General features: G+C 41.0%; 3 protein-coding genes across 7 annotated transcripts in view; 1 reads left to right on the forward strand and 2 right to left on the reverse strand.

Annotated features, from left to right (window-relative positions):
* Nucleotides 1-14,015: 14,015 nt before the first annotated feature.
* Nucleotides 14,016-199,753, reverse strand: ARFGEF1 (ADP ribosylation factor guanine nucleotide exchange factor 1). Of its 5 annotated transcripts, XM_050940493.1 has the most exons (39): nt 199,080-199,750; nt 135,859-135,889; nt 128,008-128,164; nt 126,600-126,746; nt 115,825-116,004; nt 111,135-111,411; nt 110,434-110,547; nt 109,401-109,573; nt 107,893-108,026; nt 95,640-95,874; nt 89,291-89,390; nt 89,004-89,143; nt 88,592-88,700; nt 87,121-87,322; nt 85,471-85,582; nt 84,408-84,613; nt 84,237-84,321; nt 78,179-78,350; nt 75,916-76,067; nt 69,034-69,162; nt 63,661-63,819; nt 61,715-61,865; nt 55,508-55,598; nt 53,930-53,970; nt 53,670-53,839; nt 51,658-51,809; nt 51,315-51,487; nt 49,093-49,253; nt 47,978-48,108; nt 45,512-45,641; nt 43,492-43,627; nt 43,267-43,405; nt 38,546-38,618; nt 27,795-27,924; nt 21,296-21,435; nt 20,628-20,796; nt 18,363-18,501; nt 16,366-16,483; nt 14,016-15,454 (listed from the first exon to the last, which is right to left on the reverse strand). In XM_050940493.1, the coding sequence occupies exons 1-39, from the start codon at nt 199,201-199,203 to the stop codon at nt 15,290-15,292; spliced, it is 5,547 nt and encodes a 1,848-aa protein (XP_050796450.1). In that variant the 5' UTR covers nt 199,204-199,750; the 3' UTR covers nt 14,016-15,289. The 5 variants fall into 5 exon arrangements, with proteins under 5 accessions (XP_050796450.1, XP_050796453.1, XP_050796451.1 ...); XM_050940496.1 differs by lacking the exons at nt 126,600-126,746; nt 128,008-128,164; nt 135,859-135,889 and having other exon boundaries at nt 199,080-199,174; XM_050940494.1 differs by lacking the exons at nt 126,600-126,746; nt 128,008-128,164; nt 135,859-135,889; nt 199,080-199,750 and adding an exon at nt 126,059-126,287.
* LOC127045340 (uncharacterized) lies at nt 30,936-32,742 on the forward strand. The gene is made up of 2 exons (XM_050941372.1): nt 30,936-31,610; nt 31,960-32,742. The coding sequence occupies exons 1-2, from the start codon at nt 31,430-31,432 to the stop codon at nt 32,430-32,432; spliced, it is 654 nt and encodes a 217-aa protein (XP_050797329.1). The 5' UTR covers nt 30,936-31,429; the 3' UTR covers nt 32,433-32,742.
* A 34,106-nt stretch (nt 199,754-233,859) lies between the features above and the next one.
* The window catches only part of CPA6 (carboxypeptidase A6), a 141,461-nt gene continuing 86,962 nt past the window's right edge, over nt 233,860-288,358 (reverse strand). The window contains exons 2-11 of the mRNA XM_050939783.1: nt 287,273-287,348; nt 276,082-276,206; nt 270,225-270,339; nt 266,671-266,772; nt 265,658-265,762; nt 252,659-252,769; nt 252,313-252,403; nt 243,368-243,570; nt 235,790-235,874; nt 233,860-234,135 (exon numbers count right to left, since the gene is read on the reverse strand). Coding sequence (XP_050795740.1) covers nt 233,948-234,135; nt 235,790-235,874; nt 243,368-243,570; nt 252,313-252,403; nt 252,659-252,769; nt 265,658-265,762; nt 266,671-266,772; nt 270,225-270,339; nt 276,082-276,206; nt 287,273-287,348 — 1,201 coding nt within the window. The 3' untranslated portion in view covers nt 233,860-233,947. The remainder of the gene's footprint in view (nt 234,136-235,789; nt 235,875-243,367; nt 243,571-252,312; nt 252,404-252,658; nt 252,770-265,657; nt 265,763-266,670; nt 266,773-270,224; nt 270,340-276,081; nt 276,207-287,272; nt 287,349-288,358) is intronic.

A 288,358-nucleotide genomic window follows, 5' to 3' on the forward strand; every position in this document is an offset into this window, starting at 1 on the left:
ACACTGTGTGCCTGGCCCTAACAGACATCTTTGCCAGGGTAGGTTGGCCCTCCGACATCCTTACAGATTCAGGGTCTAATTTCCTGGCAGGGACCATGGAAAAACTGTGGGAAACTCATGGGGTGAATCACTTGGTTGCCACCCCGTACCACCATCAAACCAATGGCCTGGTGGAAAGGTTCAATGGAACTTTGGGGGCCATGATACGAAAATTCATCAACGAATTCTCCAATAATTGGGACCTAGTGTTGCAGCAGTTGCTGTTTGCCTACAGGGCTGTACCCCATCCCAGTTTAGGGTTTTCACCATTTGAACTTGTGTATGGTCACGAGGTTAAGGGGCCATTACAGTTGGTGAAGCAGCAATGGGAGGGGTTTACGCCTTCTCCAGGAACTAACATTCTGGACTTTGTAAGCAACCTACAAAGCACCCTCCGACACTCTTTAGCCCTTGCTAGAGAGAACCTAAAGGATGCTCAAGAAGAGCAAAAGGCCTGGTATGACAGACATGCCAGAGAACGTTCCTTCAAGGTAGGAGACCAGGTTATGGTCTTGAAGGCGCAACAGGCCCATAAGATGGAAGCATCATGGGAAGGGCCCTTCATGGTCCAAGAGCGCCTGGGAGCTGTAAACTACCTCATAGCATTTCCCAATTCCTCACTAAAGCCTAAAGTGTACCATGTTAATTCTCTCAAGCCTTTCTATTCCAGAGACTTACAGGTTTGTCAGTTTACAGTCCAGGGAGATGATGCTGAGTGGCCTGACGGTGTCTACTACGACGGGAAAAAAGACGGTGGCGTGGAAGAGGTGAACCTCTCAACCACCCTGGAACGTCTGCAGCGGCAACAAATCAAGGAGCTGTGCACTAGCTTCTCCCCATTGTTCTCAGCCACCCCAGGACGGACTGAACGGGCATACCACTCCATTGATACAGGTAATGCTCACCCAATCGGAACCCCACCCTACCGAGTGTCTCCTCATGCCCAAGCTGCTATAGAATGGGAGATCCAGAACATGCTACAGATGGGTATAATCCGCCCATCTACCAGTGCATGGGCATCTCCAGTGGTTCTGGTACCCAAACCAGATGGGGAAATACGCTTTTGCGTGGACTACCATAAGCTAAATGCTGTAACTCGTCCGGACAACTATCCAATGCCACGTACCGATAAGCTATTGGAGAAGTTGGGACGTGCCCAGTTCATCTCTACAATAGACTTAACCAAGGGGTACTGGCAAGTACCGCTAGATGAACCTGCCAAGGAGAGGTCAGCATTCGTCACCCATGCGGGGGTGTATGAATTCAATGTCCTTCCTTTCGGCCTTCGAAATGCACCCGCCACCTTCCAGAGGCTGGTAGATGGTCTACTAGCTGGACTGGGAGAATTTGCAGTTGCCTACCTCGATGATGTGGCCATTTTTTCAGACTCTTGGCCCGAACACCTACTACACCTGGAAAAGGTCTTTGAGCGCATCAGGCAGGCCGGACTAACTGTTAAGGCCAAAAAGTGTCAAATAGGCCAAAACAGAGTGACTTACCTGGGGCACCAGGTGGGTCGAGGAACCATAAACCCCCTACAGGCCAAGGTGGATGCTATCCAAAAGTGGCCTGTCCCAAAGTCAAAGAAGCAGGTCCAATCCTTCTTAGGCTTGGCCGGATACTACAGGCGATTTGTACCACACTACAGCCAAATCGCTGCCCCACTGACTGACCTGACCAAAAAGACCCAGCCAAATGCAGTTAAGTGGACTGATGAGTGTCAAAAGGCCTTTACCCAACTTAAGGCAACGCTCATGTCTGACCCTGTGCTCAGGGCCCCGGACTTTGACAAGCCATTCCTAGTAACCACAGATGCATCTGAGCGTGGTATAGGAGCAGTGCTCATGCAGGAAGCAACAGATCACAACTTCCATCCTGTCGTGTTTCTCAGCAAGAAACTGTCTGAGAGGGAAAGTCACTGGTCAGTCAGTGAAAAGGAATGCTATGCCATTGTGTACGCCCTGGAAAAGCTACGCCCATATGTTTGGGGACGGCGGTTCCAACTACAAACTGACCATGCTGCACTAAAGTGGCTTCATACTGCCAAGGGGAACAACAAGAAACTTCTTCGTTGGAGTTTAGCTCTCCAAGATTTTGATTTTGAAATTCAACACATCACAGGAGCTTCTAACAAAGTTGCTGATGCACTCTCCCGTGAGAGTTTCCCAGAATTCAGTAGTTAAAAAGTGTTCTTAAAATGTAGAAGTCTGTTAGTTATATACTTAGGAGTATATGTAAAGGTGTATGTGTTGTATTAATCTGTTTATTTTCAAGTTCTAGAAGGAAATCGCCGCCAGTGAGCTTCCCCACTGTCTGCAATTTGGGGGGCGTGTCATAAACAGATAGCTAAGGGTTAATGTCTCTTTCACCTGAAGCACCTGACCAGAGGACCAATCAGGAAACCGGATTTTTTCAACTCTGGGTGGAGGGAATTGTGTGTCTGAGTCTTTAGGGTGGGTCATGGAATGGACATGAGCAGCACATCTTGAAGAACATCAGTTACAGAAGCTTTTTCTTCTTTGGGTGCTTGTCCATTCCACGTTAGGTGACTCCCAAGCAGTACCTTAGGAGGTGGGCTCAGTTCGTGGACATGCAGATTGCAACACTGCTCTACCAAATCCCTCATCATCTCTAGCCTGCTGAGCGATGGTGTAATGGGATGAAAAAGTATGCACTGACAACCAGGTTGCTGTTCTGCAAATATCCTGGATTGGGACTTGGGTCAGAAATGCTGCTGAGGACATTTGAGCTGTTGTCAAGTGGGCGGTCAAGAGGGCGGGAGGTGGGGCTCATAGCACATGTGAATGTAGGAAGTGATCCAGGATGAAATCCTTTGGGCTGAAACTGGCACACCTTTCATTCTGTCTGCTATTACCACAAAGAGCTGTATGGACTTGCAGAACAGTTTGGCCCTTCTGTACAGACGGGGCACGCCTAACATACATGTGGAAATGCTGCTCCTCCATATTCTTATGTTATTTCAGAAAGGATATTAGCAGGAAGATAGCCTGATTACTATGAAACTGTAAAACCACCTTCAGGAGAATCATGGGGTGAGCGTGAAGTTGAACCTTTGTCCTTCAAGAACACAGTATACTGGATTTCTGACATAAGGGACCTGATATCTGAGATCCTCCTGGCTGAGGTAATCGCTACCAGGAAAGCAACCTTCCAGGAGAAGTACGACAAGGGGCATAATGCCAGTGGCTCAAAGGGAAGGTCTGTAAGTCTTGAAAGGACCAGTTTTAGATTTCACAGGGGAATTGGTTCACAGATCTGTGGGTTTAGTCTCTCTAAGCCCCTGAGGAAACCAATGGACGTTGCGTGAGGAAAAAAACTACCTACCATCCACTGGAGGGTGGAAGGCTGAGATGGCCACTAGGTGTACCTTAATAGACAAATTGGCTACGTCCTGATGTTTCAATTGAAGCAGATACTCCAGCACAGACTGGAGAGGTGACCTAGCGTGTGAGGCCTCGTCGGGATCACCACACAGAGAAACACTTCCACTTTGCAAGGTTAGTCACTCTAGCAGATGGTTTCCTACTACCTAGTAATACCTGGAGGGCTTGCTCTGAATAGGCCAGCTCTGCTGAGTTTAACCATGAAACTTCCATGGGGTCAGGTGGAGGGCCTTGAGGTTTGGGTGAAGCAGTTGGCCGTGATCTTGTGAGATCAGGTCTGGGAGAGGTGGGAAGGGAGTGGCATCGGGGTCATTACTGACAGGTCCCCATAATGTGTCGAACTAGTGCTGGCATGGCCATGTTGGGTCTATAAGAATAACCTTTGCTCTGTCCCGGTTTACTCTGATAAGATTTTTGTGAGAGAGGAATGGAGGGAAATGCATAGAACGGGTGCTTTGCCCAAGGGAGCAGGACGGCATGTATGAGTGAGCCTGAGCTATGCCTGCATTGAGAGCAAAACTACTGATGCTTTCTACTTTGCTTGGTTTCAAACAGGTCTACAAGGGATGTCCCCCACCACTGGAAGATGGCCTTGGCTTTATCGGAGTGAAGGGACCACTTGTGGTGAGAGGAGAAAGATCTGCTGAGGTGATCTGCCAGATTGTTATGGGCTCCCAGAAAGTGAGAAGTTGCAAGGTGGATCAAGTGCTTCACGCAGGATTCCCACAAGCAAATGGCCTCTTGACATGTGCCCCTCTCTGCCTGTTGATGTAAAACATGGCTGCCATGTTGTCTGTAAGGACTCTCATAACCTTGCCTGCAATCTGGGGTAAAACACCTGGCGTGCCGGGCAGACCTCTCTGACATTTATATGTAAGGAGAGTTCCTCCTGGGACCACAGACCTTCAGTCCTGAGGTGCTCGAGGTGAACCCCACAACCTACTTGGATGCAGCCAAGATTAGTCATACTGAGGGCTTGGGAATGAAGAAGGGAATACCAAAGCCTACCAACTGGAGTCCCTCCAGCAATCTAGAGAGGTGAGGACCTGGGTGGGAACTGTAAGCCCAGAGTCTAAATGACCTATTGATGAGTATGCCAATGCCAGTCATCCTTGAGGGGCTCTGAGGCATAGTCTCATGTGCTGTACCGCTTATGTGCACGTGGCCATATGACCCAATCATCTGAGGCAGAAACAGGCTGTCATGATGGGGCGGGCCTTGACCTGTGATATCAGGGATGACATTGTCTGGAAGTGGGCCACTGGGAGGAAGACTCTGGCCTGGGTGGAATTGAGCACTGCACCCATAAACTATCCTCTGAATGGGGATGAGTGTTGACTTCTGCTCGTTTATCACAGGCTCAGCGCTTGGAGGGTAGCTTGAACCAGGTGGATGCTGGCTCTCACCTGGGCCTCGGATCAACCCTTGATCAGCCAGTCGGTCAAGGTAAGGGTAGACTTGCACCTCCTGAGGAAGGCTGGTATTACCACCATGCATTTAATGAAAACTGAGGGGCTGCTGACAGGCCAAAGGGGAGGATGGTGAACTGGTAGTGGGTCTGGTTCACAATGAACCTGAGAAACCTTCTGTGGCCCCAAAATATGGAGGTGTGAAAATAGACATATTTTAAGTCGAGGAAGGTGTACCAGTCCCCTGGATCCAGGGAGGGAATAATGGAGGCCAGGGAGACCATGTGGAACTTCAGTTCCTTGAGATAATGGTTGGGTCTGAGATCCTCCTTGGCCTTCAGGATTAGGAAATAACGGGAGTAAAACCTTTTCCCTCTCAAGCTCTGAGTTACCTCCTCCATAGCTCCTGCCTGGAGGAGGGCTTGTACCTCCTAGGCTAAAAGTTGCTTGTGAGAAGGGTCCCCTGATAGGAATGGGGAGTGAGAGGGAAGGGTGGAAATAAACTGCAAAGTGTAACCTTCTTCCACCATAGTCAGCACCCAACCATCTGAAGTGATGAGGGACCACGCTGGAGAGACTGTCTGAAAACAAAACAGGAACAGGATCCAGTAAAGGAGTATAATGCCCTTGGGCACCAGTAGCCACAAGAACATAGGGTGTCTGGGTGCACAACTCCAACTTAGATGAGTCAATCTGCGGGAACCATGGAGGAGCGGTAGCTGTCAATTCCACTGGCCTGTACTAGGGATAGAGGAAATGTTGCCGGAGCAGGGAAGTCTTAGCCAACATCAGCAATGTCGGTTTCCTTCAGAACAGTACCAGAGGACCCAGTATCAAATAGGAACTTGTGGCAACATGCTCCCTTCTACTCGTCTTCACCGCCACCAGCTCTTGTTCTGCTGGCGATGGTGGTACCAAGAGCACCTGTAAGTCCCTATCCACAATGAACATCTCCAGGATGGATGGCATTGTGATCCTGCTGGCGCCACAATGTCCCTCCGATGGCTGATCCTGCACCAGACTTAACAGTGCCTGCAAGTAGGGCTGAGTTGACTCTGCAATTTATGGAGGGGATGGGGAGTGGCCCAAAGCAGAGCACCCCTTGCTGGGCTTCCCATGCTTTTCCCTCAGGTTGGGGAATGTCCCATCATGAACTGCTGCTTTGTGTGCCAAGAGTCCCATGCCACAGGAGGAGCACTCGGTATTAACACTGAGGTACTCGGTACCATGTCCAACCAGCTTGTCTCCAACACTGGTCTAGGTGCAGCTTCCATCAGGACTGACCTTAACCTAGCGTCCTTGTCTTCTTCCTTCGTACGAGGCTTGAACTGGTGGAAGATTTGACACTTCAGTAGCTGGACACTCTTGACACTTCAGTAGCTGGAGTGTGGGTCACTCACCGGCATGGGCTTGCTGCAGGCAGCATGGGGTTTGAAGCCCAGAGACTGAGGCATGCCCAGCTCCAGGAGTGGAGGATGCTCCGTTAGACAGATGCAAGACTCCAGCTAACTATTTACACTGACTACCAAGAAGACAAACTGAAGATACAGCAAGAACCACTGAGAATTGCCTTGCGGTCCTGTTCCAGTGACCTTTGTGGGTGTTAAGAAGGAACTGAGAGGGGGTGGAGCTGGCTTGACCCCATATTACTGGTGCATGAGCACATGGCACCAGAGGGGCTAGAGCCAGCCTGACGGATACCACAGAGGGTAAAATCTGCAGTGACTGGGCATGCAGCCTCCACACACCTAACAGGGAATGGACATGAAGCACTTGAAGAACTGACACATACTAAGCACCAGTGGAGGGAATGGTAGAGAGAGGTATGGTCAGGTGGGGTGGCATGGATTGAGGTAGGATGTCTCAGATGGTGTCAGTTTTGCCTTTGAAGAAATCAGCAAGAGCATGAGTAAGAAAAGAATGTGTAGCAGTGGAAGAGAAAAGAGTTGAGAGAGAGCCTGCATCTTAGAGAGAGTCTTATTCCTATGTATGTATTCCCTCTCAAAGGGCAGTCAAAGGTGGGAGTGGAGGTTCAGCTAAACAGTGGGAAATAGCAAGTTCCTCAAAGCTTACATGGCAAAACGGGGTGGAGTCCAAGCCTAGGGGCTTGGCTCTGTACCTGTCTGCAAGCAGATAAATGGCCGCAGCTGCTGCTCGCAAGCAATAAGTGAGCAATCAGGAATATAACTAATTAAAAATCTAAACATTTTTAGAGACATCCATTTGGAAATCACAGTAGCCTAACTTCTGTGGCAGTGATTATGATTCTTAATGAACTTTTTCATGTGTAGGCTTGTTCTAAAAATGGGTTTCTCCTTCCAGCAGGGTCAGGTCTGTGGTACAGTAAGAAGGTTTAACTCCTGATTCTGCAAAACATGTTTTCTCCTTCTTGGCATCTTCACAAGGGGTCACCAGCCCTCCCGTGTGCTGAAGCACACGGAAAGCACTTCAGTTTCACAGTAGATTCAGAGGTTTTCCTTGTGGGTGTTGGCCTTCTCTGCTCTCCTTGCTTTACCCCAGGTAGTGGCTGCTCAATACCCTCAAGGTAGGGAAACTCTCCAAAATGAAGGAAGAATACAGAATGTGCTTCCTATCTTCTGTCTTGCTGTGAGGGGTAACTTTACTTGTGCTCCACAATGATCTCTCTTCCTCAAGCAGCTAGTTCCTAACAGCTGCTCCTTGAGTGCTAGCACCAGTTTCAGCTGTGTACAGAGTAGCTCCTCTTGCTGTGCACCCCCATGCTCCCTGTCAGAGCATTGGGAGGGGACAGGGCTTAGCTGCCATTTCTAAGGCAGCTACACCCTTGACACCAATTCCAAGCCAAACTGTGTTGTTGTTTATTCTTGGTGTTCTAGGGGTGCCTAAAGTCCCCAACCAGTTTTAGGTAATTTACAAAGTTTCTACCCTGAAGAGCTTCCAATCTAAGGCTGTCTCTTCACTATGAGCTAGAGTGTGAATCCCCAGCTCCCACACACCTGTTAGCTGAATGAGAGCTAGTGTGAGTATAAAGAGTAGTGCAGCCATGCAAGCATGGACAGCGGCAGCAAGGCTGTGTATGTACCCACTGGTTTTAGGGAGGTTTGTACTCATCATGGCTAAGCCCTGCCACCGTTGGCACTGCAGCTATACTACTATTTATACTTGCACTAGCTCTCATCACGCTACGATGAGTATATGGGTGAGAGCTGGGAATCACACCCCTATGTCATAGCACAAAAGTAGCCCTAGGTAGGTCTATGCTAGGAAGCAACACCATGTTTCATTTTGAACTGTTCTACCCAGCAACCTTGCAGCATGGAGACTGCTAAAGTTTTTGTTCTGAGCTTCCTGGGATAGTCATCCAACAATTCCTGGTGCCTCTTTGTTCCAGCCTGTCTGCCTACTCACTTCCTTCTCATCCCATCTCTACCGGAAGCTACTTGGTTGGTGTTTTAACACTTCAGTTCCGCACAGCACTGCAAAACACCATTAGAAGATGTCCAGCACGTGGTGTGCTGCTCGCCAGTTGGAGGTGCATTGCCAAGGCTCTTACTAAGTTGTGGCATAAGTACAGCAAGCAGCATGATGCTGGGAGAAGCGCTGGAAATGTGCAGGTGCGGATAAACTGAACTGGTGTGCAGTGCAGGGAGCACCTCAAACACTTAAAGCTACAGGATGACAACAACAGTTTCAGGAACTGCCCTGCTATCTGGCCTTAAGAGGAGTTTGAGCAGTTGCTTATTACTGCCCTGAGCCCCGAGGCCTGCATGACGTACAGTGAAACCCCACTATAACACGACCTTGGGGGTCCAAAAAATCCCATCAAGCTAAATGCGGGGTTGCGGTATAGCGGGGTTTCAAATCAGTCAGGTGATCCCCAAAGCAGTGCATTGAGGTGCATCGCCTAGTGCCTCTGGTGCTTAGTGCCCAGCAGGGGAGAGGAGCTGTGGTTCCCTGCCTGCCAGGGACAGAGAGCTCCGGGGCTGCGGGCGCCGGTGCTCTCTGTCCCTGGCAGGTGCGGGGCTGCAGCTTCGCTCCAGCTTCAAGAGGAGCTGCGGCTCCCCACCTGCCAGGGACAGAGAGCACTGGGGCTGCGGGCGCCAGTGCTCTATGTCCCTGGCAAGCACGGGGCCGCGGCTCCTCACCTGCTGGGGTCAGAGAACTCCGGGGCTGCTGGCACCGGTGCTCTCCGTCCCCAGCAGTTGCGGGACCGCGGCTTCCCTCCCACTTCAAGAGGAGGCGCAGCTCCCTGTCTGCTGGGGACAGAGAGCACCGGAGCCAGCAGTCTTGGAATTCTCTATTCCCAGCAGATGCGGGTCTGCAGCTTCTCTCCCCTGCCATGGGGTTGGGGACCATTAGTACAGTATCCTACTGTATTATACTGTACCTTAAAGGGGAGCCAACCTGCAATCGCGTTATATGCTATTTCACGTTATGGTGGGGTTTGACTGTACTTGATGATGAGACCAGAAGGAGAGGGATTGCACCAGAAGAGAAGGTAGATTCTGAGGAACAGACCAATGCTGGTAGTTCAGGAACAGCCCCTGTGGCCAGCTGGGTTCGTGTGCATCCTGGGTCAATTTTTCTAGGTCTCATTCAGGGATGGGCCCAGAAAACAACTTGGAGTGAGAGAGAGAGGAGCAGCAGCAGGAACTACATCCACAGCTAGGCTAAGTGGCATCTGCCATCTTCATTATTACCATAGGGGAAATTCTAGTAGAGGCAGGGGAGGGATTTCTGCCTTATGACTTGTTATGGAGATTACAAGCAGTGTGATGGGTTTTGCTTCAGTTGAGGGTGAAAGTCACAACATTTTCTTGGAGCCACTGCCACAGCTCCCTATGTGACCCTGAATGAAAGCCAGCCAGGGGTGAAAAATGTAAACACAAAAGGGATTGTTACTACTTTGGCATTTTTAAAAAAGATGCAAGGTTACAGACTGGACTAGCACACATACTGCTGTTTGTAACTGGCATAGCAGAGGAATGGTAGGTGGATCTTTACTAGCATTAAAATATTATCTCAGGCAGCATGATTTAAGACCCAGTGGCTGCATTAAGTAGAAGAGTCCCTTGTAGACTGTCAGTAAAATGCTGTCCAGATTGGGGCACAGGGGAGGGAAGGAAGTCAGTTGTGCTTGTTTGTAACTTTCTGCATTCTAGTTCAGCATCCTGTTAGTCAAGTATAGCCATGTTAGTCTGGATCTGGACTCTTTGCTGCTCATCCTATTAGTGTTTGCCTGACTCTTCCCCCACTCCTAGCAGGTGCTGCTTGAGAATTTTTCATGCAGAAGAAATCAAGACAGATGGAAGTCTGCCCTACATAGGAACTAACTACCCCAGTAGTAGCTTGCTAGTCCTCTTGATTCCTTCAGACTGTGTTTAATTCCCACTTGATGACAAGCTCCTTTGTATAGATGGGATTCCAACAGTAGCCTGGAAAATTTAGTCCTTAGTCTGTGATTTCCAGACCAGTAATATCCCAAAGCCTTCTCCAGCCTGAACTATGTTGAAACCAGCACTGATAACAGGCCCCTGATCTGACTTTTTTTTTTTTGAGGAGGGGTGTAGGGCAAAATTTTTTAAATGAATTAAATTTGAAATTCTTACCACAGGGTATCTTTGGTCAGGACACATTGCACGAAGGAGCTTGTGAACAAGCAGTGTATACACATAGCAGAAAAGCATACCAGACTGATAACAGTATCAAACTGTGGCTCTGCCTGATTACAGACTGTAAAAGGGGGAGGGGAGTTATTGGTGTCTAGGACCCATAGTCACAGCCCAGAAACCTACTGTTAGGTGCTGTATAAGTCTTTCCATTTTTATCCCATCACCCAATGAAAAATTGTGTGGGTTTATTTTCTTGGCCAGGCACTTCTATAATTACACAGGATCCTCAACCAACATGGGAAAAGGAAGAGGGTCACAGCTTACCTGGAGTGACCAAAGGTGAAGGAAGATGATGACAGTGGTTTTCCTCAAACTGATGAGAGGACTAGGCCTCAGGCCCAGATCACCCATAGGCTTCAGTACCATCATGCAGGCAGCTACTAGAAAGCTCAGGAGCTAGGTGGGCTGGGAACAGTCAACAAACTAGAAGAGATAGATGTATCCTGTGCACTACACCCCCACAACAACCAGATGTGGAAAGAGATAACTAAGAGGCATCCTGTTCCACAGCCCGTGAGACTGGAGTGTGGCACAGTTACTTACATTAGTTTGCACACTTGTAGTTATTGATGGCCAGATGACACCTGGTATGTCTCCAATGGCTATGTTAACTAGTTGATTTGACTGTACAGTAGCTTTATGGGTGAGTGCTTGGCACTTGTCTGACTCTTCATTCTTTCCCAAAAGTGTCACATTCTTGTAGTAATACAAAACCAATAGCAGTGGTAACCAAATAAATGAACATGTATACAGCAGTACACATCACCTCATTCCCCTCATCCTGTGATGCAAGTATGTGGGCACACAAGACATCCCTCCTTTCTCATGCTGACTTGGACCCCACCCCTAGTGATGAGATGCACTTGGATTTTCTGTAGCAGGCCTACAACCTATCAGAGGGCCAGAAGCTCATACTATGTGAAAATTCTTGCCTTTATTCTTAAATGTGCAGAATCCCACAACAGTACAGATAGCACTGACTACAAAACCATTTTCATCATCCTGCAACTGCTGTGTGTGCAATTAAACCTTTTTGTCAGGGACTCTGTGGTCAAGGCACAGTTTCATGAGCCATGGTGGTAGAAGGTAAGGAAGGAGAGGAGGCATGCTCTCAACAGTGGGCCCAGGCCCATTGATTATGGAGTGGGGGAAGGTAACCACAAGCTTTCAGCACCCTGCCATCATGCACTTTTCCAGTACATCCCAGGTTGGTGTTCATGACCTTGCCTCTCTGGCTGACCAAGCTCTGCACAACACTGTTGTAGTAATCCTTTGGGTTGATATACACTTGATCCTTATGGTTAGCACTCCATTCTCTGCAAGCCAGCTATTTACACCTACAACCCAGGGGTAAAGTACAGTATTAATTGCCTCAAATCTCCATAACCCCCACAGCTTAGCTAGGTACCTGTAACAGTCTGGGCTGGGGCATTTTTAGATGGCAACAGCACCCTGCTTCTGGAACAGCATTACCTCCCTCATTTCACTGCTCCATGGAAGTCTTATTTCCTCCAGGGGGACTTCTGGCCTCACTGCTGGTCATCCCATCATGGTATGCTAGGTGTCCTGCACCAGAAGTGTTGATCTACATGGGGAGAATCTGCATAAGCTGCAGCAATTGAGGGGACTCTGAGGCCTGCCCCTGAACTGTCATCCACAATCTTGCAGACCATCAATCCTGCAGCATAAGCAGGTCAGCCACAAGCAGCAACAGCTTCTCCAAGGGTGCTGGATCCATGACTTGGCCCCAGCTAGAATGAACAGGTGAGAAACATGTAGAGCAGGAAGTTCCTCAATTAGAAGTGTTGGTGGGCTAAAACCACTTCCATAATAAACAAAGTCCTACAGCAGCTTCAGATAATCTTGGATATACCCCCAAAACCTAGAGCCTACTCTGTGTAACTGTTTCACCAGTGTGGCTACATGTACAATTAGGTATGGGTCATGTGGTGCTGCACCATAGGTGCTGGGAGAAGAGCTTAGCTAGTACATACTGTAATATAGATGTGATGGTGCACCCCATAAGGCTTTATAGAAATATTCCAGTTATCAGATACATTCATAAGCATGTTTTATGTAACATATCTATGTAAAGGTTATGCTCTACTGACTATTCCTCCCATTTGTGTTTACATGTATCATTTTTGTGTTTGAAGTTATGAATATTGGCTGTGTACCTGCTTGATTTCTAAGTAGCCTTAATAAAGCATTTGGTCAGCTTCTTGAGAAAGGAATGTGCAAATTAAGTGCCCACTTAAAGAACAATGAGTCTTGGAAGGCTTCATCCACATAAGTCTATCTAAGGATGTTCAGGGTAAGATGTAAACAATGGCTGCTGTCTGTAAAAACCTAGTCATGCATGGACATGTGACTTGTCCATATGACTCCAAAACTCCATCTTGGAGCTGGACTTTGCATAGGAGAGAAGAGGGGGTCTCCACCCACAAGATAAAGTCTATTTAACCCCCTGGGAAACCCCTCTATTTTGACGTCAGCTGGCTCAAGAGACAGCCCCTCCACCTCCAAGGATACCTGGAAGAAACTGGAACAAAGGACAGTAACTACAGGGAGTGTGAATGATTACTGGACACAGACTAGAAGGAGACTAGTCTGTAAAAGGAAGCTTACTGGAACACCACATGGATGAGATTTTGTCTGTATTCAGTTTTCTTACTGTATTAGACTCAGACTTGTATATTTTAGTTTACTTGGTAATTCACTTTGTTTTGTCTGTTACTACTTGGAACCACTTAAATCCTACTTTCTGTATTTAATAAAATCACTTTTTACTTATTAATTAACCCAGAGTATGTATTAATACCTGAGGGGACAAACAGCTGTGCATAGCTCTCTATCACTGTTATAGAGGGCAAACAATTTATGAGTTTACCCTGTATAAGCTTTGTACAGGGTAAAACGGATTTAGTTGGTGTTTGGACCCCATTGGGAGTTAAGCATCTGAGTGTTAAAGACAGGAACATTTAAGTTGCTTTCAGTTAAGTCTGCAGCTTTAGGGCATGTGGTTCAGACCCTGGGTCTGTGTTGGAGGAGACTGGCCTGTCTGGCTCAACAAGACAAGGTGCTGGAGTCCCAAGCTAGCAGGCAAAGCGGGGGCAGTAGTAGTCTTGGCACATCAGTTGGCAGCCCCAAGGGGGTTTCTGTGATCCAACCTGTCACAATGGACATATCCTCAGAGGCAAGAAAGACAAATACACGTTGTGGTTGTCTCTCTTCATCCAACTACCAAACACATGCTCTTGTTCATTTTGAGTGCCTCCTTCCACTCTAATCCATCCCCACAGGGAAAACAAACAGCCTTATGCCAGAGGGAAACAAGGCATTAAAACCCTCAAAAGTCTGAAGCTATGCTCCTGGCTGCATCCCTGCTCCCACTCAGAGTGATCGTATTATTTCTTAGAAGTTCAGTATATTTAGCGTCATTTGTTAAAAACAGAATGAAGACTATGAAAGGTCAAGGAAACAGTGAAACAAGTAGGTGCAGATTACACTGGTTTGATTGCACTGATGAAAGAATTCAAAAACTTTATTGACCTATAACCTGATTAGAATATGCCAGATGAGAACCAATATTGTACAGAAAGTTGTACAGAATTTTTACATAGAAAACTTTACATATCTGTACCATATACATTTTGTCCATCTGAAAAAATTTTCTACATCCACTGTAATACAGAATGCTTGACAATCTTGCCTTTAACCATCAGGGCACAATTCACAGTATGAATACATTTCCAATAAATTTAATCATCCCCAAACCATGCCAGATTTGTTACTTTAAGATATTCAACATTAAATTCTGTACATAGAGTGAAATCTACATCAAACAAACAAAAAGAAGTGACAGCAGACACAACCTAGACTGTTTGCAGTGATTCAAGTTCCAGTCCTTGAAGGATCATCATATTTCAATGGCTCTTTATATTTAAAAGCCCTAAAACAAGTATATTACAGGTAGTTATGTCAGTTGTGAGATTTTCTACCTCTGTTCTTGACAAAATTCAGCAACACTAACTTTTGGGCTACAACAAAACAAAAATCATAACTCAAAAAAATAAACCCAAACTTCTAGTGCATTTGGTAAACCATAAAATGTTATGGGTTTTTAGCAAATCAATAAGAAAATACAAAAACAAAACAATGCAGGAAGAACTGTATAGGGTTTAATAATTTATATTACAGACCTGCATCTCTGTACATTTTTCACAGAAGGATGATAAGCAATATCTCAGACTGCCTGAGTGTGCAAAAAATTTTAAGAGTAAGAGCATCAGACATAGTTGCTAAATACCTTTTACCATGAACAATAATTTTCCATTCTTTTTTCACTATAAACATTTTATCTTTCAAAATCCAGCTCTCCTGAGTTGTACTTCTGGCAGAAGTTCAAACCTTTACATATATAGTTCTTTGGGTACGTTTTAATTTCACACCCGCCATAAACATCTGTTGCTATACTGCTGTCTAGGACAGTAAAGGATATCGTAGCCCATGCTGACAACAGGACCGTGCTAAAAACTGGCTCTATGCTCAACATGAGCCAGGAAAGAGAACCAATAGAGATAATCCACCAGAAAACTGAAAGGAACTGGAGTGTTGCAAGCCTGAATTACAGCTGTAAGTATCTGTACCATTAACCCTTAGATCCACGTTGCCATACAAAGAAACCGTTTTTATGGCTATCCAGACAGACAGCCTCCGCTACCAGGTCCTTTTAAATAGCCAAGGGATGTAATCGCGTAACAAAGCAATATTCAGTCAGTGCTTGCTACTGCTTGTATGTTCCAGGCTCCTGTTCTAGTGGTTGGGATATCTGAAAAACTACACCAATCCGCAGGAAAAACCTTCGCAGAACAGCTCGAAGTTCAGGAATTAGGTCAAACTGCATAATTTCACACAAGAGAGGGTAGTAGAATGAGGCATGAGCCTTGAACTGAGGGGGGGAAAAATAAAAGTTATTCTATTATACATGAACCTTCACAAGCCTGTTCTTTAGAGTGTAGGATTTCAAATACTATGCATCGAGGTGAGACACAAACATTAATAGAGTTCAAGTACAAACAATTTTATAATCAGGCTTCTGGATGAAGGCGCATTGTATGTGATGTATTTTGAGATATCCTGCAGTGGCTATATCCTGTATCTACACATTTTGTTAAACTATTGCTCATTCTGAGAAAGAAGGGGTTTTTCCTTTTCCATATAAGATTTGTGCACCTTGTCAACTTACATCTGCAGCACGGCATCAAATTTTACTAAACCCAAGAAAGTTTAATGGGGGCAACGGAGGTCTCAGATGAAAGTACAATAATTACTTGCTGTACAATTGCTGAAACATTCTAATTTGTCCAGAAGATTCATTCCAAAATTCATTATTTTACATAGCATAGGAGTATACAGCGACTGGGTTTTATGAGAAGAATTAAGAAAATAACATATTTATTAACCACTAATCCTTCCCTCATAGTAGCTGTTTGTGGGAAGCAACTTTTAAAGACAGCCCTCAAGGCAGATGCATCATGTCTACATGTTATTTTATCACAGTATGCTTGTCCTGCCTGCCATCCCCATCCTCCTCTCTAGTGTCTGTCATCATTCCTCAAATACTGTCTCAAATCAGACAGCAAGTTCCTTAGGGCAGGACATTTTCTCAATTGTCCGTAAAGCAGCACGAACGTTTAAAGGTCTATAACTACAAAGCCAATATATCGTCTTAGTACTTTTTTGGCTTCATGTTTTCAAAGTTTTTTGAGCATACCAGTGTTCAGATAATAAAACTTGGAACCAGTTCTTATTTGCAGTACTGCTTATTTTATTTTAAAATATTTTTATGCAAATACTTACCCTTTCATCACTTATCTTGAGAACCTTAGTCAAGAATAAGAGTAGTAGATTAGTCCAGGCTTCCCGGTGACTTTCTGATGTAAGAGTAAGGAAGTAACTTAGAGCTTCACTGCAGACACTACAGAGAACATAAAATGACAGAAGGTAACAAAGTGTTTGTAAATACAATTGTAACCATAATCAGGGCCGGCTCCAGGCCCCAGCGCGCCAAGCGCGTGCTTGGGGCGGCATGCCACGTGGGGCGCTCTGCCGGTCGCCAGGAGGGTGGAAGGCAGCTCCGGTGGACCTCCTGCAGGCGTGCCTGCGGAGGGTCCGCTGCTCCTGCGGCTCCGGTGGAGCATCCGCAGGCACGCCTGCGGGACGTCCACTGGAGCCGTGGGACCGGCGAGTGGCAGAGCACTCCCCACGGCGTGCCGCCATGCTTGGGGCGGCGAAATGGCTAGAGCTGGCCCTGACCATAATCAATACTGAACAGGCCCCTGGCCAGAATAGCTCCATTTTGGGAAAGGGGGTGTAAGCCTCATTAGCCAAAATAAATGAGAAGTGCCCTAAAAAATGTAAGTAGGGGAGAGAATCTCAAACCTCATCCCTGTTGTAGTTTTGCACAACTGGTACTTTTACCAGTTCTAGGACTGTAATATCAGGGATGCTGCCGATCAGGACTGCACTGGCCTGGCAAAGTGAGGTGCCTGCCCCAGCCAGTGCTATCATGCTCAGGCGTATCATATTTTCTTCCGATATATTACACAAAATGGTAGTAGCAGGCTCTAGAAAATGATAGAAGCAGAAAGTTACTTAACATACTTCTGTATTTCATATAATTTCTGGATGTGATAACAGATTTATCAGTCCTTCAGAGTCACTGTATAATCTGTAAATCTGAGTGCTATCACCACTGTATTTAAGTCTTACATTGTTCAGTCACTTGAAAAGGTTTTGTAGACTAATTTTCTGAATTCTCATATTTGTAAGAATAAAATTTTTAATAACTAATGCCCCCAAGAGGCACTGTGTGTCAGTAGGTTCCTGAAGCTCAGTGGCACCTGGGCCATTTCCTACAAGTGAGAGTATGTAGTGAATTCTCAAAGAAAAATGGTGTCTATTCTCAGATTCATGTGAAAAGTTGACCTCCTGTCCCCCTTAAACAACAGTAGCAAAAACTTCAGGAGCAAAGGAAATTCCCTGCCCCATCCCCACATGGAACACATACCAGGGTGAAGGCTGACACCATCCTATGTTCTGCCACTTTTGCATGGTTTTATGGACAGGGCAGGGAGAGAGTGGAGAATTGCTCTCTTCTACCCCACATCAGGCATTTCAGCTGTAACTTTCATTGTACTATTTCCTTTTCAACATTATATAAACATTAACTGTACATATAGCAAGTTAGATAGAGCACATTAAAATATGTATTTAAACACGAACCACATTAATGTTACAGCTATTGCAATGATCTTACTTCAGTAAAAGCAGCAAAGAATCCTGTGGCACCTTATAGACTAACAGACGTTTTGGAGCATGAGCTTTCGTGGGTGAATACCCACTTCGTCAGATGCATGTCATGACATGCACCTGATGAACTGGTTATTCACCCACGAAAGCTCATGCTCCAAAATGTCTGTTAGTCTAGGGCCACGTCCAGACTAGGGTATTAAAATCGATTTTAGATACGCAACTTCAGCTACGGGAATAACGTAGCTGAAGTCGAATTTCTAAAATCGAGGTACTCACCCGTCTGGACGGCGCAGCATCGATGTCCACGGCTCTCCGTGTCGATTCCGGAACTCCGTTCGGGTTGATGGAGTTCCGGAATCGATGTAAGCGCGCTCGGGGATCGATACATCGCGTCCAGACTAGACGCGATATATCGATCCCCGAGCAATCGATTTTAACCCGCCGATGCCGCGGGTTAGTCTGGACGTGCGCTATAAGGTGCCACAGGATTCTTTGCTGCTTTTACAGATCCAGACTAACACGGCTACTCCTCCGATACTTACTTCAGTAGTCTTTGCTGGACTTCATCCCATGCACCGGTACGGCTTTCATCCATGTACATGCGGAAAAGAATGCGCAACCCACAGGCCAGGCTACTGGTCTCCTGTTTCAAAAGATTGGGCTTTGATTTGCCTTTAAAACCTGGAGAAATGTAAGGAATACATTTAAATTTGTTACTTTCATCTTGAAGTTTCCCTTTGTACTTTTATCTTTTTAAAATCCTTGTTTGCCAGTAAGTGGCCACTACAAATTACCCATTTATTTAGATCTTGCAGCAAGGGCAGTGTTGTTGTTTGGGGTCTCTGTGTACTACCGTAACCTGAGTGATGAGACTGGAGTCCAACTGAGTCCTTGGGGAACCGAGTAAAAGAGGAACCTCAACACTAATCAGACAAGACATATGGGAAACAGAGACAGAGAGTGGTGAAATGACTTGCCTAAGGTCATACAGGAGGTTAATGGTAAATCCAGGAATAGAACTCATATCCCAATCCAGTACCCTATTCACTGGACTACACTGTCTGAATCACGCAGCGATGGTTTAAAATACTAATTTTTATATAAAAAATAAATTGCTAAAACACCAAGGTTTAGCAAGCTATTACCATGTGTGCTTATTAACTGCTCTCATAAGGTTCATTATAGCTCAACTGCAATTAAAGATCTATACTATATAAATGCATATTGTTATACATTCACACCACACACAGGATCCAACTGAGATGGCCATGTGAGTGCATGCTGACAACAGACAGCAAACAACTAATTATGCATTCACAGTACGGTGTGTGCACTATTGCTGAAAGTATTAATATACCTGGATTTGGTCCTAAAGAATATATGAATACATCATACTACAGGAAATTTCCACTTTCCACCAACAAAGAGTCCTAGACAATGGCATTTATTTCACACACTTAAGTATATATACAAAACAAAGGCTGGAATTTTTCAAAGAAGCCTATTATGGGAATTGGGTGCCTAACTCCTTTAGGCTCCTTTAAAAATCCCAGTGAAAAAATTAACATTTAGTCCAGAGTTTAAGGCCAGAAAGGACCACTGGATCACCTAGTCTGACCTCCTGTGTATCAGAGGCCACCAAACACTACCCAGCACCACACTACAGTGCTTTCTGTCATCAAAGCATTTTACAAACATTAACCTATCCTTCAAATCACTGTAAGGTATTATCAGCCCCTTTTATTACACAGATAATTTAATAATAGAAAGTTAAATGAGTTGATGAAGACCAAGCAACAAGTTATTGGAAAACAACAGGAATAACTCTTAAGTTTCAGGCTTAGGACAACAGACCAGTGGCAGGCAACCTGCGGCCCACATGTGGCCCATCAGGATAATCTGACTGCGGGAGCCACTGGGAGCTCTAGGGGGTCAAACCTGCAGACAGTCAACATCAGCAAAATGTCTTGCAGTCCACAATCAGATTACCCTGATGGGCTGTAGGTTGCCCACCACTGCACTAGACATTGCTAATCACAGGCACCAACTTTCCAAAGTGCCAGGGTGTGCTCGACCCATGGCTCTGACCCCGCCCTGCCTCCTCCAATCCAGTTCTGCCCCTTCCCCCAAGCACACTGTGTCCTCGCTCCTCTACCCTTCCTCCCAACCTCCTACATGCTGCGAAACAGCTGTTCGCGGAAGGCAGGAGGTGCAGGGAGGGAGAGGGAGGCGTTGATTTGCAGGCCTGCCGGTTGGCAGGAGACACTTGATAGGGGGCGGGGGGAAGCTGATAGGGGCCATTTTTCCCCCATGGGTGCTCCAACCCCGGAGAACACGGAGTCGGCGCCTATGCTGCTAACTCAGTTAATGAATTAATGTTAGCTGTATGATCTAAGGACTGAATTCTGTACTTAAATAAAAGTCCCTACCAAAAAGGATATGTGTCTCAAATGTAACCTACCACTAAGCTGTGCATTTACTTTAGGACAGCTAAGTACATCCTCACAGAGTTTGGTTTAATGTTATAAACCAAAACTAAACTATCACACATTTTTATTTTATCTTTTTCCTTTTCTGAAAGGAAAGTTTCTTTTAAAGAAAAAGAAAAGTCAGATATTTAAGTAACCAACTAGAAAAGAATCTCCACTGAGCTCTATGACTAGTATACCTATAGCTAGGGTTAATGCACTATGCTGGTGCACTCTAAAGTGATATAGCAAGGCAATCAGCTCAAAACACCAACTGATTCGGTTCAAAACACAGTAACATTGTTTTCTCAAATATTTTTCTAAATGGAGGTGACCCACCTGCTTTCCAGAGAGCAGTTCTTTGTTCATTGTTTGCATTAAAAGCTTTAGCAAATCTGTGAGATTCCAGCAAACAGTCCAGCAGTTTGAAAAGCTGTTGCGATGTCAGAAAACGATACATTCCTTGATCTTGTGTGTCCACATGAACATCGAAGTCTACTGCATCTCTCTTTAAAAAACAGATTTAGAACAGTAAGACTCAGAACAGTACTGACTACTGATTGCTGGTCATGGCAGTCAAGCTTTGCGATACCAGTCATTAACAACTGATTATGCCAACTCAAGGGCAAAAGGCTGTTGAAATTTTATTGTTCTATAATTTCTCTTTTAAAGACAGACACTATGAATTATGCCCCTTACCTTATTTCTAGCCATACACATACTTAAACTTAGATCTGGATAGAACAATCAAACAAGTAACACCACATACGAGGTAAGGAAATTTCATCACACACTAGTAATATCTAAATTTAAGCCTCCACAAAGTGGTCTGCCTCTGTGGGGGAGGCTGAATTAATGTAACGTTTAACAGACACTTTGGTTGCTTTGTTGGAAATTATGTAATTGTTCTAAGAAACTATTAGTTGACTGAAGTTGCAAGAGCTTATGGAACTTAATCTACCAGTGAAAATCTTCCCAAAAGGCTAACACCAACCACTCAAACTTACCTGTGCTGCTGCTAGATTCTCTGCATCTTCTTTTTTGCTGGTTGCTGGGAAGAACACAATGTTGTCGATAGTCTGAATAAGCTCCAGTTGTACAACACATTTGATTAACAGAGCAGCAAACAACTTCTGTTCTGGAAATTCTTAAAAAAAACAAAACAGCAAAATTACTTATTCTAGCAACTTGACTTTTTTTGCCTGAGTAACTGTTAAAGTACAATTTAAATCTGTAAGTTATTTTAGTGAAGACTTTCAGGACAGACCTACACTTAAAAGAATGTAATTGCATGGATAGTTAAAAACCAAGTCTGAAATGTAAAAATGCATCCACTGAATTATGACCACACACAAAAAAGTTTGTCAATATATTTTTTTAATTGGGAAGGGTTTTTTCCCCATCTTTTCCAACCTCTAAAATTGTTGAAGGGTTTTAGTTCAGTTTATAGGAGGCAGGTGTCCATCACCACAAAACTACTAACTAAGTTGCAACTTTTCTTGGCAGTATTAGCAGAATAGCCAGAACTCAACAGGCGAAGTGATTGTCGCTTATAAAAATGGACCCTTTCAGACTAGCATTTTGATACATTTGCCTTCTCTATACTGGAAAATACTTGCAAGTTAAATAGGGTAATTAGTCACTAGTACGTCAAGCATCTACACATACATTTGCAACCAAGGTTCTAGAGGCTGCTTTGTAACATTTGTTAGCTCTCCTCTGGGCAGGAATGAAAATTTTTTGTTCTCAGCTAGTGTTAGCTTATAATGTTACATCCCTCACAAAAAATTAAATTCAAGGAAAGAAAGATTAAGTTACTAATTTATAATAATTTTATAAGGAGTCAAATACTGTGTTTAAGAAATCTTGCTTTAAGTTACAAATTTACTAGCAACCTAAAGCAAGATTTTTAAACACAGGGTGAAATCCTGGCCCCATGGACGCCAATGGGAGTTTTGCCATTGACTTCCAAGGGGCAAAAATTTCACTCAAGGTGTTTTTCTCCTTATAAAACTGTTCCATTTTTGCCTTCACCACAGAGAATTAAAAGTCATATATCCATTAAGTAATATCTTCAACATGGCGTATCTCAATCTTTTTGTGCTGGCAGCCGCCTTTGGGCTTTATAAAAAACTGTGACCCCTTACCTTAAATATCATTAAGTAAATTATGAATAAAAACTAATATTTCAAACTTATGCAAATATATAGAGAAGTGCTGTCAAGTGATTAAAAATTAATCATGATTAATTGCACTGTTCAACAATAGAATACCATTTATTTAAATATTGTGAATGTTTTCTACATTTTCAAATATATTATTTCAATTACAACACAGAATACAAAGTGTACAGTATGCATTTTCTATTTTTATTACAAATATCTGCAATGTAAAAAACAAAAAATAGTATATTTCAATTCACCTAATACAAGTACTGTAGTGCAATCTGTTTATAATGAAAGTTGAACTTACAACGTAGAATTATGTAAAAAAAACTGCATTCAAAAATAAAACAATGCAAAATGCTTCATTTCGGTCTTCACTGAGAAGTCTGAAGGAATGTCTAATATAGTGAATGCTTACGGGAAGAGGGTAGGTTTAGAAGATAAAATAAAAAAAGAGCAAGTAAAAAATCACTTAGAAAAGTTAGATGCCTGCAAGTCACCAGGGCCTGATGAAATGCATCCTAGAATACTCAAGGAGTTAATAGAGGAGGTATCTGAGCCTCTAGCTATTATCTTTGGGAAATCATGGGAGACGGGGGAGATTCCAGAAGACTGGAAGGGGGCAAATATAGTGCCCATCTATAAAAAGGGAAATAAAAACAACCCAGGAAACTACAGACCAGTTTAACTTCTGTGCCAGGGAAGATAATGGAGCAGATAATTAAAGAAATCATCTGCAAACACTTGGAAGGTGGTAAGGTGATAGGGAATAGCAAGCATGGATTTGTAAAGAACAAATCGTGTCAAACTAATCTGATAGCATTCTTTGATAGGATAACGAGCCTTGTGGATAAGGGAGAAGCGGTGGATGTGATATACCTAGACTTTAGTAAGGCATTTGATACGGTCTCACATGATATTCTTATAGACAAACTAGGAAAGTACAAATTAGATGGGGCTACTATAAGGTGGGCGCGTAACTGGCTGGATAACCGTACTCAGAGAGTAGTTATTAATGGCTCCCAATCCTGCTGGAAAGGTATAACAAGTGGGGTTCCGCAGGGGTCTGTTTTGGGACCAGCTCTGTTCAATATCTTCATCAACGATTTAGATGTTGGCATAGAAAGCACGCTTATTAAGTTTGCGGACGATACCAAACTGGGAGGGATTGCAACTGCTTTGGAGGACAGGGTCAAAATTCAAAACGATCTGGACAAATTGGAGAAATGGTCTGAGGTAAACAGGATGAAGTTCAATAAAGATAAATGCAAAGTGCTCCACTTAGGAAGGAACAATCAGTTTCACACATACAGAATGGGAAGAGACTGTCTAGGAAGGAGTATGGCGGAAAGAGATCTAAGGGTCATAGTGGATCACAAGCTTAATATGAGTCAACAGTGTGATACTGTTGCAAAAAAAGCAAATGTGATTCTGGGATGCATTAACAGGTGTGTTGTAAACAAGACACGAGAAGTCATTCTTCCGCTTTACTCTGCGCTGGCTAGGCCTCAACTGGAGTATTGTGTCCAGTTCTGGGCACCACATTTCAAGAAAGATGTGGAGAAATTGGAGAGGGTCCAGAGAAGAGCAACAAGAATGATTACAGGTCTTGAGAACATGACCTATGAAGGAAGGCTGAAGGAATTGGGTTTGTTTAGTTTGGAAAAGAGAAGACTGAGAGGGGACATGATAGCAGTTTTCAGGTATCTAAAAGGGTGTCATCAGGAGGAGGGAGAAAACTTGTTCACCTTAGCCTCCAATGATAGAACAAGAAGCAATGGGCTTAAACTGCAGCAAGGGAGATTTAGGTTGGACATTAGGAAAAAGTTCCTAACAGTCAGGGTAGTTAAACACTGGAATAGATTGCCTAGGGAAGTTGTGGAATCTCCATCTCTGGAGATATTTAAGAGTAGATTAGATAAATGTCTATTAGGGATGGTCTAGACAGTATTTGGTCCTGCCATGAGGGCAGGGGACTGGACTCGATGACCTCTCGAGGTCCCTTCCAGTCCTAGAGTCTATGAGTCTATAAAATTTTAGAACTTATGAGTCCACTCTCCTATTTCAGCCAATTGGTCAGACAAACAAGTATAGTTACAATTTGCAGGAGATAATGCTGCCTAAGTCTTGTTTACAATGTCACCTGAAAGTGAGAACATGCATTCACATGGCACTGTTGTAGCCAGCATCACAAGATATTTATGTGCCCTATGCGCTAAAGATTCGTATGTCCCTTCATGCTTCAATCACCATTCCAGAGGACATATGTTCACGCTGATGACGGGTTCTGTTTAACAATGATCCAAAGCAGAGTGGACCGATGCATGTTCATTTTCATCATCTGAGTCAGATGCCACCAGCAGAAGGCTCATTTTCTTTTTTGGTGGTTTGGTTTCTGTAGTTTCTGCATTGGAGTGTTGTTCTTTTAAGACATCTGAAAACATGCTCCACACCTCATCCCTCTCAGATTAGAAATCTCACATTGGTACCTTCTTTGTGTTTTGTCAGATCTGCTGTGAAACTGTTCTTAAACAAACGTGCTGGGTCATCATCTGAGACTGCTATAACATGAAATATATGGCAGAATGTGGGTAAAACAGAACAGGAGACATACAATTCTCCCCCAAGGAGTTCAGTCACAAATTTAATTAATGCTTTTTTTTCTTTAGTGAGTATCATCAGCATGGAAGCATGTGCTCTGGAATGGTGACCGAAGCATGAAGGGGCATATGAATGTTTAGCATATCCGGCACGTAAATACCTTGCAACGCCAGCTATAAAAGTGCCATGCGAACGCCAGTTCTTACTTTCAGGTGACATTGTAAATAAGAAGCAGTCAGCAGTATCTCCTGTAAATGTAAACAAACTTGTTTGTTTTAGCAATTGGCTGAACAAGAAGTAGTACTGAGTGGACTTGTAGGCTCTAAAGTTTTACATTGTTTTCTTGTTGAGTGCAGTTATGTAACAAAAATTAATAAACTACATTTGTAAGTTAGATTGCACTACAATACTTTTATGAGGTGAATTGGAAAATACTGTTCCTTTTGTTTATCATTTTTACAGTGCAAATATTTGTAATAAAAATAATACAAAATGAGCACTGTATACTTTTCATTCTGTGTTGTAACAGAAATCAATATATTTCAAAATGTATAAAACCCAAAAATATTTAATAAATTTCAATTTGTATTCTATTGTTTAACTGTGCAATTAATCGCGATAAAGTTGTTTTAATTGCAGTTAATTTTTTTTATTTAATTGCATGAGTTACCTGCGATTAACCGACAGCTCTAATATAGAGTAATTTTTTGTTATTCTTTGCAGCTAGCAAATATGTATGTGCACTTTTCAGCGAGGTCTTCTTGTGCAAAGGATAAAAAAAAGCTCAAGCAAGTACTTTGCAGAATGAAGGAGTGAAGAAGGCAAAGCGCAGAAAATATGATTGCAGCTATTTAATGTACAGTTTTACAGCAATCAAAAAATAAACCTCATTGTGTTGTGTGTACTGAAGTGCTAAGTGCTGATAGCAGGAAACCTTTGAAATTAAGTCAGCATTTGGAAAGTAAACATCCACAGTTAAAGAACAAGCCTCCTGAGTTCTTTAAAGAGAAAATGGAACAGCTTGAATAGCCAGCAACCACTGATGCCAAATACAAGGAATGTCAGTAAGAATGCTCTTGAAGCTTCATATCTCACATCACTTGGTATTGCCCAAACATGTAAGGAACGTACAATAGCCGAGAATCTCACACTTCCTGTGGCATGAGACATTGTTACAAGCATGCTCCGCCATAAAGAGGCAAATAAAGCTACTCCTTTATGAAATGATACAGTTTTGAGGCATGTTAATGAAATGGCTGATGACATTCATGAGCAGCTGAAAGAAAAGTTAAAATGGAGTGAATTCCTAGCTGCTCAGTTTCATGAATCAACAGATGTTCCAGGATCAGCACAGTTCTTAGCTTTCCTTTGATACAATTCAGATGCTACCGTTGAGGAAAACATGCTCTTCTGTAAAGTGCTGCCTAGCCACATGACTGATGAATATCTATTTAACATTTTTGCTTAAGCTACCAAATTATTTTGAAATCGATTGGAAAAAATGTTGTTATATGCAGTGATGCTACCAAAGCAATGATTAGCAAGAACAGCGGGCTTGCTGCAAGATTAAGAACAATTATGCTGCATGCAATTTGGACCCACTGCTTCTTACATCGGCAAGCACTTGCTGCGAAAGGAATGCTTTCTGAGTTGCATTACTTGATGAATCTGTAAAAGTTGTGATTTTCATAAAAAAGCCTATTTCTTTCAGCTCGCCTGTTTGTGATGAAATGGGTGCACTTCATAAAAGTCTTCTCTTACACACTGAAGTGAGACAGCTCTTAGAGGAAAAAGTGTTAAGCAGACTTTCTGAATTGCGAGCTGAAGTACTTATGATCACACAGGATCAAGGGACTCTTTTTGCTAAATCGTTCTGGGATAATTCATGGTTTCTTCAATTGGCTTATTCAGACATCTTTGATCATCTCAATGAGTTAAACATGAGTTTTCAAGGACAGCACAAAACCATAATTGTGTTGGGAGACAAAGCAAGAGCGTTTGGAAAGAAGCTTGGAGCCTGGTCTACTCAGCTTCAGAGCGGAAACTTCGAGTCATTTCCTATGAGTTGCAAGTTAATTAAAATCAATTGCTGATGACAAGAGTGTGGACATAAAACAATTAAAAAAACATGTCTGAACATATACTTGAACTTAAAAAGCAGCTCCAGGATTACTTCCCGCCTGATTATGAAGAACATGGCAAGAGGTGGATAATTAATCAGTTCAACAAAAGAGAAGCCAAGTTTGCAGAACTTGAGGAAGCCTACAAGATAAACTGATCAAGTTTTCATCTGACAAAAAGCTTCAGTGTTCATTTCTTTCAGAAGATGTTTGCATGTTTTGAATCGCTTAGAAGTATGAGTATTCTGAACTTGTAACTGAAACTTTGAAAGTTTTGATCCCGTATACATCACCATACTTATGTACATGGGGATTCTCATCAATGGTTTCTTCAATTCAACCCAACATAAAAAATTAGCTGGTACAAAACAAGCACAAGTATCTCATTGAAGAACTTTGTAAGACTCTTAATTTGTAAAAAGTGAACTTATAGTTTGTTTGTGTGTAAAAATATACTTTGATCTGGCATACAAATGTTTTTTCATACCTTTACTTGTGACCCTCCTAAACCCATTCTGAGACACCTCCCAACCCCCTCCCCAGGTTGAGAAACACTACTTTAACAAATATAAAATTCTCTGTTATCAAGCATTCCTCTTTTTATTTAGAGAAAGACTGACTTGCTGTAGGTCTGGTTTTGCTGATCTCTTCACCTGCTGTGGACCCCACAATGGGCTGAATCTGGTGTCTATCTGAAGATCTTGGCTGGACAGTATCATGAATATCTACAGATTTCTGTGATACTGTATCCTGAAAATAAAATAAACCCAACAGTTGGTACATGAAATAAACTGAACAGAAGCTCACCAATGGGTTAACTTTCAATAAAATGTAACTGCAATTTACTGACAACAACAGTTTCTGAGGAGTTTTCTATTTCATTATATTTTTTAAATAATCACAATAATATGCACTATAGCAGTTTTTTATATTAGAATTGGGAGAAGACCAAGTCAAGTAATAAGGTTCACCAAGACAAGGATTGACAACTTCTCAAATACATGCATATAGAGTAAAGTAATATAATCATATAACTAAGATAAAATATGTAATTATATATTGAAATCAAGAGAATACTTTGCACTTACAATCATTTTTTACCATTTTCAAATACTTCAGTGGACCATGTACTAGCATGTCAAGTAAAAGCTTAATTCAAGTTTCAATGGATTAACTAAAATACATTAAATGTAGTATAATTCTGAAACCTGGCATTGCTCTATACCTTCCTTCCAAGTGCTTTATTAACAAATTCTTAGACCCACCCAGTGAAGCATCAATCTCCAATATATAAATGGGTGAAAATGAGGCATAGGGATGTAAGTGGCAGATCTTGGAATGCTTCAAATAGCAAGAGTAAGTGGGCAATATATCTGAACTTTAATCTTTATTTGCTTCAAGTCCCCAGAAGTCATGAATGATCATCTCATGATGGGTGGTGGGTATAAATCACAGAAGTCTACTGCAGCAAGATGTTGGCTTGGCCGACGGAAGTATCAGGCAAATGTCCTATTAAATATTATTACTATTATTGTTATTTGATAGCTAGCTGCTTCAGCAGATTTCTGGGATATGTATATCAGGAATACTAAAAAACAGGGGAGTTACAAGAGAAGAGCAGACAAGATAAGATCTATGACTTGGGGATGATCTGCAAGAGAAAAGCGGCTACATTATATGAATGGTATCAGAGGGGTAGCCGTGTTAGTCTGGATCTGTAAAAGCAGCAAAGAATCCTGTGGCACCTTATAGACTAACAGACGTTTTGGAGCATGAGCTTTCGTGGGTGAATACCCACTTCCTCAGATGCTGTATTCACCCACGAAAGCTCATGCTCCAAAACGTCTGTTAGTCTATAAGGTGCCACAGGGTTCTCTGCTGCTATCATATGAATAGCTTCCTTATTCTTGCTGGGTTGAGTATTCTGCATACTAAATTGAAGAATTTTATTTCATTTTTTCACTATTTGTTGATCACCATTAAGGTCTGGTCCACACTACGCAGTGAAACCGATTTTAACAGCGTTAAATCGATTTAACGCTGTACCCGTCTGTCATAAACAGATAGCTAAGAGTTAATGTCTCTTACACCTGGAAAGAAGTACCTGAAACACCTGACCAGAGGACCAATCAGGAAACCAGACTTTTTCAGATCTGGGTGGAGGGAAATTTGTGTGTGAGTCCTTTGTTCTTTGGTCTTCTGCCTGTACTCTCTCGGCTATGAGAAGTGATTTTTTCTGTCTCCTGCCTTTCTAATCTTCTGTTTCCCAGTTGTAAGTACAAAAGATCAGACAGTGATTTATATGTTTTTTTTTGTATTTACATGTCTATAGTTGCTGGAGTGCTTTGAATTGTATTCTTTTTGAATAAGGCTGTTTATTCAATATTCTTTTAAGCAATTGACCCTGTATTTGTCACCTTAATACAGAGAGACCATTTTTATGTATTTTTCTTTCTTTTTATATAAAGCTTTCTTTTTAAGCCCTGTTGGAGTTTTTCTTTAGTGGGGAACTCCAGGGAATTGAGTCTGTGCTCACCAGGGAATTGGTGGGAGGAAGAAGTCAGGGGGAAATCTGTGTGTGTTAGATTTACTAGCCTGACTTTGCATTCCCTCTGGGTGAGGGGGAAAGAGAGATTAGCTCTCGGTAATTCTGTTTTCCAGGACTGGGAACGGGGAGGGTGGAGTCCCTCTGTTTAGATTCACGGAGCTTGCTTCTGTGTCTCTCTCCAGGAACACCTGGGGGGGGGGAAGGGAAAAGGTTTATTTCCCTTTGTTGTGAGACTCAAGGGATTTGGGTCTTGGGGTCCCCAGGGAAGGTTTTTGGGGGGACCAGAGTGCCCCAAAACACTCTAATTTTTTGGGTGGTGGCAGCTTTACCAGGTCCAAGCTGGTAACTAAGCTTGGAGGTTTTCATGCTAACCCCCATATTTTGGACGCTAAGGTCCAAATCTGGGACTAGGTTTATGATATGAGTGGCAGCATTGTGGGAAAGAAAGAATCCAGAAGCCAGTAGGAATATTATATTTTTCTTTTCTCTGCTAGGGGCTTTTAAGCAGAGAGAAACAGTTTGGTTTTAAAAAGGAACCAGAGAGAATTATTTTTTCTGCTCTCTCTGGCAGTTTTTGGCTTGCATATTAAGCAAGGAACCATTACGGGACTATTACAGGTCTTTTGTCACACAATAGCACTCCCATTAGGAGTCAAATACCAGCACTATATACATGCAAATAAAGTGGTTTTTCTGGTTTACTTTACATTGAAAAGATTAGCTAGAGGAAGAAAGGGAAAAAGGCACTGTTGCTAGGCAGACCCCAGGAGGAAACAGAGCCTGCAGTTCAGAAGATAAACACCGGAGGGCACCCCAACACAAGAAAACAGGAACCATGCCTTCCAAGACAAAAACGGAGGCCGAAGAACAGATTCTTGCTCGGGTGAGTTTTCTGCATACTAAATTGAAGAATTTTATTTCATTTTTTCACTATTTGTTGATCACCATTAAGGTCTGGTCCACACTACGCAGTGAAACCGATTTTAACAGCGTTAAATCGATTTAACGCTGTACCCGTCCACACTACAATGCACTTTATATCGATTTAAAAGGCTCTTTAAATCGATTTCTGTACTCCTCCCCAACGAGAGGAGTAACGCTAAAATAGATATTAACATATCGATTTAGGGTTAGTGTGGCCGCAAATCGAAGTTATTGGCCTCCGGGCGGTATCCCACAGCACACCGCTGGCCGCTCTGGCAGGAATCTGAACTCTAATGCACTGGCCAGGTATACAGGAAAAGCCCCGCGAACTTTTGAATTGCATTTCCTGTTTGGCCAGCGTGGAGCTCTCATCAGCACAGGTGGCCACGCAGAGCTCATCAGCACAGGTAACAATGCAGTCTCCTGAGAATCAAAAAAGAGCTCCAGCATGGACCGCACAGGAAGTACTGGATCGGATTGCTATATGGGGAGAGGATTCAGTGCTAACAGAACTCCGTTCCAAAAGACGAAATGAAAAAAATTTTGAAAAAATTTCCAAGGCTATGATGGGAAAAGGCCACACCAGGGACTCAGTGCAGTGCAGAGTGAAAGTTAAGGAGCTCAGACAAGCCTATCAGAAAACCAAAGCAGCAAAGGGAAGATCAGGGTCAGGGTCAAAAACATGCCACTTCTACGCTGAGCTGCATGCAATTTTAGGGGGCTGCGCCACCACTACCCCCCCCCTTGTCCGTGGATTCCGAGGTGGGGATTATAATCTCAACCATGGATGAGGATTCAGCGGAGGGGGAAGATGAGGAGGAGGAAGAGGAGGATGAGCTTGCAGAGAGCACACAGCACTCCGTTCTCCCCAGCAGCCAGGAGCTTTTTGTGACCCAGACGGAATTACCCTCCCAGCCCTCCCAAGCCACTAGCCCAGACAGTGAAGCCATGGAAGCGACCTCTGGTGAGTGTACCTTTGTAAATATAAAACATGGTTTAAAAGCAAGCATTTTTTAATGATTGATTTGCATGAGGGCTTGGGATGCATTCGCTGCCAGTAAAGTTACTGGAAAAGTTCGTTAACGTGTCTGGGGATGGAGCGGAAATCCTCCAGGGACATCTCCATGAAGCGCTCCTGGAGGTACTCCAAAAGCCTTTGCACTCAATATTAAAAGATTCCAAATGCGACCTTGTAGTGAAATCACGTGCTATGTAAAGTGAATAGTGTTGTTCACTGTGAAAGAGTATAACCAGTGTTCTGTAAAATGTATCTTTTTAAATCCTTCTCTCCCTATTTTCCCCCACTCATGCAGCTGAACATTTTTCAAGCCTCCCTACACCATCCCGAAGGCTAGCTCAGATAAGGCGGAGGAAGAAGAGGACACGAGATGAAATGTTCTCAGAAATCATGGCAGTAACCCGCAATGAAAGAGCTCATCTGAGGGAGTGGAAGGATGTGGTAGCAAAGTACAGGAAAGATGCCAGTGAACGTGAGGACAGGAGAGATGCTCGAGATGAGAGGTGTAGGCAGGAAGATCAGCGGTGGCGGGATGCAACGCTGGAGCTGCTGCGTGATAAAATGACATCCTCCGACGTCTGGTGGATCTTCAGGAGGAGCAGCGGGGGTCACAGAGTGCCGCTGCAGCCCATGTTTAACCACCCTCAGTACTCACCATGTTCCATGTCTTCCTCACCCAGACGTGTAAGAACGCGTGGGGGAAGGCTTTGTGCACCAGCCCACTCCACCCCCGTGGACAGTCCAACCAAAAGGCTGTCATTACATTGAAATGTGCTTAGTGGCTTTTTCCTTCCCTCCTATCCTCCTCCCAAACCACTCCCGGGATACCTTGTTAATTAACTTCCTCTTTTTATAATTACATGCTTTTTCAACGAAGGGGGAGGGTCGGTTGCTTACAGGGAATGACTTTTAATAAAGAATACATGCTTTTTAAACGATAGTGACTTTATTTCCTTAAGCAAGCTGTAATCGAAGGGGAAGGGTGGGTTGCTTACAGGAGGAGTCAATAATGGGGGGGAGGTTCATGAAGGATGAAGGGGAAACGAACACAGCAGTCACATTGTACCCTGGCCCGTGATGAAACTTGTTTTCAAGGCTTCTCTGATGCGCACTGCTTCCTGGTGAGCTCTTCTAATCGCCCTGGTGTCTGGCTGCGCGTAATCAGCGGTCAGGTGATTTGCCTTAGCCTCTCATCCCGCCATAAAGGTCTCCCCCTTACTCTCACAGAGATTGTAGCACACAGCAAGCAGCAACAACAAAGGGGACACTGGTTTGGCTGAGGTCTGAGCAAGTGAGTAATGTGCGCCAGCGGGCTTTTAAATGGCCAAATGCACATTCTACCACCATCCTGCACTTGCTCAGCCTGTAGTTGAACAGCTCCTGACCACTGTCCATGCTGCTTGTGTATGGCTTCATGAGCCATGGCATCAAGGGGTAGGCTGGGTCCCCCAGGATAATGACAGGCATTTCAACATCCCCAACTGTTCTTTTCTGGTCCGGGAAGTAAGTCCCTTGCTGCAGCCGTTTAAACAGAACAGTGCTTCTGAAGACGCGAGCGTCATGAACCCTTCCTGGCCATCCCACGTGGATGTTGGTGAAACGTCCCTTGTGATCCACCAGTGCTTGCAGCATCATTGAAAAGTACCCCTTGCGGTTTATGTACTGGGTGCCCTGGTGCTCCGGTGCCAAGATAGGGATATGGGTTCCATCTATCGTCTCCCCCACAGTTAGGGAATCCCATTGCAGCAAAGCCATCCACTATGACCTGCACGTTTCCCAGAGTCACAACCTTTCGTAGCAGCAGCTTAATGATTGCTTTGGCTACTTGCAACACAGCAGCCCCCACAGTAGATTTTCCCACTCCGAATTGATTCCCGACTGACTGGTAGCTGTCTGGCGTTGCAAGCTTCCAGAGGGCTATTGCCACTCGCTTCTCCACTGTGAGGGCTGCTCTCATCTTGGTATTATGGCTTTTCAGGGCAGGGGAAAGCAAGTCACAAAGTTCAAAGAAAGTGCTCTTACGCATGCGAAAGTTTCGCAGCCACTGCGAATCGTCCCACACCTGCAAAACTCTGCGGTCCCACCAGTCTGTGCTTGTTTCCCGGGCCCAAAATCGGCGTTCAATGGGTAGAACCTCACCCATTACCAGCAGGAGCTCCAAAGCGCAGGGGCCCGCGGTTAGGGAGAAATCAGTGTCCATGTCCTCATCACTCTCGTCGCCACGCTGCCGTAGCTGCCTCCTCCTCCCCTGCCTTTGCAGTTCATGGTTCAACCACAGACTGCACGAGAATGCACGAGGTGTTTACAACGTCCACGATTGCGCTATTGATCTCAGCAGGGTCAATGCTTGCTGTTCTATGGCGTTTGCTTTCAGTTCACCCAGGAAAAAAGGCACAAAATGGTTGTCTGCTGCTTTCAGGAAGGGAGGGGTGAGGCTGTACCCAGAACCACCCACGACAATGATTTTTGCCCCATCAGGCACTGGGATCTCAACCCAGAATTCCAAGGGGCAGGGGAGACTGCGGGAACTATGGGATAGCTACGGAATAGCTACCCACAGTGCAACGCTCCGGAAATCGATGCTAGCCTTGGACCATGGACGCACACCGCTGAATTAATGTACCTAGTGTGGCCGCGCGCAGTCGACTTTATAATATCTGTTTTATAAAACCGGTTTAAGTTAATTCAAAATTACCCTGTAGTATAGACGTACCCTTAGACTACTCCCTGCCTTTCATTTTTAAGTACTCATGGGAAGAGGTAGAAATATTAAATTATGTAATTTAATTTAGAAATATGAATATTCTATCATTAACTGCTGAAGTAGATTATATAGATGTGTGATTATTATTCCTTTCAATAAGCAAATATTTCCAGTGTTTCTTGTCCAATAAATGCAATTTGAGACTATGATGATTTAAATCTAAGTATACGACATTTACAAACAATTACAGCACACCAATAATAGTAACCAGAATTGGGTATTCATCAAACAGTGGACAACTCTTCTCCTCATTTTATATGAATGCATGTTTGATTTTATACTATTGCGTATAATACCCAGCACTGTTACCAGGGCTGGCTCCAGGCATCAGCCCAGCAAGCAGGTGGTTGGGGCGGCCAATGGAAAGGGGCGGCATGTCTGGCTCTTTGTCAGCGGGTCCCTCAGTCCCTCTCGGAGGGAAGGACCTGCTGCCGAATTGCTACCGAAGACTGAAGGCTTTTTTTCCCCCCACCACTTGGGGCGGCAAAAACGCTGGAGCCGGCCCTGACAGCTGCACTCAAAACATTTTAAGGAACAATCTAAGACAAGAGGGCCATTTGGATACAAAATAAAGGGAGGCAAAGTGCTCTACTGGTTATGGAGGAATGGGAGTCAGAACTTCTGGATTTCATTTCCAGTTTTTGCTGATGCCTCGCTCACTGCACGAAACTGGGCAAGTCACAATGACTGTCTCTCAGATTATGCATCTGAAAACATGAGTATAAAGACTTTCTACCTACCTCACAGGAAAACTGTGAATCAGCTTTATTTTAAAAAAATCGAGTAAACTTAACTGCTGATTGATCATGAAAATCCACAGACCCCTGCAAACCATACCACAGGATCTAAGGCTACGTCCTCACTGAAAAAGATACATGTTTTACATTCAGATAGCTAACTTGACATAAACACATGTTATTTTTTGCAATGAAGACAAAGCCTGAGACACTGGGCTTTTTATAAAACATCACTGTGACACTTAAAAAGGACAACAGCAGCTTTTTAGTTTATTCAAATGATCAAGGACTATCCAGTGCAATATTCAATTAATTTACATATTTTACAACTTTCAGCTTTATTTCTAATAATTTCAAACGTAGCGATACGGCAGTGCCGCGGAGCCTCGGTTGGCCCTGGATAGCCGGCCGCCCCGCCCCGCTCCTTAGGCTTCCCGGACAGATTGGGGGAGCACATGGACCCTATCATTTTATATAGTGCTTTTCATGTTCAAAGCACTTCACACACATCAGGATGTGGCAAGTACATCTAATAACACTGAATGAGAGTATTGGCTAGAGGTCTAATACAACTAGAAATGAAACTGTTCACATTTGTGTTTTGCCATAACTAGACTCCATGAAGAGAAATGGAGGAAGTTCACATCTTAGGGTATGTCTACACTATGGGATTAGTCAGATTTTATAGAAACCGTTTTTTTAAAACAGACTGTATAAAGTCGAGTGCACGTGGCCACACTAAGCACATTAATTCAGCGGTGTGCGTCCATGTATCGAGGCTAGCGTCGATTTCTGGAGCGTTGCACTGTGGGTAGCTATCCCGTAGCTATCCCATCGTTCCCACAGTCTCCCCTGCCCATTGGAATTCTGGGTTGAGATCACAATGCATGACGGAGCAAAAACAGTGTCGCGGGTGATTCTGGATAAATGTCATCACTCAATCCTTCCGTGAAAGCAACAGCAGACAATCATTTCGCACCCTTTTTCCCCTGGATTGCCCTGGCAGACGCCATAGCATGGCAACCATGGAGCGCGTTTAGCCTTTTTTCACTGTCACCATATGTGTACTGGATGCTGCTGACAGATGCGGTACTGCAGTGCTACACAGAAGCATTCATTTGCCTTTGCAAGGTAGCAGAGACAGTTACCAGCCCTATTGCACCGTCTGCTGCTGTCATGGGTGCTGAGGTCAGCCGGGGGCGCATGGACAAAAATGGGAATGACTTCCCAGGTCATTGCCTTCTTTATGTTTTGTCTAAAAATAGAGTCAGTCCTCCCTAGAATATGGGGCAAGTCTACCAGAGAACCAGAGAGCACAGCCGCTCTGGGTCAGAGCCCCAGATATCCCACAGAAATGAGGAGCTGCATGCCATTCTAGGAGGTGCCTCTGCAACAACCCCACTCGTTGCTTTCCTCCTCCCACACCCCTCCTGGGCTACTGTGGCAGTTATCCCCCCATTTGTGTGATGAAGTAATAAAGAATGCAGGAATAAGAAATACTGACTTTTTAGTGAGATAAAATGAGGGGAGGCAGCCTCCCGCTGCTATGATAGTCCAGACTCTCCATTAGACATGAAAGTGGGGGGAGAGGAGCTCAGCCTCCAGCTGCTATGATGAGGATGGTTACCAGCCCTATTGCACCATCTGCCAGCACTGAATCTCCAGGACACAAAGCTTAAAGACGGGAAGGACCAGGAGTCATTCCCATTTTTGCGCCCAAGCGCCCCTGGCTGACCTCACCGAGGCCAGCCAAGAGCACTCACAGGATGATGACGAGGACGGCTATCAGTCATATTGTACCGTACCCTCTGCCACAGGGGAGGGGAGGGGAGAGGATGTTGCTGTTTAGCGCTGCAGCACCCCGTCTACCAGCAGCATCTAGTAGACATACGGTGACATTGAAAAGAGGCGAGAAACTATTTTTTTCCCTTTTCTTTGAAGGAGACAAGGGGGGGTAAATAGACGACATATTCCCTGAACCACTGGCGACAATGTTTTTGACCCTTTAGGCACTGGGAGCTCAGCCAAGAACGCAAGTGCTTTTCGGAGTCTGCAGAACTGTGGGATAGCTCGAGTCCTCGGTCCTCCCCTCCCTCCCTCCACGAGTGTCCATTTGATTCTTTGGCTTTCCATTACACTTGTCACACAGCACTGTGCTGAGTCCCTGCTGTGGCCTCTGTCTATCATAGCCTGGAGATTTTTTCAAATACTTTGGCATTTTGTCTTCTGGAACGGAGCTCTGATAGAACAGATTTGTCTCCCCATACAGCGATCAGATCCAGTATCTCCCATACGGTCCATGCTGGAGCTCTTTTTGGATTTGGGACTGCATCGCCAGCCGTGCTGATCAGCGCTCCACGCTGGGCAAACAGGAAATGAAATTCAAAAGTTCGCGGGGCTTTTCCTGTCTACCTCACCAGTGCATCCGAGTTTAGATCGCTTTCCAGAGCGGTCACTATGGTGTACTGTGGGATACCGCCCGGAGGCCAATACCGTCGAATTGCGGCCACACTAACCCTGATCCGACATGGCAATACCAATTTCAGTGCTACTCCCCTCGTCGGGGAGGAGTACAGAAATTGGTTTTAAGAGCCCTTTATATCGATATAAAGGGCTTCGTTGTGTGGACAGGTGCAGGGTTAAATCGGTTTAATGCTGCTAAATTTGGTATAAACGAGTAATGTAGACCAGGCCTTAGTGTTACTGTTCTGGACCTTGATCCTGCAATGGCATCCAGATAGATGGACCTTTTCACTCATGCAGAGACCTAGGCCCCCCACATTCTATGAAGATTTACCCATGTGCTTCATTTAAAAAGCATGAGCTGTTCCACTGAAATCAACGGGACTCAAGCCCTTGTCACATAAATATGCAAATCCAAAGAAACAACAGCATGTCAGTTTATACCATCAAGGCTATGAAAGTTTATATTCTTATTATGAAACAATCTGAGAGAAACCCTAAAAAAAAAAAAAAAAATCACTGAAGTGCAATGATTCCTGTGATTGATTTTATTGTGTTAGCCTAGCTAAAAAGATAAATTTACTCACTTAAATTAAATCAAAACAATGTTATTGTCCAAGGAGCCTGGACACCACTATATATGCAGGTTATCAGGAACATGCACACGTACTGGAATATAGGTTGCCTACTTCTGCACAACACAATGTATGAGCACTGAATAAACAGACTGAAAAAACACTTTCTTGACAACTGAATTTTTTTTAAAGTACATTATCTAGAAAAGCATTTCTAACCAAACCACACCAAAATTTGGATCTAAACTAAGCAAATTTTAATTGTTCCAAACAACAATGTATATTCAAGGCAAACCCGTGAAAGCTTTAAAAAAAAATTAAAACTCATTTTACAAAACATACCAGTTGTTTCTCTTTCACAGCAGATGGTGATACAGGTCCAGCCTCTCCACCTGTCGGTCGCCAAGTCAACAGCCTTGAAAACACAAAGAGCACACACTCGGCAGTTTTGAAACACAAATCACATATTTAGATACTTACATACAAGACACACATTCATATGCAATGGTCGCCCTGTGTCTAGTATTGTTAGAAATTAAATTGATAAAAGGCATGAAAAATGAACAAAAAATGGAGGCAAAAATATACTCTGTTAATTGATACTTCCAGAAATCTATAATTTATATACTGTTTTTGAAATATAATTTGCTTCCATTATACGCAAGAAATAAAAGCAAAAATGTTTACTTCACACTTTTCCAACTATAGCTACTTTAGTTCTTAGCTTTAAAAAGAAAAAAACCTCTGGTGTTATTTGTAAACGTTATAACCGATACAGAGCAGAAGCGACAGTAATACTTTGCACTTCCTTAACTTCCACCTTAAGATGCCAAATCACTTTGCAAACACTGAAGAATACCCTTGTGAGTTATCTGTATTACTGCAGTGCCTGGATTTCCTAACTGAGATCAGGGCCCCATGGTGGCAGTGCTGTACATGCACATTGTAAGGTCTTCAGAGAGCATTACTACCTAAATAGGCAAGACAGATAAAGGGTGGGAAAAGCGGATACTAACATTTCTTATTTAATAGAATTGGAACTAAAATCCAGAGAGATTCAATGATTGATTTGACAAGACTAGAATGGACAAGAAGTCTATGGAAGAGCTTGGAATTGAACCCAGATCTCAAAAGTCCCAGTCACAAACAAGTCTTCAGGCAACACAAAGCAGGCAGAAAGTTGTCACAAAGGGGTAGCTGGGAATCCTTCTGGAATAGAGATGGCTAAAGCCAATGTAGTTGGTTTTATGCTACCCAGTCATCATCATTACCTGTGAAAGGAGGTGGGAAAGAATGGGCCCAGAGCATGCTGCACTCTAACAATTTTCACTGGCATAATGGACTTAGGGAGCTATTAAGTGCCTGCAGAAGTTAGACCAGGGGTCGGCAACTTTTCAGAAGTGGTGTGCTGAGTCTTCATTCATTCACTCTAATTTAAGGTTTTGCATGCCAGTAATACATTTTAACATTCTTAGAAGGTCTCTTTCTATAAGTCTATAATATATAACTAAACTATTGTTGTATGTAAAGTAAATAAGGTTTTTAAAATGTTTAAGAAGCTTCGTTTAAAATTAAATAAAATGCAGAGCCCCCTGGACCAGTGACCAGGACCCAGGCAGTGTGAATGCCATTGAAAATCAGCTCGCGTGCCACCTTTGGCACCCGTGCCATAGTTAGACTGTTCCAATTTTTGCCAGGAGCTAGTTCCCAGCTCCTGGCCAGTACCAGGATAAGAGGAGGGGCAATTTTGCCTCTATCAATCTCAGCTATGCCAGACTCTGCTTTGGCACACCTGAGGGTATGGCTTCAGCTAAAACAACATTATAAATTGTACAGATTGTATTATTTCTTCTGATTTGTAACAAAGATGACTTCCATCCAGGGCACCAGACTCTGATGCCTGTGACATACTTAGAAGTGTGTGCACATGCCTGGTGGGGCTCACGGCAGGATTTTTCTAGTGTCATCATGTTGCATAAGTACAGGAGCAAAGGTAGGGCAATGGATTTCTGCAAAAGCAATTGAGATATTGAAGAATTAATAACTCAATGACTTTGCAAGCATGCCAGGACACCAATTTTACCTGGCTACCCACATGATTCTTCACAAAAGTGATAAGTAATTATTTTAGTTACCTCAGCAAAGAAAGAGTTTCTCAAAGAAAGACAAGTATTATTTCAGGATTGTTTAATCACTTTTGAAAACAAAGAGTACATGTATACTTGGAGCCAGCAGTGGGATTCCCAGCTCGAGCAGACAGTCTCTCACAAGCGCTCATTGAGCTAGCATACAAAAAGAGTAATGTAGACACAGTAGCATTGGCACCGGCAAGCAGCAACATGGACTAGCCACCATACATCCATGTCCAGACTCTGGACAGGTTTGTACTCAGATGGACTAGCCTGTGCCACTGCTTGCAACTGCCCATGTTAGAGTGGCCACACTACTATTTTTAGCAAAGCAGCTCGATGAGAGCTAGCGTGAGTATGTCTAGCCTAGCTGGGAATATCACGCACAGCTCCAAATACAGACATAGACAAAGAGAGCCTGGCAGCACTGGCAGATTCCAGTACTATGTATGAAATCTCGCGTACTGAACAACTTTTGAAGCAATCACAATGTTTCTCACACTTAGAGGGATATAAAATACAACATATAAAAACAGGTTTACTGAGTTGCCAATATTAAAAATAGTGTGAGGTAAAGTGCCGGCTGGTTCAAGGGTTAACAACAGAATACAGGGTCTTAGGGTACGTTTCGACTGAATCCAAGACATAACTGTAGCTTGGGTAGGCATACTCTCCCTAGCTCTAATCCAGCTAACATGGCTAAAACTAGCAGTGAAATTACAGCAGCACAACTTCAGTGCCGACTAGCAACATGACTATGTACTCAAAGGGCCTGGGTGGGCTTCTTCACTGCTAGTTTTAGTTGAGCTAGCAAGATTAAAAGGTACCTGCCTGAGTTGCAACAACACCTTCACTTGCATTTTAGTCATACCCTTATTTTAAGGCATTGGGTCAAATGCAGCCAGTTCGTATGCTGGAAGGCACCTAGAGTTAATACTGAAATCATGACACCTGGAATAAATGCTAATTTATTAACTAACCACTTCCACACTACTAGTAATAAAGCCCTTGTCCTTGATGCAACCATATATTCCTCTGCGCTCTTTGCTTCTGCCTGCACTTCAACGAACAGTGTCGGAACAAGGAGAAAGGAAGAAAGAGTACGTGAAGTTACTCAGAGCAAGGAGGGGTTGTGTTCCTCATCCCCAAGCACTGGAGCAGCATTCAGAACAAACTGTGTTGTCAGGGCTGCACTGTAGAATAGAAAGAGGAGAGCGCTGAGGTTCTTTGTACAGCTGTGAGGGCAGGAAAAGCCCCAGCCCAAAGAGGAGAGAGACAAAAAGATAGGACAATAATATGAACTCCATGAAGAGGAGACTCTACAGAGAAACTGCACTGCAGATCACAAGAGAGCTTTAGCACAAAGGCCCAGCTCCCATTGGAAGAGGATGGAAGACACAGGCATGGAGGGAGGAAAAAAAAATAGTTTAAGGGAACAGAAACAGCAGAAAAACAGGATGAAAACAAGGAGTATGCAAAGAGAAGTTCATTTTTGAGGGAAATGGAGTCAGTATTTCCACTAACCCTTCTAGAAAGTCTTAAATTTTGCTGAGAAGACATGGCTAAAATGAACAGGTCATTTTGGGCAGTTTCATGTTGCATCAGGGTTGTCAGTAACAGTGATGGGTACCAAGTAAATGTCCTCATATGCCCTGGAGGATGAGGCAGATGACATACTGATCAGAAGACTGTATGTGAAAACACTGATAAAACAGATGATGTTTCACTGGGAAGACTGCATATCTCCCACAGACTATAAATGAGACCAGAGGGATGCTTGTGATAATACAAAAATTTCAATCTATAAAGCTCAAGAAGAAACAAAATGAAAACCTGAGGAAACTCTGACAGAAGACACACAGGAAAAAGAGAACAAACATATGGAAAATGTGATAGAAAAATCACAACATTCGTGGAAAATGGGTCCAGCCTGAGAAGCAAAATACCATAAATGTCAGCAAAAGGGAAAGTGTGAAGCATTATGCACGTCTTAAAAGCAGGTGCTTAGTAGACAATGCAAAAGAACCCCCGTAAGATGTCCACAACAGAAATTGTTATGGAGCTGCCAATGTCTGATTGTATGAATGCACAGAACGGTGAAGGGGCTTGTACTTTGGTGAAAATGAAGACTTAACACGTTCTGCTAGCACAAGTTCATATTAAAAATGTACACGGTAGCTGACACAATGGGTTAGTGTGTTTGGCTTTTCACATCTGGCGACATGGGTTCAAATGTCACACTCGGTCACACCAACAAAAAACACGGTGGTAGCTTCGTTCCAGCCTTCAGCAAGCAGATATCCACATCATTTCACCACCAGACACAATCTGATGCTTTGATAGGGTGTTTTTAAGTAAACAGATTAAAATTGGGCAAGTGTGAAGATGATGAACCAACTATATGGCTTCCCTGACAAATTAAGAAGCTTACTCAAATACATCTCACTTGGCATATTTTATAGCAAAACTCCTGTTAGATTATTTCATGTGTACTTAAAAAACTGAAAGGCCCACTGACCAATAAATAAGACTAAGAGAAGAAGCGAATAAAACCAGGAGATACAATTCTTCATCAGTGAAGCTGTAATTTTAAGAATTTGATTAGACCTCAATAATTCCTGTTAAAAAGCCTCCCATGTTATATTTCAAAGGTTTTTTAAAAAACAGTTGATTAACATTTACAATATGTAGAAAAGGTACACTGAATACCCTTGTTATTCTGAATCAATTTCCTGTTCTAAAAGACCATTTATTTTTAGTCTTCTGTTGACAAATAAGCAAAAAAAATATTAAAAACATTAAATATAAACATCCCAACTTTTTGGTCACCCAGAGAAAATGAAATTGATTTCAAACCATGGAGCCCTTATCCAAATTATCTTCTAAAACGAATAGCGAATACAAATTTTACAGTAAAAAGAGGAATTTTCTTACGCATGGGGGATTGTGGTTTTGAAGATATCCAGCATGCAGTTGCACGTTTTATCCCAGATTTCTAGGGTAAACTTTTCACCATTTAGAATGACGACATTCTCCAAACAGTTGGTACCAGATCGTGCTAGCTGTTCATTGTCTGGAACAGAAAATAGTGCATTTGTTTGTTTGCACTCAACAGGATAAAATGTTAGCATTGTCTAATACAACTTGGTACAGTCTTACCTTGCTGCACACACCAGTACAGCTGTGCAAATATATCATCCAAAAGGACATCACTAAGTACTTCTAAATACTGGGTGAATACATCACATATTGCATAAAGTGCATGATTGCAAGTAGTTGTCATCCATTCAGCTTTCTAGGAGAAAAAATAGCAAGGTGTGTACTATTGTAAAGTTTCAAATGTATCTTATTAAGAATGCATGAAAGTCTTATTTTAACTTGTAGGCAATTCCTGTTCATCTGTGGGGGAGCTATTGGGTACGTGTTCCATCTGCACCTCTTTCCTAATTTCTATTTTTAATCTCTACTGCTATCCCTAAACTAAATTGCAACTACTATCCACAACGACATGTAATGCTGCATGGATATGGAGGATAGGGTGCTCTAAAATCAGTCCCTCCACTTTTACCCTGCTTACTGTGAGGTTAAGAGCATCAGTTTCACTAACCCATTGATAGCATTAAAAAGCATAAACGAAGAAAGTATGAAAATCTGATCCCAAGGAGAAATTAAGTAATGTAAATGTGAAGAGTACCTGATATAACAACAACTGTAGCATACAGTAACTCCCTTTCTTTTTGCTACTATTTGAGAGCAATGTAAAGACTATGTAAATCATTGATGAATGCTAATATCAATTTAGTCTCACTCACTATTAGCTAACTTTTCTATATCTTAATATTTGACAAAGAAAATCTGGCCTTTCACAAATCAACTCTACATATTTTCCAAAAGTAGTTGATATCTTGACCATATTTATCACCTATTATATCTGCTACTTTAGGACAAAAAAAATATATGGCACAGCTGAAATGTATGAAATAAGCAATCGCTAAATTACCAGAACTTAAATGATCTTTCTTTAATGCTTTTAAAAGCAAGCGGCACCCCTCACTACCTCAGAGGTGTGGGGGAGGGATATTGTCTGGGTCTCCAGGGAGAAGAGGGCTCTGTGGTTTCTTTCAGGATCTTTCCATTTTATCCTGCTCACGGGAGCTCAGCTTTCTCATGGATCTGAAAGGTCTGATTACTGCTGGGGGCAGCATCCTAGCTGACTGGCTGCTTTGAGGGTTGCACTGGAAGCTTATTGGTTCCCATGCACCAAAGGAGAGGGCAACCCACACTCCCAGCCCAGAACAACAGCTCCCACACCTGGGGCTTGGGGAGGACATGTTGTTTTGAAACTGCTGTGGATGTTGAATGAGTTGCCTTTTCAAAACTGGGGAAGAAATTTTATTCTCACTGCCAGAATGGCCAGCATAGGAAGAGTTTTTTGCGTTTCCTACAGCAGCTCAGGGACGTAGTAGGTAGGTTAGAAGTTGCAACTTGGCAGGTGTCCAGTGCAGATACTCATTCGATAGGGAGTCTGGTTCCCTGATAACAGGAATTGGAAGCTAGAGGAAGGTTTGCCCTAATGAAACTAGGAATGGGATAGGAACTCCTGAAGTCTGGTACAGAGAGGTGTCAACCTCTTTTCCCCAGCCCCTTATAAACTTCATATGCATGCTGTGCAGTGAGATCCCAGAAATGGGTTGGAAACATGTGACAGATACCCTCCACCAGGTGAGCAGATTATGAAAGGAAGGATGACTTGCACTGAACGGGTTACTGACGGATAGTTCCCAGATGACATCAGTTAATAAATTTGCTGCCTAGTTCAACCATATCCCTTGTGTCTGATCTTTCTTCCTGCAATTACCAATTCCTAAACCATTCTTCCAACATGCAAAATAAGGAACTATTATAACCTAGTACATGGAATTATCATCCTTCACTATACAGATGGGGTTGACAATACAAATAAGAAGAAAGATCCTGAGTACGTTCAACAGAACAGTAATACAATTAATTAAGATAGTTCTTGCAGCAAGTGAAAAATTCTGATTCACAAGACATATGGGTGTGGCTTTATGTGTGAGGAACATTTATTCCCCCTAGCTGTGAATCTTATGAAAATCTCTCCCCCTCAACCTCTCTCCCCGTCCCCTTTTTTTTTTTTTTTTTTTTTTGTTTTGTTTACCTCTGTCTGCTGTTCTGGCAGTTTCATATTGTCAAATATCCTGAAGACAATCCTAAACAAATCCTGCCACCAGTGTTTTTCATAAGTATGGCCATATGTTTTCATTATTTCAAACATTACTGTTAAGCCCCTGCAATTACAAAAAACCACACTAGTATGAGAAACCATAAAAAGAAACACTATATGCCACAGATGTGGCACTGCTACACTAATGATAATATTCAAAACCTGCATGAAACACATTCTATACATTGTTTTTATTTAAAAAAAAAAATGAGTGGTAAAGCCAACGGGTTAAAAAAATATATTTTTAGAAATTGAAGTGGCACCTGGAAAATAAAGCAAGCATTCATGAGTACTTCAAACTGAATAGGATTTTTAAGTTGAATTTCAAGGGATAGAAAACTGAGGGCACAAATTTCACCTGAATAAACTCTTTATAATTTTGTGTAACTTGTCAGAATTTACAGTAAAATATCATGAATGGAGATACCCACAAGGTAAATCAGTGTATATTTTCTTTTAAAAAAAGTGAGCTTTTCCAAATGCTGGCTGAACCTAGGAAATATTCAAGGTGATTTGTAAAAGGGAAAAAATTGGATTGTGCCCTTTTTGATTCTCTGTAAGAACAGACAAGAGTTTTTAAAAGATTCTACTTATTTTCAGGTCTCAAAAATTCAGGTCTCATTTCCCCCCGCCCCCCCAGGTAGACTAAGGATATGTCTAGAGAACTGGGAATATTGTGACATGAGACACCATGCATATGAAATCTAATAGAGAGAGGAAGTTATTTTTATTAAGATTTTTTAAAACTTTTCTAGTAACACATTTAATGTAAAAATATTCCAGAAACAGTTAAGAAGAAAGTATCTAGTAAAGATTCACCACCTCTCACCCTTTTAATTAAGGGCTGGGAATATTTCCAGTCAACGTCTTTGACCTCCAACAAGTCATACAGCACAAATATGAAAAGAAGCCTTCACATTTCTGATACTTTAAAATGTAAAAACAAGCGTACTTTATTTTAAATACCAGGTGTTTATACATTAGAAGGAAGCAATACATTGCATACAGTTCCATCTTCCTGTGCAGGTCATCTTTTAGCTGCAAGCAGCAGCAACTCATTTACAAACCCTCTTCCTTTCATCTATTTTACATTCTGAACATTAAAAATTAAACATTAAAATTAAATGTATCCCAATAATGAGCCCTGCAAGTAAACATACATGTATCTCTTTCAACATTTCTTGATTTTTAGGGCTGTGCCTAAATTTGGCTTTACAGTTTTCCTTCCCAGTCTTTATCACAGGTATATAGAATTATAAATTGCCAAATACATTTGTATAAGTTGTTTGTTACAGTTACTGGAATTCTAATGTACTTTTTGATACATTTGAATCTGAGTTGTTTCCTGTTAGTGACATTGAAGAATTAACCTCAAAAATCTAAAATATAGTTTACTTTTCTATCTCATTATTTGACACACTGTAAACACACTTCCTTTATGAAAAAGGAAATCCAAACATTTCATATACATCATTAAAATTTTCAATAAAAAAAAAACACACATTACAGAATAGTAATAGTAATAGAATAGTGTGGGAAAGTACTGTATAACTTCTCCCTTTCAATCTCTTTCTGCAATCAATTACTAATTTGCAGACTCTATTACAATATCTGCTCTGGCTTGAACATAATTTGCAAATACTCAAAGAAAAAATGCAAATTCAAGTATTCAACAGAAACCAGAAAGGAATCCTATAGGATTTTGTCATAATTTTCTATAAATATTAAATCTGGTTATTACACTATTTGTTCACATTTGTTTAACAACAACAAAATAGTGTGTAAAACTGCCAGGGGAAAAAACATATTTGGAAGACATATTAACCTAATTTCCTATTTTAACAAGAGTTTAGGGCATACTGGTTGTTTACACAGTTGGCCTACTGTGTCAAAATTAAAACTGAATGATTCTGACTAATTTACAACCTCTATCATAAGGAGGGAAAGTTACTGTTTTACTTTTACTGAACAGGCACTAAAAACAGCACTGGGTTTGACTATCACAGACTTTAAGAGAGAAACAGACATACAAGAGAAGCCCATATCATAACGTCAAGTATTTCACTTGTTGTATGATATTTCTAAAAGCATGTATCCATGTTCAATGGATCTTCATCAACTTAAGTAACAAAGCTAACTTAAGTCAAAAGTTTCTTCACAGAAAAAACAAAAGATTGTTTTAAAATTAATGTTTCAGCATGTTTAAAATGTATTTATAGCACTTGCCTATCCTCCCAAAGTGATGGCAATTAAATCCAATATGTAAGTTACCAATTTTAGTCAGATCAGTTATGTTTGCCAACAGACAATTACCTCCACCTGTTTTAAAAATTTTTTAAAGGCTCATAAACAAGAAAAACAAACCACTTGAAATTTTAAATTACGAATACTGATTGTTACCTGGTTCTTACATCTAATTTGCATCTATTGATGATACAGGATAACTCAAAGAGAATTGGGAACCATCCTCTCACCCACACCCTGTCTTCAGGAGCTACATTCATATCATCACTTGTGTATTCCTTGAAAGCCTTGAGAAGCAAATACAGGATTAATGTAGCAGAAGCATAGTATCATTTACAAGTTATAAACTTACTATTTTGGTGGACAGTAGAAGTACTAAGATAATATTAGAGTAAATGTATTATATAAAGCACAATTTAAGTACCGTTATGGATATTATATTAGAAAAATTATATTCAGTATTTTACAATTTGGTATTAAGGTTTATAAATGATACCACAAAATATGGCAATAAAATCTACCTTAGGAGATATATTGTGGTCAAGGTAAACTAAACATTTTTTAAAATTATTCTTATAAAAGGTATGAAAAACAAATTTTGCAAGAAACACCTGGATGATCTACTCAGCCACCATTTTTAACTTTTAATTTAACCTCTCAGTCTCCTATTCTGTCCTATAGAGACATCTTTGAGGATAATAGTAATTTTTTTAATTGACACCTATACCTATGCCACTATAGCAGGGGTTGGCAACCTTCAGCATGCAGCCCATCAGGGTAATCCGCTGGCAGGCCGTGAGACATTTTGTTTATGTTGACCGTCAACAGGTACGGCCCCCTGCAGCTCCCAGTAGCTACAGTTCGCTGTTTCTGGCCAATGGAAGTTGCGGGAAGTGCTGGCGAGCACATCCTTGTGGCCCACTGCTTCCCACAGCTTACTCTGATGGGCCACGTGCTGAAGGTTGCTGACCCCTGCACTATAGGTATGTTAGCAAAGGGTGCTCCCTGCATAGGAACAGATACTGAGAAGTTCCAAGCCCCAACAGCTCTCACTGAAGGTCTCAAGAAAATTAACCAACACAAAGTGCAACTTGTTCAAAGCCTACATCAAGAAGTTTATAAACAAACGCGCAGCCCATGCCCTCTCCTGGACTTTAAAGTCCCTTGTAGAATTTAAAACCAAATTTTTAAAGCTGGTACAACTGCACATTTTAATGTAATGAAATTATTATTAATTTAAACACTTATTATTTAAAAAGTATGGTTTATACCTGAGGTCTATCTGATACATATTTTGCACAATGGCGAATGAGGCGGATTGCTTCCATGCTTGTGTCTGGAAAAGCTGCATTGCATGCAAATTCAGACAAACATTTTACTGCATCCTGGAAAGAATCTATGGTAGCTGGGAAGTGTTTTTCAAATACAATTGCTGGAAAAAATACATATATATAGTAAAATTAACACATGGGTCCTTCAACATTTTCAAACAAAATGTCAATTGTCCCCGAAAACAATTTTTAAAAGAACAAGACGTGAATCTAGCATAGGAAAAGTGAAGACAAAAGCGATAGAAATGGCTGAACAGATTTGTGTCGCTGCTTGGTTCTGTTAAATGTGTAATTATTACAAAAACCAAAAATATTCTGTTAAGAATTCATACAGAGGGCACTGTATTTTTATAATACACCTCTACCCCGATAAAACGCTGTCCTTGCGAGACAAAAAAAATCTCACCGCGTTACAAGTGAGACGGTTTTATATCAAATTTGCTTTGCCCCCCCTTCCCTGTTCCCTGACCGCCCCCTCCACAGACCTCAATCCCTAATCACCCCCTACCCAACCCCCCTGTCCTCTGACTGCTCTAACCCCTGTCCACCCTGACAGCCACTCACCAGCAGCGGCGGGAAGCGAAGCAGCCCGGCCTGTCCGCTCCCAGCCACGGTGCTCTGCTTCCCACCATCGGTGAGTGCAGAGAGGTTGGGGAAAGGATGCCTCCCCCCGGCACTCACCTGCAGCGGGAAGCGGAGCGACGCAGCCCCAGCCTGCTCTGCTTTCCTTGCCCCAGCCCCAGCCGTGTCACTGAGGGGGCGGCTGGGGAAAGGTCCTGCACTCACCTGCAGTGGGAAGTGGAGCACCATGGCTGGGAGCTGGCGGAGTGGAGCTGGCTGGGGCTGGGGCTGGGCTGCTCCGCTTCCCGCCGCTGGTGAGTGCGGGGAGGTTGGGGAAAGGACAGCCCCCGTACTCACGTCGTAGGAAGTGGAGCGCTGCGGCTAGGAGCTCATGAAGTGGCGTGGGCTGGGGCCAGGCTGCTCCGCTTCCGCCGCTGCTGGTGAGTCCGGGGGGAATCCCTTCCCCCAAGTCCCATCTCCCAAGCGACATGGCTGGGGCCGGGGCGATGGAAGCAGAGCGGGCTGCTTCCGGCCCCCCACTAATTCCCTGGGCCACTTTGGGACTGCGGGGCCACCAAAAGTGCCCTTCCACAGCTCCTGCCCCCCAGACCCTGGGGGGGAGCCCCTGAGCGCCCCCGAGACCCTTTGCCCCTTATCAAATCCCTCAGCCCTGGCCTGGCCCAACACCCTTAACACGCTGCTCAGAACAGCATGTCAGAACTTTACCGTGTTGTATGTGAACCCACGTTCAATCGAGTCGCGTTATATCGGGGTAGAGGTGTATATTTTAATTTCACACCCATTCACTGATGTAGTCTTCTAAAGCAATGAAAGCCCACAATTAAATGAGTTAAGGCTTGATATTTAGCACTATCTATATTTAAACACATTTTTACTAAGAGCTGAACAGCATCCCCCAGGACAGACTACAGCATCAGTAATCAGTTGTAGGTCTTTCCCCCCACCCCATATTTGTGGTTCAATTGTATTGGCTTTACATATTCACACTTGAGCAGTGAATTACAGACTTTGAGAACTTTCTTGAAAGACTGCCTGTTGTAGTTGCACAAGCAATCCCTTTTGGCATTGAAAGCTTGGAGCCAAGATCATAAAAGATCATACAATCCCAACTGCCTCACTTCCTTCTTTTAAGATAGAGCCCTAGGCCAGAACTCAGAGAACAAAGGGAAGGTGTGCAGGTAATGTGATTATGCAACATACTTGAAGAAATACATCTGAAAATTTTAAATTCACAATCAAAAATGAAAAAAAAGTATAACTTGTTTAAAAAATTCATTGTCTCTCAATAGTTGACTTTTCAGTCTAGAATAAATGTTTATAGCTCTATTATAAAACTTAAGTGTAGAGTAGAAAGACAAATGACAAACATATTACTTTATTACTTTTTGAAGTATATATTCTCAGTGAACTATAAATTTTTAAAGAAGCAGTACAAACAGAGAAATGTTGTTTTAACATGTATTTAGGAGAATTCTGCTAGGCAAATAATAAAATTAGAACAAATTGAAAAGAACAATGAGCTGTTCATTTGCTTCCACATACCCTGTAGTGATATCTGTAAATTATGCATCAGTACTTACTGACAATGTGCCCTGTAGTTTGAAATGCAAGTTCCACTATACTTTCATCTTGATCTGATGCGGCCAAATGAAACACTGAAAATATATTCTTCCAACCTGAGCGAATGTTGGCAGCTTGAGAGTTTACCATCTGTGCTATGCACCGTACAACCATGTCTCGAATGGTAGGAGACCTAAATTATAAACAAAATGTTAATAAATAGTAACTGAAGCTACTGTACTGATTAAAAAACAGAACTTTTCTAAGGACCAATTTTATTTTACAGAAGCAATTCAGACAAAATAACTGATTCCAAAAGCTGGTGGTTATGTTCCCAAGTGAATCAGTTAACTGCATAATTACCTGTTTCTCTTCATTATGTGTTCAAACGGCCTTAAGAAATCCTTCTGGAATCGGAAATTAGCAAGTTCTCCTTTTTCTAAGAATTTCATTGATAACTGCCTTAAGGAATCTACTGCAAAAATAGCTACATCTTCATTAGGATTGCAGCCAACCTAGTAGTGTAGAAGTAGAACACACACGTTCGCATTAAAACTGCATTTTAAGAAATGAGTCTGAATTGTCTTTACATTTGAAGATGGAAATGGAAGAGCAGAAATCACAAATTCAGAAGTGAAACTTAAGATACGAAGTTAAAAATAAATTATTAATTCAATCAATTCCTACCAGCAGCATGGCTCAGTACTTAACAAATACTTTTCTCACTTCCTAACCTATCCAACTTGTATTTTGAAGAACACATCCCAACTTTTAGAGCTCTCTAAAGATAAACAAATGAGCTCATTAGAGCTACTTCACTGGTCAAAATGATAATACAGCAGACCCTTGCTAGAACGTGCGTCTATATAGTGCAAATTTGCTTATAGTGCGGGACTGCGCATGGATCCCAAATTTAAATTATCTTCATTGGAATCCATGGTAACGCAGTCCCTGTGTTAACGCGGGACAGCGCATGGATCCAAAATACCATGTTCTAGCGAAGGTCCTGTGTATTAAAAAAAACAGAAGACAAATAAGACATTTAATTTAGAACGACAGATAACCCAACACTGCAAAGAGCCAAAGCTTAGTTAAGAAACACAAAACACTTTTTACAACACACAGTGACCGCATATTACCACCTACAGCAGCCATTTTTAGGTCTATACCATGATTAGGGCCTTACCAAAGTCATTGTTCATTTTGGTCAATTTCAGAGTCACAGGATTTTAAAAATGGTAAATTTCATGATTTCAGCTATTTAAATCTGAAATTTCACAGTGTTGTAATTGTAGGTGTTCTGACTCAAAAAGGACTTGGGAGGGGGATCGCAAGGTTATTTGGGCGGGGGGGGGGTCGCAAGCATATTGTAAGGGCAGTTGCAGTACTGCTACCCTTACATCTGTGCTGCTGCTGGCAGTGGTGCTGCCTTCAGAGTTGGCAGCTGGAGAGCGGCAGCTGCTGGCCGGGAGCCAAGCTCTGAAAGCAGAGTGACCATCAGCAGCAGTGCAGAAGTAAGGATGGCATGGTATGGTATTGCCACCCTTATTTCTAGGCTGATGCATGCAGAGCTGGGTCCTCAGTCAGCAGCCGCCACTCTTTTTGCCACCCCGTTCTGAAGGCAGCAGCGCAGAAGTAAGGCTGGCAATACCATACCATGCCATCTTTACTTCTGCGCTACTGCTGACGGTGGCTCTCTGTCTTCAGCGCTGCTATGGTATGGTTTTGCCACCCCTACTTCTGTGCTGCTGCTGGCGGAGCGCTGCCTTCAGAGCTGGGTGCTCAGCCAATAGATGCCACTCTCCGTCGCCCAGCTCTGAAGGCAGCGCAAAAGTAAGGGTAGCAATACCACAACCTTCCTAAAATAACCTTGTGACCCGCCTGCAATTCCCTTTTGGTCAGGACCTCCAATTTGACAAAGATGATCTCCTCCATGAAATTTATTAAGTAGAGGGTAAAAGCACACAAAGACCAGATTTCATAGGGAAACACCAGTTTTCATGGTCCATGATGCATTTTTCATGGCCATGAATTTGGTAGGGCCCTAACCATGATTAACAAGTTTGCCAATTTATGCTACTGCCTTTGCATTTAATACAGAATATATCAGCCTTGTGAACAGAGAATAACTAGACAGTCCAAATATGGGTTCAACAGAACAATATAGATAGCTTTAGCCCTTCTACCATAGATTTTGTATTCTTTTTCCTTTTCTTCTTTAATGTTCTATTTCTATCTATACTACAGGATAGTCAGTTAGAACTGAATTTAGGTGTAAAATTTTTCAAATTTAGTTTTGAAAGGGTTTTAAATAGATAGGAATCATTTTCTGATTGCGTGAGCAATTCAAATAGTGTAAGGATTAGCAAACATACCTTATTAAAATGATCTCCAATCACTTCCCAGATTCTAGACCACTGTAGTCTTATCCGACCCATGTTATAGTAAGAAATCTCTACTATCTTCTGCAGACTAAACATTCGAGGATGGGTAGCAGACAGCAGTTCATCCACAGATACGGCACAAAGCCAACGGACAAAATCCACTATTAAACAATCAAAATTCATTTAGTATTCTTTCCAAGCTTTATCAGAAGGCTACTTTGTAGATTAAGATAAAAAGTGGTAAAACTTACCAATAGCATTTCCATCCAGCCTTGTAGATCCTGTAAATATTCTGAAAAATTCACAATTTATAAGACTTTATTATTTTAAAAAGGGGCTTCTTTTACAAAAAATAATTTATACCACAACTATTTTGCTGCTGTGCTATTGCCCAAACAGATTTCTGGCTATGACAAAATCTAACTGCCTTAAATAAAGCATGTAAGACTTGATAGGTAAATTCTCAAAATCTGGAACACTACCAAAAATGTGAATCATGATTTATTATACTTAGTAAGATTTTAGAACTGCTGTCCCTCAGCAAACTTCAAGAGAAGGTAAAGTATACCAAGAAACATAGCATTTTAAATATATAAATCAGAAAGTACTTTTCATTATGCCAGAAAGATTTGGGTCAATATTCAACATTTACAAATGACACCACATGATATAATGTTGACCAAAGTATTTGGTCACAGTAAATACCCACAACTGACATCAGTCTTGTGTATTATGCCTAAATCCTAGTGACTCATAGACTCAGACTCCAGGACTGGAAGGGACCTCGAGAGGTCATCGAGTCCAGTCCTCTTCCCTCATGGCAGGACCAAATACTGTCTAGACCATCCCTAATAGACATTTATCTAACCTACTCTTAAATATTTCCAGAGATGGAGATTCCACAACTTCCCTAAGCAATCTATTCCAGTGTTTAACTACCTTGACAGTTAGGAACTTTTTCCTAATGTCCAGCCTAAATCTCCCTTGCTGCAGTTTAAGCCCATTGCTTCTTGTTCTATCATTGGAGGCTAAGGTGAACAAGTTTTCTCCCTCCTCCTGATGACACCCTTTTAGATACCTGAAAACTGCTATTATGTCCCCTCTCAGTCTTCTCTTTTCCTTCAAAGGAATATCACTTTGAAATACAGCTATCAATTTTGAAAGTTATTATTAGACACTGGGGGCCTCAGACTTCTGCATATAAAATAGCAAAATTTATGAAAGGTTCCTATCTGATGCAGTTTTGAAAATAAAAACGAACATACTCCTGTAAGATTCCACTTTACTTTTAGGGAAAATCTAGAACAGTAATAAATATCAAAGACAGCATTCTTATAGATGAGTACTAGTCAGGGGGGAATGGAAGGATGCAGTAATTGGGTAGAGAAGCAAAAGTGTTTAGTGTCTCTCTCTCTCTCTCCATAAAGGAGACAAAAATCTATACATTTTAACTGAAGTATTTATTCTTAAATTTATATAGAAAATCAAGATGGATCACACTTAATACAGCAATAGCAGCTTCTTTTACACCCCCTCAGTTTTGCCCCTGCAGTTATTACTAACTATCTGTAAACAGTTCCTGCTTCTCTTTTCCCTACCTTCCTTCTACCATGATGAGCAACTCCTACTGTGCAATAACACAAAAACAAAATAAAACAAAAACAAGCACTTTGTGACATTGCAATATGGTGATGCAGATATAGCATTTTTGTAATTACTGGGAAGTCAAATAACCTACTTATTTTTTCTATCACTAGTTGAAACTACTGTATTCACATACTGTGAAAAGTTCATGAGGTATCCAACTGGAAGGAAGTTAAATACTGTACCTGTCTACAGCAACAACAACACTTTGGGAACTAGTTTCTCCAATGGATTCCTGAATACTCGCTATCTGCTTCCAGTCCACATTTCCTCCAACTATAGGGAACAATTAAAAAAAGAAAAGGGAGGGGAGAGGAGGACAGAGAGGAAAGTATTTATGTCAGTATCAAAATAATTGAATATATTTGTATTTACAATGAAGGCAAGTAGACCAATTTTTTCCTTACCTGTTAAATTGGTCATCTCATTGAGTTGGGGTTGCTCCCCCAAACTTGCTTCAAGAGAATTCTCTCTCCAGATTCCACTTCTGTTGGAACCAAAACTCCCAGAAAATACTTCCAAAATATGCAAACAGGAAGAGTCCTATCGAATTTTAAAGTTAGCTTTTCTGGTTTTTGCATCTTTGGAAGTATTTTCTGGAAGTTCTGGTTTGAAACTGGATAATTAGTAATAGCATCCGGTGCCTGGAGAGAGAATTTGCATATTCTGCCAGGAGCAAGTGAACAGAGCTATCAGGATTGGTGAAGGGCTACTCCATGCGAATGAGGAAAAACTAATCCCTGAGGGCAATGTCCCTAACACCATAAAATAATAATAATAAAAAAAAAACTAGAAATAAATGAAAATACTTATTTTGAGAGCTAGAAACTGTGGCCAAGATTTTTAAAAAATCAGCCTCTAAATTAAGTCTCCTAAATCCACATTTTGGGAACTTTCTGAAAATCCTGGTCAAAACCAATAAAAACCAGAAACATTGAATTAATATTGCCATGGTGTCTTATTAAGGACATGACTCTTAGTCACTGCAACACACAGAGAGTGTTGAATTGTTCTAAAATAATCTATTAGGAAAAGGAGCAGAGTAGAGTCAGAGTTCCAAGGCCAGAAGGGATCACACCAGATCATAACAGTCTGACCTCCTGTATATCACAGGACACTCAGCACCCCTCACACTAAACCCAACAACTCAAACTAGACAAAATATTACAGCCCACAGCAGACTAAACTATTATGGGCAACATGTGGAGAACAAGAGGGACTGAACTGCACCAGTACCCACAGTAGAGTATTCAATGAAAGCCAATTTTTTTCCAATTTTAGAATCTGGCAAACAAAAAATTATTGTTTTTTTCTTAAGTCTCCCAAAAATGTGTCACTCGGGGGTTTCCCCTCTATGCCAAGAAAGTAGAGTCAGTTCAATTGTAACAGCTTACCTACTTGGTTCCTCACTCTTCCAAAACTGAACAAGAAGTTGTAGCAAATTCTTATGTGAATATTAATTGTTAATTTTCTATTTTTTAAAAAATATGTACATTACCCTCATTAGCTTGCAGAAACTAAGTGATTTATTTGTATTAGTGAAATTGATGTAGGTCCAGATTGAGAGAGGCCATAAGAAAGAAAATGACCAAGCAATATTTTCCATTCTTTCCAAAACGGTCTCCCCTCAATCTGTCACAGAGGAAGGAGTAAAACAATAAACAGATGAAGTGATGGGGGAAAAACAAAAGTAGTGAGAAAATAATATGGAAAATAAAGATTGCAAGTTTTGCTTAGGAAAAAACAGAGTTTATTTTGAGACCACTTAATTTCTTTAAGGTTTATTTTCCTCTGAAAGGTGTGTCCGCTGTGGTAATTGTGACGAGGTAGATATTCAAGACCAGGTGGCTGCTTTACAAAATTCCTTCAGCTGAGACTCTAGTTGTGCGTATATTATGCTTTTCAAAGTGGTTTGAAAGCAAGTACATAAGCTTCTGCAAAGCAATACTCGATCAAGTTAGAGAGAGAGAGAGAGAATTTAGAAGTTTTGGCTTCTAATAATTTTGGATGAAAAGCTTAAGTGACAATGGGACAAACCAACTCAGGGATTCAAAAGGGAGTAGAGAAGGCTTTAAAAATAAACAAGTTTACATCCTATGGTGGAGAAAGTTTTGGATGGTGGCCTGACTTATTTTGCTGCCTCCCAGAGTCTTAAAATGTGGGGAAGCAATACCAGGGAAAATCTCTACAATAAATTTGGAACCTCCTATGTTAAGGATGTGACTCTCTAAAGAGCATATACTTGGAGATACACATACTTTAGTGATATAAAAACTATAGGACTGGAATTCTAAAAATCTTTGAATTAGGTCACTGGCCATGTCCAGTGAATCAACTGAAGTATTTTCTCCAGATTACAGAGTAGCCTTTCAGGGTAGTCAATTCTCTGGATGTTGTAAGTGTTTCAGCCACTTTGAGAACTTGATCTGGTCAGAACTTTCTGTTTCAACATGGATGCTCTCAGGTTTGATTAGCTTGGATTTGGGTGTTATAGAAGCCTCTCAGTGAGGAGATGCAACCTGTTAAGAAGCTCTGGGTGAAGAAGCAGGTACATCTCTATCAGGTCAGAGAACCCTGTCCTCCTCTGGCACTTTGTTGTTGGATTTCTCCTTTTTAATATGGAACTAGTGGCATAAATTGTAGGTGGAAAAGAGTATGGAATGTAGTTCCATGAATGAGGCACAGCATCAATTCCAAAAGTTATAAGGTCTCTTTTCCAACAGAAGTGCAGTCTGACCTTCGCAGTTCAACTTGATAGAAAGAGTTTACCTTCTGGGAGTCTCAATGTGCCCATTAACTTTGTTTGCACAACCCCTTCACTTGATTTATTGCTTACCTGATGAGCCAGTCACCTTCCCATTATATATGTCTTTGTGAATACAAATTAAAAGGATAGAGCCTGTTTGACCCAGGTGAAGGATACGCAGTGCCTCCCTGTGAAGGGACAAGCTTCCCATTCCTGTTTATTAATGTACAGTATGTTACTGTTGCATCATCTGACATAATCTGGACATGGATTTAGAGGGAGGCTTTCTTGGAAAGGCTAGCTGGGCTAATCTGGTAACACTTCATTCTAGCAGATGGATGTTCCTTTTCAAATCCATGCCACACATTAAGTGACCCAAAGATAATGCCTGAATTGATTACTTTACTGCCTGGTAGGATGCAGGTGTGGAAATCATACGTAACCTTTGCCCTTTGATTCCACTAATGGAGATATGATAGTACAGATTGCGGAAACACAATTCTCTATGTCTGCAGATGGAATCACTGCATGTGCCACTATGATCAGAGTGTGATCGCAATACAAGAGACCATGATCTTTGGTGTTATAGTAAGAAAAGGATTAATGAGAGGTTGGCCCTTTAAATCTAATATCTAAGTACGCCTGTTCTTTTTGCGGCTACAGACTAACACAGCTGCTACTCTGAAACCTAATATAAGATGTAGCTTCTGAACTGATCTTCTGTGGAAAAAAATTATGGCCTATAGTGAACCTGTCTGTATTCATGCAGAACTAGGAGAGTGAAAACCTGCCCCTCAGAAGAAAAAGTGATTATGGCTCTACTGTATATTCTTCATAGTAAGGAAATCATCAGGAAGAGCCTGGGCTGTTCTAGACCTCAAGAAGCTGAACGGGTCCATGCAAAAAGAAATTTATTCAGAGCAGAACTCTCCTCAATCAGGAGACAGACAGAAAACCCAGGAGGTGATCTGTTTACTCCATTTGACCTGGACTGCCATGATGGGAAAAGAGGAACATGAAGAGAAAGCTCAGTGGATGATCCCACTTGACAAACAAAGCACCAGAAGTTTGCCATCTTTCTCCCCCAAAGGACAAAGGGAAAGGGAGAGAGAGAGAAAAAAGGTTTTGCCTACTGTTGCCCCAAAATACGTGTTACAAATCAGGCCACTAATGGATAGGGCAGGAACACTTAACTGCCACTCTGTTTGCACAGCAAGATACAGAGATTCTGTCACAAGAGGAAAAGGGGTATTTGCCTCTGGAGTTTGCCTCTGGTATTTGCAAGAATGAGGTTCAGTTTAAAACATGTTGGGCTGGAGGGAAGAGGTCAGCCTACAGAAAAATTCTTCTAGTTAATTCTTGTCAGAACCACTTGCCTTGGGAATGTTCTCCTTTCATAAAGGATGTGTTGAGAGAAAAACACAGAACTGTTAAACCTCTAGGATGTATTAATAAAAAAAACCACACGTCCATACATGGATACTGTGGTGCAATTCTTAATTTTAGACTTTTTTGTGGGTTACCATAATCCTCACCTAGAAGGGAGAAACTTTTCTTAGAGGAGAAACACATTACTCCAACTTGCGAATTCATTCTGCACTCATTCACAGATAAGGAAGACTGAGAGTCTCTACAGTATCTTATTTCTGAGTTCCCCTGCACTGGATTAAGGGCACTTAGAAGTCCCAACTTTTCTCCAAGGATATGGCAGAATATTTTCAGTTTGTTTACTTTTAAACTTCTTTTCCTAAATCTAAATCTTTTATCACTTATTCCACTAGGGAGGCTGATAGAGGTCATCTGTTGCCCCCGTCCTCCCACCCATGCAGCTGGTGCTGCGGGCTCCCTCCCTCCCCCGCCTAAAATTCAATCAGGGATATTTATGGTATAAATCATGGACAGGTCATAGGCCGTGAGTTTTTGTTTCTTGCCCATGACCTGTCCATGACTTTTACTAAAAATACCTGTGATTAAATTGTAGCCTTAGACATGAGTATTTTTCCTTGAAAAAAAAACTATGCCTGTATAGATGTGCATACATACTAGGATATTTAACAGGAAGAATACTGCTGGAAAGCAGTAATGTCAGAAGGGACCTTGAGTGACTGTGGGAAACCAAATTAAAATGCAAGTTTGCAGCCTAAGAGAATAAAACCAAAATAAAGGTAAATTGATTTGGACTTGCATGCTTCAAGAGAGAACTATCCTGGGCAGTGAAGCTGTAAACTCTCTTTTACAGGGACTAGAATACTGTGTGCCTCAACAATAGCAAAATCTGTAGCAGTGTGGGGAGAGTGGATGGAGGCAGGTCACAAAGGGAGCCAGGGAAAAGGATTGGCTGAGGAGTCAGGGCTGATATTGGGCTATGGAATAGACTGGGACGACAGCTCTCAGACCCCTGGCTGCGGAGCAATACCAGGCAGCTAGTAACAGAATCATAACTGCTCCAGGAAACGTGTTGCATGACAGAGAAATCTTTAGCCAAGACTCAAGCTTTAACCAGTGTGGAAAGCTGTTCTCATGAAGCAAGAGGGAGTCTGGCATCATACTAAAATCAAATTTAGAAAAATCAAACGTTTCTGTTTAATGGCCTGCCTGGGTACGTGAGAAAGAAAACTGGGCATTGTAGTGAGTGCCTGAATTGTATCTACAACCTTCATATGTTTTCATGGATTTACTGTTGCATTACTCCCCACTCTCAAACAGATTTCTTGAACTGCAACCTTAATTTTAATTTAGATTTTTTTGTACATTTGTTTGGCTTTATTTATTTATTTTTGTTGTTATGGAATGGGTGTGAATTCAAGAAAGTTTTATTTTCAACTACATAAAAATGTTCCAACATGTTGGTTTTAATGGCTTTATTTATCTAACATTGAAGATGGCACATCTTTTAAAAAATTACAAGTTTCTGTCTAATTAATCAGAAATATAACATCCACTTTTTATCATAATGTAAAAATAAAGAATCTTACTGATGGAATGAAGTTTGGCTCTCAAAACTTTTTCTATAACGAAGTAGCCACATAAGTAGGTAACAGATTAAGACAAATAATTTAAATCAAGTTTTAAACTAATCATTTAAATCACTGTAATTTAAACCAATCCACCCTGCATATTTCTCACAAAAAAGTCCACAGGGTGTACCAATCAATCCACATTCATAAATCTACATCCCAATTTTATTTGTATGCAAGTTTCGCAAAACAGACATATATTTGGTACAGCGAATTAGCAATATTGCTCAATCTAGCAACACAATACCTTTAGTATGAAGTACTTTTGTGATCAGCTACATTTTAATTTCCTCTAAGAAAGTACTATAATATTAATAAATATTGCAATGAAGCCATTTTATGCCATTCCCCACCCTGTATCCCCCACAAAGTGACAATAAATAGATAAGAAGTATTCTTAAACATATTTAATTTGAGAGTAAATATCTCAGTCACAGTCCTGCATTTGTATTAGCAACAGAAGAAATGCTTTTAATAAATAAAGGATTAAAATGACTTTTTTCCATAATTATGCCTCACTTCAATAAAATATCTCTGGCAACCGCAAGCTGAGAACCGAATTTATTCAAATATTATACGTCCATACGAAGCTAGATAACTAAACTACTTAGAGCATTCATATTACTCACCTAACCCCAGGCCCACAAATTCATCAGGTGCCTGATCCTTCGTTCCAGTAAAAGAACCTTCCCTGCCTCTCACTGTCCCAGAGATGTAACGTGGTTTTACTCCAGTTCCTATTAATTGTGCCAGCTCAAGTTGACTAATACATTTCAGAATCTAAATTAACACAAAACAAACTATTTAACAGCGAGAAGTGGATTTTAAAAATATTTAATATCCCTATTCACTTTTATAAAATTCTTTATGAATGGGCAGATTTCAGGGTTTTAAAAAATAAAATTCTCATTTACACACATACGTACTACACACCCAGACTATATGTGTACACAGAATATGGCAAAAACTAACAGTAATCTTTTAAAAATACAGTTACTATCACTTCACTTTATGAACCCAATCCTGCAACTTTACTCATGTAAGGGCTGTAGAACTGGGTCCAAAATATGCAAGTCTGAAGATACAAAATAAAATTATAAACATAACATGAATGTGTACACATAAACACTCACTCTATATACATACATACATAGCACATACATACTCAAAACCCACTGTATTCCTGAGGGAATTGTGTGCCAGGACATGGGCTTGGCAGCTATACTGCACCCAACCCTGACACAGCGCAAGGGTCTGACCTTCCCCAGAAACAGCCTGGGGCCCTGGCATAGCAGGTGTGGGCAGGCAGGCTCAGCCCAGCAGGATCCAAGTGTGGAGGAGCTTAGTGTGGGGGGATCCAGATGTGGGGTGAGAGAGTTCTTTGTGGGACAGTCTGGGTGCAGGTGGGTCTGGGGGAGAATCTGGATATACACGGGCTTGTTGGTGGGGAGGAGTGAGGGGAAGGGGGAGTTCTGGTTGCAGGGGCAAAGGGACTCTATAGATGGGGTCCAAGTGAAGATGGCTGGGGCTCAGCTGGGGGGTCTGAGTATTGGGGCATGGGGTTTGGCAGGGGGGTCTGGGTGTTGGGGGCTCAGGAGGGGGTCCGGGTGCCGATGGAGTGGGGCTTTGTGGGGTGGGGCTCCAGGTGAGGGGGGCTTCTAGGAATGATCCCCATGAATAGGAGGTGAGGCTCATTGGGAGGGAGGATCCAGTGTGGTTAGCTCAGCAGGGGATGGGGCTGGGTCCAGGAATGGGGGTTCAGATGCAGAGGGTGGTCTGGAAGCAGAGGGGTCCAGGTGTGTGTGTGGGGGGGATCAGCGAGGTGTGGTCTCGGTGCAAGGATAGGGGTCCAGATGCAGACGTGTACGGCTCAACCACGATTCTGGGGCCAGGGGAGAGGGAAGACTCAACGGAGTTGTGTGTCTGGGTGTGGGAGCATCCAGATGCATGGAGGTTGGGTGGACAAGGAAGCAGCTTTCCACTGCGGCTAAGAAGTGATGGGGCAGGGAGCGGAGCCAAGGGAGATTTCTGGGGGTGGGTCTGACCTAGTCCTCACCATTCCATGCAGGGGAAGTGTGCTCCTCTCCCACCCCCAGCCCAGCCAGACTACCAGCTGCTGGGTGCAGGTAGGTGGGACTTGGCGTGCATGCATGCATCTCCGGCTGCAGGGGGTTGCGGATGAGGATTGGCACAGTGGAGGTTCAGGTGCAAGGGAGTGAGGCTTGGTGGGGGGTCTGGGTATAGATGCATGGAGGTTGAGCAGATGTGGGGGAGGAGGCCTGGATCACACACCCCTGCCCCCCGCAGTAATTTACCTCTTCACTGGCTGCTACAGGCGACCTAAACAATGCACCTGCGCTGCTGGGGAGGGGCACGTGGCTGCTCTTGCAGCTCCCTTTGAATCCCCATCAGAAAGTCATTTTTCTGCAGGGAAGCAAAGAAATCTGTGGAGGACATGAATTCTGCATGTGTGCAGCGGCACAAAATTCCCCCAGGAGTAACAAACACTGTATACAAAATCAATGTATTTTCATGTACATACTTTCTTATAGTTAAGAATGAACTACTCTTGTACCTCATGCCAGGAATTTCCTAAATAGTTTCCATCTGTATGAGCCACTGTGATGAGTGTTTTTATTGTGTCAATATTCTTCTGTTTCATTTCAGTTATACCAGAACTCACTGTAAGCAAGGTAAATCTTGCTAGCGCTTGGACATAAGCATCTCTTTCAAGCTACAGAGGGAAACAAAAGTGAGTTGTTTCTGTTAGTTTACTTAACTTGTCAATGTCTAAATATCTTTTGGTTCCTTTATGTATTATGGAGGCAATCAGACATTAATTTTTATTTTGAAATCGTATCTCTTATAATAATCCCATGCACACATGAAAAGTGTATTAGGAATATAGCATCAGATGTTAGTTGTGTATGCCCACTCTTTGAATAATTGTATGCACCACCCATCTATGCAGTAATCTGAGCTGTTTGGTTTATAAGGCCCATATCCCTAGCTTACCCTACATTGACATAGATTTCAACCTCAAATAGCCGGTTGCAAGACCTCAATGGCAACTACACTGAAAAGTAGGGAGCCATTACAGTCATGAAATTTAATACTGATTGTTGCTAAACTCATCTGCAAAATCTCTTTGCTTACTGAAACTTAAAAACAGGGGAGTTTTCAATGAGAACCTATATGTTACTGAAAAAAATAAGGTAGGTTTCATATAGCTGAATTTCAAAGCATTATATTAACTTAAAGCATCCCTCTTTCTTTCTCTAATGAGCTATAGGATAAGGCTCTCCTTGTAAAACTGTAAACCTGGGAAGGTAAGGTGTCACATGTAGCAGTCTAAAGCATGTCATTTTTAGTAATTTCTTCTGAAACCAGATGCTACATTTTGTATTTCAAGTTAAGATAAACAAATATTCAAGACATCCCACCAGATGAGATGCACTCACTGTAAAAAACTGTAAGGGAAAAAAAGATATATGACTCCCCAGCAGCCTCTTCCCAGTTGAGAGATACTATTGCCCATGCCCAAGTGCTGCCTTGCCATGATCTGCTGACAGACTTTCATCAGAACAAGTCCTCGGAGAGAGGATCCAAGAGATATTTATTATTTGAAGGCAGAGACCTACATTATGCATTTATGCATTTGTGTGTTCAGAAAAAGAACTACTATAAAATGAACTTGTTATAACCCAATTCCTGAGCTCTAGAACATCTGAATGTAGGAGCAACTCCTTCTGGATAGGTGAGTGACTGACCTACCTTCCATGTGAACAGAGTAGAGCTACAAAGAACAAGAGAAGGGGTTTCTACATGTGTATAACTGATGTGTGTGGATGGCTTACTCATGTAGAGGCCAAAGGCCAGAAACTACATTCTTTGGAAAAGGAAGCTCATTACAACTCCATTTCTCATATGAACCTATTGCAGGAAGTAACTATGAGGAGATTAGAATTGATCTCACAATGAGTATTTGTGGTTACAGCTCCTGGAAAGAGGGTGTCTTATAAATCTGATTTGGATAATACCGGAGGACATATCTTTTCCCTTTATCTTTTTTATAAAACATGGACCTAGCCTGCAGAATTCCACTCCTGCAAAGTCACAAAATAGATATTAATTACAAAATGCAGCGAACTGTTTGGGAATTTATAAGGCAGGTTTTTAGATAAAAGTTAAAGAGCAAAAGAGCTGGAATAAAATGTGCTACAAGCAGAACAGATATCCATTTTCTTGGGTACAATCTAGTATCTTTTCTGTATTTGTGAAAATCCTCAGATAAGAAGTCAGCAATGGCCAACTGGTAGCAAACAGAAATTCTGTGTGGGCTGCAAGGTTTATAAAAATTCCAGTGTATATGAAGTCTAAGAATTTACTGCTAATTTATTTCACGTAGAAAATACTGGCAGCAGCATCAGAATCTTGTATAGCTAAATGTTCGATAAACCTGTGGGATTACATAATTCAATGGGCCATATTCAATACTGACTGGCATTCTACTTTACTCTGGACTTAGGCAGAGTGAACACAGTTCAATCAGAGGAACACTCTCCCATGATACCATCAGATGAAGAGGGACTGCTGAACAAAAAGACTCAGAGTCAGATCTCCCATGAAGAGAAAAGCAGTAACAGAGGAATTTAAGGCACTCTCTTCTCATGGCAGATGTTCTCTTTTCCCTCATGAAATGAGAAAGAAAGAGTGATGCCTTTTTCTTACTAACCACCACTACTACAGAAGGGGAGAAAAACAACAAATGAGCCCACCCATCAACTAAAAAGGATAGGTGAGCTGAAATATGCAAATTAAGCACAGCCCTTGAGGACCCCATTCTGGAAAAATCATGGAGCAGGGTTGAAATAACTGGCTCTGTGGATACAGAGAAAGCGGTGGATGTGATATACCTTGACTTTAGCAAAGCTTTTGAGACGGTCTCCCACAGTATTCTTGCCAGCAAGTTAAAGAAGTATGGATTGGATGAATGGACTATAAGGTGAAAAGAAAGCTGGCTAAATCGTTGGGCTCAACGGGTAGTGATCAGTGGCTCGATATCTAGCTGGCAGCCGGTATCAAGCGGAGTGCCCCAGGGGTTGGTCCTGGGGCCGGTTTTGTTCAATATCTTCATTAATGATCTGTATGATGGGATGGATTGCACCCTCAGCATGCTCCCGGATGACACTAAGCTGTGGGGAGAGGTAGATACGCTGGAGGGTAGGGATAGGGTACAGCGTGACTTAGACAAATTGGAGGATTGGGCTAAAAGAAATCTGATAAGGTTCAACAAGGACAAGTGCAGAGTCCTGCACTTAGGAGGGAAGAATCCCATGCACTGCTACAGGCTGAGGATCGACTGGCTAAGCGGCCATTCTGCAGAAGACCTGGTGATTACAGTGGATGAGAAGCTGGATGAGAGTCAACAGAGTGCCCTTGTTGCCAAGAAAGCTAACAGGATATTGGGCTGCATTAGTAGGAGCACTGCCAGCAAATTGAGGAAAGTAATTATTCCCCTTTATGTGGCACTAGTGAGGCCGCATCCTGCGTCCAGTTTTCGGCCCACCACTTCAGAAAGGATATGGACAAATTGGAGAGAGTCCAGCAGAGGGCAACGAAAGTGATTAAGGGGCGAGGGCACATGACTTATGAGGAGAGGCTGAGGGAACTGGGCTTTTTAGTCTGCAGAAAAGAAGAGTGAGAGGGGATTTGATAGCAGCCTTCAACTACCTGAAGTGAGGTTCCAAAGAGGAGGGAGCTAGGCTGCTACTCAGTGGTGGCAGATGACAGAGCAAGAAGCAATGGTCTCAAGTTGCAGTGGGGGAGGTCTAGGTTGGATATTAGGAAAAACTATATCACTAGGAGGGTCATGAAGCACTGGAATGGGTTAGCTAGGGAGATGGTTTTTTAAGGCCTTGCTTGACAAAGCCTTGGCTGCGATGATTTAGTTGGGGATTGGTCCTGCTTTGAGAAGGGGGTTGGACTAGATGACCTCCTGAATTCTCTTCCAACCCTGATCTTCTATGATTCTATGATCTGGTATAAGACATGGAGTGAAAGCCCCAAGACAGACTTGTGTTACAGCATTAGATTCACTTTAAAACCACAATAATGAAAAACAGATTTTAAAAATGAGATTTTATTGTGCTCAGAGGTGAGGATGCATGGCTCACAGAACTGTGCTGTGCTGTTCAGGAAAAATCCATAAAATCAGAGAGACCCTTCCAGCTATCAATGTTATGATTTTATCATGATGCATAAAATACTGATTGTTCTTAGAAAGTGGTCTTGGGTAACAACCCATCTATAATTCTTCAACAAGACTGACACATAACATGAGAACACCAGTAGGAAGCTGGGAGAAAAATTTAGCATGGAACAGACAACATATTTCTCAAACATTCTTTAGAAGGGAAATTTACCAACCATTCCTCAATCCCCAAATAGTCTTGTGTTCAAAATGGGCAATACTTATCAGAATCTTGCACAATAGGAACTTCCTAGTCTAAACAAGAGAAATAAGCACAGTATCTTAGAGATCACCGAGTGGTAATTGTTGGCAAGCCATAATTATTTTAATGGCAACCAAGATACAGAACTCTCCAGAACCTGAAGGTAATATCATGGTCCTCACTTAAGAGGCAAAAGAACCAATAAACAATACATTTTCCTTTGAGATTGAGGCTTAATCATCCAGAAAAATAAGCAGAAAGCCCTGAATGACAAGGAGCAACCTACAAACTGAATGAGATAAATCCCTATGTTTTGACAGAGGCCGATTCCAAGGAGCTGTTCCTCAGTCTATATTGAAAATTCTGACATGCCGCTTTCAGTAAATTATTCATGGACCATTAGTTGCTTTTCACAATTTAAAGACATTTATGCTGACCAGTGTGCCTTTCATGTTGCCAATACACGTGCTCAAAAGAAAATATGTTATACCACACTGAAGCTGCAGTGTTTTATTCTCTGATGGCAAGACAGATTCATTCACTGATGCCCATAATACTTTTGAAAGTGGAAGACATTGGCTTCTGCTGAGAGAGACTCCTACACACCTATTGCTAGTATGAAAAGGGAATTATTAACTGCCAAAAAAGTTACAAGAGGGAGATTACTATTTTCAGGAGGTGACAGTGTAAATGTGTTTAGCTTAGGGATCACTTTTTTAATAATTAAAAGTTTATTTTCTATTTTCAGTAGACTCATTTAAAATTGTGGTGTCAAACATAAAAATTCAGCCTTCATCCCAACCACCAACATATATTCTCAGATTATGGAAGATCAGTACATTTATTGGCCATTTCCCTATACTGGCAGAATATTATGCTCAACAGCTGAGAGTTTAAAGCCATCAAAAGAAACTGATTCCCAAGTTTAATCAGTATTATCCACAAGAGCCAGTGAGTCTGGAATTCTTGACATCCCATTTTATGCGAGATGCATTAGTGCATTATGTTTGGAAAGACATTCCCAGTGCCACAGAGTTAAAATGATATCCAATTACACAAAAGTCTCAGAATAGCTATGGTCTCTCGCTAAAGTTGAGCATAATGTTTCCACCAAGGTTCAGTGAACTACAAATTTTCAACTACACAATATATTTGAAAAAGATTCATGTTAAGAAACAGAACCTTTTGTGGCAAGATTTAAGATGAAAATAAAAAAAGTTTGTCTGTTCATCTGAAAACTCTTCTTTGTAGTCCTGTATATATGGAAACGTAAAGTTTTACGAACAACATCTGAAGCAACTTAGAATTTAAAATAAACTCAATGCACTCAGTTAAAACCAGGTACAGTAATAACTTCAGAACAAAGAAGTCACTGGGTATTGCAGTACTTACATCTTCAGGTAATGATGTAAAGAACTTAGTGAATGTACTACCATTCCATTAACAGCACCTAAACCAAAATATTCTCATATAATCTTAACATTTAACATTACCTGAATGCTGAAAATGCATGCAATCCTGATTGCACATCGTATGCCTTCCAAACAAAGAGATGCAACTTCTGTATCATCACAGTCTTGTAGACCCACACTGAATGCAGCTAGGAATGGTGTCCACGCCAACTGGAACAATAAAACCACACATCTTACATTAATTTTTAATATTCAATCTCAATAAGAGAAAACTTTATTCCAACAGAAAAAGAAGTATAAACATCACTGTATCTCGCTGAAAAATAATAAAAAACAAAATGCTTAATCCACAATAACTTCGGAGTGGACTTTCTACTAAAAAGAAATGGGAAGCAGAAATAGGGAAAAGAAGTTATAAGGCAAGGGGATGATTTTGGACCAACTGAAGTGTAATACAGACACATAGGTTCTAGTGACAATGCAGTCTTGTCCAAAGCATTTTTTAAACTATAAATGTTTGTTATCTTAGGCAGTGCCAGGGGTTCTAAAAGAGAAAAGCTGTGTGTAAGTTATATATAGTGGATATTGTTTTAATATTATCTAGATACCAGTTCTCCATATGCATATATAATTCTTTGCATAATCAGATACAAATAAATATATTTGTATATAAAGTTCTGACAATAGCCCCAAAACTTAATTGCACAGTGAAAGGTGCAATTCAAATTTGCTGAATGGTGCCATCCTGACACACTATTTCAGAGAATTACTCCCATATAAAGAGTCAGATTGACAAAAATGTAACTGCAGAGTTCTTGAAAAACTGTTAATGAAAATATTTATCCTAGTGCATGCCTTATTTGTTAGGGGAAGTAAGATAGGCTGCTCCGCTCAGCTATCTATAGCATATTATTATATTGATTTTATATTAGTTAAACAGCATGGCTAACTACTATTTGGCCTTTTTCATACGATGAAAAAACCCTAACTATACAATAATCATCCCTACCAAGGTGCAAGGGGTGGAGATAGAAGGAAAGAGTTTTTCCCCTCTCCAGAAAAGGGGATCCTGACATTCCTACAGTGACATAACTTTCAGTACTTCAGTTTGAATTTTGAATGAATAGAAGAGGAGAATAGATTTCTATTACTTTAGCATGTCTTTTTCCTTTTCTTTTCACACTGAGATTTTCCATAATGTTTATGTGGACAGCAGTACTATAAGTCATTAAGAGTGTTTCTAATAGGACACTGTTTGCATATTACAATTTTGCTGTATGGTGTGTTACACATACAGTTAGATTCACATTATGGTAAATTTCTAGAATTTCTTCAAAATGTACCATTTGCTCATTTAGGATGAAAATCATCCTTTATGAAGCACAAGTCCTATTTTGAGGATTTAAGTGGTTCACAGGCCTTGTGGTGGCACACAAGGTGAATTTCACCTGCACTTATTTTTATCATGATATACAACATCACTAGGTTATAAATTTCACTACTTCATTAACAGGAAAAGATATGCATACAGATTTGAGAATGTTTACAGAACCTAGATATGAGGAAAGCCAGGATGGAGTGAGCAAATATTTATTCTTTACTACATTGTAATCACTACTTTGAGATGATAATTATGATTCCAATCACTGGCTCTAAACATTAAGCTGTATTATTGGTTCTTACAATTAGTTAATGACTGGGAATGATAAAAGGATGAATGTCTTGGAACTGAGTCTAGTACACCTCCACCTCGATATAACATAAATTAGGATATAATGCGGTAAAGCAGTGCTCGGGGGGGGGGCGTAGGGGAGGCAGAGAGGTGCGCACTCCGGTGGATCAAATCAAGTTCGATATAACGTGGTTTCACCTATAATGCAGTAAGATTTTTTGGCTCCTAAGGACAGCCCTATTGAGGTAGAGGTGTAATTAGAAACTCAAAGAGGAAGAGATATCCACTGGAAGCTCACATTACAGCTTTGGGTTTTTCTCCCTTTAAAAAGAGATGGGTTTTGCAGATATTCTTCTCTACAAAGTAGAGAGAGAAAAATTTTATTAAAATGGGAAGTTTGTTATTTTACATACGCTAAGTGACTGACATCACATTCCTTAACTTAGATGGATCAATTTCCGTTTTTTAAAAATACTTAGGAAACTCACACATCCATAAATAACGTCTGTCACAGTTCAAGGCAACTGCACCTGTATTCCTACACTGTGGTCCAGCAAGGGCACCAACTCAAGGCTCCTGGCTTCTCAGCCATCACCACTCTTGGGTAGAGACCCACATCTCCCTCCTGCCAGGCATTTATTCAGGCTGCATTGTTCCCTGCCTACACTATGTTATTCCCAGTAAGCCAGACTCCCTAGACAAACCAGCGCCTGTGCTCTGCTTTTGCCTCAGAGGATATAAACAGTATCATTGCCCTCAGTTATAAGTTACCACACAGATCTTTCTAAGCAAGCCTATTTATATGCAAGGTGAACGCATTACAGAGACAATCTATTAAAAACAACAAAGGAACCTATATGCATCATGAAATGCTTATCAGAGGTCACCTCAACTCTAAGGTCTTCCAGGTGTCAGTCTTTCCAACCCTTCCTTAAGGATTGCCCCCCCACAACCTGGACAGAAGGTTCTGTCTGTTTGTATGATCAAAAAAAAAAAAGAAAAAAGACCCTCATTCAGTTTAAACTCAGGGTATTTATCGGTTACCTTTGAAGAATCCAATTTGAACCAATTTATGCGGGCCTGTTCAGATGATGGTACCGCTCTGGATGTGTTAAAATCTGAGTGAATTTGCCTAATCACACTAACTGTCCTTTGTTCCTGGAGAGCTGTGAAAGCACCTTTACTTGCTAAGCTCCTCATTCCTACAGCCCTTCCACCACTATAGGGAAACGGTCTAGCAGGAGAGAAAGGCTCTGCCAGTTCCTCACTGCTGGAGCCCTTCCTCACCACAACAAAAGGTCCCAGCAGTGAGGAGCTGCTATACCCTTTCTCCACAGCCTCCCTGATTCTGGAGCCTTTCACTGACACCTGTAGCCACACAGAACAATGTGGACGTAGTGAGCTTTTCATGCCAGCACATAGCTAAACATACATTACACACCACCACCAATGGGGTGTAGTGTAGATGAAACCAGAGTGTGCAACTCCCTATCCATTCTGAAGTCTCACTGTCTCTGTCCTGACTCAGGTAACAGCACTGCTGGGCCTGCACATGACTGCTGGCTCCATACCATTTTCTCCTTTCCCAAGTTTGACTTCCTGATGTTACCTGGCCCAGTGGAGGGATCAGGAACTGATAGTGGGGGATCTGGGACGCATGCGGCATTCAGGCTGAAGTGCAGAGGGAATTGCAGTGAAGGAGGACTTTCTCCTCACAAATATATCTCACCCTGCCCTGTCTTTAGTAGCTAGAAACCTCTTCAACACACCACTCAATAGTAACACATAATCGACAGAAAGGTAGCCAGTTCCCAGATGTTTCAGGTTTTAATTTAATAAAACAACTCTTTGAGCTAAACCAATAATAAATTTCACACCCTATCAAAGCATCAGATTGTGTGTGGTAGTGAAGTGATGTGGATAACTGCTTGCTGAAGGCTGGAACGAAACCACCACTGTGTCTTTTGTTGGCTTTGCAGGCTCGTTTTCATCCTGTTTTTCTGCTGTTTCTGTGCCCTTAAACTACCTTATTTTTCTCCCTCCGTGCCTGTGGCTTCCTTCCTCTTCCAACAGGAGCTTGGCCTTTTCCCTGCAGCTCTCTTGTGGCCTGCAGTGCAGTTCTTCTGCAAAGTCTCCTCTTCATGAAGTTCATATTTTTCTGTCCTTTCTGTCTCTCTCCTCTTTGGTCTGGGACTTTTCCTGCCCTCACAGCCCTACAAGAGCCGCAGCTCTTTCCTCTTTCTATTCTACAGCGCAGCCCTGACAACACAGCTTGTTCTGGATGTTGTTCCAGTGCTTAGGGATGAGGAAAACAACCCCTCCTTGCTCTGAGTAACTTCACATACTCTTTCTTCCTTTCTCCTTGTTCCGACACTATGTTTGTTGAAGTGCAGGCAGATGTGAAGAGCACAGGGGTATATACGGTTGCATCCAGGGCAAGCACTTTATTACTAATAGCGTGGAAGTGGTTGAATAATTAGCATTTATTCCAGGTGTAATGAGACCTATAGTATTAACTTTAAGTACTTCCTATTTCAGCAGGAGTTTGAACTGATAATCCCACTCCAGGTTGGTTCAGGACTAAGCCACCTTCTAAGCGAGTATTCTTCTCAGTTATCAAAGACATCTGGTGCTCTGCTCTGCATTTGACAGTGTTACCATGATAGACAGAGACACATTTGAATATATATTCTTAATCTGGGAGCTGTTAATCTGAAAATCAGTTTTTAAGTGGGGCAAATAGAAGATTGCTTAGATCTACACCAAGGTAAGGACAAGCAATTCAGAACCACACATTAGCAAAGATGTATCAAACACTAACCTACTCCTTCCATTGCAAACACTAAAAAGTAAGAAAATATTTTAAGTTATTGCACACCTTTTCACTACACCCAAGAGCCCACAAATTCACAATTCCACTAAAAGCAACAGACTGTTTTGTTAGAATGAACTTCCTTTGGCCAACACATGACATACAACAAATTAAATCTCCCTCAGAATGAAGAGGAATTCTTAACCAGAGAACAGGGCTGTGTAACAGTTACTGACTATTGCCTTGTCATTTCCCTCGTATGCAAATCCCTTCACTCTATTGCCTTCTCTCAACAAATATTTACAATTTCTCATTCATTCCTCATCCTTTACCCTGCACATTTCTCCTCAATTTCTCTTTTACCTTTTTGGTTCCTTGTTTGAGGATGTCTCCCCGCCACCTTTTTGAGCAATTCCTTTTTAAAATAAAAAACACTTACTTTAAAAATACACCCCTTTTCTTCAGCTTTAGCTGTAGCAGATAAAGGGCTTCAGTTCCTCCTTTGAAATTAGGCCTTACTGGTAGGCAAAATAATGAGAGGATGAACTATTTCACCCATCACTCCCTTTTGGGGGTCCTTAAAAGAAAAGAAATGTTAAAGGGGAAACTGTCTGCAGAGGCTGTCTGAAATTTGATGGCTGGGAAGCAGGTGGATTGGAAAAAGTACACTTCAGTGTCATGGCTGCCATCCCAAGAGTCTCCCGGGACAACAGGATTCAATGTAAGATCACTGGGCTTTTGTTGTCCTGATCTTGAAAGATGTTCTGACTAAATCAGGCCAAACACCAGTCGACACTGTCACCTCCACTTGCTTTGGCTAAATCCCGAACACCACCTGGTATGTGAGATTTTGGTTCCTTGCTGTCACCTCTTCCCCCCCAATCATGTATCCTTTTCCTTCTCTTTCCTACACCTCTCCTTTTGCCTTCTGTGTCTGACTTAGCCAGCCATGACTGTATATTTTGCAATACTCCAGTAAGACCAAAAAGGCAGCTAAAAACAATGCCCTACACAGCGCAATGCTAGTATAAGTTTGCCACCTCTCAGAGTGGCTACTAAGACTGTGTACCATGTCTGTGTTTTTCTAGCAGCAAGGCTGAAAAAAAAAATAGCATCAAAGACAAACTGCATTTTCTATCTTTGCTGTTCTTTTCTCTCCCTAGTTGTGTCTGTGTCTTGATTTGTCTTCTAGGAAACAGAATCAAATTTTAAGAACGGCAACAAGAGCTCCGGCTCCTCTCAACTAACTTCTTCCCTTTTTCCCTGAAAGGACAATTACCACCATATTTAAAACCATCTCAGAGACTGTCAAACAGGGTTGTGTTTTCCTCCCCTCCTAAAACCTTTATCCAGCTAAAGGGAAAAGAGACAAGGGACGCTGTTAAAACAAAAGCTGTATTTAATACTTTACATTTCTAATCCTTTAACTGCCTTTCCTTTAGTTTTTGTATCTTTACGAAAAGGTTGAAAAGATTTTTAATGGTGAGCACCATGGTACTAAGTAGACCGAAGGCTCTGTATACAGAACCCTGAACCTTGTTTAAAATCATTGTTGTACAGTAATAGAGTCATGTTAATATCTTTGGCCTGGTCTACATTGGGGGGGAGGGGAGGGGAATCAACCTAAGATACGCAACTTCAGCTACGAGAATAGCGTAGCTGAAGTCGACGCATCTTAGATCGACTTAGACTGACTTACTTCATGTACGAGCGGCACAGGATTGACAGCCGCTACTCCCCCGTCGACTCCGCTTCTGCCTCTCGCCCTGGTGGAGTTCCGGAATCAACGGGAAGCGCGTTCGGGGATCAATGTATCACGTCTAGATGAGACGCGATACATCAATCCCCAATAGATCGATCACTACCCACCGATCCAGCGGGTAGTGTAGACATATCCTGTGACTCTCTGGGCCCATTTATTCCATCAAAATTAATATAACAGAACACGCATGAATGGAAAAGGAGGGGGAACAGAGAGAAAGCAGGAGAAAGGGAGAGGACAGGTAGGAAGCTTTTAAAATATATATTAAAAAGTTTCTTATGCAAATGAAGACTTATCATTCCTAAGCAGCATGACGTCGACAGGCACAACATCTTTCAGTAAAACAACTAAATGGTGCTTCTTATTGGTTTAGTAATATCAATCTGGGCTCTATTTCTAAAACTGTGGTGTTTAGCCCAGGATACGGTTATAAACTCATGCAGGTAGCACCCCTTCAAGTTATTTAAACAGTTCTACACTTCCAGAATAGATTAAGTAATGCGATTTTTTTTAAACAATTCTGATTAATTCTTTTACAACGTGAAACAAAGTCCAATAAGATTTAGATTACTCTTCTGGAAGTTTTGAAAGACCGAACATTACCACTGAAATAATATGGAATCCCATAGTATTTCAAACAATGCCTTGCAATCTCAGTGTTCCAAGTTAACATTATATACCCATGTAGAATTTCAATACAGAACATGAGAATCTCACCTTGAACATTGGTCTCACATGCTCCAAATGGGTTGCACTAGTAAAAGGTGCCTGAACATGGCTCACTGCTTCCATGAGGGCTTTTGCTGTTTTAGCCATCTGTTCCATTTCCAAGTTATATAGAAGACGTCTCTGCTTTTCACTAGCAACATCTATAAACACATTTTTCCTTTTACATTTGTGTTTTAGTCAAGGCTTTCTCACAGAAAGTAAGTAAAATAGTAATTTTGTTACATTAATCATTTAAATGTTGTATTCTGATATATTTAGAAACTAATGACATCTAAAAGTTAATGCAAATTTATCTTGTTTGTTTATACTGTAGTATAAAAATCAAATTACATCAATGCACTAATAACAAAAGTATGTGAGTAGTGAAATGTTTGTTTTTTTAAATGACAGTTTACCTTAATTTTAGTCTATATAGAAATAATCTATATAATAAATCAAAGAAAGCTTATGACTGAACTGAAGCAAACTATTTTAAGAAGAAATACTAAGCAAGGTACATGGGCTGGATTAATTTCACAAAGTGGACAAATTTTATATCGAACTATCACAACAGCAAGGAAGGATTAAGTGTGGAAAGATAAATATTTATCTCTTTCTCAAATGTATGTGGCAAAATGCCTTAACACCTTTTCATGCTGGTATTGAAGCCTCTCTCTCATAGTGAGGGACAACCCAGAGAGAGAGTACAATCAGAAGAAACAAACACTTACATTTTCAGGGAACATTTAATTCATCAGAGTTTAACGGCTTTATAAAAAGGAAAAATAAACTGCTAGACAGAAACAAGCTAAAGAGCAGGAAAAAAAAGAGGTAGTTACAGATGGAGACTTGTGACATTGGAAAGGAGTTATGAGTAGAGTGTTCTTGGGGGCTAGTTTTAGAATCATTCATTAACTATATATACAGAAAAAAATTGGGTAGCTTTATAAATAACAGGATCTTCACATTTGCAGAAAATATGAAAACCGAGTGCACACAATGAGGAACCATCAGATTCAAGAACGTTTGGACCATTAAAATGATGGTCCAGAAGACAAACAGTTAAATGTTTTTTAAAACTATTTAAGGAAGGAACCAATCTAGGGAACGTGTGCTAAACGAGCAATTATAAGCCATAATGAAAACAAGATTTTGAGGTGTTATTGTGGGGAAAAGCATAGAATATCAGGGTTGGAAGGGACCTCAGAAGGTCTTCTAGTCCAACCCCCTGCTCAAAGCAGGACCAATCCCTAACTAAATCCCCAAATTGCCCCCTCAAGGATTGAACTCACAACCCTGGGTTTAGCAGGCTAATGCTCAAACCACTGAGCTATCCCTCCCCCCATTATTGCATTAAAACAAGATATTGCTATAGGTGATGGACAGGATACAAAACAAAAAGTGATATGGTTACTTTACTATAAAGGTCTCCTGTGGAATACCGTATACAGTATTCATCACTGTACAACAGCAAAAATTATGCTGCCAAGGAAGTGCTGTGTAGAGCAACAAAGATGACACTTGGACTAAACAATATCAATTCTGAGGCAAGATAAAGTCAGAATAAACCCAGTTTAATTTATGCATAAGACTTCAAGGGAGCATAACTGACTTTCAAAATTAAAAGGGACAGACATAAGGTAATAAATAGTCACTCAATTACTGCAGAAGATGACATAACTGAAGCCAAAAAGATGATGACTGGAACAAGAGCTCTGTGTAGCTCTAAAGCTTCTCTCTCTAACCAACAGAAATTGGGCCAATAAAAGATATTACTTCACCCACGTTGTCTCGACAAAAAGAAAGGAATTGATGGATGGGCAAAGAGTAAGAAAGTGAGAATAAGATTAAATTTAAAGAGGGCAGGAATTTTGGGAGCCAGAGTTCTTAAATATTAAGTTCACGGAAAGAATCACTTAGTACTACATGTAAGGACCTGTAAAATTAATCATCATAGGTTCACTTTTTATAAGATAGAAAAGAAGAAGGGGGGGAAAAAAAAAAAGAGAGAGAAAGCAAATTTAATCCCATTTCAGATTTCCTAGTGTATCCTTTCCTGTGTGTTTCTCTTAATATGTATGTTTTTCAGGGTAGGTACTCGTGTACAGTATGGCACTGAGATTACTACTGGTCTTAAACCAATAACTATTCACAGTGACATTAAACAAGACGCTGTTAGTTTAGTACACCACATTCTCAAACCAGGAGACCACATTATGAAACAAAGAGTCAACATTTATTCTGTGACGACTGACACACTGCTTGTACTTACTTTGTTTACTGGATTTTGTGGGTATTACTAGTTCTTTCGTTTCCTTCATAGATATCTTCTTCCCTGCTATTTCATTATAGATAGCTGACAGATACTCCTCAGGAAGGTCCTTACTGTCATTGATACCTCTGTTCATCTTAATATACTGCTCCTTGGTCATTTTGTTCTTTACCTGGAAACCAAAAAGAAGCAAATAGTATGAATGAGAGAGGCAAAGAGGATGATTTTTAAATGGATTTAGGCACCTAAACAGGCAGATAGGTGCCTAAGCCCACCAGATAATCACCACTGACATTTTCAAAGCCACATCTCAGGTGTTACCTAATCCTCCAAAGTGGCTAAGTTTCCACCAGTCAGCATTTTCAAAACGGTCTAAGCGCTGCTGCCACCCCACCGGCGGTAACGAGGTGCTAGAACGGTTAGCTCAAGCCAAAGCCCTGGAAGCTCCAAAGCAGAATTTTTAAATTAGGCAGGGGAATGCTTATCTTGCCAATGGAGGCCTGATTAGGGTGACCAGATGTCCCGTTTTTAAAGGGACAGTCTCATATTTAAGCTCTTCTGCAAATGTCCCAGCTTTTAGGCAAATTGTCCTGTATTTTGTGTCTCTCCTTCCCATCAGTACTGGTGGGTCCTGCTTCTGGCCCGATCCCTGATCACTAGCTGCCTGCCCACCAGCAGTGAGTTGGGGGTCCAGTGGCCAATGGGCGGTGGGTATGCAAGGTTGGTGGCAGGGCTGGACGCTCTGCTCACTGCGTGCTGGCTCTCGGCCCCGTCCCATTTCCAGCCAGCACTGGCTGTGCGCTGCAGTGGCTGGTGAGTGCGGGCAGGTGCCAGTGGCAGCCAGTTATGTGTCTCCTCTGCAGCCCACCCAACAGCCCTTTACGTGCTCCTCCTCTCGCTGTCCTCTCCCTGCTTTGTCCCTTCACATATCCCAGCCCTACTATTTCATATCCTCCCCGGCAGGGTGTGTCCCGCTCCCAATGCAGTGCGGGGAACCAGTCCCTGGTTGGTGAGCTGAGCACTCCAACAGCCTCACCGGAAGGCTCCTTCCTTCCCCCACTGTCGCTGGCTGGGCCAGCGCCCCAGGAAAGCCCAAGAACCTCCAGCGTGGGGCACTGGCTAGGAGGAGCCAAGCCCTGCATGTGCCAAAGCCCTGCACAGCACTGTCACGGGGAAGCCTCTCCGACCCTCAGGAAAGCTCTGTAGTGGCGGGTGGAAGTGATTTCCAGCCTGTTCGCACCCCGACCCTGCAGGCTCCACAGCAGCAACCTGGGCAGGGGCTTAGCACTCTCTTCACCCACCCTTCCCCTGCCTGGTTATGTCCCCAAGAACCACAAGGCTGCTCCATCCCTTAGGCATCCTCCCCCACTGTCCCACCTCTCTGGCTGGTTCCCTGGGCCTTGGTGCAAAATGTATCCTTAAGGCTTGACCCCTTCTTGCCTGTACTGTAACAGGGGGACAGGAGGTTGCTGGGTTATGTTAGTGGCCAGCCTGGAGGTGTTAACTGCCTTTTAACACTGTGTGGGCAGGAAAGGACAAGGGGCTTCCAGCCACAGGGGAGAGGGGAGTGCGGAAAAGATGAATTCTGCCAAGACATAGGCCAGGTCATCTCTCCCCCCGCCCCTCCTCTCATGTGGCTGGAAGCAGCTCCTGTCCTTTCCCTCCCACACAGTGCTGAACAGCTGCTGCTGCCACACTCCGGTGTGAACCCTGGCAGAAATCTGGGGAGGGAGGACATGCGACCCTGCATGCCCCCCACGTGTTGTCTCAGGAAGACACAGCGTCAGATACAGGAGAGGCAGGTCTGTCCTGGGGGCCCTGCCAGGCATAGAAGACGAAGAGGTCCAGGAAGGGTGGGTGGATCAAGGTCAGTCGGTCACCTCCCCTGTTTGAGCGAGGTATAGGGGTATGTGTGTGTTTGTGACCTCTTCCCGAGTGTGTTGAGGGTAGGAGTGTGTGTGTCACCTCTCCCTAGGTGAATCATAAAACCTTAAAGATAAGAAGGTAAATAAAAAGAATACAACTACACAATATTTTTCTTTAATAGGAGCTCAGTCAGTCAACTTGATGTTAATTTGAACACTGGTACTGCATAGTTCTGATTGCCATTGAACTCGCCTGAATACGAGTAATTTTACCAGGTGTCCCATATTCAGCATAGCAAACTATGGTCACCCTACGCCTGATCCTTTAGGTGTATACTGAGCATGTGTAAGACCTGATACTCGTTAGATCCCATAGCAAGAGAGCCAGATGCAGGCTACTGACAGGCAGAGGACACAGCACATGCACAAAAGACAGGAAAACGCAGGATGAGCATGAGCAGGACAGAGAGAGAGAGAGAATTTCAGCTGCTGGTGGACTACCTAAGCAGCTGACTTGCAATAGGTGCCTAATTCCAGAAGAAGGTTCATAGCTGGTGGATCCCAAGCAGAGAGGTGCTTATCTCTGGGCCATCAGGCAGGTAACACCAGGTTAGCCACTGATGGTATGTCTACACAGCAATTAAAAACACACACCTGGCCTGTGCCAGCTGATTCTGGCTCACAGGTCCCAGGCTTAGGGTCTGTTTAACTGAAGTGTAGATGCTCGGCTCAAGGTGGAGCTCGGGCTCTGGGACTCTCCCACCTTGCAGGGTCTTAGAGCCCTGGCTCCAGCCTGAGCCCGAATGTGTACAGTACAGTTAAATACCCTTACAGCCGAAGTCAGCTGGCCCAGGTCAGCAGCGGGTGTCTAACTGCAGTATAGATATATCCTTTAGGCCAGTGGTTTTAAAACTTTTTTTCATTGGCGGACCCCTTTGGAAATTTTAGACATAGTTTGCAGATCCCCAAGAGTCCGCGGGCCACAGGCTGAAAACCACTGCTTTAGGCACCTTAGGATACATTCATTTCCCCAACCCCTTCCCTGCATTCATTCCTGGATAGCTTAGGCAGCTCCCCACCCAGCTGACTGGCTCTGAAAATCCCTTTCTTAAGCGCTTAACTATCCCCAGGCACTTTACAGGGAACCTATTGAGCATGGAGCCACCTAACTCCAAGCTGAAAATTCCATCACATAGTGGGCTGCCCGGGGGCTAGGCATTGCTTCACTCACCTGAGAAAAGCCTAAAACTGTTTAAAAATCTGGTCTAAAGTTCATAGAAATCATGCTAGGATTCATGAACTCTAATGAAATCTATCCATTTACCCAACAAACTGATAACTTTTCTCATTTGTTTGTGGATTGAAGAAAGTTTGTCCTCTCAAAAAAGCAATTCTCAAAACTGGTACACAGGCAAGTGCAGACTCTTCCCTATTCATGCTCTGTTAATGTACCATAATCCTGTTTTATCCTGAAACATCCCTGTGGTAACAATTCTATTCTTAGCCATCTCTTAGTGTACCTATTGGGTTTCTGGGTCTCCTCTTAGTGTAGCGGGGTGGTTACCTGCTCCTGCCCTTCGGGGCTTAAAACAGGCTAAGAGAGGGCTGTGGCTGGGGCAAGAAGCCTGGGCTGATTGGGGAAGGTAATTTCAGCTGTAATTCCAAGCCCCAGTCATGCCCAGCTGGCCCCTATAAGAGGCAGTGAGCCAGGAGCCTAGTCAGTCTCCATCTGTCTGTAGAGGGAGAAGGGTCTGGCTGTAAGGTGTTAAGTAAGGAACCTAGATCTGGAGCAGGGCTAGGAAAGGGCCATGGAGCTGGGAGCTCCAGCCTGGAAAGCCCCAGGCTGCAGGCCTGCTGACAGGTCTATTAGGTACTGGGTTGCAGGGGACAGCCCATAGGTAGGCAGAGGAAGCAGGTCCAAAACTCCATTTGCCTATGATGAGGGGCATACACTGCAGTCTGCCCCAGTGAGCAGGGGCTAGATGGGAACTGTCAGTAGCCTAACACTAAGGTAAAGCAAGGACAGTGGGTGAAGGTTCCCCTGGGAGGGGGAGACCCTGATACTGAGCAGGTTCTGCAAGGGGGGGCGCAGAAACCCAGTGAAGGGGCACTGGGTCCTGGGAGGGACATGGGGGCCAGAGTGAGGTAAGGTAGAGCACCAGCCTGCAGACGGCGCTCCTGGCTGGAAAATGAGCAATGCCTGAGGATGATCAGCAGGAGGTGCTGCAGGGGTGAGCCTGCACACTTACAGTTAGATATACAGCATGTGTTGAAACTAGAGAAAATCTACAGAAGAATCCCACTCAGTTCAGATGAACCAGTATTACCACCAGTAGGAGCCCTACAGCAGATAAGACTCCCACAGCTAGACCTGTTTTACCACCAATTTAAAGCAAGCATAACTGAAACCATGGTCAAATGGGTCCTGCAGCAGGAGTCTACACTACGACTCCAACAGGGGCTAAACATTATTTCATCTGAACCAAAGGACTTTTTTTTAAAAACATTTCCCCAGCGTAGACAAGATTCCCCTCTCAGTTATATGAAATGGTGAAATTATGTGGGCATTACATGATACTGATGAACATATGGTAGAGATTAAGCCAAGATCCAAATTAGTCAGTAAGCAAAAAAACAGAACTATTATGGCACACAGCCTAAACAATCTACTCTAAGTTTATTACTTTTTCAAGATTAAATCAGAGGTAGTACCAAATACTCTAATAAATTCAAATGTGGTGAGTATTGCATTTATAAAGGAGCTGCACTGACGGGGGTCTTTAAGCATTTTCCCAAATGGTGAATTTACACAAATCTCTTTCAGTTTTCAAACTGGATGGAACCAGGGCAGATTTAAGATAAAACAGTAGTTAGTATCTGCAAGAATTCTGGCTTTGATTGTAAAACCAGTCACTAAGGAAAGTAGTATAATATAAAAACCAGTGGATATAACTCAATTTAATTAAAGCTAAGAAAGAAAGTGACATCTCACTGCAGGAATGGCCTAATGGACTTGAACTGAAAACTTCAGAAGCAAAAGAAACATGTTAGGATAAAGATATTCAGGCCTGTCTGCAAAGGCCTATACTTTAAGTATTTAGGTGTATTCTTATCACTTAGCTAGTTATAGAGGTATAAACGAAAGAATCAAAATCACTGTCTGTGTAATGGCCTTCTCTTACTGTGACAGGCTAAGGCCTTCAGCTAAGATGTAGTTAGGCAGCCATAAGCTGGGAAGTGTATGGTCACATCCTCACATTCCAAACTAGTCACAGTGAAATAAGGTGCTATTGGGCTATTAGGAATACAATCCTGTCCTGATATTCCCAACACCTCCAGAGAAAGGGAAGAGCTTAGAAGATGTAAAAGGAAACTTAGTTTGATCGCCTCCTGTCTGGCAAGAACTCACTTATCAATAGACACAGCTGGAGAAACCTTATGTCTGTATAGATGTAGTTGTGAAATCCTCACTTCTGTATTGTTTTGTATGTTTATTTGCATGGTCTCTGTCTGGTTCTGTAATTGTTTCTGTCTACTGTATAATTAATTTTGTTGGGTGTAAACCAATTAAGGTAGTGGGGTATAATTGGTTAAATAACCATGTTATAATAGGTTAGGATTGGTTAGCTAAATTTCAGTAAAATGATTGGTTAAGGAATAGCTAAGCAAAACTCAGGTTTTGCTATATAGTCTGAAGTCAATCAGGAAGTGGAGGGGGGAATGGGAACCGGGACCGCGGATGGGGGAATTGGGATCATGTTTTGCTAAAGGGGGGGATGAGGACAGGGACACAGGTAAGGATCTGTGGTGTCAGAGCTGGGAAGGGGGACACTAAGGAAGGAAACTGGAATCATGCTTGCTGGAAGTTGACCCCAATGAACATCGAATTGTTTGCGCCTTTGGACTTCAGGTATTATTGCTCTCTGTTCATGCGAGAAGGACCAGGAAAGTGAGAGGGTGAAGGAACAAGCCCCCTAACAAAACACAGATTGTGTGTTACTTAGAAGGAGCAGACTTATTAATGTTAGTACATTAGTATAGAGTAGAGCACAAAAATATTACAGATACATTGCTGTAAAAGTTGAATGTTCTTATGTTAGAAATTCTGTGACATGCACCGAGTCATTTAAAAGTACAAGAAATGTTGTTTACGTGAAACCTGATATATGAGAAAGTTCTTTATAGCAACATACCTGTGGGCTATGAAGATCTGTCGTTAACATGATAATTGAGTAAGCTAAGACATATGCAGTGTCTGCACTAGCAAAAAGGGTTTGCCTGAAAAAACAACAAAGCCACATATTACTAATTCTTACTCATCACTCAGTTTCACAAAAGCATTAAAATAAGAAAGTACTGCTTACCCTTGGTTACATTCTAAATATCTGGCAGCAAATTTCTCCATTAGCCGATCAATTTTCTGAGCCTCTCCTGGAAGACGGAATCCCTCTAAAAACATGCGTAGAGCTGATACAAAATCCTTTCCTGAAAAGTCGTGTTGGTCCACATATGCATACATGACTTCTTTGTTAAATTTATCATTGTCTCCCAAAAACTCTCCAACCTGAGTCTAAAATAAGGACAAAAAGAAAGGTAGACTACCAAAACAACATGCTGCATTTATGTACAGTATGCAATCTGCCACAGCATATTTAAAATCTCCTGTTTATAGCATTAGGAATCTTTTCCTGCACCTTTTTCCTGGCTTCTGATTGACTAAGTCAACCCAGCACAATGATCTAAACAGATACTAATTAGATTGTATCCAATGAAAGCCCTTCATACTTAACAGTGCAGAGCTTCCGAAGACAGGGAAGGAAAAGGTGGGCTAGCAGCAGATGAGAACTGGAAGGAGTGGCACACTGCGCTACATTCCTTCACAGTGAATATTTTGTTCACATGCAAACAAAAGCAGCTCTTTAAAAAAATATTAGTAATGTTTCTCCACTGGTCTGTAAATAGCATATTTTTATTTTAGCCACACACACCAGAACAGTGTCTCCCTGGTGTGCGCTCTTCTTTCTACCCTTTTCCTCCTTGCCATTCTGTTCATTCACCATTTTGCTCCATTCCATGTGTTATATGCAAGCATGCAAAAGATAGCAACAGTATCAAAAAACCCCTTGTGACAGGTCAGCTGCACTGGCCATTTCCCGTTCTTCCCCATCCAGTCTCTTTAGGGGAGTGTGTAGTAAGTGGGCATAGTAAGTGGCCATGCAATGCCCTCTTATCCCTACATTCCTGGATCCAAGGTCCGGTAGGCCACACAAGATCCAATGTGAGGATTCCTTCTTCCCCTTACTCCTTTGTACAGGCATAGTACACTCCAGAGCATTCTAACCCTATGCGATTTATAATTAGTGTGAACAGGTAGCAACGTAAGCATAAATATCAAACAAACTAAAGTTACCAGAACAGTTTCCTTACCGAGTCTAATCTTTCCTCTTGATGCAAGAACTGGGCAATATCTTCAGGAGTAGTGCCCAGCATTCCCTGCTCTTGTAGGTACTGTATTCCTCTCTTTGGTTTCTTATTAAATCTGCATAAGCAATGTCAATATGGTATTAATTATAGTAAACATCTCTCTCTCTCACTCACACTCACACAGATAAGACAGTCAAGTTACTGATATCACAGGTAACATCAAAATCATTTTTTTTATTTGCTAATTAAAGTTATTTTAGTTTTCTTCCTCTGCTAAATTGGCCAAAATGTACACAAAGTAGGGACAGACCATTCTCGTCTTTTCTGCAAAGATTGAAGAGATTAGTCTTCAGTAAGGATTTAATATCTGCCCTCAACCATTCATCATGGGATGCCTTTTAGTCTTTCAAAACCACTTTCTTTTGCTAATGATTGCCAGTATTGAGGTAAAGATGGTCTCAATGTATCTAAGGCCTTGGCTACACTGGTGCTTTACAGCGCTGCAACTTTCTCGCTCAGGGGTGTAAAAAACACACCCCTGAGCGCAGCAAGTTACAGCACTGCAAAGCACCAGTGTAAACAGTGCCCCAGCGCTGGGAGCGTGGCTCCTAGTGCTGCAAGCTAATCCCCACGGGGAGGTGGAGTACCTGCAGTGCTGGGAGAGCTCTCTCCCAGTGCTGGCGCTGCGACCACACTCGCACTTCAAAGCGCTGCCACGGGAGCACTCCCGCATCAGCGCTGTATGGCTGCAAGTGTAGCCATACCCTAAGTCCTCAAATCACTGAGCAATACAAATATTCTTCCTTCTCTTTAACCAATGGAATGTTAATGTGGTGCAATATTGTTCACACAAGTCCAGGATGCTGGAGATTCAAATTGTCTGGAACAGGAACTTCTGTTCCACATAAATCCCAGAATAAAAAAACATTCTGAAATGAAATGAAACAATGAAATTTCCCACAGAAAGGAAATTTTAAAAATTAGTTAAAAAGATCAAAACACATCATTTTGATCTTTTCTAAATGCTTGAAGCTCCTTGAGTTGCCTGGAGGCCAAAGAACCTGCCAGGTGGGCTGTCTTGGGGTGGTAGAGCCTCAGAACTCAGAACAATTTTCTTGTGAAAATTTGGAAAATTTTAATTTTACCAAAAATGATTTTTCTGTCAGAAAGCCATTCTACCATACAATTCCTAACATTTCTAGTGAATGTCTTAACTATTCTCCAGTTCACATTAGAACAGGGCCATGAAACAACATGCAGAGAATTTCCTTTAAAGGAACTAATACGTAGACTTTTGTCAAATAAGGCATTACAAAAAGTAAGTCAATTCTTTTGACTTGTCTATTTATTCTATGAATCTAATATACTTTTTTTATCCAAATCTGGATCCCCTTCTTTTATGCCAGGAATGTGGCAGAAGCAGAATGCTCATCCTCTCTAACCGTGAGGAAACTGGCTAACATACAGGGCATTGTTGGCAGCCTCCAAATGGAGCAGCATCTAGAGCTCTACTATCGGAGGAACATCTGCTACATCCAGAGGTTTTTGGATGATGGAAGAGAACTGAAGGAAGAGTGGAAAAAACAGGGGAGTCCTCAGAGTTCCAAGAGAGCCTGAGAATCCACCATTCCATGGGTGACCAAGTACACTTACAAATCTATTCCTTGTTCTATTATTTCCTTCTGTTGCTTTAGGACCTCAAACTGCTCTGGGTTGTCAATGCCAGACATCTGTGTGCTGTAACTGCCAATTCCTGATGAGGCCGTGGAGTCCAGGGAATTTAAGCTTCCGTATCTGTTAATTGTCTCTGGGTGTTTGGTTTCATTACTCTCCTGCTCTGTAGGTTTTTCTTGGCCTACAAAGTGCAAACAAAGGAAACCAAGTCTTGTTTTCAAAAAGTTAAACATACTGTAAAAGTTACAAAATCCCAGTTCAGAAAAAATCTGAAAAATAAATTACGGTTTATAAAGTTACTTTACTGTTATTTAATAGAAACCCATGCCTAGCGTATATCAAAAAACTTTTTCACAGTATAAAATGTATTTGAAAATGAAGTTTTACATTAGAAGTGGTGTCTCTCAATATAATATTGATGGCAGTTATCTTGCCAAAAGCAGTGACATGGATGTGGGATAACGGTCTTTGTACAAGAACTCCTGAACTCTAATTGTAAGTATTTCCCCTTTGATTTCCAGGAACAAGCCATATGGACAAACTTTTCAAAACTTTGTGCTTAAACTGCCTGGTTTTCAGAAGTGCCAAGCAATTAGTATTCCCATGGCCTTCAATGGGAGCCCTGGATGCTCAGCATCTCTGATAATCAGACCACTTTAGGTGCCAGTGTTTAGATACTCAGTTTGAACATTCTGGCCTTCACCTCTCAGTGCCTCTGTTATCCCATATATTACATGGAAATAAGAAATAGTAATAAAAATACTGAGCATTGTTTACAGCTATTATTATTTCATCATCTGTGGCTCTGGCAATTACTACTGGGCTTTCCTTTAGAAAACATAAAAAGTGGTCTCTATCCTGATTTAGTATTAATCAAAATAACATGAAGTTCAGTATTTAAAAATTAGTGGAGATTGAAAGTCTCAACTTAGAGTAAGTTTTATGTAAAACAGCTGCACAGAACTGTTTTTCTAATTAGGAGGGTGTAATACAATTAAATTAAGTAGCTTTTGATGTTTTACTAATCCAGGAATTGAAATAACTCAAGATCAGTTAGGCTTAAAACAAATTTTTGCACTGAAAGTTCCATAAGAAATTTAACAAATGGGACATATAGCTCACTTGTTTGTGCAGCTCCTTGTACTAATGCAACAAATAGCGTTTAAGTGCTGCAAGCTTACTAAACCATTGTGGCTAAGTAGGACGTGTTACACTTAGCTTTCTTAAGTGCTTATACAACTGGAAACATTTTAAAAAAGCCTGTATTAGAAACTCAAGAGCTTGCGCATTTTTGTGAATATTAGGTATGACTGCCAAACACCTGAACAGCACCATTCAAATAACCTGATGGATCAGGTTACCTAGTTACTTGAGCAACTATGGTGAAGCTCCTAAGCAGCACATCTCCACTCATTAAGTGCTAAAGCATAAATATTCCAAAACATCTTACCAAGGGTTGTCTGAGAATTGGGATTAACATATTGATCCTTACTCCATTCTACCATGCACTTCAAGATCGATACTAAACATTCCAATCCTTTCTTTCTCAAACTTAACTCCTGGAAGAGATTTCAAAAGTTGGACATTTTAATGTAATGAAAAGACTATTTAAAATACACCTCTACCTCAATATAATGCTGTCCTCGGGAGCTACAAAATCTTACCATGTTACAGGTGAAACTGCGTTATATTGAACTTGCTTTGATCCACCAGACTGCACAGCCCTGCCCCCCAGAGCACTGCTTTACCGCGTTATATCGAATTCATGTTATATCAGGCTGTGTTATATTCAGGTAGAGGTGTGTTTTATATGCATCATTCCTATAAACTTGTAACTTTATAAAACTTGCCAAAATACCAACCTGAATATTAGTCATGCCAAGTTCTTGGCTACCCCTTCCTTGAGCAATTTTTGATAGGTCATTAACCAGTCTTTCAAATATGTTTGCTGCATTTAAGTCACAGTCATAGTTTACATAAATATCCACTACACTCTGGGCATCTGTAATAATGAAATAAAATGAAATGTTGATAAAACTTACGTAGCAATAGAAATAAGAATAAAAAAAATAAAAAATTAAAAGATATTTGCACCTGCAACTTGTCTAGGACACAAACATAAAAATCAGAACCAAGGGATTGTTAGTACCTGCACATATCCTTGTCAGTGTTTGTATAACCATCCATTTATGATCAAATGAGCTAGTAGATGTTTCCAAGATATATAGGAAAATTTCTTTGAAGAAAACCTAGGAATTATTTCAGGAAGAGAAAAAAGCCATCTATTAAATTTCAACCACATGTAGTTCTTATAAAACACATTTTTTTCAATTGCAGCTTTTGACTCCGAAGCCTTACATTCTGATCCATGCAATACTGAATGCATGTAGATAATATATAAGGCAGTCTCTTGGGGTGGAATATGTTTTCACTCATGATTAGTAGGTTTTACAGTCTGCAGGACCTTAAGAAGTCACTACACATATAAATGTAGGGCTCCTTCCACAAGTCTAATGCCAGAAGGAACCACTGTGATCATCTAGTCAGACCTTCTATATAGCACACGCCACAGAACTTCCCCAAAATAATTCTTAGATCATATCTTTTATAAAAACATCTATTCAGATCCCAGAAGGCCAGATGCTGGCTGTACTGTGGGACAACTTAAACTAAGAGAAAATACTCTTGCACAGTACAGCTGCTTAATGTTTTTTAAAATATCCATTTTCTGTAATAGACTTGCAGATCTGTTTGGGCTTGCGGGGGCGGTTATTAATTCATAAAAAAGGACTCACTTCTTATGAGACAGATGGCACAAGGTAGGGAAGGATGAGTCCATATGATGGTTTAAAAGTAACATAACTCTGACAACCTTCAGTTGAAGCGGGTTGTAGGCATATGGAGAGAGGTGTGTATTCTACAGTCCCAGATTACAGATGTTGGACACTTGGCCAGAGAGCACTATCTTTGCCTCTGGCTTCTAGGGGGAAGTGCCATGGACCTCGCATCTCTAATGCATGAATCTGGCTCTTACTTTTTCCTCAGAACCATACTTTCAGCTTTCCTTCATCCAAACTGTTGAGGAGGGAGACCTTTGGCTTCATAGCTCCTTTCTCTTCCTTTCACAGAGATCCATAATGGAGTAATCAACTAGAATAGTGGGGTTGTGGTACCAAGTATGCTTGGCAACTAGATTGGGCAGAGTACGAGAGAGAGGACAGACCTGAGCTGTCGTATGAAGGACATACTGATGGTGAAGTATGCCCACAGAATAAGAAACAGTCACAAAGACTCAGAACATGAGCACAAGCAGCTACTCAAATTACCTCAGTGTGAACAGAACCATTAGTTTGTGCCATCTCATAAAATACGAACTACTGCATCAAACTATCTTGCTACTGTCCACTTCTGAAATTTCATCTCTCCCCCCACTGGTTGCTATTAGGATAAGTCTATTTTTGCTTTAGGGTAGAAACATCCACTTATTTGGGGAAAAACAGCAACAGTGTTCTCTAAATAACTTTAACAGTAAGCATTTTTTTAAAGCGAGACTTGACCAGATGTGTAGCATAGATCACCACCACACAGAGCTCTTTAGATTATATATATAAAAACCCAGATCAGCAGAGCTCTCTAGTTACTACTCACAGTAAAGAAAGGCCACTGGGAAGTATGGAGAGATCAAGGACTACATCCTTTTTGAAGTTGATTTTATTTGATAAAAGCATTATTCAGAGCCACAATACCAAGAGTTTAAAATAAAATAAATAAATAATCACTACCACACTGAACATATCCCTTCCTACTAAGACAACTTGTTTTAACATTTACAGAATCTTTCAAATGCAATACCCACTGTGTTTCCATATTTTGCAGAATCTAAACAGAGCAGCATATATAAGATTAAATTTTTCTCAGACTGTATCCTTATTTGTTATGTATGAGCACATATCCATTGCTCCTGGGGGAATTCTGTGCCACTGTGCATACACAGAATTTATATCCCCCCGCTGATTTCTTTGCTTCCCTGCAGAAAAATGACTTTCTGATGGGGAAGCAAAAGGAAGCAACAAGAGCAGTCATGCACCCTCGCCAGCAGTATGTTTCAGGTGCTCAGGGCAGCCGGCAGAGAGGTAAATCACTGTGAGGCAGAGGGCAGGACTGGGGAAGACCCAGCTGGTGGCTCCTACCCCAACGCCGGGCTCAGCTGCTAATCCAAGCTGGGCTGAGGATGGGACATCCTCTTCCCCTGCATGGTACTCCACCCCCAACACACACACACACACACACACACACACTTCCTGCACCTATTGCTCCTCAGCTGCATGGGGAGGGATCACTATACAGGGAGCTGCTCCCCCATCCACTCAGTCCCGATCCCCTCATACCCAGACCCTCCTGCTGAGCCTCACCTCCTCCCCTGCACCCAGAACCCTGTGATGAGCCTCATTCCTCCTGCACCTGGACCACTCTGATGTGCCACCCACACCCGGATCCCCATTGTTGCAAGTCCCAACCAGCTGCACTTGGATCCCCACCCTACTGAGCCCCCCCAAACCCAGACCCCTCTGCGGAGCTCTACCCCCGCCCCCCCAAACCCAGACACCCCTCCTGCTGAGCCTCAACAACCTCCACCTGGACCCCCTCTGCAGAGTCCCATTGCACCCAGAATCCTCCCCAACAATCCCCTGTGCATCTAGATCCTCCCTGGACCTGGATCCCCCACAACCAGATTGCTCCATTCAGAACCCTCTCAACCCACACCTGGATCCTCCACATTAAGCCCCTGCACACTTGGATCCTGCCTTGCTGAGCCTTCCTGCCCACACCTGGTGCACCTGGCAGAGAGGCAGAGCCCTGGGATATTTCTGGGGCAGACCCAATCCCTGCACTCTGTCAGGGTTGGTTGCAGCCTCACTGCTGAGTCCATGTCCCTGGGGAGGAGCTGCACAGAGATCTCTCACCTTTGTGCAGCCAGCTGCCTGTGCTCCTCAATGCCATATTTATTTGACAAATAGAATTTGCAGAATTTTAATTTTTTGGCACAGAATGCCCTCAGGAGTAATCCATACTGCTAGACAAAGAGTCTGGAAACAAGTAAATGACCAGTTTCTGAGATAGAATCCATGGAGGTTCCAGTACCAAATGTAGGAGTCCAAAGTATCAGAATTATGGGCCCCAGGCTTGAGCTATGAGGATAACATGAACTTTGTCCTTTTCCGCCCTCCAGACGACTCTCCAAGAAAAAGACATACATTAAATTCAGTTAATAAGAAATAAATCTATAATGCCCAGATCTCCGTGCATCCATGAAGAGACCAGACTTCTGGTCTTTAGATAGTCTTCAGACAAATAAATCTGGGAAGAAATTAATTTTCTGAAAATTGTGGTAACTGTTTTTTTAAGCAACCCTCAGGCTGATTTTAATGTCTATTACTTGGATAGCTGAGAGGGTGGTTTGTTTGTTTTTTTAAAACCACCTAATGACAAGAAAGTTTAAGTACTTATCTTGTTCATCACAGGGAAAACCTGATGGCTATTCACAGGTGGGGGGACACAGGTAATAAATCATCAGGGCCTAAACCCCAGTAAGTCTCCAAGTTATTATAGCCATGCTATTTGAACAGACTGACAAACATTCAGATGCTTTTCTCCCACCCCCAATGACCTTTTTTAATATGATCAAATTACCATTACAATGATGATTCATGCATCAGTGGAAACACATGGAATATATGGACCCTTTTAGAAAGATTGTTACAGTAAGATGAGTGAAGACAGATGGAGGTCCCATATGTGGGTGGAAAGAAAGATGAGATAGCAACCAGACAGATTCTGATCGAGCCCAGAGGCCATTCTGGCTGTTTAAGTGCAATAAAATAGTTCAAAATGAAAAAGGATGGATGCCAATCTGTGGTCTTCTTTCTAAATAGCCCAAGTGGAGAGCATCTTCCTCTTAAACAAGCAGGTTTCCAAGCCTTCCAACAGAATATAGTGCTCAATCTCAAAATCAAGCGGTCAGTCTGAGGAATCTCATATCTACGTGGAGAATCCTACCCCTGATCCTAAGACAAAAGGTTCGGTGTAATAGAAAGCACAGCCTGTGGGCCGTCTTAGCTCCAGGAACTCACCACAACTGCCAAGCCCAGTCTGGGGCTAACAATTACAATCTGTCCATTCCTTTTGGACAACCTGTAGGATCAGTGGTATCAAGAGTACACATAAAGTAACTCCGAGTTGAAGTCCAGGAAAAAATACATCTGTCAAAAATTATGGCTCCTGTATTTCCTTGAAACAAACCAGAAACATCTCTCATTTTTCTTGGTGGCAAAAGAATGCAGTGATGATCTGCCTTATTTGTGGGAAAGGGAATACAGGCTTGACTCCTTGAGATATCATGCATGGTTGTACTTGCTTGAGGAGTCTTCTAAAATGATGTCTTTTTCAGGTAAGCACAAAGCCATTAAAGTGATCTGACGATGGATTAATCTTAGAGCATGACAGCTTTCCGAAATGGAACTGGCAAGACTAGCCTCTTTCCTCACAGATGCTATGGCAGAACACCGCAGAATTATCCCTCACATTTGAACAGTTTTAGATTTGATTACAGGGAAGAACTTATCTATATGGTGCACTTATGGGGTCCCCGTTATTGCTGTTAATATATTTATACTCACAACAACCCTGAGAGGTAGCCCTGAAGGATTCAACACCTGAACTGATTATCAGTACAGATGGTAAGGGAGATAGGGATGGGACTCCAACATCACGTTCCTCCTTTGTCCACCACAGCTGAGAATCCTGAATGTCTTGGAGAACAAACAGCAGCATATCCATGGTGGTTAAACGTACAGAGCACTTCCAGAGGCTTCAGACAGTATTATGAATGGCATGGAATAGTTACCCAAAGCCATAAAGCCTAAAAGTCACCAAAACCACCATATACTTTCACTGAGACTAAGGCCTTAGAGATTACTGCTTCCTGTTTGTCTTAGAATCTGCTCTTTGGTAAGAAAGCTTTAATAGCTGTGGTGTCTGTATGGGCTTTGATAAATTCCGTCCTTGCTGCTGAGATGAAGATGGATTTCTGTATTTATACCCAGAGAGTGCACATCCTTTGAGAACTGAGGACACGGATGAAATGGGATCTTATTCAATCACCAAAATACAAGCAGATTTGTGCCTTGATACTTGAGGAGAGTAGCCACAGCAGTCAAATGTTTTGGTTTTTTCTAGAAAAGGAAAACAGCTAACATGTTTTCAGATACAACCAAATAAACCTAAGTACCAATTAGGCTACATTTTTTGTTCTAAAATTTCTTGCATAAAATACAATTATATTATATTGTGCACAGCTTTTAAATTATATTCTTGTTTTATGCCCTATACTCTAGAACTAAAACTTCTGTTTGCATGACTGAACTTTGCTTGACAGCAGAGTTTATTTACAGATTTTGTCACTTCAGAATCTCATCATTATCCTTCATCAATACTGTACACAGCCAATTAGATTATATAATTCCCAGGTTAGAGATCTATTCCCAGATTATTTACATTTTGTATATAATTTTGAATAATGTATAACATTATGCATTATTTACATATAATATATAATGCATTATTACAAGGTTATGAATGCCTTTCCTTTCCTTGAAAGCTAATATTCTACAATTCTGTAAATATCCACTTTGGTCACAAAATTACCATGTGTACTATACTGTGGGTATATGGATTTCCTATCTTTCATTAAAATCTGTTCCTGTATAAACAAGCTGAAAGTATGCCTTCTCAGAGAATTAACACACATTCACAGTCAAATATGGTGGAGTTGTGTTTGGTTTTTTTAAGCAAATTTGACCTTTGACCAATAACCTGAGCTCAGGTGATGAGGTAAATAATCATTTGTCTCTCAGAAAGAATTAAGATGATTACTAAATTAGTACAAATGAAACTAAAGCTATAATGCAAGTAAAAGTAGGCAAAGTGCCACCAAAGAACAAATCTTTTATCAGTGACAAAAGCATTTTTCACTCCAAATTAACCATGCCACTGCCAAAAGGATTTCCTAGTAATTTCTGTGTGGTAAGTTAACGAGTCAGAGTATTAAGATTTGAACATTAAATTATTTAAAACACATACATTAGAACTGCAAATTCAATCTATTTTCTACAAATATTCCAGACGACTTTCCATACAGAATGTTGGCCTATCTGCTCTACCTGAATGATGTTTCAAGTGCATTATCAGTAACAGCTAAGATACTATCAGTGATAGCTCCCTTTGTCCTTGGGGGAGAAGGGCTTTTGGGGAGTGGGGGAGAGTGCAGCGGTGGGAAGGTTCAGATCTTCTCATATTGGGGAGCTCAGACTCAGCAGAGAGAAACTTGGTGAACAATATTTTAGAAAAATTCAGTGTTTCCAAAGTAGAAAAAACATTGAGCTACACGAATATGGTACAGTTAAAAAGCAAACCAAGTCACTGAAAACTGTATAACATACCTCAATCTGCATCTTTAGGTGTGTCTTGAAGTTTGAGAGAAGTGTGAGGAATATGGAAAGTGAAAGCTCAAAAACTTCTGGAACAGATGAAACTCCATTCTTGGACAATGCAACACAAAGGTACTGCTTAATAGCATTTATAAACATCTCATTTGTCCTGAAGACAGGTCCTGCATTCTGTAGAATGGACAGAAGCAACTGCAATGAAAGAATCTTTGATCGCAGCTCATGAGACCTAGAATGAAATAATATATACCAGGTATGAACAAGTTTGTAGTCACAAGTGGAAAACATGCTTCTGGAAAGTTTTCGTGAGCCACACAATTACTTTATGTTTCAGGTACTTGAAATAACATGCTGCTGTTTAAAAACACTTTGTTAAAGAAAGTAGCAAAAAAGGTGATATTAGTTCCAAAAAACAACAACAATTTGGCACATTTCAATCAGGCAAAAGTGTGTTTAAGCCCATGGTAGCCTTTTGCAGACCCGCCCCTCCCTCTGTCACCTACACCTACCCACATTATCCCCTCCCCTCCTGAATAGCTGTTTGGGGCTGGACATGGGATGGTTCTCCCCACTTCCTAATCATGAGAGAAAGAAAAAGAATTCTCTTCTGAGTGGCTTGGAAGGATGGGCTTTCTCTCCCAGAAATGGGGACATGGGGGAGAAGAGTGACAGTTACAGAATTCCACAAATTCTTCTTTTCTCCATATGCTCCTCCAGCATGGAAAAATGAATAAGGGACCCTGTGCAGCAAATATACTGCCTGATCTATTTAGGCTTTTTTTCTCACCACTTAGCACTTGACCTCACTTTTCTTTATACACGTATAGTCAGAGGTCCTGTCATCAGTCTGCCACTTGCTCTACTTAAGAGCAGTCAAACTAAATGGCACACTAATCAAAAGTGCTGCAATAGCAAAAGTGGAGTATGTGAACAGTATACTTGCATTACAGACTAAAACTGAAAAACAATTTTGGAAACAGCTACAACGCCCATCCATCACCAACCCCCCCTCCTCCCCAAACTAACAAAGAATGAAAAGTCAAACAGCAACCATAAGATCTCCACGGAAGCTATCCAGGGGTGAAAGCAGAAATAGGGATTTACCGGTACGGGGCTGGGTTGGGGCCAGCTCTGGCCCCCAGAAGTGGCGGGGCCTCGGGCAGAAGAGCCAGTCGCGGCCCACCCTATACCAGTAAGTGCCCTCCCTGTCCCCCACCGGGGTAGCAGCGGCAGCCAGGGGCTTTGGCGGCAGTTTAAAGGGCCTAGGGCTCAGCCACTGCTATCGCCCTGGGCCCTTTAAACTGCTGCTGGAGCCCCCAGCTGCCGCTGCTACCCCAGGGCTCCAGCAGCAGGGCTCCGGCAGCTCTTTAAGGGGCCCAGGACTCCCCAGCTTCTACCTACCCCAGGACTCTGGCAGTAGGGCTCTGCCGGCAATTTAAAGGGCCTGGGGCTCCAGCTGCTGCTGGGAGTCCCAGGCTCTTTAAACTGCCGCCTGGGGAAGCCGGACCGCCCCAGTACGGTGCACCGGCTTTTGCTGGTACGCCGTACCTGGGCATACCGGCTTACTTTCACCTCTGAAGCCATTCGCCTTTTCAAAGAAATTTGAAAAGGTTATATTATATACATTCTTCTGGAAAGTAGAGATGAGAGGCATAAGAGAAAAACAAATGTAGTTGCTGAAATACTGTGTGCATTATCTAGCATAGCTTAGGACCATTTCTATCAGGTGCATAACACAGATCCAGAGAGCATGGAAAGTAATGGGGTCCACCATGGACCACCAATGCAATCACAGGAAAATCAATTTGAGAATGATACCCTCAGATAGGGCTAACAAAATAACCTTTGTTCACTGCTAAAGAGAAAAGAGATAACATACCATCACTGCCATAATAACCTGAGGAAAAAACTGTTCCATGCTCACAAATTTGGCAGTCAGTTTAAACCTGCACATTAGGAAGAATAACTGCAGGGAAGCCTCTGATCCCAGGATACCCAATGACATTTAACTGTTTTTAAAGTACTATTTTCTTAAGAGTGAAGAATAGCACATTCTCATTTCTCAGATAAACACATTTGACTACTAGAAAGACAAAACTTGGGCCCTGACCAACAATATATAATAATAGAGATGCAGCTGCAGTTTAGGGAGTTAAGGGACAAATTGCAATGACTGTGAATAAATCAAAACCACTCCCATTTGGATTTTGCACTAGCCAAATAAAAGTGACTTCCTCCAATAGTCACTCTAAAAGTCCTGACTGATGTGGTAATTACATTCTGGTAATTGTCTTGGGAACTAATGCTATACACAGAGGAAGCATGCTGTCTTAAAACTAGAGGTATGAATGTCAGAAAAGTTTGATTAACGATAAATTTTTTTTTGGGTTGGGGGGGAGGGGAGGAACAAGAGAGAGTATTTGCACCCTTAAGGGTGATGGCATCCATGAAGTGCCCTGGATTGTAGCATGTTTCTCTCTTAGCTATATGAGATTTATCCTTATTTCTGGATGTCTGAGAGAAAACATGAGCAGGTGGCTTTTATGGAGAGCAAGAACATGGACTTGTGAGAGTATGGCTTATACTGAAGAAACATTTGTTGCTAGTTGCCAGTTGCCATTTGTCAGATATAAAGAATTCCTGAAAGAGATCCCCAGATAATACTGATCTAGGAGGTACATAAGATATGGTTCAGTAACTCCTCACTTAACATTGCAGTTATGTTCCTGAAAAATGCAACTTTAAATGAAACGATGTTAAGCGAATCCAATTTCCCCATAAGAATGAATGTAATTGGGGGGAGGGGTTAGGTTCAAGGGTATTTTTTTTTTTGGCCATACAGTACAGTACTTTAGTTGGGAGTTGCCCCAGCCTTACCCCACACAGGCACAGCCCACTGGCACTGGAGACAATGAGGCAGGCAAGGAGGCTGAAGGTAATGTAGGCTAGGAGAACCATGTTGTGCAGCAGCAGCGGCAGCTTTCCCTACTCTGCGAGCACCAGGGGTGGAGGGCTCAACCCTCAGCCTGCCCACGCCACCCCTTACCCCAAGACCCCACTTAACCCAGCTCTTCTTCCCTCCCCCTTTACTCCACATGCCACATCCTTGCTCCTCCCACCTTCCTCCCCTGTCCGTGGCAATCAGCTGGCTTGCAACGTTCAGGAGGGAGGAGCGAGACACAGCACGCATCCTCACTCCTCTCCCCTCCCTCCTGCCCACTGCAATCAGTTGACTTGCCATGTTCAGAGGGCAGGAAGGAGGAGGGAGGAGTGAGGACTTGGCACACAGGCTACCCTCTCCCTCCTGCCTGCGGCAATCAGCTGGTTTGCGGCATTCAGGAAGCAGGGGAGGGAGGGGGAGCCTGTGCGCTGAGTCCTCAATCCTCCCCCCTCCCTCCTGAATGCTGCAAGCCAGCTGATTGCCACGGGCAGGAGGCAGGAGGGGGAAGGTGCTGATCCACGCGGTGTGCAAGCAGGCGGGAGGCACTGTGGATGGGAGGCGCAGGGGAGCTGATGGGGGGCTGCCAGCTGTGGACAAAGCAGGTAGCCAAATGACGTTATAGCAAAGCATTGCACAACTTTAAAATGGAGCATGTTCTGTAATTGAGCAGGGACATAAGATCGAAACACTGTTAAGTGAGGAGTTACTGTACAGGGTTCTATCAGTCAAACATCTGAGCTCCATAACACCAATAATTTTGTTAGATTCTGCAAAGAGAGAGACTAATTTCGTTATATTCACTTTAAGAGACACCAGTGTTACAACATGGCCCGGTACCACTCTACTGTCACTAGTCTGTTGCAATGGATCCAATCACTGGTTCCCATGTGCTTCCAAGCCAACTGGAGCTGAGTAAAGTCTAGTCACTGTTTCTAGCTCTGGCACCCAAATAATTAAACTTTAGAACATCCCTGTGACAAAAAGAAGAATCTCCATTTCATTCTACAGAGAAAGACGAGTTAGACAAATGATTTGTCTAAGATCAGACAGGAAATCTGTGGCAGAGCTAGGAATAGAATCCAGATCTTGACTCCCAGTCTTGTGTGCTTTTAACAACATGGCTTCCTCTCCAACAACTACGGTCATGTTCATGAATGCTTACTTTTCAGTAAACGTGTTGTCAGTTTATTTTCATTATTTTTTCCTCTGTTGTTTCTCTTCATTTTTAAAGATTACTCGAATTTTCTCTTGAGACATCTGCATGTGTGTTCTCAGTCTTGCTTTTTCACTACCTGATTTCCAAAACCATTTTTTTTTTAACTTAAGAATTCTCTAAATTGATTTTAGGTACACTGCTAATCATTTATTTTTAAAATGTTGCAATTATCTTATCCACTACTCCCTCCACTAAAAACATGTTTGAAATGGCTGACAAGCCTTCAACGCTTTAGAACCGGAGATCAATTCCAGGCATTACTCCAAATGTAGGACATCTTTGAATGCCTTGGCAGCTGTTTCTTTTTGTCCCAAATGTCATTTCCTTCAATTTACCCTATGCAGAGAGCTTAATTCATCCTAATTTGCAGGTCAAGGACTCTATGGATTAAAAGGATGGATTCCAAGTGCCTCAGCAGCTACTGCTGCCCTCCAGGAGTAGGTTAACCCATTACTGCCTTTGGTAAACTGAGATCCTCATTTCTTAATCTCAGACAGTTTTAAAAAAATGTCAGAATTTAAGTTTTCTTTCTGGCATCTATGCAGACCAAGGAGAGCGAAAACCAAACACTGTTCTCAACTGATATTCATTCCTTTATTTTACACTTCTGTAGTCCAAAATCATGGATTATTTAACTCTTAAATGCTTCTGGTGGAGTGTCTTCACCTTTAGAAATAGGAAAACTGTTGGATTAGAGCAAATGAAGAGCAGTTTCTGATCAGGCACAAATAAAGCAAGTGGCTTTACAATGAAGTTGGGAACTGCTGCTTTACTCCAACTTATTGCTTTGACAATCTGAAAAAAATCATTTATTTAAAAAATGAGCACCTGTAAGTGTCAAAGTTGTTTTTGTTTTTAGAAAATAGATTCCTTTATTTTCCTGAAAAGAAATGTTCCTTCAAGGTTCTGTCAAGATCTTCAAACTTCCTATGGCATGAATACAAGAAGGCTCAAGTTCTAGATTAAGAAGGAAGACTTTGCAAGCATTCTTCAATTCAGGCCCAAACACCTTCACATCTGAAAGCAACAGGTAATTTAGCAGGCCTCACTTCCTTACTGTCCGCTTCAGAAGCTTTGAGTATTCTTCAGCTTTGAGGAATATATCCGAAAGTGAACATTCAGTTAACAGTGCAAGATCTTCTAGACACATGAAACTAAAATATATTTCGAAGTTTTAGACCCTAAAAGGAGAAGCTATATTATCTATTAAGGTCTGAAGAGAGACTATTTGCTCAGTAAAAAGTCCATGAGCTGAGTATTTATTCTCTGCACACACCTATAGACAGTGTGACAGACCCAGACCAGTAGGGTACAGGAGTCTGGTAGAGGGCAAATATACTGGTCACTGGATGAGTAGTTTTCTGTTCCCTGAGTGACCAGAGCAGGGGCTGCACTAGAGTAATCAGGAACCTGCTAGAACCAATTAAGGCAGACAGGCTGATTAGATCACCTGCAGCTAATCAAGGCAGGCTAACCAGGGCACCTGGGTTTAAAAATCTCACTCCAGTCAGGCGGGGAGACGCCAGAGGAGAGGAAGTGCATGTGAGGAGCTGGGAGCAAGAGGCGCAAGGAGCTGAGAGTGAGGGTGTGCTGCTGGAGGACTAAGGAGTACAAGCATTATCAGATCCCAGGAGGAAGGTCCTGTGGTGAGGATAAAGAAGGTGTTTACAGGAGGCCATGGGGAAGTAGCCCAGGGAGTTGTAGCTGTCATGCAGCTGTTACAAGAGGCACTATAGACAGCTGCAATCCACAGGGCCCTGGGCTGGAACCCGGAATAGAGGGCAGGCCCGGGTTCCCCCCAAACCTCCCAACTCCTGATCAGACACAGGAAGAGTTGATCCAGACTGTGGGGAAGATCATTGAGGTGAGAAACTCTGCCAATAAGCGCAGGACCCACCAAGGTAGAGGAGGAACTTTGTCACAACAGATAATCACAAAAAAAGATAAGTTTGTTGTAAACAGGTATTTCTAATAGGTATCAAAGCCTTTTGGTTGCACATACACTTCAACTAATATCATGGCGTTAGGAAGTATTTAAAATATTTTCATTCATCTGTGTAGCTGTGCTCTAAAAACAAGAAACACACCAACTTATTTCTTCCAAGAAAAGCACACAGTTTTCTAGGGGACACTCAAATGCCCAGAAGACACAAAATTTATATCCAAAGCTACAAAACTGAAGTTCTGTACTAACAAAGGTCTGATAAACTCAAATATCAACATGTGGCTTCCTTTAAGATTAAAGAAAACTGTTCTTATGACAACTGGCCCTCTGAGCCAGTTTGAAAACATGTTTTTTTCAATCACTTGTGTTCATCATTGATTCCAAGTTTTCAGGACAGACTACCAGTAATGTATTCCCTTGCCAACTAAGGTATGATGGTCAAAGTGCCCAAACTGAACAGCAGGGCACTAAGAACACAGTATCACTGACTTGTTGCTACCAATGCCAGTTCTTCAATGTGAAGAATTTGCTTTTAGATCAAGTAAAATGAGTAATTTCTTGCTTCAACTTGAGTGTACACTTTCTCTAACTTCTTGGTTTTAGATGCAACTGAAGTACAAAACAAACAGCATCTCCTTTTGGGAAAAATGAAACTGGCCACATAACTGAATCTAGATATTACTAAGAGCAAAGTAATGAAAATTGAAACCACAGATATCCTGCATTCTAGCGCTTTAGGAACACTGCTAGAGAGATGAAGTGTTAACACAGTGGACTAGACTAGTTTAGATGGGAGACTGAATACATTTCTAGGGCACTAATAATCCAGTGTCAAGTTTTTATAGCAGATACAGTGACCACGCAGTCTGAGGGATGGATAACCAGAATCTTATCGTAGAACTTTGGATGAGAATATTACAACCTTTTTTCTGATCCTACAAACTATTGCTCTACTTGTTGAAATCACTAGGATCCTGGACTATTCCAAGGTTATGATATCAGTGGTAGCAGCATTTCCTGACTCTGTTCAAGGGCATCTTCTCTCTGTAAAGAGCTGCATTTAGAATTCATCATCACAGGTAATCCACTTCTTTTATACAACTTCCCTTTAAACTGAATTGGATGGTCAATACTTATTCACACTAAGGAAACATTTAAATGAGTCCATAGTTGTTTTATCTTTATTCAAAACTTGAAAAATCTTATCTCTGAATATATTAGCTTCTGGGGTCATCTGAGTGCACTGTCCACTCCTTCCCAGTTCTACCCCCTCTGCTGCTCAGTGGTCCACAACTTGTGGCTATTTGCAAAAATAAACTGAAATGGGATTAGGGTAACTCATGACGTGGGGTCAAATGGGAGACGAGAATATTAATGAATACCCAAGCACCAGGCATATGTTTCAGGTTCTGGAAAGCATGAGAGATAAAAGACTAGGTGGTCCAGATTATTTAATATATTCCCCCCCTCATTTTTCACATTTTCCTATGGGTGAAGACCCTAATCTCCCAATACAGTTAAAAAATCTGCTCTAACAAAACTAAGTTTCTCTGAAATTGAGGGTTCACTCTACTAGACCTGTAGAAACTTAATAGGTAGAGGCTTTAACTCGGGTATCTTTGTGTATATGCCCCAACCATTAACTTATGTATTGGTTAGCTTTGTCTGAAGTAGCCTTTGGCAGCTGGTTCTCTGTTAATTCCTTCCCTGTGCTATCCCCAAAGGACCATGATAATCTAGCAGGAATAAAAAGAAGGAAATTTCCTCACTAGTATATATGCAGTTTACAGTTTATTAGATACCCCGCCCTAGCCAAAATCAAAGAGGGGGGAAGATTATTCTTTGGGTGGAACCAGACTGAACTCAATCATCTCGGTTTCTGCTTGTTAGAAATTTGTTTCCAACCACTAAAGGGAGAGGTTACTTACCTTGTACAGTCACTGGAGTTCGAGATGCATGTCCCTATGGGTGCTCCATGTCAGGATGTGGTGCACACTCATGCTCTCTTGATCAGAGCTTTTTGTCAGCAGTGCCTGCGGATCCATGCCTATGACCAAGACATCCTCATGCTCCGCTATGAGGGTATAAAGGGAAGAGATACACTCTGGTTCCTTCTAAACCAGGAAAGTCCTTCGAAAGACCCCAAGGCAGAGGGGAAGGAGAGCAGGCATTGGAGCAACCATAGAAGCACACACTTCGAAGAACTCCAGTTACTGTACAAGGCAACCTCCTTCTTCAAGTGAAGTCCCTATGAGTGCATTACATCAGGAGATTGCTGAGAAGCACCTCAGTTACAGAGGAGGAGGAGGATTTAGTATAGTCCATAGAACAGCATCACCAAAAGCCATGTTCAGCTCTGGAAGCAGGCACAAGAACATAATGCTGGGAAAATGAGCACATCAAAGACCAGGTGGCTGCATAGGTAGATTGACCTCTGGTGGAATATGCAATCACCCTTAGAGGGGGGCACGCCCCTGAGGCGTCTTAACAGGTTAAGTTGCATCCCAGAACCTGTTTGGACAATCTTTGGGTGGAAACTGGATGTCATTTCATTTGTTCTGCAATCAAGATGAAATGCCTGGATGAAGCCCTAACAGAGCCTGTAGTGAGGTGGTGTGGCTACCCGCTGCCCTGGAGGGTGCCGAGCCCATCCGGATGCCAGAGTGGGTGGAGCTAGGGAGCTCTAAGCCCACCCCTTAGCGGGTCAGGCGGCGACCCAGAAGTATAAAGGCTCGCCCTCAGAGCTCGATAAGGCTCCAGCTGCCAGAGAGACCAGATGTCTTCAGTCTAGCCTGCAACTGGGAAACTCCCACAGCCCAAGCTGCAGGCCAGGACTGGCCTGACTTGCCCTGCGCTCGCTACCTGGAGGAGATGCCAAACCTGCCCTGCACCCACTACCCGGAGAAGTTGTCAGGCCTGCCACCTCACCCACTACCCTGAGGAACCTATGGTGCTGGACCCTCCAGAGGACACAGGTACTAACCAAGGGGGAGTCTGGAAGTAGCCCGGGGCCAGATGACCCTAGTCTGGCTGCAGCACTGTCAGAGCCCATGTCAGTGTGTTGCGGCCAGGATCCCCACTGACTAAGCAGCGGGTCTTCTGCCACTGAGAGGGCCCCGGGCTGGGACACAGTGGACAGGGAGGGCCTGCGTCCCCCCTGCCACTCAAGAGTTGGGTGGCAGTCTCCCCCTCTCACAGGCCTTCGGAGGCTTGGGGCCTACTATTGACTGAGGGCCTGAGTTCTGACTCTGCGCTGCCCCGCCCTGACCCAGAGCCTGGGCTTACGGTGTTCGTTCCAGTTACCACCAGGACTACCGAGGAAGACCCCGCGAACAGACTAATTCCCCAACGATCAACTGCGGCTAGTGAGCTGCCCCGGAGGGGGTCGAGCCCCGGCAAACCCTTGTACAGGGCCTAGTGCTGTCTAACTATGAGGATGGCTACTAAATTTTTTTGTTTCATTTTGTTTAGCACTTTGAGCTGTAAAGGCATTAGGGATAAGAATACAGCCACACACAAGGCCAAGGAATGACTATGGCATCTCCCATCAAGTTGCAACTGTGCCCTCCTCTCAAGAAGAATCGCCTGCACTTTCAAATTGGATGAAGTCACAAAGAGGTCTATCTGTAGATGGTAAGGTATAGCTCTCTGAATACCTTGTTCAGTTCCCATTTGTGGTCGATGCAGACATGCCTGCTGAGGAAGTGCCACTGTCCTCTGTAGTCCTAGTAGATAAACAGCTAAGATCGGTATGTGGTGTGATATACACCAGTTCCATCATTGTACAGAGTCAGCACATAAAAAGACTGGGATCTGTAAGATGGTGGGAGTGGCACGACCAACTCAGCTGGTGAGGAGGAGGATTTGTGGAAGGTGGTGTTTCTTCTTCCTCATCTGGTTCTAGCTCATGTGTAAGATCCTGCTGTGGAGCAAGACCAAAGGGTAATGGGCTGTTACTCCTGATGCGCTCTGATGAGATGCGACCCTGTAGAACTGGTTACTATAAGGGGCCCACAGGTTCCAATAAGCTTACTGTCATGGGGCATAAGGAAAGGGTCAGGACCCCAAGGTTGTCTTGCCAGGGTTGCCGGGTGTACTCAGAGCGTACTTCAAGAAAGAAAGGTTGAAAAATAGAGGAACCATGTATAGACACCTTAGAATTGGATGACATGTCATCCTGTGGTCTACTGGAGGGGCAAGTGGTGCCATTACCAGTGGTCAAGTTGGCCTCAGATTCTGAAAGAGATCCTGCAATGTCACTGGTACCACAGCTTGATAGCTGATGGGATGGTACAAGAGAATGATACCAGCTGGAAATGTCTCCATACCATCAAAGAATGTGTGTGGGGCGGGGGTCTGCATTAGCATCAGAGGATGAGTCACCACTGACGATAGTAGGACCATAGAGTACCTATGCTCTGGGAAGTGGGTTGACACTGGTGGAGAGTGTCTCTCGACAATTCTCTGTAATGGTGATTCAGGCTCTTCCAGGATTCGAAGGTCCTCATGGAATAGGAGCTTGGACTGTGGTGGGGACTCTAGGTGGGTCTCTCGGGCATCATTATGCCAGGTGGTACTGGAGACAGCACTGAAGTGCAATCTGTGTGCTTTTCATATCTTGCTACAGAAGATGGTGCTGATGACTATTCCGGCTCATCTCTGGAGTCGTGTTTCACAGACACTGCATTCAGTCTGTCTAGGTTGTTTACCTGACAGCTTCTCAGTACGTGGCATGGTCTTCTTAGCTGATGCTGGAGTCATGGTACTGGAGGGGATGGGAGTCTCACTGCTACCCACATTGGGATGCAAGGTCTCCTAAGACTCAGACCAAAGGGGCGACTTTCCCTTTCTCTTTTCCCATTCTGGAAAAAAGGGGTCTTTTCTTCTTTGAGGGTCTAGATAGTTGTGATGTATCAGAGGGGTAGCCGTGTTAGTCTGGAACTGTAAAAGGTGACAAAGAGTCCTGTGGCACCTTATAGACTAACAGAAGTATTGGAGCATAAGCTTTCGTGGGTGAATACGTCTGACGAAGTAAGTATTCACCCACAAAAACTTATGCTCCAATACTTCTGTTAGTCTATAAGGTGCCACAAGACTCTTTGTTGCTTTTGATAGTTGTGAAGGGCCCCAAGGACCTACTGTCACACCAAAGATAGTCACCTGGGTTCTGTGAGCAACCAGATCTAAAGTATGGAGGGTGAATCAGACCCATGGATCTCAGAGAGCACTCCATCACCAGGTACTCCAGTCTGTCTTCCCTCAATTTCTTACATCTGCTTTTAAGCGTGAATAGATCTTGCATTAGGAGTAGACATGAGTCTCCCCCAGGCAGCAACGGCCACTTGAATGACTGTTGTTGTGAAGGGAAGATCTATAGCAGGTCTGTCCTTGAGGCCATGGACCAAGGTCAGAGTTTAAAAAAAAAAAAAGGGAATTACAATGGATCCATCCCCTCCCTATGCACCTTCGTACCACAGAATGAGGACGTCTACGGCACAGGTGCAGCGCTGCAGACACTACTGATGAAAATCTCCAACCAAGAGTACATGGGTTTGTGCACAAAAGGACACTATTTGAAGAAGAACTGTAGTGAAAGTACGCCTGAGAGAATCTTATGCCCTCATTCCCAGACAACAATCTGAATTTTGATTAGTTTATTTTCCTTTCTACTGTCTGGGGAAAGCAATACTGTTCACAAGTTGCGACAATATAGAAAGAGAAACAGAAAATAAACTTACAAGTAAAATATTTGTCTTTCAGTCATCACACATTAAAAAGTTATCAAATATTTAAAAGCCTTTAATCAAACATTGGACTTTATAGTTTGGAAGTGGTTTGTAATTAAAAAGTGATGACTTAGTTTACTGATAAAATAATGACTAGATAGAAAAGCACAGGCTTATAAGCCATGTAAAGTAGTTAAAACTTACCAGAGAACAGAGCAGAAAGAGAGATGCTGCCATTCAACATATAAAAGATACACTAAAAATAAAGTACAGCTCAGTGGAAACTTTCAGATGATGTGGCTTTTCTGTCAAAATTGCTAACTATTTGTTTCTCAACAGCAGAAGACCCTTATCATGTGTGTTCATTTTTATTTTTTAGCATCTAAGTATTTTCATAAAAGAAAATCATGCTGACTTACTTTGGATCTGGTGGCCCATCTGACAGTGGCTTCATAGAGAGTTTACATAATGACCTGAATACTAGGAAGGCATCCTTTTGTAAAATGTGGGAAAACTTAGCACCAGGTGTAGGTCCTGAAGAATTTCCAGATTCCTAAAGAAGTTAACATATTTCAGAATTCCATTTGCGTTAGCAGTGTGTAGGGAAATCCCCACCTCCTAGCAACGATAAGTTATGATATTGAACAAATACAACCAAATTTTAAATGTAAGTCAAGGTTTCCAGACTAAGTTTTAAAAATTTAGTTTGGCAATTCAGTTAAAACAGATCTGAATACAACACTAATAAAACCGCCAACTCAGTAAAGTTAAGCGTCACCAATGAAGATGTAAAGTCAGAGCCAATAAGTAAAGTGTGGACAGTTTCAAATTATAGAAGACAACTGAGACCATACTGCCCTCACTCAGGGCTCCTAGAAAATAACTTTTACAAAAGAAAAGAAATGGTAACCTCAACTATAATCGTACTAGTGGGTTACAAAAGAATATTTACACAGCCATAATGCCATGCCATAATTTATCATGTATTTTTATAGTCTTTATATATGGTGAATGGCAAAAACTTTTAGAATAAAATATTCACTTTTTTCTATTTACCAACTTCTGGTGATGCTATAAATGCCATTATCATTTCTGTAGAGGATATGATGAGTCTTATCAGAGACATATGCTGTGCAACTAAAAGATAACAGCATCTCTTTAAACATTAAAGCATAATTAGGGTTGGAAAGACTATATTTTAAACTGGTACACATTGGTAGTAAACTGCCAGTACAGACCTCTGTGCCTATGCAGCGTGTTTTTTGAAGCCAACGGGATTCTACACATGTGCAGGGATTCATGTTGCCAGATCTCAATGCAAGATAGGAAGAGTTCTTTTATTTCTTGCTATTACAAAAGCTTAATATTAAGAAAATGAGGAATGCATGAAAATAATTATTTTCAATGAAAATTCAAAATCAAATCCTCCCAATCATAGATATAAAGGTATGGCATAGCTTTAATCATTACCATTAGGGCACCCTGTAAGGTGCAGGGGGGGGTTGTTTTGTGTTTTTTAAATGGACATTTGAAAACAAGGGAGAATTGGCAATGGGTTCTAAAGTTATTTTTATGTTATGGAAGAAGCACCTAGAACATACAGATAGGTGTCCTTTTAGGCATTTATATAAATCCAAAGAAAATTAAATTCTGTGTTATAATTTGAGCATCTACCTTCTGTAGTGAAAATGTTTGCTGCCCTGCATGTAACTTGCTTGCAAAAGTCTTAATTAGTGGTCTAAGAGGAATACAGCACATTTAAAAAATAAAATAAAAATGCCTGAGATTCCTTTAACAGTGATTTATTTTATATAATTATATTAAGACGTTATCTACACAAATGTAAGATAAACAGATTATTAATAATAATAAAAAGAAACTGATTATTATTTTCTTTACATGCTTCAACATTTATTTCTTTTAGTACCTGAGTGTCATTGGAAGAGACAGATAACCTGTCATCAGGTAAAGATGGTGTATATGCAACAGAGATTGGAGTCCCTGGAATTCCATTTGCCTGAATATTTTCACTGTCACTGCCATCTTCTAAAGTTCCAATTGTGCCATCAGCACTTCCACTTTCAGCAGTCCCTTCTACATCTAATGGGGGAAAAAAAAAGGTAAAAAGCAAAATATCATGCAAAAATATACAATATTCAAATTTAAAATTAGAAGAATTTTTCTTAGAAGTTCAGTGCACTAAGATTAAAAGCGCCATAGGGAACAATCCTACAAGGTACTGAATTTACATTACTGTGAATTTTTTTTTGGTAAATATTAAGTTCAAATTCACCCAAAATTGCATTTTTTGGGCCATCAAAGACATTCAATTAGTTTGAACAGAATTCAATAAAATTTCAGACAAAAAAACAACCCCACAAAATTCAGAAATGTCAAGTCAAATCAACATTTCGTTAGGAAAATGTCACTCAAAATTTGAAATGGTTTCATTTTGACCCAAAATATTTTTTGTTTCTGCAAGAAAAAAAATCAGTTTCAGTTTGAAACAAAAACACTTTCAGCAGAAACAAAACATTTTTAACTGAGCTATAAATGGACATTTTGAATATTTTAGTATTTCATTAATGGTCTGAAGAACAACTGTAAAGAACTCACAAGTGTAGAAACAAAATGGAAGTGGAGATATAAATGCAGTCAGAAATCTGAAAAACCGATTATAGCTGAAAATTAAGCAAACTATCACACCTAAAAAATTCCCCCTCAGTTAAGGTAAATAGTAAAAAGCCACACTCTAGTTCATTTTATCGTCAAGTGGTACAGTTTAAAGTGGGACAGCTGAAAGACTCTCTCAGAGAGTAAATATGAAGTTAAAATGGTTTAGAATTGTATTTTATTTTAAATATACACAAATGGTTAAAGGAATCCTTAATGACTGCTTAGGCAAAGGTGATTGCAGAACGAAGCTGGCAGTGTATAAATTTTAAAAGTGATTATGATACCTCCAACTATTATGTTCACCATTTCCTGCACAATACTCTGTACAATATCTTGTGCCTTTTCTTCACATGCATTGTTTTCTCCATCATATGTTCCCGCATCACTTTTAGACAGATCTTCAAAAAAAAGGCAAGAAAGATATTATTGATAAGCACTAAAGTCAATCAAGAAGGTTTTAAATACAATATTATACATTAAAAAAAAAACAGAGTAAGATAGCAATATTGAATGGCTAAATGTACTTTTCTTATCACAGGTAAGAAGATCCAAATATGTTTTAGTAAGGCAAGGAAAGGGGAGTACATTAGTTATCCTTAGAGATAATTAAAGTAGTAATTGTGTAAATTTGTGAAAAATACTCAAAGAATATATGTTAACATTTCAATGGGCTTAGGGTGAAAAAACAAAGGTTGACGTGTATATTTTGCAATATGTGGCTGCACATTTGTGACTGCCTGGATGCAAGCATGCATCTAGACTGCTATGACTAGAGCAGATGTAATTTATTTGTGGCTGAAATATGTTGTAAAGATAAAATGTTAACAGTGATAGCAAGGGAAACTGATATTTGTACACTATTCTTAACTGTATTTTACTAACTGGAAACAGAATAATCTTCCATTTAGTCGCTCAGCCCTTCAGTACCATAAAACTCCACACTCTCTTCCTCCTCCTCACTAAGACCAAACCACACAGTGATTACCTTCTCCTGCTGCAGCCTGGTCAGCTTCTGTCTGTTCATTTTCTGCACTGTAAATATCAGAACCATTTTCTGCTTCTGCATCTTCTTGAAGGCTCTTGTCCACATCATTTGTGCTGTGGTCAAGTTCTCCTTCATGATCTTGGGGTAGCTGATTGGCTATCTGTGATGGAAGATGTCTCAGCTGAGGTGATTCTGGTTCATGATGGCTTAAGGGTGACTGCTGTAGATGGTGCTGTTGTCGGTGTCTTTCTTTCTCCATCTGTTTGGCTTCCTGAAGCTAGAAACAGATTAGGTATTCACCAATACACATTTTGTTAAAAATAAAATGCTGTTTGTGAATTGAAAAAAAAACAAAAAAAAATATGATTCGTATACCCTAATGTGTACTGGATAATAAAATTTTATTATTAGTAAAATGTTCAAACATATATTCAACAATGTTCAAATATTCTCTTATTTTATCTATGTACATCCTGCCATGCTACATTAGTGAATGAATACTTTTATTGGTAGTACATTTGCTTATGCTATATTTGTATATGTGCTGTGACCGGGTGAGTCAGCCCTTTAAGAGAGTTAAGGCTAAGCTAACCACCCGTGCCACACTAAGCTTGCCTCCCCAGGTGGTGGTGATGAGTGCTGAAGCTATATGATAGATCAGGTGACTAAACCAGGACTACTGGAGGGATAAGAACAACATGTGGGAAATCTTGGTGCAGAACTCTGGGGTAGGTCTGCACAAAGAGGGACATCCAAGGAGAGCAGCCATGGGAGTAAGTACTCTCACAAAAGAGCTGAAGGGCTGAAAATATAGGAAGAGGTGTAGTACTAAAAATATTTGTTAATGGTTGTACTGTTGATATGGGGATAGAATCACCAAGGGAATTCTAGCACTGGTACTAACCTCTGAATCTTAATATTACACTACAGATTTTCCACTAACTTACAAATACTATTTACAAACAGATAATGCACAATGAGCATGACCTACATTCTGCAGCAAGTGATCTCTATCCCAGACTCATCCAGTTACAAGCAAAAACTCTTCACTTGCTAGACCCTCTCTGACAGAATGTGTTTTTTAAGTAATTATATCCCCTTTTTTTACTTACTGATTAAATAATTGCCTCTACCCTTTTTTTAAAGCAATCATTTTTAAAAATGGGTTTGAGATGTGTCTCAAGAGTCAGATGTGAAGTGGAAGATCGGTTTAATTCAAACGAAGAGAACAAAAACAGGAATAGTTCGGAGAATTGAAAGACCCCTTGTTTATGGGATGTTAATGCAGTCCTTTCCTGGTATACGAAGCCTCCTTTTCAGCAACTTAATATGCGTGTAAGAGCAGGGAAGGAACATTTTCTCTATAAAGTGACAGCAATAGTTGGAAGACAATACTGCTCTTTCCTGATTACCACTGGTGAGTGAATTTAACAAGCAAGGAAGTATAGGCCTGGCCCTGGGCATTGGCCCTCCAGTCTCTGAAATGGGAGTGGGGGAGTAAGACAATACAAACACCACACCTACCAGCAAAAATGGAAGATGAGAACAGGAAGTGTTCCTCTCTGTCCTCAGCCTGGAAAAGGAATAAGGAGCGATGTCCCCTCCCCATTTTCCCAGCAAGGGAAAGAAAGGGAAAAAAGCTCATCTACTGGCCAATGTTGATGCAAGAAGGCAGGACCCATTTCTCCCAACCGAATTCGAAACCCAGACCTTCACAATCCTAAACCCAACACTGGTACTGCCCCTAAATCCCAACAAAGAGGCCTCAGTCTTCAGTTTTAGCCTCTGAGTAGCATGTGCCTAAAATGTCATTCCCTGCCTATAACTACTACTACACAACCGACACCTAAGAGCCAGTTCACACAAGTTCTCAACAGCTCAGCTATTTCTTGAACAATAATATCTGACAGCAGTCATACCATGTATTTTCAGAAACTAATGAGCAAACTAAAGAATTTAGATCACTGGATGACTCAAACACTGTTCAATCTGAAAGGAAACTGCTTGCTAATATTCACAAACTAATAGCAAAAATACCAGGCTCTTCAGGAAAGAGCAATGAAGTTAAGCACTTCTAGGATCTGACCTTCCTTCTGTTTCCTGTGGCAATTTGCTTTATTAACTCCTTTGCTATCAACAGTACAGAGCATGGGGCATAAGAAGCAGCAGACTCAGCTCACCACTTTCACTGCAAACCATGGCAGTACTCTGTAGGCATCTGTTAAGGTGACTATTACACACATTAAAAGAACATCAAGCGTGCAAAGTCAAGCATTCAGAAGTTAGGAAATTCCAGAATTACAATTGCTTGTGCAACCTTAATTTAACCCGCTTGCACTTATGCATTATGATACAGTCATTAAATATGTGATCACACTTTTTTCTCCACAAGACCCATGCCTAATCAGTGCACATGACGGATGGTGCTCAATTAAAGAGCAGCTATTCAATATTTTGTTTTTTCCTTAATGCATGCTCAGTTCCTGGTGTCCTGTTATTTTCCTTGTTGGACCTATCCTGCGGCAGGTGACTTCTGGGTACCAATCTCGCTTAGGGCAATTTCCACTCCACCATCCACAATTTCCATCAAACTCAGCCCGGACTAGTCCACACAAGAGATCCACTACACTACAGTGCAAATAAGTGATGGTCACATAAACACCACCCTATATTGGAAACCTATTGACCGCGATAACTACCTACATGCTGCCAGCTTCCATCCAGGACACATCACACAATCCATTGTCTACAGCCAAGCCCTAAGATACAACCGAATTTGCTCCAATCCCTCAGACAGAGACAAATACCTACAAGATCTTTATCAAGCATTCTTAAAAACTACAACACCCACCCAGGGAAGTGAGGAAACAGATTGACAGAGCGAGGCAGGTACCCAGAAGTCACCTACTCCGGGACAGGCCCAATAAGGAAAACAACAGGACACCACTGGCCATCGCATACAGCCCCCAGCTAAAACCTCTCCAGCACATCATCAACGATCTATAACTTATCCTGGAAAATGATCCCTCACTCTCACAGACCTTCGGAGGCAGGCCAGTCCTCGCTTAAAGACAGACCCCCAACTTGAAGCAAATACTCACCAACAACTACACACCACACCACACCACAGAAACACTAACCTAGGAACCAATCCCTGTAACAAACCTCGTTGCCTATTCTCTCCCCATATCTACTCTAGCGACACCATCAGAGGAACCAACCACATCAGCCACACCATCAGGGCCTCATTCACCTGCACGTATACTAATGTTATATATGCCATCATGTGTCAGCAATGCACCTCTGCCATGTACACTGGACAAACCAGACAGTCTCTATGTAAAAGACTAAATGGACACAAATTGGACATCTGGAATGGTAACATACAAAAGCCAGTAGGAGAACTCTTGAACCTTCCTGGATGTTCTATAAACAGATTTAAAAGTAGCCATACTTGAACAACAAAAAAAAAACCTTCAGAAACAGACTTCAAAGAGAAACTGCAGAACTAAAATTCATTTGCAAATTTACCACCATTAATTTGGGCTTGAATAGGGACTAGGCATGGCTGGCTCACTACAAAAGCAACTTTGCCTCTCCTGGAATTGACACCTCCTCCTCAATTATTGGGATGGGACTACATCCACCCTGATTGAATTGGCCATGTCAACACTGGTTCTCCACTTCTGAGGTAACTCCCTTCTCTTCATTTGTCAGTATAATAATGCCTGCATCTGTAATTTTCACTCCTGCATCTGAAGAAGTGGGTTTTTTACCCACGAAAGTTTATGCCCAAATAAATGTTAGTCTTTAAGGTGTCACCGGACTCCTTGTTGTTTTTGTGGATACAGACTACTCCGATACTTTACATAAGCTTGATTCATTCACCCAGAGCATACTCTATTCTGTGCATTGAATGAGGGAAGCTTTCTGTGGGGAAAAAAACAAAAAAAACCACTATGTGACAGTGTTATTAAGGACCATCACAGGGCATGTGCACAAGGTAAGGTGAGGGGGAGACTGGCATTTCATAATCTCAGAAAGCTGGACTTTGCAACCATAACATTCTTTTTACATAGGTTTCTGTGTGTATAACAACCTAGGCTTTTAAAAAATGCAAATTAAACACACAAATGCTATCACGTGGAATCACACTGACACGCATATGGTTCATAAGCAGGGTTGAACCTTTTGATCCACATAAACATCTGCCACTTGAGCTAATAGAGTCACTGATAGCAGTAGAAAGTTGTCATCCTCTGTGTAGGCTGCCAGTTAGAGGAGGATGTGACACACTTTGTCAGTTGGTTTCACAGCTATTTGCTGACACCAGAGGAATGTTGAGATTCAAGGAGTCTGATTCCATTCCAACTTCTGGAGGACAATGTGCAGTACTATGTGTTTCATGGCCTGTGCTTCACTACATTGCAAAGCTCAAAATCAGTTTCCAGTTTACCGAAGAGATGAGCAGTTCCTGCTTCAATTCTTTTAATCCATCAGCTAGTTCATATACCAAAAAATCAAAAGAACAATCTGAATGATCAATACCATAAAAAAATTAAGTAGTTATTTATTGAATGAAAAGTTACAAATACCATGCTATCTTGTAGTATGAATAACCAAACAAGTCTATAATTTAAAATGATCTCTTAGGAACTATTTTCTACATAAAGAATATTAAGATACTCACCGCTTGGTTTTCCATACGTGCAAATATAACATTCAGCATTTGTGTGAGAGTGGCCTTGGCTGTGGTCTGATTTATGAGATTTTTGCTTGCGAGATAGATATTGTAACATGTTCTTACAGCCTGCAGCACAGTTCCTTCATGAATTTCTATGTGTTGAGATGTTACTGCAGTGAGTAAAGCCTAAAAAAGAATATATTAAGTTAGAACTCTTCTTCTTAAATGAAGCATTGAACTAGTCTAAAATATTTTCTATGCACATTTCTATTTACAAAACAATCAGTACACAGCTTCAGTTACATTTCTTGTTTACTGATAAGTTTTTCTATGGTACTCATCAAGTCATATCCAAGTACCTCACAAACATTAATCAAATTATCTTCATAAATACTCCTGTGATATAAGGAAGTATCCTTGTAACCATTCTACAAATGAAAAACAGAGGGACACAGATTTGCTCTACGTTAAAAAGAAAGTCTGTGGCAGAACTGGGAATAAAAGCCCTAGTTTTTGAGTCCAAGCCCATTGCACCAAACAACAACTATTGTTCCACTCCACATCCACCTTATGGCTTTGCAAAACATATGCAACCTTTACTCAACAAGGGTAAGAGCCTTTGGTGATGAATTCAACAAGGTTTCTCAACAAAGGCTCTTAAGGAAACTAAGTAGCCATGGGATAAGAGGGAAGGTCCTCTTATAGATCAGTAACTGGGATAGGAAACAAAGGGGACAAATAAATGGTCAGTTTTCACAGTGGAGAAAAGTGAGCAACAGAGTCCCCCAAGGATCTGTACTGGGCCCTGAGCTGTTCAACATATTCATTAATGATCTGGAAAAGGGGGTAGACAATGAAGTGGTAAAATGTGCAGAGAATACAAAATTATTCAAAATAGGTAAGTCCAATACAAACTGTGAGAAGTTACAGAAGGCTCTCACAAAACTGGGTGACTGAGCAACAAATGTTGAGTAGCGCCAAAGTAATAAGTGCAAAGTAACACATATTGGAAAAATAATCTTAACTAAACATATATGATGCTGGGTTCTAAATTCGCTGTTATCACCCAAGAAAAAGATCTTGGAGCCATCATGGATAGTTCCCTGGAAACTTTCACTCAGTGTGCAATGACAGTCAAAAAGGCTAACCGGTATGTTAGGAACTATTAGGAAAGGTACAGAAAATATAATGTCACTATATAAAACCATGGTGTGCCCACATCTTGAATACTGTGTTCCGTTCTGGTCAACTCAGCTCAAAAAATGATACAACAGAACCAGAAAAGATTCAGAGAAGGGCAACGAGGATGAACAAGGGTATGGAACAGTTTCCATGTGAGGCGATACTAAAAATATCAAGGCTGTTCAGCCTAGAAAAGAGATGATTGGGTGTGGGGGGGGAGAGAATATGATAGAGGTCTATAAAATTATAAATGTTGTGCAAAAAGTGAATAGAAGTGAATATTTACCCTTTCCCACAATACAAAAACCAGAGATCACTCAATTAAATTAATAGGCAGGAAGGTTTAATACAAAAAAGAGAAAACTTTTTCACACAATGCACAACTAACCTGTGGAATTCACTGCCATGGGATGTTGTGATGGCCAAAAGTATAACTGGGTTCAAAAAAGAACTAGGTAAGTCCAAGGAGTATGGGTTAATCAATGGCTATTAGTCAAGAGGTCAGGGATGCAACCTCGTGCTTTGGGGTAACCCTACACCTCTGAGTGGAAGACAGAGGATGGATCCCTCCATAACTGCCTCATTTTGTACACTCCCCTTGAAGCTCTGTTATGGGCCTCGGGCAGAACAGAATACTGGGCAAGATGAACCATGGTCCGATCCATGGCAGCTCTAATGTTATGCTCTTTAACATTTATCTACAAAATAATGTCCACCAAATAAAAAGCAAAGTAACTCCGGGGGGGGAGGGGAGGGCTTCACACAAAAACTCAAATTTATTACAACATAATTATCTGTAAATATATTACAAATATTCTCTTGTCTTCATGGATTCATAGATTCTAGGACTGGAAGGGATCTCAAGAGGTCATCAAGTCCAGTCCCCTGCCCTCATGGCAGGACCAAATACTATCTAGACTATCCCTGATAGACATTTATCTAACCTACTCTTAAGTATCTCCAGAGATGGAGATTCCACAACCTCCCTAGGCAATTTATTCCAGTGTTTAACCACCCTGACAATTAGGAACTTCTTCCTAATGTCCAACCTAAACCTCCCTTACTGCAGTTTAAGCCCATTGCTTCTTGTTCTATCCTTAGAGGCTAAGGAGAACAAGTTTTCTCCCTCCTCCTCATGACACCCTTTTAGATATCTGAAAACTGCTATCATATCCCCTCTCTGTTTAGTTTGGAAAAGAGAAGACTAATAATTCTTTCAGCCTTCCTTCACAGGTCATCTTCTCTAGATCTTTAATCATTCTTGTTGCTCTTCTCTGGGCCCTCTCCATCTCTGGAGCTATTTAAGTGTAGGTTAGATAAATGTCTACCAGGGATGGTCTTGACTCTTTGCACCACTGACTCTGCTCACCAAGCAGCTACACCAGACTTTCCTCAGATGCTTGTACAATTGAACCCTTATCTAAAAGCTTCAGGTAGAAATTGTAAGGAGAGTTCTGCATACACAATTTTTTTTTCTATCATTCAACTTCAGGACAGGCAAATTTACATTTGGTGGCATCTTTTCTTAAGTATACTAAATCACATACAGTTATTATACAAGTTAAAATTTTAGCAATTTACAAATACCTAGAAAATACATTAAGACCTACACAGAAAAACAATGAAAATAAAAAATATATATACCTATTAGCAGCAACTTAAGAGAAAATATTAAAGAATAGTGTCTTATATGTGCATAGCCTTTCTCCACCATAGTGTGGGCAAGATTAAGTTGAATTCCTTTGAAGGATTATTCCATTGATGGGGGAGCCAGCAAACTGAGAAAGATACAAACTTTATAAATTTAATATTTTTTATTTTATATGTTAGATGTTATAAATTTTCTTTGGATTTTGCACTGGATCCTTTTACAAAGCAGGATTCCTTTCATTAAATTACAACAGGAATCTTAAAACAGAAAATGGTTTTTCCCAACTTAATCTTTCTTTGATTAAAAAAAACTTCATAGGTTATATATCTCACAAAACTGGGTGACTAGGCAACAAAACAGCAGATGAAATTCAATGCTGATAAATGCAAAGTAGTGCACATTGGAAAACAATCCCAACTATATATAAAAAATGATGGAGTCTAAATTAGCTGTTACCACTCAAGAGAGATCTTGGAGTCATTATGGATAGTTCTCTGAATACATCCACTCAGTGTGCAGTGGTAGTCAAAAAGGCTAATAGAATATTGGGAATCATTAATAAAGGGACAGATAATAAGACATGATAGAGGTCTATAAAATCATAACTGGTATAGAGAAAGTAAATAAGGAAGTGTTATTTACTCTCTCGAAACACAAGAACTAAGGGTCACCAAATGAAATTAATAGGCAGCAGGTTTAAAACAAACAAAAAGGAAGTATTTCTTCACATAATCAACCTGTGCAACTCTTTGCCAGAGAATGTTGTGAAGGCCAAGACTATAACAGAGTTTAAAAAATAATTAGATAAGTTCATGGAGGATAGGTCCATCAATGGCTGTTAGCCAGGATGGGCAGGGATGATGTCCCTATCCTCTGTTTGCCAGAAGCTGGGAATGGGCAACAAGGAGTGGATCACTTGATGATTCCTGTCCTGTTCATTCCCTCTGGGGCACCTGGCATTAGCCACTGTCAGAAGACAGGATCCTGGGCTAGACAGACCTTTGGTCTGACCCAGTATGGCCGTTCTTACATACAATTATAACTATATAAACAATTCAAATAGTGAAAGAAAAAAAAAACCAAGGTTTTAATGAGAAAGTTATTCTAGAAGTAACAATACACATTAAAACTATAATAACCAACTTTTTATCCCATCAGGATTCTTTTGCTCAAGACAATCTTTTAAGAGAAGAAAAAAAGCAGCAAAAATGTGTCTTTGGCAAACACACAACAGTGACACAATGACAAATACACAGACAGCAAGTGTTTTTAAGCTGACCATAAGAAGTAACTGAGGTTCAAAAACAGTAAGAGGTGTATGATATCATAAAGCTAATTTCTTAATATACAATGATAAAGGAAACCTTATATTAAATTACCTTTTTCGTATATTAAAGAAGTGTAAAAGCTTTCAATACAGGTAATTTTGGATGCTGCAGGACATGTGATACACACAAATGATTAAGCCTTACATTGTGCAATTTTTTTAAGGTGCTTTTAAATGTGAAGGAATTCAGAGCTCTGAATGGGCATTCTTTGCTGTTTAGTTTTATATTTAAATAAACAAACATTAAATAAAAACTATGTAGTGGCCTAATGTTGTTTGAATCAATTAAAACTTCTTTAAACTAGACAAAAACATCAGTTGCATTCTTGACTCTCTCTCCTTTCCCATGAGAATCAGGATACTATATGGAGACTGAATTCAAGTAGTCATCTAAAAACAAAACCTAGGGAAGGAGTACCTGATTTGACAATCTGCTCAAATGGTTCCATAAAGACCTGTCCTCTAGCTAAGGAAGGATATCTCCCCCACTCAGAGGTCAAAGAGATGTTTTAAGGTAATTTCAGTCCTCTCCCTGAGGCCAGGCATTTAACTAGTATTAAAAGATGAAGCCTGAGATGCAGTTATGAACTCAGTTATTAGAGAACAACTTAGGCTAAGATGAATGGTTGAAAAATTGAAATTCAATAAAATTTTCTAGACTGAAAAGCTACAGAAGTGTTGCCGAAGTGTAAAATAAACTCTTCAGACATCTGTCAAAGAGAGGTACAATCTGTTCAACGTAAGACTTCACAGTGTACATGGTTTTCATTTTGTTTCCATTTCTGGCAGATTTCCATAGAGTGAGATGCTGTTTTTCCATCATTACTTTTTGATGAGAAAGACTTGTACTATTCTTGATCAAATGAGGAATTCTATCCCGCACTCCCTTATATTTTGGGCACTCAAGTTCAGTGTCTGTCTTGATCTATTCTCTACAACACTGGTCACACAACTGCACCTTTGTGTGTCCATTTCCATTTCTAGTTTGTGGTCAGATCTAGGTAAGTGAACTACTGAATTTCTAGTTTAAGTCTTTTTTTTTTTTTTGTAGTTAAACCTGTATACATCAATTTTTCTTTATAAACTTCTTGTTTCAGATGCAGAGCACACAACTCCTCTCAGCCTTGAGAGGGATGATCAAACAGCGCCAGGTAGGCTATGTAGGTTTTAACCAGGATCACATCCAGAGTCTCAAAGCTTTCTTCACTGGGCCCATCACCTCAGGATACACACAGCTTCTTTGCCTTGCTTCAGATCATTAGGTGGACACACCACCCTGCTCCTTAGCTTCAGATGTGAAAATCACCAGAGTAACAGGCCAGAGGAGAGATGGTAAAACAGTCAGGTTGACTGACAGCAACTCTTACACTCAACTCTGCTGCGATCAGCAGGAGAGCATCTCTTAGAGAAACTTCTTCAGATTTTCTGAGATACGTTGGGGAATCTTCAGGTATCAATTCTTACGTTTCACATTCTCACATTCAGTTACGAACTCCATATCATGTTCTTTTACTTTTAGGCATTTCTTTATGGTTATATATATAAAATGAATGATATAGTACCAAATGTAACAGTTCTACTAAATTCTTGGAGTGATTTTAGATTTAGCAAATAAATTGCATGTTTACCAATGAACCAGTTTTAATCCAAATGAAAAATTAACATTCTATAACTAAATATTCTGTTCTACGTTTGTAGAACTTGCATTCTCTTTTTATACTGAACGATCCACAAAAGGACATAATGCTTACATTACAGCGAAACAAACAGGGACAGAAAAAACAAGTTACAAAAATGCACAAATGTGTTACGTAAGTAAGTACTGTTTTACAATGGCGATTTCCAACCTTTAGTTTAAAAACATAAAAAGATCTGTTTGTGCTTAGTAGATTTGTCTTAATGGTCTTAAAAAAACAAAACAAAAAAACAGACAGTTGAGGGTGGTTCAAAATCTTGGACTGAACCTTTACAGGGCAACGCTTTCTTCTCAGTGAAGCCTGACTATACAAAAACACCCCAACATTGGTGGGTTAATGCCAGATTTTGTAGTCTTCATTTGGCCAGCAGAAGAAGTCTTTTCCCTATGAGAAGTGTTATATTCCCATTGTTTAATTGTCTGGGATATTTTCTGACACAGAAAGGCAAGACATAAAACATAAGTAGTCCTAACCAGTATTTCTGGCACACGGGTCTTGGGAACGCAATCTGGTTTACTGTGAGAAAAACTAAAAGGTTATCTGTTAACAGCACAATGTAGAAAGCATAGAATGAATCTTGAGTAAAGATTCTGTTAGCTAACTGGCACATTTATCTTTAGAGAAGACAATAATTAGCTAGCCACAGACCAACTTCTGGAAGAAACTTAAGGTAACAAAAACAAGAACTTAACCCATATATAAAGAAGTGTATTGATAACATTTTGTTGATCATCAGATTGATGGCATATTTTACTATTGCATTTTATGCTTACAATCATGTCTTGCAAGCCACATTATCCTTAGGGCAAATGGGAAAACAGCTTTCTTTTTACCATTTCTAGATTTTTCTAACTGAAGTTAAATACTCAGTTTTTAAAGAGCTCCAGTTTTTAAAGAGCTCCAGTTCTTCAAATGTAGAGGCACATTGCAATAATGAAATAAAGCATTTATCCTCAATGTTCTTTCTATTCAGAAAAAAGGATGTAATCAGACACCATATCCTGCGTTCTGTCACCAGAATTCAGGATGAAGCATAATTATTCATCTACAGAGCAGGCCTCTTTCCTGATTCAATTCTGAATGTTACATTTTTTTTCTAATTTGAGTAACTTTTCAATAACCAGCAAGCTGTCCCATTGTCTTCACAAGTGAACCTAACCAGTTTATCAAGTTTCTTAGCCTCAGTTTCCCCTCATAGATGTGAAGGATCCTTCTTTTCAGATAACTGGCTGTAATGCCTCTGAGGATGTACCAGTTTCTCTTGTAAAATGGATTTAAAATCCTAGTTTGATTCTAATATCTAATTTTCAGTTGTGAAATTAAATTACATGTATTGTATTAAAGCCCTCAACATAACATACACAAAATACATCTTAGTTTTAACAGGGGGCCTTCCACATCCCCAACTCTCAAAACTATACCCACTATGAAAAGTCATCTCCCCCTAAACTGTGATAGCAGATATCACAAACTAATCAGGGTCAGCCAGTCACTAACTTGGAAGGAAAACCTCCAAAGAAAACCATATTCAAGGTTTTCAAAAAAGTATCTAATGCTAAGTTCCAGAGGCAATGTTTAGACATTTAATTAAGTACCGTAATATTCAAAAGTACTGAGCACCCAGCAGTTTCTTTTCAAGACAATGGAAGCTGCTGAGTGCTCAATACTTTTGAAAATCAGGCCACTAATGGCTTGTCTACACAAACAGTTAGCTTGCAGCAAGCTAGCTCAAGTGTAAACATACCCTGCTTAGTCTGCTGTACATTAAGTGCATCTGTGCATTCTGCTGCCATGCACTAAAACTTCCATGTAGCACTTTGATCTACTCAATTTCAAAGAGGGATAGATCAAAGAGCATTATGGAACATTTAGTGTACAGCAGCAGAGTCCACACAGACACACAGTATGCAGTAGACTAGAGTGGTGTACTTTTACACTCCACTTGTCACAAACTAAGGTGCATATATAGATAGGTCCTTAAGTGATATGGCAAATGAGCAACTGAGTGGGTGGCACCCCACCCTCTCCTAGCACTGAATTCAATGTCACAAAATGACAGTGAAAAGTGTTGTGCTGAAGTTTTATTGCTGTCCCTTCAGTTTTTCCCAATCATTTCAATTTTTTTCTAGCTCTCAAAATTATTTTTCTATTAAACACTAATATGAACCACTCTGTTTTATTATGAATGAATCCATGAAGAGCATTTTACTTTGAATCAGTCTCAAAATTTAACATACATTGACAGTAAATATTTGCTTCTGCCTTTCTCCTCCTTCAGACACTAACCATGAAGACCACAGCCTTGCACAGAGGTCATTGCATATGTAGCAGATTTAGCAGTCTTATCACCCAATAGATGCTTAGATGCTTTATTCACTCAAACTAGGAAGTTATTTCATTTTAACCTTTCAGCATATCACTGATAACAGAAAGGTCTCTTGAAAAATCAAAAGGAAATTCTCCTAGCCATGATAAGTCTATGGAAATTTGTGGCTATGAAAGAGCCAAAGATACTCAACACGCAAATATCAGACCCACCCAAAAGAGAAAAAGCAAGGACATCTGCTTATGGGGCCATCTTTCTTACCACTCCAATTTTCTTCTACAGACACTGATACAGTTCAACTTTTTTTTATTATGGATAATAGATACTACATATGGAAAATTACATAAAAGTGTGACTAGAACTTCAGATTTCAAAGGTGAAAACATTACAGAGGCAAGCCATGAATGCTACCTTAGCCGTAGTAGAGTGAGGCTGAAGACACGGCAACTGATACACACATGCCGAGGGAGCCAGAAGGAAAACAGATTCAGAGCAGAGGACCTTCACGCTACCATAAAAGGAAGGTCAACAGGTTCCAATTACTGAAAAATTAATTATTTGCCGAGACAGGAAATCACCACACTCTAAGTGGTCAGTTACAGAGAGCAGTAAACTTAAAACTGCTCTCCAGACAACAGTAGAGCAAACTCAAGTCAGATTGAAATGCTGCAACAGTCTAAAAGAGAAATCTGAACTCAAAGAAGGAAGTTGGGAGATACAGAGCATGAATGGGAAACAAGTGACCTTTGTAACAAAATGAGCAGGTCTAACCCTGAGAGCAGTGTCTGCACCAGTGGATGCCTATGTATGAGAAATATCTATTAGATAGCTCACATTTAATCCATTCATCAGTGTGCCGTTCACTACTTTACATTATTGACAGATTATTGTCAGGGCAGCATAGATGCTCTCCTCCAGCATCGCTGTCAATGGCGCTCCTTTGATGACTATTGAAGTGATGAGAAAAGCTCTTTGGCAACCCATTTTATGCAAAATACATGCAGAGTTTACAACAACAACATTGGGAAGAAAACACTGGACTTCCTGAATGCACAAGTCAACAACATAATCACAAAGCTGGCACAGTGAAATATATCACTGACTCTAACGCTCCTACTTGATCTCTCCCTGATGGACACTCCAGTTGTTTAACATAACCTTTCCCAAAGCTACAACCTTGCAGATACTTTGATTTATAGTTTACCTCTCCAGGAACACCTGGTAGTTGAAGCACATAACACACAGACTTTGCAAAGGGGATTATAAAATTACTCTTTGCTTTAGACCAGAGGTTCCCAAATCCCCCCCTTGGAGATTCATGTCCCATGTATGCCCCTCTCTTTTTAAGGGGTTGAGGGGAGAGGTTCCTTGTATCCATGGGGGCCAAGGGGAAGGGGTGCCCTGTATCCACAGGGACTGGGTACTCATCATACAGCAGTTCAGGAAACCTTCCACTACCTACAGTAGTTGGGCAGCTGCCAGGATCCAGCTCCCTGCCCATCTCACTCCTCTCTCATGCAGGAGAAGCAAATGGGGCCACACTGAAGGGCCAGAGCGTTAAAAGGGAAGCAGAAGGATGCACCCGGTGAGTATTGGCACCCCTTCAGGACAGAGCCCCTCCTGACCATGTCCCTTCAGCGCCACTACATCTGCTTCCCCTGCGCAGACTCTGTTTGTCAGGGGAAGGAGACAGGGCTCTGAGCCACAAGGTTACACTGAGGAGGGAGCTATATCAGCGGGGGTAGGAACATCCTGAGGTACAGCCCTCCACTCCCTGCTCACAGACTTCCCACCAGCCTCCCCTTAGAGGAAGATAACTGCCAGCTGGTGACACTGTGAGGGAGCAAGGCAGGCAGAGATTGTTCCCAGCAGCTAAGACTGTCCATTGAGATCACCCACACAGACCTCTTGTGACCCCCGCCCTTCACTGTGACTCTGTCTTTGGACCCTCTGAGAACCTTGTTGGGGAACCTCTGCTTTTGACAGCACATGAAAAATAAAGATCCAGACAAAACAACGAAACACCTACATGCCCTTCCCTGTCTCAATTTCCTCACCCCTCTGGGAATGTTCTTCAGGCTTATGCCGAGTTCTCTGGGATGTCCAAGACCCTCCCATCTTCTCCTCCTGCACACCCTTCTTTATGGCTTCTGGTCTCTTCTCCTTCTCTCTCTGAAATGGCTAGTGAGAATCCTCCTTTCAGAAAGCTGATGTCCCCTCAGTCATGTGGCACACTGATCAACCTCATCAGCTGCTTAAAGTCCCCCACCTACAGCAATTCCTCCATCCAACTAGAGCTCTGTTGATGGACTGTGACTTAGATTCCATCCAGTCATCTGTAGACAAGTCTTCATGTCATAATCATGACTCCATATGCAGTGAGAGAGAAAAAGGATAACAGACATGTACTATCAGTATGCTAAGAATAGAAAGGAACACCTTATGAAACAGGGCTGGTGTGGGAGATGAAGAAAGCACTAAAATAAAAACTGAAATTGTGTTTCCAAACAAATACTAGGCTTTGACTCCTCAAGGACATGCACATTTTCTTGCTGTCATTACTAAAATCATTTGAAACCACATTTGGTCAGCAATTACCTTTATTATTTGTAGCTGAACCCCTTCGTCTGTTTGAGGACCTTGAAAACAGCCACATATTGTCTCAATAATTCTATCGATTAATTTTTTGCCTGGAGCTGTACTGTCTGGAGCATTTCCAGTCAAGTGCCCATATGCTATAAGTTTCTGAAGGAAAAAAGAAAGGGACATGCTAAATAAATCCAACCTTGCAATCAAATATGTAGATTCACATTTATGACACAAATGAAGTCAGGATAATTAGAACTGTGCAGTGTATCCCAAATCACAGTACATTTCAAGCATTTGTAAAAAATCCTTCAAAAGCATTCATGTTCTTATCCAACAACTGCAACATCACTCAGTATGAAGTTTATCAATTTAGCTTAACTAAAACACTACAATTTACAGTCTGTAAACATTTACTCAAAATAAAAACTGTCAACAATTTTAACTGGATTCCAAGACTGACTCAAAAATTATACAGCTATTCACATTACATTTTTACCTGTTATATCTGTACTATGCAATGTCATAATACACTTAACAGAAAGCAAGTTTACAGGATGACTTTCAAGGCTGGCAAACAAAATTGGAACCACTAGGTGTGTTTTGGTTTGTAAGTATTCACTCATCTTTGCATGTGTGCTTCAAATCTTGCGAAAAGGAAAGAGTATTCTAAAATAACAGAATTCTGTTCTGAGCATTCCAGCCATGAGACTACTTGTACTTGTACTCTGAGCATTCCAGCCATGAGACTACTCAATAACCTCCCTACTCACAATTGCAAGAGTAGACAGGCAGCAAAGTGAGACTGTATGCCAGGTATGCATGTGCCTATGAATACTAATATATGCACTGGGTTCATTGTTTTCAGGTCACCTAGGGGAAGACAGACAGAATTTTTGGTAGACATCTGAAGCGTTTTTTCAGAAAAACATTACAGGACCAGGATGGAAAGATTAATCTACTTCACATGGGGAACACATGTCATGGGCTCAAACTAGAGTGTTTGTGAACTTCAAACTTTGACTATTTTACTGCAATTATGAAGAATATAAAAAGTTCTACAGTAATATACCTGTTCTGGTAAGAGATGTTTAGCCTTTCAGAGAGTTGTTTTCTATACATGCACATTAATACAAAAGATTGAGGTTTGGGACAAGTTACATTATATATAAATTAGCATACAATTAATTAGTTGTATCTAGCTATATATTAAAAAACTTTTATATTAACTACATTTTCTTCCTTTGCTCTTCAAAACTAGTCTACAGTTGTCTGAAAAAATCATATACATTTTGGTTAGCATGTCCCATACAGTAGCTGAAAAAGATATTCTTCCTTAGTTACATTTACCCATCCCCTTCCCTCCAAACCAAACAAGACTTCTTTTCAGACAGTTAATAAAGCCCAATTGTATACAGACCTGTAAACAATCTAGAGATGTATTAACAATCCTGGGGCACTTAGACTGGCATGCCAATTCGAATGGTAAGAAGTACTTGTCGGCTTCAATAAAACTTGTCTTTGATTTCACTGGTGGAAGAGTGCTTGAACCAGGCTTTGCTTCTCCATGAGGGGGACTAAACAGAATAGTCTGATCATTAGAATGTAACAAGTATCTACACTTAAGAAAGCCTTCCATCACAATACTAGTTTTTCCCTCATTTTTTTCCACTTGTTCTTAACCTCAAGAAGGGAAATGATGTATTGAAAACTGATTTTTATTAACTGAAACTATCAGAAAAAATGCAAGAGGATGGTAACTTGCAATAAGTAAACATTCTCAGTATGAATATAAACTTTGGTTCTACCTGAACGATTCCTTTTCTTAGATCAGACAGGTCCCATTGATTCCAACAGTGGATCTTCAGTTGCTCTTGCTGATTTGGAGGCAGGCAAACTTGTTTTCTCTGAATGCAGGTGTAACCCACACACCAATCCACACACCTCCTGGCTGTGGTGTTTGGTCACCTCTAGTAGCACTGAGACCACTTAGAGATTCGTGAGTCTGCTATACGGCCTTGGCTAAGGGCCATATGGCTTTTAGCTCATGCAGTTAGCTCCAGAAGTCCCAGGTTCAATCCTGCCCGCTGACGACCAGGGTCTGTCGGTGTTACACAGGCTTAGCCTCTCCCACTGAAAAGTCTGCACAACAGAACTTTCAGAGCTGTGAAATACTCCTTAGAATTATCTAGATCACAACTTGCTACTACACAGTAAATCGTAACTCAGACAACATTGCTTACTGCAAAGCATGGAGACTAATGACTAGATCATCATCCTATAAGATCCCTCATATCCTTCTGATAATGTAAGCATTTGAAAGGTGAGCCAAATCTGTAGATTTTCTTGATCTAACAAAATATGCTGATGAGAACAAAAATAATTATATTCTCTTCCTCAGGCAGGTCCACAGACTATAAGAGTGGGATTCTTACAGTAGTATCCACTTGAAGGACCTTTGAACTGATTACAATAATTATATACAATTTTATAAAAACTGCAATTTTTGAACTATTATTTCATGTAGCACGTTCTTTTGAAAGAGATGTCCACTAATATTTATATCTAATATTTAGTGAAAAAGTGGAACATTAAGACCAGTCAGTTCTGCTGCATATCTCTTCATAAAGAGTAAGAAATGTTTATGCCAGTTTTGGTTTTTGATAGAGGTGTTTTCACTTGAAACTTCTAGAAGACAGAGGTCTTGTTGTCTCTGACTCCTGGATGGCACAGGACAAGTAAGGAGGATTTTCTAAACCTTTTGGTGCGTGCATATATCTCTGACAAATTGGGCTACATCTTCTCCTTAAGGTGATTTGTGAGAGGCAAAAATGAAGTGATCATAACTTCCCAAGTTCTGTGAAGACTATTCATTTTTGTGGACGAAAGCTGAATTTGTCCTCACAACTATCTTAGCCCGTAGAAAAGTTCAGAACTACAACAAAACAGATACATTTCTTGAAATGGTTCAAACTGATATTTAGGATGCACTTCCAAAACTAAATTAAGGTACCAGAGCAGGGCAGTACACATTTGTTGTGGAGTTGTTCAAGCAGCTGCCTTAAGGAATTCCTTAATATTCAGGTGAAAATAAATTCTCTTTTTACTTAATGTTTCCAGGATAGAGAACAGAGCCAATACTTTGGTATCTTATTTTAAAACACAGGAGGGGCTCCAGTTATACAAGTTTACTTCTGAAGTCCATGGACTAATCGGTATAAGGAAAGATCAATATCTGTATTTTCACCAGTTTAAGAAGTGAACTGCATTAGTGGATATCTTTCTTGAACAAATCATGGTTGACACCACCCCAAGTTTCCCTTAGTTCTTAGTCTCTACCATTCCAAAAAAAAAAAAAAAAAAAGGGCGAGGGGGAGGTAGATTCAATCTTTTTCAATTCTGCATTTGGATTTTTATAATATCTGCAAGAGATGCAGTTTTCCCTGATATTGTTTTCTTAGAGGCTACCTCCTTGGAGATTCTTCCACATTCCAAGCTCATTTGAAATTCCCATGCAAGCCGTTTCCTCTTAAGAGGAAGATAGTCAGATCTTCTTTGTCCACCTCTGGTAGGGCTCTGAGGGAGGTACACACTATTCATGCTGTAGGATATTAGCACACTCTGTGGTTCTAGCCTAGGAGATCCCAAGGATTCACTATCATGCCAAGTTCTGAAAAATTAAATGGATTGTAGCTTATGGGTAGGAGGGGAGAGGGAGGGGAGTACCAGGAAACCCTGTATAGTGGGAGTTCGATATGTAAGCCACATGGATGGGGTCTCAAAGAAACATTAAGGACCTGCCCCAGCATAGCCTGATGAAAGGAGGTCACTGCTGTTGCTTGAAGCTTAGGAAGCCCCTTAAAAAGGAGCTGCATAACCATAATGTTCCACTTGTCTCTGAACACAGAATCTTCAGATAGGCTCAACTACTGCTGATGCTTGGAAAGAGCGGGCAGATCTCCTGCAAGGTGGAGCTGTTTACTCAAATGAACATCTGAGTCAGACCTAGAAGTCAGAAGGGTTTCACAGACCCAGGAGACCACCTCTGCTCAGTTCAGAGTTAGCTTCATGAGCAGACAAAGCTGTCTGAAGCAACAAGAAAGCCTTGCTCCTGCTTTGGAGTCCACCATGAGGGTTGTGGTTACACACAAAAAAACAGCTGAGGCAGACCTGGCAACCAGTTTAAAAAAAGGCCTAGGAAACTTGTTGTGCACAATGTAGCTTGTCCTCGCTTGTGCAATTGATCCTGGGTAGCGTTTGGTACTCGTCCTCCATTTGTAGCAGGGTGGATAAAAACAATGTTTTTTTAAAAAACTTTATTTAAACTGGATTTTTATTTTTCTATTTAAATGTTTTTCAATAAACCTGTTCAAAATTAAACCTGAATGTAATAGAAAGTGTTTTAAGGCCTAAACTTACTACAATCTCTTTAAATCAGTGCCGTAACAAGAGCGAAGCGAGTGAAGCACTTGCCTCGGGCGAGCAAAGTGGAGGGGCGCAGCTCTACCGCGATCGGCGGCGCTTCGGCAACAGCTCTACCACCGCCGCTTCTTCGGCGGCAATTCAGCGGTGAGTCCCTGAGTCCCTCTTGGAGGGAAGGACCTGCCGCCTAATTGCCACTGCCGCTCCATTCGTTCTTAGGCAGCAATTCAGGGGCGGGTCCTTCTCTCCGAGAGGGACTCAGGGACCTGCCACCAAATTGCCGCCGAAGAGCCTGGAGCCAGCCCTTCCCTTGGGCACAACAATTTCTTGTTACAGCTCTGCTTTAAATATTTAAATAAAAAATAAATATGACAACTCCATGAGCCTCTATCAAAAGCTTTGAGTTAAAGGTTGCTCTTTTATATAAAGAAAGAATCGGGGGGAAACCATCTAATTTTTTAGGTCAAACTTCATAAATAATGGTACAATAGGTTATATGCTGTATTAAGGGTTCGATTCTATGGGAGACCCATGGGCTGTGCTACTGAATGCAAAGGACTGGCAAATTCATCATAGATGTTGGAACCCAGCCTCTGACTCCAGGAGACACCACTGTTCATCTCATCAGGATCATCCACTGAACCCACCTGGGTATCTCATAGTCCTATTTTATAGCTTCTTCCTGCTTGAGTTCTGACTGGCTCCTTTCTAAAATTATGAATATTATGACTCTGCCAAGCATGGAAACTTGCTTTCTAGCTCATGGAATAACACTGACCTACCAGCCTTTACTTCTGGATGGTTTTGGGCACGTGAAATAATGGCCTTGCTGTCTCCTTGCATGTATCCAGAGAGAGATATAAACAGAAATCCATTAGTTTCTCAACAGTCTCCCTCTTGGTCGCTAAACAAATAAAATATTGCAGTGCAGTCTAACGGGGTTTTCAACGGATTGTTGTTTGGTCTTTTGTTTTTCTGGGGGTAGAGGTGCGGCAGGGAATTGTGTAACAAGGAAGAAGGATCAGAATGTGCAACCAGAAAGGAGCAACATTGGTGTCAAAGCAGGACACTGTGGGAAGAAGGGACAACAACATTTTCCAGAGTGAAGCCTCTAGTGTTGATTTCAACACCCAGAAACTGGGGAAAAAATGCCATAGCTTCAAATCGTAAAGAAGACCCTATTTGGGAATATTTCAAGAAATTCCTGTACCTCTGAGGTACAGGAACTCCTGCTAAATGTAAACAGTGCAACAAAGATACAAGGCCTGGTAGTCAGAATGAAACAACATTATGAAAAATGTTCCTCAGAAATCAATGACTTAAGATGATGACGTGGACACGTTTGAACAATCTGCATCAAATAGTTAGTAAACAATGCTGCAAAAATAAGTAATGGACTGCTTACTATGCTAGCAAATTATATAAGTAGTCAACACCGGACTAAAGAGAAATACAGAAAATATGCTGAATATAGGAAATCTATTTCCATAGCCTTGAAAAAACTGCAGAAAGATTGCTGCAATATTGCTGATGCTGTTGAAATTCATAAAGAACTTCCAGAGACACTGAAGAAAGAAATACCCAACAACAAAGTTAAATTGCAGGCAGTAAAGAAGTGGATGGATCAAACGCTTACTCCACCTCATTTTCTTGCCAATATTCTCAACCTAAAGTGCCAGGGTTGATCCTTAATGGATGAAGAAGATGCTTCTACTATGACTTAGGCATCTAATAATCACCTATCAGAGATGTTAAACATAATAAATTTCACGGCTGGAGGTGAACCATTCAAGCAGTACGTTTGCCGACGATGTTTTAAAGAGAGAGTCACACCACTGAAGTCACTAGCTAAGCACCTGGAACCAGAGTTTGTTGAAGTATTAATCCAGAGTTTTGCAGCAGTAGCCTCTTAGAATATTTTCTTCATTTGGACTGATTCATTCAAGGTTGAGAAATCGATTGGGAGGTGAAAAGGGAGGAAAACATCTCTCTCTTCCAGTCTATGAATAAAAACAAGGAGGAAGAGGATATCTACTAGTTTTAAAAGTTTGAAGGACAGCCTAAGTAACTTAGAAGACTGTTGTCTGATTTTAAAGAGAGTTAGATGAGTATGAACTTAAGCTCCAATCACTTTCACTCAGGCATATTTGAAAATTTTCCCAGACTGACTTGAAATAATAAGTTTAATTCACGGACTACAATTAATCCTTCTGTTCCTTTAATAAATCATGTGAAAGCGAGAAGAGAAGTTTATATGTCCAAAACATTAAAGGTTTTGCTTAATAAGACTAAATCTTATTTACAGTTGAGTGTTTAATTAAATTCCAGTTAATTTCCTAAAGCAGCTTGCCACAAATCATGAGCAAAAAGTTAAGTATCTAGTAAATAAGCAATGTAATTCACCATTTTTTAATATACTAAAAAATGTATAATTAAGAAACTGAAAATACTAACCTAATTGATTAAATACATGTATAGTTGTAGTATACCCTCCTAGATAGCAAAAAGATGTACTAAATCTACCGTAAAGGCTGTACTTAGCTGTAAATCAACATGGTTTCAGTGGTTACAATCAATGAGAATTCACCTTTCTTTAGAAAATAACTGAAGTACAAATGGAAAAGTTGATTAAAATCGATAACTTCAACTGAGGCTTTCCACTTGGTGATTTAAATCATAGTTTACATTGTGGCTTTAAATCAATCCACCCTGACTAGTACCAATTTTAAATAAGGAGCATGACAAGCATTTCTTTCCCCTGAGTTCCCTGACTAGATTGGGGTCTGCCCCAACAGCAGATCGGAGCCATACAACACCTCAAAGAAACTTTTTCAAAAGGTTAATCAGAATGTGGAGTTAATTATTAACTACTTAGATATCCAATGTGAGATAAGAAAAGGAGTTTAAAATGAATTTTGGAAAAAAATAAGGAGATTCTCTGTCCTAATGCTCTGCAAAGGTAGGCCTTCTACCTTCTCTGCAGCCAAAGACAACTGATAGCTCTTTGGTAGGAGGGGTACATCCTACATCCATAGCTAACAAGTCTATGTGCCTCCAAAGCAACAAAGGAAACTGAAGATCCACTATTAGAATCTTTAGACATGCCTGAAAAACATATAAACAAAATAAAAGTCGATTTACAAAATGTTTCATCATAGGTAAGGATTATATGTACACTACACACAAAAAAACTATATACACTCACAAAACAACTGTGTTAAAAATATTAAGGCTACAAAGCCTAACATTCAAAACTAAAAAATGTCAGAATTGAGGTTGCACATGCAATCTGGATGAGGCCCCTTTGTGCATATGCATTGTGATATAGTCTTTAATTACATGATCACATACTATTTTTCCACAGGATTCCTGCCTCATTCAATGCACAAGATGGATCATGCTCACTGTATAAAAAGCTATTCAATATTTTGTTCTATCGTCATTGTTCAATGTGTGGTTGCGTATCTTCGTTACTGAACACTATTCAAATGTGCTATGAGAAGAGAATTATTCATTTCCTCATGGCCTTTTCTATGGTGCTCATCTGAGTGCTTCAAAACATTAAATTTTATTTTCACATTTCTGTGAGGTGTGGGAAAGGACTCAGACAGAGAGATATTAAGGTAAGAAGTGTCTACACATTTTAGATGCCCAATCTGAGGAGCCTAGGGTCTAATTTTTCAGTGTACAAAGCAATATGCGATACTAGATATCTTCCAAAGCACAGATCCCCTTGCCTTCAGTTGCAGCTATGATTATTCAACATTGCTACAAATCAGACCCTGCGGTCTCAAGATCGACATCCAGAAAATGAGGAACGCACAATTACTGGCTTATGAAAAGTTTGGTTTAAGTAACTTGCCTAGCATCACATGGGAACTCTGTGGCAAAGACCGGGATAGGATCCAAATCCCCTGGGTAGCATTCAACTGCTTTAACTATGAGAGCATTCTCTCATCCCCTGCCTCATTCACAAAATACCACCCAATTTCTGCAGGAAATGAGGCAGGAATCCTACAGACAATAGCCTCCTTCACTACTCAGCTCTGATTTATCCCTAGAGCACAGCTCATCTTGTGCACTGAATGAGGCAGGCGTCCTATGTATCATGTAATTAAAGACTATCATAACAAATGCCCAGTTTGCCAGGGTGTTCGCAGATTTGCTGACAGCAGAGAAACACACACTCTAGAAGCTTGGATTCTATTCCAACTTCTGGGGGGGGTGGGGAGTGTTCTCTAATGGTCACAAATCTATCTGCCTCTATACATCCTGCATGTGTCCCATTCAGCCTGTCCTAGATCTGTCTCCCTACCCCTGACTCCTCAAACCAGTGCCAGTTTCTTCCCTTAGCCTACCTAGTCTCTACATCATAGTCTCCTTGCTCAGTCAGTACTAACCTCCAACTCTGGGCTCCCCATCTCAGTCTTCCTGGAGCTCCTCGCCCAGCCAATCCCAGTCTCTTCCTTCCTTGGTTGCTCATCTAATCTCAATATCTGATCCCAGGTCCCATCCCAGTTAACTGCCCACAACAGCCAATCCAAGTCTACCTCCTACATGGTCCCTACCCCAATCTATTCCATCCTCTCCCCACAACCCTCCAAATCTTTGTGCTCACTCTCAGTTAAACGACAGCTGCAACAGACGGGAGCAGCAGTTGCAGGCAAGCTCCTGACTATTATTCATCTCACAAAAGATGTTCAGCACCTTTCAGGATGAGTCACCATATGGATAATATTATATGCTTAAATTCATAATAAATACTATACAAGTGTCTATATGAATATTCTTCCTAAATTCACAAGACAAATTATTTTTGCTTAGTAAGAGGAAGAGAATTACTACATACCTTTGTTTTTCTGTTTCAGCTTTTATTTCCTCTGAAAAAGGAAACAGCGAATTAGAATTCTTATAATAAAAGCATCGTTATGGAAATACTAATATACACTGTTACTCCTAATTTTATTTGTTAACAGGTGGAAAGTCAAACTTCTATTTGGACTAATACCAAGTTGTTTTTTGTCGTTGTTGTTTTTAAACCAAATTTCAGTTTAAAACAGCAAGCATCATCATGAGCAGTTCAAGTGTTTCTATAACTCATTTCTGATGTAACTTGCAACTAATTATTAATTCAGTATCAAAACAAAGATGAGCTAGATCTCTATTTTCCGAGTTATTTAATATTTAAAGTGGTGCCCAGTAGCCCTAAACAAAATCAGGGCCACTTTGTGTTAGGCACCGTTTCAATACATAGCCTTTGTCCCAAACAGTTTAGACAAAGATATAAAAGGCGAGGGAGAAGACTGCAATCAAAACAAGTATAATTCTTTGAGGACAAACAACTCTAACATTAGGCTGTTTTATCAATCTATGCATTATATCCTGTCTTTGCAAACTTCGCAAGTCTGTTTTATGAATTAACAGGAAAACTACATTCATAACTTCTATCAGTTTTACCTATAAAAACTCTCTCACTTGTGCTCTTAAGAAACCATTCATATATGCCTGGATGTTACAGACAATTTTTCCTTTATGAATATACAGCTGGCTGCAAACAGCTGCTCACATTGAAGCAATGACCTCGGACAAAAACATACTCCAGTAGCATTTCCACTTCAGACATATTATTAATTTTTTTAATTATTGCAACCTAGAAATAATGGATTTCTTATGAGACTTCAACCCCTTCTCCATCCTTCATATATTCAGGTCAATGACATACAAAAAATGCTTAATTTTACCCAGTATTTTAAATGTCTAGACTCTAGACATTGTGACAACACATTAAACAATTGTGTAGCTAATTTTAAGAAATTTATGTATCTTCAGATACCAGATTACTTACTACTCACAACAAAGCAAACTATAACATCTTTCATAGGAAATACATGTTGTTTACTAGGCATTAAGGAATCTGATTTCCACAGAATTTGCTCTGATTACAGTAGGGAAAGACTGACAGTCAAATAATAAAATTATATAGGATTAATATATAAAATCTCATTAATATTCATCACAGAAAAAGAGAGTGATACTGATGTATCATCAGAGCAAAGTTTCTGGTTCTAATCATAAGCATCGACCAAACATGCACAGAGTATTTGGGGAAAAAACTCAAAACAAAAAACCCTTTCATTCAGTCATGACATTTTTCTTCACTTAGAAATGATAGAAAAATAAGATTGCATTACAAGTTACCTTTGAACATGATCATTAACCAAGAAATCATGTAGTATTTTAGCCTCACATGCACTGAATCATTTGAATTAAGCAGCCACCCCCTTTCTCCATAAACGAAATTTATTATTCAGAAGTTGAGTTTCTCAATTCTGGACACACTAAATATGTACAGTTCAAAGCAAAATTTAAAATGATCACTTCTTTACAAACAGAATCTAATGCCCTGAAACTGCCCAAAGTACAACAAACTGAAGTTGTTATCTTTATAGTTGAACAGTTCTGAGTATGTACAAATTGTATGAACTTCTAGTTTTTTCCTTTTTAATTTCAAAACAGAAATTCTAACTAGCTACAAGACAGAGCTAGAGGTTTGACCTTTTCAGTAATAGAAAGATGTGTACTTCTTTCGAAGTGAACATTAAGATTTATTGACCAGAGGTTAATTATTGACCAAGGTAAACTAGAGGTTGATAAGCACCTAAAAAGACAATATATATTAGCATTCACTGAAATACAAATTGAAGTCAATCACAGAATATCAAGGTTGGAAGAAACCTCAGGAAGTCATCTAGTCCAACCCCTGCTCAAAGCAGGACCAATCCTCAACTAAATCATCCCAGCCAGGGCTTTGTCAAGCTTGACCTTAAAAACCTCTAAGGAAGGAGATGCCACCATGACCCTAGGTAACCCATTCCAGTGCTTCACCACCCTCCTAGTGAAAAAGTTTTTCCTAATATCCAACCTAAACCTCCCCCACTGCAACTTGAGACCATGACTCCTTGTTCTGTCATCTGCTACCACTAAGAACAGTCTAGATCCATCCTCTTTGGAACCCCCTTTCAGGTAGTTAAAAGCAGCTATCAAATCCCCCCTCATTCTTCTCTTCTGCTGACTAAACAATCCCAGTCCCCTCAGCCTCTCCTTATATATCACTTGCTCCAGGCCCCTAATCATTTTTATTACCCTCCACTGAACTCTTTCCAAATTTTGCCACATCCTTCTTGTAGTGTGGGGCCCAAAACTAGACACAGTACTCCAGATGAAGCCTCACCAATGTCGAATAGAGGGGAATGATCACATCCCTCAATCTGCTGGCAATGCCCATACTTATACAGCCCAAAATGCCGTTAGCCTTCTTGGCAGCAAGGGCACACTGTCGACTCATATCCAGCTTCTCGTCCACTGTAACCCCTAGGTACATTTCTGCAGAACTGCTGCCTAGCTAGTCTGTAACAATGCATGGGATTCTTCTGTTCTAAGTGTAGGACTCTGCACTTCTCTTTGTTGACCCTCATCAGATTTCTTTTGGCCCAACCTTCTCATTGGTCTAGGTCCCTCTGTATCCTATCCCTACCCTCCAGCATATCTACCATTCCTCCCAGTTTAGTGTCATCTGCAAACCTGCTGAGGGGCAGTCCATGCCATTCTCCAGATCATTAATGAAGATATTCATAGATTCATAGACTTCAGGGTCAGAAGGGACCAATATGATCATCTAGTCTGACCTCCTGCACAAAGCAGGCCACAGAACCCTACCCATCCACTTCTATAACAAACACCTAACCTATGTCCGAGTTATTGGAGTCTTCAAATTGTGGTTTGAAGACCTCAAGCTGCAGAGAATCCATCAGCAAGTGACCCATGCCCCACGCTGCAGAGGAAGGAGAAAAACCTCCAGGGCCTCTGCCAATCTGCCTCGGAGGAAAATTCCTGCCCGACCCCAAATATGGCCATCAGCTAAACCCTGAGCATGTGGGCAAGATTCACCAGCCAGCACTCAAGAAAGAATTCTCTGCAGCAACTCAGATCCCATCCCATCCAACATTCCATTACCAATCACTGGGGCACTCTGCTTGATACTGGCTGCCAATTAGACATGGAGCCATTGATTACTACCCATTGAGCCCAACGATCTAGCCAGCTTTCTATCCACCTTATAGTCCATTCATCCAGCCCATACTACTTTAACTTGCCGGCAAGAATAGTGTGGGAGACCGTATCAAAAGCTTTGCTAAAGTCAAGGAATAACACATCCACTGCTTTCCCCTCATCCACACACCCAGTTATCTCCTCATAGAAGGTAATTAGGTTAGTCAGGCATGACTTGCCCTTGGTGAATCCATGCTGACTGTTCCTGATCACTTTCCTCTCCTCTAAGTGCTTCAGAATTGATTCCTTGAGGACCTGCTCCATGATTTTTTCAGGGACTGAGGTGAGGCTGACTGGCCTGCAGTTCCCCAGATCCTTCTCCTTCCCTTTTTTAAAGATGGGCATGACATGTGCCTTTTTCCAGTCATTTGGAACCTCCCCCATTCGCCATGAGTTTTCAGAGACAATGGTCAATGGCTCCACAATCACATCCGCCAACTCCTTTAGCACCCTTGGATGCAGCGTATCTGGCCCCACGGACTTGTGCTTGTTCTGCTTTTCTAAATAGTCCTAACCCACTTCTTTCTCCACAGAGGGCTGGTCACCTCCTCCCCATGCTGTGCTGCCCAGTGCAGTAGTCTGGGAGCTGACCTTGTTCGGAATAACTGGGTATCTCCATTATGCCTATGGATTTCACGGCATTTTTCACTCTTAAATTAACAGTCTAAAAGGAGAATAATTAAACAGCCCAGGAAAAAAAATATTCAGGTCAGCCAAACAGGGAAATAGTATCTGCAGATTCTTATCGATTAGGAAATTAGTATTTCTCATTAAACTCACTTATAGCAAAGCCATTTCATAACTCAGTGTTCCCTCTCTTTTAAACAAACATTAAATTCTCTTATAAAAACTATTTTAAGTCAAGAGAATCCTTCTCAAGCTAGATAAAATTTTGTTTTCCCAAGGAGTCTATTTAATTTTGTAATAAAGATACAATCACAATAACATTAAGCTACTCTTTGTAATTTTTATGATAAAATTAAACTGAGTTGTATATGTTTAGGGAACAGAGGGAAGCCTGCCAAATGTTGAGGAAAACTTAAGGTAATGCTTCGAATAAACAGTGAATGCCAGTTTGAAATCTAATAGCATTACTTCTGGAGTGGTTGGCATTCCTTCTCTTCTCCCAATTGTAAAGCATAACCGGGTGGCTAGTTTCATTAGTGAAAATTCCACCAGAAACCAATTTAACTCTTCAAGTCTCAGGATTTGAAAACAAATGTATGGAATACATACTGGCAAAGGTCTAAACCTACTAGCCAGAGACCAAAAAAATAAAAGAGATATGGGAGCAGGCTTAGTGGTAACACCAAGGAAGATGCACTAATTATTGGAAAAGGGATATTTCTACCAGGGCGCTTTGCCTAAAGTCAGCTCCATCTTCATATCAGTCTGGACCTACAAGATGTCTGATTATTTGAAAGCTTTTTCTTCTGCTGGTGGAAGGAGAAACAGCTCTTTTTTCCTCAGTCATCTTTGGAACTTTCCATTACTTTACTTCCACCCCCTTTTCTGGGTCTTCCTCTCTATGAATAAATAATTCTAGAGCATTCCTTTCTGCTACTGATAACTTCACCAAGAAGCTGAAAACTAATATACCCGTTAGTTAGACCTCCATCTGCTGGGTTTCCAACTGCAGCAGAGAAAACAACCAGTCTTGTCAGATACTCTAATTTTTAATACGAAGTGAAACTAACCTATTAGGACAGGGGAACTCAAAAAAGCCAAACAGTTTTGTCTAGGTGGGCATCTGAGTAACAATGGGAAGAAGTGTGGCTGTTATCCTGTGCAGTGAAATGACAGGACAGGGAGAGGTGGCATCCTGTTCAACTTGGCAGAGACAGAGACAAGATATAATAGTTTATAAAGGCCTTTAAAAAGTTCTCTCTCTCTTCACAATTAATGTGTTCGGTTTCTAAATCTATATTTGTTTTTATGGTTATGTCTAAATCATGAAAAGAAGTTCTGCTGGTGAAGTTGTGCTAACTAACCATACTGTCATTTTATTGGTTTCAGAATTACAATCCAGAATTTTAAAACCAATTTTATAAATTACAGTTCAATAGCCAGCATGAGGCATCTCAGTTTTGGACCAGCTCTACAAAAAACTCAATTTACAGAAAACAAGCTACATTATTTGTGCAGTTTTGCCACTTTGAATTTTAAAAAATCTAATAGCAATTTATGTTAATGCTTTATTTATCCTCCAGAAGTTCAATTCAGAAAGCCAACAAGCATATTGTACAGCAATACATCAACTATAATGAACAGTTTGTCATAATCAGTGATATTTAACTCCTCTGATATTTTCATTAAAACATGCTTATGTCCAAACAGGGACACCATTTTCTATACTGCAGGAAATCAAGATATGCTATGAGCAGTGATATCGCTCAGTAAGCTGAATCTCTCCTCCCTTCCTGCTACGGAACAGAGAAGTCAGAGTCTTCAACCAATATCCAAACAAAGGTACCAAAAAGTCCTCCAAAGTGAAGTGACTCAAACCAACAGACTACGAAGACGGGTGTATGGTAGAGAGGCATTGTGTCAAACATCTAAAGAATTTATCACTGAATACACTCTGCCTCTAGACCCCTCCCATTAAAACGGGGGACTGTTAACTTCTTGTGCCACAGTATCCTGAGAAAATGGGAAGAAAAAGTAAGTTGTGTAATGGAACTCAACAGGAACTTTCATAAACTCAGCAGCCTTTACTCTATAGTATTTAGGCACAGTGGGTCAAACATACTTCGTCGGTTATACATGAGTAAATACCCACCACACTTCCCAGTCAGTTATTCTCCCACAACCTAAACGTACTTTGGATAGCTGAAAATGGCCTGAAGCCACACATAAAAGGCAAATTATGAACCCTCACTTTACACAGTACAACTTGATCCAGATAAGTGCAGTTAGTTTCACCTCTGCATCTAGTTTCACATATGGAAGGGCTGCAGAAAGAAAGTGACATAGCCAGCTATTTTTTCTATCGAGACTGCCCATGCATCAAGCACTTACGCTGGGCTTCTGCTTTAGTAGATACAAAAATACACAATCTGCATTAGACAAAAAATAGGAAGAAACTTGTCAATAAAAGTACACAGGCAAAGAAAAAAAAAAGAGGTAGGAGAAAACAAAAACACTCAACCAACCAACCAACAAAAAAAAAAAAACAGAAAAGAAAACTGGAGGAAGAGACCAAAAGGAAAGGGGCTGCAGGGGGACCCAAAAACAAAAGAAAAAAAACAGGAGAGAGACAATGTAAGAGGAGATGACAAAAAGTGTTGATTGTGGAAACTGGTCTATGTACTTGAAACAGCTTTCTAATCATGGTAAGTCAGTCTCTCTTCCATTCCTTCCTTAAAAAACACACATGAATATCTCCACTTTATGTTCCAACGCTCACAGCCATTCTGTTTGTTCTTTCCATTATGTAGCCTCTGTGCTGTTAGACTATGAGACCTTTGGGGAAGAAATTCTTCTTTAGCAAACTTCTCCAACTGCACAGCACTATGTAAATAGATAAAAAGGACACAGGCAGACGGGGAAAGAAACAAAAAGCATTACAGTGAGGAAGGGAAAGAACAAATGGTGATAGTCTCACTATGCAGGCTGGTCCACACTACGGGGGGGAAATCGATCTTAGATACGCAACTTCAGCTACGTGAATAACGTAGCTGAAGTCGAATATCTAAGATCGGATTACTCACCTGTCCACACCGCGCGGGATCGATGTTCGCGGCTCTCCCTGTCGATTCCAGAACTCCGTTGGGGTTGATGGAGTTCCGGAATCGATATAAGCACGCTCGGGGATCGATATATCGCGTCTAGATTAGACGCAATATATCGATCCCCGAGCAATCGATTTTAACCCGCGGATACGGCGGGTAGTCTGTACGTAGCCTGTATTGCCTCACATTTTATTCCTCAGTAGCAAAGAAGTGAGCTGTCAGAACTGTGTGTTTTTGTATTGCTGTAGATAACTTGTAATAACTTTTCTCCTCTATTTAACCTAAAATAGATCTTGTAGATAGAAAGAAAATTACAGTAAAATTTTAACACCATATAGCCTGTAGGTCTTTCCCTACGCTATTTGTCTTCTGACATTTATTGACACTTTCCTAAAATCTTCAGAGGAACTAGAAAAGTTACTATTTCATGGCTATGATTCTACTCTCAAACCATGATGGTAGATGAATCAGAATGGTGACGATGAGATACAGGACAGCCATGCTAAGGTACAAGCTAATGAAATAAAGCCTTCCCCATGAATCTGAGAGATTTCCACAGTAAGGAAAAACACAGGTTGATAACAGTGAAGGGCCAGATCACCCCTTCTCATGAGGGAAAGCACACACACACACACACACACCCCCCCCAAGGACTGGAAAATTCTGCTAAATTACCCCCAACATAATAATAGATTTGGAAGTGGAAGGGAAGGAGAGAAAACACTGTGGGGGACTGGACAGGGATTCAGCTTCTAGAAGCCACAGATGTGCTGGAGGCCTGTGGTATCAGAACAGAGGCCAGAACTTCTGCATCAACTCTAGGATTCCCTGCCAGTACTGTTCAAGTGAAGCTACTGAATTATTTTGGGAAAAACTCTCAGGAGGTCATATTACATAGAGGAGTTCTGCAAAAAAGCCAGTATATCCTCAGGTGGTATTAACTGAGCTGCACACTCTGCTGGGATGGGGATGATGGCAGAGAGGCAGAAACATACATCCCACTCCCCATGAACCCCACAATACCCACACATAAATCCTCCCCCGCATAGATGGCTCTCAGGCTATATCTACAGTTGGAGCTGGGAACGTTACTTTCAGCTCACGCTGGATTTCCTGTCTTCGTTAAAACAAAAGATAGCGAATACTACAGTTAATATCACAATAAAAAGTCACATACGCTAAACAGAACAAAAATGTGCATATATATCTACTATATAGATATTAATGACTGAACAAGTCAATATGAAAATACATTTTTACTGGTAATGATACAGAAGAATTTATACTATAACATGGAAAATAATAGTTTAGTAAGTTTATCATCACATAGTATGATACTGGAAAAATGATAATTTTGGCAAGCATTGCATTTATGACATTTCCTTCTAAAAATGTACATGCTTCATTTCTTCCCCATTAAATTTCAGCAGTTTATAGATGTGTCTCACTGTAGCCATGGTATTCTAGAACAGAAAGCTCCTACTTAGTTCACACTTTCCTTTTCAACCAAGTCCTTCATCTGGCAAGGAGTTGCACACAGGTTGCAAGGTCTCTGCATAATGTTAACCAGATAACTTAATATCTAGGCAAAGAAGGAATGAAAGTGAGAAGTAACAGTTCAAAAAATGCAACCTTCCTAAATATACAGAAGGGAGAACTGGACAAAGCACCTAGAGAATCTAATATGCAAACAAGTGAGCTACAACCCAAGATAAGAGAAGAGAGTCTGAAAGGACAAAGCAATTCTGAGTCCGTTCTTTTGAGTCACTTCAAGTGAATGAGTTTCCAGGCAATATGCAATGAAGAAGCATTTTATACAATATTAATAATGAAATAGTGTACATTCTGAAGTGTATACTTTAAAGCAATTGCTTGATTTAGTTAGCTTCTCTATATTTTCTCTGGTTAGTCTCTCCAATATCTGACACTGCCAATATTGCTCAAGTTGGTATGCAGCAACTGTGAGAAGGAGAAATCTTTCAAAAGTCACCACAGGATTTTCAACATGGGGGGCAATTTCTATGTTGTTCTTTTCATGGTTACGTATACTTGAGCCCTCTTGACTTAGCAGTCTCTGTAAATCCCTCTGATTTCAAAGCTCTAAACACTAGGTGCTAAGCACTGTACTGCAGCTATTATTGCTGCATTTGTTTAAGAACCCTTTGAAATTCACATAGGTCATCAGCATTAATCAAGTCAAAAAACCTTGAATTTTTCATTATGTATTTAGAGAAACTTAAATTATGCTGTTAAACATTTCTACTGTGGTAGTTTTTAAATGGGCCCCAACCTGATTGAGTCCTTTGTGCTAGGCACTGTACAAATATGTTACAGTCTCTGCCCTCCACAACTAACAATCTAAACAGATTATGCTAAACAGATTTTTAGTTTCTTTAGAATGGAAGTGAAAAGGTATCTAAATGGATACCAAAATTGCCCATTTTATCTCATCACTCTTTGCTGGTACTAAAGCTTGGCACTAGCAGAGAAGGATGCCAATATCAAAAGCCTCTCTCCCTGACTAAACAGCAGCAACAGAAGACATGTTAATGCTTTGAAGGGGATTCAGAGACTTCCAGAAGGAACTAAAATAATCATACAAGATTAGGGTTGGAAGAGACCTCAGAATGTTATCTAGTCCAATCCCCTGCTCAAAGCAAGACCAACACCAGCTAAATCATCCCATCCCACGCTTTGTCAAGCCAGGCTTTAAAAACCTCTAAGGATGGAAATTCTACCACCTCTCTAGGTAACCATTCCAGTGCTTTACCATCCTCCCAGTGAAATAGTGTCTCATAATATCCAACCTAGACCTCCCCCACTGCAAGCTGAGACCATTGCTTCTTGTTCTGTCATCTGCCACTACTAAGAATAGCCGAGCTCCATCCTCTTTGGAACCCCCCTTCAGGTAGTTGAAGGCTGCTATCAATCCCACCTCAATCTTCTCTTCTGCAGACTAAATAACCCCAGTTCCCTCAGCCTGTCCTCATAACTCATTTGCCTCAGTCCCCTAATCATTTTCATTGCCTTCCACTGGACTCTCTCCAATTTGTCCACATCCCTTCTGCAGTGGGGGGACCAAAATTGGACACACTACTCCAGGTGTGGCCTCATCAGTGTAGAATAGAGGGGAATAATCACTTCCCTTCATCTGCTGGCAATGCTCCTACTAACGCAGCCCAATATGTCACTGGCCTTCTTGGCAACGAGAGCACACTGTAGACTCGTGTCCAGCTTCTCATCCACTGTAATCTGCAGGTCCTTTTCTACAGAACTGCTGCTTAGCCAGCCGGTCCCCAGCCTGTAGTGGTGCATGGAATTCTTCCTTCCTAAGTGGAGGACTCTGCACTTGTCCTTGTTGAACCTCATCAGATTTCTTTTGGCCCAATTCTTCAATTTGTCCAGGTCACTCTGGACCCTATTCCTACCCTCCAGCGTATCTACCTCTTGCCCCAGCTTATTATCATCTGCGAACTTGCTGAGGGTGCAACTCATCCCATCATCCAGATCATTAATAAAGATGTTGAACAAAACCAGCCTCAGGACTGACCTTTGGGGCACTCCGTTGATACCGGCTGCCAACTAGACATTGAGCCATTGATCACTATCTGTTGACCCCAACAATCTAGCCAGTTTTCTGTCCTCCATACAGTCCATTCATCCAATTCATACTTTTTTAACTTGCTGGCAAGAATAGTGTGGGAGACTGTATCAAAAGCTTTGCTAAAATCAAGATATATCACATCCACCAGTTTCCACATATCCACAGAGCCATCATAGAAGGCAATTAGGTTAGTCAGGCATGAATCCATGTTGATTGTATTTAAGTAGCCCAAACAAAAGAGAAGCAAGGGAAATCTGAGCCAAAAGCAGTGCCTGCATTTAAACTGCAATTGTGGTAATCCAAAGATTCACCATTCCCAGTGTACAGTTCTTTAAGATAATCAAGACACAGAGGACATACATATCACTGCAGAGATAGCCCATGCTCTAACCTAGGTGTTGCCCGAACCTCCCTGCCTTCCACACAGAAAAACCTCTCATCCAGGAATGAGGGTGCTTTAAGCCTAGGACTCAGCCCAGGCTAGCAACCTGCTTACTTCACAGTGAGAAGGCAGGCTAATCAAGCCCAGGTGCCGACGTCCTCCAATCCCTTCCCACAATTCCATGTGGGCCATATTTTTGTTCCACTGGACAAAAAAAAAAATTTTTTTTTAATTTTTTTTAATTTTTTATATATATATATATATATATATATATATATATATATATATATATATATATATATATATATGGCTTCATTGCTTTTCAGAGATATCAATTCTAGCCCAGATAAGGTGCTCTCACCGACAGTCAGAGGCATCATGTCTGAGCAGTAAGAAGTTTCAGGGCAAAAAGAAAAGAAAACAGATATGAGCTGCTATAGAGATACACAGGAACTCTGCCAATAGATCAGACTGCTCCTTTAGCAGGACAAGAAGAGCCAGGCTGCTGCTGAGAGGATGTTGGAAAGAGAGGAGAAAATGGTAAGGGACTACAATGCCCACAACCATGCCCCAAAATAGGAAGAGCGACAGTTAGAGCTGGAAGAGGAACAGCAACATAAGGAGCTGATGGACTGACAACTCGGCCTCTTGGCCACAAGAAAATGCAAGCCCCTGCACTGCTCCCAACCCAGCCTGCTCCAGGGGCCTCTCCTCCATTGGCCCACATCCTGCATACAGGATGGGGAATTAACCAGTCAATACAGTTCATGGATGGTCAAGTACATGGGCAGATGTACTCACTGCACTCCACCTCCATGCATCACAGGGGGAAGAACAAGTTCAACATATTCATACATTATCTAGAAAAAGAGATGAACAGTGAGGTGGTAAAATTTGTAGATGATACAAAAGATACTCAAGATAGTTAAGTCCAAAGCAGACTATGAAGGAGTTAAAAAGCAGACGAAATTCAATGTTGATAAATGCAATGTAATGCATATTGGAAAACATAACCCCAACTATACATACAAAATTATGGGGTCTAAATTAGCTGTTACCTCTCAAAAAAAGATCTTGAAGTTACTGTGGATAGTTCTCTGAAAACATTCATTCAATGTGCAGTGGCAGTCAAAAAAACTAACAGAATGTTAGGAACCATTAGGAAAGGGATAGACAAAAAGACCCTAAGTATCATAATACCACTATATAAATCCATGGTATGCCCACACCTTGAATGCTGCAAGCAGTTCTGGTCACCCCATCTCAAAAGAAATATATTAGAAATAGAAAAGGTAAAGAGGTGGGCAACAAAAATGATTAACATTTTCATTCATGACCTTGGTAGAAAATAGGAGCATGCTAATAAAATCTGCAGATTACACAAAGTTGGGAGGTATTGCAAATATGGAGGAAGACCAAAAAAGCATACACGAAGATCTGGACAACCTTGAAAACTGCTGAAATAGAAATGTGATTAAATTTAATAGTGAAAAGTGCAAGGTAACACTTAGGGACTAACAACAAAGAATTTTGTCTATAAGCTGGGGATGTATCAGTTGGAAGCAACAGAAGCGGAGAAAGACCTAAGTGTATTGGTTGATCATAAGATGACTATGAGCCACTAATGCAGAAGTGGGCAAACTATGGCCCACGGGCCACATCTGGCCGACGGGACCCTCCTGCCTGGCCCCTGAGCTCCTGGCCCAGGAGGCTAGCCCCTGCCCCCTCCCCCCCAGTTGTTCCCCCTTTCCCACACCCTCAGCTCACTGCACCGCCCGAGCAATGCTTTGGGCAACAGGGCTGCAAGCTCTTGTGGGGACAGCACAGCTGCAGAGCCACGGCCTGACCCGGTGCTCTGTGCTGCATGGTTGTGTGGCTGGCTCCAGCCAGGTGGTGTGGCTGCCTGTCCGGGTGCCCTGGATGGCGCGGCTGCAGTGCCGTCAGCCACCGGTGCTCCAGGCAGCACAGTAAGAGAGCAGGGAGTAGGGGCTTGGGTAGAGGGCAGTGGACTTCGGGAGGGAGGTGTGGATAGGGGTCAGGACAGTCGGAGGGCAGGGGAAGTGGGGGTCGAATGAGGGCAAGGGTCCCGGGGGAGGGGACTCTCAGGAAGGAGGGGGGTTGGATGGGGCCACAGGGGGCAGTCAGCGGCAGGGTTTCCAGGGGCAGTCAAGGAGAAGGGGTGGTTGGATAGGACAGGGGTCTGGGGGGGGAGCTGGTAGGGGGCGAGAAGCAGGGGGCGTCCGATAGGTGGCAGGGCCACACCTGGCGGTTTGGGAAGGCACAGCCTTCCCTAATCGGCCCTCCAAACGATTTCGGAAATCCGATGTGGCCCTCAGGACAAAAAGTTTGCCCGCCCCTGCACTAATGTGATGCAGCTGTGGAAAAAGGTAATGTAATCCCATGATGCATCGGGTGAGGTATGTCCAGAAGAGAGAAGGAAGTGTTATTGCTATTATACAAGGCACTGGTGAGATCTCATCTGGAATAGTACGTACAGTTCTGGTCTTCCACATTTAAGAAAGATGAATTCAAAATGGAAAGGTAAAGAGAAGGGCTACTAGGATGATCCGAGGAATGGAAAACCTACTTTATGAGAGGAGGCTCAAGGAGCTTGGCTTGTTTAGCCTAAGCTAAAGAAGGCTGAGGGGAGATAAGATTGCTGTTTATAAACACACAGATAAATAAATAGCAGGGAGGAAGAGGAGTTTAGTTAAGTGCCAATGCTGACAAGAGCAAAGATATACACTGACCATCAACAAGTTTTGAAATTAGATTAAGTTTTCTCACCATCAGAGGAGTGACGTTCTGCAATAGCCTTCCAAAGGGACCAGAGGGGGCAAAGGCAAAAAACCTAACTGGCTTCAAGACTGAGCTTGATTTTATGGAGGGGATGGTATGATGAGACTGCCTACAATGGCATGTGGACCATCTATGACTGTTAGTAGGAAAAATTCCCAGTGGCTAGAGAAGGGGCAATAAATGGAAGGGCTCTGGGTTACTACATAAAATTCTCTCCCAGGTGTCTGGCTGTGAGTTTTGACTACATGCTCAGGGTTCAACTGAGCTCCATATCTGGGGTTGGGAAGGAATTTTCCCCCAGGTCAAATTGGCACAGACCCTGGAGAGTTTTTTTGCCTTCCTCTACAGCATGGGAGCACAGGACACTTGCTGGTTTAAACTGGAATAAATGGTGGATTCTCTGGGACTTGAAGTCTTTAAAATTAGGGCTGTCAATTAATCGCAGTTAACTCACGCAATTAACTAAAAAAAATGATTAAAACAATTAATCGCGATTAATCACACTTAATAATAGAATACCAATTTAAATTTATTAAATATTTTTGGATGTTTGATTTCAGTGACAATACAGAATACAAAGTGCACAGTGCTCACTTTATATTATTTTTATTACAAATATATGCACTATAAATGAAACAAAAGAAACAATATTTTTCAATTCACCTCATACAAGTACTGAAGTGCAATCTCTTTATCCTGAAAGTGTAACTTACAAATGCAGATTTTTTTTTTTTTGGTTACATAACTGTAGTCAAAAACAAAACAGTGTAAAAAACTTTAGAGCCTACAAGTCCACCCAGACCTACTTCTTATTCTGCCAATCACCAAGACAAACAAGTTTGTTTACATTGATGGGAGATACTACTGGCTCCTTCTTATTTAAAATGTCACCTGAAAGTAAGAACAGTCGTTCCAATGACACTTTTGTAGTCTGCGATGCAAGGTATTTATTTGCCCTATATGATAAACATTTGTATGCCCCTTCATGCTTCAGCCACCATTCCAGAGGAGATGTTTCCATGCTGATAATGCTCATTAAAAAAATCTGTCAATTAAGTTTGTGACTGTGTTCCTTGGGGTGGGAGGAAGGGGAAGAACTGTATGTCTTCTGCTCTGTTTTACCTGCATTCTGCATATATTTCATGTTGTAGCAGTCTCGGATGATGACCCAGCACACGTTTGTTTTAAGAACACTTTCACAGCAGATTTGACAAAAACACAAAGGTACCGATGTGAGATTTCAAAAAATTGTTATAGCACTCCATCCAAGGTTTAAGAATCTGAAGTGCCATCCAAAATCTGAGAGGGATGAGGTGTCGAGTATCCTTTTAGAGGTCTTAAATGAGCAAAAATCGGATGCAGAAATTACAGAATACAAACTACCAAAAAAGAAAATCAACCTTCTGCTGGTGGCATCTGAGTCAGATGATGAAAATGAACATGCATCAGTCCACACTGCTCTGGACCGTTATTAAGCAAAACCCATCATCAGCATGGAAGCAAGTCCTCTGGAAGGGTGGTTGATGCTGTCATAAACAGATTGTTAAGGGTTAATGTCTCTTGTACCTGTAAAGGGTTACAAGCAGGGAACTAAACACCTGACCAGAGGACCAATCAGAAGACAAGATACTTTTAAATTTGGGTGGAGGGAAGTTTTTGTGTGTGTTCTTTGTCCGTTGTGGGGTCTTCTCTCGGAGGGTCTGAGAGAGACCAGACATTACTACAGGCTCTCTAAGTTTCTTTCCAAATAGTAAGTAAAAACAGGTGGTTTAGGCTTTTTGATTGTTTTACTCTATTTGCAATTGTGGATCTGGCTGGTTAACTTTTATATGTGTAATTGCTGGGAATATTTTGATTTGTATTGGTACTGGGGGGAAGTCTCTTTCTGGTGTCTGTAAGCTGTAGGACCCTGTAATATTTACATCTTGAAGTTACAGAGATAATTCTTTACTTTTTCCTTTCTTTTAGGAGAACCTGATTGATTTTTTTTTCCTTGTCTCCCTTGTTTTATTCCAGGGGATGGGGATAACTCACCAGGACGGGTGGGGGAGATGGAAGGGGGAGAGATAGAATCTCTCTCTGTTTTCCTTGAATCTGTTTGCCTCTTTGTGGAAGGGAAGGGAGATGCTTCTCTGTATGGTGATTTAGAGGTTGGATCAGTATCTCTCAGGATAGCCCAGGGAGGGAAATTCTGAGAGGGGGAAAGGTGGGGGGAATGGTTTATTTCTCCTTGTTTTAAGAACCCAAGGGATCTGGGCTCTTGGAGTCCCCAGGGAAGGTTGGGGAGGTCAGAGTGCCCCAAAACACTATATTTTTGGGTGGTGGTAGTGCTATCAAATCTAAGCTGGTAATTAAGCTTAGAGGATTCAGGTGCTAGTATCTCATTTTCTGAACTCTAAGGTTCAGATCTGAGAAGGAATGCTATGACAGATGCATGAAGGGACATATGAATCTTTAATGCATCTGGCATGTAAATATCTTGCAACGTCAGTTACAACAGTGCCATGCGAATGTATGTTCTCATTTTCAGGTGACATTGTAAACAAGAAGTAGGCAGCATTATCTACTCCAAATGTAAACAAACTTGTTTGTCTGAACGATTGGCTGAACAAGTAGGACTGAGTGGACTTACAGGCTCTAAAGTTTTACATAGTTTTATTTTTGAATGTATTTTTTTGTACATAATTCTACATTTATACATTCAACTTTCATGATAAAGAGATTGCACTACAGTACTTGTATTAGGTGAACTGAAAAATACATTATTTTTGTTTTTTTACAGTACAAATACTTGTAATCAAAAATATAAAGTGAGCTCTGTACACTTGGTATTCTGTGTTGTAATTGAAATTAATATATTTGAAAATGCAGTAAACATCCAAAAATATTTAAAATAAACGGTATTCTATTGTTAACAGCGTGATTAATTTGTTTAATCGCGCAATTAATTGTGAGTAATTTTTTTAATCGCTTGACAGCCCTACTTTAAATCATGATTTGAGGACTTCAGTAACTCAGCAATAGATTACGGGTCTATCACACAAGGGGTGGGTGAGGTTCTGTAGGCTGCAATATGCAGAAGGTTGGACTAGTTGATCAGGATGGTCCCTTCTGACCTTAAAGTCTATGAGTCTATATTAACTGAATAGATAGAAGAGCTGCTGCAACAACAGATTTCAGCAAATGGAAAAGTGTATTTACACCTACTAAACTAGATTTCAGACAAACACCATTTGAAAAATGAAATAAATCATAAACGATTGCAGTTACTTATTGTCCTAGAAGTTTGCTAAGACAATTGGTGTAGCCAGCAATGTAGGATTATGGTGAGGATGTCAAAATCAGTCTTTTATTGACATAACCCAGGGAATCTGCTGCAGTTGATGACTGGTATCATGGCAAGACATTTTCTAGTTCAGCAGTAAAAACAAAATTTAAGGTGCAATGTTAGATTTCACTGAGTAATGTTAGATTTCACTGAGTAACGATTACCAAAATTTGATAATGCACATTAAAAAAAAACCCTTGTATTTCACAAATGCAAAACTATTCAAACAGTCTTTAGATGGCAATTGTTACTGCTTCTACACTCGAACTTCAAAAACCTAAACCAGCAGGCTTCTGCAAAGCAGCAGTAACTTTCTTTGGGCAACTTAGGATAAGACATTTATTTACAAAGCTAACAACTAATAATTTAGATGGTCTAGAAGTTCCATTAACTTATTACTCTGTTGAATACTTAATGTCTAATATGTTGATTAAATATAGTTTATTGTACACTTTCTATGTAAATGACTTCCACAGACTATCATACAGAGAGCAAAACATGGCATTACAAGAGGACAGAGAAGTCTACAGTTGTAAAAAACCAAGATGTAACTCTATTACATTTGAAAAACTGTGTATTTGTATAATTAAAAAATCTATCAAAATACATACATGCAAAAAAAGTTCTGGCTGCATATGGAAACTTAACGTGGCATTTCGTGGCTTGAGTTCTTAACTGTGAATCCTTTTATTGTGTTTATGGAATTTCCCAGGGTATTTTTTTTTTAAATTGGCAATATTACATGCATATCTTGTCAATAGGAACTACTGAGATAGACAGCACTGAAATGACCCAAGCAAGCATCTTAGGTAGTCTGTGGAAGAGAGAGAGACCACTTCTTGTGAAAGAACATTTGCACCTTCCAAGACACAACTGGGCAAGGTCTCTTCCTGCAAAACAAAACACCCAACCAACCATTCTTCTCCAATACACTTTGCACCTCGCAAGATCCACAGAAACAGTGATTCATTCATTTCTAACCCTTACCTAAACATATTAAAGCCACATCTACACAAGGAAATGTTACCAAAATAATTCCTATTGGAGGAAGCCCAGACAGTAGTTTCTGGCAATGTTAGTTACATGTGCTGAAAAGCAGGGCTGACTAAGGCTAGGTCTAGCGTAGCAGAAGTCGGCATATCTTAGGTCGATTTACCTGGCCGTGAGGAAGTTGGTGAGTCAACCGCTGCTGCTCCCCCATCGACTCCGCTTTCACCTCTCGCAGCGGTGGAGTTACGGAGTCGACGGCAGAGCGATCGGGGATTGATTTTATCGCACACTAGATGCGATAAACTGATCGTCGATAGATCGAACACTACCCACTGATCCGGTGGATAGTGTAAAAGTAACCATAGTAAAAAGAGATCCAGTTACAGGAGAAGGCAGATATGACAGCAAATGCATAAGTTAAGCAGAGTTGTACTCAGACTTTAGCGCAGGGGTCGGCAACCTCTGGAATGCGGCCTGTCAGGGTAAGCACCCTGGTGGGCCGGGCCAGTCTGTTTACCTACCATGTCAGCAGGTTCAGTGGACCGCAGCTCCCACTGGCCGCTGTTTACCGTCCCAGGCCAATGGGGATGGTGGGAAGCCGCGGCCAGCACATCCCTGGCCTGCGCTGCTCCCCTCCACCCCCATTGGCCTGGGACGGTGAACCACGTGCAGCATAAGCCACTGTCCGCCGAACCTGCTGATGCGGCAGGTAAACAAACTGGTACAGCCCAATCGCGTGCCAGAGGTTGCCGACCCCTGCTTTAGCCTTATCTCCCCTAAGTTTCCTCCCTATGGGATCAGCAGCAGCATTCTTTTGCAATATCCCGTAGTTTTGCCAAAGCCTCCATACAGCTCTAGTTCACTTATGTATCTGCTCTCCTGTCTGCCGACTTTCCCTGCTAGGTCCTCGTTGTGCCTTCTTCCATGCCCAACCATTAGCCTTGGAACAACCTTTCACTTTTTGTGAGCCATTCAACCACTTACTCTTAAATTCCTCCTTAAACAGCCACCCACCTCTGTCAACACTTTCAGAGATGATTCACACACATGCAAAAAAAAAAAAAAAATCTATTCAAATAGAAACAGAAAATTCTAAATCTGCTCAATCTGTTCTCTGATCTACATTCCCATCCCATCATTTTCTTTCCACAATTCTTCTCCCTACTCTTTACCTTCTGTTGCTTTTCATCTCTGTCAGTTATAATGCTATAGTACATGCACTAACACACCCTTCTTGAACACCTCCTGGCAGCCTACAACCTACTTCAGGTTCTGCTGAAACAGTCACCACTTCATGTGTTTTAATTTCCCAAGTCTGCAGTTGGCCATGCTACTTGAATGGGGGCTCATTTTCCTAACTCAATGTTCACATACTCAAGGTGGGGTGGGGAAACAGATAATTCACTCTGCTGTGGCTCACAAGCACTGTACCCTGCCAAGATCACAGACGGGGAAGACGGGAAGATACCATGGCTGAAATGTTTGTATTTTGGTTGAATGGCACATGGCAAAGTGAGGTCCTATGCAAATGCACAGACCTAAAGACACCACTGATCATGACCACTATACAGCATTCAAAGAACCAAAACAAGTGACTGTGATGAGTTTAAGAAATATTAATATAAGCAATGTATAGTTTTGTATGCACACACACACACTATATAATACACACACTATATTGTGACAAAGTTCTTCCTCTACCCTGATGGGTCCTGTGCTTATTGGCGGATTTGCTTGCCTCACAGATTCACTCTATGGGTCAGGAAACAGCCCAGAGAACCTCCTCTCTGGTAGAAGCCACAGTCCAGGTCAATTCATCCTGTGTTTGATCAGGAGTTGGGAGGTTTAGGGGGAACCCAAGCCCGCCCTCTCCTCCGGGTTCCAGCCCAGGGCCCTGTGGACTGCAGCTGTCTAGAGTGACTCCTGGTACAGTTGCGCGACAGCTACAACTCCCTGGGCTACTTCGCCATGGCCTCCTCCCAACACCTTCTTTACCCTCACCACTGGACCGTCCTCCTGATGTCTGATAACGCTTGTACTTCTCAGTCCTCCAGCAGTATGCCTACTCACTCTCAGCTTCTTGCACGCCTCTTGCTCCTAGTTCCTCAGGTGTTCTCATTAGCCTGGAGCAGCCCCTGCTCTGGTCACTCAGGGAACAGAAAACTGCTTATCCAGTGGCCAGTATATCTCCCTTCTACTACTCTGCTGTTCCCTACTCGCCTGGTTCTATCACTACACACATATTTTTATATATCTCAAAAGATTTAAATTCCTAATTTCATACTAAGATATAAGATGTTCAAAATTAAGAACATACCGTTAAAGAATTTTTAAAAATTTACTGCATGCTACTCAAGCTTGAGATCTGAAGCATTAGATATATGCTGCTCCTTGTCAATGTCATACTTGGAGGCATTACAGGACTAAATGCCAAGGGAACGCAGATTGAGAACACCATACTGAGATAGGTGCCCAGATTTGTTCTGCAATTAAATGTTAAAACTTGAGATCCTTAATGATAAGCATTCAGCACAAACATTAATTACATTTCACGGCCTGATTCCCTCCGATGAGTATAGCAAGTTGCTATAGGTCTCTTGCTTTAAAAATGCTCATCAATTTAAGTTCTAAATCATGGCTTGATATTTAGAAAAAATAAAAAAGTGAGGCAGTTGAGGAAGAGAAAATATATCTTTGAAGAGATACATACATATTGCAAAATTGCAATCAAAACCTCAACTTCTGCAGGAAGCAGAGGCATTTTACAACAGTTTCAAATAACTTATTCAAGTTAATGGAAGTGGCACTGACAGGATGCAGGAGAGCTGTGTCTAACATTTGTTGGCTAGAGGAAACAACAAAGATCCTTTGAGGATGGCAACATAAGAAAAGAATGATGATAACGATGGAGCACATAGTCCATTCTAGAAATAGGGGAATAGAACATCCTAATCTCTGCAAAAAAGAAAATTTAAGATAAAGGAGAACTCCATTGGATGATTTTTTCCCCTCACTTTCTGATTTGTTATAAGGCAGAAGCAAATCCATTAAAATATATTTCATCACTTGTCTAACCCCACTTAAAATGCAAAGAAACAACGCATTCACAATTATGCACAGGAGTGTAACACTTGTTTGGGAGACATATAGATAGATATAATATATTTCAACAATAGATAATACTTTGTTTTAGTAATAAATATTGGGCTCACATCACAGAAGGTGTGTCTTTCTCAAAAAAAATTTACACGCTTGTGAATTCTATACTAGAATACTACAAATTTATAATCTTAGTTTAAAATTAGAAACACTAATATTTATTTTAAAGAACTTTGACAACTTTTTCTAAACCATATCATGCAAAATCGTACTAGATTTCTCATAAATCTTTTCGCATTGTTCCATAAACCTTAAAGGATTTAGGCATCTTCTAGACATGAGAAAATCTGAATAATCTTTATAATAGAAAGTACAAATAAGGAGGAAGTGATGCACTATAAAACTATTCTACAAATATTATGGAACAGAACCAACACATTTCATTTGAGCGGTTTACAGACACATCATCCTGTTTTATATCAGTTTTACTGTGTTACATACAGAATACAAAAAGCCAGTGATTAAACAAAATATCTTCTGCCTTCTGTATACTCCTATTTCTTAAAGGACCTATTCCTATAGAAAAGTCCATTTCTACAGGATACTAATGAAATATGAATGTTTCATTATATATTAAACTGCAAGCACAATAATCAAGTAGATGTAAATAATTCATTTCTATGTTACTGTCACAACTACAGAGCAAATTGCCCCTTACATCCCTGTTAGTCCCTCTCAAGTACATCCTACTGATAGGCCTGGCTCTCTGCACCTCACTGTGGGTGGAAACACATCATCCAACTACTCTTAGCCCTGGTCTACACTGGAGGGGGGAATCGATCTAAGTTATGCAACTTCAGCTAAGCTGCCGCTCCCCCATCGACTCTGCCTGCACCTCTCACAGCACTGGAGTACAGGAGTCAATGGGAGAGTGCTCAGGGGGGTCAATTTGTCATGTGTAGACTAGACACATTAATTGATCCCCGCTGGATCGATCACTGCCCACCAATCCAGCGGGCAGTGTAGACATACCTTTAGACTGGATCTCTTAGCTGCGGACATCTGGTTCCTAATAGCGTTAATAACATAGTCTAACTTGGTTTGGGCACCCCTAAGGGTTTCTTTCCTCAAATGGTACAAAGCACAGAGCAAAAGGTAAAAAGGACCTAAATACATGGGTATTACTTTGCAAGTTCCCCTCAGCCCAACTAACTCCAACTCAGGCAGGCATAAACTGACTGCCTTGATTGCAGTTTCTAACTCTCTCCCTCTACACACGTTTGCCAGGTTGTCAGCTTTTCACCCACGCCCTGGATAGCCTCTTCTCCCAATTGACACAAATCCCCTCCCCTTTGTATGGTTTTGGAGGGTTAGCATCCATTCTGATCCCAGGATCTAGTCTTGAGAAGAGCAAACCACTCCAGCCGGAATGAATCAGACAGGCAGTTTCTTCCCCATTGATGGTTCAGCCATTGTTTCCCCCAGGAGTCTTCTTTTTGCCATTCTTTCATTTCATGTGGGGTTTCCTCTTCTATAGATTCCTTGGATTTAACCCCTGGCAATTAGGTTAATATTATCCAGATAATAATACTGCATGCCCCCTCAGTTTAACAAATACAGATATTTCCCAGTTCTCCAGAGTTACCTAATAACATACTCATAGGTGTTCAGGCAGCAGTTTGTATTATACACATCCATTCCCTGAAGAGACCATTCAAAAAGTTTAAAAGTTATTTCAGGTTCTACACCCGCCCACTTTCCATGTTAATTTTGGTGGCCTTAAAATAAAATTCTCTTTTTTCAAAAGGCGTGTCTCACTCCCAAATTGCCCTATGAAAGACCGATAGAAATAAAAAAAATCATAGAATCATAGTATATCAGGGTTGAAAGGGATCTCAGGAGGTCATCCAGTCCAACCCCCAAAGAGTTATGGAACTTATTACCTATTTGCATACAAAACCCCGATCTACCTTAAAAGAAGATTAAGGTTGCAAAGTCGTCAAGCACTCAAAAAATAGGGAATACTATAATCCCTCTAGTGTTTATGCATTCTGATATAGTCTTTAATTATATGATCAGATATTATTTTTCCACAGGATCCTTTCCTCATTTAATGCACGAGAATGACACATTGTTCAAGGAATGAGGTAGCTGGGTCATTTTTTTTTTAAAATCCCCATCTGTGTACCTAAGTGACTTCAAAGCACAAGTTCTATTGAGTTCAAACTCTGAGGGAGGATAGCCTGGTCAAAATATTTCTACTCTCTTGACTTCTGGAAGTTCAATATGACAGATGGTGGTTACAAATATGTTACAGGCTATTAGCTCATGAGTTTTGTTAGACTTTGTGTTCTCACAGTGAAGAAGTTAATGGATTTCTGAACATGTCTTTTTCAGCACAGATAAGCATTTTACACATGAAACAACTTAGTAGAAAAAAGTACGTAAAATCTGAAATTCTACTGACAATTATGAAATTAAAGAAACAAGTACAGAACTTCCACGTTAGCAGTTTACAGACTACAAAATAAGATGTAAAGGACTAGCAACAAGTAAAAATAATTTAACAAAGAAAAGTTATTTTTGTGAAAATTTTCTCCACCTTGCTGAAAGTTACTTTTGCTGACAACGGGTACAACTAAACAATGCAAAACAAAATGTAACTGTAAATGCAGCCAAAGACAAATCAAGTGCAGCATCACTTCAAAAACTGGGATTAAAAATTTTTAAACAAGGTTTTATTTTTCTGCATACTGTAGCCTCTTTGCCTGCCCAATCACATTTATGCTGCCCCCAACCTTCTGTTTCCCTGGTCCCCACTTCAGTCTCATTTTCTGCTTCTCCACATTCCTCTTGTAGTCCACCTGAGCCCACACAAGGTGAATATAGGGCTAAGACTCTCCCTAAGAGCCAACTAGCTTCAGCCTCATAAACAATGTGAGGTGGTATCCATCTTCACTAGGGACAGCCTCACTTTCACCTGCTAATGTCACAGGAAAATGATAGCCATCTTTCTTGAGGCTCCAGTCCCACTAAGGAAAGTAAGGGAAAATATGAATTTGAAGTCAAGTACACCTCTACCCTGAGTCCTCGGGAGAAAAAAAATCTCACCGCGTTATAGGTGAGACCGCGTTATATCAAACTTGCTTCCCTCCCCGTTCCTTGTTCCCTGACCGCCCCCTCCAGAGACCCCCACCCCTAATCAACCCCAGGATCCTACCTCCTACCCAACCATCCTGTCCCCTGACTGCTCCAACCCCTATGTACCGCCCCCCCCCAGCTCCTGACAGGCACTTACCGGCAGCTGTGGGAAGCAGAGCAGCCTGACCCCAGTCTGCTCCACTTCACCAGCTCCCACCTGTGGCACTCCGCTTCCCGCCATTGGTGAGTGCGGGGAGGTTGGGGAAAGGATGCCCTCCCGCACTCACCTGCGGCAGGCAGCTGAGTGACACGGCCCCAGCCCGCTTCGCTTTCCTTGCCCTGGCCCCAGCCGTGTCACTGGGGGGCGTCTGGGGAAAAGGTCCTGCACTCACCTGCAGAGGGAAGTGGAGTGCCACGGCTGGGAGCAGGCAGGGTGGAGCTGACTGGGGCTGGGCTGCTCCACTTCCCGCCGCTGGTGAGGGTGGGGAGATTGAGGAAAGGATGCCCTCCGCACTCATCGGCAGCAGGAAATGGAGTGACACAGCCCCAGCCTGCTCCACTCTGCCGGCTCCCAGCCACGGAGCTCCACTTCCAGCTGCAGGAGCGCAGGGAGGTTGGGGAAAGGACGCCCACCGCACTCATGTGTGGCGGGAAGCGGAGCGCTGCAGCTGGGAGCTGGGCTGTTCCGCTTCAGCTGCTGCTGGTGAGTGCGATTCCTTCTCCCAAGCCCCCTCCCCCAAGTGACAAGGCTGGGGCCAGGGAGGCAGAGTGGGCTGCTCCCGGTTCCCCACTAATCCCCTGGGCCACTCTGGGACTGCGGGCCCCCCAAAGTGCCCTCTCACAGCTCCTGCCCCCCAGACCCTGGATGGGAGCCAGACTGGTCCTTATCAAACCCCTCTGCCCCAGCCTGGCCCAGCACCCTTAACACACTGCTCAGAGCAGCGCATCAGAGCTTTACCATGTTGTATGTGAACCCGCGTTATATCGGGTCGCAGTGTATCAGGAAGTAATGAGAAGCCTTAAAATCTCCCAAGTATTAGAAGACGACTTGTCTTAAGTCATGTGATTTGGCAACTGTGAGGAGGGCAGCTGCTACTGCTGCATCTGCTGCTCCCCATTCCCACCCCACCTCCAGCCTGGAGCTCTAGTTCTCTGCCTACCATATATAGGCAGCCATGTGCAACTTGGACCATATTCAGTGCAGATAAAAGTCCGTGTGATCTGAGGGAATAGGGCATGCTCAATGCAGTTGCAATCAAACTCAGTGGAGATAGAGAATGCTCAATGCAAAAGGAATGTCCAGCGATTCCAGCACCCAACCACAAAAAAAACAAAAAAACTCAAAAAAAAAAAAATCATGTCAGATAGTGATCAGAGGCTTAACGTGCAGGCTTGGTCTACATTTAAAAGTTTTATGACCATAACTCTGTGAATTAGGGATGTGATTTTTTGCCAACACATTTATACGGGTAAAAACTCTAGTGCAGACACTATTATACCCAAATAAAGGTATCTTATACTGCTACAGCTTATTTAAGTTCCCAAACCAGAATAAGGTATTCCAGTATACGCGCTTCTATAGCAGTATGACTATGACCACTGTAATTTTACCGGTATAGTTAAGGCAGTACATGTTTAATGTAGACAAGCCCTCATCCAAACAGTGATGGATTTTCATAGGAAAAACAAAAGATACTTCCCTAAGCCAAGAGCTACATGCCTGCCAAATTTCAAGCCCTTACTCCAAAGTATGGAGACACTAGTGCTTCTCAAAGACATTCCTGTAAGAATTTAACATTGGTAAAACAATGTATTACTCCACTAACTTCATTCTGAGAAATGGCTGTACTGTTGAAATATTCAGACTGAGGCAAAGACCTAATATGTAAACTGAGCCTTGAAAAAGTTTCACAAGAAGAGTTACAAGCAACTGAAAATAGGGACTTATAGTTGAAAGTGTTAATCAACCTTAACTATAGGAGCCTCTGCCAGCTACATCTGTAATGTTTTAAAGATATATATCCATAAATGTATTACTGTAAAGAAAACATCAATACATCAATACTAAAAATAGTGTGCAAATGGAGAGAAAAATAGCCTGTTCAATTTAAACATCAGACGTGCCTATCACTGTAATATCTAGGTATACGCATAAAGAGGCAATATATGCAATGAAAAACAATTATGATGTCTTTGAATAACAGAGATCTAGCTATGGCCCTATACCAGTGCAATAGCCTAAAACTGTTTCGTAAAAATAAGAACTCTTTTAAAAAAAAAAAAGTTAGTTAGCATACAATGTTGTAAGAGGTTGGGTGTTTTTCATGATCTAAGCATGCAAAAAGCACAAGAAATACAAAAATAAGGATATTCTTGTATCTTGAATTTTTTAATAGAACCTCTAGCTACCCTAAGCTATAACCCACACATGCATGTCTAATCACAATTGAGTTATATGTACAAAGGTATTTATTTTTATGTGAGCATGTTTTTTCTTTCACTGAGCAATTCCAACCATATGAAAGCAGGGTGATATATATTGTAATACATTTAAATTCATTTACTAAAATAATCTTAGGGCAAATGAATCAATGACACTGGCAATAAACTCCACCATAAAGATTGTTTTAAAAATAGATTTTAAAAAACAACATTCTATAACACGACAATTACTGAACCTTGTATTTTGTCATTTTTCATTTGTTGAATATACTCAGCTTTATAGCATGCCTTCAAAGATTCTTAAGACACATTAGATCACAGTAACACATTTGCTAAATCTAATTTCCAGCTATTACACTTCTTTAGCCAGAACATCCAGAGTAATTTGTACATGCTATACAGGGATCCTACAGTTGTCCATCAACACATCAAATCAGGCAGGCTCTTTATCATCATCTTGCTGATAACACTTCTAAGGAAAAGGAAATAAATATGTGGTGGATTAACAAGACACCTGTCACTTGGCATCTCTGAAGATGTGAGGGGAAACATTTCCCTCCCACACACACACACTTTTTTTGTTTGGGGAAAAAAAAAAAAAAAACAAAAAGACAAAAAATGTTTTGAATAAAGATATGCTGTCAAGAGCAGACTATCTATAAAGAGATAAAAGAATTTAATAGGTACAGTTTTTATTATCAGCATGACCAACAGTGGTACACTGTTGAGCTTTCATCCTCTCCATGGGGTCAATTAAGAACTCTCAATCTTAGACACTGAAATGTAGGCGGTAGAACGTCCTCATTACCACATGAATGAGTGCTTCAAAAATCAGTATAATGAATTTATGACCATTATATAATTAGCCAACTCAAAACAGAAAAAGAAGTCACTGAACAACTTCCAAACAGATAAAACACTGTCTCATTGTTACAGTGCTAATCTGGCACTCTGGAGACTCAAGTTCAACTCCCTTCTTTGCCATCAACATCCTAAGTGGGCCATGAACAAGTCATTTAGTCTTTCTGTACCTCAGCTCTCCATCCATAAAATAAAAATATCATCTCCCAGCCTCTCAGGGGTTTTGAGAGGACAAATCTGAGATTATGAGGTTCTTAGGTACCATGTTAATGGGGACCATATAAGGAACTAAGACAGAATAGATGGTATTTGTGACTTTGATTCCATCTAACACAAGGACTGAAAAATTGACTACAAGTTTGCAACAAGAACACTCATATGGCTTGACAATTAACATAAAGAACGATACATGGGGAAGTACTGAATTTGAGGTGAAGAGAGAATATCTAATGTGGTGTGTCAGTGATTTGAGTTAGTCCCAGTCTTATTAAGTATTTCATTAGTATGTCTAAAAGGAATACACAAAAAGTTATTGAAACTTACAAATGATAACGAAGGAGCTGAATACTAGGTAGGGCAAAGAAAAACCATGAGGAGGTCTTAGACTGGGAAGAACACAAAATGAAACTGAACTTGGGAAAAATCAAAGCATATGAAAACAAACATGGGAGAAACAATCCAAAGCAGTTGATATTCAAGTCTGGAACACAGTCATGCCAGAGAGACAAAGTAATAGACGTGACAGTAGACCGCAAGTTAGATTTGAATTTGTAAAGGGACGTGGCAGTAAAAGAAGCTAATGCAGCTTTAACCCTGCAGTATACCAACCATGGCTCTATGCCACTCAAAGAAATGATGTTACTATGTCAGAAAAAAAGGGATGCTTACATCAGTAGGAGACAAACTTAAGTGTAGACACACGCACAACTAGGTTGAGGTAAACTGACTTGCGTTGATCTAACTTGGCAACGTAGAAAAATCTGAGTCAGTGATATTCACTAGGCTATGAAATAGTTTCCCAAAGGACACGAAAGAGGTCTTGTCACTTGGTAAATTTAAAACTGAATGCAACACTAGGAAAAAAATCTGTAGGGAATAAACCCGAACTAGCAGGATTAGATAACCTCTTTTCCATCATGAAAATGCTATGTCCAAATACTTGTTATAAAAAGCATTTAAAAAAAAATTGTAAAGCTAACTCTGTAGGGATGAATACGAAAATCAGAGAAAATATGAGATTGGTAGAATAAAGCATGTGCCCCATCTATCTCATTTGATTGTTGTGGGGCATGCTTTGTTCCTTCCCATTACATACAAGAAAGGGATAAACCAAGAGTGAAAGGAATTTGAATGAGTACTCCCTACACAGAATTTTTTTTATGAAATGTTGACAATCCTTTGGAGAGTCTCCCCCCCAGCACTACTAAATTTTAAGCTTCTATTGCATGTTAAAATGCATCATAAGACCAGACAACTGCTTCTGAAGTCCTGAGTTTGAGTCCCTTTCAAGATACAAACGGGAACTGCCCTCATAGCAGGAGCTTTAAGTGTCTCAGAAACATGTTTACCTCGTTCTGAAAATGTTGCATCAACAATACTTTTAAGCTGTCAGAAAGCAGTGGGACACTTTGTCCTTTTCTGTTTACAAAGTTAAAAGCAGTGTTTGTAGAAAATGCCTTAATTTTTACTTTTACTATTCTGACTGGAAGAACTTCTCACATATGGGTGATATTTTTTCTTCTACGCTGGATTTTTGAACACTGGATTATTTCTTGCTAATACCACAAAAAGGAATCAGCTTCCGATATAAACAAAGGACATTTTAAATAACTTTGTACAAAATGTGTAGCTTTGGTTGCAGGGTAACTCTCCTAGTTATGATGTGCTCCTTGCAGATGTAATTGCAACTACGAATGCTATTAAATGGGCAAAAACAGGATACACAAGATAGAGGCTGAAACAGGTTCTTGGTCAATCACAAAGAACATAATTTAAGGTCTGGTCAGCAAAAATTCATCTTTACAGAGGTCTTTTCATATCAGATACCACAATAAACTTTGTGTCACAGGTAGGCAGGGAGAGCCAAAAGGGTTCTTATCTTAGAATACATGACAGATTTACAATTTGAACTTACAATCACAGCTGAAACAACACCAAGTTACATACAGTACTTCTGGTGGCAACTGTGTCTTGGAAACCAGGGTTTCACTGGCTTATTCAACCTGACCCACAAAGAAGGGAAGGAGGAAGTCAATGCCAATGTTTGTTTTGTTTCTTTGTGATCCATAAAGGCAGCAAGTAATTTTTTTTTTAAATGGGGAGGTTGGCATTTTCCCCACCCATATTAGAAATTCAGGTTCTCTCTATTCTGCTTTGCTCAAAAGGGCAGGGATTTCTGGAGACCAAACAGAGGTACTTCAAAAGTGAAACCTGAGTGACAGAGTGGAAAGGGATTTTTCATCAACCTATGTAAAATCCTGTTTGTTTGAAAAACCTGAAAAGAAATATAGCAGAACCTCAGAGTTACAAACAACACAGTAACGAACAGACCGGTCAACCACACATCTCATTTGGAACCTGAAGTACACATATAAGAATCATATTAGTTTATGCCCTCAAGGAGTCAACATCCCACAGCAGAAGAGGGTCAACAGAAAGACAACGTATTAAAAAGTTAAGCCAACGCACCAGCTTGTTGGCCAGCTACATTGCTGTAAATATACATTACTATCTTAAATGTACTATGTATCATTTAAATATCTATATTTGTCATGACCAACTATTCATTGATTTATGTGTAATATTTATTTTCTATACATATTTTAATGCCTATTTATAACCAAATAGAAATATGAATTACCCATTTAATTGTATTATCTGTTTTGCGTCAGATAAGAATTCAAATTCTTCTCATGTAGCATATAACTTCTGTTCTTTATACATCACAGACAGTAACATCTGTTCATACATGAGGGATTTTGAATTCAAAATTAGTACATTTCAAATTCATATCATCCATAAAACAACATCATTTTCGTTGCTACAGAGATGTTATAAAAATGACAGGCTATTGGGTTTTAGCAAGCAATAGCCTTAAGCCAACATAAAAATACTTTCTACTAAAAAGCTAATGTGAAAAATTTTATTAAAGAAAACTTAAAATAAAATATTAACATACTACATTGTATATTACTTATTAAGGATCAGGTTAATATTCAAAGAACCTGGCGACAGACTCTGGCTTCCTGGCTAGGGAACCCTCCTCCCCTGAGTACACTAAAAAAAGAGAGTGACCAAATTTCTAAATATCTATCCTCTTTCCAGCACTTCTCTTGTGTACATACTTGGTATGCAAGCCCTTACTTTACAAGGATAGCCCATATTTTCTATACCACAAATCCATAGGAGGAGTTGTCACAATTTTCCAACAATGTGCAATACAAAGTCTGGGTACCAACAATAAATTAATTTGCTATTTTGTTTAAAATGTAAATCTCCTTTACTGGAGCAATATGCAAGTAGCTCAGGAGAACTCCACAAAAAGTATTTTGTCATAACATGAATCTCTTTAATAATTTCCTCTTGAAAACTATTTAATTGCTGGACACAACCACCACATATGCACCCTTTTCCCCACAATGCCTTCCTCAGAATGTCACCCTACCAGCAAAAATATGATGGATCTTACTTGGAGTCAAATACCATCTATACTGTAATTTATATTTTTTCCTTTCTGAGTTACACAAATTAAAGATGTATATCCCCTTTCCCCATATATCAATTTCTTTGTCCGAACACCTCTCCCATCATGTCATCTTCTTATCAAAGAACTTTTTCAATCAAAATTGTATACATCTTAGAAATTAAATCTTTTGTTCCAGCTTGCTCCAAGGTCAACTCTTCAAAGAGTGCTTAAAGGTCTTATTTGAGTTTTGTGGGATAGTCTATTGTTAACCCAACTAATTACATGGTTTAATTGTGATGCATAATAAGTTAAATTAGGGAAAGCTATTCCACCGGACTCTGTAGGTTTATAAAGTATTTTAGAACAAACTCATTGTCTTTTACGTTTCCATATGAATTTTAATAGCACATCCTGCCATGTTTGTAATGTCATGTCAGGGGTACTAACTGGGATAGGCTGAAACCAAAGTAACAATTTTGGGAGTATGTAGTGGTGTTGTAGTCTTCTTAGTCCCAGGATATTAGAGTGACAAGGTGGGTGAGGTAATTTCTTTGACTGGATCAACTTCCGTTGGCAAGAGTGTTATGCTTTCAAGCTTACACACAGCTCTTCTTCAGGTCCAGACATTCCTCTTTACTAAGGTTACCCTGTCTAGCCAAGAAATTTCATGGTTTTGTTCCATTCCTTCAAACCTTATTATTTTATTCCACATTGGAGAATAATTTGCCTGAAAATGCAGAGTTCTTCGGCTAATATCCGATAGATGCCTGCCAGTAACAAACCCAGATTGGTCAGAGTGAATACATTTGGGCAAGATGACATTCAATCTGTCTGTGAACATGGTATAAATTTTAGTATCCACATTAAAGAAATAAATCTGTATGATGCACAATTGGTAAGCACCTTCCTTCTTTAGGGATGACTACAATTTTTGCCTCTTTCCATGAATCTGAAATCTCATTTCCCTGCACTACACAACAAACAATTCAGTTAAAATAGGGACCAATGCTTGCTTTAGAGCTCTGTAATGCTTCCCAGAAAACCCATTGAAGCTTTACTGGATTTTAAACTCTTAATTACAACTTCAACATCCTCTGCAGCAATTTGGCTATCAAGATGTGATGCTATATGTTTGAATATGACCATTTATATAATTGATATTGCCACTGTTATACAATTGCAACAAATTTCCAGACTCATGGCAAAGGATATAAAAGACACTGTGACAAACTATTTCATATTTGGGGACAATGTAGATCTTCAAATTAGCAGCAAAACTATGGGTACCCACATGGCCCCGCAGAATGCCAACATTTTTATGGCTGACTTAGAATAACGCTTCCTCAGCTCTCATCCCCTAATGCACCTACTCCACTTGCACTACATTGATGACATCTTCATCATCAGGACCCATCGAAAAGAAGCCCTTGAGGAATTCCATCATGATTTCAACAATTTCCATCCCATCATCATAGATTCATATATTCTAGGACTGGAAGGGACCTCGGGAGGTCATCGAGTCCAGTCCCCTGCCCTCATGGCAGGACCAAATACTGTCTAGACCACCCCTGACGGACATTTATCTAACCTACTCTTAAATATTTCCAGAGATGGAGATTCCACAACCTCCCAAGGCAATTTATTCACCTCAGCCTGGACAAGTCCACACAAGAGATCCACTTCCTGGACACTACAGTACTAATAAGCGATGGTCACATAAACACCACCCTATACCAGAAACCTACTGACCACTATACTTACCTATGTGCCTTCAGCTTTCATCCAGATTACATCACACGATCCATTGTCTACAGCCAAGCTCTAAGATACAACCACATTTGCTCCAATCCCTCAGACAGAGACAAACACCTACAAGATTTCTATCAAGCGTTCTTAAAACTACGATACTCACCTGCTGAAGTGAAGAAAGAGATTGACAGAGCCTTAAGAATACCCAGAAATCACCTATCCAGGACCGACCCAACAAAGAAAGTAACAGAATGCCACTAGCTGTCACTCCAACTAAAACCTCTCCAGCGCATCATCAGGGATCTACAACCTATCCTGAAGGACAATCCCTCACTCTCACAGATCCTGGGAGACAGGCCAGTCCTCGCTTACAGACAGCCCCCCAACCTGAAGCAAATACTTACCAGCAACCACATACCACACAACAAAAACACTAACCCAGGAACCTATCCCTGCAACAAAGCCCATTGCCGACTCTGTCCACATATCTATTCAAGGGACACCATCATAGGACCTAAGCACATCAGCCACACCATCACAGGCTCGTTCACTTGCACATCTACCAATGTGATATATGCCATCATGTGCCAGCAATGCCCCTCTGCCATGCACACTGGCCAAACCAGGCAGTCTCTATGCAAAAGAATAAATGGACACAAATCAGACATCAAGAATTATAACATTCAAAAACCAGTCAGAGAATACTTTAACCTCCCTGATCACTTAATTAATTACAGACCTAAAAGTCACAATACTCCAACAAAAAAAACTTCAAAAACAGACTCCAATGAGAAACTGCTGAATTGGAATTTATTTGCAAACTGGACACCATTAAATTAGGCTTCAATAAAGACTGGGAGTGGATGAGTCATTACACAAAGTAAAACTATTTCTCCATGTTAATTTTTTCCCTACTGTTACTCACACCTTCTTGACAACTGTTTGAAACAGGCCATCCTGATTAATCACTACTAAAGTTTTTTTTTCCTCCTGCTGCTAATAGCCCACCTTAATTGATTAGTCTCGTTTTAGTTGGTATGGCAACACCGATTTTTTCATGTTCTCAATGTGTGTGTATATATCTTCCTATTGTATTTTCCACTGCATGCATCCGACGCAGTGGGTTTTAGCCCAGCATTACAAAGTATTTACATGCCAGATACGCTAAACATTTGTGTGCCCCTTCATTCTTCGGTCACCATTCCAGAGGACATGTTTCTATGATGATACTTTGTTAAAAAAATTGCGTTAATTAAATTTGTGACTGAACTGTATGTCTCCTGCTCTGTTTTACCCACATTCTGCCATATATTTCATGTTATAGCAGTCTCGGATGAGGACTCAGCACATGTTCATTTTAAGAACACTTTCACTACAGATTTGACAAAACGCAAAGAAGGTACCAATATGAGATTTCTAAAATAGCTATAGCACATGACCCAAGGTTTAAGAAACTGAAGTGCCTTCCAAAATCTGAGAGGATAAGGTGTGGAGCATGCTTTCAGAAAACTTAAAAGAGCAACACTCCAATGTGGAAACTACAGAACCTGAACCACACCAAAAAAACCCCAAACCAACAAAAAACAGCCTTTTGCGGGTGGCAGATAATGAAAATGAACATGTGTCAGTCTGCACTGCTTTGAATTTTTTTTTAGTAGAACCCGTCATTGGCATGGATGCATGTTCCCTGGAATGGTGGTTGAAACATGAAGGGACATATGATTCTTTACCACATTTGGCACATAAATATCTTGTGATACCAGCTACAGCAGTGCCACGAGAATGCCTGTTCTCACTTTCAGGTGACACTGTAAACAAGAAGTGGGCAGCATTATCTCCGACAAGTGTAAACAAACTTGTTTGTCTAAGCAATTGGCTGAACAAGAAGTAGGACTGAGTGGACTTGCAGGCTCTAAAATTTTACATTGTTTTATTTTTTAGTGCAGGGTTTTTTTTTTTGTTTTTTTTTTAATAAATTCTACATTTGTAGGTTCAACTTTCATGATAAAGAGACTGTAGTACAGTATTTGTATTAGGTAAATTGAAAAACACTTTCTTTTGGGAGGGGGGTTTACAGTGCAAATACTTGTAATTATATATAATTATATAACCCCCCCAAAAGAAATACATATAGTGAGCGTTGTACACTTTGTAACTGAAATCAATATATTTCAAAATATGGAAAACACCCAAAATTATGTAAATGGTAGTTTATTATCATCATCTAATTAAATCACAATTAATCAATTCATTTTTAATTGCTTGACAGCCCTAATTTTACTTAATTTAAAAAAAATCTCATTGCACTCAATCACTGCCTCTTTACAGCATGATTGTCCAGTTTAACATCTTCAAGCTTCAAAAGCAATTTTAAATATGTTCTGGAAGTTGATGGCACTGGCTTCTGTTGCTTGATTTTCTCTCCCTAGAGGCTGTCCTGGGACTAGGATCTGCCAGCTCTCCTTAGCCTTCTTTTTTCTTTTCTTTCTTCTCTGGCTCCATAGGTGATTTTTCATATTTAAGGAACATATCTGTGGCTTCAGGTTGGCTTGGTTCTTTTTCATCTTCTTAAATCGCTTTAATGCATTCCCCCTTTATTGTAGAGTGTTGGATTCAGTCACCATATTCTTTACTGATTTAGCCATAACCCCTTAGTAAAAAAAAAGTATTATAGGAGGCAATAAAATGATGGAGAGCACTTTTAACCATTTGATGAGTTTTTTTCTGTAGTTAAAAGCATACATTTATCTCCATAATATCAAAATGCACAGACTGTTCAATATCCAGGTTTTGCAACAGACTTTGTACTCAAAAGCCTTATATTTCATCACACACCATAAGTTCCATAGAACAGTTATATCAAAATACATTTTCAAACAAGCGGCGTGACAGCAACTAATTAGGATTGGTAGATAAATTTAAAGTTTAAAGACAAATTTAAGCTGTTGATGTCAAAGATGCAAATAAAAATAAGTATTAGAACATCACTTTGGACACAAGGCCCAAATTTTCAGAATTCCACATGACAAAGTCCATGCACAAAAAACCTAACGTTCACGTACAACTTCAAAGACTTCAAAAAGTGGGCACAGGGTTACCCAAAGCTATGTTCTAACTGCCCATATGGTGGGTCACAGAATCATAGAAGCATAAAACCATAGGGCTAGAAGGGACTACAAGAGTCATCTTTCTAGTCTCATCTAGTCTAACCCCCAAAGTCATACCTGTAAACCAGTTCCTGATAGTCCACATCTAGTACATTAACAAGAAAGATCTGTAAGCAAACAATTTTGCTATGCTCCTGTATTCATTCCAGCAAGAAGAGAGTTCTTTAGTAGCAGAGCAAGTCCATGTTCTGTCTCAGAGCCATCTTAGGATCATTCTGCAATAGGATGACAACAGTCCATCTGGAATCTAGCCAACCACTTTGTTAATACTTTGATGTCACCTAATGTCCTGCAAATGATTTCTCAAATATTTCCTATTTAATTTCTCCAGGAATTATTTTTCATGTCTAGTAAGACAAAGATTATTCTCCACTAAGATAAATATTCTCCAAACTCCCTTTTCCACTTAAACTATATTTTAACAGAAATAACCTACATCATCAGGATAAGTAATACTGGTATACTTCAAGGGATTCATGGCACTCATATTTCAAAATACACAGAACATAAACATGAAAAACATATAAACACACATTGTAGTTTATTACTTCAATGAATTTAATTTATACATACATGAGAAAGTACCACTTGTAGCTCTGCAACAATGCCATGCTGAAAATAACCACAAGAGCTTTAGAAAATTTTCCACTTTTTGTGTGTTCAAGAATGATTCACACAAACATATCGAAGCAAAAATATAAGTTAGGAATAATTGCAATCACAATGTTAAAGGCTAGGTTTTAAGCAAAACAGTGACAAATCTCATTTGATTCGACAAACCATTTAATTTATTTAAAAACCATTTAGGTAAATCACACTTATAATTAAAAGTGAAGCATAAAATTTACTTATTTCACGTTTATCTACAGATTGTCATTCTATGTTTAAACTATTAACTCTATCAGAGTGTAATATCACAGCAATGCCTACCACATGGATATCATACAGATGAATGCAATATAGATGTTTAGATTACATTTCACCTTAACAGTGATCTATGTGTATACTAAAAAAATTTAGTTGTAGAATTTACAACAAGAGTATATCTAACACTGGAATAAAAAACCTGCAGCACAGCCCTCGCTGGCCCAAGTAACCTGACTTGGGCTCATGGGGCTTGGGCTGTGGAGCTAAAAAGTGCTATATAAGATGTTTGGGCTTGGTATGCAGCCCCGGGCTCTAGGAACCACAGAGGATAGATTTAAATTACCAAGCGGAAAGCCTTGATTAAATCAGTTTTAATCGACATTTCCATTTGTACTTCAGTTATTTGCTAACGAAAGACTAACTCACTGGTTGATATAGCCATCAAAACATGTTGCTTTACAACTAAATACAACAGAACCTCAGCGTTATGAAAATCAGAGAGTTACCAACTGACCAGTCAATCACACTCCTCATTTGGAACCAGAAGTACACAATCAGGCAGCAGCAGAGACCAAAAAAAACCCAAATACAGAACAGTGTTGTTAAATGTAAACTACTAACAAAAAAGGGAAAGCAGCATTTTTCTTCTGCATAGTAGAGTTTCAAAGCTGTATTAAGTTAATGTTAAGTTGTAAACTTTTGAAAGAACAATTGTAACATTTTGTTCAGAGTTAGGAACATTTCAGAGTTACAAACATCTTCCATTCCCAAGATGTTCGTAACTCTTAGGTTCTACTGTAGAGTCTTTGCACTAGATTTTGTACATCTTTTTGCTAGATGGGAGGGTATACTAAAACTATATATACACACATTTATTTAAGCAATTATCTGGCTTAATATTTTCAGATTCTTAACTTTTAGCCCATGATTTGTGTCAAGCTGTATTAGAATGGTAACTGAAATTTAATTAAACATTGAAAACAGCATACAATTTATTTTATTAAATAAAACAACCTTAAACGTTTTGGATACTTTAAACCTCTTTTATCAAAACATTTTTTATATTAACAACGAAATGATTTATTAAACAGAAGGATTAACTGTAGTCAGCTAATTAAACTGTAGTCAGCCTGGGACAAGTTTCAAATATGCTTAAGTGAAAGTGACTGGAATTTCAACTCCTAGTCTTGCCTAAGTCTCTTGAAAATGAGATGATCTTCTAAGTAGCAGACTGACCTATTGTGCTATATTAAAAGGCCTCACCTCAAAAGTTAGACGAATCGGGGGAGGGGGGAAGAAATCTTTCTTTAAAGAGAAAAGCAGCCTGTAACTCAAAGATTTTTTTTTATAGAGGCTCATGGATTCAGCATATTTAAAGTGTTTTAAGAGATTATAAATTTACATAAACATTTTGTATTAAATTCAGATTTCATTTTAAACAGGTGTATTTTTAAAAAGGAAGAATGTTAATTTAAACAAATTAAAATCTGATTTAAAAAAATTTCAAAAAAATCCATTTTTATCCACCTTGTTGGAAACTGTTCAGAATATTACTGCTCAGAAATTCTTTAAAGAAAGAGAGCAAACAACTTATGCTAAACTCTCTTAAAGAGAAACAGAACAACACTACAATTTGAAGTGGCATACAAACTAAAAATATTCCTTAAATCATGCTCTAGATCTATGCAGTCGAGTTTTTCTTTAGTCGTGGTTATGTATGATTATTTTGGCCTAATTCTAGCTGTAGAACGAAAAATATGACAGCACTAGTAAGAGTAGATTACAGATTACTGAGAAGCAAAAACCTGTCACATGAGTTAGTACAAGAATGATCAGTTTATGCAGTAGACAGGCAAGTGGCCAACTTTCTATACAAAATCAGTTCTGATACATAAGTTGCTATAATGTGTAAATTTCCTAATATTTAAAGCAAATCACAAAAGTGATCCTGAATTTGCATTTCAAAGACAACATTACCACAATTCTTATGCGCCAATTATTTCTCCAATCAGTACTTGAAAAACTCTCTCAACCTAGGGTGACCAGATGTCCTGATTTTATAGACACAGTCCTGATATTTGGGGATTTTTCTTATACAGGCACCTATTACCCCCCACCCCCATCCTGATTTTTCACACTTGCTATCTAGCCAGCCTACCTAAACCAGACAAGTGGGCTGTTAAGCTGGAAAACCACTGGAGATCAAAGATTAGAGTGGTCAAAGGAACAGTGACACATGGAAAGGGAAAGAAAAGGTAGGAAATACACTTTTTCCAGGAAGGGAGTGAGAAGATACACAAGCAGAGTATCAAAAAGCCTCTGCTCTATTACAAAAGGAGCAGGGAACAGAATGGCATAGATGCCACTTTTTCTTTAAGTTAAAGGAGTGAGTAAAAAAGCAGGAACAAAGAAGTGGAGCAGCTGAATGCAGAATTCTTGATTTGAACTTAAGAAAGCAACATAAAACTCAGGAGATCCAGTACAATCTTGGCACCTCCTACTCTTCTCTAATACACCCAACAGACTGGAAGATAAAGCTTCTCCAGATTCATCTGATTGCTGACTCTCTATGCATGCTCATGTGTCTCTAAATCCATTTTCCCACTGTTATGGTAAAAAACCTGGTATCAGCAAAATAAAAGTTTGTAATTCCTATTGCTGGGGTAATCTTACTAGTATACATCTAAATTTGTTTTTACATATCTACTTATAAGGACAGTAGTGCACTCAAGTATCACATCTTAAATGAAAAGAAGAAAACAACAATAAAATGAATTAAACACAGTCAAGTGTCCCAGAAGTTCAACTAAAATTGTCCTTATTATAATTAAGTTACAGGTCAGTCCTCTCTGCCCTAACATGAAATTCTGCCCATCTTTCAAACATATACTTATACAGTGTTCCACTCTGAGGGTATGTCTTCACAGCACAGTTAGCCCAGGCTATGGCCCTGGCAACTCTCCTTCCACCCACACAGAAAAACCTCTAACCTGAACTTGAGGATGCTTTAAGACCAGCCTAGCAGGTATGGTTGAAGATACTGTCTTGAGCATAGATTTCCTTCAGCCCAGAAGAACACATGCTAAACATGCCTGGGTGTTGTTAGTCCTCCAATCCTATTCCATAATAGCATCTTGGCTATACTTTTTGCATAAGTTCTCCTTTCTTTCAGACTTGATTTTAACTCCATGTTTGCCTGCTCCATTTCTGCTGTACTTCCACAGCAACTGGACAGAGAAATGCTTCTCCTGTGTTGCCAGCTGGCTGGAGCTGACACTAGCATCCTAGTAAAATTGTGATGTGATGTCAGTAAGACCTATAAGAGCATTTCCACACAGAAGCCCAGGAAGGACAGACAAGTTCAATAATACACTGCAAATAAATTCATAGAATTGGTTCTTACTGGTATATTAAACTGAACCAAAGATATTCCACTAGAAATCCAGCCCAGCACTGAAGATGCAGCCCTGTCAGTCCGGCACAGGTAGCTACGGTTCTGCAGTGAGGATGCTCCCCCAAACTAGACTAGCCTGGGTTAACTCTGCAGTGAAGACATGCCTTAAGTGCTTGCTGTTGTCTGTCTGTTATAACACTTCATTTTCACCTGTCTGCAATTCAGTCATAGAAAGTTTAGCTTACTGCTATCCACCACTTTCCCAGTGCGCACATGATACCATACAGCATTCCTTTCAAAACCTTGACTTATTAACCAAATGAGGAAACCTGAAAAAAAATGATAAATTTTCTTGCTTTTGTGAATAAGTTGTAATCTTATTTCTACCACTTCCTCACCTTCTATGGTCATCTGAATATACAGTGCCATACCCAGGAGTGTCCTATAGAATACAACTGTATTAATTTTACAAACCTTGCAACAGAACTACCACATCTCTGAGAGACATAAAAACACCAAAGAATTAAGACACCTTTGTTTAAAAGACACTGCAGTTAATGTATTTTCATTACATGCAGTAAATACCACATCTCAGCAAAAATGGAACAGTCATATTCAAACTGTGGAAGTGGTTTCCATCTACAAAATAAGGACCAAAACTTCATCACTTTGCTCATGCAGGTAGCCCCATTGATTTATATGTTTTACTTGTGACTAAATTCACTGTACAAGATTAAATTTAAAACCACTAATATTAAAAGTAGTCGCACAACTTGTGCAGGACATTATAAAATAGAACCTATTAAACAGTTATAGTAAATGGGACCACAGCCATTTAGAAAAGGTACAAGTGCAAATGTGATAAGGTGAATGCTTCCTTCAACTCAAAGTGGGGTTCCAGCTAAAAGCTGCAGCAGGCCTATAACAACCATCTTGACCTTCCTCTTGCCATTGAAGTTCTATAGTCGTTGCTGAGAGAGAAGGTGCAGGGCCTACGGCAATCCCTTCCTTCTTTGTTTTACCTAGGTGTACAAGGCGTAGGTCTGCGCTTGTCCTGGTGGGGAAGGACCCATGCTTTCAGCAGCAGCTCAGTCCAAGCAGCCCTATTTAGGGGTGGCCTGCATGCCCCAACTCGGCAAAGGCCCTAGAAAAGGTGGGCTAATAAAAGCTCCCTTCCAACTGCTTCTTTCCTGGCTCTAAACTAATCATTGCTTGCTGGAATGCTCGCACTACGTTAACCGGATTTGAACTAAAAGACCATGAACTTTGGAAAACAGCCATAACTCATAGAGAACTAGATCAACTGGGCATCAATATTTCACCCCGCAGTAAGACAAGACTTTCGGAAACTGGATCATTAGATGAAGTGAACTACCACTTCTCCTGCTATTAGAAACCTGAAAATGAACCAAAAATGTGTGTGTTGGATTAGCTGTCAAGAAGTCTGTCCTCAGTGCAAGTACCACTTATCAATGACAGGCTCACGAGGCTGGACGTGAATACGAACTCACATCCTGACTCTTCTGTGCATCTACAGACCAACACTTGACTACTCTAAACAGCAAAAAGCTGAGTTCTATTCTCAACTGGAAAAAAATCATAAAGAAAGTCCTCATAAGGAACAGACTCGCTGTTCTTGGTGATTTCAGTATCCATGTGGGTAAGAGCAATGGGACACATTATTGGCCAACATGGCACAGGTAGCCTCAACAAAAATGGCCAATGTGTCCTTGAGCTTTGCACTTCTGTAGCTATAGTCTCAAATATTTATTTTGCTGGCAGCAAGGTCACATGGAGGCATGCCTGCTCAGGACACTGGCATGAGGTTGAGCTCATCCTGATCTGTTGAAGAAACGTTCACAATGTACTGCATGCTCGATCAATGCATAGCGCTGATTGCGAGACTGACCATGCTCTTCTCAGCACCAAGCACCAATGACATCTTTTAAAGGTCGATCATGGAAAGCCAAACGGCAAACCTTGCCTCCACATTACTAACATGAAGAACTGACACCTGTGCAAATTTTTCATTTGCACTTGAGTGTTTCTAAAAATGATCAACTTGATTCCCCTGATTCTGACGCTTTGTGGAAAAATTTCAAGAATAAGATAGTGGCTAATGCCAAAGATGTCTATGGAACAACAACAAAAAAACAACCTCACTGGTTTTCAGCGTCTGAACATCTGCTGCTCCCACTCATAGAAAAGAAAAAGCAAACTCACCTAATTTTACTTCAACAATCAACTAAGTGGAAAACTCTTAAGTTCAAAGAGGCTAAAACTGCAGTCCAGAAAACTACCAGAGAAAGTGCCCAAGAGCATTGGCAAGACTTGTGCAGAAAGATTCAGACCTGCCTTGAAAAAAGGGGACCTTTGTGGTACCAACGGTGGAATCAAAAAGTCACTTGGTCCAATTTGTAAAAAGAATGCAAACATGAAAGCGAAAGAGGGTGCCATCCTGAATGACAGGCAATAACCTGACCAATGATTCATAGATTCTAGGGTCAGAAGGGACCAATGTGATCATCTAGTCCGACCCCTTGCACAAAGTAGGCCACAGAACCCTACCCATCCAGTTCTATAACAAACCCCTAACCTATGCCTCAGTTATTGAAGTCTTCAAATTGTGGTTTGAAGACCTCAAGTTGCAGAGAATCCACCAGCAAGTGACCTATGCCCCACGCTACAGGGGAAGGCGAAAAACCTCCAGGGTCTCTGCCAATCTGCCCCGGAGGAAAATTCCTTCCTGACCCCATATATGGCGATCAGCTAAACCCTGAGCATGTGGGCAAGACTCAACAGCCAGCACTCAGAAAAGAATTCTCTGCAGTAACTCAGATCCCATCCCATCCAACATCCCATCACCGACCACTGGGCATACTTATCTGGCAATAATCAAAGATCAATTGCCAAAATTAAGCTCTCTCATCATACCTTCCCTTCCATAAACTTATCAAGCTTAGTCTTAAAGCCAGATATGTCTTTTGCCCCCACTACTCCCCTTGGAAGGCTGTTCCAGAACTTCACTCCTCTAATGGTTAGAAACCTTCGTCTAATTTCGAGTCTAAACTTCCTAGTGTCCAGTTTATACCCATTCGTTCTTGTATCTACATTGGTACTAAGCTTAAATAATTCCTCTCCCTCCCCAATATTAATCCCTCTGATATATTTATAAAGAGCAAGCATATCCCCCCTCAGCCTTCTTTTGGCTAGACTAAACAAGCCAAGCTCTTTGAGTCTCCTTTCATATGACAGGTTTTCCATTCCTCGGATCATCCTAGTAGCCCGTCTCTGAACCTGTTCCAGTTTGAATTCATCCTTCTTAAACATGGGAGACCAGAACTGCACACAGTATTCCAGGTGAGGTCTCACCAACGGTACTAACACCTCTTTATCTTTGCTGGAAATACCTCTCCTGATGCATCCTAAAACTGCATTAGCTTTTTTAACGGCCATATCACATTGGCGGCTCATAGTCATCCTGTGATCTACCAATACCCCAAGGCCCTTCTCCTCCTCTGTTGCTTCCAACTGATGCGTCCCCAATCTATATCTAAAGTTCTTATTATTAATCCCTAAATGCATGACCTTGCACTTTTCACTATTAAATTTCATCCTATTACTATTACTCCAGTTTACAAGGTCATCCAGATCTTCCTGTATGATATCCCGGTCCTCCTCTGTGTTAGCAATACCCCCCAGCTTCGTGTCATCCGCGAACTTTATTAGCACATTCCCGCTTTTTGTGCCAAGGTCAGTAATAAAAAGGTTAAATAAGATTGGTCCCAGAACTGATCCTTGGGGAACTCCACTAGTAACCTCCTTCCAGCCTGACAGTTTACCCTTCAGTACGACCCGTTGTAGTCTCCCCTTTAACCAGTTCCTTATCCACCTTTCAATTTTCATATTGATCCCCATCTTTTCCAATTTGACTAATAATTCCCCATGTGGAACTGTGTCAAATGCCTTACTGAAATCAAGGTAAATTAGGTCTACCGCATTTCCCTTGTCTAAATAGCCTGTCACTTTCTCAAAGAAGGAGATCAGGTTGGTTTGGCATCTACCTTTAGTAAAACCATGTTGTACTTTGTCCCAATTACCATTGACCTCAATATCCTTAACTACTTTCTCCTTCAAAATTTTTTCCAAGACCTTACATACTACAGATGTCAAACTAACAGGCCTATAGTTACTCGGATCACTCTCCCTTTCTTAAAGATAGGAACTACGTTAGCAATTCTCCAGTCGTACGGTACAACCTCTGAGTTTACCGTTTCATTAAAAATTCTCACTAACGGGCTTGCAATTTCATGCGCCAGTTCCTTTAATATTCTCGGATGAAGATTGTCCGGGCCCTCCGATTTTGTCCCATTAAGCTGTTTAAGTATGGCTTCTACCTCAGATGTGGTAATATCTACCTCCATATCCTCATTCCCGCTTGTCATTCGTCCATTACCCCTAAGCTCCCCATTAGCCTTATTAAAGACTGAGGCAAAGTACTTATTTAGATATTGGGCCATGCCTAGGTTATCCTTAACCTCTTTTCCATCCGCAGTGTGTAGCGGTCCCACTTCTTTCTTTGTTTTCTTCTTACTTATATGGCTATAGAACCTTTTACTATTGGTTTTAATTCCCTTTGCAAGGTTCAACTCTACTTGGCTTTTAGGCTCTCTCACTCTATCCCTACATGTTCTGACCTCACTAAGATAGCTTTCCTAGCTAATCCCATCCTTCTTCCACTCCTTGTAGGCTTTCTGCTTTTTCTTAATCACCTCTCTGAGATGCTTGCTCATCCAGCTTAGTCTACAACTCCTGCCGATGGTTTTTTTCCCCTTTCTCGGGATGCAGGCTTCCGACAGTTTCTGCAGCTGCGACTTAAAGTAATTCCAGGCCTACTCCGCATTTAGATACACAAGTTCTTCAGTCCAATCCACCTCCCTAACTAATTTCCTTAATTCTTTAAAGTTAGCCCTTTTGAAATCAAAAACCCTAGTCCCAGATCTATTTTTGTTTATCCTTCCACCTAGTTTGAACAGAATTAGCTCATGATCACTCAAAGCAAGGTTGTCCCCTACAACCATTTCTTCTATGAGGTCCTCACTACTCACCAAAACCAAGTCTAAAATGGCATCCCCTCTTGTCGGTTCTTCAACTACTTGAAGGAATCCATCAGCTATCACATCCAGAAAAATCTGAGCCCTACTATTCTTGCTAGCACTTGTCCTCCAGTCTATATCTGGGAAGTTAAAGTCCCCCATGATCACACATTTCTCATTAGTGTTTACTTCATTAAAAACATTAAAGAGGTCTCTATCCATATCCAAATCAGATCCCGGCAGGCTGTAGCACACCCCAAGCACTATCTCAGTGGAGGCTCTAGTAGCTTTCTTTCCCAGTGTGATTTTTGTCCAGACAGACTCCGTCTTATCCATTCCATCACTTCTTAGTTCTTTACAGTTAACCTCCTCATTGATGTACAATGCTACTCCACAACCTTTGCCTTTATTTCTATCTTTCCTAAACAGCACATAGCCTTCAATACCTGTACTCCAGTCATGACTACTATTCCACCACGTTTCTGTTATCCCTATAATATCTGGTTTCACTTCCTGCACCAGTAGCTCTAGTTCCTCCATTTTGTTCCCTAGGCTCCTCGCATTAGTGTACAGACATCTTAATTTTTGCCATTTGGCTTCACTCACATTCTGTACCCTGTTAGGCACAGACATTCTACCACCAACATCACCTGTTAGGGTAGTGTAGATAACAGACTTTCTCCTTATGCCAATTCTTCTGTCCACGGTTGTATCCCCTCTTACTTTGTTTACCTCCCTCTCAAGGTTAAATTCCGGCGTGGAGATCTCCCGAACATCTCCCAACCATCTCCCCCAAATTTCTAGTTTAAAGCTCTCTTAATCAGGTCAGCGAGCCTCCATCCTAGAAGTCTATTTCCCTCCTTGCTCAGGTGAAGTCCATCCCGAGAGAACAGTCTTCTGTCCATAAATGCTTCCCAATGGCCGTACATCCCAAAGCCCTCCTTATAGCACCACTGCCTGAGCCATCTGTTGATCGCCATGATCTTGTCACACCTTTGTCGCCCTTCTCTAGGAACCGGCAGAATCCCACTGAAGATCACCTGAGCCTCAATTTCCTTAAGTGTCTTCCCCAGTCTGGCATAGTCTCCCTTGATACATTCCAGAGAGTATCTAGCCGTATCATTCGTTCCCACATGAAGGACAATCAACGGATTCTTCCCCGCTCCCGCTAGTATCCTTTTCAGCCTCAGGTCCACATCCTGTATCTTAGCACCCGGCAGACAGCACACCCTTCTGTTCTCCCGATCAGCTCTAGTCACAGGCCTGTCTATTCTTCTCAGTAAGGTGTCTCCAATCACGTAGACCTGCCTTTTCCTGGTGACAGTGCGCTTCTCCGGTCTATCCCCCGCACCCACTGGCTGCCAGTCCTCTCGATTCCTATTCCCCCTTGCAATCCTCCTGGGGCTCATATTTGGTGTTGCCTCCATTGACTCCTCCCCTTCTCTTGCAGGACTATCAGCTCTTCTCTTTTTCCTTGCCCTCTCTCCTTCAGCGGCCACCTGCTGTGCCCCTTCTTCATTTTCCAACTCTGCAAACCTGTTCCTGAGCTCTATTTCTCCTTCACTGGCCCGTCTTTTCCTCTGCCTGGTTCTCCTCGTCACATGCTTCCACCGTCCACTTTCCTCACCCAGCAGTCTCTCCTCTGAATTCTTTGGTCCTGCTTCCATCTGCACATCTGAGCTTATCCATTCAGCCCCTTCGTGTCTGTGCTCCATCATCTGCTCAAACCCCCTTCTGAACTCAACCATGCAATGGACTGAGCATATAAAGAACTCTACTCAAAGGATGCCATTATCTGTGATACTGCCTTACCTGCCATCCCCCAGCTTCTAACAATGCAGCAGCTGGACCAAACACCAGCTCTTGAAGATGTAAAGAAAGCTATCGAAGAAATTGCACCTAGGAAAGCAGCAGGCAACGATCAGATACCTCTGGAGCTCCTAAAAGCAGGGGGGGCAAGCTTGTGATATCCACTCACTTCTCTGCGCCTGCTGGGAAGAAATCCTTAGAGTCACTTGGGACTAGCAGATCAACAACAACAAGATCCTTGAGAGAACTGACCTACAGTCTATGCAGACTATGCTTGATTTCGTTAGCTGGGGCAGTGTATGCCTCAAGATAGTCTGACGAAGACTGTGCTTTATGGCCAACTCCAAGAACTGACTGCAATGTAAAGGAACTGTCAAACTATCAATACAGTGATAAGGTCAAGCAAGATCTCAATAAATTCAGTGCTCCCACTGACAACTGGGAGAACCATGTCCACAATCGCTCAGTCAGGAGAAGCTAGGTTAAGGCTAGTGCAGTCATTGGGAGAGCTATCAGGACCCCAGGCTGAGGCTCACAGGTGAGCCAGGAGGCAGAGTGTGCTCCAAGTTCCCTCTGGTGAGTGGACCTGTAGCCACTGTGGGAAGGTCTGCCGCTTGTGCATTTGGCTCTTCTCCCACACTACTGTCAAGCACCACTAAGTAACTGACTTCATCGTGTTTCTTTTCATCTGCCAAGATGTTGCATGGCCATATTAAACAGCTTTAGTAACAAAGACCATTATTTTAATAATACCTAATTATCTTTTCTTAAATGTGTCTGGAAAGCCTATAAAACTGTTTACATCAGTGATTCTCAAACTTTCTGCAGAGCTACTTCTGTCACAGCAATGAAGCATCTGTCAGTCTTCCAACGGTACTCCTGTTAGTTGCAGGCAAAACCAACACTCATGGTTCCCACAGGCTGTTTAGATCAACTAAAAAAAACAAAAACAAAAACAAACAAAAAAAAACACACAAACCAACAAACCACACACTTCAAGCTGCAGCAAAATCTTTCTGCATCCTACATGACTATTTCATGTCAGATGCTTCCTCTGTTTCTAGATAAACACATGACCAAATCTGAGAATGACGCCAAATCTGGATAGGTACCAAATGTTACAGAAACAAACAGCAAAGAGATTAGAACAGTGAAGACTGAAAGCAATGATTTATTATTATTATTATTATTATTATTAATAAAAATATTAGGAAATGAAAGATCTCTATACCAAGAGGAAATAAGCACAGATAAAAAGGACAGTGGATGTGACCAAGCAGCTATACTCATCTCACTATTATAAGGTTATTTTCATTTTCTCATTGTAATGTTATCTTAATATCTTTTCCTATAACCAAGTGCAATAGCTGACACGGTGAAAATGTGAGATCAGAAAGGATCTTTAAGTAAGCCACAAGATGAAAAGTTATCTAAACCAGTGACTGTTAAGCTTTTTCAACTCAAATGATTATTACCGGTATTTAAAGTACATGAATGCCAGTAACTGAGAACTCATAATAAATCTTTTATCATATCAGTGTGTACATGCTATACAGAGTGGGAAGAGAAATCCAAAAAAGAAAGCCATTTTTATTTGAAGACAGTTGTAAACAGTAATAAAGTTTTAAAAGTATACCCTTTAATACAATATTGGTTAAGTTTCAGAAGTGTATTTAGTAATACTACATTTGACACAAAACTGCAAGAATGTTTTCACAAATCCCTCAATTTAAAAAACTGGGATAGAAGACTTTTTTGGTTAAAAAAAAGTTACAAATATTACAAAAAGCAAGATGGACATTATAGTCAATACTGTTAGAACAGTGACCTCCATTTAGCAGCAAAATTCAATAATAAAAAATAAGAACAGAGCAAGGACTATGTGCTGTTTCACTGCAAGTAATTTCAATGCTAGCTACATAAAACTTGCTATGGGTAGAGCATGACCCTATTTTACAACCGTAATACTTCGTCACACAAGAGAGATGGTACTGCAAAACTGCATGTGTTGTTCTAGCTCAGGGGTCGGCAACCTTTGGCACGTGGCTCACCAGGGTAAGCACCCTGGTGGGCTGGGACGGTTTGTTTACCCGCCGCATCTGCAGGTTCGGCTGATCGCAGCTCCCACAGGCTGCGGTTCGCTGCTCCAGGCCAATGGGGGCGGCGGGAAGCGGTGGCCAGCACATCCCTCAGCTCGTGCCGCTTCCCACCACTCCCATTGACCTGGAGCAGCGAACCATGGCCTGTGGGAACTGCGATCGACCGAACCTGTGGACACAGCAGGTAAACAAACCTGCCCAGACCGCCAGGGTGCTTACCCTGGCGAGCCGTGTGCCAGAGGTTGCCGACCCTTGTTCTGGCTAAAGTACAATATATGAAAGAACTAAGTAAACAGAGGAAAGAAGAATGAGAAGAAATAGGAGTTAAGAAGAATGTTATGGAAGTCTGATCAGTGCTACTGCAGTTGCGTGAGGATTCTTTCCATGACCCAACCAGTGCTTAACCACCCTGACAGTTAGGAAGTTTTTCCTAATGTGCAACCTAAACCTTCTCTGCTGCAATTTAAGCCCATTGCTTCTTGCCCTATCCTAAGAGGTTAAGAAAAACAATTTTTATTTTTTTACATACTTGAAAACTATAATTGTCCCCTCTCAGTCTTCTCTTTTCCAGACTAAACAAACCCAGTTTTTTTCAATCTTCCCTCATAGGTCATGTTTTCTAGACCTTTAATCATTTTTGTCTCTCTTCTCTGGACTCTTCAGTTTGTCCACATCCTTCCCAAAATGTGGCACCCAGAAGTGGAGACAATACTCCAGTTGAGGCCTAATCAGCACAGAGTAGAGCAGACAAATTACTTCTCGTGTCTTGCTTAGAACTCTCCTGCTGATACACCCCAGAATGACATTCGCTTTTCTGCAACAGCATTACGTTATTGACTCATATTTAGCTTGTGGTCCACTCTGACTCCCAGATCCCTTTCTGCAGTACTCCTTCCTAGGCAGTCATTTCCCATTTTCTATGTGTGCAACTGATTGTTCCTTCTTAAATGGAGTACTTTGCATTTGTTCTTATTGAATTTCATCCTATTTATTTCAGACCATTTCTGCAGTTTGTCCAGATCATTTTGAATTTTAATCCTATCCTCCAGAGCACTTGTAACCTCTCTCAGCTTTGTATCATCCACACACTTTATAACTGTACTCTCTATGCCATTATCTAAATCATTGATGAAGATATTGAACAGACCCGGACCCAGAACTGATCCCTGCGAGACCCCACTCATTATGCCCTTCCAGCATGACTGTGAACCGCTGATAACTACTCTCTGGGAACGTTTTTTCCAATCAGTTTTGCACTCACCTTATAGTAGCACCATCTAGGTTGCATCTCCCTAGTGTGCTTATGAGAAGGTCATGCAAGACAGTATCAAAAGCTTTACTAAAGTCAAGATACGGCACCTCTACTTCTTCCTTCCTATCCACAAGGCTTGTTACCCTGACAAAGAAAGCTATCAGGTTGGTCTGACACAATTTGTTTGAGACAAATCCACGCTGTTACATTTTCTAGATGTTTGCAAATTGATTGCTTAATTATTTGCTCCATTGTCTTTTGGGTACAGACATTAAGCGGACTGGTCTGTAATTCCCTGGGTAGTTCTTATTTCCCTTTTTATAGATGAACACTATATTTGCCCTTTTCCAGTCTTCTGGAACCTCTCCCATCTTCCATGACTTTTCGAAGATAATCGCTAATGGCTCAGCTATCACCTCAGTCAGCTCCTTGAGTATTCTAGGAGTATTCCATTCACTTGTGCAATAAAGCCACACGCTTGATACAGTACAGTAAAACTGTACTTGTATTTTTAATATAGTAAAACCTCCCCGCACTACACATACTGAAGCTGCCATAAAGATAGATTTTTTCCTTGAGAGAGGAAACAAAAAATTGTCCCACAACAGCAGTGAATATTTTTCACAGATTAATAGGTTATAAAAGCAGAAGTGATTATCTAGTCTGACTTCCTGCATGATACAGGCCATAGCACGTCCCTGAATTAATTCCTGTTTGAACTAGAGCTTGTCTTTTAGAAAACATCCAATCTTTATTTAAAAATTTACACAAATGGAAAAGCCAACACAACTCTGAGTAAATTGTTTCAATGGCTAATTATCCTCACTGAAAAATTTATGTATAGTTCTAGTTGGAATTTGTCAACTTCCAGCCTTTGTATCCTGTTATCCCTTTGTCTGATACAGTGAAGAGTTCTCTATTATCAAATTTCTATTCTCCATGTAGAGTATTGTACTTATTTACTGTGATCAAATCAACCCTTAACATTCGCTTTAATAAACTAAACAGATTGAGCTCATTGGTCTTTCACTATAGGGCATGTTGCCCAAACCTTTCATTATTTGCATGGCTCTTCTCTGAACCCCCTCCAATTAATCAACATCCTTCTTCAACTGTGGACATAATATCCCATTGTCGGTCACACCAATACCAAATAGATGTTATATGATGTGTCTTTTCCTACTCAATATTCCCCTAGTTATGCATCCAAGGATTGCCTCAGCCCCTTTGGCCAGAATCACACTGGGGGCTCACGTCCAGCTGATTATATACACCATGATCTTCAACTCCTTTTCAGAATCACTGCTTCCCAGGATAGAATCCTCCATCATGTATGTATATGGCCTAGTGTCTTTATTCTGGACATATAACTTTACATATGACCATACTAAAACAAACACTGATTATCTGCGCTTAAGTTACCAAGCGATCGTGCTGTATCAGTGACTGACCTCTTCATTATTTACCCCACTCCCAATCTGTGTGCAGGGCCGGAAACCTGGGAAGTCACCCTGGGCGTCAACTTCCAGGGGAAGGAATGGGAAGACACTTGGCTATTTTATTTATTTATTTGGGGGGGGAGGAAGAGGGTTGGCTGTTGCTCTAGGCATCAACATCTGGAGCGGGAAGCTGGCAGGTGCTTAGCTGCTCTTTCCCTTCTCGCCTTTGCCCTCCCCCCACCCGCCCCCACAAGCCACTATGCTTGGCCTTCTTTTCCTTTGTTTTTTTCTGCTCAGCTGCTTGGGGAGTGTCAAAAATATTTTCTGCCGTGAGCTGCAAAACACCTAGGGTCAGCTCTGTTTGCATGTCATCTGCTAAATTTATCAGTAATGATTTTTGTTTTCTTCTATGTCACTTATATAAACATTAAATAGTGCAAGGCCAAGAACTGATGCCTGAAGGACGCCACTAGAAACATACCCACTTGATGATTTCCCATTAACAACTATATTTTGAGATCAGTTAGCCAGTTTTTCATCCACTTAATAAGTGACACGTTGATTTTGTATCGTTCTAGTTTCTTAATTAAAATGTCATGTGGTACTGAGTCAAATACTTTCCAGAAGTCCATTACATCACCACTTATTTTAATCAACCAAACATAAATCTTTAACAAAAAATAGATATCAAGTTAGTTTGACAAAATTTATTTTTCATAAACCCATGCTGTCTGGTATCAATTATATTACTTCCCTTTAATGAGTTCCATTCCAGCTATTCCATTATTTGGCTCAGGACTGAGTGAGGCTGACAGGTCTATAATTAACCAGTTACTCTTCTTAAATGCTGATAAAACATTAGCTTTCTTCCAGTTCTCTGGAACTTCCCCAGTGTTATAAGAGTTATTTAAAAAAAAAATCAACATTAAATAGTGCAGAGCACTCCTTGACCAGCACTTTTAAAAATTATTGGATATAAGCCACCTGAACCCACTGATTTTAAAATGCCTAGCTTTAGCAGCTGCAGAGTATCCTCCTTAGTTGGAATGAAAAGTATTCCATCACCACATGCCATGACTACATCACATGGTTTTGTCCCAAATACAGAACACTTATTGAGCACTTCCGTCTCTTTTGCATCATTATTGATGGCTACCATTTCCCTCTAGTAATGGGCTAATACCAGTTAGGTTTCCTTCTATTCCTAATACAATTTAAAAACTCTTTATTGTTCTTATCTCTGCTAGCAATAGAGTTCTCCTTATGTCCTTTTGCTTCCCTCATCAATTTTCTATAATTCCTAGCTTCGATGTATATTATTACTATGAACTTCCCCCTTCTTCTATTTGTTAAATATGTTTGTTTGTTTTATAATCTAGTAAAGTGCTCTTAAACAATTATTCCCAGTTATTCACATTGTTCTGTTTAATTCTCTCTCAGAACTGATTTGGCTTATAACTGTTTTCAGCATTGTGAAACTAGCCCCTTTCAAGCAGATGGATATATATCATTGTTTTGGACTTTATCAAAATGTATTATGTGCAAACAGAACCATGTCACAATCACTTGTATCTAATCTACCACTAATTTTTAGTATGTGATCAACTCATCATCCATCTAGATGATTTCTAATATAGAATTACCTCATATTGGATGCAACACTTTCTGAGTTATGAAATCATCTTCTAAAAATTATAGAAGTTGCAATGACAACTTAGTACTGGCAGCATGGGACTTCCAGTATACATCACTCAGACTGAAGTCCTCATGGTAACACAGCTTTTTTCCCCTTGCACATTGTAGCTAGGTGCTTAAGGAGATGGTCATCCTGTTCTCTAATGTGATTTGGTGTCTGTAGCAGACATCACCTTGTACCTAACCTTGTGCTTTATCTATTGGAAGCAAATGATCTTGAATGCTTGCGGATCAATGTTCTAACTCGTCAGTGACTAAAAGCGGTAATGCCATTTTTGACAGAGGGCTCCCATTCCTATGCTATATTGGTTCTTATACCATGCTGTTCACTATAGTATGTAAGCACCTATCCCCTTCCCTTTTGCCACTTGTTCCTTCCTAAAAAAAATAAAAACCGCACCCAATGCTTATAACCTATTTAACATTTCAATCATGTGAATCTTGCCCCCAGGAACTAGCTCAACTTTAGGCTCACAAATGAGCCAGTTAATCTTTATTACTCAAGCTCCTGGCATTGGTGTATAGACCATTACAGAATTTCTTTTCTTTGTGTCCTTTGGTGTCTTGATTAACTTTTTTTTCCCCCCAACATCTTAGATGGGCTAAACAAGTACTCGCTTGTTTCCTCTTTTCATCTTCTCCTTTTCTTATTAGTTGAAGTCTTGCCGCTCTCTAGGGAATTCATTCTCCTTCTACCAAGATGGAGGCCACCTACTTCCCCATAGAAGGGGGACTAACATTCCACAAAACCCACTTCGTTATACCACTTGCCTAGCTAGTGCTTCATTTCTAGAATCTTCTGCCTTCTTCACTCGCTGGACAGGACAGGACTTCAGAGAAGAATGTTCAACTGATTTTCTACTACATCACCTTTTTGAGTCCTCTGAAGTCACAGAATCATAGGCCTGGATGAGACCTTGAGAGGTCTTCTAGTCCAGCCCCGTACACTCAAGACAGGACTGAATATTATCTTGAATGTCCCTGACAGGTGTTTACCTAACCTGCTCTTTAAAAATCTCCAGTGACGGAGATTCCACAACCTATCTATAATCTGCAAGACATCCCATGAAGCAGCATTATTAGCACTGACATGCATTATCACCAGTGGATCCTTGCCCACTGATTTAAGAAGCGATCAAGTCTTAGTATCAGGAGTATTAAGTACCAAGACTCATGGTTTGGCCCCAGGAAGAAAGAATGCCATTCTTTTGTCTACCTGTCCCTTTCAGAATGTTATTTACATTCTTAGTATAAAATTCTCCATCAAAAAATCGTACGTCTTACTCAGATGGCTACAGCTTTTTGTGGGCATGCTTGATTTTCTTATGGTTTGGGCTGAGCAGCCTTCCACAAGTGTGTCCTATATACCTTTCTGTTGCATTTGAGCAGTTAGATATTCAGAGATGTATTCTGTAGTTTGCACGCTGAAAACATGGTAACAAATGGAAAATTTTAGCCATGTATAATTCTTCCTGGTCCTCTCCTCTCGGATAGTCAGAGACTGACAACTCTCATCTGTCTCCAACTGTGTAGAATGCCACCTCATCCTCTTGCCTCTGGTGGTTATAAATTGCCAAGCTTCCTCTTCAAATGCCTCTTTTCCAGTTTCTTGGTGGCCAGTTACTTTTGTCCTTGAATCTCCAATAATGATGTTTCCTCAATCTGGCTGTTCAAGAACTCCTCAGCCTCCCTGAGGTTCCATGGTGTCTGTACTTATCCTTCCAATTCAAGAATCTTTTCTTTCAGGTCACCAACTTTCACTTCATATAATGGAAGTTCATTCTGGCTTCAGGCAGGAAAGTAAACATGGAACATCCATTACAGGTCTCAGATACCAATCCACAGCTAGTCACCATGGTATCAAACATAGATCACCACCTAGAAAAAGAGCCTCTCACATGCCCTCTTGTAAACTCCTTCTGAAACTCCCCATTTGCCTCTTCAGGATTTTGCCTGGCAACCGGTATATACCGAACTTTGCTGCTCATCTCCACACTTCCATTAACAAGGAGCAATTAACTATTCAAAAAAAGACTTCAAACACTGAAGCTGATCAAAGAGTCCCAGCCAAACGGCCCAAACTGATACACAAATAAACACACCAGTCTCTCCCTGACCTGTTCAAGATCCTACAGCCCAGCTAGACAACCCTCATGAACACCACAAAAAAGACATATCAAACAACAAGAATTCTCCCTCCAAACACGAAGTCCACACATAGGCTATATGAAACCACAATTTACCACTCCTGTTTGTCAATTTTCATTGGCCACTGAGCAGTAAGCCAGTCATTTTTAAATCAAGTGCTGTTATAGTATTACCTCCAGAGCCGTTTTTTTCTGAAAGACTCCAGGAAAACCTGGTTCATCAAACATCTGATTTCACCAGTCAGAGAGAGAGCAGAGTTTTTAAAATATTCCAATTTGGAATATCCCCATACAATAACATACCCAGAATCAGTGCCACTATAATTCTAAAAAATGCAAATGCAGAGGAGGTAGAAGAAGTAGATAGAGAGACTGAAGAACAAAAGGAGTAAAGATAAGAGCAAATAGGGGGAGAAAGACAGAAGAGAAAAGAATGAGGTAGTAAGATGAGGAAAAATGTGCTGGTAGGGAACACAGAAAAGAAGATTACTATTTCACATTTTCTTTTTCCTAGTCAAAGATGATTCACTGTTAGAAATAGATGCAGTGTAGTCACAAGACAACTGTATCATTCAAGCTTAAACATTCCAATTAGCCCTACCGCAGTTTATTATACAACACTAGCTTCAAAAGTTGAACTTTGTGTTACAAAGATGGTTTAAGACAAAGAAATTTAAAATTAGATTCAGAATGTATTGAAAGTCAAGATTAAGAAGGCTTAGAGACACCGTTATATCTTAAATTGAGGATATATTTTATTATATGCAGTGTGTTGTTATAGCCACGTCAATACAGGATATTAGACAAGGTGGGTGGGGTAATATATTTTATTGTACGAATTTCTGATGATGACAGAGACAGTAAGTATGATGTATTTTGTTGTAAACAGAGTTCCAGTTGAAAAACAAATAGGGTGAAAGTTTCCATTGGCTTTTCATTTTACCAGAACAGCAAAACATTTGACATGTCTTATCCATTAAATTCTTCCCTACCCACATTTGAGCCACACTAACTTATTATAAAAAAATAAACCTAATACAAGACACTGGCTGATCAGAGATTCACAGCCCTTAAGTAACTCTAGAACAAAAGGAATTAGTATCGTTTTTTCCCTTCCAAGGATTAGCATTGGTCAGTGTTATCATTCCAAACAGTCAAGAAATTACTGAATATGGAGTTCAAGATTATGGAGCCCTGTTTTCTAACTACACTTGTTTTCCTCAGTCCTGTAAATTGATAGCACTAAATCAAGTCTCAGATGTGGTAGCAAACCTGGAAGACACTTTACTGAGCCAGTGAAGTCTCAGTGTTACTGATAAGTCTTCTATCTTAGCAAAAGGGGAAGAGAAGTCGTAATTACACAATGGCCCTGCTAGCAAGAACATGAATATAGCAAGCTCCTTACTTTACATCTCAACTGGAAGAGTATTACAATATATGTTGAGGGGGAAGACAGTGACAATATTAACCAATGAGATTTTGTTGCTTCGTGCTATCTGAGACATAAGAAACAATATAAAAAACAGAAGAGACTAACCTATTTTAATAAACTAGCATTAATATATTTTAAAAAGAACTCTGAATCAGAAGAAGCTATTGGGACAATATAACTGCAAAGTTTATTATTCTTTTCATAGCAACACAAGAGTACAATAGAAAAGATAGTAAATCTGCTAGAGTATTGTATCTTTCCGATTAAGCATATAGGCACTCTAAAAACCTGGCCTCAGTATCTAAAAATTAACCACTGCATTTAGTAACAAGGTACAAGGTGTCATTTAAGATAAGAAGCCTGCCAGTGTACACAGGAAAAATAACTAACAACTTTGCAAGAGAATTTATTCCAGAAAAGGCACATGATATAATTCAGAGATTTAATTTAACTGCACTAGCTTTGAAGCAGACTTATTAAATGCTCTACATATTCATCACATGGCCTTTGGTTTCTGTATTGACCATTACACCTATTACTACACATGTATCCAATTATAACTCCCGTTCTAGAAGATGACTGTGTGAAAGAGTTCTACAATGAAGAAGAGAGAAAGGAGAGCAGAGGAGACCCACCCAGCTCAGCTCTACAGTCACAGATTAAGGTGAAGCTGAGTCAAGTCTACTGAGAGGCTTACTTTTTGTCATTTTCAGAGAATTACACTCAAATCGTAAGTCTATGCTGATATTTATCACTGCAACAATTGCATGATGCGGTATCTATACTAAATGGTCACACAGTGTGTGCATGTGACATGGTACAAAGGTTGAACAGACATCCCTGCAGGAGGTTCCACAGCCATGTCACACCTCACCCAGTGGGGTCATAAATGGAGGCCTTGCCAACCCAGACAACAGCATGAATTTTTGTGGATTAAATTCCAGGCAGGGTTTTCAGTATCACCAGTTCAGCAGAGCATGGAACTTCAAGCAGATGAGTAGTTCTTGTTTTGTTTAATTCTATACTGTTTATTTGGAGTTTACAGATTTAAGATGGTTGTAGAGAATATGGCTAGAGATAATTCTAATTTGTGGTTACACAAGTACTGTGTATATAAACCACAAATTCCAGAAAGGAATCTTATTTTCTGTGAACTCGCTCTTCAGCTATTCAGGTTCACACACTAACTCAAAAAAAAAAAAAAAGTTTAATACTAAATATTTTATTTCAATTAAAAAGTTAAAATCCTGTTAACATCCAACTGAAAAACAATGTAAGGATACCTAAGTAGATTAGGCACACATTTCAATTTACCTTAATAATATAATAATCTGGCAATATAGTTGAAAAACTGGAAATTACAACCACAAAATGGTAGCAATCATTTACTTGCTCCCCACTAAGAATAATGGGAGATCTCATTCCAGTGTCTGCATTAGGCAGTAAATTAACAGACAATTCAAAAGACGAACACATTCCTGCTAACATTTTAAAAGATATTGGTGCACAAATAAGTAAACAATGTACAGCTCTTTTGTCATCTGTTTTCCATGAGAAACAGTAAAGGAATGTGGGAAAGAATATATGAAATGTTCAGGCTTCTCAGAGGCATTACAAAAAATGGAATGTAAAAAAAAAGGGGGGAGGGGGGAGAATGTCAAGACGTAATTGACAGTGTTCTGTATGAAACCCCACACAACTTGGCAGACTAGACCAGAATCCAGGTAAAAAGCTTTAACGGGAGGGAAGAAAGATGAAATGTAAACACCAGACTTAATTCTGCTGGATTAAAAAACCTGAAGAAAAACATAGCTATAATTCAAATCATTTTGTGTGCACGAAAAGAGGTTCAATTTACATTTTAATAACCGGTAAATGAAGATGTTTACATTAAAAGAACCTCATCTTCACTTCTGGTTGGAAGAAAGAAAACTCAATCATAGTTAATACTCCAGAAAATAGTTTCCTTCATTCATGCTTTTAAAGCAAAAACACACTAGAGTAAGATTCTAAGAAAAGCATAATAGTAAAGAATGCCAAGCAATATGTAGGGACTAAAAGTAAGGAGTGACAATACTCCTATTTTAAAGGTTTTAACTTCCTGTTGTTCACAATAACCCCTTGAAATCTCAAAATGTTTCCTTACTAATTTCTTTGCTTAGTACATGAGTATGCTAGAAGTTTTTTGTTTTTTTAACTTGTTATTTATACATGCCGGGCTCCTGACATTGACCGCATGATTTTAGAAAAACAGAACAAAAGGAACATAGAAAAATTGTTTTTAGAAACAACGATGTAAAATTTACAGCCAGATCTAATATAAGGAACATTAAGTAGACCAAATATTGGATCCCACCAACCTGACAATGTGAACAATACAAAAAAAATAAATTACTGAAAAAAGCAGACAGGCTTGTTTAATGGTGGCCACATGTACCTGTATGAAGAAAACAGTGTAAACAGCAGCTGGCTATTTTGTGCACTTCAAACTCTTTACAGATAGACTCTATTATCTTACTGTTAAGATTCACGGTGTCCCCGCCACCCTTTCCTTATGCGTTTAGCTTTTCACTGTGATTGAGCAGTAAATGTAAACAGCTGAGTAGGAACCTTCATATTATATCAGTATTGTATATGTTATATATTTCTAAGGCATCTAAGCATTTGATATTTTTAACACAGAGCACAGTTAAACAGAAAACATAAAGAGATCAAAAAGTATTCTCTGTCCAGCTTCCTTTGGTTCCATGGCACACATATATTTGCTGTTGTTATTAAAGGCTTTCTCCAAAAGGTGGGTCCAAAAACTCCTTGGCTAAAATATTTTGTAGCTTCCATTTAATATGCAGATCTGTATTAACTACAACATATCCACCAAAACAAGGACCCAGGCAGAACCAATATTTGGATCAGAGTCACAACTGAATTTAATTACAGAATTCTTCTAATCTACTGTCAGTAGGTAATATCCTATTATATCATCATTGGCACTGCTATGCTTGGGAAGATCCCAAAAGCTTTTTAAAAAATTCATGAAATAATTTAACCAGATCTTTGTAGATTAACTATTCAGACTGACAACAATATTTTAGCTAATTTAAATACATACAACGTATTTTAATAACATTAGGTAAAAGCTAAATCTCATTTAACTAAGAAAAACAAAATCAACTCCTCAGCAGATCACCTGCAGTAGCTTTAAATCATGATGCAAGGCCTCACTAAAGTTTTCTTAACAATTGGTTTTAGCACTCAACATTCAAAAATCCAAGATGTTTTTTACTACTTGCTTATAAAACCAAAAATATTACTGAGATTTATATAATTACAATTAAAAGACTTCTATAATAATACAGAGAGGCAGACCAAGCTGATAAGGGAATAGATTAGGAATCAGAACATTTCCAGGAATCAACCACATTCCTAGCTCTGCCACTGATGTGGTGTGGGTAAGACATCTCACTCCATGCCTCAGCTTCCCATCTGTGAAATGGGGAAAATTATATTTCCCTTCCTTTGTAAAGCATTTAGATATCTATGGATCGAAACTGCTATTCAAGAGCTAAATATCACTGTTATAATTAGAAGATGGGGCCATAAAAAGGTTGAGTCCCAAAACAATCACCCATTAAGGTTTTTATTCCATCAGTCTAAATATTTTTACAGTAAAAATACTATAAATTAATATCATTTGTTCGATTATACTATTCAAAAGATCTATGAAGTCTTCATATTTTATATATTAGAGAATATATACAGTCTTGTATTGCCCTTATCTATCTCACTCTCCCGTCCTCTGCCATCTTCACACCCATGTGTCATGTCTTGTCCCTATTTAGATGCCAATCTTGGAATTAGATCCACGGTTGAAGGTTTCAGTAAAGCTCAACACTGACACAGTAATCAATAGGGTTCATTGTGAGTATGGGTCTGCCAGCACAGATCAGTTTGCATGATCAGGATATTAGACTGCAAGATATTTAGGGCAAAAACTGTTTATATTTTTATAGCACCTAACACAATGGGACAAACATCCTGGTAGTAGAATCTGGATGCTCCAGAGATACAAATAAATAATTCAATTTCTGAAATAAAGTGTAATTTCATGAGGTTTCCTACTGTCTAATTAATTCCACATAAGATAGTCTGGATACAAACACAGTTTTTTAAACTGCATGTTTTACATTTAGTTAATTTAATTTATTTAAGTTGTAAATAAAGAGTAAATGTGTCATCTATGTTGTAAATCAAATGGACATTATCCCACTTTTGTCTTTTTTTTTTTAAAAAACTATAACTGAAAGATTAGAGATGAAATACTTTCATCAGTTTGTTTACTATTTGTGTTTGACAGCACTTTGTGAATAGCCAATTTCACTACATCCAATTTCCTCTGTTGGTCAGGGTATATCACAAACAAAGGAGAAAAATATTTTATTTTTAAAAAGGAAAATGTGATTTTAAAAGTGACAAAAAGTAGCAGAAAGATTCATGAGCCGGTATAGTACATGAAACTACTTATAATTGATTTTTTAAGTAAATTTCAGGTTAATTATGTTCTTTTAAATGAATCTACTTAAAATAAACTTATTACCAAAAATTCATAAGATAAAATCACTTCAACAACAATATTGTCAATGTAAGGATAAAAAGAATACATCCAAACAAATTAAAGGTAGATTTTCTTCCAATTAAATGATACATTGATTTTTATGAATGTGCAGTCATTTCTCAGTCCAGAGATCAGTACCTTGGCCTGTGCTCATTACACCATGAAGTTTAAGCCAAAATGCATTGTACATACAACCAACATTTTAATACTGTCAGCTGTGTCACACACCTAATACTGCACAACATAAACATCTCCACTATATGCTCAGCTGTCAGACAACCAAAACTCGCTCATCTCGAGCAATATGAACATCTCCACAATGTCTCCCTCTTCACTGTGGTTACATTAACTCTGCAATACAATAAAGGGGGTTTCTTTCCTAGCAGCTATTTTTCTCTCCATACATACACACTACAGAGGTTCCTTTTAGACAGCTATCGACTGAATCTCCTTCACCCTCATTCTTCCTCCCTACAGAATAGCTTCCTACTTCAAGAACAGACATCAGTTTTAGACATGGCCTGAGTGTCATTGTCTCTGGTTTTCCATCATCCCCTTTTCTTTCTTTCTCTTCCCCTCCCCCTTTATCGCTGCCTGTCACCTGCTCCCTCCCCGGCGGCCTTGTTCTTCCAGGTCAGCTCAGCACACACACACCTTCTTCTCTGCCTATTCATCCTGGGCGTGTGGGGCGGAGATGCCCCGCCAGGCAACCGACTGCATCCCTTCCCCTCGCTGTCAACAAGGGGCAACTCGGCAACCTCTCTCTCTCCGAGATCCAAACACACCAGTAGTTGCTTGCAGTGTAATAACCATAAGCCTTTGGTTCCCCCACCCCCACACACATACACGTTTCTTCCCATCCCTAGCTACACAAACACCAGCCCGGCCACTTCTTCTGCTTGATCACAAAGGCCTGTCTTATGCTGCCTTTCGATCACCAGCCCCCACCAACCCTCCTTCTCCCCCTCCAATCCCTCCATCAGCCCCCTCCGCTCCCCAATGCCTGTGCACCCCCAGCTCCACGAACGGCCCCCACCGCCGCCTTGTCTCCCCCATCACCCAGCTTAGGGAAAGGGGGGCCTGAAGGGAGCGGGGTCAACCCAGGGGCACCGCCTGCCCCAGCCCCCTCCCCGGCTCTCACCTAGGGCCACCTCACAGGCTTTGCGCAGCTGGGAGTGATGCGCCTTCTTCACCTCCTTGTCGGCCAGGATCTTCTCCAGGGCCCGGGTCAGGAACATGTTCTTCGTCTTCTTGCCTTCATACATGGGAGCGATCGGGGGGACCGGCCGCTCCCGCCGGGGGGAGGCAGCGGGGACCGGGCAAGGGGGGCACTCGGGCGGCTGCGAGTTCGGGACTGTGGCCGCCCGGCCGCTGGGGGCAAAGAGGGGGAGCAGAGCAAGTCACCGCACCGTGAGCGAGGCCCCCGGGGACGGGCCCGGCCAGGGCGCTGCAGCCCCTAGGCAGGAAGCTCTGACCGCGGCGCTCTCAGCCCCGGAGTCGCCCGCCCGCACCAGCCTCCATTAGCGGCGGCGGCAACAACCTGCGCTCGCCATGTTGGGAGGAAACGACGTCAGGGCCGCGGCCGAAGGGCTGCGGAGGAGGAAGCGGCGGCGCGATACCCCAACCCGGCAGGAAGGCGGAGGAAGGGAGCGGGCAGGCAGAGCCGCGGCGCTACGGAGGCTCAGCAGGGACCCGCCTCCTGCCCGCCCTGTGGGTGCGCTACAGGTGCGGAGGGAGGGGAAAGGGCTGGGGAGAGCGAGGCGCTGCCACCTGGGAGCTACTTCAGCAAAGGGAGCGGCAGCACCGCCCCCCTCCGGCCGCCCAGCGAGCGAGCGAGCGAGCCTCAGGCAGCGCTGCCCGTCACTGGGGAGAGACTCCCTCAGGCTGCTCTGCCACCACCCTCTTCCGGGGAGAGACTCCCTCGGACAGAGCTGCTCCCCACCCCCAACTTTCACCCTGGCTACAGCAAGAGATTCCTTCAGGGAGACTGCCCCAGGACTCTCCCTGCTCAGGGGATAGAACTCTTTTGGGCAGACCTGCTTGCCCGGCTCTCCCCAGCAGGAAGAAGTCGGGACTCTCTCGGGCAGATAGAGGTATTTATGTCAATGAGATGATGTCTCTTCTGCGTTCATACTGGCCCTGCCTCTCAGCCCTTCACTTTGATTTGAGATGTAACTCACAAGAGCAGGGGTAGGAAGTGTATTTATATAATTGCAAACTGTGCATGACACTAATGAGGGCTGAGGAGGACCACCAGGAGTTTTTCTTGTTAATACTAAATAGTATTACTGTGCACTTCTAAAGTGTTGTGGGTGCTTTTGTCCAAAGACCTCAAGCATTTTACAAACATTCAATCTTTCTGAACAGTTGCTTTTTCTTTGCCATTAATACCACGATTACCCTACCCTCTTAAAGTCCCATTTTAAATACGTTATTTCACAGAGGCCATCAATGTTAACACCTCTCCTCTCTTTAGCATAAAGTGACACAGGAAAAACAAAACCTAAATGAAAAAATGCTGCTGTAATTTTTTGCACCTCCACTACATGATTAAATGGTGTTTTTTGTGTTTTAATTGTTGTCTTTGTTTATCTTCTTAGAATTTATTCCCCTGGGGTAGGGACGGTATTTTCTTCATACTCTGTAGAGAACCAAGCCTAAAGTCAAGTATCAGAGGGGTAGCCGTGTTAGTCTGGATCTGAAAAAGCAGCAAAGAGTCCTGTGGCATCTTATAGACTAACAGACATATTGGAGCATGAGCTTTCGTGGGTGAATACCCACTTCGTCGGAAGTATGACATGTATTCACCCACGAAAGCTCATGCTCCAATAAGCATAAAGTCAGCTTTCAACAAATGCTAGGTAACAATAAATAACAGTATGTCCCAAATTTTGCACTTAGAATTAGTACAAATGTATCTAATTGTAGGATTTGACCCTAACTAAGTCCAGGTCTACACTAGGAGAATTTTGCTGGCATTAGTATTCCCGTATATAATACCAGCAAAGAGCTCATAGTGTGGATGTAGCTTATACCAACAAAACTGAACTTTTGCTGGCATAATTTATTCTCCCCCTCCCTCCCCGAGCAAAATAAGATATACTGGAAAAAGCACACTTTGCTTTATAACTGTATATACTGTATAACTATGGGTATGTCTACACTATGTAATTAGGTTGATTTTATAGAAGTCAATTTTTAGAAACCAGTTTTATACAGTCGATTGTGTACACACTAAGCGCATTAAGTCAGCGGAGTGCTTCCTCACTACCATGGCTAGCATCGACTTACAGAATGATGCACTGTGGGTAGCTATCTCACAGTTCCTGCAGTCTTTGCTGCCCATTGGAATTCTGGGTTAAGCTCCCAATGCCTTATACGGCAAAAACATTGTCATGGGTGGTTTGGGGTACATGTCGTCAGGCACCCCTCCCTCCGTGAAAGCAACAGCAGACAATCATTTCACACCGTTTTTCCTGGGTTACCTGTGCAGATGCCATACCATGGCAAGCATGGAGCCTGCTCAGCTCACTGTCACCATACATCTCCTGGATGCTGCTGGCAGACGCGGCACTGCATTGCTACACAATAGCAGCTCATTGCCTTTGCGGCAGATGGTGCAATAGGACTGATAACCGTCATATGTCTCCTGGGTACTCCTGGCAGACCTCGGTGAAGTTGATCGGGGTGCCTGGGCAGATGTGGCTATCCTCCTCTTACTTAGAGCACCGCATGGGAGCCAGATACTCCAGGTCATTCTCTTCTTTAAGTTTTGTCTCATGGAGATTCAGTCTTGCCTGGAATATCATGCCAGCTGGAGGCTTCTGCCTCAGGCTGCTCTCCCAGCCAGCAGCACCACGCAGTCACACCTACCCTAGCTACCCCTTGCTCCCATGGCTCATGAAGCCTGGACAGTAGCAAGGAGCAGTTCAACTATAGGCTGAGCAAGTGCATAATGGTGGTAGAATGTGCCTTTGGACATTTAAAAGCTTGCTGGTTCTGTTTGCTGACTAGGTCAGACCTCAGCGCAACCAACATTCCCATTGTTATTGCTGCTTGCCGTGTGCTCTATAATATCTGTGAGAGTAAGGGGGAGACATTTATGGCGGGGTGGGAGGTTGAGGCAAATTACCTGGCATCCGATTTTGAGCAGCCAGACACAAGAGTGATTAAAAGAGCGCAGCAAGGTGCGCTGTGCATCAAAGAGGCTTTGAAAACCAGTTTCATGACTGGCTAGACTTCGATGTGGCAGTTGTGTGTGTTTCTCTTTGATACAAACCCGCCCCCTTTGTTGATTTTAATTCCCTGTAATCCAACCACCTGCCCTCCTTTGAAATAAAGTAACTTGTTTTGAAACTATGCATTCTTTCTTTATTAATTAAAAAAAATGAGATAATGGACAAGGTAGCCCAGGTGGAGTGGGGGAGGAGGGAAGGACAAGGCCATATTGCTTATTGTAGCCACACTAAAAATCAAACTGTTCAAATTACAGTCTTCTGTTGCTTGGGCAATTCTCTAGATTGGAGTGGCTGGGTGCCTGGAGCCTCTCTCCCCCCTACCCCCGGCCACGTTCTTAGGCATCTGGGTGAGGAGGCTATGAAACATGAGAAGGAGGCTAGGCTGTTATACACTGGATGCAGCAGGGGTCTGTGCTCTTGTTGGCTTTCCTGCAGCTCCAACAGATGCTTCATCATGTCCGTTTGCTCCCCCATTAGCCTCAGCATCACATTCTGCCTCCGCTCTTCGCGCTCACTTAATTATTTCCTGGCTTCTGCCACTGAATGTCTCCATGCATTAAGCTGTGCCCTGTCAGTGTGGGAGGACTGCATAGTCTTGGGAAATATGCCGTCGCAAGTGCATTTTTTTCGCCTTCTAATCTGCAATAACCTCAGAGACAGAGATGATAGGAGGAGCATAGAAACATTCTACACTCTGTGATTCTGGGGGAACTGCATGGACACCTGTGCTGCTAAGTTCGCCACGCTGACTAAACAGGAAATGAAATTCAAAAGTTCCTGGGGCTTTTCCTGTGTACCTGGCTTGTGCATCGGCGTTCAAAGTGCTCTCCAGAGCATTCACAATGGAGCACTCTGGGATAGCTCCCGGAGGCCAGTACCATCGATTTGCATCTGCACTAACCCACATTCGACTCAGCAAGGTGGATTTTAGCACTACTCTCCTTGCTGGCAAGGAGTACGGAAGTCGATTTTAAGAGCCCTTTAAGTTGACGGAACGAGGTTGGTTGTGTGGACGCATTCATTTTAAAATCGACCTAACACAGCTAAATTCGACCTAACCCCATAGTGTAGACCAGGGCTATGTCTATACTAGGGGCTTTTGCTGGCACAGCTACAGCAGTCACCAATCACACCTATAACTGCCATGGCTATCCCAGCAACAGTTTGTAGTGTAGACCTGGTTTAACCCCAATAACAGTCCCCTGTGGCAAGTAGGAGGTACATAGAGATGTCACTTACAACTGAAATGTATCTAACTTTGGGACAGACCATGCAGCTGTTTCAATAATGTACAGAAACAGTACATTACAATCCAGGGCAGGAACAAATGAAAATACTGTATCTAATTGAAGGTGCAAGAGAAATATAGGCAAGTGGAATGTGATGTAATATATTGGAGAGTGAACAAGATAATTAAAATTGTTAACACCCTTACTGTTCCAGAAGGCACCAGGGGATCTTTAATTACCTCATACAGTTAAGACTGGGTTTTCGTCTCACCCAAAAGATTGTAACTCCAGCAGCACAGTGCCTGTCATAACTATAAAGGGAAGGGTAACAGCCCTCCTGTGTACAATACTATAAAATCCCTCCTGGCCAGAGATACCAAAATCCTTTTACCTGTAAAGGGTTAAGAAGCTCAGATAACCTGGCTGACACCTGACCCAAAGGACCAATAAGAGGACAAGACACTTTCAAATCTTGGTAGGGGAAGGCTTTTGTTTGTATGCTCTTTGTTTTGGGGGTTGTTTGCTCTTGGGACTCAGAGGGACTGGACTTCAATCCATGCTCTCCAAATCTTTCTGCACAAGTCTCTCATATTTCAAACTTGTAAGTAACAGCCAGGCAAGGTGTGTTAGTTTTATCTTTGTTTCCTCAACTTGTAAGTGTTCCTTTTGCTAGAGGGTTTACCTCTGTTTGCTGTAACTTTGAACCTAAGGCTAGAGGGGTTCCTCTGGGCTCTTTGAATCTGATTACACTGTAAAGTTATTTTCCATCCTGATTTTACAGATATGATTTTTACCTTTTCTTTAATAAAAAGCTGTCTTTTTAAGAACCTGATTGATTTTTCCTTGTTTTAAGATCCAAGGGGGTTGGATCTGGACTCACCAGGAACTGGTGGGGGGAAAGGAGTGGGAATAGTTAATTTCTCCTTGTTTTAAGATCCAAGGGTTTGGATCGGTGTTCACGAGGAACTTGGTGGAGAAGTCTCTCAAGACTACCCTGGGAAGGTTTATAGTGCTTGGGAGAGAGATATTCTGCGTGGGGAGGTAGACAGAGTTTCCCAAATGTCTCATAAATAATTTGGGTGGTGGCAGCAAAACCAGATCTAAGGTGGTAGTTAAGCTTAGAGTTTCTCATGCAGGTCCCCACGTCTGTACCCTAGAGTTCAGAGTGGGAAAGGAACCTTGATAGTGCCCCATAAAAGTATTTTGTGGAGTTTGTTAATTACACTCTTTTCTGACTCTGTGTTCACTGAAAAGCCTTTCTCATACTAAACCAATATTGATATTCCGTATGCCAGTCACGGTTTCATACACTGCATATGTCAAAGTGGCTTTGGCTTTTCAAACCTAACAATGGGGACCAAGTGGCAGGACTAAGAAGTCCTGCAGATGCCTTACTGTTTGTTTTGCAGAAATCACCTCAGCACAAATCTCCTTAGCAAAGCCATAAATGGATGGCATACAAAGAGAGTTTTCTATTGATTTGTTCAGTCCATTTGGCAGAAACAGACTGTATATTATTTTCATGAAATTACTATACTCTGAGACACCTTCCTTGGTCTTTTGTGTTGTCAATGTTAATGTGTGGGCAACAGCTTTGTTTGGTACAATGACATTTCTGTAGTGAAAGCCTTATTTTGCAGCATACAAGCACATGGTCTATGTCACAGTCTGCACTCAGTATTTGTTTTCTACATGTGACAATTAAATCTAGTTGATGCCAGTTTCCAGATCTGGGTTGTCTCCAGGAGACCTTCCGGTGGTGACTTCCTTGGAAGTAGATGTTGGTAATGAACAGTCTTCAGTGAGTGCAGAGCTCCAATAGTCTTTGCCCAGTGTTCTTCATTTTTCGCACTCCGTTGTGGTCAATGCATAGTGGCCATGTCTCATGATCTGAGTCAACTCCTGTGTTTAAGTCTCCCAGTAGATAGAGTTGCTTGTCTAGTGGTGTCTTATTGATGATGCTGTTGACTTGCTGATAGAACAAGTTCTTCTCTTCAGAAATGGAGGAAAGTGTTGGGTCACATGTACTGATGACGTTGGCAAAGCCACTGTGGTATATATTCTTAGTGGTATGATACTTTCTGATGTTGCAATGAGACATTCAATCAGAGCAGAAAGCAGAGAGTGAAGAGAAAATTGCAGCAGACCTGATGTACTAGTAGTGCACTGGCTTTATGCTCAGACCCTGTGCCTTGTGTCTCTGGCACTTTTGGCAAGGACAGTTTTTGGTTGCAAATTTGACTTTTTAGCCACTTGCAATGCTGTAGCATGACACTGGACTGCTTTGATGCTTACACCATCGTCTTTCAAGATAGATAGTTTCCATTATAGACTATGAAGAAAAAAAGGTAACTGCATTCAAATAGCACATGTGCATGCAGTTATCCATTTTGCATGTGTACATGTGTATTTCCATACACAAAAGATGTGTGTGCAAATGTCACAGGTGTAATTTAACTGACCACTTTTTGAAAATTTGGCCTCTAGAGTTGTTGCTGAAACTGGGGGGGGGGGAAGACAGCAAAAAAAAAAACAACAGAAAAAGCTTATACTGTATTCCAGCTGTGTTTCATTCCAACTTCAATAGAAATCCAATACACTTCTTTTTGTTAGGTTTGTTATATTTTGAAGCTCTAGTTTCTGTCTTCAGGTTAGAGCAACTTCAGCTCAATTTGTTGATTTCCAGAATATCACCCAGTTGGTGTTATAGATCAACATGCTAGTCAAAGGAAAAAACACTAAAAGTCTTTGGAAACTGGGCCTTCCACCCCCTCAGAGAGTTTTTTGGGTTTTTTATTACTTTTAAATGAATTACAGTTAACAGTTCTTTAAATGATAAGGGAAAAATAAAGCTGCAATTTATTTCCCTTTTATTCAACATACTGGTCTGAGAAGTGTAAAGTAGGTATAACTTTCTGGTGTCCCAAGCACAAGATAGGGCCAGGGGCCACAGTGTGGTGACAATGTTTTTAACTTCTTCAACTGAATTTTTGATTGACAAGCTTACTCCAATTTTTGGCTTCCCTCTGGCCAACCATAGAGAGTATGAATCTGGGTTCATAAAAAGTGTTTTGAAAGAGAGTAGAAGACAGACAAAGATGTCAGTAAGTAAAGTTCCCACTTTTCTCTGAACAGAGCATACGCATACTGAAAACTTACCCCCTGCCTTGGGTTTGGCTTTTTTGGTAACTCAAATAACAACAACTCAATATAAACTTCAACATAAACTTTTTCCACAAGCTTTGCTATTTGTAGAATTTTCCCTATCTCAGACCATTGTTGCCTCTACGAAAAGATTCAGCCTCTCTAGTATCCTGATCAGAGCTAATTGAATCCACCTGCTAGTAGGACTCATATAAGCAATTACATTGTACTTACATGCAGTATTCAAGTAAGTAATATACTCCTATATTGAGCCAAAATGTTAAAAATTCTGTGAATAATATTTAAAAATTCTGCATATTTTATTTGTCCAAATAACACAATATAATCACTCCAGTTTCAGTTATTTTGGTAATTTATTTCAAAATACCTGTCAGAAAGTATGTCTGTAACAATACAGGCAACAACAAAAAATTTAGGAAATGTTTTTTAACAAATAGATTCCTTATTAGGCATAGTAACACAGAACTTTGAGTAATTCATTTAAACTGTAATACAGAAACATATTTCCTGCACCCCTCAGAAGTAGTGCAAAGGCTTGGGACTGTCAGAGGTAATAGAAGAGCTGAGGGAGTGGGAAGAAATTGCTGGGAAGGAGCCTGGGAGTGAACTTGGAGGGTTGTTGGGTGTGGGTAGGAGAAGTATGGACAGTTTTTTGGGGGGAGAGATATTGTTAGGGAGTTGGGGATCCCCCTCAAGCAGACCCTGGCTGACCCCTAAGTCTCTCCCATTCAGTCAGGCACATGTTCCCCATCCCTTGTATCCCTGCAGGCCCACTCAGCCACTCCACTCCCATACTCATGTGGCCCTTGCACCTTCCCTTCCTCCATCCCCATGTGTCTTTCCACCCCTACTCAGCCCCCCATATCCCCATGTGGCCCTGCACTCCCACTCAGCCCTTGCCTCAGTCTGTCCCATGTCACTAACCCTTCTGAATACCAGTCTATGTGATCCACCAAGCAGCCCCACGTACCATGCTCTATCTGTCCCCATATTCTGTTCCAGGGTGCTGTAAGGTATGCCACCAGTTGCTGACTGCTATGGTGAGCCTGCTGCAATCTGTTCTGGTGCAACAGGCATAACTACAGTGCCTCCCTAGCAGAGTGTATTTTCTATGGTGTAAAGGGGTGGTTACCCACTCCTGCCCTTCGGGGTGGAAAACAGCCTAGGCTGATTAGGGAAGGTAGGCTCAGCTGTGGCCTAGCCCCAATCAGGCCCAGCTGGCCCCTATAAAAGGATGTGAGCCAGAGGCCTAGGTAGTCTCTCTCTCTCTGTAAAAGGAGAAAGGCCTGGCTGCAGGGAGCTAGAGATATGGTACCCGAATGGAGCAGGACTGGGAAAAGGCTGGGGAGCTCCAGCCTGGAAAGCCCCAGGCTGTGGCCTAGCATAAGGCCAATCAGTACTGGGGGTTGCAGAGAGCAGCCCAGAGATAGGCGAAGGCAGCAGGTCCAAACCCAACCTTGCCAGTGATGAGTAGGCTGATACTACAATCTGCCCCAGGGTGCAGGGGCTAGATGATGACTGGCAGTAGCCTTATACTGAGGTGAGGTGGAAATAGTGGGTGGGAGTTTCCTGGGAAAGGGAGACCCTAAGATTGAGAGAAAGGAGTCACTGCCAGGGGGCAGCACCCCAGCTAACAGGGCACTGGAGTCCAGGGAGGGACATGGGGGGCCAAGTGGTAGTGGATCACTGGCCTGCAGAGGGTGCTCTGGGCTGGAAATTGAGCTAAGTCCCTGAGACCAGCAGGAGGTGCTGCAGGGGTGATCCTGCACCCTTACACTTGGAGAAAAAATTCTGCAGGAAACATGAATTCTTGTAGGGATGAGTCTAGTCCATTAGCTAGTTAGTTTTCAAAATGCTTTTGTAAGGCAGGTTTAAAATGGTACATGACTGTGCCAAGTTTTTAATATCCTTATATGAGTTATAAAGTAAGAATATTTTATTTTAATGAAAAAAATCAATATTTTATTTATTGGGGAAAAGGTATTTGCTTTACCCCCTATATGCTAGCACCAGGCTCCCGTAACATTCTGTAGCTGATGTGACATGACCAGCATAATGCATGCTGGGGTGTCTCTCAGACTGGAAACTGAGTAGGGTGGATATTTTCAGCTGGAAGAGAAGAAAAAAACTCTATACACTGTAACTTAATTTTTATGTGCTGAACGATTCTCTTCTCTTTGCTATGTGGTGCATTTAGCACATCCAATCTAAAACTGGTGCATTTTTTCAAAGTATTTGCAGGTCACATTTAAGAAGCTCATAATAATAAAAAAGCTGAGAATATAGAGAACTGGAAAATGCTAAATAGGAATTTAGCAGAAAAAAATCTCTCTTTAATCTGGAAATATAGTAAATCAGATTAATAATGAGGATGGTTTCAGCTGTTCTTCCCTTCTAGATATTTTAATATCCATGTTGAAAGGCTCAGACAGAGAGGTCATAAAAGTCATATGAATTAAGGTGGAAAGCAAAGAGACTGGAGCAATAACCATTTTTAACTGCTATGAGGTGATCTCTGAATCTTCCTGATCATTTCCTTCAGCAAATGCAGCTGGTTATTTCCTATCAAAAATGCAATAACTGTTATTTCAACGTATACATTATAAACTGTGGGTTTCATGGGTGAAATGAAAGGGTTCAAATATGAATAACAAAAGAGAAAGTTGCAGGGGAGCTGCTTCTGTTCTTGCCTAGAAAAAGATATTAAGGTCCAACTGTAGTGATTCATTCTAATACACTAGTTAAATATTTACTAAATGCATATTTATTAAAATCATTTTTAGAATAGTGTTTTGGAAACACCTGTGACAGGTTTGATAAGTATAATTTTGTACTCTGCTGCTCTCTTTCAATAAAAGCAGTCATTTTAGGTCTCTGTCTTACTGAGGTAGAAAAGAAGGTTGTGAGAGCAGTGCTGAGGTACTAATGGGGCTACTGGGCACAATTTGTTGTTATTCATGGTCCAATAAGATGATGAAAGCTAGAGAGCAAGTGCTGTTGGCTGGCCAAAATATTACCTAGCCTACATCAAGAAACTTTGAACAGCAGCCTCTGCAGGATACTTATTTTTTCCAAACCCTCCGATGGATCTTTGCATTGGACATTGGTTTTTGTGACTGCTCCTGTGGCTTGGACAGCAGCTTGGGCTAGCAACCCAAGCTCGGAGTCAGGTGAGCTTGAGAGCCCTAGCTGCAGCCTGAGCCACAATGTCTACACAGCTATTTTTAGAGCACTATTTCAAGCTGAGTTAGTGCGTCTGTCTTCCTGGGCTGCGAGGCTCACTCTCAGCTGCAATGTAGACATACCCTGTGAGGCCTGATACTGCAACCCTTATTCGCAGGGACACCCCCAGAAATTTTTGACATGGTATGCGCTGTCGTTTGCCCCAGTGTCTCTCCTGCCAAGTCTATACCATGCTGTGCCCCAAGAGAGGAGATACCGCTTTGGGGCCCCTGTGGGGTCAATGACCAAGTCCTGCTCTGTTGACTTCCCCTTGCCACAGGAGGGAGGGGGAAGGAGATGCCCAGTCACCCTGGCAACCCTCATCTCTCCCAACCAATGAGAGGAGGGGAGACAGCATCAGTCCCAGTAGCCCATAAGAAGGCAGACCCCGTACAGAACCTGGGAAAGCAGGAGGGATGCTGCGAATAACTCAGCTTTCCCTCCATGTGGCAGAGACCAGCAGGCAGTGGAGGGGAGAGAAGTACTACAACCTGCCATAACAACACTTCTAGGCCCAGCAGCTGGCTTGTCTGTAGTCTCAGCCTGCAGAAAAAGCTCAGGAGGAGACAATCTGCACCCCATGCCACCAGCTTGCTAGCAAAAGGAGGAGACAGCTCATCTCTGCTGCCACTGCCTGAAGCCTGCTTGCCCTGCAGCCAACGCACACTGGATCTGGGATTTTGGATCCAGAGACCTGACCTGCGGGTTCCCAGCTTTAAAGACAGTCAGCGCAGTTCCAGAAGAGAGTGGGCAGTTAGTCCCTCTCCAGTGATCCCTAGGGAGAATCTGCTTGCCTGGATCTGTCTTCTGGCCACTCTTCCAGATGAGGAACCTGAGTGAGTACCCTGTATTATAGGTAGTTATGGTTTAATTTTTACCACATTGCATCTGTGAAAGGACTTTCATCGAGCTGGATCAAGACCTGCACTGCCAATTCCCAGTATAATAAACTGTAATATTAACAACATCTCTTTACAAGCCTGCTACATATCTCCACGTACACCACCAAGGTACCTATGCGGGACAGAAAGAATTGAGTGGTGAGGGACACTTTTGTTTAGCAACATTGGGGGAGTGTGTGGTCATGTGACCTAGTGTGCTTGCTAGCATAGCCTTTAGTAATTCAAAACCATTATTAGGGCTGTCGATTAATTGCAGTTAACTCACATGATTAACTTAAAAAAATCACGATTAATCATATTTTTAATCACAATGTTAAATAGAATACCAATTGAGATATATTAAATATTTTGGATGTTTTTCTACATTTTCAAATATATTGATTTCAATTACTACACAATACAAAGTGTACAGTGCTCACTTTATATTTTTGTTACAAATATTTGAACTGTAAAATGATAAACAAGTGTGACATTCTATACCTTGGGGGGGCATCCTGGAACCCCAATATTCCTCATTTTTATATAATCATGATCTTACATATAAAGCATGCCTGTGTATCTGCTGAAAGTCATTTCTCTATCCATATATGTATATCATTAATGCATATAAAGTTATGAGAATTGTGTTATATGGCTGTCAGTAAAACATGCTGTAAGTTGGGGAATCAGCCAGATATTAGCTTCCCAGAAACAACAGCAAGGAAAGTAACCAACACCCTGGTGGGGTTTCAAACAACCCGTCAGCAACAATTGTCCAGCAAGGGAGCTACAATTCAATGATTCACCTGCATGAGGCCATACAAGGGGAATTGCTCATCTGTGCCTGGAGACTCAACAATGCCTCCAGACATGTCTGGAATGGTGCTCCCCAAGCACATGGGATTGAGGTTATAAAACAGAACACAGTGGCCACGTGCTCGGCCTTTCTCCTTCACCCACCTACACTGGAAGCAACAAGGACACTCTGAAGACACCAACTGAGGGGACTTGCTCGAATTTCAATCTGTTTACTATGAACTGCAGTATCCAGCGGGGTGCGAAAAACTGCTTAGTCTAGTTGTTGCCCAGTCTAATAAGGTTGAGAGATTGGACTGTGTGTTTATATTTTATTTCTGTTGGTAACTAACTCTGACTTTTGGCCTATCACTTAAAATCTGTGTTTTGTAGTCAATACATTTGTTTTACTGTTTATCCTCAATAGTGAGTTTGTATGAAGCATGTGGCAAATCTGCTCAGGTTTTGCAAAAGCTGATGTATATCCACTCTCCACTGATGAAGTGGTGAACCAATTAATAAAGCTGCACTGCCCATCGTGAGAAGTGCAAGATGGTATTTTCCTGAGGTACAGTGCTCGGAGCTGAGGAGATTTTGCTCTGTTGCCTTTCTCTGTGTGACTCATGAGTGGCTCTGGGAGCATTCATGCAATCTAGTTGGGTATGGGGTCTCCACATGCGGTTGTGCTGAACATGTCAGTCTGTGTTGCTTTAGATAGTCACTGAGCAGAACCTGTCATCAGTATGGAAGCATCACACCCCATCACACAAAGGTTTATATATCTGCTTGGAACCTAGGATTGTTTACCTGGCTGGGGATATAGGTTATAGCCTGGGTTTCACTTTAACATAGGCTCTAATCTGCCTACTTTGCAGTTTGGGCTCAGGCTGAAACTCAGATTACAAAACTTGGGTACTGATAGTACTTCAAGACCTTCCCACAATTCTCTGTGAGCCGTATTTTCCTGCCCTTCTACATACTCACTGCACCAAAAATCACCTGCCAGTATATATATATAAACACACCTGGATGGTGTTTAAACCTCATATGTCATGTGACCTGTTCCAGTTCTGCACAGCAGTTGAATAAAACTTGAACAGAGATGCTATCTGGGAGATCCTCATCTCAGTGTGCTGCTAGATGGCCAGGGGCTCTTACTAAGATTCTGCTGGTCCTCTGAAGTGGGGTCGGTAAGGTCCATGGCTTGGGGAGATGTACCTAAAATCGTCACCTCTAAGAGAGAGGCTGGCAAAGGGAGGCGGGGGATTAAGCAGATGGCAATTCAGTGCAGAGAAAGGATTAAAAACCTGAAGACCGCATACCACACGGCAAAAGACATCAACAGCAAGACTGAAAACTTGCCCCTATGGTGTGTGTGATGGGTTTCTTGGCATTACCCTGAGCACAGAGTTCAGTGTTGTGCTGGGCAGGATTTTGAGACCAAAAGCGCTTATTTTTAAAACAGGCCCAGAAGGACTGGCAGAGCTGGAAGAGACCTTGGTTGCAAAGGGAGTGCGGGAGCTGGAACAGATTACGTGGAGAAAGGGAATGGAAGACATTCTTGACTGGATCCTATGGACCTGTTCAGGGAAGGGACTGGGGAAAAGACTGGAGAGGAAGTGGCCGCTGCCATCTTTGTTGTTGTGGTGGGAGAGGGGGAATTACAGCTTAAGTGGGAGGGTTTTGCTGTTTATGACTGATGCAGTTATTGTTATGGAAGACATTGTGTTGTGTGGGGAGTCTGTTGTTATTGTTGAGAGCAGAAGCCACACCATTTCCCTGGGCCCCTTTTCTTCTCTCCGTCCCATCCCTCTGCTCTCCTCCTCACCAGATACGTATGATCCAAGGTGGATTCTAAACAGGGGGATAAATTACATACAACTACTGGTATACTGTAGCTAGAATTTCGCTGATCTGTTCAGAGCTGAAAGTACAAGATAAGCAATGCCTGCAGATGCAGAGATGCATGTGGCACAAGCATACATGCATTTGTGTGTGTGTGTGTGTGTGTGTGTGTGTATATATATATATATATGCTGCACTCTACTTTTTTCCTCATATTGTAACAAATATTGAAACATGGTCTGAGACAGCCTACCTTTTAAGTCCTACTTTATGACCTTTGGCTGCAAAAAGTGTCTTGGTACTGCTGGTACTTGGTACCTTGGTACTGCTGGTCCCTGTCGGGGCGGCAGGTTGAACAGGCAGATATGTTGTAAGTAAGCTTCTGCATCCTAGTTCAATGTCGACTTCTGGCTTACTATGCTTGAGAGCTTTTCTTACGGGAGAAACTCAAGATGGTCCAAAGCCACCCCCTGAGTTTACTAACCCTCCTGACTTGCTGACCAGTCACTAGGCTATGAAACATCTCTTGGCATAGATAGATGATCTTTTGCCAGAGTTCTAGAAAAGTTAGTCCTTCTTTCAGTCTGGTGTCTCCAACAAATTAACATGATCTTCCAATCTTGAAATCCTCTTCCTGAAGTATTATCAGTGGTAAAAGGTCCCTGGTTTGTGGGTAGGGTTGCAAGGTGCCTGGCTTTCAACTAGAACATCTGGCAGGTTCCAGTCAGCAGTGCTGACTAGGCTGTTAAAAGTCCATTTCGTGCCAGGTTGGCAGGCTCCCTAGCTGGCTTCACGTGATTCCTGGAAGCAGCACCCTTTCCCTCCAGCTCCTAGGTGTAGGAGCGGCCACTGAGGCTCCACATACTGCTGCTCTGAGTGCCGGCTTTGCTGCAGCCTCCAATGGCTGGGAACCATGGCCAATGGGAGCTGAGGGGGTGGCACCTGCAACTGGGGGCAGCACATAGAGCTGCTTGCCCACGTGGCTCCACCTAGGAGCTGGAGGGGCAGGTTGCTGCTTCCTGGCAGCTACCAGAGGTCAGTGCCACATGGAGCCTGCACCCCCTCCTGTGCCCCAACACCCTGCCCCAACCCAGAGCCGCCTCCTGCACCCAAACTCCCTCCTGGAGCCTGCAACCTCTCTTGTCGCACCCCTGCCCCAACTCAGAGTGGCATCCTGCACCCAAAACCCCGAGTCCCTGGCCCCACCCTAGAGCCCGTGCCTTCATGCTCCTACACCTCAACCTCTGCTGCAGCCCTGAGCCCCCTCGTGCACCCAAACTCCCACCCGCAACTCCTTCTGTACCCCTGCCCCAGCCCTGAGCTCCCTGCTGCACTCCAAACCCCTTGGCCCCAGCCCAGATCCCCCTCCTGCATCCCAAACCCCTCATACTAGCCCCACCACAGAGCCCACACCCTCCACTGGAGCCCTCACCTCTTCTGCATCCCAACCACCCTGCCCCAGCTCAGAACCCTCTCTTGCACCCTGAACTCCTTGGACCCACCTCCCAGTCCAGAGCCACCTCCTGTACCTCAAGTCCCTCATTCCTGGCCCCACCCCAGAGCCCACACCCCCAGCAGGAGCTCTCACCCCCTAACTCACCCTGAACCCCTCATTTCTGGCCCCACCTCAGATCCCACACTCTCAGTCAGAGCCCTTACCATCTCCTGTACCTCAATCCCCTGCTTTAGACCAGTGAAAAATGAGTGAGCAAGTGAGTAAGGGTGGGGGAGAGCGAGTGACAGAGTGAAATGGGATGGAGTGAGCAGGGGCATGGCCTTGGATAAGGGATGAGGCCTTGGGGCAAGGGTGTTCAGTTTTGTGCAATTAGAAAGTTGTGGGCCCCACCAGAACCCCCAGGCCATTTTGATAGGTTTTCAAAATACAATTATAGACAATTTACCGTTGTTTCGGTGGGCTGCTGACCTGAGATGCAGCTGCTTCTGAGTAGGCAAATGTGGAGAGATGGAATAAACGCATACCAAGGAGTTAAAAATCGCAACTTGTGGTTTTATTGTGACTAAGAACATCAAAGGGGAGAAACTTTTCTTTCTCTCCCTGGTCCAAAAAATAGCATGCTTTTATTGCCTTTGCAGGGCCTTTTAACTCCACTGGACTTAAATACCCACCTGTGTTTCTTGGGGAGCGGACCCTGAACAAACAGGGAAAAAGAAAAATGGTCAGGAATAACCTGCTTTAGAACATGCAGAAAGGTTCTGGATGCAAGTCAGACCTGCAGTTACAATTCCAGAGGCAAATGTAGGAGCAAGAAAGGGAAGAGAGGGGCTGAGACAAGGAAGGAAAACTGCTGGTAGCATACTTTGAGCATGACAGGGTGATGAGGGAGCAGGATTGACAGCAGCAGAGGGAACTGTTAGAGCTGTTGCTTAGCCTGCTGACCAGTGGGAAGCAGACCCCAGCACCCATATCTGCCCCTACCTCTGTCCCAGCACAGGCTACTCTGGTTCTCCTATCGCCTACAGGTTCTCCTCCACGCTACTTTGTCCTGAAGCCAATGCAGCCACAGAACAAATTTGGCATGGAGTGAGGAATGAGCCAACTCATGCACTACTGGAATGGAAACGGGTATTGACAGGTGTACCCTGTTTTCCCTATTCACATCCAGTCATTAGAGAAGAAGAAGTACAGTGGTGATGTGCAATTCCATTATCAGTGATGTTGACTGCATGCCATTATTGTAGGTTTTGTTTACACTTTTCACTTTTATAAACATTTGCATTCTTTATTTAGTGGCAGATGTTGTGCCCATGTTTGTTTTTAATAAAACATTTGTTTTCACAATGCATTGAAAGGTGAGTGCATGGGAAACAAAAAAAGAGACATGAAGTGTAAACCAATGCTTTTAATAAAGTCTCATAACAACAACTGATAAATTGATATGTGTATACCACAGGAAATCACAATATTCCACATCTTCTGTCATAAACAGATAAGTAAGAGTTAATAGAACAGAAGTACTTCATCTCTCTTTTGCCTGTAAAGGGTTAACAAGATCAGTGAGGCAGGCTGTCATCTGACCAGAGGACCAATCAGGGGACAGGATACTTTCAAATCTTGAGGGAGGGAAGTTTGTGTGTGTGCTGTTAGTTTGGTTGTTGTTCACTTTGGGGGCTCAGAGGGATCAGATGTGCAACCAGGTTTCTCTCGAATCTCTCCGATACAGGCTCTTATAAGTTCAGAATAGTGAGTACTAGGTAGATAAAGCGACTTAGGCTTATGGTTGTTTTCTTTATTTGCAAATGTGTATTTGGCTGGGAGGAGTTCAAATTGGTATTTTGCTGAAAAGATTTTAATTTGTACTTGTATACTTAGGCTGGGAGGGTGTTCCCAGTGTCTATAGCTGAAAGACCCTGTATCTATTCTGTCTTAAATTTACAAAGAAAATTTTTACTGTTTTTCCTTCTTTAATTAAAAGCTTTTCTTGTTTAAGAACCTGATTGTTTTTTTATTCTGGTGAGACCCCAGGGGACTGGGTCTGGATCCACCAGGGAATTGGTGGGGAGAAAGGAGGGAAGTGGAAGAGAGAGGTTAATTTTCTCTCTGTGTCAGGATTACTTTCTCTCTCAGGGAGAGTCTGGGAGGGGGAGAGAGAAGGAGGGGGGAAGGTGGATTTTCCTCTCTGTTTTAAGATTCAAGGAATTTGGATCACAGTGATCTTCCAGGGTAACCCAGGGAGGGGAAGTCTGGGAGAGGCAACGGTGAGGGAAAGGGTTTACTTTCCTTGTGTTAAGATCCAGAGGGACTGGGTCTTGGGGGTCCCCGGGCAAGTTTTTTGGGGGACCAGAGTGTACCAGGCACTGGAATTCCTGGTTGGTGGCAGCGCTACAAGTACCAAGCTGGTAATTGAGCTTAGAGGAATTCATGCTGGTACCCCAACTTTTGGACTCTAAGGTTCAGATTGGGGAAAGATACCATGACATCTTCACATTTCTCCAAGCAAAGCTAGGAGGTGGGCACATAAGGTATCCCTTATTTCTGTTGCTCTCCTGGATCTAACACCAGTGATCACAAGTGCATTTTCTGGTTGCCTGTACTGGGTCCATAAACCAACACTGTCTTTGACTCACTCCTGGTTAAAACACTCCTTCTTGCATGTGTTGTGCAGCGTACAGTGCATCCTAATATCACAAATGGCACTGTGACACTGGCCTCCAAATGGTTTTATAGACAGTGCCATTTTGCCTTCAGTTGATCAAATGCACATTCTGCCACCATTCTGCAGCTTCTCAGTGTTTCAGCAAACCTCTCAGGTGCTCTGAAATCAAGGTATGGCTTCATGAGTCAGGGCAGCAGAGGATAGGATGGGTCTCCTAAAATAACAGTGGGCACAGACTTGCTTTGATATCAATATTATTGGGAGGGAATAAAGTTCCTTCTTGTCCAAATAGGTAAATGCCAGATCTCCTGAGATCCCTGGCGTGATGGACCTTCCAGTGTAATCTACACTGTATTAATAAACCTCTCTCTATAGTCAACCAAGATCTGCATACTGAGCAAGTAGTATCCTTTCTGAATGACATATTCATGTGCACTATCAGGGCGGCACAGTGCGGGTCAATGTACTATTGATGGTCCAAGCACAGTTTGGGAATCCCATTTTTGTCAAGGCAGCTATTATTTTTGGGACATTAGCAATGTTCACCATCCAGGAGTAAACTACAGCCGTAACTGTCTCACAAGCCTCAGTTACCACAGCACAAACAGTTGACTTGCCAATTTCAAAATGATTAGCCACCTGAGGTAGCCAGTTTCCAGACGGCAATAACAATCCACTTCTAGATTGCTGTGACTTCACTCATTTTCTTTGTCTGGTGCTAGAGGGTAGGAGCAAATTCTGAACAGCTCCATGAAGGTGTCCTTCCTCATGTGGAAGTTCTGGATCCACTGCCAGGTCTACATGACAATGTAGTCATGCTCAGTCTGTGCTTGTGGTCCTGCTCCAAAACTGTCAGCACAGGGGGATTCTGTAGCTATTAAACCTGTATCAGCTATCTCCACTACTCCATACATCCTGCTTGAACTACTTACCATAGCCTGCCACCTTCTCTTTAAGTTGACAAGCCACTGTGGAAAGGCCTTCCACCATGTCTCATGCCCTCTCTCTGTCTCTGGTTGTGGAAATGGTCATTGCATTACAAGTGCCAACAGATGGCACAAGTCATTGTCCTGAGCTGGATCCAGGTCTTGGCACCAGCTGGAACAGAGGTTATGGATAGAGGTGAGGAGCATCCAGAGCTCAAAGTGCTTTAGTTTACCTAGTTGGCAGGCTAAGAACACTTCTGCACAGAGGTGCAGAAAGGACAAACAAGTTCTCCCACCATACACAGTGAAAGAATTCACAGAGTGGTGCAGCTTAATGCAGTGTGTAGAACCATGGGATATACCCCACTTCACACACCATTTATAGTTGACAGAATGTTCTTCTATATCTATGCTTTTCTATACTTCCTTTTCTTCTACTCACCAGTGGTCATTTTACTACTGGGGTAGAGCACCATTTCCTTTATCACAAACTATGGATTACTGACTTCATTGAGAACAGAACTGGCTTCTGTAACAGCACACAGAATGGATGACAGCTTCTTATTCTGAATATTTATTATGTTTACTAATTTCCTAATTTAATTTTCCAATTTGCACATTTTTATAAACATACGAGGTTCGCAGACATTTTTTTACAAAATGGTAGTTTTTCTTTTATGTTCAGAGGCTACCTTAGACTTACAAGCTTTTAGTGATAATATATTGGAAGTAGGAAAGAGAAAAGAAGAGGTGACTAAAGAAGAAAACTGATCTAGGGTTGCCACAGTTGCAGTCAGCTGTGTCTCTTCAGCTGGCACGCCACAAGTATAGGATATAGACCAGCTGGTTTGGCATTCTCTATGAGGGCTCTCCTGTTTTGGAACTCACTCCCCCCAGGATGGATTTGGAGCTAGCCTATGGTAACCTATGAATACTGTATGTTGGCCTGGCTATTGATCTGTTTGTTGTATGACAATATTAATTTAATTCAACAAGAGTTTGTCTGTAAAAACAGGCTGGAGGAAAAGAGAGTGCCAGTTTTCAGCAAACATTTAAGATTTGTTAAAGGACAATGCCAGGGTTATTAGCTCTGATGATTTTGCCTGCAGCCAATCTATAAATTTGGTTTTGACCGGCACAGAAAAAGGCCTGTGAACACAGAAGAACAAAAGAACTCTGGCAGGATTAAAAAAGAGAGGGCAGTAGTTGTTTTGGGGCACCACACTGTGACTCAGGACACTACTGGGGGTGTCTGAAGAGGCTAGGCCTGCCCTCTGTCAGGGGATGGCAAGACTTTAGGTAAGATGGACATGTGTGTCGACTGTTTATTTTAAAATTCTTTTTTTCTCTAATGCTTTATTCCTACTGCTAGACTAAACAATGCTTTTGTTTTAATAAGGCTGTTTGGTCATTATACACACCACTGGTTACAGATGCCTGAAGGGAAGAACTGCAGATGGCTACGCTCAGTGGAACCTGATGGGTAGAAAAAACTTGATACACTTGATACAAAAGTCCTGGTCTAAGATTGGGAGAACTGTGAAATTCCATCGTGGCAGAGGTAAAGGCATGAGGCCTAAAACCAGAAAGGGGACAGAGGTTCAGCTAGACCTGTAACCACAACACCCCCATTTCTTCATAATAACCAAAGTTGATTGACCTTCACAGTGCAATATAAGGGCAGCTTGTTTTTCCCAGCTGGGAAGGAATGGGAAGGTTCAGGTAGGCAGTCTTAAAGATCTCAGGTATGTTCTTTATTGTTGGGTTATTGCTGGTTGCCATGGATATGCTGAATACTAGTTGGTGGCCTGTTACAGGCTTGGTCTAATTTTTGATTGTGTGTTTAAGAATCGTCAATGAATACCTAGATCACTAATTTTTAACTGGTGGGTATATCAAAATAAACATATATCAAAGAAGTAATATTCTTTTTGTTTGACAATGAATTTCTCAGTGTTTAAATAATATTACTTATTGAGTATCCTTTTAATAGAAAAAAACAATTTTTATCATAGATTGGAGAAACAGTCTGGCTTCTAACTTGTTAAAAATGTCCCTCATACCTAATTGCAGGTAAGATGATTCCTAGCCAACAGTTTTCCATTTCATTTAACATATTTTAAATTTTCAGCCTTAACTTTTACACTGTAGTGGATGTGAGACAAGAGCAGTAAATTTAGTGTAAAATATTTGCACAATCCTGGTTGTCATGCCTGAAAATTGACCTTCCTTTGAAGTGGTCCCACAGAAGTCTTATCTTGAGCATTTCAGTGCTGTATTTTATTTGGAATTTATTGGGTGGACTTAATGTCACACTGCATTGCCTAATATTTATTGTATTCCTCATTACAAATAAATCTATATATCTAGAGCAGGGGTAGGCAACCTATGGCACACGTGCTAAAGGCGGCACTCACACTGCCCGGGTTCTGGTCACTGGTCTGGGGGGCCCTGCATTTTAATTTACTTTTTAAATGAAGCTTCTTAAACATTTTAAAAATCTTATTTACTTTACATACAACAATAGTTTAGTTATATAGTATAGACTTATAGAAAGAGACCTTCTAAAAACATTAAAATGTATTACTGGCACTCAAAACCTTAAATTAGAGTGAATAAATGAAGACTTGGCACACCAATTCTGAAAGGTTGCCGACCTCTGATCTAGAGTATCAGCCCTATCCTGAAAAAGTGAACAAAGCCCAAGTAAAAGTTTGTACATAGGAAAATGCACTGCAATACAGTGGGGCTGGGGAAAGGAATCATTGCATGGTTGTCTACTGCAGAATATAGGGAGAAATGCAGACCACTGCTGCTTTTGTATGTGTGTTTTTACCCATATGGATTTATTCTGACCACACCTCTATTTTGAACAGTATTTATGACAAGAATGGTTTACTACAAAAAAAAGCCAAGAGCACTGTTTTTCCTTACATATGCTCCCAAAGTCTCTCACATTTCTACAGAAGAAGTGCATTATTTTATCCTCTTCCAAATTACCCTGTGGAGTGGCACTGGAGATGAAAAAATTGTATTGCACAGGCAGCAAAGACTAATCTTCTATGGATTCTCTGCTGCTTTGCTTCTCTTCCTCCCTGCCACATAGCAGATATTTACCAATTTCTGCCCTTTCAAAACTACATGTATGTAGCTTCAAGACATGGCCTCAAAACAGGAGGTAGCATAAGTGTACACATTTGTGTACAATGGGACACATAGCAGGTGAGATGTTAGGTGATACAGCATGATACTATACCCAGAGCCCCCCTCCACACTAAATATGTTAAAAAAATAAATTATATCACGGGACTCCTCAAGATAAGATCATGTACATGGGGCCACTTCCAAGACATGTTAATTTTTAGGTATGAAAACCTTGATCATGAGATGTGAGATCCCTCATATTAACAATAGATTCTTTTCTAGATTTTTTGTTCTTTAGTCTTCCTTCTTCAAAAATTAGAACTACAATCATTAATATCCTTTACTTTAAGTTCTTTAGTGTAGAGGTTGTTTTCTAAGTCTCATGCAATCCTTTTAAATAAAAAATTATTATTCTTTGTTTATTTGCCAAAGTTTGTTTTCTTACTTTTGATCTTTCAGTTGGCTTCTCTGCCACTAATTTCTGTTTGTTCTCTCAGTAGGCAGTCTGACCCTTCTATCACCTAATTACCCCTCATTATTGTTTCCCTTTCATCTTCCCCTGTATCTATTGGGTTTTCAGTTATTTCATCTCCTGCTAAAATTGTTCTTTTTTCCAACAGCCAAAAGAATCTGACTAATTCCACTCCATTCAGTGCATAATATTACTCATATTTAATCCAGATCTTTTACACCACCACTAATTAGGCATTTCCTCTGTGCCTGTTCCTTCATCTTCTTAATAATGACTGAAGAGAGAAAACAAACCCCAAACACATTAGTTGGCACTTTCATGCTGCATATTCCCACTATGGAGTGTAATCTTTTTTCTTTCAGTTTTTAATATCAGGATATACATACAAGTATTTTACTTACTGACATTTTTTAAATAGCTCTCAGCAGGTCACCATCCAAAGAGGATTTTCAAAGAGAGACACATCCATAAGTGTTAAGAAGTAACACCCAGAAAACTGTCTTACAGCAAACTTTTGTGTATCTTTCAATAGACAACTAAGCAGGGTAGGGACAGTCTTGTGTAGATTGAGACCTTGATACCAGGTAATAGATGGGATTTTACATAAACATACATAGAGTAAAAAGAAAATATGTAGATTTCAACAACTTTGAGTGACAATATTATGATGACATGTTTTATGTTGAGTGTCTTCTCGGGCTGAGGGTCTGTGTTCATCAGCTGTTTGTACACATTACACTGACTGGGCCAGCTCCTCAGCTGATGTAAATTGACGCAGCTCCACTGAAGCCAATAGACCTACACCAGTTTGCAACTGCTGAGGATCTGGAACATGCTGGTGACATGCAGAAAATGAGTGTTTCCTCCTTCCTTTTAAAATTTTTACATTAATTTTAGTGTTCGTATAGGGTGGTGGCCTGACAGCCCTGGAGACTTGAAGTATTCTGTCCTCAAAAAAGGTACACCATGAGCCAGCTTCCCTGTATTGTCCTGCCAATGGGCCTCAAAACTGACCTGGAAGAATCAACTTGGGGGGTGAGAAAGTAGTTAGTTCTTCAGGCACAATCCATCCTTGGCCTCTTTTCAAAGACAAGCAGCAAGGTGTCAATTAGTACCAACTGTGTGGGTGGATTCACTGTAATTGAGTAGGACTGGATCCACCAATTCACCAAACAGACAGGAGGATGGTAATAATTGTTGTGTACTTCCAAACTGGGCTACTAAGAGCAATTTTGAAAATGAAGCTTCTTCTGACACCTAGCCATGTCTACGCTGGGAGTTAGTCGGCTTAACTATGGCATTCGTGGGTGTGAATTTTCCTAACTTTTAAGTGGCATAAATACAGGCCTAAAATACAGCCAAGGTTTTAATAGAAAATATCAAAACATTCTCAGGAACTACTCTTTAACTCAAAAAGTCATTTACATCTTGTTATATATATAGTTTTGAACAGGCTTTTTCATGAAGTTCTAATGTATAGCACATTTTTCACAATTTTTCAGTCTTGCCAGGTATCCTGAGCACCCTCTGATCACTTTGATTTCACTAGGAGTTGAGTACACTCCACACCTCACAGGATCAACCCAGAGCAGAAAGGGCATCATTAAAGCAGAGACCATCTTTTTGTGGTGTGTTTGTACAGGGCCTCTCACATTGGGCTCTTGGGCTAGGGCTCCTAGGCACTGTGGTAATAATAATATATTATTAATATCAGTAGTGGCTCAGCCTTGCAAATGACCTGCAGGAATATCTTGCAGCAAACTGAGGAGAACTTTTTTTTCCGTATGAAGAAAATAAGTTCTTGCAGTATCAGGCATCTTTAGGTGTCTGTCCAAACCAGTTGGACTCGTAGGTTTACATAGTTTATGAGATAGACACCGAGAACATGCTGGCTGCTATCAGCAACTGTATCATTTGCCAAGTATTGCAGTTACACAGTTATGTAAAAGTCATTATATAGTACATGTTGTACAAAGAGACATCTCATTTGTCTGTGAATGAATCTGCGTAGGTATGTGGGGAAGTTCACATATTTGTAAGAGATTCATGATTTAAATTGGTTACCAAGGGCTAGCATTTATTATAGCTTTAAGATGCTACTGTCAGACAGTATTCTTTTCCTTTTTGAAATGGATGAAAAGAAATGGAGGAGAGAAACAGCATGATATGGCAAATTTCACCTCATAAGATATATTCAAATACAGAATGCTTTTCTGACAGTTTCTGAGGAACAAGGTCAAATATAATTCTAATTCTCCTACCACAATAGCATGAATTCCACTGAATTAACCCTTAGGCTGTCTCCCAGGAGAATAACAGTATGTCATTTTTGACAATACTTAGCTCTGTAAATATAATAATTTATTTCAAACTAGATGACTTATCCCTCAGAAAAACAAAAGATATACTGACTTGCATGTATTAAAACTAAGCAATTTTTGGTCAGTTGAGCACAGACAAATATTCTACTCTTAGCTTTTGTTGTTTTTGTCCCTTTTAACTCAAAACCAGCCAAACCAAATTTTTGGAAACTAGAAAAAAAAATCAATAACGATATCGATCACTTGGACTATGGCAAATCATGGAACTTTTCAACCTGAAGATATTATTTTTGTCAAAGTTATGACAAGTTTAAAAAAAGAAGTCATATAGACTATAGCACTATTTGATAGATCTTACAGGTATACAGTATTTTGATGAAATATAAAAATTCTGATTAAAATTTATACCTGCCCAAACTGTCTCTCTGTATACCTCTTCAGACACAAATTGATATTCTGTGCAGAAATGATAATAGCGTTTGATTAATTTTTTGTTTTTAAAAGTATAAAAACAACAATCTGAGTGATACTAAGAGAAGTACTTGTATACAAAAGAATATGACATTTCAGAAAGAATGGCCCATAGTCTGCACCAAAGGAAAAAGCACCCACATTCACACCCATAACTACATCTTTTCAGACTAGACTACCTATTGGCTAAGGTAAAGTATATACTCCTAACAGCCTTGAGATAGGTTAGAATAATTTACTGTTATGGGTGTGCTCTGCACCATATCTTCTTTAATTAAAAAAAAAAGGGCTGGAAAGAGTATCTCTAAACCTTAAATGCACAGAATGGACATTACAAATAAGATGTGCATCTAATTTCTTTGTTGCAGTGGGAGGACTTTCTTTGTCATGTGTAATGAATGCATTGTCTGCATGGCTTGAGAGTATGATAGGATTTTTTCAATTACTATTTGAATATATTAATTATTAATACATTCCCTAATGTCTTAATTCAAGGGCAGATTCTTCTGTGGTTGACTCAGCCATTTACCCAGGGGATAGTTGAAATGAACTGCAAACTGAAGACAGCTAGATTTTCCTGCCTGTTCACTCAGTTCCTGCCAATCCAGGGTAATTAGCAAGGAACCCATGGGGTTAAAGATTCACCTATTCCCTGAAGAAAAGGTAGTTGAAGTGCCTCTGCACCAAGAACTTTTTCTTTTTCCAGCAATGAGGTAGGGGTGTCATCTCACTACTTTCTAGTTGGGGCGGCTCCAGGCACCAGCACAGCAAGCGCGTGCCTGGGACAGCAAGCCGCAGGGGGCGGCCTGCTGGTCGCTGTGAGAGTGACACACGGTCCTGCGGCTTCAGCGGCAATTTGGCGGTGGGTACGAAGGCGCGGGACAGGCAGATCCTGACTGCTGTGCTTGGGGCGACAAAAAACATAGAGCTGCCCCTGTTTCTAGTGACTGGAGTTAGGGGAGATCCCCCAATTTGTAAGTATTTAAAATAAATAATAATTTATAAGAAAAAGACTGGTAGTTAAATCAGGCCCAGAATCTATCCATCTGTTCTTTTGAGGTCATTTGCAAAAGAGGTTAGCTCCAGCCCCAAGGATGTAGAATTTCAAACTTTAAAATTTCAGCTGCAATCTTATGGCAACAGGTACATTCAGCTACAGAGTACAGAAGGTGGGGAACTCATTTACAAGCTACCCTCTGTGGATCTTTTCTTCTCATGGCTGACTAACTTCTTGCCAGGATATACTGGCAGCATTGATAACTTTGTGGTGCTACTGTGGCATGAAAGTTTGTGGATATAATCAACTGGACTGGGAATAAGGCTGCACACTGATTTCTTCTTGTATAGCTGATCTGAAGAAAGCAATTAAGTTTCCATGGGTCTTACACTTTTATCTTCCATGAACATGAAAATTTAATATAAATACATTGACCATAACAAATGTTCTACATTTTTCAGTGAATTTGAAGATTTTTAAACCGAAAGATGATACGCAACTTGTGCTAATTTACCAGATGGGTTTTTTCAAAAAGAGTAAAAAGTTTGGGATTCTTTAGTCATATTTTAAATGTTAGTTTTTTACCTAATTTGCATTGTCTTAATTAAATGACTCCGATGACTCTTTGTTCTAGTCTGGTATAATATTTACAGTTAGGTGGATTTTATATTTTGAAAAGTATCAATATTATTTATTTAGCTTTCTGTTGAATTGCCCTATTTTCCACAGCAGTTGGGTAATGATAGAACCACAAGTATGAGGTATTATTCTGGTGCTTTTCTGTCACTTAAGAACTAAAGGAACATGGTAACATCTAGCTTTCAGTAGTAAAAGTCAACAACATTAAATCATGTGGCTGGAAAACATTTTTCATAATAGAATTTGATTGTTGTATTAAAATAAAACTGGAAATTAAAAAATCTTCTGACAAAGCTATATAAGTGGCAAGGCGAATGCACACAAACATTACAGATACTCTTACACAGGATAAGCAGTACTTTATTCCAGAATTGGTGTTATTGATTTCAGTGGGACCTAGAGAATAAGCTACTACTCAACATGAGTAAAACAGAATCTGACCCTTAATTATTAGTCTCTCAGTTACGATGGAATTTCTAAGGTAATTATTAAAAATAACTTGGATAAATAAAAGTAAACAAAAAAATGTGTTGAGGCATGGTCAGCTGGCCCACAGACCACTGGCCAGATTTTGATTTTAGCTATTCTGATGCAAATCCAGAATAACTCCATTTACTTCAGTATTGACCTAGCTGTTTCTCTCCTCTTAAACAATATAAAAAAGTTGGAAATCTGGAATCAGTGATTTTATTCCAGATTTACACTGGTATGACTGAAAACAGAATCTGAATCCTATTCATACTGCTGGTTCTGGCAGTTAGGAAACTGTCTTAAGTCATAAATATGACATTCAGATTGTGTGGTCATTGGCCTCTATTTTAAAATCTGATAACTCTTAAACTTATTTTGAAAATATGTTTCTATATAATTCCTCTCCCCTTCTACCTGAAGCATTAGCGTCGGTGCTTTTCATAAACTCTTTCTACATTGTGTAGATACAGTATATTTAATTCACTGCCATTGCATTTTACAGACAAATATGTGTTATGTATATTTCTCAGTAAAAACACTTGTCTGGAGACTATATACTGGTCAAGATTATTTGGACTCTCTAAAGCCTAATATTTGACTTAGTTCAATGTTATGATATAGGCTCCCATTTGTTGCAAATTCTTTTGCTGAGAAGGATGTCTTTGAGAAACTTAGGAGTGTCTCCTACGTATCAATTAGTTTCTATGTTTTTTAAAAATTATTATTGAAAGTTATAAGTCAGCAGAATTGGGAAGAAATGCCACTGAAAATCATGGCTAATTAATATTTTCAGTTTCAAAATCTGTGTAGTTATTCTGTTAGTCAACAAAATTGTCACTTCTGGATTTCACAACATCGCCATATAGGACATTGTTGACCACAAGATTAATAATAACAGAATTCTACCATTGATATATTTGATGCTATCTTGGATGATAAAATATTCTCAGCAAAACATGCACAGCAAAGTAAAATCAATGTTTCCAAAGCTGGTTATCAGTCAAGTTATCTTGTACATGATAGAATGCTAGTAAAAATAATAAATAAAAAGGGGACAGCTGTAAGTAATTACTGAGGTAAGATTAAATGTTCAGCCAGTTTACATTTGTGAGTCAAAAAAGAACATCAGTCTAATTTCAAGTAGTCAATACTGAATTTATTCTTCAAGGTAAAATCTTCTATTTATAATAAACTTTTGATGATTCATCATAAAGTATCATATTATCCATTCGTAATTTAGCACATATAGCCTGGATTTTGCTACTGACTCTCTCTTCAAAGATTCTATATGCATTTTAGTGCTCCTGAAATCCCTGTGGGCATGAAAGGATTGATAGGCAGTGAAATCAGTGTAATTCTACTGTGCAGGAGGAGCAAGATGCAGGGACCCACATAGGAAGTGTCCACTCTCTGAGCACCACAGAGTTGTGTTTTGTGGGGTCTCCTCTATCTCCGTCATAATGGTGATGTGAATAGTTGGCCAGTGGTTCTGTGACTAGACTAATCCACTGACCAATCTCTCCTATGTATGTGGTGCAACAGTTTCTAAGGTTGCTGCAGATTTGAGGGGAGAAGTATTACTTCCCACCTTGATCCTTGAAACTCCCAGGTGCAGGCTATGTATTTGGGCTGCTCACATGCAGCTTCCAGGATGTAGCCACAGTAGCATAAAATAGACTGCTCTTGACATCAAACATTTTTAAATGTCAAAGCTTCTTAGACAAATGTTAAAATGGTTGCAATTATTTTTTTTTTTATTTTGCAAAGAGGTCAGCTGGATTTTCAATTTTAGACAAAATTATTTAGAGAAGAAAGACTACTTCTTTTTTTCAAGAGAATTCAATTCATCTTTCACTACTCTTCAGACCAGATGCTGTAGAGTTAAGACAGATGTTTCAGGGGGAACCATGACAGCATAACTCATATGGAATCATATTTTATCCCAAATAGTTCATTCGGTCATATAGCGTACCTGCTATGTTTTCTGTGCTACCCCTGCTCTATAGATTATTTCATCTGAACTTGCTCACCATGACAAAGTTCAAATGAAAACCATGCACATCTCTAAAATTCCACATTTGACCAATTATCTTTTTAGATGCAGAATTAAGGAGAATATTTATTAAGGGCTCAGTTGTGAAACCTGCTGTGTGTGTGTGTGTAGGGTAGTTAGCGGGTGTAAGGAGACCCATTACTTCCCTAAGTGGGAGCTACCCTCATTGCCAGAGCCCGTGCGATCATGTGACAGGGCATTCTGATGATTGGATCACCAATTAAATTGCCTCAGAGTAAACCTAAGGGCAAAACTATGCCTAATTGATAGAATGATATGGGCTCAGGGCCCAAAAGGTTAATTAGCTCAGAAGAGGCACAGGAAGGAAGCATGGAGTGAGGAGACAGAGACAGGCAGGTTTTTGAGAGTCAGAGCCAGGAGAGCTTTCTCAGGAGGGAGTTACTGTCTGTCTCCTCCCTCCTTGGCTGAGTGAGCTAAGGTGGTGGGGTAACACTGTCAATAAATTGCACAAGGTGTTTCACCAGAAGAAGACCTCAGAGCAGTCTGTGGCTAGAACACAGACTGTAATGGGATGATGCCCTGTCATATTGGGGGCTTGTCTGGGAGTATAGCTGGCACAAGGGTTCAGTGGCCAGGACCCTGGAGGAGACTGCAGTGGCTGGTGGAACAGTAAGAGGAAATTGCCTGCAGTCATGCCACCTGGAGAGGCAGGTGTTGCTCACCTGGCAGAAGCAGCAGCAAAAGCACCTGCAGGACTTTGTACTAGGACAAGTGAATGTGCATCACCAGTCACTACAAAGGGCAGTGAGTCTTGATTGGGGGGCAGAAATGGTAATGGGGCACAGGAATGGGGCTTCTCTAAGATGGTCCCTGTGGATGACCCCAGCTCATTGCTGGGAAGGTGTGTAGAGAAGAAGCAGGAAGAGCTCATGACAGGTACTTGCACCCTTACTTTTTACCAGTGTGGGCAGCAGGGACACGCAAAAAGAGGCTGTCCAATGTACAGTGTGGTTTTGCCAAGTTCTGTGGTTGGGCTGGGACTTGTTGGCAGGGGACAGAATGGAAACTCTCTGCCATTTCTGTGAGGATGGGGAGGAAGCATTGAAGGGGCCTGGTAGACATGAAATCAGCTTGCTCTGTAGTCTGGCAGCAGTTGGTAAAAACTCACTAGATGATTCCAGTTGTAAATGTGAACACTGCATGTGTCCATAGGGATTTAAAAGTGCTGCCTTATGACAGAAGTACCCTTGGAAGTCTGGGAGATGTTTACTTTGGAAACAAGTAGGAGTAGGAGATAAGTTATTCCTTACCATTGTGTTTGGCAGTGACTGCAGGCCCTTCCTTTGGGGAAAACAAGTGGTTGTTGAGGTGCCCCAAGAGGGAAAAAATATTACCATGATGCAAGAAAGTGATACCCTAGGAGAAAGGAAGAGACAAAACAGAAGTAGCTGCCTCTAGACAAGAAGACACAAGCCAAGATGAAAAGGAAAACAAGATACTGTAGAAGGTTTTACATTGTATTAGGAGAATAAAAGCCAGGACATAAGGGCTTGAGGGGGTGTGGAAGGATGTAGGCCCAGTGGATAAAGATAACCTGGATTTGTTAATGGTGGTTGAGTGGCCATCCTCTCTTCTCCACTGGTGCACCAAGGGGAAAAAGCTCAGGTGCATTTTGGAGGGTTAGGAGAACCAGGAACCCTGAGTAATCAGGTGCCCATGATGTGAGGACCTGAAACAGAATTTTGGAGGCAACCTCCATCCACTACGAGTGACTTCTGCAGGTAGAGAATGGATGGACCCTATCAGGAGGGCCTGGATGATCAACCTGGAGATGGAAGGAGAACCCTGAAAGGAAGCACCTCCAGTAAGGAAGGGAGAGCATTGGGTAAGAAAAATCTTTGTCAGGTAAGGTGGGGGCGAGATGGGTGACAGAGTGCAGGGCAACAGCACCTGTACCAGCATTTGGATCACCAATGAACTTGGCATGGAGTAAATCTGAGGGACGAACCTATGCCTAATTTATCGATTGGGATGGGCTGAGGAGAACCTACACGGTAAATTATCTCAGAAAGTACAAAAGAGACAGGAAGGAAGTGCTCAAGGGGGAAAGAGAGAAACTGGCAGGTTTATGAGAGTCAGAGCCAGGAGAGATCTCTTGAGGGAAGATACCTTCTGTCCCTCTGTCTTTAGTGAGTTAAGGACTATATGCTTGCCAATACTGAGCTGCACAAGTTTGCAATGGCTGTGGGGAAGATACTCTAAATAAATTTAATGAGGTGTTTGACCAGAAGAAGATCTCTGAGCAGTCTGTGTCTAGCAAAGAGATAGGAGCAGGACTATGTTCTCTCATGTGTGGTAGTTGTTTTGTGGGTGCTATTCCCTTTCTATGCAGTTAGATGAGGGATGGGCAGGGAGTTAGCAGTGCCTTGGCTTTTGTCCCCAACTCGTTGGCCAGTTGTCCCAGCAAAAGGACTGGTGAAGATTAATTCCTCCCTGAAGGAAGAGAAATGCAGGAGCCCGATTACAACTCTGACTCTCAGTCTGGTTCCTCACCGGCTCCTGGATGGCTCAGCTAGATGCTAATCCTTACTTGGAGTGCGTGGTAAGATTACAAGCTACCACTAATGTTGCCTCTTCCTGATTGGGTGGCTTGTTCCCTTCCTCTCTTCCACCCTACTCTCAAATGTCATTAGTAGATGAACATTGTGAGCTGAATCTTGAATAACTCTGCAGCTGATCAGCACCATGACTAACTGGGTGGACTGTGTGCTTTTAGCATCACCATCAAGGAGCCATGCACAGCAAGGGGCTGTTACTGTATTTTCCAAAATGGTTTGTGATCAAGGCAAGGTTATAAATGGAAAGATATATACACACATACACACATACTTCCTGAGTGCTTCTGTGCTTTGGACTCTAATTAAATCAGCACAGAAGCTTGATTTAATCAAACAAGTCTGAGTTAATGTGAATGCTTTTTAGGAAGCAACTGTTAATAATAAAAATAATGAAAGTGAATTTTAACATGCTAAAAATGCATCTCATGTAATTTAGATCTTGAATTGGATGATTCTTCTAATTGAAAAATCCCAAACATAACCCAGTCTACTACAAAAAGGCAAAATTAAGACTAAGTAAAGAGATTCTGTGTCATACTATAGTAATTAAATTGCAAAAAGCTAAATCTAAAATGTCTAAGTCAAAATCAAGTATATTCTAAGTAGCTTGACCTAAACATGGAAAAAAAAAACAAAAACCATAAACCAACAAGGAAAGTTGCTTCCAGTCATAGAAGTGACTTTTGTGTATGTATGTATGTATTTTAAATTGTGTGTGTGTATGTGTGTGTGTGTATATATATAAAACAGCTATATAATAATAATAATACAACATATATATTGCAAAGTTACACACTGAAAATAAACATCTTTCTTATTAATGATATTTTATCCTTAAAAGTTATACAGTACTAGATTCTGCCATCCTTACTTCATAAGGATGAAATCAATAGAACTAATCACTGAAGGTGGTTTTTATTCCACATGAGTAAGGGTGCCAGAATGCAGCTTCAAGTAATTTATTTGACTTTGAGTTCTGTAGATATTTTTTTATATAACACCATAGGTATCTGTGATGCTGTAAAGACAAACAAGTGACTTTCTCTGCTCCAAGGAGTTTAATAACTAAATGCGATAGATCAAGGGATGACATTACAAAGAGGAGTTGGGGAGGCGCATGGGAGGAATGCTTCATATGTCTGTAGATTTTATTAACAAATGTGATTTATTTAACACTTTATGACAAATTTAAATTCAAAACAAAAGTACTAAAACATATAAAATGTTAAAGATATAGCAACAAAAATATTATTTTGAAAATACCAAAAAACCTCTGTGCTTTCAGCATTGTTCTTTCAAATACTGTGCTTCTTCACTAAAAACCTGTCAGCTGCAAAGCTTCCACATTTTAGGTCCCTTTCAGTTAAAAATCCATTATCAATGTCTTTAAAACATGTGAAAACCTTGAATAGTCATGTAGCCACTCACTGTAAGTACCTAGAAATAAGAACTTCAATTTGTTTGTTTTAGTTTAAGGGCCAAATCCTCAGCTGGTGCAAAATGGTGTAACTTCATTTCCTACAGCTATGTACAGAAGCTGATGATCTTGTCCAAGTCCACAGTCACTGCAAATTATTTTGTTATACATCCATACAGTGGAATATTATATCTATTAATTGTTCTATTATAATTCTTTATTACAGGGAACACTACTTTTAAAACGTATATTTATACATGATAATATGCTGGTCTCTCTATTTAAGAATATCTAACTCTGAATATTTAAAAGAAAGCTAGGAGTCAGATTCTGGCACTACGTGAAAGAAATGGCCTCTAAAGTGCAGACACATATGGTGAAGAAATCACACTGTTTCCTGCCTGTAGTCTGGCCAGCAACAACCATGGAGCACATGTAAATTATTCCTACCTGGGATACAAGGCATTATGTAGAAGGGCCAATGCTGGGTTAGGGGACATAAGTGCATGAATGTGTGAACTATACTGATCTATAGACCCCTCTCTGGAATGTTCGTTTGTGGTTCCTGCTGATGCTGTGATTTATGGGAGAATGGAAGGAATTGGGTAGCCAATTATGCCCCATAGTTCTGGGTGTGGGTTTCCTTGCAGTCTGCAGTGTGAGGAACCTGCCAGAATTTGGCTCCAAAACTGTATTTGGGACTGGATCTTTCTCCAACTGAAGTCAGTGGCAAAAATTCCACTATTTCAGTAGTCTAGAATCAAGACCTTAGTATACATCCCTAATAAAGACAGAGTATTTAGCTGTGAACAAACCACTGATGTGATATATTAACTTAGTAGGACTTTTGCAGTGTAGAAGTTGAAAAGATTTTCACCTCCCAACCCTCCAAGGTAGAATAATTACCACATTTTCTACTGTGAGCTACAGTTTTAAAATGTCAGATTTAGAATTGCAATGACTTGACAGTCTATTTAATAAACACCTGAAGTAAAACATTAGCTAAGTTCTGGATCCCAAATATAACTCTCAATGACACTTCTTTAGCAAATGCATAGTTATATTTTTAACTGCTAGCATGGTCTCTGTACAAGTGGGTTTGATCAGAGTCTCAGGAAGTAAAAATCCAAAATGGCCAGTGTCACGCAGCTCAAATGCAAATGCATAAGGGATGCCATTTTTGTAGGCCCAGTCCATAGAACTACCAGAGCTCACATCTGGAGAAGGAAAAAAAAGTATCATGATTTGTTTGTCCTGTCGAAAGAAATATACTGTTATCATAATATTGTACTTCAGACTCTTAGTGAGTACTTACAACTCAGGGCCTTATCCTCCAAAGTACTGAGCACCCTCATCTCCCAGAGAAGTTCATAGGCATCCAATATCTCATGGAAGGGACTTAGCATCATATATGATCAGGCCCGCAGTTAACATGGGAAAAATCTAATAATTATCTTTTATGTAAAAAGACTTTCACACCAGGAAAGTTTTTCTCTCCATTCTCTTTCTCCTACCTCATTTACTGAACCCCTATAGTGTGCGCACTGCTGTACAGAGCTTCAAGGACGATGCTGTCCCTGTCCCCAGGTGATTACAATCTAAGGCCTCAGCCCTGCAAAAGTGTCCATCTATGCAGACCCTTTCTTTGCATGGTCCAATTGACTTCAATTGGATTCTTCATGTATGTAACAACACGTTACAGGATCAGGGCCTAAGAAGACAAAGTAGACTAAACTTTTCCTTTAAATTTTTTTTTTCAAAAATCATTTCCATCCCTTCTCTATTTTCCATGGTTTGCTTAGTGCATAACAACATTTGCAGGGATGGTGGTTAACATTGATAAACTTCACAGAAGAACTGTGTTCCTCATATTTTTTCCTTGCCTCTATATTTTAATTATCATATATACTTAGATAAAGATTATCTTTTATAGCTTATTTTCGTCGACATGATCCTAACCGTTAAGTCCCACTGCTATACTTGTGACATGGCAAAAGACTGTATGGTTATAACACAAGCTTATCACTCTGCTGAAGGACTAAGCACAAAGAGAAAGTGAGTTGTGAGGAAAGGTGAAAAATGCTTTACTGAGCACATTTCTATCAGTAGCAGAGGAAATACAGAAAACTATCTTGCTATGTTTATAAAATGCCGTTTTAAACCTGTCCTAACTGAGCAAATTCAGTCTTAAAATGGTTATCAAATCACAGAGTCCTAGTGAAAAGTTTATAGGGTGTTGTAGAAAACTATTGAACTTTTCCCTTATTAACCTCCCAAGAGAGCTCAGCTGACAAACATTGTTAGCTAAAACCCAAGCGTTAAAGATCCTTTGCCCTTGGGAGAAGAATAAGCATTTGAATTCAATATTTTTTTTTAAAGATGATTTCCAAATACAGGTGTGCTTGCTATTATTTATTCTCAATGAGAAACTGGGATATTCTAAATCCAGTTTTTAAAAAGACCACTTCAGTTTCTGAATGTACATCATGTGAAGTGATATCTCAATTACAAGGGGAGAGAGCGAGAACATGGAAATGTTTACTATGAATTATTTTTCTATCAATCTCAAGATTTAACTGTTAAATATCCTGTTTTGAAGTTTTCTATTGATCTTTGTGTATGCTAAAATTTACTGCAGCTTCTTGGACATGTTCCTTGTGTCTCTTCTTTTCTCTCTAGGAACTGTTGCATTTATCTCTGCCATTGCAGATGGATTTAATCAGTTACACCTTCCCCTCTGCCTTCCTCATACCTGCCACAATTTGATCAAAGTTCACTTTAGACAAGATTTGCTTTCTTTGTTATAGTACTGGCTGCCCTATATACCACATTTAGGTCAAAGTAACAAACCAGTTTATGAGAGAAACTTACACAAAGTGCTAGAAGCAGGGCCATATCTGTATCTTATACCATAAGCGGACTGAAGAGCATTAACAGCATTATAAGCTGCAGATTCCTGTGTATGGAAGGAAAAAATAAATACTTTAAACTTCACATTAATTTCTGTAACAGGATTGGAACTTCAGCTACAGAACACTTACTCCTAATGCAATACTAGGTTGGATGATCCTCCTAATGCAATACTAGGTTTTATGATCCTGTGGAGCCTAAGTTACCATATTTTCAGGAGAGCTGGCAGTTTTTCAAAGAGACAATATTAAAGACACAACAGCTTGCTATCTCACTGTGAAGGAAATATAACAAGAGGCCAATGTGGCTGCATCAGAAACTTTTGGATGACCTAAAAATCAAAACGGAACCTTGCAAAAAGTGGATAGATGGACAAATTGCTAAGGATAAGGATAAAACAATACTCATTAACAGAAGCAAATCAGAAAGGCTTTGGCACCAGTACTGTAAGTTACACATAGCAAGGGACACAAAAGGCAGTAAGAAAAGGTCCTATAAATATATTAAGAGCGTTAGAAAGATGAAAGAAAGTGTAGGTCCACTACTTTCCAGGGAAGGAGAGCTAATAATAGATGACACCAAGAAGGCTGAGGTATTTGAAGCAAAATAGGCATTAGTCTTCTATACAAAAATTAAGTGTGAGCAGATGCTTAACACAATTAATATTAACAACAAGGGGGAAGGAACACAAGCTTGAATAGGGAAAGAACTTGATAATGAATATTTAGATAAGTTAGATGTATTCACATTGACAGGGCCTGCTGAAATTCCTCCTAGGGTATTTAAGAAATTAGCTGAAGCAATCTCAGAACCATTATATTCAAGAATTTATGAAGGACTCATGAAGTCCCAGAGGACTGGAGAAAGGTGCTATATTTGCCTATCTTTAAAAAGGGGAACAAAGAGGATCCAGGGAATTATAGACCAGGCAGCCTAACTTCGATACTTGGAAAGATACTTGGACAAATTGTTAAACAGTCAATTTATAAGCATCTAGAGGATAATAAGGTGATAAGAAATTGCCTACATAGATTTGTCAATATCATGCCAAACCAACCTCCTTTCCTTCTTTGTTGGGATTTCTGGCCTAATGGATGGGGGGCAGGGAGGAAGCTGTAGATGTGATCATCTTGATTTTAGTAAAGCTTTAGACACAGTCCATCATAAGCAAACTAGGGAATGGTGTCTAGATGAAATTGCTATAAAGTGGGTGCATGATTGGTGGAAAATGTGCACTGAAAGAATAGTTATCAGGGTCACATGGGGAGGAGGGGTACTGGAGGGTCTCTCCTGGGTCTGGTGCCTACTCAATAGTTTCATTAATGACTTGGATGATGGAGGGGATGGTATGTGTAATAGAGTGCTGGGCAACAACAGCTGTACTATAACTCTGATCACTGGATCATCAATTAAATTGTTTTGGAGTAAATGGGAGGGGAAAAGCTGTGTCTAATTGATAGATTCGGGGTGGACTATAAAGGGCTATAAGACTAATTAACCAATGAGCCCATAAAGTATAAAAGGCGCAGGAAAGTAGTGCTTGTGGGGAAGAGAGACACTGGAAAGCTTTTGAGAAGCAGAGACAGGGAAGAGCCTCAGGGAGAGTGCACTTCTCTCTCTCCACTCCTTGGCTGAGGGAGCTAAGAATTATGTACTTGTAAATACTGAGCTGTGCAAGTTTGTAACAGGGAACACTGTAAATAAATAGCACAAGGTATTTGTCCAGAAGGTCTCTGAGCAGACTGTGGCTAGAAAACAGACTGGAGTCGGATAACATGCTGTTACACTGCAGACTTGTCCGGGATCTGAACTGGTGCAAGCGTTAGATGGCTTAGACAATGTAGGAGACCTGGCAATCATAGGTGCTGGAACTAGGAGTGTAGGAGGTGCTGCAGCACCTCCTGACTCAAAGTAGTTTCCATTCTATACATGGTTTACAGTTTGGTTCAATGGCTCACAGCATCCCCCACTATATAAATTGTTTCAGCACCTCTGCTGGCAACGGTAATGAGACAGCAATAGAAGATGCAGAAGACTCTGTAAAGTTTCTAGCAGTCACACCATCTGGACAGGCAGGTGTTGCTCACCTGGCAGGAAGAGCTGGAAAAGAGTCTGCAGGACTTTATATGAGAGCAATCAGGCACAGGGACTGGGTTTGTATAAAATCGGTCCTATGGACAGCCCAAGTGCACTCCTGGGCACCTTTGAGAGGGTGGCTATGGGTGCAGGCTGTGACAGAAAGTTGGACACTGTGGCTAGCCTCCCTCCACTGTGATTGGGGAAGCTCCCAAGTGGCCTATGTGGCTCTAAATGACAAGCAGGCATAAAACTACAAGGTGGTTACAGGTGGCTACGAGGTGGTTACAGGTTAGACAAACGCCTGTCAAGGATGGTCAAGGCTAACTTGGTCCTGCCTCTGCAAAGGGAGGTTCACTAGATGACCTGTTGGGTGCCCTTCCAACCCTACATTTTTATTATTCTACAATTTAATGGATAAATACATTTTTGACAGCAAAATGATTTTTGTTTGCAGCAGTGGTGTTGTAGCCATGTTGGTCCCAAAATATCAAGGAGACAAGGTGAGTCAGGTAATATATTTTATTAGACCAACTTCTGCTGGTGAAAGAAGCAAGCTTTTGAACTGCTTTTCAGGTGTGGGAAAGGTATTCAGAGTCTCACAGCTAAATACACAGTGGAACAGATTGTTTTGCATGAGTAGCTAACATATATTAGAAGACCATTCAAGGTAATGTGGCCAGGTAACACCTCTGCAGTCAGAGGACAAAAAAGTGGGGTTAGTGGGTTATGAATTGTTGTAATAAACCACAAATCCAGTGTCTTTATTAGTTGCATGATTTTTAGTGTCTATCAAAGTTACGAACTGAAGCTTTGGGGCTCATCTTTCAAAGGTGTTGTGCAGGTTTCCTTTGAGGATGAGGACTGAGAGGTCAGATATGGAGTGATAGTTTTGTGAAAAGTGTTTACCCATGGATGATAGGTTGTTTTTGTCTATCACGTTGTGAGTTCATTTTTGAGGGTATAGTGATTGTCTGGTTTCACCCACATATTTATTATTGGGGTATTTAGTGCACTGGATGAGAGATGCCACGTTGTGATAGGCATGTGTTGGACCCATGGATCTTGAAGGGCATGTTGATTATTGTATCAGTGGAGATGTCTACATGTTTTTGCATCTGTTATAGCAGGGTCTGGTACTGCTTTGTTTTTGTGGATTCTGGACTGTGGGGAGTTTTTTCAGGATGTGTTCTCCACCGACCATCGGTTGTAATTGTTTATTGATACCCCATATGGGTTCCAGTGTTACATTTTTTTTTTGGTCCAACAAGTAGGGTTCTAGAAAACTGGTTTTGGACTGGGCATGGAGCTCAGCCTATATGTAGCTTTTCACTGGTGCTGAAACTACTTTTTATCCTAGAAGAAATTCCAGTACACTAACGTAGAATCCCGCAAGTGGTCTTTTTTGGTTTATAGTTGCCTCTGTTGGTTTGTAGTGGAAGAACTGTGCTGCAAGAGGTTCCCAGCCTGTGCTTGTTTCTCTCCCAGCCCCATAAGGGGGAGAGAATGCATAGAACTAGGAAATGAAGCTAATGCTATAATGAGCTCCTGTGGGAAATTCAACAGGTTTGGAGGTGGGAGTGATCCTGTGTAGACTGGTCATTTCCCAGCTCTGCTCCTGCCCAACCACTTACCCCAAAATAGAGACCCCCAGCTACATGCCATTCTTTGAGGTCTGTGAAAAGGGATGGGGCTGCCACTTGGGCCTATTTCTCCTATGATATTGCTTGCAATCCACCATCTGAAATACATGTAGGGGAGTGGAAAAATGCTATGATTTCATATGGGTGACCTACCACTGAGGAATAATCTTACAACATCACACCAGGATGTATGTCATGGAAGGGAGAAAATATTGACAACTGACATTCAATTTCAAGGTTCCAAGGACCCATATATCAAATAATGGTCAAACAAACAAACAAACAAAAAACCCTGTTGAAAATATTTTGGAGAAATTCTATTGCAATATTATTTCAAAAGAAGGATAATATTGTACTGATTCCTGTTCAGATGTGGCAACTGAGTGAAGGTCCATGGTAAATGACCATAATATGCTTCCAATATAAAGGAAACAAACACCTGGATGTAGTGAGTGCACAGTTCTCAGGCTACCAGCAATGTGTTCACTCCATCTGTTTGTGCCACATATAGAGAAGGAAGGGAACAATTCTGAAATGCTTCATATGCTGTATAGGTCTGATCCTGAATGATGCTGAGCAATCAAAATTCCAAGCGTGTTTCAAGAGCAGGCCCTGAGAACTTGCAATATTAGCAGATTTCAGCAAAGGGAGCTGCGAATACTGAAACAAATAATTGTATAGAAAAAAATATGACTAGTAAATTAAACTTTAAATAAAAAACCCTTCAGACTGAAATAACTGGTGCAGATATTTACCAAACAATAACTGAAGTCCAACTTCCCTTTAAAGATCTTAACATAACAGGTTTCAATTGAAACTTAATAAGGGAGTTGTCTAAATTAGAGCCAAATATCTATGCACATTGTTACCAATATACTGCACTCCAGTTTCAAAGCATCACTGAATAATTTACCACTTTAACTGAAACAACAGCACACTAGTGTGTAGTGAACTGGACAGAAGCATCTTTGCTTTCTGCTCAGGAATAATTAAGGACCCTATTTACACTAAATGTTCCTAACCCCTCATGCATGTGGAGGCCCCTGGAACAGCTTTCACTTGCTGACCAACCTCAACACATGAAATCCATCTGGACGAATAAAGCGTTTTCAGTCAACCACAGGAGAGAGATAAATGAGATGGAAGCTTCATTATAATTCTGCTTTCCACCTCAGTACAGATCTTCACAAAAGTTCAAGTGAGCTGAAATCTTACCATATTTGATTATGGTAGATATTTTAAATATTGAAAATCAATACATCTTGAAGCTAAACTAGCAATGGATAGCCATTTCCAACAGTTGACAAGAAGGTGTGAGTAACAGTAGGGGGAAAATTAGCATGAGGTTTGTCAACTGTTGGAAATGGGCCATCCTGATTATCACTACAAAAGCTTTTTTGTTCTCCTGCTGATAATAACCCACCTTAATTGATTACCCTCATTACAGTTGGTATGGCAACACCCATTTTTTCATGTTCTCTCTGTATATATATCTTCCTACTGTATTTTCCACTGCATTCATCTGATAAAGTGGATTTTAGCCCACAAAAGCTAATGCTCAGATAAATTTGTTAGTCTCTAAGGTGCCACAAATACTCCTCATTCTTTTTGCTGATACAGACTAACATGGCTACCACTCTGAAATCTGTTACCAATAGCTTGACTCTTCCTTTTCACTATGCTTCTCTCCTATGTTTACTGCTTGTGTTGAACTAGCCCATCAATACAAAAATACTTTTTGTTTGCTTCCTCTTCCAAAAAAACGTTCAGGGAGCTAGTGAGATTGAAATGTAAACAGATGTAAAGGCCAGGATGTCAGTGGAACATTAATAAAGTTTATTTTGATTGCTTTATATTTAAAAGCCATAATTGTCCAGAGATGTTGGCTTCTAATTGGAGGTTATTGCTAAAAGTGTCTTTGGCTGCTTTTTCAGGTATCTGCTCCACTCAACCTGTCACTGGCTCTTAAAGGACCTGATCCCAGGTCCAGTGAAGTCAATGGAAAGGCTTCCACTGATCCAATGAATAAACCCAAAACTGTTAAACCGACTTCCTCTAATTTAAATGCTACAGATGGGAAGGGTAGAGAGTGGGCCAGCGTTCCCCAACACAGACTGGAAGAAGAATCCAGATGATTAGAGCAAGATGCATTAAAGATTTACTGATGTGTAAAAGCCTTCACTTTAAGAATCTTTCTCAAGAATTAATTTCTTGACCCACTGCCTGCTTCTGTCTTTGCCTGCTACTTTCTCATTTCATTCCAGATGTGTCCATAAGGATATTCTGCAATTTTCTTCTTGGCATTGGAAGACCAGTTCTTCCTAATGCCATATCTTCTCTTTCTGCTGTCTTGCCAGTTCTTGAAGGTAGGTTTGCTTTCTCTATTCTCCAGATAAAATATTAGTTTCATGTTCTTGATCTAATGATAGTGACTACTTCACTTGGGTGGAACTCCCTCTAGACCCTAATCTCCCTTCCTGGAATCAACAGATGATTCATTCACTATCAGGAATTACTTACTGATGCATTGCAAATTAAATGTTTGGTCATGCTACAACTCCTTATAATCCTCATTTTTAGCTGTTCTGGCTTCTTGAATCACTCATAGTTTCCTCCACTTCCCAAGCATGACATCAGACACAGGAAATTTTCAGGAGTTGGAGCAATTAAGCCTTAATAGAAATAGTGTCAGGAAAGATCTTTTAATTGTCCTAATGCCTCCTCCCCTGCCCAAAATATGCTGCTGAGCCCCTCAATCCATACTCCAGATCCATGCAACTAGAGAATTCAGTTTGTACTGTATTATGATGGAGGAGGGGTAAAACCTAAGTGAAGCTGGTGAGTATGATACCGCCCTACATTCAGGATAAAAGTTAGGAGCTGTTAAGCTCTTTTTGGAGTAAGATAGCTGAAATAACAGGAGCCACAATCCAAAAAAGAGGCATAGTGAAAGGCTGGTCAGAAACTGAGCTATGTGGGTGGAGGGAGTTTTGTGGTGTACTAAATGCAAATACAGCAGGTGGGTATTATTTGGTGGAGGGGTTTGTGTCTGTGGACAAAAGCAGACCTCAAGAGAAGCACTAGTAATGTGGCCTTGAGAGAAAGTCAAGAGGGAGACATATTTGGGCAGTGCTGTCTGAAAAGATACTTGGTACTGTAAGCAAAGAAACTGTTCCCTGTTTAATTTTATACAAAGTCTGGGAAACTGGACTTTTTAGAAAAACTTTGTAAATAAACAGGATTGCATGAAAAACCTCTGACTCCTTCATCAATTTCTCCTAAAGGAAACAACCCACAAGACCTTAAATATTGGCTGATTGCTCAGATCAAAGGGGGTAACAGTATTAGCTCAGTGAGCTGCAATATTAGGGGTTAGAAGCTTTATTTCTGGATGAAATGTAATAGTTAATAGGTTTTTATATTGTTAATAAGTTCAAACTTTAAAATATCAAATCTTTTTTATGTCAAGTACTTATACCTCTTCAATTCTTTCAAACATATAGAGATAGACTTTCAGCTAAGTGCATGGGGATTTAGTAACAGCTTCCATTAATATTTAATAGTTTACGATAACACTAATTAAAACTCCACTGATTAGCCTATAAATTACTTTATAGAGATTGATGGAAGAAACGACCCCATTCTAAGTGAGTCACCATTAATTCAATTAGAATAAAGATTACATAACCAGTATAAGACTGTAAATAGTGCTGAAATAAATATTGCTAAATATGACGTATTAGAGAATCATGTCTGCTTTCTAAACAATAACAGAAATAGCATAGAAGGGTGTGTAATCTCCAAGAACTACTGCACTTACCACACAGCTGAAATTTGGAATTGTTGCATACTTGTAAGAGTATGGATACAGCAACATCTGAGCATATGCATGAAAAGACAGATAGGCTTTTATTTGTTTCCGGCGTTTGCGAAGAAAGTGAGCTACAGCCTTTACTTCAGGCTCAGACTCGGGAAAGGGACCACAGTATGTATCATCACATGGGTGAAAGGAAGCCCCCTCATCTACACATTGAAAAAGAAAAATAGCAATGAATGTTCACAAACCGCATGTAACAGTCCAATTCTGGCTTACCTTGTGCTTATGGAGAAGCCTAAAAAACAGCACACAAATTGCCATCCTACTTCTGAAAACACAGAGAACCTGCTACCTGAAAAGAATGAATGGAAGCAAACAGCCAAGAAATCAGTGGAACAGAATGAATTTTTATCCACTAGGCATATATCCTTGCCACAAAGATGACACAGGCCTCCCCCAGGAAACTGGAATTGCAACTGGCACATAGCAATACATTGAACAATTCAGAACTTCCATTCTTCACGGCAAACTGAATTTCACTGTTTACAGTAAGATTATAAGGATCTAGGATCTTATGAGATTACCCTGTTTACTATTGGAGATATGTTTATTTTCATGATTCATTTAATGCTGTAACTGGAGATGAAATATCAAGAAAGTGCAAAGTCTCTGGGACTCTGGAAAACAGCTATTTCTTGTAGCTGTAATATTTGAAAAGATGTTTAGACAGGATGCACTTGAGACTTAGGTGACTTGGTGGCCATCTGCTCTGCTGTGAGCAAACCATCTGCCCTCACCATAACCACTGCATACCCATGTTTGCTTAAGTATAGCTATCTTTTCAAATCCCAGCTCATGATCTTAGAGCTATATTCATTTTTGAATCTGCAGTTCGGGCTGATAGTTTTTTTTTCATCACTTCTATAAGTGCCACCCAATTTTAGGTATCAAGCTGAGTAGCTCTCAGCGCTAGCTCCAGGCACCAGTGCTCCAAGTGCCTGCCTGGGGAGGCAAGCCGCGGGGTGTGCCCTGTCTGCCTTGCTTGGGGCGGCAAAAAAGCTAGAGCCGCCCCTCGTAGCTATTGCTATTATATTTCATGTTATTAAGGATTCCTGCAAAGCCTGGTTTCCTTCCAATTAAAGTGAAAGACATTTATCGTACAAAAGAAATTTATGAAAAAAATACTTAAGACCCTGGCAGTAGCAAAGGAATATGGTAGTCATAGTGTTATTGCTCTGCAGCTCTCTGTTAAAATGTGCAGTTGTCATGTGAAAACACTTTATTTAGCTCAAGCTAAGCCCAGAACTTGAGCTGAGGCTAAGAAGTGCTCAGCACAGCTCATGAGGGAGGGTACAGAGGTGACTTTCGCACTTCCTGATCCTGCAGCCTCCTGCATAAATTATAGCAGTCTGAAGGCTGGTCTCTATCATTCCAAGGAGCAGTTCCAGAAGTCTGGACTCACTAGCATAAGGGATCAATGGACATGGCCCTTTTTCCTAGCCTTGTGTCCCCACAATCAGGTGGGGTGGCTGGTGCAGGTGCCACTGACAGCTTATTGCCACCCTCGACATTCTAGTATGTTGGGGAAAATCCTCAAATGTCTAACCTGGTGGGTTAGTTTTAGGCAAAATCTGTGTCCCAATTTAAAAAAAACAACCCAAACCTTGTGAAACTACTGAGATTGTTGGGTTTTTTTTGTTTTTGTTTTTTAAATAAAAATACCAAACAATTTCTCTGTGAAACCCATCAAATATTTTGCACAACGTTTGCCAAAATAGGCAATGGTAATAAAATTTTCTTATTCAGAAAATTGTTTTGAAGAACAGATCTACTTTTAAGGTAATGTATATTAAAGAGAGAACTTAAAAATGGATTTCAATAGTGCCTTGACATGACTATACTTTCATTGCCAGACAGAAATCTTGTCCATAATAAATAAAAACAAGATGTAACCCCCTGCTTTCAGATAAACCCATATTTATACCATAAATTAGTTTTAATAATGCCTACATGCTGACTGAACAACCCTGAAGAAGTTCCTCCCTCACACAGAACCAGTGCAGAAAACAAGATGAAGAGCAGGCTCTAGTTTCTCTCTTTGTATAAGAATAGATTTTTCTAAACTCTCTTCTTATAATGAAGTTGTCCTGTGAATGAATGACTTTGGATAATGCAATGAGCTCACTACGAGTTTCCGTACTGGAAGTTCTTTAAAGTTACAAACAGAATTGGGGAGAGGAGGGAGAGAAACACAGTAAACATCAACTACTGTCAAGTATCAAAGCTACAGTCACAAGGAGAAAATAGAAATACAGTAAATGTCAACCATCTGCCTGATTTTTGTATCCTGCAGTGTTTTATTGAGACAGTCAGATCCTTCAAAACACACTGCAGATGTGCAAGGCCCAAAATAAACTGGAAATGCTGTGTTCACACTGTGTAGAAGTGCTGAAATGAATAGAGCTCATTTTCATACAGAAGCATTGAGGTGGGATTAAGGGTGAGATAAGGATCAGTACAAGCCCCAGACTTGCTTGCATCTCCTACTTCTGTCAATATGAGGTAATCTTCTCCACAGCCCAGCTACGTGGCGGGCCTTAGGTGGAAATTCTGCCCCCAACTCCCAATTCCCTATTCTAAGTGTCAGTGAAGCCCTTTAAATTGTGTTTGGTTTATGAGATGAGGATTTGTCCCTAAGTATTTGCCTAGTGTTTTTAAAAAATATTATTTATACTATAAATAGTGTCTAATGGATCTGCATGAGGATTATGTTAGGTGTTATATGCACACGTGTAATAAGACAGTCCCTGTCCTAAAGAGCTTGCAATCCGTACACTCTATACTTTAAAACTGTTGCCGCTTCTAGTGTTGACTTTGGTTGCCTGCTCCACACTTTAACTTAAAAGAATAATTGTGTTTCCCTTGAGCCACGCGCTGCAAAGTGAAATGTACTAAGATCACTGATAAATTTCCTTTTTTAGTCTTCACAGAATACAAAGCAATGGAGTAAAATATAGCATCAAGGATCTACGCTAGAAGAGAAGAGAAAAGAAGGTGGCACAGCAGTGTCACTTAATTCAGAGAAGAAACTCCTGGTACCCAGCCATTTGGATGTCAGACTTGGGCAGGTACCACACAAAAACAGGATTTGTGCTCGCAACGTACGTGCCCAGAGGCACCCATATGCATTTCAAACCCTGTCTGCAAACTGTAAACACAAACGACCCAAGTAAGACGTTTTAGAATCTACCTTATGAGAATTCACAGTGCAGAACTTTAAGCAGACCAGGACAGTGTAAGCGTGGAAATATGATAATCCTCCATCGTCTCCACTTCAGTCAGGGTAGTGAGATGACTGAGCACGCGACTTGGAGTAAGGAACTTCAGAGTTCTAATCTTGTCTTTCACTGACTGATTTGTTCGTCCTTGGGCAAAATACTGACCTTCTAATCACTCTCATTTTTTGTTTCTGAAAAAAATATTTTCTCCAAAGGGATGTTCTGAAGATCAGTAAATTGCTATTTGTATAGAAGTCCCTTTAAGGATGGACTGGGGTCTCATTAGGGAGCAGTCTATGTATTTGGTGGAGTGAGGAGCAGGACTGAATGAACACTACATTGCACTACATTGATGACATTTTCCTCATCTGGACACATGGAAAAGAAGCCCTTGAGGAATTCCACCATGATTTCAACAATTTCCATCTCATCATCAACCTCAGCCTAGATCAATCCACACAAGCGGTCCTTTCCTTGACACTACTGTGCTAATAAGCAATGGTCACATAAACACCACCCTATACTGGAAAACTACTGACTCCTTATCTTCATGCCTCCAGCTTCCATCCAGGACACACCACACGATCCATTGTCTACAGCCAAGTTCTAGGATACAACCACATTTGCTCCAATCCCTCAGACAGAGACAAACACCTACAAGATCTCTATCAAGCATTCTTAAAACTACAGTGCCCACCTGCTGAAGTGAAAAAACAGACTGACAGAGCCTGAAGAATATCCAGAAGTCATGTACTACAACACAGGCTCAACAAAGAAAATAACAGAATGCCTCTAGCCTTAACCTCAGCCCCCAACTAAAACCTCTCCAGCACATCATCAAAGATCTACAACCCATCCTGAAAGATGATCCCTCACTCTCCCAGATCTTGGGAGACAGACTTGTCCTCGCTTACAGACAGCCCCCTAACCTGAAGCAAATACTCACCGGTAACCACACACCACAGAACAAAAACACTAACCCAGGAACCTATCCTTGCAACAAAGCCCGTTGCCAACTCTGTCCACATATCTATTCAAGTGACACCATCATAGGACCTAATCACATCAGCCACACCATCAGGGGCTCATTCATCTGCACATCTACCAATGTGATATATGCCATTATGTGCCAGCAATGCCCCTCTGCCATGTACATTGGCCAAATCGGACAGTCTCTACGCAAAAGAATAAATGGACACAAATCTGACATCAGGAATCATAACATTCAAAAACGAGTAGGAGAACACTTCAGCCTCTCTGGCCATTCAGTAACAGATTTAAAGGTGGCAATTTTGCAACAGAAAAGCTTCAAAAAACAGTATGCAAACTAGATACAATCAATTTAGGCTTAAATAGAGACTGGGAATGGCTGAGCCATTACACACATTGAATCTATTTCCCCCATGTTGTGTCCTCACAGCTTCTTGTCAAACTGTCTTAAATGGGCTATCTTGATTATCACTACAAATTTTTTTTTCTCCTGCTGACAACAGTTCATCTTAATTAATTAGCCTCTTAGAGTTGGTTGGGCAACTCCCACCTTTTCATGTTCTCTATATGTATATATCTATCTCCTCACTATATGTTCCATTCTATGCGTCCAATGAAGTGGGCTGTAGCCCTCGAAAGCTTATGCTCAAATAAATTAGTTAGTCTCTAAGGTGCCACAAGTACTCCTGTTCTTTTTTTGAATGAACATGGGGAATGAATTCTGACTTCTTAAACTATAAACCATCAGGGCAAGGATATGTCGGTTTTGTTCTGTATAGGGCAAAGGACATTGCAGGAACTAAATAAATAATAGTCATAGTTGTGTATTTGGTTGTTGTGGCAATAGAATCTTGTGTTGCTATGGCAACTGAATTAGATTATTAGGGGATAGCCCAGCCAGCTTTTGGCTGGCCGTTGGTTAGTTCTGTGTGTGGCAATAAATGGCTGCCTCAAGGTTTACAGTTCTGTGTTTCCAGTGATTTCTTCCTAAATCTGTTGCCTCCAAGGATGTAACAGTCCTAATACACAAAGCAGTCCAGATAGTATTGTTATAGGGCAACAAATCCATTCTGCATAGAAAAGAAAGATTTCACTCATTCAGAAAAGACAAATATCTTCCAGAACCAAGGAACAGGAATTTGTATTTCAATGCAGGGTTTAGGGGCAAGGGAGTTAAGGGAAACTGAGATAGATCAATTGGGGACTGAAAAAATGTGTGTGGGTATTAATAATATGATAAGATACAATAAAATATTCCTCCAAGGACATGACAGAAGAACTGCCCACTACAACATGAAAGCAATAGTTTCTTTTGTGCACGTACATTTGTTTTTCAAAATATCTATGGCTGGTGGTCATAAATTTAAGCAAAGAATGGTGCAACAGCATGGGCTGTAGCTTTGGGTTAGTTTGGCTTTGCATCTATACCCTGAAGTTGCCCTAAATCGGGGAGTCAGTTCTGGGAATCTCTCTCCCCTACATGGGGGATTCTCAGGTTGCATTGACCTGTTATAGCTGCTCCTATACCAACCCCCTCCCCGTAGCCAGTGGAGTGAGTAGTCCAACTTAGGAGTGTTCTACACTAGACCATTAGATTAACCCAGTTACATCACTCAGGGGTATGAAAAATCCACACTCCTGATGGACATAGTTAAGCTGACCTAAGTCTTCATGTAGACTGTGCTAGATTGATGGAAGAATTCTTCCACTGATCAAGTTACTGCCTCTTTGGGAGGTGTATTACCTGTGCCAGTGGGGAACCCTTCCTGTCCCCAATGAAATGCTACAGTGGCACAGCTGCAGTGCTACCATGTGCTGGTGAAGTGTTTCAAGTGTAGACAAGCCCTTAGTGATCCCAGAGTGGCAGAAAAGCCCTTTAGGGCCACAGGTAGCAATTTAGGGCTTGTCTACACAAGGACAGTCAGGACAATTAAACCACATTAAACCCATGTGTGGATGCCCTTACTCAGAATTAAAGTGTCATTAATTAAGTTTACTTTAATTCACTTCCAAAATGGAGAAAGCTAAACCAAATTAAGGCCACTTTAATTTTGAATAAAAGCATCCACAGCATGATTTAATGCTGTTTAACTAATCTACTTGAAATTCACACATTTAGTTAATTTGGATTAATTTTCCTGAATGTCTCTGTGCAAACGAGTTTTAGGGGAGCCTTAAAGTTGCTCTAAATTGCTCCAGGGAACAGCACAGATTTGTCCCAAATCAGGGAAGCACAAAGATGGCCTTTGCCTCGTCCCTCCTGAGCACTGTTGAGTGCCTCTTTATCACAGCTCAGGACATGGGCCCATGTGTTTAGGCTCTAGCCTAGGAAAAAAGTGAGAAGTAACAGACTGGAATTGGGTTGGAGGGAGTGAGATGGTAAAAGCAGAAATATTAACAAGATAGGCAATATGGGAGAAGAGAAATGGAAGCAACAGTATAAAATTTAAACAAGTAGATTTAAGGGCTCATAATAGATGCAAAGGATGGTGTCAAAAACTGTAAGTGTATTTTACTGGATTTTCTAATGTTTCTGTTCTGTCCTTCCTGACTTGCCATCACTATGATTAATACTGCTTGCCTAATTTACTTTTCTCCATAAAATTTGCTAACTTATCTAGAGATAAAAATAACAAATCATTAGATGGCAGATTGTGGAGCCTTTCCTCCTAGCAGTGACTCAGCATTTCCTCATGCAACTAGTCTCACTGAAAGTAATGAGACTATTTTTATTATTTGTATTACAGTAGCATCTACAGGCTCCAAGCTGGATCAGACCCCCAGATTTAGGGCATTTTTTCAAAAAAGAGCTAGCTAAGTTCATGGAGGATAGGTCCATCAATGGCTATTGGGCAGGGATGTTATCCCTAGCCTCTGTTTGCTAGAAGCTGGGAATGGGTGACAGGGGATGGATCACTTGATGATTACCTGTTCTGTAATCAAACCTCTGGGGCACCTGGCATTGGCCACTGTCGGAAGACAGGATACTGGGCTAGATGGACCTTTGGTCTGACCCAGTATGGCCATTCTTAAGTTCTTATGTTGTGCTAAGCAGTGTATAAATACATAATGAGAAACAATTCCTGTTCTTAAGAATTTACAGTCTAAATAGACAATTCAGAGGGAGGGGAAACTCAGATGAAAAGACTTACCCGAGGCCACACAACAGACAAGACTAGAACCCTGGTTTTGTAGGTCCCAGTCTAATGTGTTACCTACTGCACCACTACTTGAATATATAGGTATATACCCATTTACATGTATTAAAGACTCTGCAATCTAGATTATAAAATGCCATTTCTAGTTCAAGGGATCCATTTCTAATAATCTGCTATAATTCATTATTTTGAACTTAATCTATATTTAAGCAAAATGTAGATCAGTTTCTGTTATACATATCTATATAATAGAGTTAAAAATTAACCTCTATACAATTAAAAGTACCTCTTTGTTTCTTTTATAAACCTCCACTAACAGCCACCTTGAAATACTAAAAGGCACTTTGCCTCAGCAAGGCCAGCAAAACATCTGAAGTCTCTAAGCCAAAACATTTTAGAAACATAAATTAAAAAAAAGTTAGGAATTAAAAACCAACAAACAGATCAGTTAACACCATGAGTTATATTCACCATTGTGCATCAGTTCATTCCAGCAACACAAAGTAAGCTGTAAAGCTAGCTTAATTGGCTTCTTAAACTGGGTTTACAGCTGCTTTGCATCACTGGAGCAGTGCAAAGCAGTTAGTGCATACTCTTAACATTAAAACTTCTTTCTCCACTTTTATCAAATTTCCCAGATAAACTCCACCTTGTGGCACCTGTTATTTCAGAAAACGTGGTTTCTTTTCTGAGAAGTTAGGAGGAACATTCACTATCAAGTCTACAGTATAATGCAGGGGTGGCCAAACTTACTGATTCTCCAAGACACAAAAGACAATCTTTAGAAGTTCAAGCTGGGGTGTGCCTGCTGGGGCTTCAGCCCCACTACTGCTGAAGGCCCAAGCACTAGCAGGCATGCCCTGCAGGGCTGAAGCCCCAAGACTCGTCTCCCGCTAGGCAGAAGCCAGAGGCGATGCATGGGCGAGTGCCAGGGGTCATGTGCCCCCGAAGATTTTTGCCAGGGTTTGCTGGCCCCACTCAGTTGTATGGTGTCACAGGACCCCCTCACTGCATGCAGCTGCTGGAGCTGGCAAACTGGGAGCTGCGACCATGGGGAGAGACAGTGACAAACAGCTGGGAGCTTCAGGGAGAGCTGCTGCTTTTGCTGCTGCCTCTCCCAGCGGAGCTAACACCTGGGAGCTGCAGTGAGGGGCTACTGAGGGTAAGGGGTGTATGTGACTTAAGCTGTTGGGGGGAGCAAATTTATAAATTGTGTCTCCCATGCTCAGCAGGCACCAGTCATCTTCGGCAGAAGCCGCTAGCCCCTTCACCCTGCTGAAGGGCAGAAACCCTGAACTCCCCCTCTGCCAGTCTGGAAATGGAGAATGGGCAGGTGGTGCACTATGAGCTATACTTTAACGCGTGTGGCTTGTGAGCCATGGTTTGGCCAATGGGACACTAGCTTCAATCTTAACTATGGAGAGGCTACTGCTGCTGTAGAATTTTCTGATCTATTCAGTGCTCTGGACAGTTAAATGCAGAATGACATTGTTATCCACATTCAGGTTATTTCCAGACTTACCACACCATTTCACTTTCCAGTTACGATTAGCATCTACACCATGGCAATGAAACTGTGAGTTCTTTGACCTCGTTTTCCTCCAAAATCGATCCTAGTCATAATTTTTAAAATAATGAAAATGGTTGAATACATGTTGCTAAAGCAACTATGTACATGTAACAAATCATCTACGTTGAAGATGCTCAGTGCAATATTTTAACTTTCTTACAAGTCAATTATATCCTTAGGCCACATATAATAAAGTGGTGGATCAAATAATTACAGCATTCAAATGAGACTTCTGTCTATAGTCATTTCATCTTTTCGATCTTAATATGTTTTCAGAAACATTGCCCAAACTACTTACATGGGTCCAGCTAAAATGGTATCCATCCACATTAAATACTGGCATGATGTAGAAATACAGCTGATTTAGCATCCTTCTCATGGCAGGATCACTCTGGTATGTCTGAAGAGCCTAAAGGAGGAAGTAAAATAGAAGTAGTTTCTATAATAAACTGACTGTGGGCAGTTAGTACTACTTCATGGTTTACTTCTTTAACAAGGGCTTGACCTTATTGCATTACTGCTATTCCAACAACTGTGCTTGAATGAAGTATTGTCTGTCCATAAATGAGACTAATAGCAACATGGTAATGAAACTATATTCAGAAAAGACTTTCAAAAGGAGATCATCCTATTGTTAGTTAATTTCAAACATACAGGAGAATGCTGGAAACTACTTGCTCTAAACAGAAACAAGTGCACTGAGCATTGGTGAGATGGCTGGGCAAAGGAGCTAAAAGTCAGTGGACTAAAGCTTCAGCTGGCATGAATCAGTTTAGCTCGCACTAAGTCAATGGAGCTATGACGATTTTCACTAGATGATGATAGCACCTAATACTGGTGAGGTCATGACATATGAAAAGGCAAATGACAATGGTCACATCATATGTGAGACAAAGATCTCTTAAATTCAAAATAATCAACCCAAATTACTTGTCCACTTACAATTGGTCAAATCCTGTAGCCTGCACCAAGCCTGTGTAACATAAGTTGGACCAGTAATTGAAGGTGGAGGAAGTAATTCTTCCCCTCTGCCAGATGCAGGATTGCAGTAGCCCATGCACATGCTGCACTCCTGAAGTGAGTTCTGGCTGGTCTATGTATTTGCAATTCCACCAGCCCCACAGACTCTCCTCCATTGTATGCAGAAGTGTGCAATCCTTGTGTAACTACCACCATCACTGGGTATTAACTCCAGCGTTAAGGCTCCAATGCAGTAAAATGTTTAATCATGTGCTTAACTTTGAGGGAAGAAAATGTAACACATTGAACATAGGATACATAGGCATGATCCCAGTATCTGGCCACCCTGTGCAATGTACCCACAGCAGTTCCATTCTACTGAAGGTCCTCAAGGTCCACACAGGAGTTGTGGTGGGGTTTACTTAAAACTGATGAGAGCTAAAATTATTGTTACTCACAAATGCTAGGGCTACAGTATCAGATCAGGGAATTTAATACCTATGCAGCTTGGTCCTGCAGATGCTCCAAGTGTGAAGCTCCCATTGAAGTCAAAGGATGTTATTCTGTGTGATGTAGCTACAAGAATGCTCCCATAAATTCACAGCAAGGGATATTTAGGTTAGATATTAGGAAAAACTTTCTAACTGTAAGGATAAGTATGCATTGTGACAGATTACCAAAAAAGGTTGTGGAATCCCTGTCACTGGAGGTTTTTCAGAACAAGTTTGTCAAGCGTCTGTCATGGATAGTCTATGTATCCTTAATCCTGCTGCAGCATGGGGAGGGACATGGACTAGATAATCTCTGGAGGTCACATCCAGCCTCTTCATTTCTATGTTCTATCATTGGACTTGTCTGGGGACAGAGGTACTGGACACAACTCTTCCTCTATAGCAACCGTGTTATTGTTTCTATGAACCATTTGCCTATATTAACTTTGTTAATATTAGAAAGCCACTTCAAGGCTACCCATCAACATGGTCACAAATCTTTGTATTAGTGACACTGCTCTGCTGAACTAGCAAACGATAATTTTGTCAGAATGAAAGGCTATGGTTACTCCCGCTGTGATGGCTTAGAAAAACAAGACCCTGATCCTTTAGACTTAAGCATTTGCGTATTTATGCAAATGGAAGTAAATGGGGCTACTCATACATGTAAAGATATGCACATGCTTAAGTCTTTGTAGGATAAGGGAAATTATAGATGCTGTAAAAGTTCTATATTGCAATGAAATAAACTCAAAATGTGAGTTAGAGCAACTGAGCATCTCTTCCAGGCTTTTTTGTAGGGAGAGAGGATTTAGTTGGGGAAAGGATAGACTTTTTTGCAGTCTTATGTTTTCTTCTCATTACCAAATGCTACCAAGTATGGTAGAGATCATGTCCCTATAATGAGGATTTCCATGTCAAAGATATTGAGTTTGAAACAGTCTCTAGTTTTTGTTTTCTGTATAGTGTTCTTAGGCTTCAAGTCACATACTGTAATTGTGCTCTTTTATAGGAACTGTTTTTTACCTTCAGTGTCGTGACGTATATTGTATTACCAGGTTGACATAATATGATACATATGTCTTAAAAATCACACTGAAGAGCTTTTAGATGTCAAATTCTTCCTCAGCAGGGCATCCAAATAATATTTATAAAATATAAATACAGTACATAACAAAATTGTCACGAAAACTCAGAGAAAAAATTAAAAAGTAAACTGAAAAGGTTTATATGCTTAAATTTTATATGAATGGTTGTAAAAGGGTGGCTGGCCACCTTTGCAGGACCAGGAAGCCGGGGGTAGCCAGTCCTGTTTAATTAGCTCCACCCTGCCACAACTGGGTTGGGTACAGGAATTAAAAAGGGGGGAAGCCAAGGAGTTAGGGGCTGAAACTGGATCTGGAATGTACACCCAGCAGTGGCAGTCACAAGAACATAAAAATAGCCATATTGGGTCAGACCAAAGGTCCATCTAGCCCAGTATCCTGTCTAGTGGCCAATGCCAGGTGCTTCAGAGGGAATGAACAGAACAGATAATCATCAAGTGATCCATTCCCTATTGCCCATTCCCAGCTTCTGGCAAACAGAGGCTAGGGACACCATCTCTGCCCATCCTCGCTAATAGCCATTGATGGACCTATCCTCCATGAATTTTTCTAGTTTATTTTTTTGGACTCAGTTATCAGGCCTTACAGCAATAAAAAAGGCTGTCTCCATATGCACAAATAATTGAATCAACAAAATTATATTTCTAATAATAGAGTTAGGGCTGTCAAGCGATTAAAAAAATTAATCGCAATTAATTGCGTGATTAATCACACTCAAACAATACTAGAACACCTTTTATTTAAATATTTTTGGATGTTTTATACATTTTCAAATATATTGATTTAAATTATGACATAGAATACAAAGTGTACAGTGATCACTTTATATTTATTTTTGATTACAAATATTTGCACTGTAAAAAAACCCAAAAGAAATAGTATTTGTCAATTCACCTAGTACAAGTACCGTAGTGCAATCTCTTTATCATGAAAGTTAAACTTACAGATGTAGAATTATGTACAAAAAAAACTGCATTAAAAATAAAACAATGTAAAACTTTAGAGCCTACAAGTCCACTCAGTCCTACTTCTTGTTCAGCCAATCGCTCAGACAAACAAGTTTGTTTACATTTGGGGGAGATAATGCTGCTCGCTTCTTGTTCACAAGTTACCAAAAGTGAGAACAGGTTTTCACATGGCACTATTGTAGCAGGCATTGCAAGATATTTATGTGCCAGATGCAATAAAGATTCGTATGTCTCTTCATGCTTCAACCACCATTCCAGAGGACATATGTCCATGCTGATGATGGGTTCTGCTTGATAACAATCAAAAAGAAGTGTGGACCGACACATGTTCATTTTCATCATCTGAGTCAGATGCCACCAGCAGAAGGTTGATTTTCTTTTTTGGTGCTTTGGGTTCTGTAGTTTCTGCATTGGAGTGTTGCTCCTTAAAGACTTCTGAAAGCAAGCTCCACACCTCATCCCGCTCAGATTTTGGAAGCAGGGGCGGTTCCAGGCACCAGTGCAGCAAGTGCTTGCCTGAGGCGGCAAGCCGCGGTGGGTGGCCTGCTGGTCACTGTGAGGGCGGCAGTCAGGCAGCCTTTGGCCGCATGCCTGCGGGAGGCCCACTGGTCCCGCGGCTTTGGCGGCAATTCGGTGGTGAGTATGCTAAAGGCGTGGGACTGGCAGATCACCCGCAGAAACGCCACCGAATCTGCATGACCAGTGGACCGCTTGCAGGCGTGCCACCGAAGGCCTCCTGACTGCTGTACTTGGGATGCCAAAAAACCTAGAGCTGCCACTGTTTAGAAGTCACTTCAGAATCTTAAACCTTGGGTCGAGTGCTGTAGCTATCTTTAAAAATCTCACATTGGTACCTTCTTTGCGTTTTGTGAAATCTGCAGGGAAAGTGTTCTTAAAATGAACAACATGTGCTGAGTCATCAGCTGAGACTGATTTAACATTAAATATATAGCAGAATGTGGGTAAAATAGAGCTGGAGACGTACAATTCTCCCCCAAGGAGTTCAGGTACAAATTTAATTAACCTATTATTTTTCAAATGAGAGTCATCAGCATGGATTCATGTCCTATGGAAAGGTGGCCGAAGCATGAAGTGGCATACGAATGTTTAGCATATCTGGCATGTAAATACCTTGCAATGCTAGCTACAAAAGGGCCATGTAAACTCCTGTTCCTACTTTCTGGTGACGTAAATAAGAATGATCTCCCGTAAATGTAAACAAACTTGTTTCTCTTACTGATTGGTTGAACGAGAAGTAGGACTGAGAAGACCTGTAAGCTCTAAAGTTTTGCATTGTTTTGTTTTTGAGTGCAGTTATGTAACAAAAAAAAAATCTACATTTGTGAATTGCATTTTCACAATAAAGAGATTGCACGACAGTACTATGAGGTGAATTGAAAAATAATGTTTATTTTATCATTTTTACAATGCAAATATTTATAATAAAAAATAATAATATAAAGTGAGCAGTGTACACTTTGTATTCTGTGTTGTAATTGAAATCAATATATTTGAAAATGTAGAAAAGCATCCAAAATATTTAATAAATTTCAATTGGTATTCTATTGTTTAACAGTGCAATTAAAATGCGATTAATTATGATTGTTTTTTAACTGTGATTAATTTTTTTGAGTTAATAGCGTGAGTTAACTGCGATTAATTGACAGCTGTAAATAGAGTTAGTACAGATGGGGATACAGGTAGCATTAGTCTGGATCTCAGCGCATATTGGGATAACAGGGAATGAAATGGTGGAAAGGCAGCTAAAAGTGCTGTAAGAAATGGAAGGACAGACACAGAAATATCCTTGAGTAAACAGCAATTCAAAAGTCTAGTGAAGAAAAATTTAAAAGAGGAATAGCCAAAAATTTGGATCAATGAAAATAGAGGAAGAGGAATTTTTGAATTATGTTCTATAGTTGAGGATAAGGACATACTTCATGGCCCTGACTGGACAAATGAAGTGATTTTGTTCAGAGTACTGACTGGCTATTATGGCTTAAACAATTTTTTTTTTAATAAACAACCACAAAGCTGGGTTATGTGTGCGCTGTAACTGATCATCTTTTATGTGTTCATAAGGGCTTTGATAAAGGAAGGGAAAAGTTACATTGTTATTTAGTAAAAATATGGGGGAAATGCAATTGTATTAGAAAGGTGGTGTTACGTTACCTGAAAGACACAGGACAGAACATGAATTGCTAGCTATTTAGTGGAGTATAGCTGGTGGTGGCTATAGACTATCCAGTCAACTCTGCTTTGACACAGGGGGAAGGGGAGAAAGGCAAGGGCTGGCTGCAGAGGAGAGTAGTCAAGCTGGGTTGTGGCTGGAGAGTAGAGTAGGCTCATGAAACAAGAGGACAGGCTCCAGGGAGGCAGTCTTGGGGCTGGTATTCCAGAAGAGAAATGGAGCAGGAGCGTCAGGGAGTTCCTCGGGAGAGGCTGTCAGGGGAGATAATAGGAACCTGGTAGGGAAAAAATGGTCTCCAGGGAGAAAGCTCAGTCAAAAGAACAAGGAAGAATCCTGCAGGAGGCCCTGAAGCGGGAGAGAATGAAAGAGACAGAAAAAAAAATCTCCTGGGAGCTATAGCCCAGGACGTTCTGAGGAACTGTTTTGTAGTTTTTGCTTATATCTGGAAAAGAAAAGTGCCTGTAAAAAGATTTTGGGTCTGGCAGTGGGTCCTTTGTGGGCTGGGGACAAGCCAGCATTTTACAGGGTTTTTATTCTTGTAAATAAAAGTCATACCGTGACTATAAAAGAGAAATAATGCAATGACTTAAAAATGATCCCACATTCCTCTGCGCCTTAGGCAACATCCAGTTTCAAACAGCTGATAGATACAGGGGTAAATAAATTTAAAAAAAACCCCATGATTGGAGCTGCCGCGCCCAGCTGTATTGATTGTACAATATTGAGTCTCCTTTACTTTTTAATGCTTCTCTGTTTTGTTTTGATGCTTGCTATCTTGTGAAATGATACTGTGAGAGGTTTTGGAAGTGAATATAGTCCCAAAGTTGTACTTTTAGAAATCTCAAGTTGAGTCTTAGAATTCACTTGAATGATTGATGTGTTTCTCTTTAAAACATTTTAAAGGTTTATCTTAAAAGTTTGTAACTATCATCTGATTTAAAACATAATGGACCTAGTATAGCTTTCTGACCGGTGTAAATCAAAAGTAACTCCTCTGAAATAAATAGTTACCCATGTGTAAAACTGGTGTGACATCAAAATAATTTCTTTATCTTGAAAATATTTCTCTCATATCCTGTTTTTCTTTTTACAAACTTAATGCTTTATATCTGTAACAAGACAAGACAGGCCTGTGTATTACTGTCAAATGTCTTGATAACATCCATGAGGCCTTTGCCATTTTGTCTAACAATCACTAAGGTGTATCATAAGAACAGCCATACTGGGTCAGATCTATCCCAGTATCCTGTCCTCTGACAGTGGCCGATGGCAGGTGTCCCAGCAGGAATGAACAGAACAGGTAATCATAAAGTGATCCATCCCCTGTCACCCATTCCCAGCTTCTGGCAAACAGAGGTTAGGGACACCATTCCTATTACTATTATACTATGCTATATTACTCTACTATATTGTATCAGTATTATACTATGCAACCTGCCTTTTGTAATGTGTATCAAATCCTCAAAATAATGATTAAAGTGAAAAAATACTAAGTGTTAAAACATATATTCTCATCACCATGACAAATACAACTTGTATGTCAAGCAGTAATCATTTTTCTCCATTAATGTTTGTACAATGCTTTCAGAATATAAAATAATTATATTTTATATGGCTTAATCCTGTATCCGCCAAGGAAATCAATGGAAGTTTTGCCACTGAATTCGTTGAGAGCCAGACTAGACCCATAAATGCTGAATAGTATTAACACCAAAAAGAGATGATGATATAGGAATGTTGCCAAAAATCGGATGGAGAAAAAATAAACAGTGACTGATAAGAGAGGACCACGTCTTAAGCTGGTATAAACCAGCACACCTATCTAATGATTAATAGAGCTATTGCTGGTTTACCCCAGCTGAGGATCTATTCTATATATAAACACACTGTGCCACAGAAGTGCTAGAAGTCACCAAGGCTGCAAATCACAGAGTACTGAATGAATGAATCTATGCATTTTACAAAGGAAGGGAATTGATGGAAAATGACAAGGCAAGGAGACAGGGTTCAGAGAAACTTTTAAATTGTTGACATGCTAGCTGGGCCTAATAACCATATCCTGTCCCACAATTCATTGTCTTTACATTTAAGTTAAGGTCACGATTTGCTATTTCTGATTTTGGATTAATAATTATTAACACCGACTTAGCCAGTTACTATTTTAGCACTGAAAACTGACTCTGTTGTTGTTTCCTCAGCAATCATACCACAACATTATTTCTAATGATAGCGGCTTTTAGCTTCTCTCTCTGTGTTCAAACATCAGTTATAGCATCCTTATTGAAAGTAACTTAAGATGTTTGTTATTTTCTGTACATTGTAAATTATTATCAGGTCTGGCCTTAGGCACCAAGCAAAGCAGCTCCTTGTTTGGTCCCACATAATTCTACACTGATTTGGTAAGTCACGGGTTAGCCTATCCTCATATCTGGAGACAACTCATAACTTAATCTGCTCTCCCTTCTTACATCGTAGGGATCTGCTTTTGCTTGGAGCCCTACAAGTCATAAGCCTGGTGCTAGATCTATGATTCCACATTAGGTAATAAAGTGCAACTTCATGACTCAGATAGAGATCTTAAAACATAGGATCAAACTTTCAAAAGTTGGAGCTTCAACTGTGCCTGAAAAATGTTTGCAAACAAACCTTCCCTGCCATTTTGGAGTTGTACAAGAAGCATCTTCTACTGGCACTAGATCAGAAACAGCAGCTGGAAAAATGACAAAATATTATGTTCTCCTGGGAAGGCTTAGTAGGGAGCCTATGGGAAAACTCCAGAAAGGAGAAGGAACCCCTAACCTAGGTGCCTGAGACAGGTGTAGTCTGAGGTCTAGTGTGCAGAAGCAGCCAAAATGGGACATATGATCACTCTAGCTCTCATGGAATATAGGAGTGTATTCTTCTGCTGTGCAGATGACACTGCTGAGCAATGATGGGTGTTCTCCTATATTTCTAAAACTAATCTTTCTCCTTATTAAGAAAGGTATTTACAAGGGTGCTGTGCCTGCAGCTAGCATTCCAGTCGTGCACACAGACTGGCTTCCTAGTCCCTCCTCTAAACTCTTTGCTCCTGTAATCTGTGATCCTCCCTCCCTTCATGCAGGTCGATACATGCATTGAAGAGAAACATAGGGCTAGTCTACACTGGCAACACATAGAGAACTCTCCCAGCACTCTAAAACACCCACCTCCACAAGGGGCGTAGCTACCAGCACTGGTGCACTGTCTACACTAGTGCTTTACAGCGCTGAAACTTGCTGCACTCAGGGGGGTGTTTTTGCACACCCTTGAGCGAGAAAGTTGCAGCGCTGTAAATTGCCAGTGTAGACAATCCCATATGCACTAGTTTAAAAGCCCTTGTGTGTATTGATGTTTGAATATCCTAGTGATTGATAACAAATAGTGATTATCACTGGGAAACTCCTCCTATAGGCACAACACAGCTGCAGTGATACTTTTATTTCATCAAAATGCATTCATGTGGTAAAAAATGAATAGCTGCAATCTGAATGAAAGTAATTTTTACCTTCACAAGATTATTGTGGGTTGTCATGAAGATGCAGTTGACAAGTTTAAAGCACACAATAAAAATAACATATCTCCCTACACTAAGAAGCTGCAGATAATTTTATCTCTTTTTTGCTGCAGAACAAAAGAAAAAATACTTTACACATTTTTCTTGTTGAGCAGAACTGGACTCACTATGGACCAAAAGAAGAAAAAAAAATGCTTTTCAAAGCTCCTTATAAAACAGTGCCTCAATCATCACATGCCTCACTGTGGTGATAGCGAAGTACTACACTCAACGTTTTTATCATTTGCTTAAGAGTTTATCCATTAAAATTACACTCATAGTTAGGGCATGATCCTGCAAACCCATGCTACCGTGCACAGAGCTTAGCTCCATGGAATCCATTTGCACTAGTGGCTAGTAGCAAGTATTTGCAGGATCAGGCAGGGATACACATCCAGGAGACTTTTGAGTATTAGATTTGGCTGAGGTTTTCTGTTATAAGTACAAATTTTCAAATAGAAAAATATATTCAGAGTAAAGCCAGAAGAGAGATCATTTATGATTATCTACTCTCATCTGTATAACAAAGGCCACAAACGTGTGTGCATGTGCACACACACACACACACATTACACTTAGAACAGCTTTTCCAAATGGAAAAAAAGAACAATATTTATTTTAAAAAGGTAGGTGTGGGCCTGCGCCAAATTTTTAAAGGAAAACATCCCAAACTGTGTAGTGTGGGATCAGCTTTACACAAAGGAGACCGACTCAGACAAAGAGAGGCATTCTCTGATCAACAGCAAACTGCAGCTGCCTGTGGTTTCTAGTGCATGTTAATATAAATAAATATTGAATATTTAGCATCTTAAATACATAGGACAGTGTTGCTTATTCTTTAGTATTGTTAAGGACCAGATTGCGTCTGGCTGCCTAGTGTAAGCAGGGTAGGCAGGAAGAGTGCAAAAGTCCACCATCTTATGCAGCCAGGTTCAGCTGCAATCCACATGCTGTCGGTGTACTCCATAGGGCACAAGACACCCCAAAGAGAGAGAGTTGGGGAGGAGGCAGGGCCATGACCAGGTGGGCAGGGTGGACTATTCTGCAACCTCTGAAGAGGCGTAGCAGCAGTCACACTTTCCCAGTGTACTGCAGAGCTCCAGGAGAAATTCTACCTCCCTCAGGCAGAATTCCTCCAACATCTGCCCAATGCAGATATGTGCGGAGCCCTAACATGCATTGACTGTGACAGCCGCTTTACCCAGAATTTAAAGATACACACTGAAATGTACCTCACAATAACGTTTTATGACAGCACTTTAATACTAAAATAAATGATAAGAAATAAATACTTCATCTTTCATGAACACAAGTTTAATATTTGTTTTCTTTCCAGATAAAATGCAAGGGAGAGGGGAAGGCAAAAAATGGCAGGTGACAACAATCTGTCTTTCTGCTATCTACAGAACAGCAAGCAGCTTGATAGAGTGGTGTAATTCTCTGCATTATCAGAACATGACACCTCTCCCCCTTTTCCTCATACTCTGAGGAGTCATCATTTTTTCTGCTTTAGAAAAGGGAGCATAAATTATGACTCTGGTATATCTACACTGGTTAGACTTTTTATTCCTGACTTTTACCTTTTTTATTTTCAATAAGGACTTTTGTTCACTAGAAATTTAGAGAGTTAGAACATGACCTTAAACTAACACAACATTGACTACAACTTTGCTGTCACACTAGGCAGCCACAAGCTGTATTTAATATTATGTTAATGGGTCATGAGTAAAACTTGGTTCCAGTGGGATTTACCCACAACCAGCTGCATGATGTTAAACACAACTTGTTTCTGTGTGCCATGACTGCAAAGTTGTAGTCAGCATCACATTAGTTAACAGGACTCTTCAAGGTTGTGTTCTAGCTCAATGTAATCTTCTAGTGAAGATAAGTCCTTAACTGGTCCTAGAGACCCTCCATTCCACAAGCTGACTTTTCATAGCTGAAAAAGCCTGATTGAGATGCCTTCAGTACCAATCAATGCTTTTCTCTGTTTGGACACATGGGTTGCTATGGAGCCCTCCCCTCACTATGGCCTGAACTTGCTGCCTCAGCTCTTGCAAGAATGGAGAGTAACTTCTCAGTTTTCTGAAAAGCAAATTATTATAGGGTGACTGGCCCTCTAAGGGGAGATGGGCACAGCCCCACTATCCTTGCATTAGTTGGAAGAGCTCTCCTGGCCCTTCCTGCCTGGGGTCAGTATTGAGACACAGTGTATGGATGTCCAGAAAACTTGCCTCCTAATGGTCTGCGTTTTCTGAAACTCAGATTGAACTTTGGAAGGGATGGACTGCCTGCTTCTGGGCTGCATACACACTTAAAGAGAGGACTTGCTAACACAAGAGAATTGCAAAGAGCTGAGAACATCTTGAAATTTGGACTGTTTCTGGACCTCTCGTTAAAATGGCTAATCATTTATTGGGAAAATGACATTCCAATCCAAATATCTCAAGTTCATAATTTTTTTGTTTTTGTTTACTCTGGCCAGAAACTGTGACTATAATGAATTCCTTTCCTGTTGTGCTTTTCTAAAAATTGGGATTACACATTGCACTGAAGAAGGGGGATAGAGGAAATGCAGTATGTGAACAAATATGATGCATGAGAAAGAGTGACAGACACATTCATACATTCATTTCTCTAAGTAAATTCTGAGTTGTACACATTTTAATTAAGCACAGAACGCTAGCCTACAGCCCCACTGAGCAACCTGGTGTAGGTTAAAAGTATCATTAAACTTGGATTTAGAGCATATTGTGTGTGAATGGGAGCAAGAACTGAAAGAGCCCAAGTTAGCACTGCAGTGAATACACTCTTGAAGACTACAGGGCATGGATCAGGAGTTACCACAATGCTGATAGGTTAGGAAACCAGAGGCAGCTTTCCTGAGTAAGAGACAGTGTTGCTACAATGTGGGCTTAGAGGAGAATCAAGGAAAGAGGAAAATGTGTGCGATAGGAAGACACTTGCACTCAAAGTTACAGCAGTAGTTTAGGATAGTTTGTGTATGAAGGATTTTGAGCATTGTTTGATTCCATAAATTGTGCTGATCTAAAGTGACTAGTATTTGGCCGGTAAGACTCTAGGCATTAAATAAAAATCTTGTAAAATTGTCATATGTCTGAATTGAGCCGAGAGTGAAAATGAGAGTAAGAGGCAACATGAAAAAGAATACTGGTGAACTGGTGCAGGCAAATGAAATGCTGAATTTTAATTGGTTTAATTTCCCTGCTTCATTGTTTGAAGAATGACTAAGGGAACGGGAGTTTATTTGTGAGTATGTATGTGATGTTTAGACTCGAGATAAATCAAGGTTTAAGGGAACAAAACATTGAGTGGGGTGGGGGCAAAAGGAAATTAATGAGACATTGTGTGTTCAGACAATCCAGAATTCATCATTTTGGACCAAATTCATCCCTGGTGTTACTCCACTCACTGCAATTGAATTACACGTGGGATGAATTTGTCTTTTTCAGGCTAAGTTTCAAGGACAAGGATATTGCCAGATTGCAATACACTACTAACAAAGGTTAGTGCTTGGCCTGGACCATTATCTGACTTATCTGGACCGTTGACAACATATCAGTCTCTATAGTGTGGGCATTCTCAATAGACTCCCATTCCAAATCTCTGCCAATACATGTAGGGCATGTTTTTGTCATGTGTGCCTAGCTTTGTCTAAGGTTGCATGCAGAGGTCACAGCCCCACTCAGGTTTGGCTTGGCTGTCCCTCCATTATGACAGAATGGTGACCAGACTAAATCTGAGTGGTGCTGTGACCCCACATGCCAGGTTGCAATGCCCAGAGCGGGGAACTGCACCCAGCTTTGTGTTATGGGTTGAATGCAGGGTGAGCAAACTCTCTCATACTCCTCCCGCACAAGGGTCTCCCCTGTGCAGTGATCCCGCAACCCATCTACAATCTTCCTGCAATGCACTTGTGTGTCATGTCCCACTGTTCGGTAAACACTGCTCTAAAGTAAAAATACTGTAAGGCATTGAAAACTTACTTCTTTTACAAACCATTGGCAGAAGGCAGGACCAATCCATTCTCTTGCATGAATGCCACAGTCTATCCAGACAGCTCTCTTGTAAGGCCGTGATCTTTTACCCAACTAAAAAAGTAAATATTCATTGTTACCACAGCAAGTCTTAGTGCTTATTGACATTTAGTGAGCAACAATAGTAGAAATGAACACAGTTAATTAGCTACAATAGACATTTTGAACTTTTATTGTAAACAGTTACAAAAAGAGATACAGATCTGTTATTTTGGAATGGGAATTCTAGGTATCATCCATGCAGATCATTTCAACCTTACAAACTGGAGAACTGAAAAAGTCACAGGAAAAGTCAGAGCTATCAACTCCTCTTATATTGAAGAAATAAGTCCTTATGTGCCACTTGGAGTAGGGCTAGAATAATGTATTTTGGGGAATAATTTAAAGAATTTTCCTGAAATCAGCATGTGATGTGAAACCAAATTTTAAGAAATAAGTGGGAAAGGATGCAAGGAAAACATATAGAAGTACTAACTTTTCCTTTGTAAGCTTTGGTTAATTTTAAGCATTAAATCCCAGCATTTCATCATCAACAGCTCAACAAGAATTATGTGTGGCACAATGTTCAGAAGAAGTCCAGGGTTTCTTGTGGTCCATCCATCCTTGATGATACTCATTCTAGTAGTCAGCTATAAACACAGAACTTTCCAGCTCCCTTAAAGCCAAATCCTGCTTGCCTTACTCACACAAATAATCCAGTAGATTGCAAAGAGAATACATGCAGAGGTAAAGACAGCAGGATTTGACTCTTAACTTTCTAATGTGTGAACTATTTTCTCACAGGTTATTGCATTGTTTATTAAGGGTCTGATCCAGAGTGGTGCTGAGTTCCCACAAATTCTGCTGACTTCATTAGGAAATGTAGATGCTTAGAACCTCTCATATAAATATGCTGTCTGGAATAGGTGTTTGAGTTTGGTTTCGGGTGTTAGATATAACTGCTTTAACTATTTAATTTTTACCTTTAGTACAAACAGAGGTCTCCCTTCATATGATTTTCCAACAGAGAACATATGAATGAGATCTGAATGAGTTTTGTTCAGACGATACATCCAACTTTGAATCTGAAAATAGAGACATAAAATTGCTACCTTAGTCATTAACATTTCTGGGAAAGAGATATTAAAGTGAAGGGAGAAAAAAAGGCTAGTGAGACCTGTTTTGTTTTGTTTTCCAGCTGTATCCTGTCTGTCATTTAGAATGTGAGCAATGTAGGGAAGGGAGTGGAACAGTCTACTTTGTTCCATGTCTGCACAGTGCCTAGCACACTGGGGCCCGGAGCCTTTAATAGGGTTCATAGGTGCTATTTTAATACTACTTTTACTACTATGACTAGGCCCTCAGTGTGATTATTGATTTGGTCTTTCATTTGTACTATCTCTGTGCTCTAATAAATGCTCTAGACCTTTTTGTCCCCCCTTGCTTCTTCATTAATTCACGTCCAGTCTTCCCTCCCTCTAATTCTTCCTTGATGGCAGCTCACTACAACAAAGTGACTGCTAGCCTCCCCCTTGGAAATCACAAAGAATTTGGAAGGGAGTATGTCTACCTTGAAGACCCCTCCCACCAAGAAGTGGTAAGGAGGAAGCAATCTAGGTAGCTTCCCCCTGTGAGGCCAACTGACATTCCCTAAAGACATTAGGAGCTAAATGGAGAAAGAAATCTCCCCTCTGGAAGATGGCATCAGGTAAAGATGGAAAATGGGCTTGTTGGGAGAAGGGAGGGGAGTGGTAGAAGACACTAGTGTCAACAGTTTCATTTTGTGCTATGCGTGGATAGGATACTGCAACTAAACCTCAGGGGCTGCAGAGCCCCACCGACTGAACTCAGTGGTTTTGATTCTAGTGCAAACTGACATAGGTGGATTTCACAGAGCTCTGGCTAACACCTTCTGCACCGGCAGCACTAGGTTCTGTACTTGAATGCACATTGTCAAATGAGAGGATTGATTCTTCCTTCTTCCTCTCCCTACTCAATGTCTCAGTGCCAGATGCTGAAGAGGCTCTGCACGCATAGCTTCAGAGGAGGAGAAGCAACAGCAACAGTCCATATCATAGTTAAAAAAAACAATTGTAACTAGAAAATATGCAGAAATTTTAAAACCTTGGAGCCTATTCTTAAGTTATTACTCAGAGAACATTCCCTTTGCCTTCAGTGAGAGATTCATAGACTCACAGAATCATAGAAATGTAGTGCTAGAAGGGATCTAGAGAGGTCATCTAATCCAGCCACCTGCACTGAGGCAGGACCAAGTAATCTTAGAAGACCATCCTTGACAGGTGTTTGTCCAACCTGTTCCTAAAAACATCCGGTGATGGGGATTCCACAATTGTCCTTGGACAATTATTCCAGACCTTAACTACCCTTTATAATTAGAAAATTTTTCCTAATATCTAACCTAAATCTCCCTTGCTGCAGATTAAGCCCATTATTTCTTGTCCTGCCTTCAGTGGATGTACAGAACAATTGATCACTGTCCTCTTATCAGCTCCCCACACAGTCTTCTTTTCTCCTGACTAAACATGCCCAGTTTTGTACACCTTTCCTCATAGGTCAGGTTTTCTAAATATTTTTTTATCATTTTTGTTGTTCTCTAGATTCTCTCCAATTTGTCCACATCTTTTCTAAAACATGGCACCCAGAAGTGGACACATATTACAGCTGAGGCCTTACCAGTGCCGAATAGTGTGGGACAATTACATCCTGTGTCTTACATATGACACTCCTGTTAATACACTCCAAAATGATTAGCTATTTTTGCAACTGCATCACATTGCGACCCATATTCAATTTGTGATCCACTATAACCCATAGATCCCATTCAACAGTACTACTGCCTAGTCAGTTATTACCCATTTTGCAGTTGTGCATTTAATTTTTCCTTCCTAAGTGAAGAATTTTGCACTTGCCTTAACTGAATTTTATCTTGTTGATTTCAGACCAATTCTCTAATTTGTCAAGGTCATTTGAATTCTAATTGTGTCTTCCAAAGTGCTTGCAACCCCTCCCAGATCTTGATGTCATCCAAAAATTTTATAAGCATACTCTCCTCTCCATTATCGAAGTCATTAAAGAAAATATTAACTAGTACTGGACCGAGGACTGACTCATGTAGGACCTATTAGAAATGCCCTCCCAGTTTGACAGCAAATCATTGATAACTACTTTGAGTACAGCCTTTCAACCAGTTGTGCATCCACCTTATAGTAATTTCATCTAGACCACATCTCTCTAGTTTGCTTATGAGAATGTCATGTGGGACTCTGTCACAAACCTTAGTGATCTCAAGATATAATTCATCTGAATAAGAGTGAATTTGGCTCCTAATAATAATTTAATTAATACAGCTAGTGTCTATCTTTATTTCTCTATTGGTCCACTGAAATCCATGGGAGTTCTTCACATGGAAAGCTTGCAGGCTTGGGCCCTTAGTAGAGGAACTATTATCTGAGTACTTTTATCTCTTTGGGCCCCATCCTGAAGACACTTAAGCATGTAAGAAAATTTTAATCACAAGTAGACCTGTGGACTTCAATGAGACTTCTAATGTGAGTAAGGTAACCATGCCCCAGACTCTGAAGTCAAAAGAATTTAAACCAGAGTCATATTACCAGTAACTGGTTTAAAACAAAGAAGTTTCTAATGGTAATTAGATACATTTTTAAAAAGGAAAAGGGAACATAAGAACGTAAGAATAGTCATGCTGGGTCAGACTATTGGTTCATCTAGCTCAGTATCTATCTTCCAACAGCAACAGATGCTTCAAAAGAAATGAATAGAACAGGGAAATTATTGAGTGACCCATCCAGTCTCAGCTTCTGGCAGTCAGAGGTTTATGGATACCCAGAACATGGATTGGCATCCCTGACCATCTTGGCTAATAAACCATTCATGGACCTATCCTCCATTAATTTGCCTACTTCTTTTTTGAGACCAGTTGTACTTTGGGCCTTCACTAGATCCCCTGGGAACAAGTTTCACAGGTTGACTCTGCATTGTGTGAAGTAGTACTTACTTGTTTTAAACCTGCTGCCTATTAATTTCATCAGGTTACGCCAGCTCTCGTGTTATGTGAAGGAGTAAACAATACTTCTTTATTCACTTTCTCCACACCATTCATAATTTTATAGACCTGCATTATATCTCCCTTTAGTTGTCTCTTTTCTAACCTGAACAGTCTCAGTCTTTTTTTATTCTCTCCTTGTATGGAAGCTGTTCCATACTCCTGGTCATATTTGTTCCCCTTCTTTGTACCTTTTCCCGTTCCAATATATCTTTTTTGAGATGCCAAACCTTGAAAGAAAATATCGCAAATAATGGATTTTAAAACAAACTTTAAAGGGTCTATATTTGTATTTTATATAAAACATTTAGAAAACTTGCTGAAAATGAATATGTATGTTTAATTTTTAATAGCATTTCTATTCATCAGGAACAGAACACACTTCTAAATAGATAACCTTGCTGAAGTGAATTGGAGTTTAGATAAAAGACACCATCTTCATTTTTGACATACTTCTTCCAGTGAGTGATACACTTCATAATTGTATCCTGGTACTGATCTATGATTCCTACATGATCGCAAACGACTTTGTTTTTCTATCGCTTTCTGTAGATCAGATATGATGATCCTAGATTAAAAAGAAAGCAGCATTATTAAATGGCATGAATAAAATAGAGTGCAGTGCAAAATAAATATCAGATTTAAAGAGAAATACAGCCACAGTAAAATCGTGCTGATGTTACATCATCCTTTTTTATTTTAACAATAAAAGTTTGCAGGCTTATTAAAATACATGCTGCCAAATAAGTAGTCCAATTGCTTTGAAACACAGCAGTGCTTTCAAAAATGGAGGCAGCTTGTTTTTCAGTGAATGAAACAGAATGATGTTGTCATAAACAGATGGTTAAGGGTTAATGTCTCTTTTACCTGTAAAGGGTTGAGAAGCTCAGTGAACCTGGCTGACACCTGACCAGAGGACCAATAGGGGGACAAGCTACTTTCAAATCTTGGTGAAGGGAAGTCTTTGTTTGTGCTTTTTGTTTTGTTCGTTGTTTGCTCTTGGGGCTAAGAGGGACCAGACCTACACCCAGACTTTCCCAATTTTTCTGAATCAGTCTTTCATGTTTCAAAATTGTAAGTATAGCTAGGCAAGGCGGATTAGTCTTATGTTTGTTTTCTTAACTTGTAAATGTGTCTTTTTGCTGGAAGGATTTTTACCTCTGTTTGCTGTAACTTTGAATCTCAGGTGGCGGTGGGGAGTCCCTCTAGTCTATATGAATCTGAGTACCCTGTAAAGCATTTTTCATCCTGATTTTACAGAGATAAATTTTACCTTTTCTTTCTTTAATTAAAAGCTTTCTTTTTAAGAACCTGATTGATTTTTCCTTGTTTTAGAATCCAAGGGATTGAGTCTAAACTCACCAGGGATTGGTGGGGGGAAAAGAAAGGGGGGAGGGTTAATTCCTCTTTGTTTTATGATCCAAGGAGTTTGGATCTGTGTAGCCTCTCAAGGCAACCCAGGATATATTCATCTTGCAGTCAGTCCTTTTAAAAGTTTCTAGCAAAAAATAAGAAACAAAAATTGCATAATGTAACCTAAATATACGGTCACACACTTAGACATAGACAGCAAGAGGGGCCTGGTATTGAAAGAGAAATGCAGAAAAAAGCTTTTCTATTTTTCTGCCAAGACCAAAGAACAGCATAGAAAGGTCACTAACTCATGGAAAGAAGTCTATCCAACATGGTGCAGTGCTGTGATCTCAAACATTCAGGGCCAGATTCTGATCATATAATAGCTTAAATCAGGAGTACCTTCACTGAATTCAGTGGCAATATGCTATGTCAGTGTAGAATTAAGAACAAAATCAGGTTTTGAGAATCGTGATGCTACTCTCTCGAACTGAGTTGCTCTAGCATTGCAACTAATGCCCCCAGATGTCATTTTTATAAAATGAGGATGATGCTCAGTCTTATTAATTTTTAAAGTAGCAATGATTAATGCAGAAAAAAGAAATGCTCTATTTACTAATTTCATAAACTGCTAACTATATCCTTTAATATGTAATCAGCATATCAATATGTGTACCAAAGTAATGGTTACCTATGTTCTTCAAATAAATATCTCAGGGAAGTAATATATATAATTATGATTGAAGGCTTCTTTACAGTCATATATTTTTAAATAAATTCCAGGGTTATAGCCTTGATTTTCTGAGCACTCTGAGCCCAGGCCAACAAAGCCCTTAAGCATGTGCTTAACTTTAAGCATATGAGTGATCCAGCTGAAGTCATCTGCTCTGTTGAATCCTGGGTAGAACGTTCAGCACCTTTCAGGATCAAGTCCTATTTGTTCATCTTGAAGTGTGTAGATTTAAACAGAACTCGCCATGTATAGATTTCTGTGTCTAAAATGAGAATACACTATAGGGTCTCTTATTCACTTTCAGTGAGCACATACGATGTTTACTTATTGTGGCCCAGGGCTCTAACATCAATTGCAATCAGATGTCAGGGACTGAATAGTCAACCTATACACGGCAGGTACAAGAGCCTGTCACAGGGAGACCGGTTCCTTTCAGAAGAAACAGATCCAGTTTCCCTGTGACTAATTAGCTGCTTGCAAGTGGGATCTCATAGAAGGCACTTGGTATCTATAACACTTCAGGCATTGGTTAGGACTATGAGGAAGAAGAGACAGGAAGTGGTAGTGGTGGGAAGAGGAAGAGGGAGTGGAAGAGATGAAGAAGGTTCTCTGGAGCAAGCTGCATGAACCCCTTACAGAGCAGGAGTTGGGAGCTGCTGTGGGGAAGAGCTGGTGCAGAGAAAGAACTGGAGAGCGTTGGTGGGACAGGGCTGGCTGGAACTAGGGAATCCTAGTGACTGAAAGGCTCGTGTAGCAGCCCCTAGTTAAAAGGGAAGATCCGACTCAGCTAGGGCCAGGTTGAACATAGAAGAGAGTGATTCTGAAGAAGCTCAGCAGAGATAGGATTATTGGGCAAAGGAGGCCTGGGGTATGGAATGCAATGGGGAGCCCACTTGCAGGAGCTATTTGGGGGTCTGTGAACTGTTTCACATTGAGAGTCCTCTGAATGGATGCACTTATATTAATAAATGATGCTTGGAAACAGAACTTTTATTAGACTCTGAAAGAGATCTCATTTCTTTCCTGGCAGTGATATAGCCTTAGGCTGTGGCAGAAAGGACAGGCACCTTGAGTGACTACAGGGACTGAAGAAGGAGAAATTGAAGCAGGACTTGCCTGTATTGCAGAAGTTAGCTGCTTGATGTTGCCCTGGTGTGGTGAGCCCTGGGACAGAGACTCTTTAATAAAAGTTGATCTGGTGCATAGTCTGTTTTCATGGACATCTTATTGCTAGCTAAATAAGAGTTTCATAAACTCAAGGGTCAGATAAAACTATGTATTATAGATGGGGCTGGTAATACTGCCTATTTATTTGCACATTTGCTGAACCAAACGATAGAATTCTTAGTGGCCAAGTGGAGCTCTCGTTGAATCTGGCTACAGGGCATTCCTCAACAATGTTTATCATTGTTTGATCTGCGCAGCAGCTGCAGCTTGGGTTGTCTTGAACAGAGCTGGCTCCAGGCAGCAGCTCAGCAAGCAGGTGCTTGGGGCAGCCAAGGGAAAGAGGCAGCAGGTTGGGCTTTTCGGCGGCATTTTGGCAGTGGGTCCCTCGGTCCCTCTTGGAGGAAAGGACCTGCCTCTGAAATGCTGCTGAAGAAGAAAGCGGCAAAATGCAGCCGATCGCGATTGTGGCTGTTTTTTTGTTTTTTGTTTTTCCCTGCCGCTTGGGGTGGCAAAAACCCTGGAGTGGGTCCTGGTCCTGAAGACCCCAGCAGTGCTGGCTGACTGCACAGAAGCCTTGCCCAGTTCAGAATCAGTTAAGAACTGAACCACTGGGTGGCAATGGATGCACGTTCTTGCTGTGCCAGCTGTCAGTACCCGGCACAGTCCAGGAAAGCTAATGATCCTCCTAGCAAGCCGAATTCTGCAAGCTCATACTTGAAGAATCCTGGTATTGCTAACTCCAGTTATCCTAAGAATGAGCAATCTGAGTGTTACTACTAAACATTGAGGGTTTATCAACAGCCAAGTGATAGATCAGCACTCTTGCTCACTGCCTATTAAAGTCGCCTGACATGTCCCATTATGAGACTTTGTTTTCACTTGCTTATATTTTTGCCAAATTTTAACTGTTGAAATTTTATGTCAGGTGTCTGCCTCAGACTGAATATTTTTAGAAAGTTTTAGCCAGCAGTTAAGTTGCTTCTTAGGGTATGTCTACACTACCCGCAGGATTGGCGGGCAGCGATCAGTCCAGTGGGGATTGATTTATCGTGTCTAATCTAGATGTGATAATCGACCCCTGAGTGCTCTCCCGTCGACTCCTGTACTCCGGAGCCACGAGAGGCGCAAGCAGAGTCAACGGGAGAGTGGCAGCAGTCGACTCGCCGTGGTGAAGACAGCACGGTAAGTCGATCTAAGTATGTCGACTTCAGCTATGTTATTCACATAGCTGAAGTTGTGTAACTTAGATTGATCCGCCCCGCCCCCCCAGTATAGACCAAGGCTTAGAATCAGACTAGTCTCAAATACATTGTTATACCTTGTTTTTTATACCATGTTAAAAAAAATCTGGCCTGCCTGCCTGCTTTGGAGCAGAGACTTGAAATCTGGCAGTTGGTTGACCTGTGTATCAGGGATATGCCTTTTGAGGTTTCCACGAAAATCTGCCCAATTTAGGTCAAGTTATAAACCTTTTGAAAAAGTATCATTTCACACATGCTAAGTAGAGATTTCATAGAGCTTTGCTGCTGAATGGTCCAAAGACTGGTTGTCCAAGGAGATTGGAACTGATGGCTGAGGGTAGACCGGGACTGGTTGGGTAAGGAGACTGGGACTGAGGGCACGTGGATGTAGATAGACTGGGACTGATGGGGTGAGGACACTAGGAATGGGGGCCTGTGAAAGATGGGGGAGGCTAGGACTAGTTGCACAAGGAAATTGGGATTGAGAATTGGGAAGGGGAACAAAATATTGAATAGCTGCTCATTAAGTGAACACTATCCATTCTCTACACTGAATGAGGCAGAGGTTTTGTGGAAAAATATTATGGAAAAATATTATGGAAAGACTGTATCATAATGCATAGGCAGAAGGGATGAGTTCGGCATTTCCTAACTTTTGAGTACTTGATTTTGCAACATTAATAATGTTTTTTAAAGTAGTTTTTTGATGACAATGACAACACTTGTGGATCTTTTTTATAGACTTTTGCTGAGACAAGGAACAGGAGCAGGCATATGAATGCAAGAAACTGGACATGTCAATTCTTATATAAAAATGTAACATGAAAGTTAAACATAATTATAAAAATCACATAATCATCTCATTTTAAATGCAAGCAAAACTGCCATAGTGTAGGGCCCATAGCAAAACAGCTCTGATCTCAGGCTACTAGACCTGCATACTTAATTGTTTTAAATTTGCGTTTATTTTGAGGACTACAAATTTAGTAATTTGAGATCATTGTAATATATAAGAAATAATCATACTGACAGTGACTTCCAGTCAAAGCATACTACTTTGTATGCTTTCCAAACATTAATATTTTATTCACACTGAGATAAATACAATTACCGCTATATAGGACCTGATTCAACAAATTACTTAAGCACACACTTAAGAATGTGAGTAGTCTATTGGCTTCAGGAGGGCTACTTGTGCTTAAAGTTACATATATGTAACGTAGGTGCCTGGCTGAATCAAGGCCATAACCACAAGATCACCCTTTCTCTCTACATGAAGAGTGTGATCAATACAATTTGAAACATTCCTGAATACTTAAAAACCTTTTAGTGGGATGTGATCCTTATTCAGTCTTTGTTCTACGTGACCTATATTTTGTGACCAGAACAGAGCTATAAAACAAATCAGTGTATTCCTTTATATAATTAATGAAGCATGTGAGCTCTCTCATTTATAGTATACTTACAAGCAAACACAACTCCTGTGAAGAGTATGTACAAGCAAACCAGACTATAGAATGGGAACAGTAATTACCATATTTCTCACAACAGATACAATTTACATGCATTCCAGAGACACTAGTCTGCACTCTGAAGGAGGCCATTTAATTAAACTGTTTGCCTGTGAGAGACTCTGTTATTCCATAAAATGACTGTCTTCTTGTGAATATCTAGCTATCTGTCAGACAAATTGAAAATATGCTGTGCTGTAACAGTATTTTTGAAACACGCTTGGTATTATAGACATAAACCTTAATTAGAGGTCAGATCCCACATTCCACCAGGATAACTCGCAGAAAGTGAAATGGAAGCTTACGTGTATTTGATGTTTGCTTGTTGCAGGTAGGGTAGCAGAATTTGTGAACTGTTCCCTGGAACACGTACATCTGTGACTGTACCCTCTGAGATGTGTAAGATGCTGCTGGGCTGCCACAGGTCCACCTGTAGTGCAGGAACCAACCTGTAATTCATATTTATTCAGTGTAGGTGGGGAAATCCAGGAGTTAGCATGATTTTAATTTTCTTCAATGTATCTAATATGGCATGTTGTTGTTATTTAGCATTGCTGGAATACTAATGCTTAGTGCACTGGTCAAACACTACTTACAGTAGTTAGAGAATGACTCAAACTTTTATTTTTGAAACAAAAATGTTTCACTTTCAGTTTAACAATTTTTTTGACCTCTTCTTGGTCTGAATTACCTGGCATCATAATCCAAGAGATGTTTAAATATCCACCATTTTTCTGTATCAGATTCTCTACATTATATAGTACATTTCTTGTCAAAATCCCTCAAAATCTTGCACATTTCCTCTGTATCAGCTTCCCTATGGTCAGCAACTTTTGTTTTCATTTTTATTTTTCAATAGGGCAAAGCAAGGAAAGAAAACTGAGGAGAAATGGAAAGTGTTCAAAAATATATTAATGTGGTATTAAGTGTATGATAAAGTTCTGCAATGACACTTGGTAATATATATGCCAGATGTACAACACAAGTTTCAATGCAGATTAGGTTAGCATGGGGCTGTAAAATAGGTGAGATTGTGTTCATACTCAAGGATACAGTCCTAGCTCAGTGCTGAATGACAATATCTAGATGGTGCTGTGGTAGATAGGAAGAGTCCTACATTGTTAAAAAAGATAAAATGTAAATAGAAAGGTTACAAAATCAAAGAAAGATAACATATATCTAAGTGTAAGTGTCTGCACCTCCAAATTAATCTGTAATTTTTTTTCTAAGTACAAAAGAAACATGGTATATTTTATTTCTGGACACTTTAGCACTGTTGCCCCTTTTGTACCAAGTGGTTAGCCAATATTTGGGGCCTTGTGGGATTGTTTCCTCTAGGAGGAGAAATCAGTGATGAGTCAGGTATACTCTTTGGTGCAATTCTGTTTGTTTACAAAGAATATACACAAAATCCTTTTCTGCTGAACACAGTAGGTAGAAACAACAGCAAGCTGTTTCCTTGCTTACTATTTTTGAGTCTGCCCCTCCAGTCAGTCTGTGCCCAAGGAGTTCTGTCTCTCTGCTCCCTCCCAGGGTCATGTTCATGACCACTTCCCTCCCTGCTGGCTTTCTGCCTCTAACACACCCACCCAACCCTCTTTCCAAAGAACCTCTTGGTTCCTGCATTTGGCACAATCCCAGGGAAATCCCTCAGACCACCTGGTTTAGCGCTGCTTTGGCTTTGCCATGTGACCCATGGCCTGGACAGGGATCTCTTTTTGTTTCCAGTTAACACTACATGAAAGGGCATTGAATTGCTCCTTCTAGTTAACCTGAAAGAAAGATGTTTAACACACCAATCGGCTTTAACCAGGTCTGTGATTTGTTTTTAGATCAAAGAACCATTTGTTGGGCACAATTAACACCTTTCAGCACAATAATATTATAATTTACTCTTAATATCCAGATTAAGTTGTGTCTATTTATACATTCTGTAGTATATAAAGGTAATGGTTTGCTATACTAGTTTTTAACTAATAGTTTAACTTTTTAAATTTATTGAATTAGGTGTGGCACTGCAGGTACCAAACCTTTCCTTGTCCATAAGATCATTATGGGATCTGGTTTCCCCTGCCTCTGAGGAATGTCAGGTTCATAATACAACTGTTGTTGTGATGACAGCTGTTAAAATGGCCTAGTGAAGAGCTTTTATGCCTCTGATATTATGTAATTTATTGCCAGTAACAAAAACAATAGAGTTCCTTTCTTCTTGCTTTATTTATGTGCTCTATCAGTGTGCATGCTCATGCCCACACACATACTCTAACCAACACTTAATTTGTTTAATACACTTTCAAATAGACCATTTCCACAGTCACTTAGTCAAGTCACTTCCAGAGGAATTTTAATCACCAAATGTTTTGATTACTTAACTCCGAAGAGATACACTGACAGGAGGACATTTTGGATTTGCATTAACACCTTAGTGAACGGTGGGATATTATACTTGTTCAGTGCTGGGAGACTGGATGTTAGTAGGTAGCAATCTGACTTCTCCCTTCTTGCACAGATGAAAAACACTGATTGATGGACACCAGCCTATGTGCTACTACTCTGAAAATAATAATTAATAATAATAATTAATTAATTAATTAATAATAAAACAATGGAAGGCCAAGCTGCAATGGCAGCACGTTAAAATTATAGGGTAGAGAACAGAAGAAATGATTTAGACCTTGATCCTGTCAACACTTTCACAGTTGAGTTTCCTCCAGCATATGAGTTGTCCCACCGAAGGCAGTAGAACTACTCGTGTGTGACATTATTCACCTGCAAATGTGTTTGTAGGATCAGGACAGTAGACTGATGAACATCAACGTCTCCATTCAGGTAAGGCTTTCTAACTTCTATTATGTCTGGGTGGCCATAAATGAGGGAGCCAAAGCCATCTTCTTACTGCCACCACTCTCTACTATGTAGAAGTGGAGTTTGAAGGTAGTGGTGAATCAGGGCCAGCATAGTTAGAGATTGAGCACATAGGAGGCCTAAGAATTTAATAGATTCTGAATGCAGTCCTGTCCAACTGTCCTTAGTTGCAAAGATAATGGGCCAATTAAAGGATAAGAGGTGTGTGAAAGTGTCTCTAGGGCTTCTGTAAGGACTTGCATGGCAACCAGGAAGAGGCAAAAAGTAATTAAAGCTTTATTTAATATATTAGACAATAACTGCTCAATAGACTCTCTCCTTTATTTGCTTTTCAGTGAGGCTGGTAAAGAGAAGTGTTACATAGTTAGGGACTCAACCAGTTGCAGTGACCACAGTACCAATTGTAATAGAATACTAACAATACATAACTTGCCGGTTCAAGTTGCACAAATCTCTGGGAAACTGGAACATGTTAATGACCTTGCTGTTTTATTGCAATGGGTATAATTTTACACAAGTTTTACCCTGTAATAAAGATATTTCTTCTGAGAGTTACTGAATAAAAATTTAACTCAATTGTATCCTAAATAAATATCTGTTTTTACAGACATGTATAAGTATCACAAACCTAAATGTAAATGTTGAAGATTTGAAACAGGTACCATATACGGTCTTGAAAGAAAAAAAAAAGTTTCTTACTAAGGTTTACAGTTCAGACTTGATTCTTATTTCAGAGTTACCTCTGCACAGCACCAAAACATGGAATATCAAACCACTGAAGCTAGAAGGAGTTTTGCCATTGACATAACAGAGTGGAACCAGCCCCCTTCAGCATTTGGGAGCCAGGTGAATACTTTCACTTGAAACAGGTATTTCTAGTTGCTGTGTTTTATGAATGCAATGTATGTACTTTGTGGACTAAGCCGTTCCTTCTTTATTAACACCTTCCTGTCGCTTTTCCTGCAACAATCCTTCCCTTCTACTCCCTCAGTATTTAAGTTACATTCACTTATGCTCCCTTGCACTCATTTACGCCGATTTATCAGGATTTAATTTATGCCAGCACCATCATTTTGTCCCCTCTGAATTTGAAACGTTGTGTGGATTTCTGATTTACCCTTGTGTAAGTTAGATCAGAATCAGGTTTGACATCTACAGCATCTAGCTACACATGTACAAGATGCTTACTTTATCTGGAACTCTGCTAGGGAGCTGCATCCATTCTATGCCTCTGGCGTGAATGTCTCCTTGGGCAAAGAAGGCAAAGCAGCATTTATACTGAGTGGCTTTGTTAGTAAGTACATTTTCAAGCAGGCATTTATCCTCTGAAAACTCATTCAGAATTTGCCTTAGGAACTGCAAGGTACCAACTGATCCTTCTCCCCTACAAGGTACTGTCTAAATTTCCTGAGCAGCAGAGCCAGGATCAGTTCAGGGACTACAATGTCAGCAGCTGCTGTAGGGGCAAGACAAGCAGAAGGGAATGGGAGTGTGGCTGCTAGGTCTGTTACTTCAGCCCCTTCTGTTACCCCAGGGAGGGCCTGTGTGCACTTGTATATTTTTGTAAAAGCGGTTGGAGAATCAGGATGGTGTAACTCCATCTGTTACACCAGAATTACCATGGAACAGCAGCTGCAGTTTACAAATGCAATCCAGAATATCTGACAAAGAAATGGCTAGAAAGTCATTGGCTTTGGGGAGAGCAGCAACTGGCCATAAAGGTTGAAATGAAGTAGTTCTTCATTAATTATATTGACCAAAAGGGTCCCAAAGCAGATAAATAGCTGATGAAAGTAAATTAAACTTCAATTATCTGGAAAACACTTTGGAATGTGGCATTTGTTCCAATCAGTCAACTGGATTAAAACCATGAAGGAGTTTAAAAATCAACAATAGAACTCTCAATTTATCCTGGGCAATGGAGAACAGATGGCCGTGGACAATCAACTGAGGTATGTGAAGCAGAGGATAACTGGAAGGATGACAAGAATGGCTGTCAATAAGCTAGATACATACTGCAAAAAAAATTGTGAGTTTTCATTTGAATTGTTAAAGAATTTGCTTTCAACGTGCTGGATTCCCTAGTCTACTAAGGTCTCTCAGTGGTGCAGAGTGGACTTAAAAGTGCTGGAAATACCCAGTGGAAAGTTCCCCTGGTATAGGGGAACTCAGCTGGGATGGAAAGCTAAGGGAGGAAACTCCACGACCAGCAGCCACCTTCTCTGCAACTCTGTCATACGGGAGGGAAGGACAAACTGGTCAGGTGTGTTCTAGGCAGCAGGTGTGCACAAGGCAGGGATGTGATGGAGCAGAACCCTCCATCCCCCAATCCTTCACTGGCATATTGTCCAAGGAGCTTATACCAATGGCAGAAGTTAGAGTAGGTCCCCTTCTCTCTAGTGGGGCTGAGTGGCCAAGGATCAGGGAACTGAAGCCATCTCCCTAGTGCAAACACCTTTAACTATGTCCTACTGCAGTTCTGAGGTAATGGTGAATTGGTAGCAGTTTATTTAGTGCTCACTTTCTGAATAAATTTACTAGTGGGAATATTGGCAAAAACAGGGCATTTTAAGCAAGTATTGGAGAATCTGTATAAAGCAAGCAAGTTTTGAATTGTAAGGGTGATCATTCTCACTAGAAACCTGATCAACAGTTATGCTCATCCAGTCAACACTCTGTAGTCTGTGTGTTCAGTCAAAGCTATCCAACTCAGTTTCCAATACTGGAGACTCACAATGAACTGCTGACAAGGAAGCCACAGGCCAAACTAAAATGAATAATAAATCGGAGGAAGTTGTGATTTGCCCAAGGGCAATTCATGGTCAGAAAGTTAAAATGTGTGGAATTAATTAATCGGTATGTATTATTCACTCAGAAAAGACAGTGACATTTGAATTGTGATAGGGACTACAGGCCCTAGTCAGGTATTGGTCCAATTGTGCTAGGCCCTGTACAAACAATGATAAAAAAGGCAGTTCCTGCCCCAATCAGCTTCAGATGCTCTGGTTGAAACCAAAACATTTAAAAGATACACTAAAGAAAATAAAAAACACAGCAAACTCCAAGAGTACCCTGCTTGGAATTCTTAGTCCAGGCTTCTGTAAGCTGACATGTAAGAAAGGATTTCCTTCTTGTTGGGTTACTCTTGCCACCAATCTATCCTATTAATCCTAGATCCAGAATACCCTTTCAAAACCTGCTCTGAATTGCAACTAGCTGGCTTCTTCCTAGGAAAGTATAGGTTGTGTCAGTGCCAACCTCTTTCTCTCCCCCAGTTGTATTTTTTTTAAATATCAGATGTAGTAGCCTACCAGCTTATATGGCAGCCCTGCCATCTCCTTCAACTTTCCTGTACAGGTAAACTTTTATTTATGTGTGCCTGAAACTAAGCATATAACATAACAGAGTATGCCTAAGAGTGCTGGAAAACATTGTTCTTCTAATTCAGCAACCCACAGAGAGTAAAAGAGATGCCCAGCTTTACATTATGATTCTTGTTTAGGAAATGTCAGTGTTAAGAACAGTCATTTAAATCACTGTTTCCCAAACTTGGGACGCCACTTGTTTAGGGAAAGCCCCGGGCAGGCTGGACTGGTTTGTTTACCTGCCGCGTCCGCAGGTCTGGCCGATCGCGGCTCCCACTGGCCACGGTTCGCTGCTTCTAGCAGCTCCCATTGGCCTGGAGCAGCGAACCGTGGCCAGTGGGAGCCGTGATTGGCTGGACCTGCAGACGCGGCAGGTAAACAAACCGGCCTGGCCCACCAGGGGATTTCCCAAAACAAACGGTGTCTCAAGTTTGGGAAACACTGATTTAAACAAACAAACAGAGACCACCCTCCACTCCCCAAACCTCCCTCACAACAAACTTTTCCACTACAAGAAAAATGTGTGTTTTTCCTTGTTCTTGCCTTTGTCCAGGTCAGTGGTCATACAGGGTTTGTCTACACTGCAGTTCGACACCAATGGCTCACTCATGTCAGCTAACTTGCGCTGCAGGGCATAAAATTGCAATGTAGATGTTCAGGCTCCAGCCAGAGCTCTGGGACCCCATAAGGGGAGAGGGTTCCAGTGCCCAGGCTGCAGCCTGAACCTAAACATCCACACTGCAGTTTTATAGCCCTCCAGCCCAAGCCCAAGTCAGCCTAGGCCAGTTATGCGTGTTTAATTGGTGTGTAGACATACCCATAAGAAGGGGTAAATTTGCATTTGTTTCATGCTCAGCTCACCGATAGAAGTCACAAGCACCTTGGAATGTCTGCTTGAGATAGAAGGACAATGTTTTGTAGCAGGACAACCAGAGACCCTGCTGTGTCCTCTACAAGACAATAGTGTTGTAGCCATTTTGGTCCCGGGACATTAAGGAGACAAAGCGGGTGAAGTAATCTCTTGTATTGGACCAATTTCTTTTGGTGAAAGAGACAAGCTTTTGGGCTACTTCGTGCTCTTCTCAGGTCTGGGAATTAATGGGTCACTTAAACTTGAATGGTCCCTTAATGTGTGTTAACTACGTATGCTAAACCAGTAGTTTTCAAACTTTTTTCATTTGTCGACTCCTAAAAAATTTCAAACGGAGGTAAGGACCCCTTTGGAAATCTTAGACATAGTCTGTGGACCCCAGACCACTATTCTCTGGTAACAACAACCTTTCATGGACCTCTTAGATGTAGTCTGCAGACTCCAAGGCTCTGCAGACCACAGGTTGAAAACCCCTCTGCTAAACAATCTGTTCTACTTTGTATTTAGCTGTGACATTGAGTACATTTCCCAGACCTGAAGAAGAGCTCTGTGTAGCTTGAAAGCTTGTCTGTCACTAATGGAAGTTACTCTACCTTGTCTCTACAAAAGAGTACACTTGCTTGAGCTGGATAGAGATGAGTCCACCTTTAATTCTGCAGGCTGTACAAGTAGGTCAGAGCCACGTGATAACAGGTATCTGTCCCAAAGGTTTAGAGGGGTTTGGTCAGGATGAACAAAGAACATACAGGGCCCAAATTCAGAAGCCAAAATCCTCAGGGACACCAGCCAGGAATGGTACAAATGTGGCTTTAAGCCACCTTCTCTCAACAAGGACCCAAGTTAACTAGGGGTTGATTTGGTCCCTGACGTTAGCTAGAGCAGTCTGGTGGCTAGGGTTCACTGGAGCACAGTGTGCTTTAGGTTTGTCTCTCCTGGCTCAGTGTGACCCCATCACTATGAGCCCCAGGATGGGTTCTGTAGCACTTAGGGGAAGGATGGTGCATTGCTTAAAGTCCTAGCCACAAGTCAGAAAACCTGGGTTCAATTCTATACTCCACCATAGGTTTCCTATATCATACTGGGCGAGCCCCTGTGCCTCAGTTCACTATCTGTAAAACAGGGATAGTGGTGGGGAGTTGTGAGGATAGATACACAAACATGGTTAGGCACTCAAATACTACAGTGATGGGGGTCATACAACTACTTAGTGTAGACAGAGCTGGCTCTGTACCAGCCAAAGGCTCCCTCATGCAGCCAGTCCTGGGCTAACCCTTTTGGGCAGTTTTACAGTCCATTTGTGCCAGACCTCTGGCCAGAATGAGGCCTTGATTACTCTGAGCCTGCACTGCATTTGGGACTGAGGAAGGTCTTTGAAGTTGTGCATACACCACTCAGGGTAGACTTGGGCCTTCAGATGGGATTTTCAAAAACCTAGCTCCACTCCTTTTAAAGGCAAGGGGAGCTTTAGCATTGACTTCAGTGGGAGCACAGTTAGACAAATATTGGATACCTTTGAAAAGTCCAGTCATGTGTCTAATTCCTAAACCATCACATAACAGAAGCCAACCTGTGGCCCTGATTCAGCAGCATCCATAAGCACACTGCTAACTTTAAATACATACCTAAATAGCTTGTTGACTCAGGGGCTAAGTGGCTACACTTTTTGTTTCATAACTTTCTGGTCTATTTCTCTCCTGGTTGTGGTGGGGCAAAACAGTAAGTAAACACTGGGTTTCTTTAACTGCTTTTTTAAAAAAGCACTTGGGTTCCTGAAATAGCTTAAAATTACTTGCTGAGGACCAGATTTGAAAAGGTATTTAGGTCCTGTACACAGGCATGGCTGTCCTGTAGTGTTCCCTGCTGACCAAGCCTGTCTTTGCTGAGGTCTGCCTCGCTTTTTCTCCTTCGCTGAGGGCCCCTTAAGAAATCCAGACATTCAAAACGCTCTCTTTCTACAGTCCAGTTTATTAGGTCCTGTACAAAGTCTTTCAAAATGGACCTCAAACCTACAGTCTTCATTCTAGTTCCAGTTGGTCCTGGACCCTCCTCCCGAAGGTCTACTATTGCTTTAAAATTCGTTTCTTTTCCTCCACTTCCAAGGTGAACACAGTGCCTCCTACTTGGGAGTCTGTCTTCCTGCTTTTCCAGTACTACTTACCTGAAGTTTAGCCTTCATCACAGGCCTTCCCCAATGATCTTTTCCTGCTGAAGACACCTTCTTACTCTGTGCAGGTATTTCCCTAGTAGTTGTCTCTTCCCTTTATAAGGCCCAGATCCCATCCCATCCTTTCAGCCCAACTGGGCAACAGGTTATCAGTTCAGGTGCACTGGACTCTGCTCCCTCTTAAAGGGGCCAGTCATCCTGTGATAGTGCCTAACTCCCTTTAATTTCACTAGGAGTTAGATGCTTAAATACCTTAAAAAAATCTGGCGCTAATATACCTCAGTAAACCAGGTTATTGTATCCAATACTGAAATAGTGCTGGGCAAAAATGTAAAGTTATTGGTGTTCGTAGTTATTTAATTAAACGTGTGTTAAATCTTGAAATGATTCTGAGTTTTATTACACTTTTTTTTCCCCTCGAGGCATAGAAGATGTGAGTAACATGATACTCAGGTGATATAAATTTACAACCCAAACCAAAAAATATTCAAAGTAAATGCCTCTTAAAACACTTCTGAGTTCTTGTGTTTAAAATGTAGTAATCTGAGACTCCCTGAAGGCCAATATAAGAGAATACATAATTAGAGTAATTTGTACATTACTGCTATAGCCTACAGGTTTTCTTTTCTGTGTCTGTCACTGTGTTGATGGATTTGTAGAAACAGAAATATGTCAGTGTCTTGTTTTTTCTTTTATTGTACATGAATGTTTGTTCATACACTGGTTTCTATTTTTACTTTTTCAGTGTGCTATTAACAATCTGGTCATGTTTAGATGCAGTGCTCAGGAATGAAAGTTCTTTCTTTCTAGGGCAGGATTTGTTCCTGCTCTGAAAACTTGTGCATGCTCTCTCTGAATCATAAGTTGGGATGGGAAGACCAAGAAGGATTGCAGAACTCCCATGGCCTGATTTTCAGAGGGGCTGACTACCTGCAGCTCCAACTGACTTCTGCTGGATTTGTGCATTTATGAAAACTGGCCATCAATTGTGGAGGGGTCTGGAAAAAGACAAAACTGGATTAGTGACAAGTATATCCAGGACTGTGTAAACCCACTGACATCCCTAGTTTGCCCCTCATATAGATGGGAAGTGAGGTAGCTGCAGAGGGAATTGCAGCCCTGAGACTTCGGAAGCAGCCAAGCTTAGCTTGTTTCCACAAGCTGGGCACAGGGACCAGGATTTGACCCTGCGGGTGAACATTACTGTACGCAGGTACATTTTCATTTATTAAAAAAAATCTTCCTTTCAACTTTTTAATTAACCCGTCAGATTCCAGCGCACCTTGCCAAAATTGTATTGCCCTGTTGAAAGAGTTACAGCATGTGGTTATTCAAGTTTCTACTGCTCCCACTTTGATGGAGATGGGAGAAGGGATCACTTTCTGTGAGCCTAAGGGAGCATGTAATGAGACAGTTGGGAGAGGTGCTTTGTGGGGACTGCTGTAGTGGAAGAGAGAAAAACACAGAGGGGAACAAAATAAAAATGTCACCAGAAACCCCAGAAGTGCAAGGGAGTTGTGGTGGTTGGGGTTTGCTTTATTTATTGCCACTGGCTATTAAAGTTATTATTTATTTGTACTACAGTAACATCCAAAATTGCTAATTAGGACCAAAGCTCCACTGTGAGACTGGTAGCTACTGTAGAAACATAAACAGACTTTTCCATGCCCTGAAAAGCTTATGTTTGAGACTATTCACAAGAATCTACCTCCAGGTACCTATAATGCCACAGTTCAGTGCATGTGCATGGTGGTCCTCTTCCCACATTATCTTGTGTCACAGAGGGCTGTGAGTATGGGTAGGAGGAAGGTTCTGTGCATACCTTCATCCTTCTCTGTGACCATGGTCATTGCTGCTGGCAGAGCAGTTCCTACCTGTTAAGCTCTGCCGGAGAGGCAGCATTCTGGACAGTGCTCTTGTGATAAGCTGATGCAATGGCACTAGGCACAAACAGGTGGAAACTTTGATTTCCCTGCTTTTAAAATGGGGGAATCTTTTATTTGTAATAGTTGTAAAGAATTTGAACTTGGCTGAAATGGGGATTCTTGCCATTCTATTTTAGGCTGAGGCCTCCACTCTTTCTTGTGCTTCCACTCCTTTCTCCATACTATTTTCAGTTGAATGTAACAGGATTTGAAACAGTCACCCTGGGTGAAAGACACGTGAATTAACTCATTAAAGGCAGCCCTCAAGACGAGCACTTGTATTGAAACCACAAAGCGCGAACTCACCGTAAGCTGGTGAAATATGGCATTCAGTGCTTGTGCTTCTCTCTCACTCTCCGGAACAAGCCGTATTACTTGATCACTGTTGGTAAGAGAACATTGAATTGAAACTTTAAGGACTTGTTTCAAAAACAGGACCCAGAAATAAATCTATCATTTACAGTCCATATTAATTTTGTCTCTTTCTAAATACTGTTAAAATAACAGGTGCATCAGAAATCTGCTTTCAAACCTGACGCTACTTAACTGTGCACTTCCCAAGTCCGAGAAGTAAGCTGCTTATAGGTGGGGATGGCAGCATCTGTTATTAAGGTTTCCCAACACTTCTCATTATAAGACCCTGTTTTCAGTTGCTTATATCTTTGCCAAACTTAAAGCATATGGGCTGAATTTTTCCATAATATGTGTCTGCTTCAGGCTGAATTTTGTAACTCTTTGAAATCCGCTTTGGACTTAACTATCTTGAGTAATTTTGTATCATCTGCAAACTTTGGCACTTCACTGTTTTCTCCTTTTTCTAGATCATTTATGAATATGTTGAACAACACTGTTCCTAGTGTAGATCTCTGGGGGACACCACTATTTACCCATCTCCATTCTGAAAATTGATAATTTATTCCTACTCTTTGTTTCCTATCTTATAACCAGTAACTGATTCACGAGAGGACCTCTGACTGCCAGATGCTGGGTCTGGACAACAGGGGATGGATCACTTGAAAATTGGATCACCAGCAACCATACACTGCACCATAGTAACTCTAACTCAGGAACCAATTCATGCAACAAACCTCGATGCCAACTCTGCCCACATATTTACACCAGCGACTCCATCACAGGACCTAACCAGATCAGCCATACCATCACCGGTTCATTCACCTGCACCTCCACCAATGTAATATATGCCAGCAATGCCCCTCTGCTATATACATCGGCCAAACTGAACAATTCCTACGTAAAAGGATAAATGGACACAAGTCAGATATTAGGAATGGCAATATACAAAAACCTGTAGGAGAACACTTCAACCTCCCTGGACACACAATAGCAGATTTAAAGGTAGCCATCCTGCAGCAAAAATACTTCAGGACCAGA

Source organism: Gopherus flavomarginatus, chromosome 2 (genome assembly GCF_025201925.1).
Source record: "Gopherus flavomarginatus isolate rGopFla2 chromosome 2, rGopFla2.mat.asm, whole genome shotgun sequence".
Classification (NCBI taxonomy): Eukaryota; Metazoa; Chordata; order Testudines; family Testudinidae; genus Gopherus; species Gopherus flavomarginatus.

Coding starts and splice junctions, on each gene's coding strand:
- LOC127045340 (XM_050941372.1), top strand. CDS start 31,430: ATGGATGAGGATTCAGCGGAGGGGGAAGATGAGGAGGAGGAAGAGGAG. Junction 31,611..31,959: donor AGCCATGGAAGCGACCTCTG/GTGAGTGTACCT, acceptor CCACTCATGCAG/CTGAACATTTTTCAAGCCTC.
- ARFGEF1 (XM_050940493.1), bottom strand. CDS start 199,203: ATGTATGAAGGCAAGAAGACGAAGAACATGTTCCTGACCCGGGCCCTG. Junction 111,412..115,824: donor CACGTATGGAAAACCAAGCG/GTGAGTATCTTA, acceptor ATCTGTTTCTAG/CTTCAGGAAGCCAAACAGAT. Junction 89,144..89,290: donor ACTGACAAGGATATGTGCAG/GTACTAACAATC, acceptor TCATTATTACAG/ATGCCCAGAGTGTAGTGGAT.